This window comes from Myotis yumanensis, unplaced genomic scaffold (genome assembly GCF_028538775.1).
Source record: "Myotis yumanensis isolate MYYU_CA2020_CCGP unplaced genomic scaffold, mMyoYum1.0.hap1 SCAF_8, whole genome shotgun sequence".
NCBI classification, from domain to species: Eukaryota; Metazoa; Chordata; class Mammalia; order Chiroptera; family Vespertilionidae; genus Myotis; species Myotis yumanensis.
In genome coordinates this window covers 17575930-17834063 of record NW_027223759.1, presented here as the reverse complement: position 1 = coordinate 17834063, position 258134 = coordinate 17575930, and the positions used below count along the sequence as shown (strand labels likewise).

The 258134-nt window shown below is 38.0% G+C and overlaps 1 protein-coding gene across 5 annotated transcripts; it reads left to right on the top strand.

Annotated features, from left to right (window-relative positions):
• Positions 1 to 32028: 32028 nt before the first annotated feature.
• Positions 32029 to 179605, top strand: IKZF2 (IKAROS family zinc finger 2). 5 transcript variants are annotated; one of them, XM_070422063.1, is made up of 8 exons: positions 32029 to 32172; positions 35822 to 35870; positions 36705 to 36809; positions 127440 to 127706; positions 133777 to 133944; positions 158973 to 159110; positions 167422 to 167565; positions 170271 to 179605. In XM_070422063.1, the coding sequence occupies exons 2-8, from the start codon at positions 35837 to 35839 to the stop codon at positions 170993 to 170995; spliced, it is 1581 nt and encodes a 526-aa protein (XP_070278164.1). In that variant the 5' UTR covers positions 32029 to 32172; positions 35822 to 35836; the 3' UTR covers positions 170996 to 179605. The 5 variants fall into 5 exon arrangements, with proteins under 5 accessions (XP_070278164.1, XP_070278161.1, XP_070278160.1 ...); XM_070422060.1 differs by lacking the exon at positions 32029 to 32172 and adding an exon at positions 34165 to 34263 and having other exon boundaries at positions 127440 to 127628; XM_070422059.1 differs by lacking the exon at positions 32029 to 32172 and adding an exon at positions 34165 to 34263.
• Positions 179606 to 258134: the final 78529 nt, after the last annotated feature.

Sequence of the window (258134 nt, the reverse complement as noted above, 5' to 3'; positions counted from 1 at the left end):
TATGGCCTTCACTTTGAGGTCTATTTTGTCGGATATAAGTATTGCTACCCCAGCTTTTTTTTCATTTCCATTTGCCTGAAAGATATTTTTCCATCCCTTCACTTTCAGTCTGTGTGAGTCCCTTCTAATGAGGTGGGTCTCTTGTAGACAGCAAATGTATGGGTCATGTTTTTTTATCCATTCAGCCACTCGATATCTTTTGATTGGACCATTTAGTCCATTTACATTTAAAGTTATTATTGAAAGTTACTTGTTTGTAGCCATTTCTATTTTTTTGTGGCTGCTTTCTTTCTGGGCTTTTTATTTCTTCTTTTTACACCAGTCCCTTTAGCATTTCTTGCATTGCTGGCTTGGTGGTGATGAACTCCCTTAGCCTTTTTTTGTCTGTGAAGCTTCTTATTTCCCCTTCAATTTTGAATGATAGCCTTGCTGGATAGAGTATTCTTGGATTCAGTCCTTTGCTTTGCATCACTTTGTAGATTTCTGTCCATTCTTTTCTGGCCTGATGTGTTTCTGTTGAGAAATCGTTTGATAATCTGATGGGGGACCCTTTGTAGGTAACTCTCTGTTTCTCTCTTGCAGCCTTTAAGATTCTCTCTTTGTCTTGTACATTTGCCATCGTTATTATGACGTGTCTTGGTGTCGGTCTTTTGGGGTTCATCTTGCCTGGGACTCTCTGTATTTGTGTAACTTTTTTCTTCCCCATATCTGGGAAGTTTTCTGTCATTATTTCTTCAAATAGATTTTCTAATCCTTGCTGCTCTTCTTGTCCTTCTTGCAGCCCTATTATGCGTATGTTACTTCGTTTCATGTTGTCCTGAAGCTCCCTTAGGCTCTCCTCCTGTTTTTTAATTCTTTTCTCCAGTTGCTGTTCAGATTGAGCTTGTTTCTCTGCCTTATCTTCTAACTCACTAATTCGGTCTTCTGCTTCTTCTAGTCTGCTGTTGAAACTTTCCATGGTGTTTTTGATTGTAGCTATATCACTTTTCATTTCTTCCTGATTCTTGCATAGGTTGTTGATTTTCTCATCCATCCGGTGAATGAATTGTACAACCATCATTCTGAATTCTTTTTCTGTCATGTTGCACGCTTCAGCTTCATTAATTTCCTTTCTTGGTGATTCTTCATTGTCTTTCCTCTGGGTATTGTGTCGTCTCTTCATTCTGATTATCTCCTGATGGTTCAAAGGTTGAGTTGCGTGGGCCTGGGCCGTGCGCAGTGGGAGGCTCCCACCACCCTAGTGTCACTGAAGAGCTCTGACACTAAGATGTGTGGTTGTTGTTGGTTGGTGGGAACCAGGCTCGCTCTGTGTCAGTGTTGCCAACACTCAATGTGGCCTCGCGCGTGCCCTTAGAATTAGGGACCCTGCCTGCACTGTGCTGAAATAGAGGCCCCCCTGACACGTGTTTAGCACCAGAGCAGAGCCCCCTAGCTTGCGCCAGGAGTCAGAGTTCCCCAAGAGTTCAGTATCAGAGTCTCTGTTGCTTCGCGCAACCTCACCTTGAGAATCAGGGTCCCTGTGTGCCCTTGCACCAGGAATTGGATTCACTGGCTCTTAGTATGAATGCACAGGAAATCAGGATCTCAGGCGCAGGTGATAAGAAACACAGTCAAGTCACTGGTGCTTGGTGCTGCCTCCTGCCCTGAGAAACGGGGTTTCTGGGCCTGTGCTAGGCGGACAAACTCCCGTTCGCGCGATTGCTCCCAGCCCAGGGCTCTGATGCCAGCAGTGCGCGCAGGATTAGTTCCTGGTGCTGTGCGCGTTTTTGCTCCCAGCCCAGGGCTCTGATGCCAGCAGTGCGCACAGGATTAGTTCCTGGTGCTGTGCGCGTTTTTGCTCCCAGCCCAGGGCTCTGATGCCAGCAGTGCGCACAGGATTAGTTCCTGGTGCTGTGCGTGTTTTTGCTCCCAGCCCAGGGCTCTGATGCCAGCAGTGCGCACAGGATTAGTTCCTGGTGCTGTGCGCGTTTTTGCTCCCAGCCCAGGGCTCTGATGCCAGCAGTGCGCACAGGATTAGTTCCTGGTGCTGTGCGCGTTTTTGCTCCCAGCCCAGGGCTCTGAAGCCCGAAGTGCGCATAGGATCAGTTCTAAGGTGCTCGCGCACTTTCAGGCCAAAGTTTCTGCAGCGCTGAGGCCCCGGCAAGGGGTAGGTCTATCAGTTAGTTACTCTGGCACTGCCCGCGATCCTGGGGGAACTGGGGATGGGCTCTGCTACTCACGGATCTGCAGCAGGGATCTCCGAACTTTCCGTGTCTGCAGGTCTGTAGCTGTGGTCACAGGTCTCTGTCCCCAGTGGCTGCAGGGTCCTGGTATGCGTCTGAGATCAGACTGGGTGGTGCTGAGGCCAGGATCCTAGTCTCAAGCAGCTCTGTTTCCCAAGATGGCGTGGTCGCTGTGCCTCTGCTGGCCGCCCAGGAGTGTCCGCCCCTCCGTGGAGGGGCGCAGGCCTCCTCTGGGCTCCCGCAGTCGCGCCGCCCGCAAGTCGCCGCCTCCGGGTTAGTAGCCGCTGGGTTAGTAGCCGATCTCTGGATGCCGGTAGGTAACCGCTTCCCAAGATGGCGTGGTCTCGCCGCTGTGCTGGCGCCCAGGGGGAAGTTTCAGCCTCAATCTCTAACCATCCGCATTTTTCAGGAGTTCTCTGTCTTTCCTGGCTGCAGACTGTCTCTCAGCTGAACCTCCCCAGCTTGATCGGGCTGGTTGTTACCCGTTTCAGCTGCTTGCCCCTATCTGCTCCGGGACGAAGGACCAACACGTCCGTCTAAGCCTCCGCCATTTCTCCAGAACTCTATTAGTACCTTTTAATCTTGTTCACTCTCTTTCCTATCGGAAGAAGTAGGCAATTTATACTTCTATATTTACACAAATTTACTCACTCTCTAAGGCAGTGATTTTTCAACCTTTTTCATGTCATGGCACACATAAACTAATTACTGAAATTATATATATATATATATAAATTTTGATTCAGTCACACCAGACAGCTATTATTGTGTTGCCCATTGTCATTTTTTTAATTTGACAATCTAAGGAAAAGAGGTTTGTGACCCCAACTAAATACTCAGGTATTGCATGTTTTAAAGATTTTAGTGGGCTTGCAGTGGCACACTCATTCTGGCCAATCCATAGTTCCCCAAGCTAGATTGACAGGCAACTATCTTCCTTACTTACCCCAACTTCAGTGGGCCTGCATCTACCTCTCCTTTGTTGAAGCTCAGTGATCTGTGGGGAATGGGCCAGTGGTTCCCTGGGGAGTGTGAAATTGCAGCTTCCTGGTGAATATGCCCAAGTGGTATGTCTATAATGTTTGGCCTCCCTTCATTCCTTTTCTATTATTAATAACTAGATAATTACAATGGCATCCGTTTGAGTGGCAAAGGGGTGGTCACACTCCCTCATTTTGAGTCCATTTATTCTCTTCTTTGGGTTTTGGGGCAGAAAGCTCCTAAGCTACTTCAGACTTATCAAAAAACTGATGGCTTACCTAGCCTTTCTTCTTCTGGGGCTGACAAGGAACTCCAGTAGACTCCAGGTTCACACTCATTAAAAAATAAATAGACATTGTCAGTCTCTGGGGTATATTGATGACAAGCTGTACCTTAAATGAAGCTGAGTGTTTATCAGCTCCTAGAATATTTCCCCAGAGGGACAGTTTTAAACTCTTAAATCTAGTTAAGATGGCCAGAGGCCATAGCTCTGAATTGTTATTCTAATTAAGCAGAATTCTTAACTAAGTTTCTGAAATGTAGCTCTGTTTTACTCAAATCTTGGAATTATTGGCCCTGAGCTGTTAAAGTAACATTAAGTGCACATAATTTTAAAAAATGAAAGGCAAACTGATCCAACCAAATAAACAAACACAATATTTTAAAAATGGGTTCATAGCCCTAACCGGTTTGGCTCAGTGGATAAAGCGTCGGCCTGCGGACTCAAGGGTCCCAGGTTTGATTCCGGTCAAGGGCATGTATCTTGGTTGCGGGCACAAACCCAGTAGGAAGTGTGCAGGAGGCAGCTGATCGATGTTTCTCCCTCATCGATGTTTCTAACTCTCTATCCCTCTCCCTTCCTCTCTGTAAAAAATCAATAAAATATATTTTTAAAAAAATAAAATAAAAATGGGTTCACAACTGAGTGCAAATTCTAAATCCACTCATACTAGCTTTACAACTATTTTTCCATAAATCTAAAACTATTCTAATATGAAAGTTATTTTTAAAATGGTTTATAGGCCAAAAAATATATAGGTGAAAGAGCATGTAGATGTCATTTGGGTTCTCAATTTAGTCTTCCTTTTACTTCAGATCTCTTTATGATGAAGCCATTGGATATAAACATAAACTCCTATTCATTGTATAAACTACATTGTAAAATGTTCCTTCTATATCTTTTTAAAATCAGTTGCCTGTTTTGCTGAGAGTTAAACAGATATAAAATAAATAAAAGTCATTCTAACCTTCATTCCACATAAAGGAAAGACCTAAGTGCACTGACATAATGTATTGGACTTCATATATAACTATAAGGCTGACATACTGTCACTACCACTCAGCTTAGAGCTTAGCAGTGGTGACAAGTGGATGCTGAGCTATCTACAAAGGCCCAGAGAACATGGTCAGTGGAAGATGGGCCTGAAGTTTGGCTGGGAGGGGACTGGGCTAAGCTGATTCTGGTACACCTTGATGACAGTCAACATCATTTTGGGAAAACTAAGCACAAGTTATGAAATGCTTCCTGCCTTTGGCCAGGATGTTTACTGGGAACTAGGACTATCCATGCTAGCTAGGTCCATCAGTCTAATAGTGGTCCAATAGTGAACATTTTTTTAGCCCAATAGAGTCAAAAGGGTTCTAGAAGAAAATATCTCAGGTTTAAAGTAACAAAGCATTAGAACTTGTGTATATGTATGTATGTATATATATATATAAAAGCCTAAGCAACCATTAGGACTGGTCAACCAAACGACCGGCTGCATGATATGCACTGACCACCAGGTGGCAGACTATCAATGCAGGAGTTGCCCCCTGGTGTTCTCCCACAGCCAACCTCCTGTGGCCCCTCCCCCACCCCACCTCCTGCAGGCCAGGCCAAGGGACCCCACCCATGCATGAATTCGTGCACCGGGCCTCTAACATATATATAATCTAAAAAGAAATACATTAAAATGCACTGATATTTAATATATCAGTTAACCCTGGCATCCTCACCAGAACTATTTGACTATTTGTTAAGAATCTTTATGGTAGAAGGGCACATTGTTTTTTCATACTTTGCCTCTATGAAAAGGGACTTTCCTAGTCAAATGCTTGGTCTCTCTACCATTCAACCCAATGCTGTCAGTCTTATCCAATCTAGCAATGCCTCAACTGGGTAAATATGCTAATTGGTTGATTCTTGTATGTGCCCTGAGGGGATCAAACCTGCAACCTTAGCCATACAGGGACTGAGCTACACAGGCGGGGCAGTAACTGTCATCTATAAAATTAACTCTCATATATTGATATCTAGAAAAATTAAAAGCATAATTTTCTGACATGCTTAAGATTATTTCAGTGGGTTTGAAGTGCATTTGTCAAAAATGAAATAGTCAAATTATTTATTGCTTTGAAAGAACTACTAATTGGTATCCGGGAACAAGGAAATTAAAATTTACAAAAAAACAAAATTTTAACTACATTTTTGTGTAAATTTGTAAACAGGATTGAAAATTCAGTATCACTATTATTTTTTAAATATTTTAAAATTGATTTATAGAGAGAGAGGAAGGGAGAGGGAGAGAGAGAAACATCAATGTGAGAGTGAAACATTGATCTGCTTCCTCTTGCAGGCTCCCTACTGGGGATCAAGCCCACAACCTGGGCATGTGCTCTGACTGGGAATAGAACCAGCAACCTTTTGATGCATGGGGCAATGCCAGGGCTCAGGATTTTTTTAGTGCAGGCAAATAAACATTTCTTTCATTTGATTCTACCTCTGGTTGTGAGGGCTCTTTTTCAAATAGTGACAACTACTAAATGCAAGTATTAAAATAAACTGAACTTCTAAACAGAACTTTTAATTGCTTCAATAAAAAATTTAAACCAAGCCCAGCTGGTGTGGCTCAGTGGTTGAGCTTAGACCTATGATCCAGGAGGTCATGGTTCGATTCCTGATCAGGGCATATGCCTGTGTTGCAGACTCAGTCCCCAGTGTGGGGTGTGTAGGAGGCAGACAATCAATGATTCTCTCTCGTCATTGGTGTTTCTATCTCTGTCTCCTTCTCCCTTCCTCTCTGAAATCAATAAAAATACATTAAAAAATTTAAACCAAGACTTTAAAAATATAAGTTTTGGTAATGCAAAATAAAGATGGAAGGAACCTAGCTGGTTCTCTTAATCACTGCATGGTATGTCACTCACCATAAGCCCCCAGTAATATATTATGAAAATAAAAGTAAGTCTTAGTATATTAAGGCACTTAGATTTCAGTGTTTACTTATCCTACCTTGATAAGTACAGAAGTTGATACTTTCACATGTGCTGCAGTTGTAACAAAACCCTGAAATAAGTGTATTTTCAGCAGAAGGTGAAAATACAATATAGCAGTTGGCCGTCTGGAGAGTTCTTCTGTTCCTCAGTGAATTTTCAGTAAAGCTGCCCTGGGAGAATCTGCAAGGCAGACCACATATCTACCGAGTCTGTAGATCTAGGGCAGTGGTCAGCAAACTCATAATTAGTCAACAGAGCCAAATATCAAGAGTACAATGATTGAAATTTCTTTTGAGAGCCAAATTGTTTAAACTTAAACTATATAGGTAGGTACATTGTTATTAACTTAATTAGGGTACTCCTAAGGCTTAGGAAGAGCCACAGTCAAGGGGCCAAAGAGCCGCAAGTGGCTCCCAAGCCACAGTTTGCTGACCACGGGTCTAGGGGAAGTAATTGGAAGTGTCAGTGCAATAGTGTGCTGGCCACACTTGAGCAAGAAAGACACACTCAGATAATTTTGGGAAGCTTTTCAAGCAAAAACGAGGAAGTTCAAGGATCAAGGGCCTCTCATGGTTGAAAAGATGATAGCTTTGGGACCTGAATGACAAAAGGGCCAGTGATATTTCTCAAACAACTCAGCCCTTCAGTAAATATCAGATTAGGGGAGGTACTTTTCCACCTTAACATACTGTTTCATATTGCCTCAAGGTACCTGCCATTAAACTGAAGGGAAAACATGGGGACCAGGAAACAAAGAATAAGGCAAGTTTAATAACCATAAAAAACAGACAAAAACAAAACAAAACAGAAAAAAACACCTTGGCACATGGAACTGACTGAAAGTAAATAGATCAGGAACTTATTTAAAAAAAAAAAAAAGTTTAAAAGAAATAGTAGTGCCAAAGAAACCATAAGCCAGGGCTTAAAAGGGGGCGGTGGGGGGGGGGGTGGGGGGGCAGGTGGCGGCTTATAACTACCCTTGGTCAGGAAGATATGGATGCTGCACAGTCCACAAAGAGAGACTATTCCTCAACAATCATTCTATATTTCTAGGGAGGATCATGGTGAAGGAAGAAATTCAGAGAGAGGAGCCAAGAACCACAGAAAGAAGAATCAGAGACAGAACAAGAAACTGTCTACATCTTGGGTAGTCACCCTTCACTGTGTCTTCCCAGAAAGATTTAACAATTTCTATGGCTAATTGGCTGTGTATTTCATCCTTCCCTCTTTTGACTGGAAGCTTTTATTGCAGTAATGCTGGGGAAAGGACATAGAGCACGGGACCCAGGGAAGGCTGCATAATTTGTGGGGACCAATGCAAAATGGGGGGCCCCTTGTTCAGTAAGTAGGGAAAATGTGCCAGTAAAGACACTAAAATATCAAGCATTGGCCTTTCTTTTACAGTATGTTTGACTTATCATGGCATTTTATATTTGCTACTTAATGTCACTCCAAATAAATATTTAATCTTACTATGCATGTTTTTACTGTTCATTGCCAGTTTTAAATGAAATACAACAGCACTGAACTCAAATGTGGAGTTGCTGAAATTACAAAATTCTTGCTTTGTGACTTGAACATCATTTGTTGTTACCAAAACAGTGGAAATGTGACATACAACTAATTTGACTGTTTTTATTTTGCTTCTCGATGTGTGCACATCCTTTAAATACTCTCTACCTTTGGCTTACAGATGACTAAGGAAGGAATGAAAGAAGGAATGAAAGAAGGAACTATGGTTGCTCTATCTTTCCCTTTCCAACTATGACATCATTTCAGTATACAGTAGGTCCTCCGGTGACGTCGGAGATCCGTTCCTACGGTGCGATGTAACTCAACGTAATGCAATTTTCGCCGTAAGTCGGAACCCACCTACATAAGCACCTACGTCACTCACATGGAGCCCATACACAGCAGTAATGAAGTGAACAGTAAAAATAAATGAAAAGAAAGATAACAATTCCTGACCTTTACTTGTGGTAAATAAATAATAAAAAACATAAAGCACATATGTACATACATCGAAATGATGGAACTTTTATATATATATATAAATGGGAGATGGTGACATAACCACAAAATGATGTACGTCGAGTCCACCGTAAAAAAGGGTATAATAAAGTTTCCTGGTCTTTTGTGTTTCTTAAAAGACCATTTCCTTCTTTCTGTGTTTGAAGCAAATTTTTGTTCCAAATGGAAAGTATGACCTCTCAGGGCTGTCAGTGCCCTGCTTACTCAACCATAGACGTAACGTGCGTACCTGTACTCACACCGAGTTTTGCTAACTTCCCAAGCATCACAAATCAACTAGGTTCTATGTTCATATTTCAATACAAATACTGTATGAAGGGATGGAGTACACACATATTGCACATATCTGCTCTGCTCATGTGTATGCTCCATTATCCCATTGTTCTTCACTTCCAAAACACAAGTTTAAAGCTCAAATGATTAGTCATTTCATGACGGTGAGCACAGAGCATTGAACCAATTGCAGGGCCCCATGTGAGTGTGGGAACCTGTGCAACTACACAGGTCACACACCCGTGAGGCCAGTCCTACCTGGACGTGAGAGGGCCACAGCAGACAGGAGCCTGGAGATCCTGGACTTGGAGCTCCATTCTGTGACAGGGATGGGGCCTTGGGTGATCTCAGTTGGAGAGAGGATGAATAAGGCCTTTGTTGGGGGAAAAAGAGTGAAACGGAGTTTTGGGTGAATAAAAGGATACATTATTGTACTCACCAAAGCCTGTTATTTCTTCCTTCACAGAAAAAAAAAAGAAAAGACAAGACTATCCTCTTAGTTTGGTATGCCATCTGACTGAGTCCTGTCCAGGGGAATGTGGGCAGAAGGATGTACAGCAGTTCTGTGCCTGGACAGTAAAATCTTCTCCCATGATCCCCCCTCTCTTCCTTCCCTGGCCTGCCAGGCAAATGCTGTAAAGCCAGCAGAAGACTCCAGTCTCCCAAAGGGATGGCTGAGCAAGTTCAGAGAGGTCCTGGGTCTCACCAAATGTTTTGAACAACACACAAACTTCTAATGTGATATTTGGGCTTGTTTATTACAAATGTTAGCCTTTTACAAATAGAAGAAACTGCTAGCCTCATAGTAAGCTACTTTTAATTCAGGGATTTATCATCATGGGGACTTAAGTGGCAACAAGACAAATCAAGTTAAGGATGTCAGCTGATCTTAGAGACTGGACAGACATATGGCACAATTCAGGGATGTGAAGATTTTGTTGGTGGCAATCACTGGTTCCAGGGAGCCCACGGGTTGATTACAAAACTTGGGAATAAGGCTAATCATGGATGTTTATGTTAAATAACTATAGTTTTAAAGTTGGTGGGACATGTGGCTGGGAGTGAAGTGTGGAATAGGTGACCTTTCGGCCCACAGGACACTCAACCAACTGAGCCACTCCTGCTGGGCCAAACATGCACATTAAAACACACATACACACATACACACGTGTGTGTGTATGTGTGTGTGTGTGTTTATTGATCTCAGAGAGGAAGGGAAAGGAAAAGAGAGATAGAAACATCAATGATGAAAGAGAATCATTGATTGGCTGCCTCCTGCATGCCCCCTACTGGGGATCGAGCCCGCAACCTGGACGTGTGCCCTTGATGGGACTCAAACCCAGGACCCTTCAGCCTGCAGGCTGATGCTCTATCCACTGAGCCAAACCAGCTAGGACAAACATGCACATCTTTAAAATTAAAATAGCCCTGACTGGTTTGGCTCAGTGGATAGAGCATTGGCTTGCAGACTAAAGGGTTCCAGGTTCGATTCCAGTCAAGGGCATGTACCTTGGTTGCAGACACATCCCCGGGGGGGCGGGGGGGGGGGGCGGAACTCGAGGCAGCTGACTGATTCTCTCTCATCGATGTTTCTAACTCTCTATCCCTCTCCCTTCCTCTCTGTAAAAAATCAATAAAATATATTTTAAAACAAATAATAAAAAAATAAAACTTTAAGCACAAGGGAAGTGATTTAAATAAAATATTTTAGTGCTGAAGTAAACAGTGATACCAATAATGAGGCATTAATATCAAGGAAGGACTTGGGAGGTCAGGGATTGTGTGTGTACTACCTTCTATCACACACAACCCCCAATATGTGATGCATAGCAAGTATTCAATAAATATTTCTTTATGGGCCGTTTGGTTGTTGTGACTAAAACTTCATAATTTTGACAAATATTGATGTAGTAGAACATGCCACCAAGTCTGTCTCAAGTTCCAGTTCTCTTTAGCAGCCCTGGCTCACCATCCAAATGATTGTGTTCTGAGGTCTCTCATAGCCACATTTCATCACAGTTGTGACAGCATTGAAGTGGCTGAGCAAATGTAGTGCCTGTTCATAAAATCATTTCAAGTAAAGGGCTTCAAGATCCTTTCAGCTGTTATTCAAATCTATATCATCATTTACTGTAAAACATAAAACACCAAGGCCTCATATATTTCTTCCCTCATTCAACTTAACACTAGGCAAGCTATGTGACAGGGCATAAGGTTGGTCACTCAGAATTTGTGTCCTCAAGAATTCTATCCTTTCTCTAAATTGTGGGTAATTGGAATTGATGGTCTCATGAATTTTAAGGGACTTAAATGCATTAGGCTAAAAATTTCGGGCTTTGAAATGAACAGGCCACACACAGTGGGTGCAGAAAACTGGGAAGTTATTATGTGTCTGTTTTGAGAAAAACACTTTGCCGCTGCTGACATTCTATAACTTTCTATTATAGTTTCAAGAAAAGTAAGCCAAACTGGTTGCCATGGAAATGATTATGATGTCACAGAGGATGATGACTTCTCATCATCTACAAGAAGCAGGAGCAGATGTGCTTGTAAGAAACAATGAACTTGTTTTCATACAAATGTTCTCAAAATAAAACACAAAAGAAGAAAAATACCCTGAGCACATATTGTAAAAAAAAAAAAAAAAAAAAGAATTGCTTCTAAATAGAATGTTTTACAACGTTTTCCATAAAGACTCAGCTGCTCCTCAAAGCACAACCAGCTTGAACATGGCTAGCAGACGTGAAATTACAGTACTCACAAAATTAGTATTCAGGTTGCACAATCTCTCCTTTCAAAGGCTCCAAGCATACTTTATGCATGCCCAATTACAGAAGCAGGTAATGAGAGAGATTCTGATTTTCCTTCCATTGTTGTTATTGTACTGAGCTAGATAAAGCTTGATAAAATTGCTTTGTTAAAAGTAAATCTAAGCAATAATTTATTAATTCCATTGAAAAGATCTTTTGGCTTTTATTATAAGATGCATTGGATAATTTTTTGAAAACACATTATTCTGTCCATGGAGACGGGTAGCAACATATCAACTTTTAGTAAAGAATCAAAAGCTCAGTAACAATTAATAATCTGCAAGCTACAATATTTCTTTTTACAATTTTATTATTTCACACCACAATTAATTTTACTACAATTATTGGAGATTTTTAAAGAGGATAGTCAAAGTTTATGACTCTGATCTTCTGAAATGCATAGACAGGATAAACAATATATCAAACGAATGGGTTGTATCAAAATATATTACAGCGCCTCCTACATCACTTTAAACTTAATCCTATACTTTGATGCTTATTTGATGATACCCTCCTAAGGTAAGTCTTCAGATTCTCAAATATCACCCACCAAAACCTCAAATATTTCTTAGAATTTATTAAAGTTAAATAATAAAATTAATTATAATAAAATTCTCACTCCCTGCAGAAAAACAAAACAAAACAAAAAAGAAACCTCCATCTAATTTGTAACATACATCTATATATATAAAAGCCTAAGTGACCATCTGACCATTTGACCGTTCAAACAATACCTATGATGCACACTGACCACCAGGAGGTAGACGCTCAACACACTGGCATGGAAACATGGAACAGACTGATGAATCTCAGAGGGAAGGGGGAAGGGGAGAGAATGGGAAGAGATTAACCAAAGATCTTATATGCATACTAGAGGCCCGGTGCATGGATTCATGCACCAGTGGGGTCCCTTGGCTCAGCCTGCAGGGATGGGGCTGAAACTGACAGTCCAACATCCCCTGAGGGGTCCCGGATTGCGAGAGGGCGCAGACCAGGCTGAGGGACCCCACTGGTTTACAAATCCTTGCACTGGGCCTCTAGTTTGTCAATAAAAATTTAGAAATCTTATATAGCTAAATGAACTGAGTGGAAAGGAGATAAACTAACAATTCTGACAATTTCTAAAGAAATCAATAGTAGATTTTATTGAACAATATTTTAAATGAAAACATAAAAATAAGGGTAAGATACATTGGGCTAGAATTCTGCATTACTATTAAGTAGTAGCATATACATTTAATTTTACTTTCAATTTGATGTCCAAATTGAAAATTTATTTTTATTAAAATAAAAATTGAATTCATTAGTATCATTGAGAAGTGCAAAATGCTAGAATTACATAAAAGAAAAACAAATAAGGAATAAAAATTAAAAGTTCACTAAGTTCTCTAACCTGAGTTAAAAAAATTTGAAATTAAATAACATGTGTTTTTGAAACATAGACTTTAACCTTAGTTTTAGTTCTGTGATCACATTGAAGTTATACACTTTTTTTTTTTTGGAGGGTGGAAGAATTCAGTTTACCTGATGAAAAGTTCTTGGGGCAAAAGATTACATAAGTTAGACCACCGCAGTCCTTGGAAATGAACAATGAGGGGACTAGTGATTTATGGGAGCATCTGGACAATCCTTTGTCTCATTCTGCTCCTTTGTTATCCTATTTAAAATTTTCTTTTTAAAAAAGAATTCCAGGCTGGAGCCCAGATGGGTTGTTTCTAATGTCAAATTCTTTCTCCCCCTTTTTATTGAACTTATTGGGGTGACACTGGTTAACAAAATTATATAGGATTCAGGTGCACAACTCCACAACACATCATCTGTACACTGGATTGTGTGTTCACTACCCCTTCCATCAGTATTTATCCCCCTTATACTTTCCTCCACTTCCCCCCACTCTCTCCTCAAACTAACTTTTTTTTTTAAGTATATAATATGAATATAGTACTCTAAATGGACACCAAATGTTTGAATTGTATAGTGAGAACTGAAATACTATGATAATATAACTTCTAAAAAAGAGGTCTAAAAACAGAAACACTTTAAAAAAGATTTAGGAGAAACCAAATGTTTGTTTAATAAGTGAAAAAGACAATAATAGTTTAGTTGATTTAGATAAATTGTGAAGACCTAAATAAAAAATAGCATAGATATTTGAAAATTAAAAAAGAGAAAGGGAAATGCATTAATGGGCTTTTTAATGAATGAATGACTACACAGCATTGGAATATTTTGCACTACTTTATTGATGAAGGATTCCATCTGTACAATAATTTTTATTAGCAGAGATAATACTAAATCTGCATAAGTCACTGTGTTAAGAAATAAGAACCTTATAAAAAATAATGACCCAGTCTTTCTTTAAAATTGCTCAAAGATTATAAGGGAGTTAAGACACATGAAAACATATATTGTATTGTGAGCTAAATAAAAACATGTAGATAGTATATACTAAGTTAACCTAAGTGGATTTACAAAGTATGCATTTATAATACTTGGTACAACATAGTTCAGGGGTACAAATATCATAAAACATGGTTTAATGAATCAACAGAACTAAAGCTACTTATAACGGTGAAAGAAAATGTCTTTTTATATACAAAGGTTTCTGTTTATAATTAGGTGGGTTTTTTTTAACTTTCATTAAAAATGTTTAAATCAATTTTTTTTATTTTAAGGACTCGCAATGAGGGTGAACAAACAAATACTGGGAGAGATATCTCAGTTTGCAAATTACTATACACCTTGCACCCCTACATGACAGACGGTTAATTTACCTTTGTTGCTATGTAAGGTTTTTCTTGTCAGTGACACAGATGCTGTAACTTACAGTTGGCTATCTGTATAAAAAATCTAAATCTGACCTATTGTATTAGGAGGATAACATTTTGAAGAGCAAGCATGAGGAATGGGTATCCAATCCATGTAGGAGAGAATATGTATTTCTTTTTTAAAAATGGGGAAATATTTTAAAAATTAGAAAAGGAATAAAAAGAAAAATTAGGTATGATGCAATAGTCTGCTTTTTAATATATATATATATATATATATATATATATATATATATATTTCAGAGAGGAAGGGAGAGAGAGAAACATCAATGATGAGAGAACCACTGATCGGCTGCCTCCTGCATGCCCCCCACCCCACTGAGGATCGAGTCTGCAACCCAGGCATGTGCCCTGCACTGGAATCGAACCCAGGGCCCTTCAGTCGACAGGCCAACGCTCTATCCACTGAACCAAACCAGGTAGGGCCAATGGTCTGCTTTTATGACACTACGATAACTAACTGTACAACTACAATCACATTAATTTAAGAATGTCCTTTGCAAAACTGCTTTTCAGGATATTTGGTTGCTAAATTTATTAAAGAAACACAGTATAACCCTAACCAGATACAGAGCTGTTCTCAGCCTTGATTTGATCAGTTACAAATATTAACTCATTTAATCTTTATTTAATTAAAAAAACCTTGTGAGGTAAATTCTATTATTACTCTATTCATTTAACAGGTGAGGAAACTGAGAGAGTAACAGATTTGCCCAACTGTGAAGTAACAATTAAGTGGTATAATTGGGATTTGACCCACTGGCCTTCTGGACTGAAGGCTTTTAGTCACCAGGGGAACAAGGACACTTCTCTCAATATGACCTGTGGCAAATTCCTCCTGGAGCTCTGACTGGGAAATGTTGTGTCTGTGTTTGGGCTGATGGTTTTGCAGGCTCCCTAGACAACTAGCTCACTTAGTCTTCTGCCAGGTGGTTGTGAGTTCAGAACTGAGCATGTGTTCAAGTGTGGCTTTTTCATAAGCAGAATTTCTTGATGTTTTCTCTTTCTCCTTTGTTTCTTGGCCTCTCGTATGTTACACGTAGTTTTTCACCTTATTGTTCTCTGAATTTGCTGGGACTGCAAACGCTTTTAGGAAGTACCAATAACCAACTTCTAACAGTAACCACAAATCAGTTTTGAAGAGAACACCAGCCTGTTTTCCAATTTATAAATAAAAGAACTACAGGAAACCAGACATGGCTACTATCAATCATTTAAGATAAGGCATGGCTAAACTCAATTGGAAGGTCACCTGAAACCAGTGGTCTTAACTTCTTTTAATATTTAACAATAAAAACATGCACAATTTAACTAAATTTGGCCTTTTCAAAGGGTTCATTCTTTCCTTCAGTGGCATTAGCAGAACCATTGTTTACTAGGCCCACTTTATATAGTGAACATGATGATAATGGTGACCTTGTTATGTTATCATTAGAGATAAAATGATGCCATGTCCTTCTATCTTTCATCAAAAGCAGAGTTAAATGGTAGAGAATAAAAGACTGTGATTCTAGATGACTTGCTGCTATCTAGTCTGACTTCTACCACCAAGGAACTAGTTAACATTAAGAAATCATTTAAAGTCCTGGCCAGTTTGGCTCAGTGGATAGAGTGCTGGCCTGCAGACTCAAGGGTCCCGGGTTTGATTCCAGTCAAGGGCACATGCCCAGGTTGCGGGCTCCGTCCACAGTAGGGGGTGTGCAGGAGGCAGCCGATCAATGATTCTCTCTCATCATTGATGTTTCTATCTCTCTCTTCCTTTCCCTTCCTTTCTGAAATCAATAAAAATATATTTTAAAAAAGAAATCCTTTAAATTTTATGGGTTGAGTATTATATGATTAAAATACATCTTCATTACACAATTTCACCCCTCCTTCTACTAGTAAAAAGACACTGATCACTCTCTGATATTATCCTTTTATCCTACATAATAAAAGCCTAATATGCAAATTGTCCCCTTGGGCGGTCCTTTGACTGGGAGTGCGACCGCTCACTATGATGTGTGTTGACCACCAGGGGGCAGCGTGGAACATGGCGGGCATCAGCAGTGCTGCACTGGCAGCAGGCTGCGGTGGAGGTGCTGCTGAACCCAATGGGCCCTGACAAGAGTGGGACCACAGGGGGATGGTGGAGCAGGTGAGCAGGCGGCACCAGGTCTAGGTGGGTGCGAGTGGGGGGCCCAATTGCCCCACAGACAGCAAGCAGCAGTGGCTGCGGGGGGTGGGGCTGCCGCCTGGCTCCCAGGCACTGAGGGAGCTGGGCAGGGGGAGCGCCCCAACCGATAGCTCTGCAGACTGCGACCAGTGGCCAGCAGGCCCTGATCGCCCGATTGTGGCCGGGCCCCGTGCTGGTACAGGGAACTGGGGATGGGTGCTGGTGACCAACCTCCTAGTGCCCGGGGCAGGGGGCTGTGACCACTTGCCAGCTACCTGGGCAGGGGGGTGACAGGGAAGGAGGTGCCGTGAGAATGCGGCGTGTCTGCTGAGCTCGCTCTCACTCCTCCTGCTACCCTCCCCCAGGATGCCAGGGCTCATGTACCCAGGAAGCCCCTGCGCTCAGGTGCCCGCAAGGAGCCCACCCCACACCAGCCCGGCCTCTTCCAGGTGAGCTGGGCCGCAGCTCCTGGGACTGCAGGCGCGGGTCAGGTTCCCATGGGTTCGAGCAGGAGCCTATCTGCGAGGCTGGCCAGGAGAGAGCACACTGCCTGCCCGGCTTCTGTTCAGCGCCACTGGGTGGCCCAGAGGCCCATGCTGTGCCCAGGCCCACGGAGTCCTGCTGTGCTCACCACTTCTCCGCGTGGGGACTTGGGCACAGTAACTCAGGCAGATGCGGGTGCACGGGGGGGTCCGGGGGTCAGCTGGGACCTGCCCTTCCATGCCAGAGGCTAGCACTTTGATCTCCATCCAGGTCTAGGGACCACACCCAGGAATGAATTTTGTGCACCAGGCCTCTAGTTTCATATATGAAGAAATAAGAACCAGAAAAATGAGGTGGATCAATCAGAGTAAATCAGAATCACAGATGCATGACTTCTATAATTTTTTGTTTTATTTTTTACTTAAATTCTTTATTGTTTAAAGTATTACATAAATCTCCACCCCCCACCCCCCATTGACCTCTCCCAGGTGGCTCCCACCCCCCAGCACATTCCCTCACCCCCCTACTGTTTGTGTCCATTGGTTATGTTCATATGCATGCATACAAGTCCTTTGGTTGATCTCTTACCCACACACCCTTCCCTTGCCTTCCCTCTTAGGTTGGATGGTCTGTTCGATGCTTCTGGCTCTATTTTTGTTGATCACTTTATGTTGTTCATTATATTCCACAGATGGGTGAGATCATGTGATATTTATCTTTCTCCAACCGACTCATTTCACTTAGCAGGTCCAGCCATGCTGTTGCAAATGCTAAGAGTTCCTTCTTTTTTACAGCAGCATAGTATTCCATTGTGTAGATGTGCCACAGTTTTTAATCCACTCACCTGCTGATATGCTCTTAGGCTGTTTCCAAATCTTAGCTATTGTAAATTGGGCCGCTATGAACATAGGGGTGTATATGTCCTTTCTAACTGGTGTTTCTGATTTCTTTGGATATATTCCTAGAAGTGGGATTACTGGGTCAAATAGGAGTTCCATTTGTAATTTTTTGAGGAAACTCCATACTGTTTTCCACAGTGGTTGAACCAGTCTGCATTTCCACCAGCAGTGCAAGAGGGTTCCTTTTTCTCTGCATTCTCTCCAGCACTTGTCATTTGTTGATTTGTTGATGGTAGTCATTCTGCCAGGTGTGAGATGGTACCTCATTTTCGTTTTGATTTGCATCTCTTGGATGATTAGTGACTTTGAACATGTTTTCATATGTCTCTTGGCCTTTTGTATGTACTCTTTCCAAAAGTGTCTATTTAGGTACTTTGCCCATTTTTTAATTGGATTGTTTATCTTCCTTTTGTTAAGTTGTATGATTTCCCTGTAAATTTTGGAGTTTAAATCCTTATTGGAGATAACAGGCGTGTTCTCCCATGCAGTGGGCTTTCTTGTTGTTTTGTTGATGATTATTAAGAAATCAAGCATTGCAGGTACATTTCATCCTTCTCCCTCTCATTCCAGAGGTTAGGGCTATTCTGAAAGAGGTATCTTTCTTTTCCATTTTATTATACCTTTACTACATATACATATGTATGTAAATAATACATAATATTGTTATTGTTTTCAATGTTTTTAACAATAAATGTAAGAATCGTGTTACAATTGGCTTATTTCACCCAACATAGATATTTTTAAGTTTGTCCATGTTGACTTATGTAGTAATATATAACTGCTATATAATATTTCAGTGAAGTGATTCACCTCAATTTGTATATTCATTTTAAAAAAAAATGCTTTTATTGACTTTTTAGAGAGAGGGGCAGGGAGAGGATTAGAGAGATAGAAACATCAATGAGAGAGAAATATCATAGGTTGGCTGCCTCCTGCATGCCCCCTATTGGGGATTAAGCCCACAATCCAAGCCTGCACCTTGACCTGGAATTGAACCAGTGACCTCTTGGTTCATGGGTCGATGCTGAACCACTGGGCCACACCAGCCAGGTTTATCTATTTTCTTAAATAGTGGCTTTCAACCTTTAATTTACAGTAATTTAATTTAATTTTTATTTCAAAGAGGGGAAGGAAAAGAGAGATAGAAATATCAATGATGAGAGAGAATCATTGATTGGCTGCCTCCTGCATGGCCCACCTGGGGATCAAGCCCTGACCAAGAATCCAACCATGACCTCTTGGTTCATAGGTCAATGCTCACATTTTATGTGTGACCCAGTAGATATGTGTATCTGTGAAATCAAAGTTTACCTTTCTATTTATCCCTTTTATATGTGACATACTATATTCCATTCTATTTCATTTTTTAAAAATAATGGTTATGACACACTATATATATAGTCTGCTGATGAATTACAACCTGACATTTGAAAAACACTGTTCTACAGAATAGTTTTCAAACTGCTACCACACTCCCAACACTCCGATATTCCCTAGGATGGAGTGGGAATCTAGGAACAGATGAGTGAGTCCAGCTTAGAAGGTTTTTAGGCAATGAAATATGTAACTAAATAGGAGTATATTAAATATGTGGAGAGCTTAGGTACAAAAAAGAAGTTTTTGAACCACTGTTTTAGGCAGTGAAGGTGATTTCTTATCATGAAGTCATTCTGAAAAATTGTGTATAGATTTTAAAATAAATGATTCATATGTTTAATTGATGCTGCAAGCTTACTACTTTCAGGATCCCTACGAACAATCTATTTGTAAGTAGGATTGAATATTTTTAGAACGTGACTGAAAACCACTCATTTTAACTTATACATTTATTTGTCATGACGATAGATGAATGTCCATAGCTCTGGAAAATGGCTTTATTTATATTTCCATAAACTACATCAGTAAACTTTATGTCTCAGTTGTACTGCAGTATATATTTGCAGACTTAAATACAAATGACTTCATTGACATAAAGGTCTCCTATGAAGATGCTGTAATGAGAATTTCTATGTTTAATGGAAGTGGGATTATTTCTTTTTTTAAAAAAAAAGAATCATCAGTTCCAATATGGCTGCATGTTATATTGGTCTCTGAAGGTGCATTTTAGCCTATGGCCATGACTAGAGACATAAGAGTATTTTGCTCTTAGCAAGGTTGTCAATTTCTATTTGCTTTTGGGAATTATCATCTGACTTCACTCTTCCTTTACTCAACAGCTCTCAGTGTACAATGCTTGGCAATAGCTAGTGACTTCCATGAATAAACCAGTCTTCATATGACCCAGACGCTGAGGCTGCCTTGTTTTCTTACCCTGATTTTGAAGGAAGTACTAGAGTTGAGTTGGCAGAGAGAAAGCCAAATCTGCCAAAGTTCGGAAGAAAGAGCACTCAAAACCTAAGTGAAGGGGAAGAAAGTGTCAGGAGCCTATCACCCCAGTTAGGAGCCATTTTATGGCAACGGATCTGCAGGAACTGGACCCTTGAATCTTTTACCTTGTAATACAGCAACTGCTGCATTCTCTGGCTACAGTGTAAAGATATAAATAATAATAGGCATTTTTGACCTCTGAAGTCATGACTGTCCATCTGTTTCCTGATTAAAGGAGGCAGCAAGTTTGACAGAAAGATTGAAATCACAGACTGGAGCTCCAGGTGAAGTCACTCACAAATTTTTTTTTTTTTTTTTTTTTTTTTTGGTTAATCTTCACCCAAGGATATTTGTCCATTGATTTTTAGAGAGAGTGGAAGGGAGGGGAAGAGACAGAGAGAGAAACATTTTTGTGATAGAGATACATGGATTGGTTGACTTCTGCCCGGGAATTGAGCTTACAACCAAGGTACCCTTGACAGAAATGGAACCCAAGACCCGTCAGTCCATGAGCCAACACTCTATCTACTGAGCAAAACTGGCCAGGGCTCTTCCATACTCTCAATTCAAACATTGCTTGCTGTCTCCTCTCCACTTATCCAGTATCCCACTGCTCCATCTCTCCCCAAACCTTTCTTATGATAGTCCTTGAAATTCCTCTCTCAGGTAAAACAAATGAGCAAGCAAATGCATCCTGTATCCTCTCGCTTAAAAACAAACAAACAAAAACATTTCCTAATTAAAGAGCTCTTCCTTGAGGCCACTCCCCTTTAAAGTGGGGTGAACGTATAACTTAAAGAAACCAGAACACTTTTAAGAGTAAATGGGGGTACTATTCATACTTATGTCAGGGCAGTGCCCTCGGCGGTCCTGGACTGTCTCTTGCTTCAACAGTGTTTGGATAGAATAGACCCCGAGATGCTCCTTCTTCCAGTCTCCAGACCAGGGGTCCTCAAACTATGGCCCGCGGGCCACATGCAAATACAAATATTGTATTTGTTCCCGTTTTGTTTTTTTACTTCAAAATAAGATATGTGCAGTGTGCATAGGAATTTGTTCATAGTTTTTTTTTAAACTATAGTCCGGCCCTCCAAGGGTCTGAGGGACAGTGAACTGGCCCCCTGTTTAAGAAGTTTGAGGACCCCTGCTCCAGACACTCTACAGCATCTTATCCAGTCACCACCTTCAGAACCATCTCCAGGACCAGCCAACATACGGGTTTTTGGGTTGTTTTTTTTTCCTACCTTAACTCTTTATTGCGGAGCAACCATGAGCTCCCAAATTCCCCAGAATTATTCCACCTAGCCAACCTGCATCTGCGGGCTCCCACACCTACCTCTCTCTGGGCTTCTATTTCAACCTTGACGGTGTGACTCTTCAGGACGTGGGCTACTTCTTCTGAGTGGTGGTGGAGAAGAAGCGGGAGGGCACTGAGCGTCTGTTAAAGATGCAAAACCAGTGCGGTGGCCGCATTCTCTCCAGGACGTGCTGAAGCCTCCCCAAGCTGAGTGGGCAAATCTCAGGATGCCATGGAAGCTGCCATGGAGGCCGCCCTGGCCTTGGAGAGGAGCCTGAACCAGGCCTTTTTGGAGCTGCCTGACCTGGGTTCTACCCACACAGACCCTCAGCTCCGTGACTTCCTGAAGAACCACTTCCGGGGTGAGGAGGTGAAACTCATCAAGAAGATGGGCAACACCTGACAAGCATCCGCAGGCTGGGCGGCCCCCAGGCTGGGCTGGGCGAGTATCTCTTCGAAAGGCTCACCCTCAAGCTCGACTAGGAGCCTTTGGAGGTCAGAAGCCTTTGAGAGGCCCCTCTGCATCCCCTGGTGTCTGGCTTTTACCTGAGCCTCTCCCTGAAACTACTAGCCATTCTTTTAACCAAACTGAAGCCCTCTTCATGCATTGGACCAAATGAAACAATAAAGCTTTCTGCAGCAAAAAAAAAAACCACCCACACACACACACAAACAAGTAAATAAAAATAAATAATAATTATGTCAGGCAGGGTTGTTATTGGCAAATCTGATGATACGGTCACCCTACTTATAGTCCTCACAGGTGAAGGCAACTTGTTTTCCTATGATTCACCTAGCGCAGGTGAGAAAATGGGGTCAGCATCACCCTTACAATCCCAAACCATTTTTTCACAAGATTTACACTTTTGTATGAAGCTCCTCTGATGCTTCTTGTTTCCTGCTACCTGTTACTACCCTTCCTCCTAGCTATTATTTATCAGTTTGCTAGGGAATCATTCTTCAAAGGCTTCAGCAACTAGTTCAGTATTTTCCTCTATTTTCCAAGACACAAGATAATCTCCTGATTAACCTACTCCTAGAAGCCATGATTTCCTGCCCTCTATTCTGGATCCTGGCATCTTGTACTCCATCAGAAATATCAAGTTTTTTTTCTCACAGTCCTCTATATGTTCATATCTCTCATTCAGTATTCCTTCTTAGACAAGTTATTCAACCTGACTGTGATCCAAGGCCTCCATAGCCCTCTACTTTTTCCCATCCATCGGTATCCATCCGTCAGTACCCTATCCTCTGTGTAGCTTACTCAATTGCCCATTACTGAAATTTAATTCCTTTAATTAAACTAAACTTTGATCCGCATCTTCCAGCTCCCCACTTTCTATATTGGACCAATCCTTTCATGTTTTCCAAGACTAAAGCTGGACTGTGAATTCAGTTATAGTATTGAGAATATTGATGGATTATATCTGGTCACCAGCCTCAACTGGTATTTCTATTCTGCCCATCAACATTTCAATATTTTTCTTTTAGATTCTTCCACATTTCTTCATAGCAACTATTTCAAGCTTATTTGCTCTTCTTTTTTAAAAGAACAAATTATTGCCCTAACCGGTTTGGCTCAGTGGATAGAGCATCAGATCAGCCTGCGGACTCAAGGGTCCCAGGTTCGATTCCAGTCAAGAGGATGTACCTTGGTTGCGGGCACATCCCCAGTGGGGAGTGTGCAGGAGGCAGCTGATTGATGTTTCTCTCTCATCGATGTTTCTAACTCTCTATCCTTCTCCCTTCCTCTCTGTAAAAATCAATAAAATATATTTTAAAAAATAATAAAATAATTATTGATTTCAGAGAGGAAGGGAGAAGAAAGGAGAGATAGAAGCATCATTGATGAGAGAGAATCATTGGTCAGCTGTTCCCTGCAGGTGCTCTATTGGGAATTGAGCCCTCAACCCAGGTATGTTCCCTGACCAGGAATCGAACCGTGACCTCCTGGTTCTTAGGTCGACATTCAAGTACTGAGCCACGCCAGCCAGGTTTATTCACTCTTCTTAAATGTTCGATGCAGTCATTTTCCCCTTTACTCTCAGAAATAACACTGACACCTTCTTCAAACCCTCCTCAATTTCCCATCATGTCAAGTACTTGCATTTGTACCCATCCTTTCTTGCTTCTCCTTAGTACAAGAGGTACCTCCTCTCCTATCTGAACATAGTTATTTCACTTGTGCTCTAGATCTTTTTGTCCCCTCAGGGACCAACTTTCTTCCATCCTCAATATTTTACTTGCTCTTGACACCTTCTTATCAGCATTAGAACAGGCTAAAATTTTACTTAGAAACAAAAATTCCCTCAAGCCCCCACCCCCATACCCTCCTCCAGCTTCTAGCTTCTGCCTTTCCTTTCATAGCTAAACTAGAGGCCCAGTGCATAAAATTCCTGCAAGGGGGGGGGGGTATATGGCAGGGTCCCTCAGCCTAGCCTGCACCCTCTCCAATCAGGGACACCTCTGGGGATGTCCGACTGCCAGTTTAGGCAGGATCGGGCCTAAACTGGCAGTCGGACATCCCTCTTGCAATCCGGGACTGCTGGCTCCTAACCGCTCACCTGCCTGCCTGCCTGATCACCCCTAACCACTCTGCCTGCCTGCCTGATTGCCCCTAACCGCCTCTGCCTGCCTGCCTGATCGCTCCTAACTGACTCTGCCTGCCTGACCGCCTGTAATCGTTCTTCCCTGCTGGCCTGATTGCCCCTAACCACCTCTGCCTCGGCCCCCGCCACCGTGGCTTTATCCGGAAAGATGTCCAGAAGATAGCCGGTCTATTTGGTCTAATTAGCATATTACCCTTTTATTAGTATAGATAAAATTGAAATTAGTGTCTGTATATACAATCTTTACTTCCTCACTTCTTATTCTCTCCTCAACAACTCTAATTGGTTTTATGCTATCTCTACAGGCAGTATTTGTTGCTGTTAATCTCTTCTCCTCCTTAGACCTCCTGGTTTTCCCTCAGATCTCTGAATGTCTCCCTTAGACAGCCTATCTGAAAAGTACTGCTGTCCCAATGAATCTCCTTAAGCAGGCTAGCTTGGTTGAGGTTGAATGAGTCACTGAAGTTCTAAAGAACAAAAGAATGAGTTCATGATACTCTCCAGAGTCAAAAGAGAAGTCTGGCCAGATGACAAGGGTCATACACAGAATGGCATGACCTTAGTGAGCTTCACTGTCCAGATCCTGGCCTTTAGCCTTGTGGGGTGCAAGGGTGGGGAACCTTTTTTTCTGCCAGTGATATTTATAATATCATTTGCGGGTCATACAAAATTATCTACTTAAAAATTAGCCTGCTATATTTGGTCAAACATTTCATTAACTCATCCCTAATGCCTTGGCAGGGCCAGACCAATGATTTCCTGGGCCATATATGGCTCTCGGGCCGGGTGCTCCCCACTCTTGGAAAGAAACTCAAGTTCACAGATCCATTATTATTCTTTCAAGGACAAGGAAAAATGTCTAAACTGATAGGAAATAGCTGTACAAAACCCCCAAACACCTTTCATTTATAAAGAAACATAATTTTCAAGTATATTCTCTCCATATAGGAAAATAACATGGGAAGTAAAACTCTCACAAAGTTGCTCCTGTTGGATTTGAGTCCATCAAGGGGTTGTATGCATGACAGACTGTCTAATGGTGCCAGGCCACCTCCACATCACGAGGGACCTCTCAAAGCAATAATCCTAAAGACTTGGGAGAGAGGTGCCCTCCCTCATCTATGTTAGATTAGGGAGAAAGATGACTGCTTAAATACCTAACTGGTCTTCTGTTCAGCATTCACTCTCTAACATAATATCGGGATATTATTTTTTAATATTATAAGTACACCAGTTCCCATGTTCATTTTATCTGTTGACTATTTCCTAATCTCTGGGGAAGCTCTTCTCTCTTGGGGAAGGCTATTCAAATGTTCTAAAGCAAAGTTCCCCCAAAGCCATTGATCAATTTCATAAATAGTATTTCTGGTATCAAATAAAAATATTACTTATTTTTGTTTCTAGAGAAAAAAACTGCCATGAGAGAATAAATATGTAACTTCCATATCTATCTAAACTGGGAGAGAAAAAAAACTATAATAGTACAGTTTTACTTCTCTACTTCAGTATTCACTGTATTTGTAGATTAAAACGGAGAGAAAAGCCCTAACAGCCCAGGCTGCACTTAATAGATCCTAGAAAAATGTACACATTGACCTTCACTACAACTGAGAGCTACTCTCCACTAGAAAAAATTCTGTTTCTTGAAATCCAAAATGTCACTTAAGAATACCATTTAATCACAATGTTCACCACAGAAAGTCAGTAATTCATTCTTTGAATGACATATAGATGAAGTTTACAAAAGGGAGAAGTGTGATGCACCTGTGTCTGAGAGCAATGAATCAGACATGATCCCCTTCGAACAAAATGTGCAATTATGTTTGGGTATCCAGAATTTCAATTTAAGTTCTTGTCTAGATTTCTTTGTCACCATTAATGATTACTCAGTTCTTTATAGGACGGTTATCATTTAATTCTCAGTGGTTCTCTCATGTCACTCACTTGATGGACGAGATCATAGAAGGTACAGATGAATATCTGGTGTTAAAGCATTAAACGTCAAATAGGTCATGTTCCACACACAGACAGGCACTGGATTTGGTAGAGTTCTGTGTTGATAATACAGTCGATGAACCTTCTAGAAGACTGTGGACATTCAGTTTTCCTTTCAAGTGGTTTAATATTAGTATGTTACCCACCAGGTTGTTAATCAAAGTGCTGGAGTTAACTACAGTAACGGGTTCATATGATTAACAAATATATTTGGCTATTAAGGAGACAGCATAACATGGTGGCGATTTTATGGGCTTTCTAGAACGTAACACATGCCTTTGAGTCCAGCTCTGACATTGTGAGACCTTGGGCAAGATAATAATATCTCCACACATATGTAATACCTTAATCAATAAAGAAAAAATAAAATAATAAAAAAGATATTAATATCTCCAAGCTTCAATTTTTTTTATGTGAAAATGGTGTTAATATTACCTCTTAAAAATAATTGTGAGGGCTAAAAGAGGTAATGTATGAAACGTGCTTGTCATGACACCTGGCATAAAATAAGTCCCTATAATGATGATGATATATACGGCTTTCCAAGTCCACTGATGCTCTGACTTGCTGAAATCAGTTATATCATCAATCTAAAGCAGTATAGATACTGCAAAGGATTTATTTCTCCATAATGGTATGTTTCAAAAATAATATTCCAATGAAGCCATTTCTGGAATATAGTTTATAGGACTTTTGATGATAGCCTTAGTCTACCAAGTGGGACTTTCCCAGGTGTCTAGTACCTCACCATGATGTTAAGTTTTTTTTTGTGTGTGTGTGTGTGTGTTTTATGTACCTTTTTGAACATAACTGCTAGGGGGAGAGATACTGATGGTGTTATATCATATTCACACATCTTGTCTTAAGACAGTTCAGAATGCCACACTAGTCTCTATATTAAGCTAACCTTTCTCTAAACCACAAGTCATGAGAATTGGAGGAGGTGACATTTGACTTCACTACCTGTAAATGACCTTTCTTTCATTCGTCCCCCTCTGCCCCACCGCAGGCCCCCTCTCAGAGTTGTCAAGCAGGAAATGGCTCTCCATTTCTATCCCTGTGTAGCTTCTAATTCCCTAGGTTGCTGCTTTCTGTTTGTAATGCTTCCTTCTATTTTTCTCAGTCTATACAGAATTGTTTAAACATGTGATCAGACTCTGCTGTACTGTGAAAGGACTTCGGTTTACAAAGAATCGAGGCTTCTTACAAACACTGGACATGTAATTCCATGAGTTTTTCACGGGATTAAAAAAAATATAGGATCATACTCCTACTGGCACTAGCTTATATCCTAAGTATTCTCCTTGAGATGCAACTAGCCCTCACCTGGCTTTAGACTATGGATATCTCCAGCAAAGTCCAACCGTCGGCATTACAGATTTTTTAGGCTAGTCTGCCCTATTTTCACCTCCCAATTCCAAAGTCAAATAACCATTTTTGGGTTTCCTTCTTTTTCTCGTGAGTGTTATTATATTGGATCTAAATTAACACACTCCAGTGTATTCTCTTTTTACTGTTAGCTTTTTTCTTCCCTTGTACTAACACTTTCTTGGAGGTTTCAATAACCTTATTACTCTTTTGTTTTTTGCATTTAATGATTTTAGGGTTTCTAAGAATGTTCTTCCCAATGCCTTTTAGGGTTGTTTTGTGAGCATCAACTGTCTGCACTTGACCCAGCTCAAAGTTCTTTCATTTCTGCAATTAATGGAACTCATTTCCTCAAATGCTGAACTACATCTACATTTTATTTTTTTATTTTTTTTACATCTACATTTTAAAGCAACTATGGCAGCTTTTAGTGACATCTTTAAAAGTGTGTGCTTTCCTTTTTATTCAGAAACCTCTCTAGTCTTCACCCTCTTGGTCTAAGTTTAACTCCCACAACTTATAATTCTCATTTGTGATAGAGATAGCCTATCATCTGTTCTACATCAATACCAAAACGTGTTCTCCAGAAGAAATCTGATATTATCCTATCAAAGTGTGAATTTAAGTCATAATGTTACTTTTTCTAGGTACAAGAGCCTTATCTCGAATTGCAAAGTGACATTCTTCAGGGCTGCTAAAAGAAACCATTGTTCAAGATGGAGAGAAAGAGAAGACCCTTACCAGGTACAGCTCGCATGCCACCCAGACAGACCCCAGACGGTAAAATGTATCAGGAAGGCAAAGTTGTGAGGTATTAATATGCTTTACTTATGAACTGGATGTGGCATCTTCGAATGTTTTCTCTGTAACTATGTTTCCCATTCGGGCTTCCTTGCTTCTTCACAGTGCCGATCTAGGTCGACAGGAGAAAGTGAGCCCATTGTTCCACATCTCACTTAAGAGAACACCACTTCAAAGCGAAGATCACCACCACCTGACAAAAATAAAACACGTTATCAGTTTTAAAGCATTGTGCCTGTGCTGATCTCAACTTTTCCAGGGATTCAAGTTATTTTAGGGCACCTACTCTGAATGACTATGTTCCTATAGCTAGAACAATAGAACCATCTAAAGAAAACTTCAATATATAATCAATTTCCAAATTTTCCCCTTAATATTAGCAAAATACTGTAATGTTTCGAATTGCACCCTCCTACCCTCTGCTAAAAACAAAACCCAAACTTTAAAAACAGAGTTAATTCCTTGAACAAAGAAAAATGCACTTTTATCCAAATTCCTTTAAAGGGTACTCGGGCTTTTAAATACAAAACAGATAAAATAAACCATCCAAAGAAAACAAAAGTAATACTCCATAATGTCCCTTTTAGCTACACTACCTTTAAAAATTTTTGTTTTGCTAATTGCACTTAGTGGTTATAGAATTACATCTGCTGCATTTCTTGATGGTCAACCTCGTTCATGAGTAATCAGGTATTAACATGAAATAATTTATTTACGAAACAGAGGGGACACAGATGTACTTGACCAAATTATATTTGATACACAGTTTTAATCACTTTTACTATTTATACTTGTAAGTTTTATATCTACCAATTTATATCACATTCTTCACATGAACCATAAGCCAGAGCTAAGTATACTGTATTTATAACATGATTTAGGATCTAAGATTTGAACAAGTTCCTTTTTTAAAAATATTTTTTATTCATTTTTAGGGGAAGAGAGGAAGGGAGAGGGAGAAACATCGATATGAGAGCGAAACTACTTCCTGCATGCCCCCTACCAGGATTGAGCTGCAACCCAGGTATGTACCCTGACCAGGAATTGAACCAGCAACCTTTTGATGTCCTGGACAATCACCAACTGAGCCACACTGTCCAGTGACCACATTATTGATGGGATAAGAATGTATCTTCGCTATCTATGCATTTTGCCCCTTGAAAACAGTTTAACACATGGGAACTAGGTATGTGATTAGCTCTATATTCATCCATTCAGCAAATGTTTTTTGAGTAACAACTCAGGCCAAACATTTTGCTAGTTCTAAGAAAACAGTTGCTAGCAGGATATACATAATCCCTGCCCTTAAAAAGATGACATTATAGTGAATAAAATATTTACAAATTGTATAGTGAAGGAGATGTGCAAGGCACTCCTATATGAGTTGGAGCTGGGAAGGCATGGTTTCAGCGGAATGGGGCTGACAGGATCAGGAAGAACCCGCTGTGTGAAGTGAGGTGGGGGTCAGGTATGTTTTCTCCCCACCTCCTCACCCCCATCCCCAAAGTGAAAATTGAACTATCCAACTGGATACAATGGGCGAATAGGATGGTATTGTACTTCCCTGGTAGTGCATTTTTATGCACAGGCTAACTATACCTGTACTTTAAAAATGTGTGCAGTGTAGTTAGGGTAAAAAGTGAAAATATGCTTTCTAACCACCATAAAAATACTGTTGAGAAAAACTGTGAACAAAGTGAATTACTGCAGTTTATAAAAGGTTCCTTCCCGCAAATGGAACCCTGAGTCTCAGAGCCAGGACTATTCAACTGCAGAGGATGAAACAGAACCCATAGCTGTACTATGTAAACATAAACTTGACTTCTTTGGGATACACTGGATATGCCAGGATCTGCAAATTAGAAAGGAACATAGGATGTTAAAAAGAGGAGCAAGTTTCCACAAATGGTCTAATTCTCACAAGTGATCATTTACCATCCTAAAATCTGGGAGCTAATAGACCCTCCCCCCAAACCCCACCCCCAATTCCTGGGGAGACAGAGTCACCAAATGTAAAATGTCTGAATGCTTAGCCACTAGAGGGAGAGAGTGTGCCTCTGGTGATTAGGAAGTCAAAGAAAGCAACTCCTGAAAAGGATAGTCTTTCAAGGGAGCTAAATTAAGCTCTAATCAGCCAGGGGGCAAGGACTTTATCAACTGTGGTAACTCTGAGTAACTTTAGGATAATTCCTTAAAACTTCATATAGGTTCCTCTTCTATTAAAGAATTAAAATGCTTAAACTAGCCAGACATTTCATTTTCAGTTTTAAGTCATCTTTCCTAAGGACCTCCATAACTTTGCAGATACTTAAACACTTAGGCTGAGTTTTTAGGAGGGATTTATGGCAACTTAGAGAAGTTATGCTACCATTTATATACTGGGAATCAACATTCCACTTTTCTAAGATAATTTAAGGTTAAAATATTTGCTATCTATTGGGATGATTAGAATGATTTGTGGAATTCTGTTGTCTTTCCTAAAATATGTCATCAAGAAAATTACTTTTATTTACCTAATTGACAGGTTAAAAAAAACAACAACATATAACTCATCAGAACTGCAATTTCTCTTAAAATTGTCCTACTAAAGTCATTGGTAGCCTGAGCCCAAATGATTTGCTCTCCAATGAATATTGGTTCATCTTGTTTTCAGTATGGCACCAACTATAATTTTTCCTAATTCAGTAACCAGCCTACTGGTTACACTTGTCTAATAAACCTTTAAAAAGTAATTCATTATTAAATGTAAATTTAGTATTAGACAAGTTATACACGGTATCCATTGCATAGTGTGCATCAACGTGAATGAATTCCTCCATCACAAAATCTAAAGGAAAAGACATTATCCAAAATTTCCCAGACATAGAGTAGTGCTTAAGATATAGTTAATAGTTAATGATTTTATTTTCAATGTGTCATTTTCTATCCTCAGCAGAAAAAAAAAAAAAAAAAAAGCAACTCAGCAACTATTTCTGGGATTCTTGGAAGGAGGAGCTCGGTGCCCGCGCCTCCTCTTTCAGCATTGATTTTCCTCACAACCTGTGACATGGTTTCTCAGAAACGCTGTTGGGTAGTCCTACTAATTCCGTGTGTTTTTTCAAATTTAAGCCACCCAGACTCCACAGTTCAGTATTTTCAGGTCCTTTCATTTTCCTTTTCCCTTTCATTACAGAAGTCTCTATTCCCTCTTTTTGCAAATGTGGTCAAGGAAAAAAAAAAAAAAAGCCAAATGCTACTATGTGTAGCAAGAGCACACATTTAACTTGATCTATTTCAGTTGTTCCCAAATCAATTTTAAAAAGCTGTGCGATAACGAATGGTGGCTACTGATGGGCAGCACTGGGCTCTAGCAACTTTCTGGACCCTCACGCTTCCCTGGGACTGGGGTGGATGTGGCAGCCGCCCGGGGAAGAAGACGCCAGCAAACGCTCTAATTTTAAAACTTGCCCCGGGAAGCACTTCCAAAATAGTAAGCGCTGAGCGGCATCTCAGACCCGACTTTCCCTTCCCCTCCGCTCCCGAGGACCCCCGCATCCCCGTCCGCGCCCCGGTCCGTCGGTGCCGTTCACCGGGCTCGCGCCGCGGAGTTTATTGCGAAGCCCAAGTGGGTGGGTCCACGCGCACCGCCCGACTCGGGCCAGGACGGCCAGCCCCGAGCTCCGCGCCGGGCGCCGGGATCGCCGCCGCTCCCGTGGCCCGGCCTCGCCACGGCTCCCATTTGGAAAGAAAACTTCACGCGGCCGAAATGAGCCTCCGCTCTCCCCGGCGATCCTTCCTTCCCGGCCGGCAGAAAACGTGAGATTTATGATGACCGGGGGGCGGGGGGACGGGTAGAATGAGTGGGTCGGGGTCGCGGTGGGACTCTAGGAACGCTGGTTACCTGGTGGCCCTTGGGAGGGGGGGGGCGGGGTCCGCCGGGGGAGGGGGTGCGGGGGTGCGTGGAGAGACGAGCCCGGGCGCGCGCGGGGGTTGGGGGCCGGGGGGGGCGCGCGAGGCAGTGCGCGCGCCGCCGCGCCGCCGGGGCCGCACTTGTCCTGTAATCGATTGCCGAGCGCGCCGAGCGGCCCGGCGCGCAGACCCGCGCCCTCGCGCCCTCCCCGGCCCCCGCGCGCGCGCGCTCACTCCCACCCTCCCCCACGCGCGCGCGCGCCCTCGCCGGCCCGCACACACGCACGCACGCGCGCGCGCACGCACGGCCGCCCGCCGGCCCGCGCCCCCTGCCCGCCGCCGCCGCCGCCGCCGCCGCCGCCGCCAGCCAGCCCGCCCTCCGCCCGCGGGCGTCTGCGCGAGCCCGGCCGGCCGGCGGGGGAGATGTGCTCCGGCGGCGGCGGATCGGTTTCTCGGGGTTTGACCAGCTGTCCCGGGCTAACCCTGCTCCTCGCTGAAGATGGAGGAAGTAAAAACAGGATTACCCTTAGCTACGGCTCCACCGCCTTAGTTCCCACCACCCGCCGCAGTGCACAAACACACGTTAGGCACAGGACAGAAAGCCCGAGAGAGGACACACTGACAGTAAACACACACAAAGGGTGATGGGAGTGTGGTACTGCATGCGCTGCTGAGGTAAATCTCCGTTTGGCTGTGGCGTGGGGAAGAGCAGCTCTTGTTTTATTTGTCTTCTGGTTCCGAGGTTGTCGAGATAAATGTGTGTGTGTGTGTCTGGATTTGCAAAGGTCGGGGGGCGGGGAGCGTTTTCAAAGTTGAGTGTAATTATCTGGCACCTCGTTTTGCACGGTAATGCGATCAAATGACTTGTTGCTGTTAAGCAGGGAGGAGGAGGAGGATGGTAATGTGGGTGTTTTTCTCCGGGAGCGATGGCTGGTGGGGATGAGTAGGGTCCTAATGTCGGTAAAGGGCGCCCAGGGAACCGGGCTGGCGACGGTGTCCTCTGCCTTCACGTGTCGTCCCCTCCTTGAGATCTGTTTCTGGGATGTTCATCGATTAATCAGTTCTCATCTCTCTAGCTGTCATGGATTTGGACTTGTTTGGCTTTGTTTTAACTTGAATTCCAAGAAAGATCGGGTAGCTTGGCATAGATTGCAGCTGTCCAGAGAGAAGGTAATAGCCAGATCCTGTTGGAATTTAATAAAAACAAACAAACAAACAAAACAAAACAAGACAGGTATGACACATGCAAAAAGGCAGCAGTTAAATCACTTTGACAGGTTCCATCCAGGATGGGCGAAAGAGATGGAATTAAGATTTCTTTCTTTCTCCATTTGCCAAAAACACAGTCTTGGGAAGTTGGCCTAGGACCTAGGTTCCTCGCTGGGTTCTGCCTGACTGTCCCTCCCCTCTAACCCCCCCACCTTTTCTTTCAGTTTTCTTGTCTTAGCTTTTGGTCGATTCTTAAAGAACCGGTGGATCAAGTTTTTTCTCTTCTTGTTAATCGCATTGCTGTGGCACTGACTGACCTCTCTCTCTCTCTTTCTCTCTCTCTCTCTCTCTCTCTCTCTCTCTCTCTCTCTCTCTTTTTTTTCCTCTTTCCTGAAAGTACGTGGTGCCATTCCTGAGTGACTTTTCCTACTAGACCATCCCAAAGGGACGAGGGGGAGGGGAAGGAGGAGGAGGAGGAGGAGGTGGAGGAGGAGGAGGAGGAGGAGGAGAAGGGGGGTGTTCCTTCTCTCTCATTTCTTGGTTTTGTTTATCAGCCGATCTGTTTGCTGGATTTGGGCTCGGAATGACCCACCTGTGAAGTGCTTTTCCTTCCTCCTCGCCTTGAACTCTGCAGGGGGCTTGGCTTGGAGGGGGCCAGGGAGGGGAAGAGAGAAGGGGGGAACACAGAAAACTTCTTTCTCTCCCTCTCCGTGTATCTTCAGCCCGACATTGTCACCTCCTCTTGGAGGGGTTAGAAGAAGCTGAGATCTCCCGACAGAGCTGGAAATGGTGATGAATCTTTTTTAATCAAGGGACAATTCCTTTTGTATGTACATTTCGTTTCTCTTTCTCCTTTTCTTTTGCTGGCTTTCCTTCTCTGAGGGTTAATAACCATTTCATTGATGGGGCAGACTTCTTTCGCTTCTCCCTGACGTTTCTTTCTTTTTTTAATATGTGTGTGTGTGTTTAAATGTGCACATTTTTAAAGAGATAAACTCATTTGTAAAATAGCTGAAGAAACTGCTCCCCTTTTAAACTTTACGGATGCCTTTCTTTAACGCCTTATGTAATCATAATTTGAAAGAATTTGATAACAGTACAGCAGGTTGAAATTTAAGTGCTATGTAGTGGCTGAGTTGGGAATTTGATCTGATTATTCCATAAAGAAAGAAAAGTTTTGTGTGTGTGTTTTTTGGGGGCGGTGGGGGTGGGTAGGGAGGGTGGTGGTGAAGAAGGGGAGGGGAGGGAGAAGGGAAGTGGTTTTGGAGACAAGTGAAGCTGCCTGTTTTCCAGTAAGTAATGGAGAAATTCCAGGAGCCAGGGCTAAATATACTTGGCGATCAATACAGAAATGGCTCATTGTGAATAATTTAGCTGCTGGTGCAGTGAGAGTTTTGAAACTAAAGGCAAAAAGGACCAGGGCCAAAGGGGGAAAAAATAAGTAAAAAAATCTCCTCAGGACATGTCAATTCTTTAAACTTTGTCTTTCAAAGAATACAGTTAGCTTATCGATCTTTTCATTATGTGAAATCAAAGCCAGGGGGTGTCATCTCATACAACTTTTGTTTCTGAGAATTAAGTTCTTGTTTTGCGTCATGGGTGCATGAGAATAATTTCCCAAACTTTAAAAAAAGCGATTCCCTTCCCAACAGCAAAAAGTTTATGAAATTTTCAAAATCGGACTGTATTAAGTAAGCTTGGCATTTGTATCCAACCCTGGTCTGGCAGGAAAGTAAGGTTACATCGAACAGGTGCTCGCCCAGAACTTGGGGTTAGGCTCAAACGCCAATACAAGTTCAGGAGTTGGGTAACGGCTGCAGAAATCTTAGAGACACACTTGGGCACGAAGTTTTTGTTTTGTTTTCTTATGTTTGTTTGTCCTCCCCCCCCCCCCCCCCCCCTTAGAACATGATGAACCAACTTGCAACAATTGTGAATAGAGCTATCTGTATACTAGGGGAGTCCTCAAACTGCAGTGCGATTGTGGGAAGTAGTGAGGGGTAAAGCTGGCACGTTGGAGATGTGGCCCCCTAGTTTTTTGTCGTTGTTTTTTCTTCTTCTTTGAACCAAGTAAATTCTGATGAAGAGAGTCATTCCTTTCTTGCTACAGCCCATCTCACAGCACACTTATCTTTCCTATCCTATCTCCAGCAGGAATCAGATCATTTGCAGAAAGAGTTCAGTGACTTGCAAATGAGCACATACAGTACACTGTAGTATGTTTCCTGGGCACAGGTTGCAGCAGCAGCAACATGGGCTAACTGCTTGGAGCTTCAAATAAGTTAAGCATTTCAGGGCAGAACTGAAAGGAATCATTGTGTTAAGGGTCTAATCTCTTGTATTGCAGCACTGCACTTTGACTATGGAAACAGAGGCTATCGATGGCTATATAACGTGTAAGTATTCATTCCCATTAATTTTCTTTATTGCTAATAAAGTTATGCTCCTGTGTTACCTGTACTTGAACTCCTCAATTTTAAGTCTTTATCACGGATTCTATGCTCTCATTTTCTATCTGTTCACAACTTCACCCTTAAAGTGAGTTTGGTAAAATAGCAGCATACAGTGAAATAGAAATAGACTTACTATATTAAAGATAATATGGAAAACAGTAGAGCTTAGCAGATCCACACTTTCCTGGTTGATTACTTTACCTAAGTTTACAATTGGTCAGGTTACATATATGTCTACTAATATGGCGTGTACTAAATATTTATTGCATTGTATAGCCTATGTTATCGGACTCATATTCTGAAAGAGAATTAGCTTCTAAATTCTCAACTTGTTTGGTTAAAAACAAACAAGTTGACATGTTTTTAGCCAACTCTCCTTTCAAACATCCAACTTTCTGATAGCCAGCATTTTAGAAAATGCTCATTATAAATACTGTATGTTCAATGATTAAATTAGGTTTTAAAAGAAATTTAGTTTTTTAAACTAAAGAATACTTTAGAAATCAACTCGTCCCAATTCCTCTTACGTTACAGTTACGATTATTGTGATAGTGAAATTTTGTCTTTTTGTGTGTGTGTGTGGGCTGGTTGTTGCTTTTTGTCATTTCATTCATTTACTATATATTTCTAAATTATATTGCCTTACCGTTTCTTTTAAGGAAAAACATATTACATTACAATTTCAAGGCTATTCGTGCCACTGCATGAGACAAAGTTGGTAATTAGATTTTATGTGACAATGAACAGAGACCAAAAGATTTTATTTTGTGAAAGCAGGTGACAATGAGCTTTCACCTGAAAGGGAGCACTCCAATATGGCAATTGACCTCACCTCAAGCACACCCAATGGACAGCATGCCTCACCAAGTCACATGACAAGCAGTAAGTCTTCTTTTTATGTTTTCCCCCTATTTCTCTAGCAACAGCCTTGAATTTGTTAGGTCTGTGGGGTCCTCTCACATTGTGGTGTAGCTGCCGTTATAGATTTTGCTAAAGAAAGAACAACAGAGATTTATTCCTGTTCATTCCAGTATCATAAAACATGAGTCTGCTTACTAGTCTGAACTATCCCAAGGTGGCATTTGGGAGCTGGTGCTTACCTGTATCAGGTAAGAAATGTTAGGCTTTTCTGGTTATTGTTTTGACTTGTCAGGTTTATGACTGGATTTGTTGTTGTTGTTGGATTTTAAAAAAAGATGGAAACACGTCACTTCCAAAGGACTCTTCACAGTAAAAAAATGAAATAATTTTATATTGTTTTGGTACAAAGCTAATCCATCAGTAGAATTGCAGTGTTGCTTTTTTTTTTTTTTTAACGTGAAAGTTTTTCCTCCAAAGTGTTGGTAGTGAAGTGTAATTGAAAATTTGTAGAAATCATTTACAGCCATTTCTCTAACAAAGTGAGAGCTTTTTGTTTAGGATTGTCCAGAGAAGAACTGAGAGAATTTGGAAGGATGTTTTGAACTTATAGGCATAGACAGTTTTGGCTACTGTTTTTGATGAAGAGTCATTCATTGATGTAGTAAACACTTTTGTGTAATGAGAGAACAACTTATATGCTATCAGGGACAGAGACAAAACACTTTAAGAATATGGTTTCTTTTCTCTCATAATGTTTTATCAGTTTAGTTATCGAGTGCAAATGCTCTATTATTCCTACTCAAACGTTATTTGAAATCTTGTGTTTCCCTTACAGTTTTGGTATATGTTATATTCTCATATAGAAATGATGTCTGACTTATATTTAACTTTATTTAATTAGACATTTTCTATTTGGTTGATATGTGAAGGAAAGGCATTTTCTTTCCTTTGTAAAAAAGTGAAGGTTTAATAACTAAAGAAAACTGAATCATCGACTGAATTATGAGCATATCTCTAAGTTAATTCTCATTATCTGAACAGAACAAAATTTCCTTTCCAAGTCCCTCTTTCAGTTCTCAAAACTTAAGGTTACTATAAACCTACTAGCTTTGTAAGTAGTAAAGACTACAGAATTATAAGCAAAAGTATATAGAGTACTATTGAATACATTTTGCAACTCATTAACTTTAAGTAATTCTAGCTATTGAATTTTTTATTAAACTATGTGAACTTACTTATTTAATAGTTTTCTTTCTTTTTATTAATGAGAAACACTTTCTAGGAAGATTTCATTCTAGAAGCAGTCATTGAAATTCCTTTATCATGTAGAAAGAAAAATTAATAGGTAGTAAGTGAATGTATATTAAATTATAGTGCTAATGTCTTATAATGGATTTTGTAGCATTAACTTATTTTATTTTTTGCTAGTTGGCTATTGATTTGATAAAAGTTACACTATTAATGTAATGTAGGCAGTACAATTTTTACATTTTAACATTTTTACAATCTTACTAGTTCTTTGGTAGAATAGATTTTTACTTCTCAGATAATCTTTGTATGATTTGCAATTTCGGTTAGCCAGCTATTTAACGGTTGGCTTTAGAAGCATTGAATATAGGGGATATATATTAATATTAATCATAAGACTTTACTGATATCCTCTAGCCACCACTATAATATCAGCAGGGAAAATGTTTTGTTTTGTTTTGTTTTTTCATTGGTTAATTGCCTCCTTTATTTGTGCATTTGATTCTGGTTTAGCAAGTACTGGCTTCAAAAAGGTAGTTCACCCATTTATTTTAAATATACAGTGCAGACTGCAGGCATGATCCGTTTGAACAAATAAGAGTTGTGCTTTTGACGTTTGGGCTTTTCACACCCATTAACAGTTAAATTATGTTTGGTAAAGAGGTTTTTTGTTGTTGTCTTTTTAACTTACTAGCCCGTGGCAATTTCACGTTAGTATGGTTTTTGGCTAAGCTGCACGTGTTTTCGAGTCCTTTTCCAAAGCGTTGCAGGTTAAATATGTTGGCTCTCACTTCAGAGCTGTCTTGCATCCTTTATGTAGCCTCTATTTACAGTATCTAGGTTACCCACTTAGGTGTTAGATGGAGAAGATACCCATTTTTTCCTTTCTGTTAGATCTAGCTGAATATCAGCATTTGAGATTGCCAAAGCAAAAAGTGGTAGAGAGAGAGGCTCTTGTCTAATTTGAACAAGAGACTTAGAATCTGTCACTCATATTTTTCTATCACTTGAAATAATTTGTGTGTGTGTGTGTGTGTGTGTGTGTGTGCGTGACCTGTCAAATCACTTGTGTCTGAGACCACTGGTTTTCGTAAATGCCTTTACACACATTCTTGTCTTTATTAAGTGAGAAGAACTTAATTTATTTTCTGCATTTTTTAATATCTTCATGTATACTTCCTGAAGGGCTATTGCTTCCAAAAACAGAATTGCAATTTTGATTGAAAGTATTAAAGCCAAAAGTAAATGTGGAAATCTTTCAGATAGGCAGCCTCCAGTAGCAAACGGGAGAGGACAGGAGTATACGTGTAAAAAGAGGGAAAGTTATTTTAAAACAGTTTAGAAAAAAAAATAAAAGAATTAAAACCTTTGATTTTTAATAAAATAACTTCTATTCTGGCAGTAAAGTATTGATAAGATGTGATAGCCACCTTATTTCGGCTTTAGGAAAGTGGCCAGTTGGACTGTAAGGTCGTAGTCGTTTGTTTTGGCTATTTGACGACTACCCCGAGATGAAGAGTATATGGACAACTTGCTGCCAGCTATTGTATAATACGTAATGACAGCAGCTATCATTGTTTGACAGGGCTGGAAGAGAGCATGGGCGACTTGGGAGGGAACTAAAAATGTTACCATGCCTGACAGTTTTGGGTTTTAAAATTCAGCAAATAAGATAATCTTCAAAAGAAGTCAGAAGTATTAGTTGATCTTAACATTTTATAATGACTGCGTCCTCTGTTTTAGAATGAGTTTTCTTAGAGAACTTTAGACTTTTTCTTCTGGAATAAGGATCACTTTGATAGGAAGATGAGCATTGTTGCCTGAGATCATTAGTGTACATGTCGAGTCTGCTGACAACCTTCGGTGTCAGGGATGACAGTATATGCCTTGATGGCTACTGGAAATACACAGTGTTAAGTTATTTTAAAAATAGCTTCTGGAAGTTAAGAATCTGAGACAGACAACTCAGACAGAACAATATAAAAATAATCCATATTGTATTTCGGCCTCTCAGATGAGTCTTGCTTTGTGATTCCTTCTGTTTCTGGGTTAGCGCATTTCCAATTATTGCAAAGTCGCTTCAGTATTGGTTTCAAACTGGTCTATACCTGCTGCTGGCTATTTTGAAAAACAGTTTTAAGGTTCAAGAAATTGTAATTAATTATATTTTTCTTATCATCTACTATTATAATGCCAGTGAATAAATTTTATTTGGATTTAGTTAATGGTATGAGATACAGCCTGATACAAACTTTGTTTCTATGACTTTAAAATCATTACATGGATCAAGTTCACAGTCAATATTATTTATCAGTTTGATGGCCAGATGGCATGTATGGAATTGGAAGAAGTAGTCATTCTAGTAATTCTAGTTTTACTCTGACCAATAATCAGGTTACGGAATCTAGTTTATCCTTTTCAAAGTGCTTCAGAATTATTTATTTTTTTTCTTAGTTAGTTTCCATTTTTAGCAGCAGAAGTATATTATGATTTTCACTTTTCGTATGTGGAAATGGAAGCTAAAGAAATCAGTCGGCCTTTTGGGTCCCTTGGCAAAAGGAAGAAGTTATCAGGATTGGGTCATAAAACTGTGATATTATCTTGGAGGTTAGTTGGATTACTTAACTGCTATTTCTCTGTAATGTCATTATCTCAGGATGCCCACCATGTCCACTACTGACCCAGGTTTTAGTGACAAAAGCAGTATTACAGAAGTAGAAGAGGGTTATTATGAGGGTGGAGTAACATCAGATAATCTTGCTCTAGTGCTCTTTTAAAAAGTAACTTATTTGGGGGGCTCACCAGCTTTCCAAGTTGTCTTCTGTAGCTTAGTTTGGCAGTCACTCTTGGTTGGATTTCCAGAGGATACACCCTAATATAACATCAGGTGGACTTAATGTAAAAACTCACTGTTTTGAATTGTGTAGTACTGAAGTTTGTGTTAAAAACATATCTTAGTTTTTACTTGTTAGGAAAATTTTTTTAAAGTTTGATTTTATTTCTTTACACCTCATGAGAGCTAAGTGTTATGGCTATGTACCAAAAGAAAAAAATGGAAAAGGAACCAAAGGAAGTATATGCAAGGAATTAACAGCAAAAATGCTGTATTTTTTTCTTTGTACCTAATTTCTCCCTTCCCCCCATTTTTAGACTGTTTCAGAGTAAGGATAAAGATCTGTCTTTGAGAAACAAAACAACTTATTATAGGAGCATTATCCATATTGCCTCTATATTTTTCCAAATCGGTCTTCCTCACCAGAAGAACAGTTTTTTAAAAACGGAACCAGATTAATTAGGATTTATTGGGAGCCTTTCTTCCAGTCCTAGTGTTTTGGGATCTCTGGGTCTAATGCCCTTCTCCCCTAACTTTGAATATTGATATATGTTGATCTTATTCTGAAAGATCAATAGTACCGTCACAGTCCTAACATGAGTAAAATATGTTGTTTTCCTTTGCTTTTTCCTTTATATCCGTTTATATCAAATATGCCTATTGATCTGGTAGTCTTTTCCTTTTGTGAATTAATCAATACTGAGAGTATTTCTGCTTTGAAATAGGTAAGGAGTATTTTGGAACTATTTCCCTTATTACAAATGTTTAATCACTACTGGAGTGAGAGAAGGGAAGGGGGCATGATTTCTGAGTGTACCTAGGAAGCTCCTAGCATTACGCTATATGCATCCATACCATTTCACTTCGTTTCCACAACAGCTGTGAGATTAATAGTTCCTCTGTTTTATAATACAGAAAACTGAGGCTCAGTAGCAGCAGATTGTAAGAGGCTAAAAATATGGGCTTTGGAGTTATATGGACCTATGCTAGAATTCTTAGTTTGCCAAAGAGCTTACTGTGTGACCTTAGACATGTTACTTCACATCTCTGAGCTCCAGTTTCCTTATCTGTAGAATGGGGATAAGCCATCCCTACCTCAGTGGGCTTTTGTGAGGTTGGAATAAGTCAATATATTCAAAATGCTTAGCACAGTTTCTGGCTTATCCAGTAAATAATCACTGCTGCTATCAGAGCAGTCTCGTTACTTTTTCATTGTCCCATGACTCATAAGGAAAAGAGTGTTGTCAAATCCAGATCTGTTTGAAATTCAGGTTTTTTGTCCTCTCCTTTTTACTACATAGATCTGTGGAACAGAGGCAGGCATTGCTAATAATTTAGGGTAAAAATTGAAGGAAAAAAAAACCCTTATTTTATTTAAAGCATTTATGAAGACTTTGGTTAAGAAAGAAGTAGAGTTTGTCTTTATATTAGAAACTGTTTTTATTGGATTTCAATGTTTCTCAGTTTTATGTTTTTGATTATATGTAAAGAAAAAGCATTATTTACTGTTGGTGCTCCAAAGTCACCAGCAATTAAGAATGGAGAAAGAAAAAGTCCTCTTAATCGAGTAACCTCTCCATATCTAGAGTCAGTTCTTTCTTAGAAAGTTTGCATCTAAAATTTCACTTTATTGATGCCTCTGGTAGTATCATACATTCTCAGTTTGATAATACTAATCAAGTGGTAGGCCTGATTGTTGCTAATGGTGCGTGTTGGGAGTAATGGTTTAGGTGTTTTAAATTTGAAGTCAGCTTAGCATGTAAAGATCACTTCTATGCATTTGACATGTTGCTGTGTTGTTCTAGTTGACTAATTCAACAAGTACTGATAGGCTGCCTTTTATGTGCCAGGCACTGTAAGGTGAATCCAAAGGTGAATAGTACACCATCCTTGTCCTCCAGGAGCCCACACTTTAGTTTGAAAGATAGTCATCTAAACAGGGCATTATACTGTGGTAAGCCAGTGTCCTATTTATTATGGGGAATGGAGCGGGGAGGGCACTAGTTCTGAAGACTTCCTAGAAGGAGATGCCGCTTGAGCTGAGACTTATTAAATGAATAGGACTTAGGAGAGAAGCAGAAGGCTTTTCAGGGAACTCACCCACAATGGTAGCTGAGAAATAACAGACATGTTCTGGGAAATACAAGCAGGTTGATATGTCTAGGTTTGTAAAGTTGGAGTCTAGGTATCAGAAGCTAGATAACTCTGGAGAATTAATCAGGGCAAGATAATCTTGTATAAGAAGAAACTTGGATTTCATTTGCAAGAAAGCCAAAGCAGATGACTTGCCTTTTGATTGACGTGGATCACACTGGCTGCAATGTGGGGGAAAAGATTTGCATGGGGACCGTCTAGAGCAGCGGTTCTCAACCTGTGGGTCGAGACCCCTTTGGGGGTCGAACGACCCTTTCACAGGGGTCGCCTAAGACCCTCGGAAAACACATATATAATTACATATTGTTTTTGTGATTAATCACTATGCTTTAATTATGTTCAATTTGTAACAATGAAATTGGGGGTCACCACAACATGAGGAACTGTATTAAAGGGTCACGGCATTAGGAAGGTTGAGAACCACTGGTCTAGAGGCAGGGCTTCTTTAGCAGGCTGTGGTAGTGATTGAGTGAGAAGTCATGAGAGCTAGTGGTAATGGGGATAATAAGAAAGAGAAGGATTTGGGAAGTACATAATAGTATAAAGTGGACTGGACTTGGATAGTAGGATAAAGGAGAGGAGGAAGTTCATGACCTCTAAAGTATTAGATAGATAGTGATAGGCCCATCAGGGGAGATAGGAAATATTGGAGCAGGTTTCCAGGAAAATATTTAGTTGAGTTTAATTCTGGATACAGAGAGTTTGAAGTACCTGTAGAATTTGGGAGAGGATAGCAATCAGGCAGGTGGATAGATTAGACTCAAGTGTGAATTTTCCTAGTTAGAGAAACCTAATATGTATCTTGTGGCTTGGTTTCTTTCTCTCCTGTATTACTTTAACAATAGTTTAGTATTTCCTAAAAATTCTATCCTACGTATTTCTTAGCATTTGATCAGTGACCTTACTTCCCTCACTGCCCCATTAAATCAAAATTCTATATTGAAATGTATGAGCACAGGTTTTAATGAACTCTCTTTGCTTAATGGAGTCCTTTTATGCTGGTCTCAGAAGTTGGATTAGTTGATGTGATTGACTTAATAATTTTTAAACAAAATATGCCAGCCCTTCTTAAAATTTTATGATATATTAAATATCATACCATTTATGGTTATACATCTTAAAAAATCATAAGGCTAATATATGGCACATACTTCAGTGACTCTACTGTAATGATTTCTCTTTATTCTGTGACCTTATTCTTTATAAATAAGTACATAATTTCAGATGTATAAGGAATTATTTATTAACTAAATACAAAGAGATCTACCACATTAGTTGTCAAGGAATTTAATAATTTTATCCAGAGCTTTGTTGAAAACTTTGAGATAAATATACATACATAATATATATTTGAAAATGGTTTGCTATATACTTAATTAAAAGAAAACTTATGATGCTGTGCCCTCCTGGTATAAAATTGTCTAGAGGGAAAAGTGTAATATAAAAAAAACCAACAACATTGTGCCCTGACCGGTTTGGCTCAGTGGATAGAGCATCGGCCTGCAGACTGAAAGGTCCCAGGTTTGATTCCAGTCAAGGGCATGTACCTTGGTTGCAGGCACATCCCCAGTGGGGGTTGTGCAGGAGGCAGCTGATCGATGTTTCTCTCTCATCAATGTTTCTAACACTCTATCCCTCTTCCTTCCTCTCTGTAAAAAAATCAATAAAATATACTTTAAAAAAAACAAAACATTGTAACTAACATACTTATATGCCTCAAAAATATCTATTATAAAACTTCATCTTAAAAATGTAAGCTTTGATCACCTGTGACACCATGGGATTCCAAATGAATGTTAATGATGGAAATACTTCATCTGAGATTTCCTGTATGTGGAGATTCAGAAATCTCTAGAGAGGTATTTTTCAACTTTCAAACATTGATCCGACCAACATTTATTAAGCACTTACTTTGTGTGATGCACTGCTGATGCTGGGGCACAAGAAATATGTAAGTGTGTTTGGTAGAAAAGGACATTATCTTTCAGGGTTCAAATAAATTCATTTTTTATTTGAGATGTTTTTAAAGATTTCTTTGGAGATATGTATTTGAGATAACCCTTTTGCATTTAGAAACAAGTAAGTGTGATGTGCTCATCATGATTCATATCCATTATAGATGAATGAGTTCCTTTTTGCCTTTCACCATCAAGAGTTCTTAAAAAATGAATAAATTTGAAAATACACAATGAAACAGACAAAAATACAACCATCTTTTAAGATAGGTTCCCACAGGATAACATTTCCTTAAGAACGTCTTTGTAATGCAAGATTTGGTGCTCAGTTGTGCAAGTTCCTCAACTTGATTGGCAGCACATTTAGAGTAGACCCATATCTCAGGGTTGGCTTGCATTAAACAATTCTATAAAATTGATCTTTAAAATCAGAATGCCAATTTATGTCTATATTTTGACTACAAATAAACAACAAACAAAACACCCCAGCCAATTAACCCCAACCAATCACTCCAGTTGGCTTGACCAGATCAGTTTGTTATTGCGAATCCATCTATATTGGTAATCAGTGAAGGTTATTTGGTAGCAAGAAATCAGTACAAAGGAAGTTAGTTATATAATTCAAATGTTTAATGGCATCAAACTGGAAGAGCCTAATATGTTCAGCATCACATTAGATGTACCTTACCATTTGGATCAATTCCTTTGTCCCATTCCTTCTTCCCTGGATGGACATGGATTTAGATCCCCTAGAGAAGCTCAGACAAAATACTTCTTCTTCTTCTTTTTTTTTTTTCTTGGCTTCCTTGGCTAAATCCTCTAGTTCAGTCTTTAACTTATATTACTATATGTAATCAGGTTACAACAAATTCTTGCAGGCCTTGGATCTATTCATTTTCTTTAATGTAATTTTATACTTATTAAATGTTGATTTCATAGCTTAACTTTCTGAAAGCAATCTTATAACACATATGAAAGCAATCTTATAACACCTATAAAGTATATTACCATAGCGTCAGACTTCCATTCACAGAAATGTTGATGGGTGATGTGGTTTAAGAGGTATTAATATCTATTATAGATGAAGGTGGAAAATAGCACTGCCACCTGAGAAAGACACTTGAAGTTGGCTGGGGATTCCGAAGAGTTAGTTTATAGGTCAGCCGGAGCAAACGTCTCACCAGTTTCATGAAATCATTGAAGTAGTCTGACTACAACAAAGAGATTTTATAGAAAATTATAGTATTTTAGGTTAGCAAATAGGGAAGGCTATCTTGATGACTGAGTGTGAACTTAAGAATATTTTTCAACGCATACAGCTTTATTTTTGGCCACACATTGATTACAAAGAAGTTCATTGGAGATTTCACAGAGGTGTGCCTTTGGGGAAAATGTTCATGTCTCATTTCTCACTTCATCCCCAGTATACAATGTCATATTGGTGCATTGTAGAAACCCAGTCATTGTTTATTGAATTGAGGAACTATTTATGATTACATGCTGCACATGTGTATTTAAATAATGTGCTTCTGGCCATTTGAGGAAATTTAGAAACTTGATTTCTTTGATGTTGAAATAATTCTGATATCCTAATTTACTTGTTATTTTCTCTGTTTGGGCATGCATTTATTTTAAGCAACTGTTACTCCTAAAATGATCTTGTAATCTTCAGATCAGCCCCCAAAAATGATCTCTAAGATTCTGAACAGCTCTTAAGTTTTCTGATTCTATACAATCATATTCAATAGAATCCAAGTTAAAGTAAATGTTTCCATGAATATTTTATAGTTATTATCATCATCTCATTACTAATAACTTTATATAGCAAATTTAGAGTTTATAGTCCGTATGCTTATAATTTTAAAATCAGTTCTTTATCACTTTCTTAAACTACTTTTAGTAGCATGTACAAAATGAAATGCTTCAATTAACTTTTCTCATGCACTGCAGATATTTTGAGGAGCACATAATTAATCAGTGTAAAGTCACGTTCTAATAAATTAACATTCCGGGTGTCTGCACCTTTGACGTTTTTGTCATTGCTCATATTATCCTGGTAGCTGTAACTCTTCTTACCCCTGACTCTATCAACTTTACATACTTCTTACTAAGACATCAGTATGCAGGGCTTGGTCCTATTTTGAAGTGCTGGGGCCCTGCATTGCTCTGTTTCCCTTGAATTAACTTTAAGAAATTTTGGTTTAGTTCTAAAGAGCCGTCACTTCTACAACTATGTAAAACATTTTCTGTTACAGTCATGTTTCCTGAAGATGTTTAATGCTATGTTTTTGTTGTTTAAAACAAACATTAACAAGTAATATTTACATATGGAAATGTATTTCTTTTGTAAGGCATGTCTTACAAGTCTTTTAATCAGAAATGTAAATATCTTTAATATGTGGATAGTCAGACATAGATTGCCTTATTTTCAATATATGTTACCTTTTTGACTGAGAAAAGAACCATTTTTATCTATACCTTTTAGGCTTGAAGACATATGTTTAATTACTAATTAAAATAGGTACATTTGTTCATATTAGAAACAGTTACTTAGATCATTAGAAATTGGACTAAACATTTTTAGATATTTAAAATAGGAAATAGTACATGATCATTTTAGGTACTGCTTTAAAATTACAAAAGCTTTAAAAACACTGATTCTAATATAATATTTTGAAATATAAAAGAAATTATATTATGTATGCAAAATATTTGAAAGGAGTAATAGATTTTGTTTGGATATAACTGAGAACTAGAAAAAGAAATCTGAGATATTTTTGAGAGTCTGCTGTTTTTAAACTCTGAAAATATGAATTACACATCACCATCTGTCTGAACTATGACAGATTAATGACCTAATGACAGTTTTTGGATTCAGTTTCTTCAAAACAAAAACAAACAAAAAAGAAACACCCTCTGTCCCCCAACTAAACACAATTTAAATAAATTATTATACATAAATTGTTATTACAGTAAGGCTATTGGCATAAAACATTTTTTATGATTTTGAGTAGTTTTAGTTGGTCTCACAGATTGAATCCAATAGCTGGTAACAAATTTGTAGAGATATATTTTCAGCAAATTAGAGAAGTTATAGTTGACTGAACAGTTGCTTTCATACAACTGGATCTATGGAGAAAGTGACATTTATGTTTCAAAAGCGCGCGCGTGTGTGTGTGTGTGTGTGTGTGTGTGTGTGTTGTGTATGTTTATAAATGCAAAGAATAAGTAGGGACAAGAAGAAAATGTTGAACTATTGATAGAGTTTACTTTGAGGTATGTGAGGGTAAACCAGGTATTTACCGCTTAATCCAAATAGATCTGCATTATCTTTTTCCCCCAAAAATATCTTTTACTTATGTAATTAAAAAAAAAACTGTAATAGTCAACCACCTTCTCAAATAAATAAAGTATGGAATTATTCTGTAAGAGAGTCGATGATGATATCTCTGATAATATATGTCTAACCTTGAAATTTCAGTGATATTACAGACTCCTCAAAATGGATTGCTGCCATTGGTGATAAATACTGGTCAGGGTATTGTCATATACCAATGCTGTCTGCAGAATTCCTCAATATAATTTTAGATTTAGTCTGAATATAAGGTATTTTCTTAATGGCTATAATAAAGTTAGACACTATTTTTTAATGATATTGGTAGCATGAGATGTTGTAAACAATATACATATGTGTTTCTCTGGCGGTGGTAAGGAAACACTGTAGCATTATGATGCCAGGAGAAATCTGAATAGAATAAGTTAAAACTTAAATTTAGATTCTCTGTTCTACATTGTCTATGATAATAATGTTTACTTTTTTCTTTTATTGAATTTACTGGGGTGACATTGGTTAATAAAAGTTTATAGGTTTCAGGACTACGATTCTGTAATATATTATCTGTATATTGTATTGTGTGGTCACCACCCCAAGTCAGATCTCCTTCCCTCACCATTTATCCCCCTATAACCTCTTCTCCCTCACCCTACTCCCTTTCCCTCTGATAATCATCATACTGTTGTCTTGTGTCTGTGAGTTTTTGTTTGTTCGTTGTTATTTTGCTTAATCCATTTACTTTTTTAACCCAGCCCCACAACCCGCCTCTCCTCTGACAGCTGTCAGTCTGTTCTGTCTATGAACTTGTTCTATTTTGTTTGTTAGTTTAATTTGTTTAATAGATTCTATGTAAGTGAAATCATATTGTACTTCTCTTTCTCTGACTGGCTAATTTCACTTAGTGTAATGCTTTCCAGGTCCATCCAGTAGAGGAATGGATCAAAAAGCTATGGGACATTTACACAATGGCATACTACTCGGCTGTAAAAAAAAATAGTACTAAAGAAGGAAATCATGTTTACTTTTTAAGAAGAGATTTAGTCTCTTTTTCATGATCATTCATTTAAAACTCCTCAGTATTGCTCATTATTTATGTTAAAACTTATAAAGATACATTGTTTTTAGCAAGACAGTTATGGTATGTTGTTAGTGGTAGTGGGAGGACCTGTGAAAATAAGTTAATTTGAAAGGAAAGAGTAGAAGTGTGAAGTATAGAGAGCATAGAAGAGACCTAGCTCAAAAAGAAAGAAAGGATAAAAAGGATGAGTCAAAAAATGAGGGGTAAGCCACAGAATCCACTGGAGTTAGTAGATGTGGAGGCAGGAGTAGGGCACATGAATAATAGGATCTTTCCCTCATCCTTTTTCTTCTTTTAGAAAGCATAAAAAAATAAAAATCTGAATTTTTTTAAAAAATATTTTTTTTATTGATTTCTGAGAGGTTGGGAGAGGGAGAGATAGAAACATCAATGGGGATTGAGCCCACAACCCAGGCACATGCCCTGACCAGGAATAAACCATGAGTATCATAGGTTGACACTCAAAAACCTTTACAACCACTAAGCCACACCGGCTGGGCAAGAAAAATCTGAATTTTTAAGTTAATTAAAGAAGCTTACCTGGTTGAATGGTGAGGAATGTGGCAGCAAGATTAGAATGGTTTCTGGTAGAAGAAAAATGATAAATATTGAGGTTCAATAGAGAGAAGCGAACTTCTTCAGATATGTGAAAGCCAGGGAGTGGATGTTGCGGGCGGACCGGTGAAAAAACGGGAGTCCTAAGGCTTCCAGACTAGAGAGACTAGAAGACTGGAGCTGTATAAAAGTTGTTGTATCAAGAATAGATTGTTTGCTGTAGGAAATAATGGTGCTACTGATGTCCCCCTCAGACTAATCTGTTGCTCTTATACTGTGTGAAAGTTACTGTGAAATATATGCAGTGTGGGAGAGATATCCTAACTCAGCGGTTCTCAACCTTGGCTGCACATTAGAATCACCTGGGAATCTTTTTAAAATCCTGATTTCTGGGCCTCATCCTCCAGAACTTCTGTTTCTTTGTTATGAGGTGGGGCCACAACATTAGTAACAAAGAACAGAAGTTCTGGAGGATGAGGCCCAGAAATCAGGATTTTCAAAAAAGATTCCCAGGTGATTCTAATGTGCAGCCAAGGTTGAGAACCACTGTCCTGTTTGTGATCCTAATTATCACTAATGCAGTAAACTTGGGTCTTGTTCTTCAACTGGCTTTTTACTTCATTTCAGTGGGAAAGAGTGTTGGGATGTTAGGAGACCATAAGTCTGCCAGACACAGTAAGAACTTTCTCTGCCTTCTTTTCTTTCTTTCTTATTTTTTTTTCCTCTTGGGAGGTGGCAATGAAAAAGGAACTTGAGATTGAGCAGATGAGAAGAGGTTTTGCATCCAGTTTTTGTTCTCTGGTCTGTTGTTTTTTCATTTTCCTTCTGAAGTATCTGACACAGGAGCCCTGAGCCCTGAGTGTTGCAAAAGACTTTCTGGAGGTCCTGCTCTGTCAGAGATTTAGAATTCCCAGTTGGCCTTTCCCATTGGAACACTCTTCACAGTTAACCTTGTGATGATACTGCAGTAAACATTCATCAGACATGAGGTGCAGTTTACATATGTATCATTGTTAAAGGAAAGCCCATAAATAATAAAAACAAGATCAGAGAATATGTTTAACTTGCTTAAGAAAACAAACTTTTTATCAGCTTGTTAAAAGTAGCATTCTATTTGCAAACTACTTTATATTATTTGAAATGCTTTCATATCTAACATACAATGTGCTCATTACAGCTTAACCTTGATATTTATTTAAATAGTCTCAGAGGAATCTATTCTGCCTGGCATTACAAACACATTTTATTTGTTACTAGAAAATAATACATAGATATATTTTTAAAGATTAAATAATTGCATTTTCCTCTTCCCTGCCCTCTGCAGTATAAAAAAGAGAGCCCTTGATATATATCAAGTGCGTGACACTTAGACCCTTCATCTCTTGGAGTCTCTGTTTGTAGAACAGAGACATTAATACTGGCCTTTTCAGAAGAGTGGCAAGAACTGGAAATAATATATGCATAGTCTCTGGAAGGGTGACTAGCATGTGGTGATTTAACCAGATGGTAGCTGTTATTATTATTATTGTTATTATTATTTAAATCCTCACCAGAGGATATTTTTCTATTGATTTCAAGAGAAGGAAGAAGAATGGGAGGAGGGGAGGAGAGAGAGAGGAACATCCATGTCAGAGAGACACATCAATTAGTTGCCTCTGGCAAGCGTCTCTACCAGGGCTGGGGAATTTGTAACAGAGGCCCATGCCCTTGACCCGGAATCAAACTCACAAACTGTTGGTCTGAGGGCCAATACTATAGCCACTGAGCCAAACCGGCCAGGGCAGTAGCTATTATTATTATTTTGTTAGATAAAGAGAGTATGAGAAAAAAACTTGACTCAAACAACTAAGAAACAAATCTCATCAACATGTTGTCCTCAGAAAGACATGCTTTTCGCCCACATCATAATGCATTTCTCTGTTTAATATCTGAATTCTGAGAAGTATGAATTAGACCACACTAATGTCCATTTTTTCCTTTTACCCTATGAACAGTCAAGGAGAAAGTGAATATTGGTTTAAAAAGATTTCACAGCAGACTGGATATAAACAGGCCTCCCACAGGTCATTTGGTTCAAAGGGCAGAAATCTTTGTAAATCTCAATGAGATCATTTAAAGACTCACATTTTGCTTTGCATGTCTGAAATTTACCTTTCCTTGGTCAGCGTTACTATTAACATGGTGACAGTGCAATGGGTCTTTAAAACCAAATGATCCTTTTTATCTAGGAGTAATTTCTCCTCTAAAAATCTGGGAAACCTTTATTACTTCCTATCCTAATTTACCACGACTCCTTGACCTGTGTGCATCTTATCTCCCCTGTAGGACTGGGATCTCCTGAGGGCAGGGAAAGTGACTCTAGTCTCTGCAGCTCCAGGGTAGCAGGCAGAGCTTGACCTGAGAGTTGACCAGACTTGGATTTATACCTTGGCTGTGTCATGTACAGTATGAGTCTTCATTTCCTCATTTGTAAAGCAAGGGACATCAGTGGTTTTCTCTTAGGGTTGTTGTGGGGATTAATGAAATAACTTGAATGAACCTTCTATCACAGTGCCTAACACATTTCAAGAAATACTTCAGTAAACATTGGTTTCTCTTTTCAGCTAGCACAGTGCCTTCAACATACTAGTTTCTCAATTAAGAAGGTTGCCTATTGCCCTAACCCAGTGGTCGGCAAACCCATTAGTCAACAGAGCCAAATATCAACAGTACAACGATTGAAATATCTTTTGAGAGCCAGATTTTTTAAACTTAAACTGTATAGGTAGGTGCATTGTTATTAACTTAATTAGGGTACTCCTAAAGCTTAGGAAGAGCCACACTCAAGGGGCCAAAGAGCCGCATGTGGCTCGTGAGCCGCAGTTTGTCGACCACTGCCCTAACCAGTTTGGCTCAGTGGATAGAGCATCGGCCTGCTGACTGAAAGGTCCCAGGTTCGATTCCGGTCAAGGGCATGTACCTTGGTTGCGGGCACATCCCCAGTGGGAGGTGTGCAGAAGGCAGCTGATCGGTGTTTCTCTCTCATCGATGTTTCTAACTCTCTATCCCTCTCCCTTCCTCTCTGTAAAAAAAAAATCAATAAAATATATTTCAAAAAAAAGGAAGGTTGCCTATTGAGCTTAAATATATTATGAGCTGTCCTGTGTTGGTTATCTGACTGGACACATTGGAGACATATCGCAGTATTCCAGGATGTTACTGCTCAGATTAACCCCACGGATGTGATCATTTCAGCACTATGTGTGTGCTGAGGATACCCCAGTCCAAGTCCAGCTAGTCTTTTTACCCACAAAGCCGTTACAAAATAAATGCTCTAAAGTTAGTGCTAGCTTAGACTCTTAACTGTTCTCAAAACTCATTCAAGCAGAATGCTTTGCTGCACTAAAAGCTTCAAGTGCTTAGAACGGCACATGGCTTCATAAAAATAGATCTTTTCAAGCCATTGCCACTCTAGAATACAGAGGGAGATTTTACAGAAAACTTTAAAAAGAGTATAGAGAATTTTGATTATATATACATGTACATATATAATTGAAATTCACTTTGATCATTTTTATTACTTGTTGCTAAGAAGTATGAGGCAAGAGCTGTTGTTCAGAAAGTTTACAATTTTAAATTTATTATTATTTTGACTGATGAAGATTTCTAATCTTTATGATTCAAGATCTCTCAAATCATAACCTGGCCACGTAATAGACACACATGAAAATGGGATGTAATACTGCTTTTGCTTTTAGTTAACTCTTATCCAGTAGCTAAATCCCGAAGCTCACCAATCAAATGGCTCTTCCTTGAAATTGTACACAGTTCTGCTTATGCTAGATTGGGAGACCAGACCTTAATTTTCTTATAGCAATTGTGATAATTATCACATTTGTCCATGGTATAACTATTATAACAGTAAAAAGAATCAGATACGCAGCCTTTACAAAGGTTCCCCACCCCTCACCCAGTTTTTATCTGAATATAAAAATTCTTTTAATATTGTTTAAATGTCTCCAAGAGATTTTAGATCAGCAATCATTATCTAGTTATACAAACATTTTTTTTGTAGTCATTCCTATAGCTACAAGAAATAAGGCAGTGTATTTAATAGCTTGGAGAATACAAAATATTTTTATTGTTGACACGGTTAAGAGATCATCTTCTTAAGAAGTAATCTTTTTATTGCTTCTCATCTTTGGTTTCCCTTTATTATTTTTAATGTTACAACAAAATTGTATGTTATTTGGAAACCAGTGAAATGTAGTTTGCTTAGCATAAGATCCTATAAAGTAAGACCATAATATTTAACTGGCATATGTAGGAAAGCACTGCACCTAAATCCTTACTGAACTGAAAGTGCTTGTGTCTGTATAGTAGCATTTAATGTTAACAGGTCGTCTGCATTTTTATGTGGAAAAGAACCTTTTGTGGTAATCTGTATAATGGTAACCTTTTCTGTTTGCCATTTTCTTCTTTATTGGGTGAGTGGTTGGAGTTGAATTACTGTAAAAAACTTTTAGCTACTAATCAGGTGTTTTTAAATAATCAAAGTGCATTGTTACCTACTCTGGTGGTTCTTCAAGATGGTAGGGAACTTTCACATTCCCCTTAATACTTGCTTTTTAAGTGTAGAGTTCATGGATATTTTGGATATGAATATATCTTCAGGATCATGTACCTGGTTGGGTACAACTCTGATGATTGATGCCTATTAATCATACTTAATTTATAATAAAGCACTTATTGCTTTAAAATGCTCTCATGTGCCCAGCCAGCATGGCTCAGTGGTTGAGTGTTGACCTAGGAACCAGGAGGTCATGGTTTGATTTCGAGTCAGGGCACATGCCCTGATTGCAGGCTCCATCCCCAGTGTGGGGTGTGCAGGAAGCAGTCGATCAGTGATTCTCTCTCGTCACTGATGTTTCTCTCTCTCCCTTCATCTCTGAAATGAATAAAATATATATTAAAACAAAAAAATAAAATGTTTTCATGCTTTGAATTTGGAGTTTTAATTTCTTTGTTGCTTGAGGGACCCTGGACTTGTTAATTAGTATTTATTTCCAAGTGTCTTTTTTTACCACAGGTTTTGAATCTAGATTGCAGGATATGGAGTTAAAGGAAATCCCCTTCATCTATTAGCAGCCCTTATATCTTGATCTACAGATCCTTTCCTCTCTTTGTTAGTTTATTTCTTTAGATACAGCTAATGCTTTGACTTTTAAATCTATTAAAAGGACTGTTTGGTACTTTTTCTTTCCTCAAACTCCACATCCAGTCAATAAGATACCATTGGCTCCACTTCTAAAATACAACCTGAATTTATAATTCTCACCATGTTCACTCCTAAAACTTTATGAGCTACCATCATTTTCTGGTCCCCTAAGCCTAACTTATTATAAAAACTTACACCTGGTCTTCCTTCCTTCACTCTTGCCCCTCCATCCCCCATAATCCACCCATAAGGCAGAGCTGGATTTCCTAAAATCTAAATCAGATCTTAACAATCCATTTCTTAAACACAAAAGTTTTCTGTTAAAACTAGAATAAAATTAAAATCCCTTTCTAAAGTCTACAAGATCCTAAAGGATGTGGCTGCTGCCTCCATCTCTGACCTCCCCTTCAAACATTATTCTTGTTCACTAAACTCTCAAAACATCTTCCATCTCTCTTCTCCTTGGACATGGCAAGTTCATGTCCATTTGAGGGTGTTTGTACTTTCCATTCCTTCGGGTTGGAACCCTCTTCCTTCATAAAATTTCATGAAAGCCTCCTTCTTTTGTTATCTCAACTCAATTGTAGACCCTTAGATAAGCTTCTCCCAAGCACCCTATGTAAATAAGCCTCTCTTAAGCATTTTATTAAATTACCCTATTTTCTTTTCTTTGTTATATTTAATAGTATCTGAAATTAATCATTTATTTATTTATCTCTTCTTCCAACATACACTTGAAGAACATCTGTCTTGGTCACTGATGCAAGCAGCACCAACACCCAGAATAGGGCCAGAAACATGGTAGATAATAAATATGGACCCAAAGATCCATTAAATCCCCATCCTTTCCCTTCTATCAATAGAATTGTGTGTGTGTGTGTGTGTGTGTGTGTGTATGTACCTGCATATTTAACATAGTAGTTTATGCTGTAATACCCATTCCAAAGCCTCTATTTTAGAAATCTGCATATTGAGGCTCAAGGACACATGGGGAGAGTGTAGCAGAACAATGATTGAACAAGAACAAATCTTGTCTTCTGGCTCTTGACCTGGTGTTATTTTACTTACATAATATGCTCATTCCTCTTTTCCGTACATTTGTTATTTACTTCACTTATTGAAAATATAGGCATCTGTCTGCTCTTGAACATACCTGTGAGTGAAGCTGTTCTCAGGTTTTGGCGTGGAATCCAGTGGAAGTGGTTAAGAGTACTGACTTTCAATTTACCTAGACCTGGGTCAAGTACTGGTTCTTCTCTTTTATGTTAAGGTTGAATTTTAGGGAATTGTTTTTCAACTATGTGACCTTGGGAATGTTCCTTGGGCTTTTTACATTCAGTTCCTTCATCTATAAATAATAATGCCTATCAGAAGGTTTTAAGAAATAAATGCAATAACTAGCATAAAACACTTAGCTCGTTTTCTTGCACAATTGTTATAGTTTGTAGATTATAAATATTTACATATGGTTTTTATACTTATTATATATGGTTTCTATTTGAAATATAAGTAAAGTCAACTCAGTCTAAAGTTATCTCTTGACGTCTAGAGAATGTTTATTTTTCTGATTTGATTGTTATACATAGAGAATAGTCTTTTCCATTAAACAAATGAAAACCACCAAATTTACCATCTGCAAATTTCACTGTTTCACAAATCCATTATGGTGCTTCACAAATCTATTTTATTTTATGATGGTAGCTTTATTTAGCTTTTCCATTTAATTTTATATTACACTTAATAGTATTTTAATTATTATGACTGATTATCCTTGTAATTTAATACTCTCTTAGTACTTAAGAAAGAGAACACTTTATAAAACCAATCATATCTCATTTCTTTATTTCCTGGGATGTTTTGGAAATACGTATTTTTTAAGTTAGTTAATTGTGTGGAAAAATTGCAAGTTATAACTTTTTAGAAAAGCAAATTGATATATCTAAGCAAAAAAATCTGATGATAGATTTTTTTTTGGTTAGATATAACCAAAGAAAAAAGGAAAACAAATATACTATCCATTCCAGATTACCTTTATTTTGGATGGACTAATTGTCTTCATTCCATGACTCCATAGGCATAATAAAGATCAATTAGGTGTTCAGAATGGGGTTAACTATCTGGAAGGAAATGGTGCAATCTAAAGCCTACAGCTGGAAAACGTGAGGATTAAAAACTAAATTGATTAATACTGGATCACACTATTGCCCAGTGATTAAAAACTACTAGGTAGAACTGATGGAATGTGATTTTCTTTTTTGAAAATGATATCTTAATTGTAATGGTGTTCCACTTGGTAAAAATGCAGTTCACCGAGAACATACATGGGGGTTTAGAAAGAGGCCTAACCTCTGTAGCTTAGTGGTTTGGCACTTCTGATGCACATTTTGGGAGCGGTTTGAAATTAGAATGTAAAGTCAGAACAGCATGATTTCAGCTCATGTACTGTTTGCCCTTGACTCTGCTCCACAACCTGCCAGTAACGATAGGGCTTTGACAAGGGTAACTGCCTTATGCCCATTTTATTTACAGTTTTCATAGCTAATGAATAATAAGACACATGTCCACTAGGATCTGATTGTTTACCTCTCTAATAGCAATTTACAGATGGTGCATGCTGTGGCCGTTTCAAACCATGTCCTATAATAGCATTTGATGTAAGTAGCTGCTCACCATTCTGTATTGTGGTTGGAGCTGGAGAAATAGAAAATTGGTCATTTCCCGGCAGATAGCAGTAAGTTTCAATTCAGTCAGAATGCTGTATGTACTGTGATAGGTTTATAATTATTACCCAAAGATTGATGGTTTCTTGGTGAGTGTAAATTTGTGCAGCAGTAATCCATTAAGAAATCAATAATCATTCCATTCTGATGTGTAGTTCCTATTCACTGTTATAAATGTGTACCCAGAGCTGAAACCAAGGCCTTTTTAAAAAAATTGTAGTTGACACTATTGGAAATGAAGGGATGTATAACATTTTTTTTCTTCAATCAGATTCTTTTTGTGTGTGTCTGTTTTCTCTTGCCCCATATGGCATACCTAATAAAAAGCTGTGCATTTTCTTAACATTAACAAATTTTATTTAAATCTCTCTTTTTTAATTAAAAAATTTATCTTTATGGTTGAAATTATTACACATGTCCCCCTTCTCCATCCCTTTCCCTATTGACCCCTTCCCCCCTGCTCCTGCCTCTTCCTGAAGCCTCTGCACTATTGTCTGTCCATGGGCTATGCGTATATGCATATAAGTACAAGACCTCTTTTAATGTTTTTCTCTACTTTTCTCTGTCTTTTAATTAGTTGTTTAATGGCAAATCACTTAAAAGTTTAAAGTACCTCAGTCTTTTTTTTCCCATGTTAAATGGAGGCGATTTTTTAAAAAAATATATTTTATTGATTTTCCACAGAGAGGAAGGGAGAGGGATAGAGAGCCAGAAACATTGATGAGAGAGAAACACCGATCAGCTGCCTCCTGCACACTTCCCACTGGAGATTTGCCTGCAACCAAGGTACATGCCCTTGACCGGAATCGAACCCGGGACCTTTCAGTCCGCAGGCTGACGCTCTTTCCACTGAGCCAAACCAGTTAGGGCTGGAGGTGATTTTTTTTACTAAATCTACATGATTGTGAGAGTGGTAGGTTCTTCCTTTTAAAATAAAATCTTAACCTTAAAGCTATAATCTCATGAAAACACACACACAAATCTAACATTTATTTATTTCTGGTACCTACTGAGCACTGTGTTAGATGCCATTGGGGGAAGAAAGGTTATGATAACCTTGATCCTGCTCTCAGATGAGTTTATGTTTTAGAGACAGAAATCAGCACAAGTAACATAAGGATGTGAAGAAAGAAGAAAAGTGGTGGGGAGAAATGTGGGCTCTGAAACCATCCGTTACGTAAGTTCCCATCTGGAACTTCAGTGTTACGGGGTGATAGCGCTGGGGATGATGGGATGTGGGCGGTGAGCCTCACCCCACAGGGGATGTGGCCAGTGTTACAAAAGTCTGTCATGGTCTGGGTTGGAGAGTAGCCTACAGGGAGATTAGAAATAAAAATGGTGTAGGAACAGAGTATGAAGGTAAAACAGTAGAGACAGATGTAAAATGAAAAGTGAAAGGTCTACTGGCCAGGTAATCCCTGTCCTCAATTTCTCCTGTGACCAGTTTCTTAATTGTCCTTCAATACTTAATTCAGTTCTTACCAGAAGGTTCGGTATAGTGCCAGTTCAGCTAGTACATAGACTACCATATTTACATACATGTTTTTAATTTTATTTTGATACAGATAGGATTACACTGTGCATACTGACTTATGGTTTGAATTTTCAATTTTTTAAAAAAATATCAGCACATATCATCCCATCACATATTGAGGATACATTGTGTTTATTTAGTTCGTCTTTCACTGAGAAGCATTTAGTTCCTAGGTTTTTGCTATTACTCCGTGTTTAGCCGGAATGTCCTTGTCTGTCCATTAACCTTAGCATATATCCGTAGGATAACTTGGCTGTATATTCACTCTGCCAAGAAATGTGTGTGGTGACCATTTTGGTGGATAAAGTATGGTCACATTGCCCTTTGAAAAGCTTACCAATTCCCACTCCAAGTAGTTTGTGAGTCCCTGTTCTGTTGTTACCTTTGACAACACTTCATTTTATCAATTTTGGTTAATCTGAGAGCGGGGGAAATAGTATCTAGGTGTATTTGACATTTCTTAAATATGGTTACTTAAACATTAGTTCATATGTTTAATTGGAAGAAATGTCTGTGTTTACTTTCTGTCCCTGAAGAACATTTCTACTTCGGCATACAGGAGAAATTATACTTAAAAACCTTACTAAGAACTAGGAAAAGGAAGAAAAAGTTTTATTTGGGGTCTATCTGTTGAGGAAAATTAAATAGGAGGGTACTGATTGTTCGATGTTAAGTAAAAACTTCCAAATGTTAACTACTCTGCAGCAGAAGATGTACCTGCTTTTATTTTCTGGTTCGTTTTGATACATCCCATAACAAACCTTTCCGAGGTGTTTAGCATAGAACTTCAATAAAGTTCAGAGGTTAATGAAATCTTAATTTTCATATTATGAAACCTGGCTATCCATGTAGCAGCAACTCTTTTAAGGAGGAAAGAATGTGTTTAAAGAGTAGAGTAGCAAGCAAAGAATACAGAAATAAAAATAAGGCTCTACGTTAAAAAAAATATTTGATTGATTGCATTCAAGGGCTAGGTGAGATTCAAGGGGATAATACCTTATAGAAGGTGTAAGGGAGCTGCCTGTGTCGGGCTGATGTCTCTTTCCTATTTCAAGACTGGTAGATTGATAAGTTGTAGATTGATAAGCCGTCAATTGATAAGCGAGTTGAACTGCCTGGAAACTCCCAGGCTGAGCCTACTCCTGAGAGAAGCTGACATCTAGTCAGTCCTCTTTTTGTTTGTTTTCTTGTATTCTTTTTCAGGAAAGTACTAGGTTGGGACTTGCCCTGTGTTTTACTCACACGGGAAACTGAAATAGGCTGGAGAGCAGAGAAGGTTCTTTGCATGACAAACATGTTTTTCCTGAGAAATTATGCATCTGGGTCCGTTCTGCAGTTTCGCAGCTCGCAGTCTCTCCAAGAACTAGGTTGTCGGGGCCTGTTAAAGAGTATGCTGGAGGTCACTAAGGACCTGGGCTCGTTCTTTGACTCAAAGAGAATTCTGAGGTAGAACAAAATTGTATCTCTTTCCCTTTCTCGCTTCTCTGAAATGTCAGTGTGAGGCTGTAGCTGATTCATCCTTTGCTTTTTGCCTATAAAATCACAATTGAAAATATTAGACTTCCCGGTTCCCTTCTGGTGCTGTGTGTGTGTGTACTCACATCATGCTTCTCACCACCGAGAATAACCCTGATGAATCAAAGCACGACTTGGAAGTGACCCCGGAGGTCGATTAGAACAACTTCCTAAAACAAAGCTGGCCCATCCTTGGCGGCACACATGGCAGGTGGTCTCCGGGATGGTGCTCTGCAGGTTCAGGGCCGGAGGAAGGAAGCTCACTGGTGCATTGTTGATCTGCTCTAATTCTTAGAAGGTTCTTCTTTATATTGAGCCCTGATCTGCCTCTCTGGAATGTTTCTGCTTTTACGAAGACACAAACTAAATACCTAAGAGGAGTTTCAGATGCTTTGTTCTATATTCGTGCTGGTGGATTAGGATTTCATGTTGGTTCTTTAGGGCTTTGTATTGGCCTTTGTCTTCAAAAGATTATCATAATTTCTTTTCCAGGATAATGCAACAGGTGTTGTGCTTAACATATATATCCTGGCTCTTTACATCTTTACCCAGACAGAACAAGTAAACCATCTAAATGTGGCTAAATAACAAACAAACAAAAATCACAACAAAAACTCTGACTTTATTTTCAGTAATTTACATCTTACTAATGTTACTTTGTTATTTTACCCTCAAATAACTTTCTTTTATTTAACAGTTCAGATTGAATTATAGTTAATATGCTGATTTGCCTGGCAACTATGCATTTTTTGAAATCCATTAAGTTTCCACTTCAGGCCCTAGCTGGGTAGCTCAGTTGATTAGAGCATCGTCCCAAAGTTGGGGTTCCATCCCCAGTCAGGGTACATACAAGAATCAACCAATGAGTGCATAAATAAGTGGAACAATAAATTGATCTCTCTCTCTCTCTCTCTCTCTCTCTCAAATCAATAAATAAAAATTTAAAAGTTTCCATTTCAAATGCAATGCAAAATTTTAGTTTTGTTCTTTGATGCTTTGAGACAAAAGTGGATTTAAAAGTGAAGAGGGACATAGAGAGGTGTTGAAATTTACATGGAGGAAATGGACTAATCTTTCAGGGATCAATTTAGTTCAGGATGTGGAAACTTACCAAAATTTTCCAGCTGAAATTTCTTATGAAAAATTCCTAGACGAAAGTGATTATATGGAGTTCTCTGAGAAGGGTTCTGGGCATCCACATTGGTTCCCCTGGGAACGTTTGCTCTGGCTTATAACTTTGTATTTCTCCCTTGCCCGAGTGGCAGTTTAACTGTGCCTTTATTGGATTTACTGTTGTAATTGGATATGGAATGGTGCCGGGAAGCATATATTTCAATATGTGCACCTAAGCAATCTAAATCATTAGGATGGTGACTCACATTTAACAGGGAAATTAGCTGGCTTTGTCTTGTGTGAACATTTGCGGAGGAGCTGACACTCACTGGTTGCAGAGATATACCAGTGTTCCAGATCACCTGTGGCAGGGCGGGAGTCTCTTAGCTTAGCCAGGCTGGGTTTTATCAGACACTTTTTGCTGTATGTTGGAGAATCATCTAACTAGGGGATTCACTGGCTAGTAAATGAGTGGATATCTTTATAGGAAAGGTGTTAGCACAATCATTGATGTCACTGCAGATTTGATCAGGGTACTTCAACAAGTCCACAGAGTACTGTTATTGCAAGGGATTTATGGAATTCTCAGAAAACGATAGTCTTTACAACCAACTTATTGTAAAAATGGTTATGTCATGGAGACTTGTTTCCCAAACTTGCTTGATTATAAGAATCATTCTGGGATGCTTGTAACATACCTCACCCCAGGGGTACAGAAGCCAAATCTTCAAGGAAGGAATCTGTGATTTTGATGATCAGGCAAATTTAGGAAACACTGAAATACAGGCAGACCTCATTTTATGGGGCTTCGCTTTAGTGCGCTTCACAGATGTGGCATTTTTTGCACACGGAGGGAAGGCACTCGGCCAGCAAAAAGATGATGACTGTCGTTATTACGGGACTCCCTTTATCGCTGTGGTCTGGAACTGAACCTGCAACACCTCCGACATGTGCTTGTGGTGTATATGCAGGGGATTGGGAAGGACTGCATTGGGGTAGATAATAGTGGTTGCTTCAAGGAACTAAGGAACTACGGAATTGCACCATGAACCAACAAACCGTGAAATGTCCCTTTCTTTTCAGTGATGGTGTAAACATATGACTGAACTGTGTCTTGAGAGTCTGCAGGGGATGGAGGGAAGGCAGAGTTTGCTCTTAAAACAAAAAACAAACAAACAAAAAATACACCACAAAACTAATACGTAAAGATACATTACATTTTTTTTATTGCAGTAGGTAAAAGTTCTTTACTCCTCTTCTCTCATTACTTTTCCTCTACCCACATTTGGTCATTTTCCTTTTTCTTGGCCTTCCAGGTTATTTTGTTCGGGACGTTTTATAAAAACCATGTGCAACATTTTCACACTGAATTTTATGGGACTGGATATTTTCTCTCTCCACCTCTCTCCCAGTCGTGTTCCTTCAGCTGTTTACAAAAAATAGGGGCATGTTCCTGTTTCAGCCAGGGAACTGGTGCATCTGTTGACACTTCAGAAATAATCAGTTTAGATTTCAACAGCTGATTAGTGCTCAGTTCTAACCAAACTGAGAAGGAACTCTTCAGAATGTTAACATGTTACTGGACTAAGCTTGAGCAAAAATGTACTAATGGTCATATTTAAGCCATACTCTGGTTATGAAAAGCTTTTGCTATAGTTACATTTTTCTTTATTCTGCCTCAAAGAAACTATCAAAACATTTAGTGACCAGTCTGCCAAGAGCAGTTATTCCAAGAGTAATCACAAAAATTTCCTTAGGTTCCTTTCACTTAAAGCAACCCTGAAAGTTAGAGAGATATTGGTGGAATTCCAGGACTGTCCTATATGATCTGCTAAACAATTTTCCAGAGACTCCAACTTCCACATTGAATTACTACCGAATGTAAGAAATATAGCTAATGGTATCAGCGTGGCACCCAAGTACTGATTTGCCTATAAGATAGGAAGCCATATCCCCAGGAGCTGGAGCCAGAAGGAAAGAAGAGATGTGCGTTTTAAATGTGCTTGTGCAAACATTTACCTGGCTGACCTTATATTTCTCTAATAGTCTGTGGAAATAGAGGAGAAATAGAATCAGAGGACCCCATAGAGTCGATAGAAATAATAGAATAGGTAGAAATAGAATAAGAAAGCAGAAAACTGATTTATAGAATAGACCCTATAGAATAATTATCTAAATCAGTTAGTGAGCGTTTATTGAATACTTTGGAATGTATACTTTCTTTATGGAGATGAAGTTTAGCATAGAGAAATCAAGTAAATTAAAAACATCGAATATCAGTTGGATATTTTAGATGGAAGTTTGACACATCCAGGCAAACATAAGAGAGTGTTCCAATTATATCCATATGATTAAGGCAGAAGGTACACCAGTTTCTTAGGAAGATATGGAGGTCATCTACCTTCTAGTTATATTCATATAATTAATAATTTATTTTCCGTGTCTTGTCACTTATTTCTATAATATAAATTTGTCATTCCCATTCCTAAAAAACTTCATGACTCCCCTTACCTATGCAGAGCTACAAAAAGTTATATTACCTATAAAGAACTAATAAGCTCTTTAGGATTTTATGCTACACCCTTTATTAAACAACACAATCTACCTTTTTATTTTCAACTCCTTAAATTTCCTCTCACATATACCACGTTTCAACCACAGCCACTTGTCATGTCTTGAACATATGATCTTTGTTGTTGCTTTGCCTTTGCATAATCCTTTTCCTTGAATTTCTGTCCCATTTTTTCCATCAGGCAAGCTCCCAATCCATCTTAAAGACCAAATGTTACTCTTTCTTTAAAACTTTAGTTACTCCCCTGCATTCTAGTGGCATTGATTAGGTATGTATTTCTATTATAGTATTTGCCACATTCTGTCATTATTGTTTTATAACTGTCTCCCATGTTAGACTTTAACATCCTCCAGGGCAGAGACTGTGTCTTGTTCAGCTCTATGCCTGTAATCTTGCTGTACCTGCAACAGAGTAGGTACACCTCTCCCCAGTGTTTTATGACCATTCTAGAGGCCCAGTGCATGAAAATTCATGCACTGGAGGGGGTGTCCCTCAGCCCTACCTGCTCCCTCTCACAGTCCGGGAGCCCTCAGGGGCAGGAAGTGACCCGGCCATCAGGGGAAGGTGATGCCCCATCACACCTCTGCTGCTGCCACTGCCGGCAGCACAAGCCTCGGCCGGCCCTGGTTACCTGAGCCTCGGACGGCTCTGGGCAGCTGGGGGGCTGAGGGAACTGGGGGACTCTGGAGGCAGGCGCGAGGCAAGGCTGGGCCTGCCTCTCCAGCGGGGCTGAGGGGACTGGGCACCGCCATCTTGTGGCTGAGGACACTGCCATCTTTGAGGGTGGGACATCAATTAGCATATTCCCTCCTTATTGGCTGTGGGCACTGCCATCTTTGCGATGGTGTGAGGGTCAATTAGCATATTCTCTCTTTATTAGATAGGATAAGTAGGGAGAGTAAATGGCCTTGGATGAAGTAGATGGGAGTGGGGGCTGCCTTTGAAGAAAGACAGGTGGAGGTGTCTCCTTTCGCTGGGCAGGGGGAGAGCTCAAGCAGTCAAGGTCAACTTTGATCTGATTTCACCTGTCCGTTGGTGAACAGGATGCAGTAGAGATCCATACAGGATGGCGACCTGTGAAGCCAGCGCTTAGAGATAGTCATATACCCAGCACTCAAGCCTGTTCAGGTCTTGCTTCATGGTTATTCTTGTAATTTGGAGCCAGCCAAGATGGAACGTCTGTAGCTGGGCCTTATAGTAGGCTGGGCTATTAATAAGCAGATTCCTATAGACTTCCTTATATGTGTCATTTGCAACAGAATAATAACAGTGGTGCACCCTTTCTTTGTCCTTCTCATATTTCTTCTCTCCCACACTTTCATCAGTCCTGTTTGTGCTGGCTCATGGTTTTAGTCTTCTAATGAAACTTCCTCTGGCTAAACCTAGGGAAATTTGTTTCAGCTCCGTCATTTGCCCTTTGTCAAGTTGACCTATTTCATTAAAAAAAAAATGAGGTTGTGGTGTGAAGAGTACTTAGAACGCAGGAAGGGGCATGCCATCAATGCCCCAGCAAAGGTTATGTAGATAAGGCTAGCTTTTGTGAAGTACATGAATTGTCTTGGGCCCCTTTTGCTATTCTTTCTTCTTTCTTCACACTCCCCTTTAGAAACCCACTTCCCTTGCGGTACGTTCTTGCTGCTTCGCTGTTCCTCTCAGTCCTGGCTTCCCTTCAGGGTTGCGTGATTCTGTATGTCTTCACAATTCCTCTTCATCTAAATCAATACCTGTCTATGCCACTACGGGCTTTTACATTCTGTTTTATCAAAGAACAATTCAAGTAAATGTAAAGCTGATATTTTTTAGAGTGACCTAGTTTAATAGTTTATTGTTGTTTTAGAGCAGCATATATGCTTTAGTTGAGGTTTTTCTAGAAATAGAAAAAGTCTCAAGTCATTGCAATACGTTCCTAATAATGGGAATTTCAAGCACCAGATCACACCGGAGGTTATGGAGAAGGTTAGGGCCATGTATATTATTTATTTACTTTCTATCAAATTAATAACATTGAAGTAACTGCTCTTAGCCCACAGGTGGTACCAGACCTGAGCTGATACTTATTTTTTCATGAGTACAGAATATTAGCACTAACTTTGTGGTTAGAAAAGAGAATATTAGGATCTGGAAGTGACTCGTTTGCCATTTTTTGGCCCCATGCCAAATAATTTTTTTGCGGAGAGAGAGAAAGTCTTAAGTGGCATTTATAACCCATACAAAGCTTGAGCTAATTATAAGATTCAAAACTACCTTTTTTAGTTTGTTGGAGTTGGAATTACTTACTTTAGTTTTAATATTGAGGAACTTCTGGTTTTAGTTGTCTAAATAAAGAACGCATTTCCCAGTGTCTTTGAATACTGTATAAATACACACTTGATCATCTCAGCCCCGAGACCTCCACCCAGCCCTTGTCTGTGGATCAGCAGTGTCCAGACATGCACAGTGTGGGCAAGGTGTGCTCATTCATAATTTCCACTCTTGTCGAAACTCTGCCATGGAAAGAATTGCAACTGTTTTGATAAATCCCCTATAAAAACCTCAGCTGCTAAATATCTGCAAAGAATGAAATGCTACAACTGTAAAACTATGTTTTGTAAAACTATACCAAGCCTTTCTATTTTGGTATTCACTGCATTTGTCCTAGGGAGGGGGGAAAACCTGATCAGCTGGAGACACAAGGCAAGAACTACATGTAATGTTACAGGGGTTGCCTTTAAGTTCATTGATAAGCCTCTTTTCTTTTTTGTTAAGATTATATTTTTGTTTCATGTCCTGAATATGGTGATGGTCACATGAATCTATACTTGTAGAACTGGACACTGGGGAGAAAAGCTCAATTTTTCTGTATGATAATATTAAACATAAAATGATGCAGTAAAGGAATGCACTTTTTATTTAAAACTATGGCAAAATTGTGGTTAAGTTTCCTGAATAACGAATGAAAAGCCTCAGTTAATGTAATATCTGATTTTTTTTGTTTGTTGTTTGTTTTTTAAATATATTTTTATTGATTTCAGAGAAGAAGGGAGAGAGAGAGAGATAGAAACATCAATGGTCATGTGCCTCCTGCACATCCCCTACTGGGGATTGAGCCTGCAACCAGGGTATGTGCCCTTGACTGGAATCAAACCCGGGACCCTTCAGTCTGCAGGCCAACGCTCTATCCACTGAGCCAAACAAGCTAGGGCTATGTGATGGGTAGTATTAAGAGCATTATGCACACTACCTTTTATGAGGAAATACATTTTAAATTACAAATCAGAAGTTGAGGAACACATTTTTTCTTGTAGAGCCGGGAGTGGGAACAGAGCTTTGGCAATTAGAGTTTTGTTGGTAGTCATGATCATTGCAGTTACAGTGACTGTGTTTCTGTAGGGGCTCAGGTTGAAAGTTGGAAGAGGGTTGACTGAGAGTGATTGTTAAGAGGCCCTGGCTTTAGCAGATCAGGAGTCTAGACTTGTGGGCAGTTATAAATTCCTTGATGTGCCTATCATTTTGCACATAGTAGATGCTCAATAATTAGTGCTGAAAGCTGGGACCTAGGATCTGCCTAGGCTTCACTTAACCAGCTGTGTGACCTTGATAAGTTCCTTAACCTCTCTGTGCTTTATCTCCCTCTGCCTTAACGATTGGGAAGAGCACCTCTCTCATATGGCTGTTGGGAGGATTCAACAAGATGAAGTATGAAACTCTTAGCATAATTTGGGGCACCTTGTAAGTGATCCCGTACATGTGAAATGTGGTTATTAAATACCAGTAACTGTTGGATGAGTGGCAATGGCTCCTGCTGCTTCTGAGTTAGGCAGACAGTACTGAATAACGATGGATGGCTTGTTTTACACTTTGGTTTCTTTGTTGGGGTTGGAGCTTTTGTGAAATTATACTTTTTCATAGTAGAGCACAGAAAACTCAGATGTCTACACTTGCAATGTTTCTCTCCTTTCCTCTGTACCTTTTATTCTGAGCTTTTTTCATAATGAATTGTACCTTAAATGCCATTGTGTAAAAATGATTGGGTATCCCAGTTATTTGAAGGAGTTATAATATGTGTAAATCTTCCTGGATGGTGATTATTGGATGTGAAAATAATACTTTTAATAAAATATATTTTAATTATACATATTTTATTGCAAATGCTTTTAATTGAATGAATGCAGGTTAATTAAGGGGGAAAAAGAAATATGCATAGGTAAAAAAGGAGAAGCATTCATAATCTCACAACCAGAGCCAATTACTATGCAAAAAATAATACCAGAGATTCTTATATAGCATTTACTGTGTATCAGGTATTGTTCTAAGTACTTTGTATATAATTTATTTAGCAGTTCAAAGGATTTCTATCCAGGTCATTTTCTATTCCCATGTAAACACAGGAATGGCTTGGATCTTATAATAAAAATTGTTTAGCATAATAATCTCCAGGTCCCTCCATGCTGTCTCACATGCTCTCACTCATACATGGAATCTAATAAACTAATGAATGAACAAGATACATCCAGAGACATAGAGGCATGGAAGAGACTGAAGGCGGGGTGGGGGTGGGAGATGGCGAGAGATTAACCAAAGAATTTATATGCATATATGCATTACCCATGGACAGAGATAATAGTGTGGTGAAGGCCTGGGCGGGGGCAGGGGCGTCAATGGGGAAGAGGGGGACATCTGTACTGCTTTCAACAATAAAGATAATTTTTTAAAAAGAGAAAGAAATAGGAAAACATGTTACTTCAGGAGGGTCTTTAGGGGTTTGTGTCATGAGAAAGAAGTGAATGAGCGTTGCCTTTTGGGGGTCACTAACATATTCGAGGGCATTTGTATGTAATTGTACATAAATTGGTAAGTTACCAACCTGAAAAAAAATTGTTCATTATAAGGTTATTTTTCACAATAGTATACTTCTAAACACTGTTTTATGTCACTAAGTGTGTATATGTATGTATATATACATATATTAATAGCTACAGAGTATTATAATCTGTGGTAATGAACCTACTGGCTCATCTCTTTGTGCTCCTGTCACCAAAGGAGAGTTTGTCATGTAAGATGTTAATAATATGATTTATTTTTCCTACAAATAGTGTTTTTAAGCAGGAAGTCAACAAAGTATCTTCTGTTATTCTTTCTTTAATATTAAAAGAGTTTCAGGCAGTGCTTTGGTGTATCTAAGAGTTTTACCCTGCCTCTGTGTACCTGCTCTGAAAACTCAGGAAGCTCTGATGTTACACAGCTATTTCTTTTCTATCATATATCCAAACTATGAGATTCTGAGATAGCTCTTTCTGTTCTAAAATGTTTTAAAGTAAAAAAAAAAAAAAAAAAACACACCAAAAAACATCTAAGTATTTATTATACTGTGTAAATGAGGAGACGTTTCGGGTTACTGACCGTTGGCATGTAGTATAGAAATTTATCTTTTAGTTTTGATGGAAAAAAACTTGGTCTAATGCCAATTATGACTATTCCCTAATAGTAAATAGGACATACTTGTTGAGATCCATGTGGTTTGAGTCATGCAGTGTCCTCACCTATCCCTTTAATTTATTTTTAAGGCAGGAGATGAGAGTGATGGATTGGTTTCAGGGTGTGAACACAGTCTCTGATTGTAATTCGGGAGATATGTGGATCTGAAGTTGATGGGCAGGCTGCCTGCTTCGCCAGGTGAGCTTCTATTATCTCAAGAACCTGTACCGATTAGTCTGCTATCATATTGAGAGACCTCACTGTGAATACAGACGTTTTCCCAGGGTGGCTGAGAAGTTAAAGGAAGTATTCCATCAGAGGTTTAATTCTTCTATTGTTTCAAGCCTGTAGAATTTTATTTAACTAATAGGATAGCATGTTTACACAGGAGGTTTCTAGAAGTCTTATTTTCCTCTCCAGTGACCATTCCCTTCCTCCCACTTCAAATTAGGGGCAGTTCATATGTAAGGCATAAACATGTATAATCTTATTTTCCTAGGCTAGTGTCTTGCGAAAACTAAAAGTTCAATACATTTATTGAATAGCAAGTGATTGTATATATTTATTACACAGCTTTTTCACAGCTACTGAGAGCAGCATTATCTAATTTGGCTGTGATTTTGCCTTTTCAGAACGTGATTGAAACTGCTCTTTTACAGTTTTCAAGAATTAATGTGCATTTGCTTTAATTCTAGAAAGCATTCTCTGAATAGGTTTATGTTTCTGTTTCTTAAGAGGCTTATGCTTTGATCAAAGTCATTATACTGGATTCCTTTGGGGGATCAGATCTTTACACTTCGGGGGGACCTTATGAGGAATTTCTTACCTGTTTTTCACATATTCTTTCATATATCTTATATTATGAGTGTGTTCATTTTGTATAGTGATGTACATCACATAGTTAAGTAATCTGATCATCAATAATTACATTTCTCAATTCCACCCAACAGTGAATCAGTGGGTAAACATGAAAGAAACAAACAAACAAAAAAAAAGAAAACAACACCTAGTTTTTCTCACTTAATATTTTATTTTATCAAAATACTCCCTTACATTTTCCTGTAGCAATTATATTTAGGATCTATCAAAGTAAAACTATCAGTGTACTTATCAGACTAAAAAAACACCTTTGTCCTTAAAATACACATGGACACACACCTTTTTATTTTAGAGGAAGATTAGATTTCTCTGAAGAAACTAAAGATACAGTCGTTTTTCAAGAAACCTTATTGTCATCATTAGCAGAGACAAGCACTGAAAATATATTTAACATTTTCAATCAGCTGTTATTTGAAACTAAACTTTGGAGTTGGTTATCGATGTAGAAGGAATTCAGGAAGTCATTCAAGGGCAGAGAACAGGCTGCGTTAAGCAGGACTGATTGCTGTAGGTATATTGGGAGGAGGGTGGTGGTGTAGTTTCAGTGGGAGATAGGTGTTCTGTTAGCCTGCTAGCACTTGCCATCTATGTGATAAGCATAAAATTATCCATTTAGCTTTATTTCTATCAAACTCATGCATCCTGCTCCTCCTTGCTGAATAAATGCCAAATTTAAGTATATAATCCTAGTAAGATTTAGGGAGGATGCTAAAACTAAACAAAACACACACCACTCTCCATCCTTCTACCACAATTAGAAAAAAAAATGTTCCCAATGTCACTAGATAAAATGGAGAAAGAAGAGAAAAAGCAGAAAAAGCAAATCTTCTTACTTCAACAGTAAACGAACTTTCAAACATGACTCTTTTTTTTTTTTTAAATAGACACTTGCGTAGTTAGGGGGTTTCTTGAGATTGTACTTGAAATTAATGTAGCATGTTTACCAGCAGGAGCCTAAATATTAATATTATTTGATATGTATAGTGGATAGATTCTAAAAGTAGATGGAACAGTGAAAGTATGTCTAATAAATACCTATTCTCTATTAGCTCACAAGTTCGCCTTGGACAGGCCCTGCAATACTGGGAGTTAAAGAGGGAAAGAGATTACTCTTTCCTCCAGGCTGGCCTTAAGATGTTTATACACCTGAGTACTGTAAATATTAGGGTACTTTCTGCCTACCATTTCAGACTGATTTAGAGTTGTACTTTCATATATTTCCTGGATTGTCCCTTCTAGAGCTGTACCAAGAGCCAGTGTGGGTGTAGAATAGTCTTGGTGGATCAGATAGAAAGACTCATTTTTTTATTATTATTGTGGGAATGATCACTGGATATCTATGCCCTTCATACAAATAGATCTTTATCACATACCTATCTCCACTTCATCTTGAATCCCCTAAGAATTTGAATATAAAATAAGCAAAAATACAATAGAAATAGACTGATAGATAGATGGTTGCCAGAGGATTAAGAACTATAAATTGGTAGTCACAAAATGGGCCTGGGATGCAAAGTACAGCATAGGGAATCCTATATAATAAAAGGCTAATATGCAAATTGACCAAACATCGGAACAACCAGTCGCTATGACGTCCACTGACCACTAGGGGGGAAGATGCTCAACACAGGAGCTGCCCCCTGGTGGTCAGTGCACTCCCACACGGGGAGCGCTGCTCAGCCAGAAGCCAGGCTGAGGGCTAGTGAGCGCAGTGGTTGGTGGTGGGAGCCTCTCCCGCCTCTGCAGCAGGGCTAAGGATGTCTGACTGAGGCTTAGGCCCGCTCCCTCCATCAGTTGGACATCCCCAAGAGCTCCTGGACTGTGAAAGGGCGTAGGCCAGGCTGAGCATCCCCCGCCAGGGCACAAATGTTGTGCACCGGGCCTCTAGTAGAATCAGTAATGTTGTAATAATTACATATGGTGCCAGGTGAGTACTGGAAATATCAGGGGCACCACCATGTAAAGTATGATTGTCTAATCACTATGCTGTACACCTGAAACTAATACAAAATAATGCTGAATGTAAACTGTAATTGGAAAATAAAACTTATAAAAGAATTTGCACATAAATCTCAAGGTAAAGGCTCTCTGTATTCCTTAGGAGGATATTTGTTCACACCAACTCTCTTAGTGCCACCAACTTCCCCAGAAGTTCTGGATAAAGGACATTGCGGCCAGGGATTCCAGGACTTGGTCCTTATGTCGTATCTGTAGTTACGTTGCGTGCACTGTTTCCTCTGTCACTGCTCAATCAGAAGCAGTAAAGAGTAGGGGATAGGCAATAAGCCAGAAACTTTTCATAATTATCTTTAAGAAATGTGATATAAAAATGTTTTTTATCCAGTTTACAGATATGAAAATCTGGAGCATATGACATCTGCCAGAGATATTTATAAGTTATTGTGAAATATTTTAAAAGTACATAATTGAGAGTCATACATATGGTGACTTCTTTATAATATATTGATAAATTATTTTTTAGCATACTTATTGGTTTCATAAAGCCGCTAAAAGGACTTTAGGGGTTTCCCTTATGTGCATCTGTATATAAAGAGAGAATAAAATGAAGGCCTTAATGCATATTTATCTCTAAGGTTTTGAAAGGGAAGACATGGTCCAGATCAGACATTTAGATCATATTGAAATGTTCATAATTATTTCTAATAGATGATAGAAAGTTTATATTGTTAGTGATTTTTCCCTCAGTTTCTGTATTATTGGGATACTGTTTTTCTTTTGGCAACTGTAGGGTCAAGGGAAATATTTTATTAAACCAGTCAAATCTATTGAAACATGCATTTGTAAGTATTTTCTTATTTAATCTTCATAAAATCCTATGAGGTGGACACTGTCTTTATAGCTGAGACATGGATGTACAAAAGCCATTAAAAGGTGGAGCTGATATTCAAACCTAGGTTGTGTCACTCCAGAATCTTTGTTCTTAGCTAGTATGACAATATTTCCTAAAGTACATATTGTCATTTATTCTGGGCTGGAAGTAAACATAGTGTGTTTCAACTAGCTTTTAATAAAAAATGATATGGAATAAAAATAGATCATTGTGTGTATATATTATGTGTAGTATAGTATTGTTTTATGAAACCATTTTATAAACATGCATCTATTTTTAGATACACATAGATGTACATATTATATTAGCACATAGGTCACATACATATTGAGTTGCAATAAAAATGTATTTCTGATTGTGTATCTAGGTCAAAAACATTTGCAAGTCACTGAACTACACTAAACAGCCATTCAGTGCCTTGAAAATAAGAGTTCAATAAATCTTTATTATGTTGAATGAATGTATTATTGAATTTAAAGAAACCCTCATACAGTGTTAGGCTAAAAGGTTTCTGCTGAATGTATAATTTCCCTGTGATATAGCACCCAAAATAATAGCCCCATAGTTCTTATCAATGGAACTGTAGCTGCCTGATAATCAATTAGTTTATATACCAGTCCCAATCTAAATTCAAGTCTTCCTCCCCCAAATTTTCTGGTTGGTAATGCTTTATTGCTTTAAGACTTGGCCTCTTGTAGTTTAATACTATCAAATAATAATAATAGTCCAAATAAACAGCAATTTCTAAACATAACTTAACAATCTGGATTCCATTAAAATAATGATACATTATCAACAAGTGGTGTTTATTTCAGCAGTGCAAAGATGGTTCAATAGTAGGCACCTTCCTAATAGTTATCATATTAACCTAAGTATGAAAATCATAGCATTATTTCTAAGGACACTGAAAAGACATATGATAAAAATTAACAGCCATTCTACACACTCAATAAAATAGTATTTAAAGGAGACTTCTTCAGTGGGATAAATATATGCTTACATCATCCCAAAGCTATTATGATTGATGGGAAAACACATGAGGCATACTCACCAACATAGAAATAAGAACAAATTTGGCTTATTTCTTTCACTGTTATTTACTGTTGTGCTGGAGGAAATTGCCATTGTCGTTAGATAAAAGGAAGAGAATAGGGCAGTGATGGCGAACCTTTTGAGCTCGGCGTGTCAGCCTTTTGAAAAACCCTAACTTAACTCTGGTGCCGTGTCACATATAGAAATTTTTTGGTATTTGCAACCATAGTAAAACAAGTAATTGATAAAGAAGACCTAACGTAAATCTGGTTATATTAACACATAGGTCACAGAAAATTACCACTGACTTTTACACATATAAAGAGTTCCTCAACTTCTTTCCAAATAGAAGAAATCTAAGAGTACACAGACAGTGTTTTTATAAAGTGCAGTGCATTAGCCCTGGCTGGTGTGGCTTGGTTGCTTGAATTGTCACTCAGTGCACCTAAAGGTGGTGGGTATTGATTCCTGGTCAGGGCACATATCCAGGTTGTGGTTCTGTCCCTTGTTGGGGTGCATGTGAGAGGCAGCCAGTTGATGTTTTCTCTCTCTCTCCCCCCACCCTTCCTTCCTCTCTCTAAAATCAGTTAATTTTTTTAATGCAGTACATTAGCAAAAATCAAAATGTGTAATGGCATACTCTGTTGGCAAGGCTACAAGGAAACTAGGATTTTCATACATTGTTGAGGGGAGTAGGAGTTGTTATAAATGTAAATTGGAACAAATGCATATGAGCTTTGATTTAGTAGTCCTATTGCTACAAATTTATCTTACAGTATATTTGTAAAATGTTAAGCATACAAAATTGTTCATGACCACATTATTGTTTTTTTAATTTATCTTTACTGTTTAAAGTATTGCAGATGCCCCCTTTTACTCCCATTGACTCCCTCTACCCTACTCCTGCCCCCTCCCCAGGTCTTCACTGCACTATTTTCTATCCATGGGTTAAAAATGTTTGCATATAAGTTCTTTGGTTAATCTCTCCCCCATGCCCTTCCCTCTGAAATTGTCTTTAATAGCAGAACGTGGGAAAAATTTTAGAAATCTGATTAAATAAATTAGGTACATCAATAATGGAATATATATAGACATAAAAAATTGAGGAACCTTATGAATATGAAAAGATTTCCGAAATATATTGCTAAGTTTAAAAAGGCAAAGGCAGAATAAAATAAGATACATTTGTGCAAAAAAGGATAAATTATTGGTACTTGTGTTAAAAAGATTGGAAAACATACAAGAAAGCAATAAACTGGTTATTTATTTTGGGGGTATATAGGTTGAGGGTTCCTTAGCTGAGCAGATAGGGGATTGGGATACAGGCAAGACTTTTCATTATATACTTTATTAAAGCAAGAATTTTCCTTATATACCTTAATTTTTTAAAAACATGTAAATATATATCTATTCAACAGCCCAGAAAGGAAAAAAAAAAAGATAGACACTAAAAGTAACAAATGAACCACACCACTCAATGTTAATAAACAATTGGACAAAAATTAGGATTGGAATTCATTTAAAAAATTACTGGACATTTCTATATAACGTGCACCTCTGAAAATTATAATATTAAAAATCTCTGTATTATATTTTACTTTACTTATGCTAATCTCCTTGTAGTATATAACATTGTCAAGTCGCCATGCTATAACATGATGGTAATAGTGGTAATGTTAGGTGTTTGTTTTCATTAGTGTTAAAATTAGTTAATAAATAGAAATGTATAGTATATGAACACAAATGAGAACATGAGACATCTGTTCATTGTGGGATTCAAGAGCGACATCGTATGTTTTGGTGGGATTTATTTATTAGTTCTATGAATTACTTAACATTTCAGAAAGTTGATCTCTTAATTTGTAAAAAAGATACCAATAATTACCTCATAGAGTTGTGGTCAAGATTAGAGTGAAAGTCTTTATAAAACACTTAGCATAGTGAATACTGAATACAAGCATGTATTATGCCGGTGATTTTGTTAATTATGATGTGCAACCTTAAAGTTCTAAGGTGAGTGTTGACAAGTCAAAAAGCACAGCTTGCACCTACTTACAATATTTGACATCCTATATAATAAAAGGCTAATATGCAAATAGACCGAATGGTGGAACAACCGAACAACCAGTCGCTCTGATGTGCGCTGACCACCAGGGTGCGTGTGCAGAACATGGCGGGCATTGGCCATGGTGGGATGGTGGAGCAGGTGAGCGGAGGCACCAGACCAAGGTGGGGCCCCGGTCGCTGCCATCGGGGTGAGCCTCTGGTGGTTACTGAAAATGCTTTGCTCCTGCTCGCACCTGCAGCTGGCGCCAGAGCCACTGCTTAGCCCGCATCACTTGGAGCCCTCAGTGGGTGTGAGTGGCGGCTGCCAGCCCCAATCGCCCCTCAGGGCTTCTCCACCTCCTCCTGCTTCTGAGGGGTGATTGGGGCAGCAGCTGCCACTCTCACCTGCTGCTGGCGCCGGCCCCAATTGCTCCGCGCCATCAGCAGGTGCTAGCGGGGCTGGCACCATCAGTGCATGGGAGCAGCAGTGGCAGACAGGGTTCCGGGGGGCCATGGCGGGAAGGGCCTGGCGGGGGTGCAGAAGGATGGGCTGAGACCCGCCCCTGTACCCACTGCAGCCTCGCAGCCCACAGTTCCTTTCAAGTGCACAAATTCGTGCACTGGGCCCCTAGTATTTGAATAAAATAAAGGGGGAGTTGATCACAAAATTTTCAGTGGTGTATGTTTGGGTCTGCTTGTATTTTTTGTTTACCAAGAGCCTGATAGATCAACTGTTAAAATCACTTTTTGCCAGACCTGCGTGGCTCAACGGTTGAGCATTGACTTATGAACCAGGAGGTCAAGGCCACACGTCCAGGTTGCAGGCTCCATCCCCGTGGGGGTGTTCAGGAGGCAGCCAATCAATGATTCTCTCTCATCATTGATTTTTTTCTCTCTCTCTCCCTCTCCTTTCCTCTCTGAAATCAATAAAAATATATTTTTAAAAATCACCTTTTAAATAATCTCAACTTGAATATTTTATATGGAAAATTAACTTTCACATTTAAGTTTTTAAAAATGCTTTAGAGTATGGCTGATTGTTTTGTGTTGTTTTTTTAAAAGGCATGCCCACTGGAAGAAATAAGATGCAGTTATTAAAAATTAGGTGCACAAACATTATGATGGCATAGGAATTTTACGAAATAAATTTAAAAGGCTGCACAATTTCATTTAGTAGAATCTCAAATTGGTAAATAAAAACTCACTACTGTAAGAGTATTTCATAGAGAAAAGATAGGAAGAATATACATCAAATGCAGTGGTCATCTTTGAGTGTTGGAATTATAATATTGGTTCTATGTTATTTTCTAGATTTCCAAATTTTCTACAATGAACTTGTAATGCAGTGCGTTTATACTTTGAAAATGGATTTTAGGATGAGTAGAATCTAAATATATGTACCTACTGCAGAAAAACAGTTCAAAGCCCTACTAACTTTGCTAGTAGAATCTTCTTCCAGAAGAGTAGAAGTTGGCACCTGGGAGTGCTCTTGGCACTCTTGCACGTTGAGGAGGGGTTTATTTTGGTAAAGTAACACTACCACTGGAGCCTGATGGCTACTGCAGTGGGATCAGATCTCAGGTCACATCAGTTCATTAGCTCAGCCTGGAGCTCAGCTCTCTGAGGTTGTGGGCCACACTAAAGTGGTTTTTTTTTTTAAATTTTTATTTTATTGACTTCATTGGGATGACATTGGCTAATAAAATTATATAGGTTTTGGGTGTGCAGTTCTATAATACATCATCTGTGTATTGTATAGTATGTTAACCACTCCCCCAAGTCAACACACTAGGAGTTTTTAGAAGGGGGTCCTCTTTCTTTCATGCACAGCATTGTGCTTATTGAGATCAAATACAGATCACAGGGTATTGGTGAAAGTAGCCCATTAGGCTACTGTAAGGAAGTTACTTTGTGCTATGTAAATGGAAGAAAAATGTAAAAGAAATGTGTAAAGTTCTTCTATTCGTCTGTTTACTTTAAAAAAAATCCCCTATGAAATAACTGTACATCTTATAGTCTTCATTATTTCGTTTCTTAGCAGCTGGTGATATGTTCTAGTTGACATCAAGCATAACACCCATTTTAAATACTTCGGAGAATAGTCAGTGACCTAAATACTGAAAATGATGTCTTGTTGGTTTCTACTTAGTAATTTCAATCATTTTTCCTTGATTTATAGTCAATCCATCCTCCTGAAAATTCAATTCAGTGTCTCTGTTGTTTTTATGCTACCTTTTGTCTAATTTAGGATTATGCCCCTGATTCCTTTCATTTCATTTAATCAGAGCTTTTAAGAGATATTTTAGGCCCTTTCATCTTAGAGGTGTGAAACAAACAAAGAAAAGTTAAGGAATTGTCCAAGGCCACACAGGTAATAGATAGATGAACTTCGAGTCTTTTCCAATTTAGGATGGCGCAGTTATTTTTTTAAAATTCTCTAATATATTGTTAAGAAAGGTGTAGGACATATCTGTTCTTTACCATATGATGAGCTGATAGGTGCAATGATAGATACTTGGAATGGGAATTACATTAAAAATTTTAAAATCTTTTACTTCTAAAGCATTTAAATTGGAGAGACATTTTTTAGTACTGTTGTCTAAGTATTACATATTAATTACATCTTAAATACATGAATTATTTAATATGTTCATCATAGTACTAAATATGAACAAGATATATGAAAGTGAGACTTGATGTACTTCACTTTTAGATTTTTCTTAGTGTCAAAGGGCTGTTAGATACTTTGCATCAAATGGAAAACCTACAAAGAACAGATATTTTTTTTTCTTAAAAGTTGTTAGACCCTCTTTTCATTTAGAAAAACAAGGGTGTCCTAAGTTAAACAGGAAAAGAGTTTGATTCTCTCTTTTTGTATCTTACTTGTTTAGAAACCACAGAGGAAATAGGGTCAGTGTCAAAAATACTTAAATACTAATTATTTGGTTCATTATTTTCAGTCATTATAATAATGCCTCCCCACCCCCCACCCCCCAACAGAAGTAGCTAATTGTGAAGTTTATCAATTTAAATAAAGTACATTTAGGGATTTTATATCTTAAAAAGAAAAAAAAAGAGTAATTCTTGTATTTCTGGTTATAAAAATATATAGAATGAAGAAAGTGTTATTGAAAATATTATACTTATTTATCTTTTGCCCCAGAGATGTTTTATTATCTGAAGAAGGGGAAAATTAAACAGTGTAAAAGTTGTTTCAAGACTCTTAAATCTTAATACAAACTTTTCAGCAAAATAGTTTCCTGAAAAAGAATTTAGTTAAATTGTGAGCAACAGAGCTTTTGAGCATGGTGCCAATCTGTCCATGGTTTGGTTAAAGCTTCCTCCTTCTCCCACTCCCCACCCCAGAATTCTGATTTCCAATGTTAGATTGGAGGTAAAAAAATGATCTTTGCACTTTAGTCTTTGGACTTTGGTTACAGTTTTATAAGTTGGTAAAGCTTTCTGTAAGTTGCGTTGTTGTTTTTGTAGATACAATTATTTCATCAAGGCATTTGGGAAAATTTGAGTCTAGTAGAGGTGATATGATGTAATGTGTATAAACAAAACTTACAGATAAAAGACAGTTCAGGAATTAAGTATCATTCCTTCAGTGTGTGTGTGTGTGTGAGTGTGTGTGTGTGTGTGTGTGTGTGTGTGTGCGCGCGCGTTGTTACAGTGGTATTCTCGCCTCTCCTTCCCAGACCTCTTCTGTATTTTCACTAATAGTGATGTCAGGTTCTTTAGGGAACAGCTGGAAAGGAAAAATAGCAGGAGAGAAGAGGATTGGATCTTTGGGGAATGTTGGGAGGGAAGGCAGTGGGGGAATTGGTTTCTATGGGTAGCTCAGGGGAGAGAGCTCTGCCGTAGCAGAGAAGTCAAATCTTGTGGGAGGTTCAGGGGAATAAAGAGTGAGGAATTGGACATTTCAGGGAGTCACTGGAATTGAAAGAAAAAGAGCAATGAAGAATGCATTTGGACACCCCTCCAAGGAGACTAGTGACAGAAAGCAATGGGCTCCTCTGAGAAAATTTGAAGCAGGGGTGGGGGAGGGATGAACTCTCTCCACTATTTTTGTTGTTGGGTCCACGTAGGTCCCTCGTGTGAGGAAGGGTCTCGATAGCCGTAGTTACAAATGGGTTGGCTGTGTGTGTCTACTTGTGTCTATAAGTCTGGTTCCGATTTCCTCTCCTTTTTACCATCTTATCTGCGTCTGGGAATGGCTGAAGGCTTCATTGCTATCTGTATGCTGCATGCTGTGTGGATATTTTAAGGCGTGACTTTATCAGAGTTGGCATCTAAATGCCGAGGAAAATGCAGGGCAAGCTTGCTCTAGTTGGGGTTCCTGTCACCAGACCATGGCAATGTGGAACAATGGAGACATTACCTGAACTCACTGGGTGCGAGCAGAGCCCCTGCTTCCAAGCTTGTCCTTAATCGGTGTTTAAAATAGTGCCCAGGACTACGAGTGCTATCTGTAAAGAGAACATCTCCTTCCCATTCTCTCCTTTTCCCTGTCATTTATGAATATTTCAGGGGGAAGGCTTTTGTTTGAGCAGTTAGAAATGTGGAAAAACAAGATTACAAGGTCGGGGTGAAAGTAGTACACGATTGGAAGAATGAAAGTCTTTTTCTTTACTCGCAGTAAAATGATACTCTTGGCTTGAGGCCAGAGAAACATAGGAGTTAGGATGGTGCAGACAGGACTGGCAACAAGTTTGTTAAGGAATGGGCTGAGAGAGCCTTGTCTCTGCCCTGTGGTTTGCTGTTGCATTTGAGTTTTAACTCTTTGTTTTTTCGCCTGTTGGAAGCGGCGGTAGAGAGATCGCCCTGAGCTTTAAAACCACAGCAAAACAAAACTTTTCAAACACGTGTGGTAGCCGAAGAGACGAACGGGTTCTGTTTTAACAGTAAAATAATATTTTTCTGAGAGTTTGCAGTATCTGTGGAATAGTTAACTCTCTCTTTTTCTTTCCCTTTTATCTATATTATAAATAGGATCTGAAGAGTGTGAGCATGAAAATAAAGAAAATAGCATAATTTTTATGCAGAAAATATATGCACCTTCTGAATGTACCATTTATATGACATAATTAGCATTCCTTTTAGTCAGTACATTTCAGAATACTGTAGTCTTAGGAAATTCAAAGTAATTTTAATTTTTTTCCTTATAAATATAACTATATTTGTGATTAATAAATAATTATGTAGTATTTTTAAATTTTAAAGTATTTCAGTAATATTTATTGTAATTTATAATAATTAACATTTTTAGCGAATCCATATACATTGTAAAACAGCTTATTATTAAGCTCTCTTCAAAAAGTAATATTAATACAAAAATGTAATATTATATTACATTTTTATTTTTACTAATTGTCCAGAGTTTACAAAACAAACATTTATTGAAGATCAAGATGTAATTTTATTATAAGAAGAAATTCCTTTCATGGGATGGATGCAGCAATGAAAAAGGTTAAAGAGATTTCCCATTCTTTCCTTAAAAAAAAGCCTATTTATCCTTTGTCATCTTGTACTCATAATCATTCATTCTTTAAGTCAATGGAGTACATACCCATTAAACTTATATTGTTTCCTTTTTAGTCTGTTGATTTGATAAATCATAAGATTATCTTTTGTAATCATTGATAAAATATTTTTATTAGTAAAGCTGGTACAATATAATTTTTTTAAATTATTAGTCAGACTTTGGAGGCAGTCTTAGGTTAAAACCCCATGAGTTTGGTTAGCTGTGACACACATGTCTATATGTCTAGCCATCATCATTTAATATGATCTATTGTTATTTACCCAAAAGAATAACTGCATGCTGAGTGACCTTGTGTGAATAAGTCAGTATGTCTGAGCCTCAGTTGTCATACCTATATAAACAGAAGTGATAACGCTGATAGTTGTGAAGATTGTTATAATTACACGTATGTTTAAGCCCCCTATATATTTGGAATATAGAGGTGCTCAGTTCCTTTAAACATTATGATCGCTCAGTTACTTATTGTCATTATTTATATTATCATTATTGTGATCACTATATGGACTCAAGCCTTCCATGATTCCTTGCCTCTGTGCTGTTTTCTCTGTCTCTGTTTTCACTACTGGCCACCTTACAATATTTTAGAATAAAAACATTTTCACACTTGATTCCATCGCGATGCCTTCATGCTCTTGCACAGCAGCGGAGCCATGCTAGGGAGGCGCTGCTGTTCCCCTCCCTTCCTCCTGATGGCTGGGCGTGGGACAGAAAGAGTGAAAGACTCCATTATTTTGTTAGGCTCCGAGACTCAGTTATTGAAATCTTGAGAGATTGACATCTTGTTTATTTTTGCAATCCCTTATTGTTTATATGTCGGAAACAAAGAAAAGGTGCAAAAAAAAACAGCTTCCAAACTTGTCCTGGTGAATTGTGAGCTGCTCTGGTTTAGTTATTTTTGTACTGCATTGAATGGTCAAGTGCTGTGCTACCCTGTACATTTTAATTCACTATTGAAAGTTCAGTTCTAAATTTTTGCCCTTTTCCACTTTCCCTTTATGCCTCAAGAGCTGAATACCTTTGCTCCCGCTGGATAAAAGTTGGGTAAACAGACACCTTGACAACTGCTAACAGTACCACACCTTGGCTTTCCGAGGCACAGAAAGTAGTCACTTATTTCTGGGGTGAAACACCTGTCCCATCTGAAAGATGCCACTCACAAATTCCAATAAAATATGTTGTAATTGAAACAATGAAGTTGTCACAACTTTCAAAATATGTATGTATGCACTGTATATGCTTCTTTCCCAATTGTGTGCTAAAAAAGAAAAGAAAAAATCTAGGTAGCAGGTTCAGGCCTAAGCCTGGGAATCACTTCCTGTTGGCTTGCAGGGTGACACTGTTCTTCTAAGTGCCAGTTTGAATACTAGCAACTGGTCATGGATCAGTTATCTGAAATGGCAGGTTTATTTGTTGAAGGAGGAATGACATTATTTCCTGTCCTTTACACAGAGCTGAAGTGAGAATAAAGTGGTACGAATGTTCCTCTGCACCTTAGGTGTGTACTACCATTTGTGCTACTGATTTGATTGCAACAGCTACTATCATTAGCATCTTGGACCAAAAATGGAACACACTGTGCTGTATTTCATGTATGTTGGAATACAGAGACTGATTAAAATACTGTGAAAGGCACCAGATTATTCATTTGATAGCTGACTACGGCCTTATTAAATATGGGGGTCTTATAGTTATTTTCATTTGTGGCCATTAAACATTTTTAGTCCTTGCCTTTGAAATGAAATATAAATTTAATTTGGGCCTGAGAAAGACTTTTCTCCATTTGAAACTAATTTGTTTTTGTAATCTCAGAATAATTTCTATAGTAGGTAGTGCCTAGCACCAGAAAAACCTCAATGTGAAGAGAGCTTATTTATATATCATAAGTCCTTTTCCTAGTGCATTCTTAAGGCAGATTGGAGTGAAGGAATCCACTCATTTCATTTCTAGTGCCTTTCCTAGACTACCTTGGGTAAAGACACTTGTAATTTGACATCTGGAAGAAAAACACACACAAAACTATTCTAGATTGGAGAAATCCTATATAATAAAAGCCTAATATGCAAATTGTCCTCTCAGTTGGTGATTTGATTGCTTGCTATGATGTGCGCTGCTATGATGTGCACTGACCACCAGAGGGTGGTGTGGAACATGGTGGGCATTGGTGATGTACTGTGACCTCTCGCCAGGCTACTTGGGAGTTGGGGGGGGGTGACAGGAATAGAGGTGCAGTGAGAATGTGGGGTGTCCACCAAGTTTGCTCTCACTTTCCCTGCTACCCTCCCCCGGGACACCAGGGCTCACGTGCAGGGGAAGCCGCCCTCCCCCCCACCCCATGCTCAGGTGCCAGGTGCCCGCGAGGAGCCCACCCCACACCCACGTGCAGTGGCTTCTTGTTGAGCTGGGCCGCAGCCGCTGGAACCTCAGGGGCTAGTCTGAGTCCCCCTGAGTTCGCGCAGGAGCCAGTCTGCAAGGCCAGCCAGGAGAGAGTGCGCCGCCCGTCCGGCTTGCGTGCAGTGCCGCTGGGTGGTACAGAGACCCACGCTGTGCCCCGGCCCACGGCATCTGGCTGCGCTCACCACATCTCTGCGTGGGGACGCAGGCACTGTGACTCAGGCGGAGGGGGGCATGTGGGGGACCAGGTGCTGCCCAGGGCCCAGAGGTCAGCTGGGACCTGCCCTTCCATGCCAGATGCTCGCACTTCAATTGCCAGCCAAGCCTAGGGACTGTACCCATGCACAAATTTCATGCACCAGGCCTCTAGTAATGAATAATGCTATTTTAGAGACTGCCTCTTATCTTTCTCTCCATTTCAGTCACTATGTGGTGTTATAAATAACCAATGAAAACATTTCATGGTTTCTGAGATTTCTTTTAAGGGAGTCTTGAAAGGTATGAAGTGATTTACTGATATACCAAACTTTATCACTATAGACACAGGAATGTTTTTGTTCCATCTCACTTTTTTTATTGTAGTACTCTCTTCTTATTCTTCTTTACACTAGTAAATGCATTATTAGGGAGATTTTATATATATATCCCCAATAAAGTTCAACTGTGTAGGTAGGATCTGTATTGTTAAATTATTGCATTAATGCCAAAACTGATAAGAAGTTGTGTTGAAACCATAAAAGAAAATGCATAATAAGCATTTTTATTCTTTGTTGGCTTTATACTATTGAGGTTTCTCTTTAATAACTCTATACAGGAACATAGAAGTGTTTTTAATACTAACCGAAGTAGCAAAAGGTTCTGTTAAAGTAGCCAAGTGTTCCAAAATAGTTTTATTAGTGTGACGAACTTCATTAATAATTTAAATGTAAACCTGTGAGGTTACTTTTATTGTTTGGTTTTCATAGTTTATTTAGTGACTGCTCTACAGTATAGAAGTTATTCTGTACTAAATCAGTATTAAGTTAAAATCCAGTCACTTCATTCAATAACCTTTTAACACAGTGTATCAAATATGTGGCTTTTATGAGGGGTTAATATGGTATACTGGCTATTTTCCTGTCTATATTTTTATCCTCACCAAAAGGAAAGAGAGAGAGAGAGAGAGAGAGAGGTTGTCTCCCATATATACCCTCACTGGAGATTGAACGTGCAATCTAGTTATGTGCCCTGACCAAGAATCAAACCTGCAACCTTTTCGTGTAAGGGATAATGCTCCAACCAACTGAGCCACCTGGCAGGACTCCTGGTATTTTTAAATTAATATCTAATTTGAGTTGAGATCAATGTAAGTGGAACATCATTAGTAAGAGAATGATTTTTAGTTTTTAATTTCAGTTTATTTTATTACAAAACAGCCACTCTCCATTCATTCCTAAAATCAAGCATTCTTTGTAACAGTGTTAAAAATGTCTATGGACTGCGTAGTGTTTTATTACCTGTCTGCCTTGAGATAAATATAGAAATTTAGGAAGTATTTAAAACTTTAAAAAATTTGTTTTTTTAATTTCAGAGAGGGGAAGGGAGATTGGGAGAGAGAGAAAGAAACATCAATGATTAGAGAGAATAGTTGATCTGCTGATTCCTGCACACCCCCTACTGGGGATCAAGCCTGCAACCTGGGCTTGTGCCCTGAGCAGGAATCGAACAAGTGACCCCTTGGTTCCTCGGTTGATGCTCAACCACTGAGCCACACCAGCCAGGCACATATTTAAAACTTTTTTTTAATAAAAAATTGACAGTAATGAAAATTGGGAGCTTGTGTTTTATGTTTTTCAAAGTTCACTTTTATTGTATTATACAAAGGTTATTTTTAACAAATTGGAAATTAGATTAAAATGTGATTTTTTTGTCACAGTTGACAAGCACTGCTATAGAAGACCTAAGGAGAGTCAGCTATGTGCTTAGTGTCTTAACTGCTACACCTTATAATATAAACATATTCCAAGCCAACTTATATTACTAACCAGCTTATATTTACGTAAATAACCATATGATTTTTATAAAGGAAACTAAAGTGAAAATGAAAGCCAACTCTTCATATTCTCTAAAGCAGCAGAGCTTTTACTCCTATGCCTAAATGTCATTTATTAAGTGCCAGGTACAACGGGTTTGCTTTATCTCACTTATTGCTATAAAAGTGCCAGGGGGTTGGGTTGGTTCTGTCTTAGCCTTTTTTAAAGATGAGATGGAGAGGGGTTGTTATACTTGTACATTTTTTTTAATTTTTATTTTCGAAAGTATTACATAGGTCCCCTTTCTACCCCCATTGACCTCTCCCAGCCTGTCCTTTTATGTTAGGATAGGAGATGGTGTTTTCTAATTTTCATTCTAGATTTTTTAGGAGTTTATTTTGTTTTAGTAATAGAAGGAGGGAAAATATTATATTTGAGTAGATTTTAGTAGTTTTATATGTATTACTCTCTAAAATCAGGAGCTAGTTGGAGTTAGAAGAGGAAGGTTGAAATATTTGCAAATCTTCAGTGGGAAGTTGGTAGAGAGATTAAGGTGACACTTCATCACACATGTTGATTTTGACCTCAGAGTCTGTTATAGAGTCTGTTGCATTTATGGATAATGCGTTCAAGTTACAGTTGATACTGTTTGTAAGGTGGAATCCTTCTTTCCAAAAAGGAGAAGATATTTGATTTTTGAATGCATTCCTACTCTTTATTCCTACTCAACTCTTAGGAATCAAGTATATAATATTTGCAGCTAATAAAGTAATACTTATGATATTTTTCTCCTCAAACTTCTTTGATAATCTGTTTGTGTTTTTTTTTTATATTGGCAAGTGAGAAAAAGGAAGAAAGGAAGGAAGGGAGGGTGGGAAGGATGGTGGTAAAGAAAGGAAGGGTGACTTCCCTTACTTATGAGTCCACAACCAAGTAAGCCTTCAGATCTTCATTAGTTGTTGGGTACACTCCGTTGGTTTACTTGATTTTTTTCCTTCTCTAAAATACTATAATTCAACCAGCTAATATTCATTTGGGTTTATATTTTGTTTGTCTTCATTTAGTCAGTTCTACCACTGATCATTGATGTGTCCATCGGCCTGATAGCCTTTAGACGGTGTTGAAAGATTAAGGATAAAAGTATCAAGGGCAAGGCTAGATGAGGTGACTGACTCTGCTGCCCTCGAAGGCACTGGATAATGGAGAAACAAGTGCCTGCATGTGTTGGATTTTGTTAATTGGATCCAGCTCCAGCAAAGAGACAACTGAGGTCATGTCAACACCTTGGAAGGCTGGGAAGCTGGAACTGGAGCAGCTGAGCCAATCCCCAGACAAACAGGTTTTAACCAGGACACAGAGAGAGCGCTTTGCTTTAGGGACTTTGCACATCACCTGAGGCAGTGATTCTGTTCACATCTTTCTCTGCTTCTGTTCATTTATACATCAAATAGATGAGTTATGAAGACTTATTTCTCTTTATGTAGCAAAAGTAATTGCTCATTTTCATGTTAGACTTTGAGGTCTTTTTATTTTCTTCAGAGGAAGAAGCAAGGGAAATACTAGTTTTGTAATTAGGAATTATGATGGAAAGGCCATTTGTGGCAGTAGGAAGGGCGACCTTTTGTTGACTATCAGCATTTGGTGGAAGGTTGAATGCAGATTAAATGTGCTCAATATTGTGTTTAAATCTTTCCAGGTTATCTAATATCATACACTGAAACCTCTATTGACTCTAGAGTCTTATCTTTTCTAAAAGTGGAGATTTGAATTCTAGTCTCAGCTTCATCACTGGCTTCCACCTCAGACCAAATTAATCAAAATCTTCAGGAGTGGGGCTCAGGCATCTGTAATGATTCTTTAATTCCCCTAAGTAAATTTGCTGCACAATGAAGGTATAGAACCACAGATATAGAATGATATAGCTGACCTATCTTTTAGGATTTTCTGAAGTTAATGAATACATATTAACTGTGCCTTTGCAAAAAGAACTCTGTAAAACATAGTGTCTTTTGTTTTTCAATATTGAATTGGAAAAGAGTCTTTTGATATGGTCCTATATTTGGGCAGATTACATTTAACCAAAAGAAGGTGTAAACATGTTTTGTGATGGGTATCATAAATATGTAATTATATATATTTTTTTCCTTTTAAAAAAATCCTCACTGGAGGATGTTTTTATTGATTTGTTTAGAGAGGGAAAAGGAGAGAGAGAGACAGAGAAGTGAACATCAATGCGAAAGAGAAACATTGATCAGCTGCCTCCTGCACACACCCTGATTGGGGTTGGGGATATACGGTAACCACAACCTAGGTATGTGCCCTGACCAGGAAACCAACCCACGACCTTTCGGTGTATGGAATAATACTCCTACCAACCAAGCCACACTAGCCAGGGCTCTTTTTTCCTTTTTCTTTTTTATTGAATTTATTGGGCTGACACTGGTTAACTAAATTATACAGGTTTCAGGGGCACAATTTCACCCACATCACTGACCACCCCAAATCAAGTCTCTTTCTATCACCATGTATCCCTCCTATATCCTCCAACCCCATCACCCAGGCACTCAACGCCCTTCCACATCTGTCAGCCTGCTCTCTACCTATGAGTCTGTCTCTATTTTGCTTGTTAGTGCACTTTGTTAAAAATTTTTATCATATTGTATCACATGTTTAATTACAAATAAATAATTGATTTTCCAGCAGCTATATACTGATAGAGGGAAGGATGGGAAAGCGAGTGAAGGGAGAGGGAATAATGTTAACTGAGCATATCTGTGTGCTCTGTGCCATGTTCTATAATACAATAACCCACTTATATGTGAAGAAATCAGGACTTAAAGCGTTTGCTAGTTAGATTTAATTATGGTTCATTAACTCATAGAATATCATGGATATGATTGATACTAAATGTAATCTAAGTAAGTCATTTATTGTACGTAAAGGCTAAATGTGGAAGTTTCATAAAAATATGAAATCAGGGATGAACCTTGCGATTTAAAACATTTTCTGTAGGCAAAAGTAAACATAGCAAAATAAAAAAAAAAAGTCCTGCGAAAGAATTGGTACCATTCAGCTTATTTGGTGTATTTGCTTAATTGTAGAGTTTGTTTGTTTTAGTTGTGGTTTTTTTAGAGTCTATTTGGTAATTATAGCAGAGATGGAATTTTACTTTAACTCTTTAGATATGATTATTCACTATGTTGACTTTATATGTTCTCTGACAAAATTTCATTCAGTCAGATATGCATGCATTTTTCATTCACGTTTGTTCATGCAACAACATTTATAGGGTGTTTACTATATAAAAGACTTAGGTCACAAATCTTTCTGGTAGAATATTTCAGTGAAATTAGTTGGGTGACTAAATTGGATATAGTTATTTTTGCAAAAATTAGATTATGTTTAGTCCATTGCTAATCATTTAATTGATCAAGCATCAATGTATTAGTCTGCTCGGGCTGCCATAACAAAACACCATAAGCTGGTTGACTTGAATAACAGTAAGTTATTTTCTCACAATTCTGGAGGTTGGAAGTCTGTGGTCATGCTGCCAGCATGGTTGGGTCTGCTGAGGACTCTTCAAGCTGCACACAACCACCTTCTCACTGTGCCCTCACAATGGAGGGAAGGAGCGGGGGGTGGGGGGTGGGTTGTGAGGCCAGACACACAAGCTAGCTAGCTGTGCATGTGAACTCCTTGGTGTCCCTTCTTAAGAGGACACTTAACTCAATATGAGGGCCCTACCCTCATGACCTCATCTAATCCTAATGATCTTCAGTAGGCCCCATCTTCAAATACCATTACATTGGGGGTTAAGACTTTGACCAAAAAAATTGGGGGCGGATGCAATGTAGTCCATAGCAATCACTGTATGTTTTTAAATTACCCAAATGATTCTGTGCATCCTGGATTGAGGATCACTGTTCTAAGCAAATCTTGGGTTTATTGAATGTTTTGTGTATTGCAGTATTATATAACATTCTACTTTTTAAGCTAAGGGTATAATTTGATCAATTTTAATTTATCCTAAAAACGAACTCTATCAGTCATTTATTATAATGTTCACTTACTTAAAGAGCTTATTTACAGTAATCACATTTATATGATTTTCCCCAAAGTCTGCAACTTTGAGTTCGGTTCTAAATTTAAAATGTATGTTTGTAGCTGCCTATAGAATGTTTAGAAATGATTATAACTACACACTTTAGGCTCAGCAGATTAAAAATTCAGAATTCTCACATGCCACTTTGCTCAAACTTATTCTGGTTCCAAAATATCTTATCTTTGTTATTAATATAACTCTACTCCTATGGTTCTTCGGGCTTGAAATCTTGACATCATTGCTTACTTAATATTATTTGTTTCTCATATGTAGTCACTTCTCCGGTTTCTTATCTATTTTTTTTCCGTAAGATTTTTTTCAATTAGATCTGTTCTCTCCCATCTGACTGCTCCTTGTCTCATCTCGGCTTCCTTTACCTTGGGCTGATATCCACCCAGCACTCACAGGTATAGTTGTACTGGTTACTAAAATACTTAAAATGCTTTTTTTTTTTTAAAAGGGTCAAGAAATAGCCTTTCCCCCAAGACACTTGGGTAACCCTTCTTCACCAGCAAACACGGAGTACCCGTCTGGGCTCCTGAAACAATGGGCTTCCTTTGCCAGCCCTCCCCTGTTGTTGCCCATGGGAACTGCAGCCTCTCTGTAGTGCAGCAATTTATGTAATAATTAAATATGTAGAATATCTGTCCTGTCTTGACTTCAAGCTTCATAATTATTATGGTAGATTAGTAGAGTAACCTCCTACTGACCTTTGAAGCTACCTTTTCCTCTGACATATTCATCATATCTAGATGACCCTTCCTAATGCCATTATGCCTCTAAGAGATGGATCTCAGTTCAGATCCTTTATCACTCACCTTACCATTGCTGCTTCACCTGTTGTTCCATGCCTCTCTCAAGTGAAGTCAGATTGATCTTCTCATACAAGATGTCCTCCTTTCCATTGTTAAGTTTACCTTTGCTCATTTTCACACCTTTGGATTCTCTGTCCTGTGCCATTCCAAGTCAAACATTTCCTTTAAGGTCTGTCAGTTCTATCTTGAAATAATTCCTCATGAACGTCTGCCAACATCCCACATTATAATGACCTTTTCTTCTTAGAATCCAAATAGCAGCCTATCTCTTATGAAGTATTCCAGAAAGAGAAAGTTAATGTAATTGATGTTTCTTTCTAACTCAGGAATGTGTAGTAATGACTTATGGTAAGTGCTGTGAAGGAAAAGAACAGAGGACAAAGCAAAAGAACATTAGGGCCTTAGTATATAGTGACTATTTAGAAGAGGTAACGTTTAATCTGAAGAGTAAGGAAGGAGGTGAAACTCACAGAGCCCTGGTGTATGAGAGACTAATATATGTATCTGTTCAAAGGCCCTAAGTTAGGACCATGGTGTCTTTCTTAAAGTGAAAGAAGGCAAGTGGGCCTTGTATATGAGAAAAAGATGAAGGTTTGGACATGTGACTGAAAATGTAGGAAGGAGCCATATGATATATATTTTCTTGTAGATCATAGAAGAAAGTTTGACTTTTTATCTCAATGCATTGAGCAGCTACTGGAAAATTTTGAACACTGACTTGGCTGAATTTATTTTTTCCTGGTGGGGGGCAGGTCATTAAATATAGAAAGGCTGTTTTTCTGTACTTCTTGAATGACTTTCTTAGCTGTGGAAATGTAGAGCAAGTACACAGCCTTTATTTTTTTTTCAGTAGAAAGTTTTCTGACTTCATTAATAAAAGGCTGCCACTCCCTGAGAATGCAGGTGTGTTCCACTCAGGGAAGCTGGTTCCTGGGGAGGAGGAGGCCACACTTTACATAAGATGCTCAGGGTTTTTGGGGAAAGAAGAAACTAATACCCGTTGTGTTTTTGTTTTTGTTTGTTGTTGTGCTTGTTTTTGTTTTGTTTTGTTTTGATGGAGCTGTGTGGCCCTGACCAAAAAATCCCCACAAAAACAGTCTTGGAAAAAAGCAATGAGAGTGCTGAAAAAAAATTAACTTAGGAAAAATGTTCTTGAGGATGAAAGGGGGAACTCAGGGCAGAACCAACACTCAGAAAAGTTTTTGAGCGCTTGGGGCTGATGCTGGAAAGTTGTATAGATATCATCAGGGTAGTTTGTGTGCTGGGGAAGAGCATCTGGAAATAGTGCAGACTGTAGAGTTAGAGAACCCATGCCTGAGCGAGGCACCAAGTGAAACCAGATCATCAAGCTTGTGTGGCTTGAACAGGGAGCCAAATAGGACAACATTGATGGGTGGTAAGGGACCAGTAGCCTTGGGAGTAGCATACTAATTAGTGCTTCCTACTCCTTCTTGAAGTATGGCACGTACAATGTACTTCTAGGGCAAATGAGGGCTCCAACCAGTTATATTTAAAGTAAACATTTAAATATGACCACAATTGCACCTTGAAATGATGGGTCATGTCATGAAGGTTATAGTTTATAGAAGATGGCTCAACCTGCATTTTTAGAAAATAGATTGGAAATGCAAGGGGAAAAATGGGGAAACTAGTGGACATGAGGAAGCCAGTAATAGTTAAGTAAAACAGATTGATTCGAACTAGAGTGATAGTGATAGATATAAATGAAGTATTGTTTCTTTTGTTAAGATCTTAGATCTTTAAAGCAAGACCTTCATTGATTTGACATCTTCCACAGATCTAGCCTTTAGCTTCCATATCTATTTTCCTGTTCTTTCTCTCCAAGTTAAACATCTGCAATTTCTCCATTGATTCCTCAGATGATTTCTAGAATCCAGACTCAGCTATTTAGAGGATCAGGTTTCCTTATCAGCTATGTGTCATCCACAGGTTTGATAAACGTGCCTTGCATGCTTTTTTCCCCAATCTTGTTAAAGTAGTCCTATGGTTTACAACTTGAGACCTCTCTTTTAAGTTAATATCTTCTCACGAATCAACACTCTTTGGGTGTGGTTGTTCAACTTGTTATGAATGTACCTAATTTATATTATTTCCTGCATATTTCACCATTTTGACCTCAGGAATATCATGAGAGGTGTCTTCAAATGTGTAATTAAGTTCAGGATGAACAATGTTCACATTTTCTTTATCTCCCAATCTAATAGTTGAATCAACAATAATAATATTCTTAGTGAACCCCTATTGGAACCTTTATTAAAGTTGTTGCACAAACATTTGCCTACTAATTTTAAGGGGTTCATATTAGCTTACTTATCTGAGATTTGCAGAGTTCACATCCTTTGCCTTTAAAAATTATAACATTAATCCACCTCTGGCACCTTTCTTCTTCTCTGAAGTATTTCAACGGGTTCTTGAAGTAGTTTCTTAATCATTTCTACATATCCTTTTAAGTCCATGGGATATATGTCATCTGAGCTGGAGTACCACAGACTGGGATGATTAAACCCTGAGAGTTTATTGTTTCACAGTCTGGAGGCTAGAACTCTCGGGTCAAGGTGTAAGCAGTGTTACTTCCTTCTGAGGCCTGTCAGGAGACTCTCCCATGCCTCCTCACTAGCTGCTGGTGGTTTGCTGGTCATCTTTGCCATCCTTTGGTTTGTAGGTGCATCACCCTGATCTTTGCCTTCATGTTCACGTCTTTCTTCCTATGGGCATATCTGCATTCAAATCTCCCCTCTATCCCCTCTTTAGACGGATACCATTCATACCTTATATTAACTGATTGCATCTGCAATTTTAAAGAATATTTAATTTTTAAATTAGTTTGTTTCTTGGTATAAATGAAGTATGATATAAAACTATTTCATTGTAAAATTCTCTCTGTGTATGGCCAGAGCATCAAATAAAAGTATGAATGTCAAAGCAAATTAGCCTAGGGCTGGTGACACAGTAGGTCATGTTTGTTTGGAAAGCTTAGAATAAATGAGAAAGACGGACTTCACCTCTAGGCAGAACCAGAATGACTATAAGTGAACTCATGTACTTTTACCTCACAAGCCTGCGACTTCCATATACAGACATGTATATTCTAGTGAGCAGACTAAGGTAGTTCATGATCCCTAATAGCAGCCCTACAAGGAAATTAGCTCTTTTAGTTTTCCCGGTTTCTAGTTGTCCCTGGAAGTCTATATCACCTCACATATGTCTGGAAGTCATTCTCTCAGGTGACACTGTGACAAACTGCCTGCCATTCCTCCTCTGACTCCCAGATTCTCACATCTACAGCTCAAGAAGGTCATTGACAAAGACCCTCTGTTATCATTACCTACAGGGAGAAAGCCAGTACTCATGTCAAGGATGCCATATGTGGCTTCTGAGATTTTCCTGTGCCATGCCATATCATCTGGGTCTTTTTTTAAAATCCTCACCCGAGGATAGTTCCACTGATTTTAGAGAGAGTGGAAGGGCCCAGGCTGGGGAGGAACCTGCAACTGAACTACTTGCCCTTGCCCGGAATCAAACCTGGGACCCTTTGGTCCACAAGCTGAAGCTCTACCCACTGATTCAACTGGCTAGGGCTCATCTGGGTCTTAACAAAACTCTGATAGTGCCAGAATGCCGTTTCAGACCATAATTGCTTTTCCAGAATTTCATTTCTTGTGAAAAACAGTTCTATCTTGTGAAACACAATTCCATCCATACGTTGTGTACCAAGAACTTTTATTTGCTCAGGTTTTCCGTTGATTTCACTTCCCTTACCCTTTGTTTTAAAACCTAAGATTACTACTTTAAGTGTACTGGTATTATGAAATTGTTTTTGAAAAAAATAGGTGCATACTGGAAAATATTACGTTTAGACTCTTCCTATTGCATTAACAGAGACATCTTTAAGGAGCAAAGGCTAGATCACTTAATAAACTAGTCTCTTCTCATATTTTGACCCTGTATTATAAGCATTTAATCTCAGGTAAGTTGTCCCATGACAAATAGATACCAGATTGTCCTTTCACCTCTATAATTATGTTACTTTAGTTCATTTTCCTACCTCGTCTGCCCTTTACAGAATAAAGGTTCTCATGAATGTGGACAGTTACAAACAGATTTGGAGCTGAAGAGTAGAGATTACTTTTGGGCCCCATATCTGTTAGCCAAAAATGTTCTGTTACATAAAGCACTAGATTTACTAAATTAAGATGAGTTAACATCATTCTTGAGAATTGTAAAACTTTGCAAATTTGGTGTGTTTGAGAAACAGCAAGTGTGATTATAGTGGTGTGAATGAGAAGAATAGTAGGAGTGAGATATATTGAAAAAGGCCACTCTGAATACTCTGGCGTGTAGACAAAGGGAGCCGTAGTAGAAACAAAGTGATGTTAAGGAAGCCTGTGTAGACGTGATCTATGTGAAGGATGGTGGTGGATCCAACCAGAGAAGGAGCAGTGGAGGTGGTGGGAAGGCTCAGATGTGTTGTGTAAGTAGAACCTGTTGGATTTGCTGATGGATTAGAAGTGGCATGTGAGGGAAAAAGAGGTGTCAAGAATGCTTACTGGTTTTTGGCATAAGCAACACAGTGAATAAGCATGTCATTTACTGACATAGGAAGGCTTGGGGGAAGAGTGGATTTGGGGATTGAAGTGAAGAGCTCTCTTTTGAACAGCTGAAGTTTGAGATTCTTTTCTATGACATGCAGATAGAGATCTTGACTCTTAACCAAAAGGACTGGAGAGCCAGAAGGCTCGGGTAGTGCAATTATGAACTTCCTTACAGTGTAATCGAGGCCCAAGCTGCCAGACATTTGAACAGCATGTATGAACTTTCTTGCTGACATATATGGCAGATCTTTTATGTGTGATACTCTCCCCCCTTCCCCCATCTTTATGTTTTTCTTCTTTCCAAATCTTTACTCTCTAAGAGTTGGCTACTTACTAATTATAAGAATTGCCTAAGTTACTTAATTTTTTAAGGCTTAAGTGTCTTTATCTGTAAATGGAGATAATGTTACATATTTCAGTGGGTTGTTTGCTGATTACATTATATAATGTTTGTGAACTCTTACAACAGTGCCTGGCATGTAATTAGATCCTATTAAATATCTTCATTTATTGTTATTATTATTTTTTTTTTTTGCAAAATGAATATTATTCTTAAAGCCAATTTTAACTAATTTGGAATGAGGTAGCATATCCTATATAATAAAGGCTAATATGCATACAACTGAATGGTGGAACAACCGGTCGCTATGACACACACTGATCACCAGGGGGCAGATTCTCAACACAGGAGCTGCCCCCTGGTGGTCAGTGCACTCCCACAGGGGGAGTACTGCTCAGCCAGAATCCCTGAGCCTGGCTCACAGCTGGCGAGTGCAGCGGCAATGGTGGGAGCCTCTTCCCCAAGGGCTCCCGGACTGCAAGAGGGCTCAGGCCGGGCTGAGGGACGCCCCCACTTCCAAGTGCACAAATTTGGTGCACTGGGTCTCTAGTAAATAATTAATAATGGATCATCATTTTACACACACATAGTAATTTTTTTCTTATTTAAATGAGTTGTATTTTTATACCTCAAAGAACTATAAAATATTAAAATCAGTATCTTGAGTTTTATAAGCACATGTGGGGGATTGTCTGAATTGTAAATAATGTTTAGTGATATAAGTTAGTATTTGGTGCCTCAGAAGAACTGCCATAATTTTATGCAAATCAAAATTCACACAGAAGAATGAGTCACAGGTAATGTTTAGATCACATTTTCTCTCTGTTCTCCTCGTATTAACGTTATCATACGTTGTGTACCAAAGCCTCTTATTTGCTCGGGTTTCCTATTGATTTCACCTCCCCTCCCCTTTGTTTTAAAACCTAAGATTACTATTTTAAGTGTCCTGGTGTTACGAAATTTTTTTTTTTAAAGAGTAAATGCATACTGGCGAATATTACCTTTAGACTCTTCCTATTGTGTTAACAAAGCCATCCTTAAGGAGCAAAGGCTAGATCACTTAATACAACTAGTCTCTTCTTTGGCTATCCTGTTGAACCTGGAAGAAACCCAGGCGTGGCTAGTCTAAGGTTAGATTCCATTCCATCAGCATAATAGTTAATAATAGTTGACTGACAGGGATGTGAAGGGTGCCCTCTTTTCCTCCCCCCTCCATCCCCATTCCAGCCTAACCTCTCTAGGGAATATGCCATTCCTTTCCCCATTCCTGAAATTCCTTGCTTGAGCACAGCCAGGGGCTGCTGGACTGGTGCCTTATTGTATAAGGGGTGGGGGTGTCTCTCTGAAAGAATCGTTAGTCTCGGTGGTTTCTGCTGAGGAAGTCCAGAAATCTCTAAACATCTGTAGGGACGTGGAAGAAAGGGGAGCTGCCCCCGCTGTGGCTAGTGTTTATGTGTGAAAAATAACTGGACTCCTGTCAGTCACCTGGACTAACTAAATACCACATCAAGATCATTCCTGCCCCCCGCAGTCTCAGGTGACATTCTTGTCTATGGAAATTTAGAGCTATTTTCATCTGTTTTTTTTTGTGAATCACACCTCAGGTCATATATTATTTTAGTTTGTTAAAACTATATATTCGAGGAGCTTAGCGCCTCGAGTAGGTTAATAACATTTGCAGCTCTCTTCCAGCCTTTATTTTTTTCTGGACGCAGGTATTTGCAGGATAGAAGCTATTCAAACAGTTACAGCATTCCAGAGATTCTTTCCCTGGATTCAACATGCTTACGTTTCAGAGTTATATTTAAGCACTGAGTATTGCCGAATACCGAAGCAGGCAAGATTCATTAGACTAGTGTTTAAGTAAAAGTTCAAAAGTTTCCCTAAGTCCAAGTAATTCCCGTGCTTAGCAGGCAGTGATTCCTATACTGAGCATCTTGCGTTCTATAATTCAGTGAAGTTCATATTTGGTGTTGCCTGCAGTTTGGGTTAGCAATTCTTCTTCACCTCGCATCTCACCACTACAGAGCCACTCGCTAACTTTTAATCACCACCTTCTCAAGTTTAAGAACTTGGCCAGCGCGATCCCGGAAAGTCTCAACATTTTCCAGTGAGTAAAGTCCATCTCTTTTGGAGATCTTGACACCTATCATTAACAAGACGGCAACCTCCTTCAGGATATCAAGAACTGAGACCTGCTCTCCTGTATATTTCACAAAACATAAAGTTACACATCGGGGTAATTCTTAAACAGAGTGCACTGCATTAACGGGCAGGCTGACCCAACATCATGTCACCTCCTTCATTCTACGATTATGTTGTGGGTTTCAGGTGTTTTTCTCAGGTCGGTTTCCCTGTCATTAATGCTGCAACACCTTTGTGAGCAGATATCCACTCTCTCATTCTTTCATTACACCACAGTGAAACCAGCACGCGGACTCCCATGGGCTGATGAATAAACTCCAGTTTTACTGGCTTTTGTAAATAAGCTTAAGAAGAGTTTCTGGAATCAGAATTTGATGAAAAAATTTCTAAACCAGATTTTTAAAACAAAGCCCCATTTCAATGAAATCACATGGAAGTGTGTGAATATTTAATGTTGATATGCTCATATGCATGCCATTCATCCTCTAAGATGTCAAACTTGTTACTACACTGACTGGCGAATTTGGCTGGTAACATGAGCATGTGTCCAAAAGCCTTTCTATTTGATAACACATAATCTGGAAAATATTTAGTTGCTCTTTAACACCTTTTAATAATAAAAAAGGAGCTCACTTATTTTTAATTTTTCAAATGCTTACTAAAAATTGCTTTTAACATCACCTGCTTTTAAATGTTCTTATAACAAATCAGAAAGGTAATGTTGGAAGGGATTCAGTGAACATTTTCTGAATATTATGTGCCTGCGACTGTGTTGAGTGCTAGGGCTGCAGAAATGAATGAGATTGTTCCGAAGGCACAGTACACAGTTTAATAGAACAGACAGGGTGTAGATTCACTATGCTGATAGCAGCCATTAATTTTGTCAAAACTGCTCCAGAAAGGGGTTTCTTTCGGGAAATGATGTTGGGGTTGTACCTGGAATGATGAAAACAGGAAAATGAGGACAACAAGGACATTCAAGGAAAAGCAATATGTACCCCAGGAGCAAACAATGCTGTCACAGTGTGTGGTGGGGGAACTGGGAAGAGCTGCAAAGATTGCAAGTGAGGACTCGGCAAAGTTTAATGTGTGTACTTTTGAAATTATGGAAGTCACATAATATTTTTCTCGTGCAAAATGCCTTCTAATAATGCTCATCCCAACAAGATCTTGGAAGTTTGTAGCACCTTAGAAAATACTTAAAGAGACATTTGAGGGTACTTGTTTTACTTTAAAAGATATAAACAGCAGAGGTTTCAAATGAGTAGCAAAGAGAATTTCCTGAGATTGAAGCCTCTCAATTTTTGATGGGAAAGTGTATTATAATGTCATTTGCCCATTCATTTAGTCATTTCTCTAGGCATACGTCTTACTATGAGCCTAGCACAGTCCATGGTGTTAGGAAGATGCCAGGTGACTGAGATAGACGTGTTACCTGCTATCCTAGAACTTTAAGGTTTGGGAAATGTCATGATTTTTCTCTGCTCAATTATATGCCTGGTTTAGAGTGACCTAAATTATTTTTTTATCCATCCATTTTATCATTTTATGATTGTTTCAGAAAACATTTTTCATATGCTTTGTTACTTCTATAAGATCTCATATATATTCATTTCCTTGTCCCAAGCTATAATAAGATGAATTACAAAGCATTTTCCTAACACTAACCAAAGGATCTAAACTAATATTGTGTGAGCAAACTGTAGTTTAGGAGAAACCTTGGGAGAAAGAATGAGGAACAGAATTAACATTTATTGAAGACCACTGTGTGCTAGACCCTATATGAGAAAATGTCATATAGTTTATGTCATTTAATGCTTAAAGTACCTCTGGGAAGCAGCTGTTATTTTGTCAATTTTTTAAACAAGAGAAACAGTCTGGAAGAGGGAAACTGAGGCTAACTAATTTGCTCTATGATACATAGCTGATAAGTGGCCTTTGGATTTGAAATCAAGATGGTTGGGGTCCACAGCTGGTTCTCACTTTGTTATGGCTTAGACAGACTTGTATAATTAGTAAATGATAAGTATCCATTTGGGTATTTAAACCAAAGCCTGACTTACTCCAAAACTTAATCTTTCCACTAGAGTTTATACAAGTTATTTAAACTTCAAACATTGTAAAAGCAGAATGTTTTCATTACTTAATTTTACTGTGTTTTGCCTTCTATGCCATAGTTTTTAGTCATTTTTCACCTATGTGACTCATTTTAACCAAAGTAGAAAATTTCCTTGTCTTGTATCAAAGGTATAAAATTATTATGCTATAAGCCAGTGATGGCGAACCTTTTGAGCTCTGCGTGTCAGCATTTTGAAAAACCCTAACTTAACTCTGGTGCCGTGTCACATATAGAAATTTCTTGATATTTGCAACCATAGTAAAACAAAGATTTATATTTTTGATATTTATTTTATATATTTAAATGCCATTTAACAAAGAAAAATCAACCAAAAAAATGAGTTCGCGTGTCACCTCTGACAGGCATGTCATTGTATAAGCAGATACATGAAAGAAAATGTAAAATGCTTTTCTGGGACTTTAAATGAATTGCTAAAAACCTTACAAAACAAAACAAAATCTCTCCTTTCAAATTGTATTTTGCAAACATATTTTAGAATGAAGATGGAAAACTTGAATGATCAAAGGTAGCAAAAATGTCCCCAGCTTTTATGGACATATTAACTTAATTTGCTGAAAATCTCATCCAAAACAATTGTCACTAAAATTTATGAGTCCTTTTGGTATTAGTGCAGAGTTTACAGCAGATATTCCATATTCACCCAACTTTGAAGAAGGGCATTTTTAACTCTTGCTTCATAATAAGTAAATTCAGGTGATCTAAATATCCCTTCACATCTCATATACTGAGGGCTTTGAGTAATTTGAATTACCTTGGGATGTTGACCAAATGTGTATAAGAGCCAACCCTATAGACCTAGAGTTTTAGAACTGACTGGTCAGAGGATTTGCTTCATCGCCATCGTTACCAAGATTCTAATCCTTTTTTTCAGTATTGTTATTATAAATCTTATCATTTATCACATGGATATAACATTACAGGGTAAGCTGTTAAAAAGTACACTGACAAATAAAAGAAGTGTGTGTGTGTGTGTGTGTGTGTGTGTGTTCATATGTTTAGGCAGCTGCTTTATTTCTTTAATTTGACTATAAAATATTTGAGTGTAAGGATCATTCATTATCATTTCTTTTATTCTCTAAACTTGGCACAATAATTTTTATATAGTAAGCCTTTAGTCTATAGTTATTTTTCCTGGAGCTCATGGTAAATTGTTTCAATATAGTGCACAACAATGAGTAGAATAAAACCAGAAAAGTTAATTCCCATTTGACATGTTGCCCAAAATCCTACATTTCTCATAATCATTGGGTAACTTGTAATCAGCTTCATTTACCTGTTACCTGATCATGTGTTTCACTGGTTCTTTATAGACCTTTATTATCTCTCTAATTTAGTTTTGCTTTAGTTCTTTTTAAAAAATATATTTAGAGATCTGCCTAACTTGGCATCCTGGCCTCTGACCTCAACAGCTGAATGTCCTTAATGGACTCAGATTCCTGACTCTAAGCCAGTGGTTCTCAACCTGTGGGTCGCGACCCCTTTGGCGGTCCAACGACCCTTTCACAGGGGTCGCCTAAGACCATCCTGCATAGCAGATATTTGCATTATGATTCATAACAGTAGCAACATTACAGTTATGAAGTAGCAACGAAAATAATTTTATGGTTGGGTCACAACATGAGGAACTGTATTTAAAGGGCCAGAAGGTTGAGAACCACTGCAGCAGAGAGAATTTAGAAGCTGTGTGGTCAGGGCCTTAGTTTGTGGTTTGCTGCTGGGGTTTGAGTTTGTTGCCCTTAAACCCCACTTTCCCTATGACTAGTTCCTGACCACCACTGTTTGCACTCCTTTTTTCATAGTCACTGCACTTATAGATGTTATTCCCTGTGCCTGGGTGTCTTCCACCCAGTTTGCTGGCCAACTTAAGTTGAAGTTTGGGCTCTGGCTGGGTGCAAGTATAAACTAGTAGAAGCTTTTTGGAGGGCATTTTAAAATAGCTGTTGAAAGAAAAATGCTTCCTGGCTGGGTAGCTTGGTTAGTTAGAACATCATCCGGATATGCCATGGTTGTGGGTTCCATTCCCAGTCTGGACACATACAAGAATCAACACTGAGTGTACAAATAAGTGGAACAACGAATCGATGTTTCTCTCTGCCCCCCTCCTTCTCTCTCAAATCAATTTTTTTTTAAAAGTTAGAGTTTGAAGCCTTCCTTAATCCACCTAAACTTCTTTAGTCATCCCCTCCTTTATACTTCTTCCTATACCTATGCCCATGCCTCTCTTAATGTCCTAATCCCTCCGTAGTCTCATTATTTGTTCACTTTCTGTCTCTACTGGACTTTGTAGTTCAATAAATATGTGAAAGAATGAATGACTTCTATTACTTCATTTTGGAACTTTGCCAGTCTCCTGTCCTGCATCTGTTTTGAGGGTAGTGTGGAGACTAGCTGAGTTGAATCTAATAATGACATGCTCATACACCTGTCCTTTTTTCCTTCCATTCTGGATACTATCTTGAATTCAGTGTACCTTTAGGCCATGTAGCAGTTTGTTGATTGCTAGGTCAACCACTGGACAGCTAGCTCCCTGGGCTGGGTGTCTTTCTGAACTACCCCTTGTGCTCTTCCCAGGCCTGATATGTCTCTACTTGAGTTTAATGGGCAATGGTTCTCTTTATACATCTTTCTAGCTTATGGGATTATGACTCTGCTTTACTCAATAAATGTTGGGCAAATCAACAAAACTCTAATTGCTTTTTATCAGCTTTAATAGATTTAAACTAAAACATCCCATTCTAACACTAAAATCATTGTTTATAAAAAGGATTTTTAATGATTAGAACTAATTTAAGAATAAGTCAAGACTGTGCCAAACATCCCATCTCTTATTTAAATAGATTTGGAGAGAACTTAGTAAGTGGCCTTTCCACCCCCTATGTGTTGCAATTACTAAGGCTATTAGAGTTAGGATTTTGAGTCATTGATATGTTTGCTACCATATAGTTTCAAACCATTTCTTTTCATCCCTAATGCATATATTTCATCTTGAATGTGTCACTGTTTTGAAAATTAATGCTGTTTAAAAAGTATTCATCAGATCTATGAAAATTTACTAGCTTTAAGAATTCTTTGAAAACATTTTCTAAAAGTTGAGTTCTCTTAGATTTTATGTATAGCCTTAATTACTTGAATTTTATCCCATAATACTTTTTTATCACTTTTTTTTGTATTTCAACAATTTGCAAGGTTCTTTTCATAACTGTTATATCTGGACTGATTGATCAATTGCTTGAATTTTTCTTCTCTCTTTTTTTTTACTTTTAGTGGGAAAAAATTGAATATGTGAAGAAGTAGATGTTTAATGAACTCTCATGTAGCCATCACACAGATTTAGTACTTACTAATTCATTGTTAGTCTTCTTTTAGCTATACCCCAAGCCACTTTCCCTCACAGATTATTTTAAAGCAAATCTCCAACTTCTTTGGAAGTTCACTAATACAAAGTCTATAAGTTACTGGGTGAGCAAAAGACTTTCTGTTCCACGTCAGAACTGAATATACCATATATATTTATGTTTGTGTGTGCATATATGTACACACACACATACACACACGCACACACATCACATACTTGAGGGTGTATAGTAGCCCAAGCTTGATGCTTATTACTTTTTCTCCTATTTTTATTTCCTTTTGTTCCTTTGAACTTTTTATTTGTAAGTTATATGATGTGGAATTGGCGTGCACATGCTTTATAAGTGTTAATTAAATTTTATGTTAGAAATAGCTCATCAGTTTATCAAATTAGGTAATTGGTTTCCTAAGAGCTTTTGGAAGGGTTCCAAAGAATAGGGAAAATGGTAGGTGAATTTTGATTTTCGCTGGTCATAGGAAAGCATATACAGAGAGTTCTTTCAGAATATGTTTTGGAAAGGACAGACAAGAGAGTGGAAAAACATATGGACACTAATTAGATGCCTTAAAGGTGTTAGAACTTTGGGAAAAATGGAAGTGGCTGCAAAAATAAAAATGGAGGAAATGACATAACTTTGCCTTTTTTTATTCACACTTTACACAGTTTTACATGGACAGGCAAACATATTCTGCCCAATTCTGGTGAGGCAATATAAGCTTCCTCCATTTGTAATGTGCAAGAAAGTTAGGATGGTGGTTTATCGATAGACATTTTCACCCTCAAAATAAAGAAAATTATAGGAAACAAACACAACAAATGCAGTATTTTCAGTTTTTTAATAGAGTTAAACCTTATTATGGTGGGCTAGTCATTTCATGCCAACTGATATTTCAGAAATTAGTACCCTCCATGCAGCTGTGTCCTCATAGATCTGGAAACAGAAAACTCTCAGAGAAGACTGGTTGGCTGTGAGGTTGACATAAGAGAGAAGAATGAACCTGGTGTCTCTGAGTTCCTTCTGTTTGGCAGGTTGTTTGTCTGTTCCATGTTTATGAGGCAGATAATTGAGAATTTAATGGTCAAAATTAGGTAGCCACTCACTTTATTTCACCAAAATGTAAAATTCCTTCTCTGGCCTCACATTTCAAAGGGAAGTAAAAGTACAGCATTTGCACTAAAAACAAAAATACCAAACTAACAAAATCAAAGCCCAGTTCTTCGACTTACTATTTATGTGATTTTAAGCATGTCAGTTGAGTGTTTTGGGGTTCACTCTTTTTATATCTACAGGAAATACATATAGTACCTTATATTGTAGTATGAAGAGCTAATGAGATGACAGATTTGACAATGCTTGGGAACTATATGGAACTACCTAAGTATGAGTTACATCATAATATAAACTCAGACATAATAGACTCATTTGCTGTAAGCCAAATTTGTTTCTGAAAAGAACATAATAGTTGTTGCTGTGGATCGATGAACTAATGCAGTGATTCCCAAAGTGGGCGCTACCGCCCCCTGGTGGGCGCTGCAGCGATCCAGGGGGGTGGTGATGGCCACAGGTGCATTTGTTTTAACTTTTTTTGTATTACCTTTCTATTCTGAGTTCAATAAATAGTTTCATAATTTCAAACTTCAATGTTTCTAATTTACACCTGTCTTTACTATATTTTACGAAAAAGGTAGAAACATTAATACATACATCTTTCTGTTTAATTGCTATTAAAATTTTAAAAAATTAATTTCCAGGGGGCACTGAGTAATATTTTTTCTGGAAAGGGGGCGGTAGGCCAAATAAGTTTGGGAACCACTGAACTAATGTAACATAAAAGGGGGGTAGGGAGGAATCTTCTGTGTGTGTGTTTTTTAAGTGTATTTTTCTTTTAATGTTTTAACAGTGTAAAATATTGCTATCCATATATTCAAATTTCCTTAGCAATTTCTAAAATTCAAATAACTAAACATAAATTCATGTATTCATGAATTTCTTTTTTAAAGGACACATGGGTAGTCTGTTTACAGTTAAAGATTTGAGGATACAAGAATATGTAGATGTACCAGTAGGATTCCTCCTGGGATCAGAAAGCTTTTAAGCTAAAACGGAATATTAGATGTCCTCCTCCAGCACACAGTATAGATAAAAACAAAAACAAACTAGATTTCAGAAAGAAATAAAGAATAACTCTATCATTCAAAGTAGCTGTGAACATGACTTTTTTTTCTATAAATACAAAGGAGGAAATTGCAAGCAGAAACCCACAGGTCAGTTAAAAAAACAACAACAACAACAAAACCCTGACAATCTAAAGATGCTAGACATTGTCTCATTTTGTCATTCATTGTTGTTTTCATATATTTTGTGTTTACTACATTCACTTTAGATAAAAGGTAGTTAATAGCAGTGGTTTAATATAAATTCTTATAAAAATTTAAAATTGGAAAGTTCTAGAAATTGACTTTCTATGATAGGAAAGACCAATATTACTTTACTTTAGTTGTGGAATACTACTTAGCATATGATGGAAACTGTGCTTTTCAGTACTTCATAAGAAATTAATATCAACAAATGACAAATTAGTATACATATTTTTTCTCCATTATGATATTCATCTGATGTTAGAAATCTGATATTGGAAAATTAAGTCACTAGGAAATCATTAAAACAAGACTTTTGTACACCAGATTTGATGACTTTAAATATGTAAGATGGACATTTCTATCATTCTTAAGCAACCTTATCTAAAGATGTTTCAGAGACCTTTTGGTAAATTCCTGCCCATGTATAACAATATTTTATTTTAAGGTAACCATATTTTCCTTGAGACAAGCTATACTAATAATAGAGGAATATGCAAATTGTCCAGGATGCTGTCACAGTAACAGTAATGACCAAACAGCAGGCTGTGTGGGGCGACCAGGCCGGCAGGGGAGTTAGTGAGGGATGACCAAACGACCAAACAGCAGGCTGCATGGGGAAACCAGGCTGGCAGGGGAGGCAGTAAGGGGCGACCAGGCCGGTTGGAGGGGGGCAGTTAGGGGTGACCAGGCTGGCAGAGGGGGGCAGTTGGGGCAACCAGGCTGGCAGGGGGGGGGCAGTTAGGGGTGATCAGGCAGGCAGGTGAGCAGTTAGAAGCCAGCGGTCCTGGATTGTGAGAGGGGTGTCCGACTGCCGGTTTAGGCCCAATCCCCGGGATCGGGCCTAAACCGGCAGTTGGACATCCCCGAGGGGTCCCGGATTGGAGAGAGTGCAAGCTGGGCTGAAGACACCCCTCCTCCTGTGCATGAATTTCATGCATCGGGCCTCTAGTATTTTATATTAGCTTTATACTTTCTGATTTTCTAAGTTCATATGCTTTGATTTTTCATAGTAAATTGCATAATTTGGATGTAAAAGTCTCTCAGGCTTCTTCTAATTTAAGATAACATATAGAAAATTTCCTGAACAATTGAAAATGAATTATTATTCCATAGTGTTGAATACAAGCAAATGGATATCCAGTTTACTCTCATTTACATATTAAATATTTAATTCTAAAACATAATAATTGTAGTTAACATAGGTATTTAACTTTAGAGTTAAAAATCACCACATACACAATATTTCATTTAACTTAAGTAAGGGAGAAAGTACAAATGCCTGATCCATAGGTGGATGCTATGACAGTATAATTACATTGCAAACCATCATATTTAATTTCCATATTAGCATTATGTGCCTGATACACATTATTTGCCTTCAATTAGTTCTCTGTCTTATTTGTATCTTAGTTATATCTTCTAATTAGAGTAATTATTATTTTTAGAAATAGCTTTATACAGTGGGAACTATATACTGTTTCAATGTTTTGGAAGAACTAGAATATCTGCAAGGAGGTTTTTTCCTATATAAGTGATAAACTATGCAGTAATCATTTTGACAACTTCATCCTTGGAAATATTTTAAGTTTAGTAATGGGGCTTTATGAGGCTTCATTGATTTTTTCCTGACTGTTTACAAAAGTCTAGTTTTAGTTCAAATGATTTCATGTATAGAAAAGTCTTGGGAAAAAAGAAAACCTATATCTATTTTTACAAATAATGATTTAAAAACATAATTATTAGTGTGTCTATGTGTATTAAAATCTGTGGTATGAAATGACTGTCTATATCATGTTAATGACAAGGTATCTGTATGGTAAATGGCTGAGAAACAGTTAATTTGCATGCAATTTTAGAATTGTTCCCTAGAAAAGTATACACATAGTTAAATCTGAAATCACTAAAAGTTAGTTTTAAGAAAACAAACTGCTGTTTTATGATCCGGACTCATGCCTGGCAATCTGGACTGAGTAAATTAGGCTTAAACTTTGTGAGCCTTTAAGTAAAGTTATAAAAATAGTTTTCTATATCACTCTATTAATAGGCTAAAACTTTTGATGAGTGAAAATTTACCAACTATATAAGGGGATTTTTTTTCTAGTTGGAATAGTTTCATAAAATTTGTTCTATTTCTCTAGCGAAACTTAGTAGATATTGAAGTATAGCACAGAATCAAGATTCCAGGTGAAGTTTAACGTTAGCTTACGCGGTGATTAATGCTATGTTCGTCTTTTAAAAAACAAGGTTTGTTGTGCTTTTGCCAGTTCTAAGTAGTGTTCAGTCTGAATTTTAATGTTTTACATAAATATTTGTTTATAAGACTTACAAACATGTCAGAATAAATGTATTTCTTTGTATTTAGTTTTCTATTTCATTGCTAGGGAAGAAACCATGAGAAACAATTACTATTGCTCTCCTGTTTTTAATTAGAGATGGATCTGTCTCATTAAAGTTATCTTTTTCTTTTTGCTATTTTATTATGCCATAATTAGTCTGATATTTAGATCAATGCTCTAGACACCTGCAACAAAGTAATAAAAATTGTTATTTTATCAAGTTTGAGAGGATGTTAAAACATGTACATTCAAAAAACTGAAGAAATATGGTTATAGAAATTGAATTAAATAGGTACAAGTTTCAGAACCCCTAGAATTAATAAATGAAATTGAAGTTCACTGTTTCTCAACCTCTAGATTTTGTTTTAGAGATAGTTTATATCATTCTGAATTTCTGTAATTTATGTTATTTATAAGTTTGTACCTACCCCTGGTTCTTTAGAAGCTAATGTGGTTTTCACTTCCCTGATTTGAATTTTATATATTTAATTTGACCTTTGCATTTTGGAAAGATAAAAGAGTAAGTTGATTTTCTGCTGCTTTTTTTGTGGTATAAGAGGTACATCCTTCAAGGGTGTAACATGCTCTCTATCAATTGCCCATCCAGTGTTGAATAATGAATTCTTTGTCATAACTCAAAAGCACTTTAAGATTATGAGAAAACATTTGTATAATACTTCCCTAGAATTGTTTTCTGCTTGACTTCTGTAAAGTTCTTCTATGGTAAATATGGAGTTAGTTTATTTCCATTTACTCATTGGGAAACTGAGATACATAATGTTTACCTTCATTTTTACTCATTGAAATCATTAGTAACTAGCAATAAAGTTTAGGCATCTTGCCTCTATTTCTGTGGTTGGTTTATTGTGTATCACTTCCTACTATTACCTTAGTTTTCCTTTATTAACCTTTATTTGTGATGTTTCTCAAGAAATGGAAAAAAACGGTTTTCACTTTCCTTGTCCCTCAAATCATGAAAAGTATGGACTTATGACATATTATTGTTTAAGTAGGTTTTAAGGTTTTTAAGGAAATTATTTATATCCAACTCTTTAAACCTTCTGCCTTCTTGCACAAGGGCAATACTGTACTTGTACTCAATGATAAGTGTTCTAATATTTGTTAAATTTATGCATTATTAAATGAATGAATAAGTGAAACATTGACTGGACATCATTTGAGAGGATAGAAGACCATTAAGTAGAATAAAATGTATAGAATACAGCATAAATTCAGGATCCAACTGGATGATTTAGTATGATAGACTTTATCAGGTTCATATGTTATTTCAGTTGAATTTTCTTATCATCTTCTAGACCACATTTAATTTTTATTGATTTGCTGTGTTTAACACTTTTCAGCAAAGGTTTAAAATAAGAATACTAGGAAATATAAAGTGTAATGTGCCTAATATACTGGGCTTGCAAAGGTACCCTATAAATGGGATAGAAAATAAATAAATATGACCCTTCTCTCACTGGGCTTTCTTTAAGAGTGTTGAAATTCACTCAGGCTTATAGAAGTTCAGAATTAAAGTTAAGATATGTAAACAGGCCGAAACCGGTTTGGCTCAGTGGATAGAGCGTCGGTCTGTGGACTGAAAGGTCCCAGGTTCGATTCCGGTCAAGGGCATGTACCTGGGTTGCGGCGCATCCCCAGTAGGAGATGTGCAGGAGGCAGCCGATCGATGTTTCTCTCTCATCGATGTTTCTAACTCTCTATCTCTCTCTCTTCCTCTCTGTAAAAAAAAAATCAATAAAATATATTTAAAAAAAAAAAAAAAGATATGTAAACAGGCATATTTGCCTTCTGCATTTCAGAATGAGCTGCTTGGTGACATATTCCACAGTAGGTCAGATTCAATAACGAATGAATTATAATGAAATAAAACCTGCATCTGGGGTAGAAACAAATTTTAGACTATCTACTGCATTATTCCTTAAGATTATATAGTTCAATATATTTCAGCCAGTTTTATTCAACATATTTGCTGGGGACGGATGAGTTTAAAAAAAAAAAACAGCAGCTCACTGGTAATATTTTAAGAGGTCACCTGTGATAACAGAAAAAAAAAGCAAAGGAAAGGAATTTAAAACTAATTTTTTTATCAATCAGTGACAGAAGTTTCTTTTGTATTTTTATCATTATTTGATTTGATTAGGAAAATAAAAGAAATTTTAATTTTACCCTCCTCATGCAGAGCAAGAACTCACTGTTTCAAAATGGAACTGACAAGTGAATTTCATTAAGACTAATAATATGGCAGCACAGTGAAAGCTTGCAATGTTACCAGCCTGTAGAAATTTTAAACAAGCTATTACTTTTTGACCAAATGTTCTATTACTTGTCAGAGTAATCTTGTATGTAATGATGGTGAATAGAATGGATTGAAGAGGTTTCATTTGAAGTTCTCTTTCAAATTTTGTGTGTGTGTGTGTGTATGTCTTATTTTAGTTTAGGGGTGTTTGCTCACATTGTGGGGTTACCTTCATGGTGAAAAAAAAAGACAATTAGATAATTTGTTTATATCTGTGGTGGAGACAGTGCAGGAATTAGTGAAAAATGTCAATTGCTGTGTTAGGTTTTTACATACTCAAACAAAAATTCACATAAGTAAAACAGTAATGAAACCAAGATATTTCTGATAAAAGGATATGTGGTAGGGGTACAGGTCCTTAGTTCCAGGAACTTTAGTGAATTGCTCTGAGCCTTTCTTGTTCCAAATTCAGTACCTCCTCTCTCCACAAAAAAAACAAAAAAACACACACAAAAACAAAACCAAAAAACAACAACAACAAAACAGGCTCTTGCAGATTGCTGTCTCTCCTTGTCGTCTCCTTGATTGCTCCTGATATGAGCAGAATATGAGCAAATATCATGTCTGATTTGATTCCCATGTGTCTTTAGTGTGTAGCAGAATATCTGGTACAGAAGGGTACTCCAGATGTATTTGCAGTCTGAATGAACACTCACACTTTTGCCACATTAAAAGCAGGCATAAAAAAGGAGACATATGTAATACTCTTTGTAATACTTTAAGCAATAAAACAAAATTTTTAAAAAAAGAAAGTAACAATAAAAAAATGGACCCACTCATTTCATTTAGTTCCTTTTCTCTGCACATTTTTTGCACTTTCGTCTTTATTATGTTATATTTCACTTATTTGCATGTTACTGAGTTACTAATAACTGTTTGGTACCTAGTAATATATGAATATCTTACAATGGCACCATCAATAGGAAATGAATGTTGAATTCTCCTGTTTGTGGAAATTGGGTCCCACCCCCATTTGGTTCTCTTTGTAAGCAACTACTTACATTATGAGGATATTTGGCTGGTTCAGAGGCACAGTATTATTCAGCATGATGATGAAGAAAAGATTTGTTTGGAAATTAATTAGCTAATATTGAAGAACACCAACAAAATGAGCTTTGCTAAATGTTAGCTCTTCTCCCTGTCTTTCATCTACTCCTTCCATTTCTAGTCATTGCAAACTGGCCCACATGAATGAATGAATCTCTGTGGGCCCAGGGGCACTAGATTTAACCTTAAAATCATTATTTTCCAGTGTTCCTATTTTGAGAAGTCTGGACACCATCATTGGCTCTCCTGTCTTTCCTTCCTCTGGAGCTCCATATATTTTGTCACTGAGACCTGTGTTCCCCTGCCACTCTATTCTTGCCAGAGAACTACTTCCATTGTTGGGATCCTCTCTGTCTCCAACCAGACAAGAAGCCAAGCTTGTCTTGTTAACCCTTGTATCACCAGTACTCAGCAGTCTAGTGTATAGATTGTACGCTGTAAATACTTACTGAGGGAACCAATACATTTGCTTATTTATCTCTCAGTTTTTATGGGAAATGGAGTACAACCCAGTGCGATCCCAAGCACACCCTATGTATTAGAAAGCAATGACAACAGTTTTAGTATCTGAAGAAAGAAGCTACCTTTTCTGTTTGTAAAATCTACTCATCAGGACCTTGTGTCTTAATTTGTTTTCGCTTTGTACGGTTGAAGATATGCAATTCAAACTTTACCTGATCTATACGCATCTCTTTTTTTAATGTGTCTCTTTGCCAGAATTGGGCATAGTTAAAATTGTAAGTCATATGCTGTCTATATTATCTGAAAAACTCTATCAAGATTTTTATCGTGTTCTTATTGGCCTGTAAATCTGCGATTCTGGGGTCAGCTAGGAGTTTATAGCTTTATGAGTTTAAGGTAGTTCAAGTTTTGGAGACGTATTTTATTTTTCTCTCAGAATATAAGAGTTGAACCAGACATTTGAAAGTAAATTTATCCCGAAATGTGTGAAAATAATAGAATGTTCTGGGCATATAATTTAAAAAATCTTGTTGCACAATTAAAGGAAGGCTCCCTAGCCATTAGGTAAATTAGTCATGCAACATGTTTAAACTACTTACAAATGGCACCACAAGGAAAAAAATAAAATTAATTCAAATGATAGTTTCAGATTAAAAAAACATATGTATCTACGGCTAATGCTTCCCAGGCAGATATTGTTAACTGTTTTCAGGTGGTAGTTTTTGTGGTTTGTTTTAGCTTTAGCTTGTGCCAGAAGGTGTTGCTACCCTGTGAAGGTGTTAGGCAGCCAGCGTAGTAATGGGACAGGAGCTAAAACGGAAGGCTCATCAAATATCTTATCATCTGGGCCTTCCTGCAGAAACCTCGTTTGAATTTCGTAGTGGTCAGCTTGACATTTTAAAGCAGGAAGAAGTTGTGTCATTATTTCTAGAATACCACAGTAGTTAGAGAAAAAAGATTTGAGTTCATTGCAGTAATTGCTGACAGCTCCACAGAATGAGGAGCCTTTAGTAACCAGGTGCTGCCTTGAAGAAAGGCAGTCTTCCAGGAGCCTGGACAAGGACAGTGAGCTTCCTGAGACGAACGTGACAAAAGTGTAGATTTGGGCATTCTTGTGCCCCTGAGATAATTAAATTAATCTTGAAAGTGGAAAAGAAGTAAAATGACTTTTATTGGTTCATGTGTTTATTGTCTTCAAACAAAGGAAATTCTGGACTTCTGAGATGTACAACTTATACATTTTCAGTCTCTTAGAGTACAAAACCCGGCGGCCGGCTGTCACAGCAGCGAGGTAGCTGGTATCCCTGGGCTTGGAATAATCCATGTGAGGAGCTGAGACAATCTCTACTATCACAGGACCTCTTAGTCCCAGATGGGGAGGAAACTGGCAAGCATCACAATCCATACATAATGCCAGGGTGCACATCCTTACAGGGACAGCATAGAAAAAAGGTAAAATTAAAGAGTCGTCATAGTATTAATTGAGTTAAAGACTTTATGGTTTTTGTGAAGATTGTTCTAGCACTCATTTTGTTTGTTTGTTTGATTTTTAAAGTTTTGAAATTGTTGTGTTTGCTTTGCTTCCTCCCCCCCCCCCCCCCCCCCCACACACACACACTTAGGAGGTAGGTGTTATCATTATCTTGATTTTATAGATGAGAAAAATGAGGCTTAGAGAGGTTTTGTAAGATCAGGTGGCTAATGAATGGAAGAACCTGACCTTAAACATTATTCTTAACCATGAGCTACCCTGCCAGTGCTAAGTGACTGCATGCTTTCCCAACCTTAAGATTGTTATGTAAAAAAATTATCCTCACTTTACCTAGTAGGAATGAGGTAGATATTAAGTGACTTCTTAATACTTGCACATGGAAAGAACTTAAACACAGGTATTCTAACCCACTGTTTCTATTATTCATCTAGGTGCTTTGTAATTATTTTCTACCATTTATTTATTTTTTAAGTATATTTTTATTGATTTCAGAGAGAAAGGAAGAGGGAGAGAGAGATAGAAACATCAGTGATGAGAGAGAATCATTGATTGGCTGCCTCCTGCAAGCCCCTCCCCCCCCCACTGGGGATCAAGCCCACAACCCAGGCATGTGCCCTTGACTGGACTCGAACCTGGGACCTTTCAGTTTGCAGGCCGATGCTCTATCCACTAAGCCAAACTGTCCACGGCTATTTTCTACCATTTAATATGTATTCTATATGACTCTCTGAAGTGTCTATTCAGTAGGGGTAGGAAACTAGATATGAGCATTGAAATAAAAAATGCAGCTACTACATTGTGGAAAAGAAATATCTTGCACTGATCTCTTAAAATTTACTGGGTGATTGTCCAGATTTATTTTCCTTAATTATTACCAAAAAGGTTTTTCTTCTTTGTTACTACATATATTTTATTGGTTATACATTTTTTAAAAAAAAAAAAATATATATATATATATATATATATCAGAGAGGAAAAGAGAGGGAGAGAGAGATGGAAACATTACTGATCAGTAATCATTGACTGGCTGCCTCCCGTACACTCAACACTGGGGATCAAACCCACAACCCAGGCATATGCCTTACCGGGCATCGAACCTTGACCTCCTGTTTCATAGGACCATGCTCAATCACTGAGCTACGCTGGCTGGGCTATTAGTTATACATTTTTAACTGACCAATGCTGCATCCTGGGGCCAGATGTTGACTATTTCATACAATCAGTGAAGTATGGGAGAACACCAGGGAAGGAAAGTCTGTAGACTTGATTGTCAGGAAACACGGCCCAGATTTGGCAACCAGCATTGCCACATTTGAACCCAGGGTATGGGAAGCTGTTGAGTTCCCTGTCACTTTAGCTCAGAGACTCAGTAAAGCTGCTGAAATGCTTCTCAGGGCTTCGGTTCTTCCCTCCGTTGCTGTTGCCCGGTAATAGAAACCCTGCTCTATTTCTTATCTCTTTCTCTTTAGCGTGCCGGCAGCACTGCCTTCTGACCTGGTTTGAGCGTCCTTAGTGACCTCTGGCAATGCAGTGTGTGGGTCCCTTCGGGAATATGCCCACTCAGCTGGATTGTATAGTAATGATTTTACTTCTTAGAGAAGTTTGGTTAAAATTTTTACACTTCCCGTATTAAAGAGATAATTTCACAATGTAATTTGCTTCATAAACTTCCCACAGTAATATTAAGGAGATGGTTTCCAAACACCAGTTCGAAGTAGATTGCTCTTATATGAAATAAAATCCATGCTCAGAAAACCTGGCAGTGTAAGCTGGTCTTCTTCCAAGACAGGCTCTCAGACAAATTTCTCTTTACTCAAAGCTGGCAAACTACTACACCTGTATTAGCCACGCAATAAAACACATGTCAGATGACACACATTGATTCAAAGTTATTTTTCTTTAGCATATTATTTTTTTTTTCTTTATTTGTACCTTAAGAAGTACTTTTGGTGACAAAGAGCGAGTAGCAATAATTTGGTCATAGGTTACTTCTGGGTTCCAGTCTCAGATCTGGCTCAGAACAGATGTGTGACTTGGACATGTAACTGGTGTCACCCATTCTGAGCTTCAGTTTTCCCATCTGTAAACTGAGGATAGTATTTTCCTCACAGAGTGGCTGTCATTATTATGTCAGGCAACACAGAAAATGTGCCTAATAATGTGTCATCTAGTAGTCCTTTACTTGGCATTATGTTGATGATGTTTTGTGATTAAAACCTAACTCTGTGTTGTTACATTTATTTGTCACCTGTTGTTATTTTATGCACAGTCTCTGTGACCTAAAAAGAGAAGTGTAATAGAAAATTAGTGACAGCAGTTCAACAAACACATATTGAACACCCAGGTGAGATGTAAAGGTGAGATGCTTTTACAGCTGTGAATAAAGATATTTCCTTTCCAGGATCTTACACTCTAGGGCAGCCGTGGGCAAACTACGGCCCGCGGGCCGGATCCGGCCCGTTTGAAATGAATAAAACTAAAAAAAAAAAAAAAAAAAAAGACCGTACCCTTTTATGTAATGATGTTTACTTTGAATTTATATTAGTTCACACAAACACTCCATCCATGCTTTTGTTCCGGCCCTCCGGTCCAGTTTAAGAACCCATTGTGGCCCTCGAGTCAAAAAGTTTGCCCACCCCTGGGCTAGGGAGTAAGGGCCTTATACTGTAGGGAGTCTTGTGTTAAGGCAAATATACTAATAAAATCACTGTAATGCGCCTGTGCTCAGGAAACACTTCCTGAAAAAAGGGAGCAGATAAGTGAGCCTTGAATAATATGCTAATGGTGATAGAAACAGGAAGGATTCCAGTAAATAATAATAAGAGCCAAGGAAAAAGCGTAAGTAGAGATGTACAGGATGAGTTCCAGGAAGGATGACTAGAAAGTGACTGGAAAAGGTATGAATAACGAAGGGACTGGTGGGACATATGGCCAGGGGATATGATGGAGCTGCACTGTGGATGACCCTAAATTCCACACCAAGACCTTCGGATTTAATTTGTTGATAGCAGGAAGTCATTCACGATTTTTTTTTTTTTAAGTAATAACTTTGCTTTAGGAATAGTAATCTAACAACTGAACATAGGATGATTTGAGGGAGTGGAATGTGGCCAAAGACCAAAGAAAGAGACTAGTTAGAAAGCTATTAGGATTGTTCCAGGTAAGAGGTCATGAGGAATCTTAAAGAAGATCTGTGTTGCCCATGAAAATGCAAAAAGGAGTTGGATATGCAAGAGTTATTGAATCTTTAGTACTCGGCAAATAAAATCATTCATTTAAAGGATGAAACAAGGGATAGCCTATTTTTTTGCCTGTGGCATTTCTATTTAAACTAGGCTTCTTTTCTACAAATTGTACATTTCTCATGAAGTAGTTGTCTGCCAAAATAATAGAAACTTCATTCTTGGGCTGCACTGTGTTTGTGTCTGCTGATGAGCATGCTATATAACGGTTTCATATATTGTGGGAGACCACCAGGGAATCGGATGTTATGCCCTTCTTTATCCTACTTTTATTTAAGGAGATAGAAAGGACAATTTTTTTTTGTTTTATTTTGTTGTGAAGATCTCTTTAAATGCAAATGAAATGCTACATGAGCTGCTCATAGGTATGATTTATCTTTATAACAATAATTGACATAAGACTGTCAAACTTGACCACAAGGGAAGTCCTAAACTGTCATACTTCATATACTGTTGGTTTAGAGATTAAAATGGATAATATTGACTTATTCTTCATATAGCTGTCTTAACCTACCATGGATAAGTCATAGTCTGACAAAAGAATATAAAAAAGGTGGGGGGGGGGGCAGGGAGAGGATTGACTATTGACTGATTCTTCAGGAACTAGTCGTGCTACATGGACCTATCGCTTCCTTAAGACCAAAGCAGATTTTCAAACTAAGAGGTGATTACTTTGAGAGGTGATGTACTTCAGACTCAATATAAAGTATTAATTCAGTAGGTCAGTTTATGGAAACTTTCAGTATCTTTATTCTTTGTGACCAGTGTGGACTGGAACCCCTATTATCCTCTTCAACTGATGGACATGGTTTTATAGCACCTGAGAGATCTATTCTCCCATGACTGATATTTGTCCTAACTATAATACTAATATTAATTACTTGTTTAATTGGAGAGCCATTATCATGTCATAGAAAGATGGCTAGGCTAAGAGGCAGATCTTGAGTTGATATTAGGCACATTTACTAACTTTGTGTACTTGGGGAAATCACTTAACAACCATGACTCTATTTATATGTGCCAGCCCTATCTACAATTCACTGTAGTTTGATTATCAAATAAGACAGAATATGTATTTTTTAAATTATAAAATCTATATATATAAAAGCCTAAGTGACCATTACGACCTGTCGACCGAACAACCTGTTGACCGGTTGCTGTAACGTGCACTGACCACCAGGGTGCAGATGCTCATTGCAGGAGCTGCCCCCTGGTGGTCAGTGCACTACCACAGCCAACCTCCCTCTGTCCCTCCCCCTAGCCAGCCGGCCCTGATCAGCCCTTATCTGCCCTGATTGGGACTGGGCCTCCGATCACTAGCCAGACCGAGGGACCACACCCATGCACAAATTCGTGCACCAGGCCTCTAGTATATAATAATATAATTTACTATTTTATATTATTACTGTTATTATTATTAGGATTCTAAATTCTTAGTGTAAAAAGACTATTTTATCTAACCTAATATTTTTAGGAACACAATTGTTATTTTCCATATATTAGATGATGCAGCTGACTAAGTCAAAATAAATTTCCCAAGTTCCTTACTGAGTTAAGTGGTAGAATAATAGGTCAAGACCCTGGTATCCTGCCTTCAGGTGCAGGGCAACTTTCTACACTGTTCTCAGAGTAATGATAGTATTTCAGAAATCAGCACTCTCTTAATCTAGCTTTTCTAATGGGTTTTAAAAATACATGATCTAACTATACTGGAGAGAGAAGAGAGTGGAGAGGAAATAGATGAGGTGAGGCGAGGTGATGAACAGACGTAGAATGCTACCCACAAGTGGCTCAACTACAGTTCAGTAACAGCCAGTGTCTGGACTTGTGCAACCATTTATAAAATGAAAATGTCAAGGATGTTGTGATAGAGCCATTTTGCGAGACTTACCCATTTATTTCTTTATTCACAGTTAAATAAAGGTTTTATATTGTGTGAAATTTGAGGAAATTAAAAAAAAACGCACATATCTTAAAATAGTTCTGGTTGTGGCGATTTTGTTTTAGTTGTTTAGACTGTTCATAAGTTCTTAGTAAATGATTGTGTTTTCCATAAGAGTTTTGAAGGCAGTTTGTTTTTCTAACACATTATTTAAACAGCTGCTGGCTGTTAACATGGATTTCATCATGTTTAGTGTTTCTGTTTTGAAAGTTTAAATGAGAGAAAGATATATTAGCTCAGAAGCAACTTCAATAGATTATTAGATAGACATATTGATTCAATTAGTGTGTATAAAACCATTTCAAGTATCTGACATAGACAGGGAGAAATTGATGCTGGTAAGTAATAACTACCCGTAAGTGTCCTCTTGAATTCTCACACAACAGAAACCAAGCAAATAAAAGTCTACTTAAACATCACACCTGAAAGATCCCCTTCCCCCCACTCCCCCCCCCCCCTCCCACGCACAATTTGGTAAGTAAAGAATGGCATTTCAGTTATCTTTTATTTAGTACTGTGAAACCAATATTTTATTAATTCCCTTTAAAAATTTAAAAAAAACTATTTTGGAAACTGCACAGAAATAAATCACTAAATTGATAATAATTAATCTAGAAAGCCTTTTTTATATTCTATAAGATCAATCAATATTGCATCCTTTTTAATAGAACAAACAAATCATAATACTTTTGTATTCTCTTGGCTAGGAAATTTGAATAGTCTGTTTAAGGGTTAAAAGAATCAAGTCATACTAAAAATAAAATTTCAAGTTGTAGAAAGTTTAGTTTAGATATTAAAAATATTTTAACAATGATATTTTAGGATCTGGTTACTATGATATTTCTAAAACTTGACATTTAGAAATGATAAGGTTATCTATGAAAACCAAATGCTAAGGATGAGGCTAGAATTTATTCCTTCAATTTGATCACTTAGAATTAATTGAATATATTTTATCATGCATATAAAATTACCTTTTCCTCCCAAATCATAGAAGTTAAGACTTTCATTATTTGATGACATCATTTGACAGACATTGCAAAATCTTTGCTGTAGCACATAGATAGATAACTTGGTGAAGGTATAGAGTAAAAGGAGTAAATGCCCAATTTCTAAGGAAAAACCGTTTTACTTTTAAGTACTATTGAGGTCAATAAATTTATGATGTAACCAAATTATATATGTTATTGAAATATTTCCTGTACTCTTCCTGTTCATGAACTGTGTTATGACCTTTATCTGCGTATATACTATCCTGTTAATATGGATTCCTTATTTAATATAATCTTCAGCTTTTTGCCTTAAACCTTAATCACAACAAAGTATTACAGGAGCAGCAGGGACTTTAAAAATCACCGAGCCTGCCGAAACCGGTTTGGCTCAGTGGATAGAGCGTCGGCCTGCGGACTGGGGGGTCCCGGGTTCGATTCCGGTCAGGGGCATGTGCCTGGGTTGCGGGCACATCCCCAGTGGGAGATGTGCAGGAGGCAGCTGATCGATGTTTCTCTCTCATCGATGTTTCTGACTCTCTATCTCTCTCCCTTCCTCTCTGTAAAAAACCAATAAAATATATTAAAAAAAAAAAAAAATCACCGAGCCAGCCCATATTTATTAAGCAAATCCAGTTTGGGTCTTTGTTGCTTATTGGTTGAGGTAGACGACTTATACAAGTGTGAGGTCTATGACTGTATTCAACAACATTATATATTTTATTTTATTTTTAAATGGTATACATTTGGGTTTTAAATTATTTTTAAAACTTTTCCAAGTATAATAATAATAAATACAATTTTCATTAAAATGTAGACTGAATTAGCCCTAGCTGGTTTGGCTCAGTGGATAGAGCGTCGGCCTGCGGACCAAAGGGTCCAGGGTTCAGTTCTGGTCAAGGACACATACCTCGGTTGCAGGCTCCTCCCCAGCCTGGGCCTTGGTCCGGGCTCCTGCAGGAGGCAACCAATCACTGTGTCTCTCTTACATATATGTTTCTCTCTGTCTTTCCCTCTCTTTTCCACTCTTTCTAAAAAGCAATGGAAAAATATCCTTGGGTGAGGATTAACAATGACAACAACAAAAGTAGACTGAATTAAAATAATTTGTTTTTAACAGCTTCACAAAATAACATTTTTTCACCATTTGGTTTCCACACCCTTACCTCTTTTTTTTTTTTTTTTTTTTACAGCGATCTGTATCTGTTTGCCTGTTTAAATACCTTTATTGCGTTATCTCTTTATTTAATACCATAATAGTGAATTAAAGGCAAGTCTAGTGTAACTTTACCCATTCAGTATCATGTATCTTGAAACTATGATTATTGTGAAGCCTTTGAGTCTGAGAACCCACTATGGCTACTGAGGAAACTTTTAAATTGAAAATAGTTTGACGTGAGAGTCACTCAAAACAAGAGCTTCTAAGTTTCTTTTTACTTCTCAGCATTGGAATGCTCATTTATAAATGGAAATAAATAAACTACATGTTTCTATGGCATCTAATGCTATTTCTAATGTTTACGAATAGTATTTTGAAAGCATAAACAGAGGCGGGAGGAAATTTAATTCATAAAATTTTTTTCATTAAGAAGAAATTTTTTGTACCAATACATATGTAAAACTTTTTATCCTGAAATATATTCAAATTTGTTCTATGAAAAATTGATCATGACATCTTTCTATTCACTATTATTCTTTCCATTTGTTCACAAACATCTTAAATCTACTAAAAAATCAATATAACAATTACTTAACATTTTCTTGATTATAAATGCTGTAAAATTAATGATCCTTTGTTTTAAAAGAACTTTTGTTTCAAACTGTAAGCCATATCTCCTTTAAGTTAAGGGAAAAGATACCTATATTAACAATCTTTACTTTATTTTGAAAATATTTAAATATCGATATACTATGGATAACAAATTGATCAATTAATTAAAATCTTATTTATTTCCTTTTCACTTTAATAATTTGTTGTTACAAAACATTTTTTTATTATTAAGCTGTATAGCTTAATAGTACAAAATAATTGTAAATTCCCACAGATATACCTGAATTTTACATTTTTCATTTCATATTAAGGAAACAAACTTAAAAATAAATCTTAGGATTGAGATTTGTAATAACATTTCACTCACACTAATAAGTTTTAATCTTTATAGACATTAGCCCATTTATGAAAATGTCTTCCTGTTTTACCAAATTATAAAAGAAATACCTTATAATGAAGAGTGAGAATTTAATTTCAAAGGTTTCATAGTTAATGTACTTAATGATTACATAATGACTAATTATTATAACAGGTTTATATATTATAGCTATAAAAATCATAATAAAACTCTTGTATGAATATATAAATTATAGTTTAGATGCAGGGGTGGGCAAACTTTTTGACTCGAGGGCCACAATGGGTTCTTAAACTGGACCGGAGGGCCGGAACAAAAGCATGGATGGAGTGTTTGTGTGAACTAATATAAATTCAAAGTAAACATCATTACATAAAAGGGTACGGTCTTTTTTTTTTTTTAGTTTTATTCATTTCAAACGGGCCGGATCCGGCCCGCGGGCCGTAGTTTGCTCACGGCTGGTTTAGAGTATACTTAAGTTTACCAAGCGCTTGAATCTAATCATTAGTTAAAATATAGGTGCTCTGCTTTAATCAGAAACATCTTAAGTATTGAAAATAAATTGTGCCAAAATTTCTTTTATATTCTTTTCATAGGGAACATTTCTTTCTATTTTATTGTTAAAATTGAAAGACTACTTTAATTAATTCTTTTTTATCCTAGAATTTCAACCTAATTTTAGAGAGATGTGTTGAAATTTAATTAGGATGGGATTTTGTTTGTATATAGGCCACCATATCTATGCAAACTTTAATATATGATATGCATATATAAAAATATGTTTCAGTCCTGCCCTGGCCAGTGTGCTCAGTGGTTTGAACGTCAGCCTGACCACCAAAAAGTTGTGGGTCTGATTCCCTGTCAGGGCACATACCTAGGTGGAGGGTTCAGGGTGCTTAGAGGCAATTGATCAATGTTCTCTCTCTCTCTCTCTCTTCCTCTCTCTCTCTCTCTCTCTCTCTCCCTCCCTCCCTTCCTCACTCTCTAAAATCAATAGAAAATAATGTTTCAGTTTATTGATTTACGATATAATACAGCAATAGTGTGTACATTCATACTTGATAAATGTATGGTTTCTTAGAGTATAACATTGTTAAAGATTCCTATAGCTTCCCATTTCCTCTATTTCAGTTCTAGCAAATATATACTTTTTTGAATATTCATTTCAAGTTTATTCTGTTGATAAAAAAATCCTAAGTATAATATCCAATAATTTTTAAAATGACATTTTTACTTAGGTTTGATATTATATTTTGGTGTCCATATTTTAGTATTCTCATTAGGGAAAATATGATAATTTAATGTAAGATACGTCATATATTTCCTTTTTTATCTGAGAGAGAAACAGAGATAGACAGACAGATATTGATTTGTTGTTCCACTTATTTATGCATTAATTGGTTGATTCTGTATGTGCCCTAACTGGAGTTCGAACCTACAACTTTGGTGTATCCAAATTATACTCTAATCAACTGAGTTATCTGGCCAGGGCCTCAAGTCATATTCTTAATAATTATATGTTGTTTTGAAATTTAAGAGGCCCATAGTTTTAGATTCAAAAGCTATTCTTTAAGATACACATTTCTTCAGTTCATGAACTGGAATGCTGATAGACTTTATGCTCATTAAATACATCTTCTCAGATGTTGACTAGTTCAGAAATATAAATGATGACAATTCTGTGACATTTGTAATCTTTAATATATCACTTAAAATGAATTATGGGAAGTGTGTTCATAGGTTGGTATATGAAGTAAGGCTATATAAACTCATACTTTTCATTTGTTTTCTTCTGTCTTTTCTTTAAATGACGATTATGAGTAAAATATGGTATTACATATGGTAACCAAATAATGTTTTGCACTAATCAGAAAAAGGTATCATAGAAGAATTTATTGGAATATGAAAAAACCTATTAAAGCAGGATATAGAATCCAGAAGCCATAATTGAAACCCTAAAAATTCAAAATTTACAATTAGCATACATGCTAAAATATACCCTTGAGTAAAAAGATGAGCCAAAATATTTTCAAGACATATCAAACAGAGCTAAGTTCCTTAGTATATATAGCATTTAAATACAGTGAGATAAGGCTGACAACCTAGAAAAATGGGCAAAGAACTTTAATAGTTCTAAAAACAATGACACCAAAATTTAAACATAGGAAAAGTTACACAACTCATAATAAAAAATGCAGATTAACTACTAGAGTGAAAATGCCAGTGGTTATTTATCAGATTGCTAGATCCTATAGGTATTATACAATAATATCTATAATAGTAATTAATAAGCAATAATCTTACATTTCTATTGATAGAATGCAGATGAATAAATTGCATTTGTAACTAATAAATGCAGGTATTGAAAAAGAATAATGTAGGTTTCTGAGTACTAATATGGGAAATATTAAACAGATATTGTTAAATGAAAAAAGCAAACTTACAATGACGTGAATTATACATTCTGATTTTTTACAAAAGAGACTGTACATTCGCACATGTACACATAATGCTGAATCAGAAAATGAGGATAATGGATGCATTTAGACTGGAACTAAGGGATGGGTAAAAAAGGACTTCATTTTTTATTCTTTATGTTTACATTTTCTTCCTATGTTCATGGTTTCTATAAACATATAAAACAACTTTAAACAAAGAAATTTTTAATCAAATTAAGTAAAACATCTAACTGAATACTGCTTGAAATACCTCCTATATGCCACAACTTTCTTGATTTTGTTGGGGATATTAAGATGGATAAAATATTGTCCCTACTCTTCTGAAAAATCAGTAAAGTAGAACTAATTTGTAAATAGGGTAAAAGTCAACATAGTAGATTTTTCTATTAGAGATGGGCCAGAAAGGCTATATATATCCCTTTTAGACCTCAGTGTAGTTTTACATCCTATAAGTTAATTAATCTGCACAAAACCTCATGGAATAGAACACTGTCCAGAGAAAAACAACAGCCAAGCCCATTTTTACTAGTATATTTACTCATTGAATGCTCATATCAGTACTAGGAAGTGAGTACCACTATCAGCCCAGCTTAACAGAGGACGGAGAGAACTAAGTAACTTGCAAAAGTTGTCACTCCTTGTACTAAGTGCCATTGCTAGTGTTCAAATCCAGGTTACAGGACCCAGAGTCTGAATAGCTCAACCATTCTGTTCAAACTTTATTCTGTAGTTTGAATTTATCTCGTCTTTGCAAACAAAAGACATAAGATTCAGAGGTTAAATAATTAATTCAAGATTACACTGCTAGTAAATATCAAAGCCAGTGCTAGAGCCACGTTCTCCTGACTAAATCCAGTGATCTCCTGCGTGTGCCGGTCCACCTCTAGTTGTAGGGGAGTCCTGAGTAGAGAACAGGGGAGGAGCCATTTGATAGCACTACCCATCATCAGTACTAATGACAAATCACAGAATGTGTGGTTTCTCTAAGAAAACAGTTGCAGTGCAGAAAACTTCCTTTTTGTGCAAAGATTTCCTCTATTCAAGTAATACCAAATGATTTGTTTTGCTCAGTAACTTGGATATGATTTCTTAAGAAATTTTCAAGATTACTAGATAAATAACTGGTATTTATTTAAAACTTCCTTCTGCTCTGTGAAAAGACTCTGTCAGCATTCCAGAATGAGGGCCATGCTAACAAAATTCCAACTTTTTTGTGGGATGATCCAAAACCAGCAAACAGAAGGCATTGCATTTCTTAACAGTCACAAGTGTGTACATGCAGGCGATGCCATTTCTGTCATTCATTGCTTTTCAGTGTGCACATTTTCAAGTTGAAACACTTTGATTTGCAGGCTAATGTGTTCCATGGAGAAATTTTTTCATATGGGAAAAAAAAAGCAGAGTAGCTTAAGAGCATGTGAGGTCTGTGTACTCTACACCACGTTTATACAGGTCTCAACTGAATGTATGTGTTTAGTCTGATTTTAGGGTATTGGCCTTGACAGTGTGCCTTCATATGTCTAAGATATTTGCTGGATTAATATCCTGAGTTGTTACTCTTGCTCAGTTCACAAGCAGATTTACACAAGTACTCAGATGTGAAACACAGACCATGAAGAGTGTGTGTGTGTGTGTGTGTGTGTGTGTGTGTAATGATTGTTAAATTAAGAAGAGGTATGGCTCAGTGGATTAAACAGTATCTAATCTTTTCCATTATTCTACCTCAGTCTCAGGAGCCTTAATGACATACTCAACAGCCAATATCAGAATTATTTAGAAAACTTGCTTTAAAATTATAAAACGTATTTCATTCATATGTGGAATATAAAACTGAAAGCAACAAATGAACAAACACGAAAAACAAACAAATGAAAACTTATAGACACAAACAACAGTATGGTGGTTCTAAGAGGGAAGAGGAATCGGGGGTACAAAAGGGTAACGGGGTCAAATGTATGGTGACGGGAGAAGGTTAGACTTCGGGTGGTAGGCACACAATGCAATGTACAGATGATGTATCAGAGAATTATATATTTGAAACCTATGTAATCTTATTAACCAGTGTCACCCCAATACATTTAAATTTTTTAAAAAGAGAAAGAAATGTGTGCAGAAATAAAGTGTCATTCTGGACTCTTAGAGCTTTCCTGAGCCTTCTTCACTTTCATGCCAAAGCTTTATGAAAATATCATAGAGTACAGTGTGTGCTAACATTGCATTGGTGATGGATTGTATTTATACAGCATTTCCAACCATGGTAATAGAATGGCAGTAGGCAGGAGAGAGAAGTAGGTGACAGCACATAACATGCATCTAAAATACCTTCTTGCTTCTCTTTAAATTACAGCAAATTCAGTAAAGCTAGAAATGCAGAGTGATGAAGAGTGTGACAGGAAACCCCTGAGCCGCGAAGACGAGATCAGGGGCCATGATGAGGGTAGCAGCCTAGAAGAACCCCTAATTGAGAGCAGCGAGGTGGCCGACAACAGGAAAGTCCAGGAGCTTCAAGGCGAGGGAGGAATCCGGCTTCCGAATGGTAAACTGAAATGTGACGTCTGTGGCATGGTTTGCATTGGGCCCAATGTGCTTATGGTACATAAAAGGAGTCACACTGGTAAGCAGCTGAAAGAATACCCTGATGACTGCCTGTGACATCTGATGTTGATATTACCTGACATCTATTCTCTTTCCTTTTCATTCAGGGGTGGCAATGGTGAAACTACCTTTTCAGAATTCTGCTAGTATTGGATTGCTGAAAAGCAGCAGAGAGTAGCCTGGGTCTTGACTTCCAGCCTTCAAATCTGAATAGCATATCAGAAAAGAAGTTTGGGATTCAGTTTCCACAGTTCTTAATATAGCAATAATATGATAAGGGTTCAAAAGGTAGAGGAGAATTTCATTGTGTAACTTAATCTTTTTGTATTTCTATACATTTTTGCCATACCCATGGGCAGGTAATACAGTTTGCTAGCAAAGAGTTGATACTCTAAAATGGTATCCATGCATTTATTTAGGGGTAGATCATTTTCACATTATCTAATTAATTTCTTGGAATACAATTTCCAATCAATCTTTGCATACCATGGGTCTCTATAGTAGGCAGCTATTTATTTTCCCCAGTTTGAGGATTTTACCAACTTCATGTTATTTTTTTTTACCATAAATCCTACAAGGAAATATGTAGGGTGGGTATAGTAAAGGGTGGTGGGTGTGGAGGTAGGAATCTGTAATTGTGAAATAGGATGAGGAAAAAGACCTTAGATTAATTTAATATATACTTTTAGAGTTTTGAGTATTGTGAAACACCAGCCAAATGAAAAGGCCTTCTTGAAATTTCTTCAAATCTTTTGGCAAAAAAACAACAGCAACAACAAAAACAACCAGAAATGTGATTGTGGCAGATAGTTGACTCTTAAGAAAAGTTTCCAATTCACATAAAAATTTATTTAAAGGTAATGCTAGCTTTAACTATAATGCAAACTAGTATTATTTAACAAAATACCAATAACTAATGCAATCAGAACATTAAATATGACAGTGTTCTAGAAGAGAGATAAATTATAATAAAGAAATTGATTTAAAAATGACTTGTAGGTGCTTAAAACATGATAGATACAAGGTACATTGAAGTTTTTAGTCTAAACCTCTCATTTACACAGGAACAAACTGAAGCCCCAAACAGCTGTGACTTATCCATTATCCCTCATGTAGTTAAAGGCATCGTGAGGCCAGAGCCAAGGTTTCGTGATGCCCAGAGTGGTTTCGTTCAAATATACAATGCTTGGTATATCAATACGCCTACACTTTATGATGAAGTACTACTATAATATGACTGATATTTTTTATATTACAGTAAGAAGTTATGTTAAAATCAGTGTTAGGTTAATATCATCAACTTTATAAGGATTTAAGATTATTCCAAACATACAGGCAGTAACATTTTAACATTATGTTTTGTTTTGAATTTTCCTTCAAATATCATTATATTTTAAATATTTATATTTAAAATTTTATAGTAATATTTATACTCCTAGGACACATTTTTTCCCTTTAATTAAAAAAATCTCATGGAAAAATTAAATGATCAAACTTGGATACCATATTTGATAAGATAAAAAAGGGAAAGACTATAAAATAATGGGTCTACTTACCTTCTATGCTCATAAAATAATTCTAACCGCAGTTCTAAAAGACGAGTTGCACAGTTATAATGGATTCATTATCTCAGATTGATCATGTTGAAGAACATGACACTCATTCAAATTTCTAGCAATATAGAAACAAAACAAAACCCCACATAAGGAATTTTCAGTTAAATTGCCTATGGTGTTCATTTTAAGACTGAAAAGGATACTAAAATCATTTTTTTTGTAAAGTTTTAATAAATCTTTTATGGTCTGAGTTAAAATTCGCAGAGTATGCTCTCTTGAAAATGTAGGTTAATCAGTGTTTCACTTCTGCAGTGATTTTCATGATGATTGTTGGGTTTGTTAATAGTAATAATTACATACCTATTCTGTCCATTTGATATTTACTACTGTAGTAGAGTTGAGTTATTTTGATTCTGAAATCTTCTAATTGACATGGAAAATGTTTCTAAATAGTTATATAGATTTCCACAAGTCCTAGAAATAAGAGATTCACTCAGCTAGAAAAGGCAAGGAGAATGGACTAAATAAACCGTTTAAAGTACTCTGCAATTGTATGAACTTTCACTGTTAATGAATGTTTACCAGAGTACTGTAAAACTTCTTACACTTTCCTGAGACGGGAAAGGTTTTATTAAAGTAATAGTCATTCATGGAGGAGCCTGGGATACCTGCCCTATTGTTGACCTTGAAATTATGATATATTTGTAAAATAGTTATTTTTGTTTGTATTTCTGTTGACCCGGTTTATGCATCCAAGTGGGTCATGACATTTTCTATTCCATTTTAGTACTAGAATAGAATGTCTACTTGAATGTCTTTAATTTAAATTTGATTGAAAAAATGCAGTCAAAATCTAGCAATTCACCAAAGGTTTTCCCCTTGATACCATGAACTACTATATTCATTTTAGAACGTCCACCTCTCATCAATAATTTGGCGCTAGTGTAACATGTACTGCCTTAAATCTTTATGTAGCTTTTGGGAAACATATGTTTCTGTGTTTTAGCTTATAAAATATCTAATACAAAATTGATAGTGAAAAAAGATACAACCACCCAACTCAGTAAATGACATGGAGCACCAGATCAAATTCACTTATTTCTCTTTCATGCTCTATTAAAGTGCCAATTCCAATATCTTATTAATGGGTTGGTGTTATTTCTTTGGCATTGCTGCTTTAGTAGGTAATCAGGTAATATTGTCATCGGATACACCAGGCACTCTTCATTGGGAATACAGGGAGAATAAAAAAAGTAAGGGCAGTAAATAAATTCATGCATAAACATGTACTCATGTAAGCATTATAAATACAGAATATCTTTCACCTTGCCCCTCTTTGGGGGGAAGTACTCTCATCTTTGTACCTTCAAGTTTTCCGCACAATATTTTGTGCATTGCAGCTTCGTGGAGCCCTTCTCCTGCCCTAAGGCCCTGTCTCCAGGTGCTGATTTTTCATATTCATGAGTTATTGTGCCATCCCACACAGGAACACCCTCTGTCTTTGATGCACCAAAGCAAATGGATGCATGTACACTTGCAGTTTAATTGAATATTTAAACAGAGAACTAGAAATATATTTATGAAAGTACATAAAATATTGAAATATAATCTATTTATTCCATAAGAATGATAACTTCATCCAGTGAATAACTACATATGGTCCTTGAATAGATTAGTAGATTAAAAGCAAAAACAAAACATAATGAGAATGGACCCAAAATGGATCCAGAGTTGTTCATCCAGACTTTTGTAACCACATGCAGGAAGAAAATCAAGATAATTCATGTAAAACAGATCTGTATTCCTCCAAGGTTCATGTGATTGAAATCAGTGTGCATTATTGACATTGCCTCTTCCCTCTTATCCCAAATGGGAGCATGACTACTCGCTTTCATGATGCCTTTCTTCACCTCTCATGGCTAGGGGAGCATAGCAAACACCTCCACACTAAGACTTACGCACTCAGCAATATGGCAGTATTTCCCGATATGCCTAGGTCGCTTTTTGTTTCTCCTACTCCTTTAAGGCTGATGTGGCTCAGTTGGTTGAGCACTGTCCTGTGAACCAAAAAGTTTCTGGTTCAATTCCCAGTCAGGGTACATACATGCCTGGGTTGCAGACTGGATCCCTAGTAGGGGTTGTGCAGGAGGCAACCAATGGATGTTTTGCTCTCATATCAGTATTTCTCTCTCTCTCCCTCTCCCTCTCCCTTCCTCTCTCTCTAAAATTAATTTTTAAAATCTTAAAAAAAACACTAAAAACTAAATAACCCTGCTTTAAGACCCATGAACTCAATTCGATGAATTTAAAAATTATTTTGAAAACAGTTACCATATTATTTTTAGTTTTTCAATAAGCATGATAATAAATGATCAATTTAGATCTCTAAAATCAGGATTTAAAAATACTTCAATTGTAGGTGGCTTTAAGAAAAATTTAATTAACATGCTAGTGGAGTGTTGTCCAAAGGCAAACATGATTTCTGATGTTTTTGTTCACCACTCTTATTTAATTAATTTTAAAGTTAACTGTATACTGATTTGTTACTTGCTTGGGAAATTCTACATAGACAGCTTTCAAATGTAAAAATGAAATATTTGGAGTAAAAAATATGATTTAAAATAATTTGCTATTTTCCTACTGTCTGAAAAGTTAACTTCATGAAGCAAGTGCCTCCTTCTCCCTTTTTATTATGATTTCCATGGTAGGGGTGGGTAATAGAAAACCCTGGTTTTAAAAAGTTGTAGAATGCCATTCCATTGAAAAAAATATCAAGGAATCAAGTTAAGTTTATATGTGTGAGTGCAAGTGTGTGCATGTGTGTGTAAAATAAACAAGTATTACCAAATTAGATTTAAATTGTTGACTATTTTGTAAGACTGCATATGAGAGCTTTTATGTCAAGTATTTCTCTTTTAAACTGTATTTAGTGTTGATTTAATTTGTTAGTTTTAGCAAATGAATAAAAAAGTTAACTAAAATTAAATATAAGACAACTTTAGCTTTTTTAACCTAATACAGCAGTATAGGACATTTGTAAACATAGCTCATCAGATCTCCAAAATTCTTAAGAAAAAACCTTAACTCTTGCTACACACAGCCACAGATTACACATTTTTAGTATGAATTTTATTAAATTTTAAAATGAGCAAGTACTATAGAATTCAAGATACACTTGATCTATCAATTTCTCAGTATCTTTAGCATTTATATAAAATCTGTATGATAGAATGTTCAGTGGCAGCTGCTAGAAAGGGCCAGTTTATTTTTTATGCTTTCTAGATGATTTAAATTAAAAGAATCACAATTTGCATTATATTAAAGGCATCCCCAAATGTTGAGGTTTTATTATTATGAATGTTTCAGTTAAAGTTATGAAACATGATGATTCAGTTCAAAAAATTTTTTAACTATTAAAATTTTAATCATTATCTAACTTCAAGCACAGAAATGGCTAAGTTTATCAAAAAGGGAATTTTTTAAAATTTTATTCTAAACTTTGAGCTTTAATATAATGTATTTATACTTTTATGTATTAATGTGTATGTTTTATGTATATCTTTAGAAAATAGACAAGCTTAAAATAATGGTATTAAAATAATATTTTCTTCATGGTTTAATTAATGATATTAGTTTGATCCACTTGCCCATTTTACTTCATCAACTTCATGTCTTTATGTTTGATGACATTGATGACAGCCAGTTGATGGCAACAGACTGAACTGATAATTACGGCTTAAACGGTCTTATAGCAATATCAGTAATAGAATAAAAGACTCCTATCAAACAAATGATTTTCATAATAAAAAGAGAATAGATAAGAAATGTCTGAATGAATAATTTTCTTGGACTTGCTCTCATTATGTAAGGAAGTTTTGCCAAAGCTTTTACTGTTAGTGAGTAGGAGAATTGAGAGACCTGAGCTATATTTGGAGATTTTGTGGTAATGAGCTTCGGAACCTGGTTCATTCACTGCAACTCTCTTGTCCCCCGTTAAGAAAATTATCAGCTAAAGGAGAGAGTTAGACTAAAGATGGCTTGCAGTTCAAAATCGATGAGATTTTTAAAGAAAGCATGGTACAGTAAAGAGAGCAAGATATAGTCACACTGACCGAGATTCACTTATCAGCTGGAGTACTTATTAGCTCTGTGACTCTCATCAGATACTTTGATACTTGCACTCTAGTTTCTTCATTTGTAAATTTTAAAATGCCTGGTTATGTCATTATGAAGACTGAAATAGTCTATGTGAAACGACCAGTAACATCAATAAAGTGATGACACCAAGTTGTTCAACCAGTTGTCAATCCCATGACTGTTATTCTTTTGAGTCAATGACAGAAATCCTGTAAAGGTTATATGAAGGGGGACACTTGACCTAAAGTTTGAGACTTTAGGGAGGTAAGAGCTTAGAAGGCTCAGAGGGAGATGAATATTCTCTGCATGAGGACTGGCTCTAGCTAACAGTATATGGCGAATTAGTCATTTGCACATAACCTGCCTGACCTTTCTCTTCTCTTTTCCTTCCCGCAGGTGAACGGCCCTTCCACTGTAACCAGTGTGGAGCTTCTTTTACTCAGAAGGGCAATCTTCTGAGACACATAAAGCTACACTCTGGAGAGAAGCCCTTCAAATGTCCTTTCTGTAGCTATGCCTGTAGAAGAAGGGACGCCCTCACAGGACACCTCAGGACCCACTCTGGTAAGTGTCAGCAGCTCTTTGAGAAGAAAGCAAAAACAGACTTCAGGAGAGTGCCATAAATAATGCAAAGTAACTTACAGCTTTGGTCCATAGCTAGGAATGACCTAGACAGTATTGTTATTAGTGTGCATTGAATAACTGATAAATCTTTCCCTTCTTATAGACTTGGCTAAAAGGAGCACTGTTAACTGAAGTCTCTTATTTTAAGTCGCCAAAGTAAGAAAACAGCTGTTACATAAGTTTTCTATGATTTTTCAATTTTATAATTATTAACACTATAATTATGGTTAATCCAGGATAATGTGAAATGTTATAGTTACATGCTGATGTTATCATAAAAGAGATGAAAGTTGTGATTTTTTTTTTCTGATTACAACACCCAGGCTGGGGGGCCTCAGTGGGAAGTCAAATATTGCTATTTTTAAACTTAAAACTATGCTCATTAGAAAATTGGCTATTGGAGTATATTTTATTTCCTCTTAGCTTCTGTTTATCTCTCAAACTATAGTCATTGGATGTTCTCTAGAACTTTTCTCTACTTCATAAATCATCATTAAAAATCTTGAAGAAATTTGATTTTTTTTAAATGCTAGAATGTAGTACTGGAAAGAAAAGGAATGCTTAGAAATCTGAATGAATCTCATTTGACTTTTAGCATGAATTGCCATAACCAAGAAGTTAAAGGTGAAAAATTAGTATAGATACTCTCAAGTAAGTTTTAGATGCTCCTTCTATCCCTAGTGACATATTAAAATTTAATTTTAATATAAAGATAAGATGGAAGTGATATTTTCATCTACTTTGACAAACTGTATTAGAGAGTGCTGTGGATTGTGAGGTAATGTTTGTATTATCTTTCTTTACATTTTTTCCTGTTAAGTCTTCAGGCTTTACCTAGTTTTTTAACATGCGTCTGAAATATGTAAAACTATTTAGATATTAACTCAAAGTTGGGCAGCTATAGAAAAATTAAATTAATGCAAACATTAAAACAGCATACTTTATATATTTTAGTTTCCTCCTCACTCAAAGTAATTCACTTGTTTCCACTATGACACTTTTATTTTATTTTGAAATTATGCTACGAAAACTATATCTTAAAGTGGTATTTTTATTATAAATATTTTTTATGGAAATATTTTTAAGACTTGAGTTATTTTCTTAAGCTAGCCATATATTCAGGCTTATTGAACTGTTATTAAGTTGACCAAGGGTTATATAAGACATAGCTTTTCGTGAACATATCTATTGCATGAAATTGAAGCAAAAATAATTTTAAACACCTGTTTTATTCTTTATAAAATTGTGTTGCTTTTAATACTGTGGTTTAGTGTACACATGTTTCTTTACCTGGCATGTGCTATATTCTCAGAAGGTTTGATGCCTGGAGACACCTCTGGAAGACATTCAATATTCATCTCAATTCCTGTTTCCTTGATTTCATGTTTGTTCTATTAACAACTCTATCCCTGTAGGTGGTGTCTCACAAGTCAAGTCATCTTGTTTTTTGTGTTAGACTGAGCTGGGCATCTGCACTTAGCTTCTTTATGCAAATTAGGCATGGTCCATCTGATGCACCTAGTTGGTGGGTGATGAAGTGAGGGGAGAGAAAGATGTCACTCCAGAAATAGGCCACTCATTAGTTTTGGCCAGGCCAGACCCTTAACATTATTTACATGGTTCTGTGTAATTGTAAAGTTTGTGTGTATAAATTGAAGCTGTTTCTGTGAAACTGTATATTTATAAATAAATATATTGCTACTTTGAGGTTCCAAAGAAACCAGAACTGTGGTTTCACTAACTATAATCATGTTGATGTTGCTATATCAAGGCATCATTTTTGCAGCTATATATATATAGCATACTCAAACTGGCTAATGAAAGAGAGTTTAATGGAGTGATGTTACTGCATCATCAAGGGGTATTATCAATTCAGTCATCTTCCAACTGGACTCTAAAATATTAGTCATCACCAATGCTTTTCATAATAGAGGAAACATGAAGTTAAACTGCTAAAGTCCATGCTTCTAAATGGTCAGAAGGCTCAATTTGATCATCTTAGTGTTCTTCCAGTACCAATTCTATCTTCCCCTCACCCTCTTTTTAGCACCTGGGCTGGACAGGTTTCATTATATGGTGGGTGACCCAAACCTTATTTCTAGAAGTTCACAATACTGGTGGTCCTGCCACTTTGTACAGGCACAAGAGTAGGTAGGTAAAGAATCTGATCGACATTCACAAAATAGATTGTCTGATTGGTTTAGGTCACCCATCAGATACTCTTGTCCAGATTCCTAAGAGCCTTCTGCACAGTGGATACCTTCCCGAGAGAATTCACATAGGGCATGTCATCCCACTTTGTGCCAGTTCTGAGAGGTTTATTCACACAACTCTCCCCTAGACCTTCTATCACCAATTTTCCAGTCTTGTTCTTCCAAGTCCGTGACCATACCATGTATCATTACCTCAGATTTATCTCCTTCCATGCAAAGTGCACCGTCTGAAATTCTGGGGGAATATCCTGTCACTATGGTATTTCAGGGCTAGCCCCCCTAAGAGGGCCTGTGATACAGTGGTTACAACTCATACCAAATACCATGCAATCCATTCACAACTAGATTCACAGTATTATCCTCCATTTTTACTTGGCTCTAAAGACGCCCCATGAAGCCATACATGTGTCTTGAGCAGAGATTTTGAAGCAGTAGTAGCAGGTATCAGGGACACTTGAGCTATTGCTCATGAAATACACCTGGCTTCCCAAACCTGCATGGTCCCAGTTTCATTTAACAATGAAATGCTCTTATGTACCTCTGATTCAATGTTATATTGAGTCAGATAATACAGTGGGGCCTTGACTTACGAGTGTCCCGACTAACGAGTTTTTTGAGATACCAGCTGTCTCTCGGCTGATTTTTTGCATTGAGTTGACAGAGTAATTTGAGTTAACGAGCTCCTTAACAAGCTTCTTAACGAGCTCAGTCTCTGAATGAATTAAACTGGTAAGTCAAGGCCCCACTGTACCTAGTTCATTTTGTGTAGTTTGGGCCACATAGTCATTTAGAGTCTGGTGGCCCAGTACTCTCAGTCTTAAACAGAATCCAGTACTAAGATAGGAGGAGTTCTTAAAATAAGAATAGTTATTGGTACAAGATTCCATGTCTTTACTTTAAAAAAAAATCTGTACTTTCATACTTCTAATGGCAGAGATGTTTTAAAGCCACAGCCATTTCCAAAAAATCATTGCTTTGCTGGAGCTTAGAGCCAAAGGTATAGGGCAGCTTTCATCACAGCAGAGGTATGCTGCAGATCCTTTTCCTGCCCCAGTCCTCTCTCATCACCGACAGCCCCATGAATTCCTGGTACATGCCTCAGAGCAGCGTATCCAATGTGGAATTTATTTTTCCAAAATCCAAGAGAGTGCCAGGTTTGTGCCTTCTTCATGATGACACATGCGAGATGCAGCAGTTTGTCATTTGCTATCCAGGATCAATTCCAACACGTCCAGACCACCCGGTCCATACCATTTCACCAAGGCGACAAGTCTCTGAGATTATCTCCTACCCTCTAGCATATGTCTCATTCAGGTATCTTAGGTATGTGCTACTTCCTGCTCATCAAGTCCAATCAGTATAATACCATGAATGTAATGTTCCAGCTTGATGTTCTGTGGGATGTCAAGATGAACAAGATTTCTGTGGACTATCTTATGACAAAGAGAGGAGAGTTGACCTGACCTTCAGGTAAGATAGTGAAAGTATGCTGTTCCTGCAATGTGAAGGCAAACTGCTTCTGATTATCTTTGTTGATAAGGAATTATTTTTTTAAAAAATGGTTAATACCTTCATACCTGGTGTCAGGGGCTATTTTAATATGATCCAGTGAAGATACTACACCTAGAAATGCACTTGCAGTTGGCATTCATGAGGTGATTAAGTCTGCCTCCACCCACAGAACCATCTAGGTCTCACATTCGCCTAAAAACACAGCTTCCATGGGTATGTGGTAGGGATCGCCACCCCAACCTTTCAGTTTTAGTGACTTTCTTGGGAGATGTGGTAGTTCTCGGGCTATGCTCCCCGATGTGTTAGCCACCAGCCACACATGGCTATTAAACACCTAAATATGCTGGCGCCACATGCTGAAATAGCTTTGCTTAAATAAAATACGGGGGTTGCCAAAAGTAGGTTTACAGTTGTGAGTATGGGAAACAGTTAATAAAGCTGTTGTAATAATCAGAACCTGGGTGCCTTTTTCCATCTGAACAACTGAAAACCTACATTTGCCCACCCCTGCACATTTAGATCAGGGTGCCCAGATCTGTTTGCACATCTATTGCTGTTCTCTCCAGCCGGAGAAGACGGTTACCATCCAGCTTTTCAAGCACGCAGGTTCTTTCCTCACCCAGGTAATTATTGAGTGAAGGGAGTGTCCCAATGCCCTTCCAGGGCTATGGTAAAGGACAGGCTGAGCAGGATGATTCATAAGAGATCCTTTTCAAAATTCTTACTTACTTGAGCTTTTGGACTTCTTCCAGTTTGGTCTGCCAGGAAAATTTTGGCATTTCAACATTTTTCTATGTAAGCCATCGTTGAATCAAGGATCAATTAATCAGTCACTCCCACCTGCTCAAGGCAATATGCTGAATCCCAAATCCCAGATGAATGCTCATCTTTTGATTGGTTTGGCCTGATCTAGCATCCTAGTTCACCTTCTTGGTATAAAACCCTTAGAATCAATCCATGACATTCCCTTACATGCTAGCTAGACTCCTGCTGATGCAAATCAGTGGAGTTTCCTAAATCTTCCGTGTATAGGCCATCACCTTATGGGTCAGGCCTTGGTTTTTGGCTATATTAGGATCTGACTTGTGAGCTTAGGGTCAATGAGAGGTAATAGGAGCAAGTCCCTCAGTATTTGATCAGATGGTACCATCCCCTGTTCCACCCTTTCCCTATTAGTACCCCATTACCAAGACCAGTGGTATTGGTTCTATGCATTTTATTTAGCATGGCAATTCCATAAGCTTTCAAATCAGATTCTGGAGTTGATCTGCAGCTTTATTTGCCCTGAAGCTTAAGTAAATAGGGGCTTAGAGCTGACTGAGAAACTTTCTGATATTTTACCTCTGGTCTGATTTGAGCATTCAAGGCCTTCGTTTTGTTCTTTCTCCTCTAAATTTTTCTTAGGGTCATTGTAGTCATGCCACACTACAGTCTTCACGCTTCAGCAAGTGAAGGCCACAGCACCTAATGCCTTGCCTTGCCCCTGCACTGAATTCCATGCCATTACCAGTGGTAATCTGAGTAATCATGCTGCCAATGCATGCCTAGACTTATATACCAGGATTCTATTATTTCCCTGGTAAGGAGACCATCGTGTTCTCTTCAAACCTGAACCACCCACTGGCAGACTGTCATTTTGATGGACTTTGGCCTTGGGCCACTCCTGCTACCCAAAGCTATCAATCAGGGTTCTGACAGCAAAGCAGCCAGACACTCAAATGGGAAAAATTTGGAGACATCCTTGATGTCTATTTGCAAGAGAATATTCTCTTGTAATATTTACAAGAGAATGGTTAGGCATAAAGGAAACCAACAAGGGATGGTTGAAGCACTCTGAGGCTAGCAATAGCAGGAAGTAAATAGCAGCCCCATGTCTGAAGAGGCAAGGGAATAGAGAGGTCACTGGAATTAAGTGAGGTAGGACACGTCCTGAGCACTGACCTTCAATAGCGGAGTGCACATCTGTTAACCTGTGACTGAGGAATAAACACCTTAGCCTCACTCTTTCCATTAACTCTTGCTGATGCCACACATTAACTGACCCTAAACAAAAGCCAGGGGACAAAGGATCCCACTGAAGGATCCAATAGAAATGAGCTTTCTGCAGGAGCAGAGCAGAGCAAAGAAGAGTGAAAATGGCTATGGAGGCAAGACAGAGAATATGCCACAGATTGACTAAACTTTAAGAACTAGTGTTTAAAATAGCTAGTATAGGGTACTAAGTGTAATGTAATGATTTTAACTTTTTGTGAATATTATTATTAGTAGAAGGTATTTTCCTCCACCCCCCTCACTATGGGTAATGTCTGTTCACTGGTTCATTATTTCGTTTTATTTAGCTACGGTGTTGTATAGTATTATTACTGCATCTCCGTAACCTGTATTTTAGATTTGAAAATTTTCCATCTGGTAGGTTGGTATCAATTAGCCCAGAGTTGATGTGCACTTAAGTTTCTGTAAGATTTTATACTTATCAGTTTAACAATAAAAAGTCACTTAGAAAAAAAAATATATGCCATTCTATATAATTTTTTTTATTATCTTTGCCCACCTCCAAGTTTTTAGTACTTGTTTTTATCAACTCACCTTTATTGAATCTTTCTAAAGTGATAAAATTAGTTTTTTATAGAAAGAACTTTCTTTTTATACTTATTTTATTAGAATATGGATATTTTAATAATTAACATAATTGTAATAACAGATTCAGCTGGCATGAATAAGTGTGGGTAGAATCATGACCGACCCTTAGTATCCAGTTCAACTGCCTGAAGTATTTACGTGGGCACACCAAAGAGGCGCCTCTGAGCGTCAGGAAATCAGTGTCTCAGGCCCCCCCATCTTTGTGCTTCTCAAAGGGAATGGAGAGACAGACATCTGTTAAGAGATTCTCGCTATCACTACTCCTGTCTCATAGGTCATGCAGGCAGAGCCTGGATTCACACTCCAAATTCTGAACTTTATGCTACAGGATAAATAACAGCTCCATGTTTATTCTATAAAAGTCTAACTCGATTGAATCAACTCAGATGGTAAAGGGAAAAAAAAGTACTATCTGGAAGTCAAGATGTTGACTTCTAGGTTGTAGAATGGGCTCGCTGCAAATGAGCTCTTGACTTTGAGAAATCACTTAATTTAATCTTTAATCTCCCTGTGCTACTAATGTTATATGACGCTAATACAATGTATTGTCTTTTCCCCCATGACTTTGCTGATCAGTCTCTGTGAGCAAACCTTAAAGAGAGTAGCCCCCATGCCCCTCTTTTTTATTCACCGTAGTTTGTTTTAACTTTTAAAATAGATTTGCTTTACATGTAATAAGTCGATGTTTTCAGATGATCTTCCCAGGGCCAATATGATTTCTCCGCTACTATCTGCTAACCTAAATCTAAGAGATATCCTTGATACAGAGAGTTTCTGATTTTCCACTTGTGGTTCCAGGCATAGTTTGTTCACTCAAGATATATTCCCTTTTAATAAATGGTTAAAGCTCCCTTTGTCTTGTTGAAAACCAACAGAAGTATAAAACAGTGTTGAATTTTCCTTCTCTCATAGAAAATGGGTGTAAGTGTACAAATCTTGATTACTTGATTTGTTTGCATGTTTTAGATTTTCATTGATAACATTTTTAAATTTTGAAAGGATGCCCAATTTTACAAATGATAAAGTAGAGGCCTTTAAAGATCAAAAAATCTTTGATAGTATGTACCAGTATTTGCCATGGAAAAGTTTGTTTTCTGGCAATAATTTTTAAGAGTATAATTTTATTATTTCTGGAAATATATCAAACCAATAGCAGATGTTTTTTTCAGTAGCAGATAATTCCTGTCAACAACTCCTATATTTTATTCCCCATTTCTTTACTATGATGACGGAAGATATCGTAACCTTTCCAGCTTTGGTTATGGCATGGCTGTATCTTAATTCTGTAATATTTTCCCTTCAGGAAATAAAAAATATAAAATGATGCAATCTGTTTTATTTGTACAAGGATCATCAGTATTTGATTTTTAAAGTATTTTCATTTATTATAGGTTATTTAGAGCTATTTACTTGTCTTGATGCTTGGCATTTTATTACCTTTATTTTATTGCAATTGTGTTGGCTAAATTTAAACATACCTAGAAATTGCAACCTTCTTTCTACTTTGCCCCTCAGCAACACTCAGAACAAAATAAATGGCTGAGAAAGAGGGAAAAAAGATTTTTTTTATATGTGAAATTTAAATGACATTTTAAGAGAGAGTGGGAGGAGAGGGAAAGGCAAGAGAAATAAAGAATTGAAATGTATCAGCAACAGTATATCTGCTGGAGAATTTTAGTCTGGTGAGAAAATAAACTACACCTTTATAAACATGTCCCAACTTTGTACATTATATAAGGCTGTGAGAAAGTAAAAGGTACTAGTGTCTATTTTAAACTCTCTGTTCCTTAATCTTAAGATTTACAACACAAATCATCTAATCTGCTTTATATAAATTTATAACCTAGCATAGTATTTTAGAGGTTTTAATGACGAATCATTGAATCAGTGTGCCTGCTAAAAATGATTTTCAATAAGTTTTGTCTCTTAGATTTTTAGTTTAACAAGTGGCTATAGTTTTTTCATTCCTAGAAGTTGGATTAGTTTGCTTCATATGATATGGTATTCCTTTTGTCTTCATTATACGCAGTGCACTGGGGACGTGGTTTTTCCATGCAGCCCTGGACTCCTATTAATCAAAGTAATATTAACATACTCCTTATCTTTTAAATCTAGGAGGAACTAGAATTGAATATTTCTTCCTAATTAGCATTTCAGGTTTTTCTCACATATACTAATGCTGTGCCCAAATTAAATATTTAAAAGAGCATAGATGAGTATGTATTTTTAATATATGGAAACTTACATAATATACATGTGTTATAAATTCCTTTGTGTACATTATAAAAAGAAACAGTAAGTATGCTTCTCACACAGTCTCAAATGTTGTTATGCCATATCTAAAATTCAGTTGTGGTCATTGAATTGTACTGGATTCAGATTATTATAAAAAAAAGAGTATTGCATAAAAATGAAATCTTTTAGAAATATTTAAAAATGAAAAGTCCTAATGCTTCAGAGAAATTTGTTCATTGTCTCATATTCAACAAAAACCAAATATTCCTTAACACTGGCATATTTTTAACATGCTTGTTTGTTTTAACAATAATATATTGTACTAAGATCCTATATAATAAAAGGCTAATATGCAAATTGACCGAACAGTGGAACAACCAGTCCCTATGATGCGCACTGACCACCAGGGCACAGACGAACAAAGCAGGAGCTGCCCCCTGGTGGTCAGTGTGCTCCCAAGGGGGAGTGCCACTCAGCCAGAAGCCATGAGCCAGGCTTGCAGCTGGCGAGCACAGAGCCATCAGTAGGACATCCCCTGAGGGCTCCCAGACTGCGAGAGAGTGCAGGCCGGGCTGAGGGACCCCCTCGAATGCACGAATTTCGTGCACTGGGCCTCTAGTATATAAATAAAATATCCTTGCATAAGCAGTTCAGTTCAGGAATTTTTTTCATATATTTTTTTTTTGTTCATCTCATTTTAAGAAAATAAGAATTGCTTCCTGTTTTTAATAAGATTTGCTATAAAATTCAAAGTAAAACCTTTACTTTCCATGAAACTGGTACATGATGTAATTTTTTATTTGGATGTCACTTAAAAATAAATACTTTGTAAAAATAGTTTATCTTACACAGTCTTGTGCCACTTAACAACAAGGGATGCATCCTGGGAAATGTGTCATTAGGCCCTTGAGTTGTTGTGTGAACATCAGAGAGTGCATTTCCACAAACCTAGAAGGTATAGCCTACCTCTAACTTTATGTCCATCCTTTTATACCACTGGCAGCACAGGTTCATTTACACCACATCAAACCTGTGAGAAGTGCATTGCACTACAAAATTACGGTGGCTACATCACTAGGTGATTGGAATCGTTCAGCTCCATTTTAATCTTAAGTCATACATGTGGTCCATCATTGACTGAAACATCATGCTGTGCAGGACTCTGTGTCTGTATCAGAAAACCCTGGAGTATAGCTCTTGGAGGAACTTTCTTGACTTAGAGTCACTACGTCTACGTTTCTGAACAAATATCCAGTTTATTTTCAAACACCTCGGGAATGTTGAATTTTACAACACTGCTTTATAACCTGTTCAGTGTTTGATATTTCTCAGCGTAAGAAGTTTTTTCTATATGTCTGATTGTTGGTTTAAAGCTATTTTGTCCTATAAAAAGGGACTGGACCAGATGTATCACGTAAATGTCCATCTGTTAAAACAACAACTCTCTCCTTGTACATTTTTAGTTCTCTTTATAAGGACTGTCTTTTTATTTTTCAAGACCCTATAATTCCAAGGACTTTATTTTATCCATAAAAAAGAGCTCAGAAATATTGATTGCTTGTATTTGTTGCTAATATTGATTCTTTAAAAAATGTGTCAGTTAAATAGTGCACTGCTGCAAACTCACTTAAAAGTTTCCATTTTATTTTAAACCCTAGTTTGCCTTGTTCACTTATGCCCTTAACCATAAAATAAAATATTATGAATCACCTCCTCTTGAGTGGATGTTCACTTTTAGTAGAATGTTCAACCAACAGGCATTTTAAAAGTATAAACTACATGCTCTTTAAGGAAGCCAGTAAGAAGAGATAGCTTTCACCTCATATTCAAATTTCTTGAAAATAAAGTTAAAAGGAGCATCTAACTTGGATTGAGAAAGGACCAATCTTTGACTACATTATTAAAGAAGCAATGTAATGGCAAATATTTTAGTTTTAAGTCTCATATGGGCAAGTCTGTTAATTCCTCATGAGAATGAAGTACCCTCAAATATACTGTGGCTTCTTACTAAAGCATTCACTACCACAGCCACTTCGCTTCCTTAAGTTGCTGACTGATGCTGATCAGGAATTCCATTAAACTAAAAGGTGTTCTAAAGTGCATGGAGCATTTGTAATCACTCACTCTTCTTTCCTAACACCCCCTCTTTCCATCTTGTTTTATTTAAATTATCTTCCTTCTTGTCTCTACTTTTGCCTTCTACTCTTTCATCTTTCTCATAGATTTTTCCCCCTATCCTTCAAGGTTCACTTCACTATTACTTCACTTTATTTTTTAAGGAGATGGCCAGAATAAAAGTACATAAAAAAGTACCTTTAGTTTATATTACATACAAAATTACTTGTATAACATGAAATTACTACAGGTTCTAGGTACTGACAGTACTGATTATTTTGTGAAATGAGTGGCGAGCAAAAAAAAATGTTTGAAAATTAGGTATTTGGCCAAAAGATTATCATCAGTTATATTCATATTGATAGTATTTTAAAACCTGATCACCTTGACTTTTCTACCAGATTTGCCAAAGAGATTCACTTAAAAAATAACTAATTCATGGGCCAGTATGTAGTGACAGACATACTGGATTATATGATGCAGGTTCAGAAATTGAATCTAGTGCAAGTCATTCATGATAGTGATGGTGCATTAAGTGTAGGCTTCCCAGGGGAAGGAACTGTTCTCACCTGATTGTAGACCTGGCACCTGGCCCACTTTCTGGATGATCTCCCAAGTGTGAACTTGCCCCACCCTCTGCCCCCTCCTTTGCTTCCGGAAGGTGGATTACACTGATAATTACACAAGCTGTGTCAGTTGCACACATGATTTACATAACTGTGCTATGCTGATTTCACCCTTCGAGTCCCAATAGATGCCCATGGTGCCTTCTCTATATGCTTTGTAATAAATACCGAAGAGAGGAGATGGAATTAGTATCTTCATTCCTGACTCTTAATGCTCACACTTAAGGCTCTGCCGTTGGACTGTGATCAGGAAGGAAGAGCCACTGTCAGAGCCACAGGTCAACAGGTAAAACAACCCATGGGATTTGCACCCAGTAGAACACTTTATTTTTTTGCAAACAAATAATCATTTTACAGTCTACCCTATGTTCCTTATTTAAAAAATTAAAATTTTAAAATAACATATGGTAGTATATTTTAAATGGAATTTTTTCCAATAACAGTAGTCAAACTCCTTCAAATTTCAGACACTTGTTTCTAGAAGGAGTTACTGAAGGTAAGCCTTTCTTCTGTAACATGTATTCATCTGAGGTAGCTCTTCACTTTGGCGCAACAACATACATTAGATCAGGTTACTGCTGGAAACTTTCGTCCTTACCTTTTCCTGTTCTCAGGAGTTCTAAAGAAAAGGGCAAGAATCATGGCCCTGTTTCTCCTCCTCAGTCTTCTGCAGACATGGTTCTCATTCCCAAGTTGGCTGTCACTGTTTTACACCCTACATGGGTGTTGGGGTGGACAGTCTGAACTTGTGGCCAGTTCACATTTTCCCTTTCACATCGCTGAGCCTGTGGGCCTGGCTTCTTTGAAACTCTAGGTCAGAAGTGGAAGGGCAGCATGCCAACTTCATTACTCACTCAGTGTCCAAAAGGGCACATCACACTGGTTTTTGTGGTGGGGGTGGGGGTGAGCTAACCTCCACCCTCCTGTTTCCCTACTTGATCCTTGTATGTGAGTCAAGGAAACCTGTTCATCCACAACCTGTACTATCTTGCCAGATCTTGTAAGTAAACTCCCAAATGTTAGAAAGTCATACAAAGGAGGTACATAAAAACCCATATCAGTCATTATAAGAATATAAAATATATAGAGAGAAAATTAAATTTTTATTTAAGGTGTATATATCATCTGTCAGAGTGGTATCCCTTTACATTGTGCAGAAATATGATGATAATAAGCAAATAGATAATGAAAGATCCTAAATCCAGCATTTTGAAATAAGAGATCTTATTATATTTTGCATCAACATCCCTTATGCTGTATCTATTGAATGAATGATGAATCTGTGGATGCTTTCAGTTGAACATGTTTGCATTAACTAGAAAGTTAGTTTTTTAATATTAGTGGAGGTCAGTGGTGGTTACATGTATTTTCTAATAGATGATAAATTTCAATTCATTATAAAAATAAAAGTTAATGGCTAACATTTAATAGTCTCTTATTATGTGACAAGCACTATTTTTAAAGCAAATTAAAGAGGAAAGTGGTACCTAACATACCCACAACCTAGAGTTTTAAATATTATGTGTATGGTCCCGTATGTAAATCTTTATCTTATTAAGGTTACTAGGTGCCCAGTGCATGAATTTGTGCACCTTGAAAGGAGCTGCAGTGGGCACAGGGGTAGATCTCAGCCCATCCTCTGCACCCCTGCCCAGCCCCTCCCACCGAGGCCCTCAGTCCCCTGTCTGCTGGCAGCCCCCACACGCTGAAGGCGCAGAGTGATGGAGGCCAGCACCAGCAGCAGGTGCAAGCAGGGCCAGCGCTGTCAGCAGGTGCAAGTGGCGGCTGCTGCCCTGATCACCCCTCAGGAGTAGGGACAGGTGGAGAAGCCCTCAGGGATGATCAGGGCTGGCAACTGCTTGCACCCACTGAGGGCACTGAGTGATCGGGACCGGCACCAGGTGCCGGCAGCGAGTGTGAGCGGTGGCTGCCAGCTCCGATCGCCCCTCAGGAGCAGGGGGAGGTGGAGAAGCCCTGAGGGACAATCAGGGCCAGTAGCCACGACTCACACCCACTGACAGCACTGAGCAATAGGGGCCAGTGCCGGGCACCAGCAGTGGGTGCAAGCGGTGGCTCCAGCACCTTCAGCGGGTGTGAGCGCTGGCAGAGGCTCAAGTGCCAGGTGGGACCACGGTGTGTGAGAGCAAAGAATTTTCAGTAACAACCAGAGGCTTGGCCCAATGACAGAAACTGGCACTGTGCCTTGGTCTGGTGCCCCTGCTCCACTGTCCTGCCATGGCCAATGCCCACCATGTTCCGTACTCTGCCACCTACTGCCGATGCCCGCCATGTTCTATGCACGCCCCCTGGTGGTCAGCACATGTCATAGTGACCGGTTCAGTTGTTCGGTTGCTTAGCTGTTTGGTCTATTTGCATATTAGGGTTTTATATATATAGATTATATTTTCACCTTATTTATTTGTTTATATTGTTCCAACAATGTATTATTTGGATTAGATTTTAAACACACGCGTGCGCGTGCACACACACACACACACACACCCAAGTGCTCAGCATAATAAAACTAAAGATCATATCATGGTCAAATATACAAATGTTCCATAATGCTGATCACATATAGAAATTTAGAATAAAATAAAAACTAAAAAGAATAGTATAAATTATCCTTGTGAGAGTACTTTTTAAAAATTATGCTCTGATAGAGTAAAACTTTCTATTATAACCATATATGTGTATTATATACAATTTCCAGTATACTCAGGAAAAGCTGTGATATAAACTCTGCTTTGCCTGACTCTGTAGCCTGTGCTGTCAGTCACTATACTCTTCCCAATTTATTCATTATATAGCTGCCAGAAAGTTATTTAAAAACCCATTTTAAAACATGTGGTTCCATCCTAGCCGGTTTGGCGCAGTGAATAGAGCGTCAGCCTGCAGATGGAAGGGTCCTGGGTTTGACTCTGGTCAAGGACATGCACCTCAGTTGCAGGCTTTTCCCTGGTCTGGGCCCTAGTCAGGGCACGTGCAGGAGACAACCAATCGATGTGATTCTCTCACATCCATATTTCCCTCTGTCTTTCCCTCTCCTCTCTCTTCCACTGTCTCTAAAAATCAATTGAAAAATATCTTCAGGTGAGGATAAATAAATAAATAATAAAAAAATATGGTTCCTCTACTTAAAATATCTTAATGGCTTTCCATCACTCTCATGAAAAAAATCTGTTTATCATGGCCAATGGAAGTTCTGCCCACCTGTCCAGTTATATACCACTCTACCCTCACTGCTTTCTTTGCCACCCAGGTTCTTTTATTCTTTGCCAACCCTTGGGATCTTGCACTGATGATCCTAGAAGTATTTCCCTTCAGCTCTTTCCCCAGTGTTTGTCATGACTGCCTCCTTATCCTTCAGATATTTGCTTTAAATACCATCTCCTTGGAGATAGTGGCCTTCTATAAACCATTTTCTAAGTTACTATTTTCCTGACTCTTTTTTTTTTCTTATTCTTTTTTTTTTTTTTTTTGATCCTCACCAGAGGATATTTTCCATTGATGTTTTTAGAGAGAGTGGAAGGTAAGAGAGAGACAGAGAAACATCCATGAAAGAGAGAGACACATCAGTCGGTTGCCTCCTGCATACTCCTGCATGCGCCCCGACCAGGGCTGGGGTTGAGCCTGCAACTGAGGTATACGCCCTTGATCAAAATCAAACCTGGGACCCTTAATTCATAGGCTGATGCTCTATCCACTGAGCCAAATTGGCTAGGGCTTTCTAGTCCTATCATAAGGTCTTGTAAAGCTTCCATCCCAATCTAGTTATGATGGCTTCTTGTCCATGCATCTGTTGCTTGTCTCTACCCTGTCACCCCCTAACCCCCACCATTCTAATATAGGCTCCATGAAATATGGGCCTCCTCTGTCTTATTAATGTATTTCCCAACTCCTTGAATGGTGCTTGGCACATATTCGGTAATAAAAAAAATGTTGATTAATTGAATGAGGTGAGTCTTATGGTATAATGTACTTGTTCTAAAAAAATTCCATAGTAGGAAAGGGAAATCACTGAGCTGTTCTCATTTCTATAAGGTCAGCTCATGCATATTTTCCAAGTTTGTGAATCACAAAGAATAAATAATACATTTGGGTATTTTTTGTGTGAAATTAGATGTAACTCCGAGTGCTCTTTTCACTCACTCCTGGAAAGTAGGCATAGCATACATGGGTGATGGCCTCTTCCAGTTGAAAATTCTTGGTACCAGGTGGAGAAGCCTGAAAAAGCTCTAGTAATGAAGAGACATTTATTCATTCAACACATATTTCTTGAGTATCTTCATGCCAGGCATTTTTCTAGGCACTTGAGATATAGCAGTGAGGGAAAAAAGATCCTGCTCTATAGAACTTACATTCTAATGAAGGGAGATAGGCAATCAACAGCAAACATAATAAGTAAGTAAATTGTGTAGTATGTTAGAAGGTGGTGAAGACTAATGGGATGAATATGAATTGGCAAAACTTTTTTTTTTTTTTTTTTTTTTTACACTAAGCAACCTACAGGGTTGTTTTTTTGGCAAAACCTTTTTTGAGGCAGCAGTATAACAATAGTGATCAAGAACATCAAAATTATATAGTGGGTTCATACAATAAAACAACAGATCACTAACTCAGACAAAGTATGACTTATGGGTACTAAAAACAGCAAAAAGTTAAATGTCGTTTACACATTTCAGTGCTCATCTTTCTTCAGATGAATTTATAATTCTGTAAGCAACTGCCAAGTACTATCAGATATCCAAATTTCCATTTTTTGCATTATCCTATATAATAAAAGCATAATATGCAAATCAACCAAGTGGTAGAACGACCAGTTGGCAGGGGGCAGGGCTGGCGAGCAGGTGGTGCCAGGCCAGCCAAGGCATATGCCAGTGGGCATAGGGAGGGGATAGCAATCAGGGGGTGGTGGCAACCAGCTGGCGACCAGCGGCGGAGGGGCCATGGGGGGTGGGGCCGGCCACTCACTAGCCAGCACCATCCCCAGATCGGTCCGCCAGGGTCACCTCCCTCAGAGGGAGGCCACCAGTGTTGGCGGCGGGGGAGGAGGGTCGGCCACTTGCAGGGGCTCAGGCCTGCCCGGTCGCCAGTTGCCTCCCCACAGAGGGAGGCCAGACAGCAGCTTAGGCCCACTCCCCGAGAGGGCGCAGGCCGGGCTGAGGGACCCACCCCTCTTCCCCCGAGTGCACGAATTTTCATGCACTGGGCCTCTAGTAAGTATATAAAGGAAAGTGAGTGCATTTAATGGTATTAAAGGAAAATGAATGTGATATATGTTTACTGCTCTGTTGCTGATTCTATATGTGTTATGGTAAATATGTAAATGGTAAATATATTTTCTTTATATAGATGTGTTTTATATATCTATATAAAGGATAAAACATTTACCACTGATATTAGTGCAATTGTAATTTTTTTTGTAGGTTTCACTAGGATAACTTTTGAAGTCACATATTTCAAGAAAATATAAGTGAACAAGACATGGTTGTGCTGTTTATCTTCATAATTCCCTATGAATTTATAGTAAACATTCCTACTTTAAAATTCTTTATGGCTTTTTAAATATATTTTTCCTTTTGGGTAGGTATATGGAGCTCTTAGGAGTATAGGGGCAAGTATTTCTTAGTTTTTAATTCCTTATAATGACGGATGGAGATAATCCTAGTTAATGCTAGCAAATCTTTTTAATTGAATAGTCTTCAGGATTGTCACATTTTCTTTATGTCATCTTCAGTGTACAATTCATTACTCAGGTCAGCAATCTGCAACTACATCTCTGACAGATTATGCTGGTAGTTCTTCCTTTTTTAGTGAGGTACAGATGTTGGATTTTGTGAGGTACAATATGTCAAAGAAGAGACTGTAAGTTAACTTTGAGATAATTGGGAACATTGACCCTGTTATCTTCTATATCTTAGAATCTTTAGTGTTACCTATTCTTAGAATTATATTTTTAAGAAACTTTATTTCAGTTACCTGAACTGTGTGGATAAACTTACAAATTTAGTGTGACTTTCTTGGTATTAAATCATTAAACAATATAGCTTTTGCTTCCAATCACAATGAAATATTTGGGATCAGATTAACCCTCCTGCCTTGAACAACTAGAATACAAGACAAAGTATATTCAGTGACATTTAGACATTGAACAATAGCCACTGTGGGAGTGTGACCCAGGAGAGAAGAAAGCAAAGCTGGTGAGTTCTATGATTACCCCCAGCTTCCTTCTGGGAGGCAGTTTCCAGGCCACAGTTCAGGACCAGCAAACCCAAACAGAGCAGGCAGTTGCTGACTTGAGGAATCCAGGGAGACCTATATGCTTAGAGTGTGGGAGGCAGAATATCAGACAGGAAGTAGATGCACAGAAAAAGCTCTGGAGTTTTGCAGAGTGCCCCTTAAATCTTTCGCAAGGCAGTTATGTACTTACATGTATGAGGAAACTGCTTAGGAACAGAAACACCAGAAAGCATAAGGTCAAACAATTCCTGGAGTTTATGCAGGACTAGGAATAGTTAATTATCAACAGCCAGTATGGAAAGATTTTGTAACATGTAGGGAATCGAGTAAAGTCTTCAGAAGTTATTATCTTAGTACTGGGGCTAAATTAACCTTTATATTAAAGCATGCTCTGGATCTGTCTGAAAGCATAAAAGCAAATATCAAAAGGATCAAAATGATTGCAAGAAATGTAACAGCATAGCAGAAAAAATACACTTTAAAGAGATACAACAAATTGAAGAAATTTAGAACCCACTGAAGTAAAATTCACAATATCCAGAATCTCATTTAAAAATTAACAAATCTACAAAGAAGGTGGAAAATATTACCCATAATCAGCAGAAAAACAAATCAATAGAAACAGACCTAGAAATTACCAAATGATGAAAATAGCACACAAAGTTGATAAAATAGCTATTGTAAATATACTCCATATGTTTAAGAATATAAAGGAAAACATGAACATGAAAATAGAAGTGGTATTTGGATGGAAATGTGTAGTATTAAGTGTTTAATTAGAAAAACAGAGATCTCAAACTAATTAAGCCCCCTTCTTAAAAAATTACAAAAGAAAAGCAAATTTAATCTAGAGTGTGTAAAATAAGAATGATAAAGGCTGAGGTCAATGAAAGAGAAGACAAAATAATAGAAAAAAACAATGAAATCAAAGACTGAATCTGTGAAAAGATCAATAAAATGGATAAACCTCTAGACAGGATTAATCAGTACTAATAGGGAACACTCAGTTTACCAATATCAGAAATGAAAATGGAGCATCACTAAAACACCTATAACCATTGGAAGTATACAATAGGAATTCATTGAAACATAGAAATCATTGATGCTTCCTCAAATAGAAATACTCTGAATAGCTTTATATTTATTTCTGTATATGCAAGAAAAATTTCAAAACTGCTGAGAAAAATTAAAGAAGGCCTAAATGAATGTTGTAATAATAGCATGATCATTGTTTAAACCAGGGCTCCTCAAACTACGGCCCGCGGGCCAGATGTAAATACAAATACTGTATTTGTTCCCGTTTTGTTTTTTTACTTCAAAATAAGATATGTGCAGTGTGCATAGGAATTTGTTCATAGTTTTTTTTAAACTATAGTCCGGCCCTCCAACGGTCTGAGGGACAGTGAACTGGCCCCCTGTTTAAAAAGTTTGAGGACCCCTGGTTTAAACAATTCATTACTATTAAGATGTTAATTCTCCTGAATTTTGGCCTATTGGTTCAATATAATCCCAATAAAAATCCTAGCAGCCAGCCATTTTTGTAGAAATTGACAAACTGATTCAAAAAACTATTTGGAAGTACAAAAGACCTAAAATAGCCAAAATAATTTTGAAAAAAACAAAGTTGGATGACTACATTACTTACGAGGACTAACTGTAAGACTACTTTGTGGTAAACAATACACATAGAGATTAATGAAGTGGGATGGAGGGTCCAGAAATATATGCAAAAATATATGATCAATTGATTTTCAACAAAGGTACTGAGATAATTTAAAGAAAAAAAAGATAATTTTTATAAAAGGAGCTAGAACAATCGACTTTACCTTACATCATATACAAAAATTAAGTTAAAATGAGTCAGAGACCTAAATATAAGAGCTAAACATACAACTTCTAGAAGAAAACAAAGGAGGAAATTATCCTGACATTTGGTTAGTCAAAGGTCTCTTGCATAGAGCACAAAGAAACACAAAACACTGAAGAAAATATTGATAAATTGGACTTATTCAAAATTAAAACAGAAACTCAAAAATAAAAAAAGCAAAACACACTTATAGAAAATATTTGCAAAGTATATACCTAATGAAAGACTTGTATGTAGAATAAGTAAAGAACTCTTGAAACTTAATAATAAAATTAGAAATAGCATAGTAAAAAAAAAGGCAAAAGATTTGAACAGATAATTCACCAAATAAAATACGTGAAATGTGAATGGCAAACGATTAGTCTCATGAGATATTAGGACAACACAAGAACACCATTTTGTACCACTACATACCCGCTGGAACAGGTAAAATAAAATACAAAGATTGGCAATGCCATGTTGGAATATTGTTAACTCTAATATACATACTGCTTGAGGAGGTGCACAGTGATATAGCCATTTTGGAAAACAGGCAGTTCTTTATGAAATCAATCAGATACCTACCATATGACCCCGCAATTGAAAGAAATGAATATACAGGCTTGCCTGCAAATGTTAGTAGAAGCTTTATTCCTAATAGCCATAAACAAGAATCAACCCAAGCTAATGAATAAATAAGCAAACTGTGGTATATTCATATGATGAAATACTGCTCAGCAATAAAAAAGTAACCAACTATCAATATGTGAAACACCATGGATGAATCTCAAAATCATTATGTTGAGCGAAGCAAGCCAGACACAAAATGCTACATACTGCCTGATTCAGTTTATGTGAAATCCTTAAAAGGCAAAACTGTAGTGACAGAAGCAGAACTGTGGTTGCCATGGACTGAGTGTGGGGAAGGGAATTGATGCAAAGGAGCAAGAGAGATTTTTTTATAGAGTGATAGAAAGGTTCTGTATTTTAGTTGTGGTGGTGGTAACACAACTATATACTCTAAACTCCTTGAAAATACACTTCAAGTGGGTGGATTTTATTTTATGTAAAATACACATCAATAAAGACCATTTTAAAATGGATATATGGAATTTTAGATTTCAGAGGAATATGCATGAGGCAGTACTTAGAAGGTATTTGGAGTTTCAAGTACAGTCATTAAGCAAATACATATTGAGTATCTCCTATGCTTAATAACTGCCTTAAGCACTATCAATTCACAATTGGGTAAAACATGACCCCTGTGCCTATTAGAGCTCATTGTTTGGATCAGGGAAATAAATAGTTACCCAATGGATAATTACAAAGCAATTAGCATATGTATCAACAGAGCATGAACAGAATGCTGTGAAAACACAGAGGAGAGAACTATGTCTTTGGGGTCACCACGATCATTTTTAAAAAGGTTTAAATGACAAGTGGAAGCTTACAACTATGGGAAATTATTCCAGGCATAATGTGGATGTTTCACAGAAATGAGGGTTTGATCTCCAGGGAAAAGAGACTACTGGAAACAAAATCTAGAGATTCATATCCAGGGTGTCCCCAAAATATGTATACACACTTTAACAGCTGATGGTTCAATGTTGAAAATGAAAGGTACTTTAATAAACACTGCCTTTATAATTATTTGAAGTGTGTGTATGCATTTTGGGGGACACCCGGAAGGAAGAGATTGAGAAGCCCACAACATCTGATCCCAGACACTAAATAAAACAGGAGATTCAAGACACACACAAGTTTATAAGGACCAAGAAATTAGGCAGACTTAGGATTGATTCAAGTCCACTCTACTTAGTGATTCGGGCTATTGATGACTTTTTAAAATGCTTCAGTAATATCAGAATGAAGATGTTACAGCTGGGGAGAATGTATAATATTATTTATAAAAATGAAAGTAGCAAAATACTGGTCCTCTTCAATTAGTATACATGTTCACATGTTAATTCATAAGTTTATAAGTAAGCATTGCACTGATAAACTCATCATATGTAGAGAATAAATACTAAACATATTTTCATGGACATGATTTTTAAGAAATATCAAAGAGATGACAGGAAATGGTCTTATGGAGGTAGTAGTGCCATTAGATTTGGCCGGGATCCTTAATGATGTTTGAAAATAGTGTTCAAAAGACCTGTAAGGGCATGATCTAGACTTTGAAGGCGCTAAAAATGTGAGAGCAAATAGAAAGAGATGAAGGCAGTTCCGGGAAATTCTGAAACAGGGCCTCTCCTCCACTCCACCCTCTTCCCCCCATTATCTCGCTTCTGCTTATTCTTCAGTTATCAGCCTAAATGCTCCTACCTCAGGAAGACCTCCCTGCGCAGCCTTCGCAGACTAAATTAAGTCACTTATGTTAGACCAGCACAGCATTCTCTTGTTCTGCAGAATCTACCGCAATTTGTAATATATTGTGAATTTTCTTTTTTTTTTTTTTAATATATTTTATTGATTTTTTACAGAGAGGAAGGAAGAGAGATAGAGAGTTAGAAACATCGATGAGAGAGATACATCGACCAGCTGCCTCTTGCACACCTCCTACTGGGGATGTGCCCGCAACCCAGGTACATGCCCTTGACCGGAATCGAACCTGGGACCTTTCAGTCCCCAGGCCGACGCTCTATCCACTAAGCCAAACCGGTTTCAGCTATTGTGAATTTTCTAAATGCCCGCCTCCCTCAGCCAGCTGTCAGTTGCATGAGGATAGCCACCTTGAGGTTTGTTCTCCATTTTACCACCCAGCCTCATCACAGTGTTGGTGCACAGTAAGCTCTTCATCAATGCATAGCAAATGAGAGGGGAAAGGTGGAGCATTTCCAAAGCAAATCTGCAGGTGAAATAGTTATGAGCTGTCAGAGTCCAACCTGTCACCCGGTACGGGGATTGCTGGAGTGGGGTGCAGTTGAAGAATTAGGAAACGTGGGGTTACTGTTTTTAGAAAAGTTTACTCTCATTCCTTGGACTCAACAAGAACAAAGATGGGATGAAGAGGAATGAGAGATGTTTGATTTATTTTTAAATATACCTCTATTGATTTCAGAGAAGAAGGGAGAGGGAGAGAGAGAGAGAGAAACAACAGTGGTTAGAGAGGATCATTGATCGGCTGCCTCCGGTACGTCTCATACCGGGGATCGAGCCCCCAACCTGGGCATGTACCCTCATCAGGAATGGAACCATGACCTCCTGGTTCATCAGTCTATGCTCAACCACTGAACCATGCTGGCCAGACAGGAGTGATGTTTTAGTTTGTGTTTTGTTTTGTTTTTTAATCCTCACCTGAGGATGTTTTTCCATTGATTTTTAGGGAGAGAGGGAAATACAGAAATATCAATGTGAGAGAAACACATCAATTGGTTGCCTCCTGCACACACTCTGACCAAGGCCTGGACCAGGGAGGAGCCTGCAACCAATGTATGTGCCCTTGACTGAAATTGAACCCTAGACCCTTTGGTCCACAGCCTGACACTCTATCCACTGAGCCAAACCGGCTAGCACAAGAGTAACATTTTAAAGCCCAGGACAAAATGGGAGGAGCTGAAGTAAAGCAAACGGGTAGACCTCAGACATGAGGGGGGTAATAAAGTGAGTCTTGAGAGCAGTATAAAGTGTCATCTTTTTCTCCTTGTCAGGTATATTGGGAGTTTATAGAGGATTGTGAGCCAGGGGGAGTAGAAAGGAAGTACATTTTCGTTAAGTTGAGAAGTTTGCTTATATAAATAAGGGGAAGTATAGTAGGTTATATTCACAGGAACACAGGTATCATAGGATGCAGTGCGATAGGAATAATGAAGAGGAAGAATAAGATGACAGAACTAGTTTATAGTGGACAACTAATTTCAGTGCATATGCTTAATAAGTATTAATTGCTTGATAGATTTTCTCCATACAAATCCCCCACTTATTTCTAAAGAAACAGCACCAAAGAGCCCAAAGCTGAGTATTAGTTACAGCAAACAACGGCATTTTGTTATGTGTAGCCCCTTGTCTTGGAATGTAATTACATGTAGATATATTTGTATTATTTGCATGAAATATTTTTTACTGAAAGCGTTTTTCTTGTATTTTTTAATAGCTCTTACACAGTGACACCAATTCTTCACAATATACACAGCTACCTGGTTTCCACTTCTCAGAAATCCTCGGTTCTGAATAATAGAAGTTACTTTGGCTAGTATTTTTAGGAATGAGTAATCATGCCTTAGAAACTCTCGTTTATTTAAGATAGTTTACCCAAAAAAGTATAATAATGAAACAACTTAGTTTAGTTTATGTGTATCTCAAATGCAATCTAAAGGCTTTGTTTAAAACAAAAATCAGCACAATGCAACTTCTATCTACCTATGAATATCTTGCCTTGTTACAGTATCTTGACCCCACTTATAACCAGTGTCTAGCGCTGGTGCGTTAAGGTGGCTGGACTCAGGAATGCTCTATTTGGCCATGAAAAGGAGTGTCGTGTGGGCAAAACAAAGTAACTGCTATGGGAGTCAAAGAGCGCTCCTGACCTGACTCACTGCCTGTACTTCTGAAGGCCGCGGCACAGACCACCTAGGGGCATATGTTTTTCCCCCCTTACTATTCAAAACCGAAAATCAAAGTGCTCTGTGACATCCAGGTGAATAGTCATACATTAAAACATGCCTCTTTCCATAAATGTGTTTTTTTCTTCTTAATATTGTCAAGTGTTTTTGTTTATTTTTAAGTGGTCATCACAGTATTTTACCAGGTACACTGAAATACGGCTCTCTGTCTGTTAGGAAATCAGTTACTTCCTGAATGTGAAGTGTGTTGGAAAACATTACTTACTATCATTGTATAACTAACCGTGTGAGGGCTTCCGTGCTTATTGTTAATCCTGACCGAAAGCGCCTAGTAGGTTAATTCTTGGTAATATAAGAACAGTGGTGATGTGGGAGAATACGCTTTATCTGCTGTAAAGTTTTGCATGTGTGAATAGCTATTAACCAAGGTGGAAAGAAAAGAGAAACCTTGCTTTTATCTGTGCTTTTTCTCATCACTTGAATTCCTTTTAGTCTTCTTGGTACCCATGAATAATTTTCTTATTAAACAATGACATTTTGAGTTGTCACATTCTAGTTTTCTTCAGTAAGATTCTCTGTCCTTACCACCACCACCCAAAAAAAATAAAATAAAAGATAATTCTCATCATGTATCTAGGGCATTCCTGATTTGTCTTGTGAATGAGTCAAAGCTGAGAGAATTGTGTAAGAGTCACTGTTAGTGTTAGAGTCAGATAATTTGAAGACTGATCATGTAGCATACAGTCAGAGCATGAATTTGATTCAGTCTTTCCCCTATCGCCGAAGGCACGATCTGCCTTATCTTCTTTCTGTCTTTTAGTCTTGGTGGAGATTTTATTATCTAAGAGTGTGGAGGAGGAAGAGATTTAAGTCTGAAAAGCTTATAAATGCTTCCTCCACACCACCAGAAGTTAGCTATTAATTTTGCTTTGGGGGAGACTGGCAGCACACTAATCTCGACGTCTCTTCGCAGTGGGTAAACCTCACAAGTGCAACTACTGTGGACGAAGCTACAAGCAGCGCAGTTCACTGGAGGAGCACAAGGAACGCTGCCACAACTATCTCCAGAATGTCAGCATGGAGGCTGCGGGCCAGGTCATGAGTCACCACGGTGGGTAGAACTGGCATTCACAATGCTCATACCCCTCTCTACTGCTTTTAGGGTTTTGTATGGGTTAAAGAGTTGTCTACCCTTCAGCATGAAGGAAACAAATCTTACTTTGTTTAAAACAATTTTAGATCACATTAGCTTTGTATGGCATTCTCTTCTTAAGCATTTGAAAAGACTTGAGCTTTGGGACGGAAGCTTTGCAAACAAACTATATTGAATTTTTGTCATACTCCCCAATTAGTTCTCATAACAAATGTTTGAATTAACATAATAATGGCAGGTGACCTTGAAGACACCAAAGGAAGGTACTATTTATTCAAATAGCTAGAGATGGTCCCACATAAGTCTACGGGCTTCCTGAAAGATGTAATTAGCTATGTGCACATTTCTCTTAGGTAAGTGGTTGTTGATATAATTGGAATTTTCTCCAAAATGTCTTGTGAATTATCTTGGAAATTATTGATTTTCTTTCTGCAAGTGTGGGGCACAGACTAGATCAAAATTAGGCACCACTTCCATGCACAGAAATCAAAACCCAAGCAAGTCATCCTGGTCTCCAGAATACACAGTGGCAGATGGAAGGCAGTCTCTAAGATTTATCAGTTAATAACTCTAAAATTCATGTGAGTAAATCATCCTTACACAAGGAAGTTATTAAGTTCACTTCTTTAGATTTGGAGGCATCTTGTTTTGTCCTATTAATTATATTTTTTATCCTATTATCCATACAGGAACATATACAAATCTTAACTTATTGGTGTTTTTATACCTGTTATATAAAAAGATTTGGCCAATATTAAACAGAATAATTGGAGATTGCTATAGTCACCTTTAAAGTATAAATATTTATTGAGTGATTTATAGAGAGCCCTAAGGTTATTTGTGTGTTTTTTGTTTGTTTTATATGGTGCATACTATGAAACTGTTTATTGGATAGCTAGTGATTATATGTTGTTGGGAATTCTTTTTGGTTAAAATATTTTGTTATCATGAATAATTGAAGCATGTCTTTGCATTGAGGCTAGTTTATATAATATAAAGGATCAGATTTAGTTCTGTGCATGGTTGCCAGTCCATTTTTTATTATATTGTTATTATTATTAACTAAAACAATTTAAAACCTCTCTGTTTTAAGTCTTGTCAAATTTGATATTGTAAGCTTGGCTTACCTGGCCTTATGAGGGTAGCATAGGTTCCAGAGCAAAGAGGTTAAAGAGGTGTGAGTCCAGCAAACCTGGTCTGGCTATGTGGTGTCTGAGTGTGTTACTCATCAGCTTGGCATGAGAATTAAATGTTATTGGGTGTGCAATAAACACCCAATAAATAGTTCTTTTTACTAGTACATTTCTGGGCATTAAATATTAAGAAGTAGTAAATGTTCAATCCCCTTTAAAGTTATGTTACTTACTGGCATTAATTTTGGCATTAGAGGTTTCATTTGCCTACGAAGCACGCTATTTCTGTTTGAAGTATTGGTTATAGAGGTGGCTTGAGGCAGGATAGCTTATAGAGGCTTGGGGCCATGCCAAAGCTTGCCACAGATTTCCAAAGACACCTTATGCTCTACTACTTTCGCCATTTAATGGTCTCTTATTTCAGTTTTGACATTTGATTGGATTAGTGATTCTGTTAATTCACTTTTCTGATCATAGTTATTTATGCAACTCGGTCGCATGCACATCTGAATGAGAGGGGATCTCTCCAGAAGACTTTATATTGTTATAGGGAGATCGGTATACATAAATATAGTCGACATTTAACTATCTCTTGGCCGATTAACCAGTTACAGAGTAAGTGCTGATGGGCAGTTTGAGCAGGTGTGTTTTGGGAAGGGGAAAGACTTTTTTCTAAGCAGCTGCAGCCACCGCATCAGCCCCACTTTCCAGCTTGCTTATGTCTTCACGGCAAAGCCCCTTTGCAGGTGGCTCTGAAACTGCACTGGGGATGGGGGGGCGGCCTGAGGGAGACCCTCAGGTACTGGGAAGACCAGGGGCAAAGCCAAGGAGAAGGGGGGAGGGAGAGGTGTCGATATCATTTATAGACCCAAATATTTGTTCAATATTGGATATTGACTTCACCACCTAAGGTTACATTAATGACATTTACTATGGTACTTTTTCTAGGTGTATTGTAATAATAATTGTTAGCATACTTGGTGGAGAATTGAATGTATGAAGTAGGAATTAATAAATGCCATAGGAGAGAAAACTGCGGGTGAATGCTGCTAGAGTTCATCATGAACCTTGTCTCATAGGCAATGCTTGGCGTGTGTCTCCTTTTAAACAGAGCCACAATGAAATCATTTGTCCCCCCTTCCCTCTCTTACTATCTTGTTACATCTTCTCTATTTTTTTGTCTTCTTGTAATATATACGGCAGTTGCTATACTTATGGCTGCCATTAGCTCCTTAAAATTAATTACTATTCTTTTATTTTCATATCTGGCATAGTTATATTTCCTAGCCTCTCTTTCCCAAAACATGTTCTTCCCATGTTGGCTCTTCTACCGAGAAAGTGTCCGAAATCAGAGCAGCATTCTTTAACTTCATTTGTGTCTTCTAAAGAAAAATGGCACCCAGGTCGCATATAGGATGGATGCCTTACTGGCACGTTAGGAGAGACAGGAAGTGAGAATGCCACAGAGAAGAGGAATAGGCAGTAGCAGGAGATGAGGACAGGGCGAAACGCTGAAGACATATTCAGCAGGTAGAATAAAAAAGTTATTTAGTTTGATGGAAAGGGAAAAACAATAACTTATAATTTTAGAAATAAAGATAATAATGAATTTGGTTTTATGGCACATTATCTTATCTGAAAGTTATTTTATGCTCATTTTGCAAGTCCATTCAGCTTGAAGAAAAAGCTTTAAAAATCAAAGCATATAATTAAGTGTTCCCCTTGCCCAAAGACAAAAATGGAAGTGTAAACTGGAAAGATAGTTGACTTTAAAGAAAAAAATATAGCTTTTTAAATGTATGGTTTGGATGATTTGGTAAAGAGAATTTCTTTATTGTAAGTATGGAGACATACTGGGAACCTGTAAACCTTCTAGTATACTTTTTCACCCTATTTTCATTGGGTAACATTTCCTTCATTAAGTCACTTAGGAAACATCCATTGACTAGTATATTTGTCTCACATCATAAAAGGTACTACAGATACAAAGTCAAATAAAAAGCAGTTTCTACCCTAAGGTCATTTACAAACACTTGGAAGGATTTGACCTGTAAACCTACAGTGAGAACACTGTGATAAGCATTATGAGGGCACACCTCTGGGTACCCAAGAGGAATTTCTAGGGAAAGTTATGTTCGAGTGGACTTTTGAAAGGAGATATAGACAGCTGAGTAAGTGGAGGAGGGTGTTTCATGCAGAAAGAACAGCATGTGTGAAGACATAGAAATGTAGAACAGCAGGGTAGGTTAAGGACCTAGAAGCAGCCATGTATAGTTAGAGCCCAGTTTGTAAGGGCAAGAAGCATTGGAGGGTGGTAAGGCTAAGAGATTTAGGCTATGAACAGAGAATCAAGGGCCTCTGTACTAAGTGAAGAATTGTAATTTATCCTAAAAAAAACATTATTACATTAAAATTTTATTGCTGGAAATATGGGAGATAGATCAGAAGAGTTGACATAGAAGCAAGTAGACCATTGCAACAATCTACTGATTAGTTGTGCTTAGAGGCCTGCAATATCCAGAAAATTCAGGTAATTGGGAGCAACTGTAGATGTTCAATCTAAAACACTTGGGGTCTCTCTCTCTCTCTCTCTCTCTCTCTTTCTTTCTCTCTCTCTCTCTCCCTCTCGCTCTCCCTCTCCCTCTCCCTCTCCCTCTCCCTCTCCCTATCCCTATCCCTTCCCTCTCCCTATCCCTCCCCTCTCCCTCTCCCTCTCCCTCTCCCTCTCCCTCTCCCTCTCCCTCTCCCTCTCCCTCTCCCTCTCCCTCCTCTCTCTCTCTCCCTCTCTCTGCCTCTCCTCTTTTTCCATATATATGGAGAGCTGGTAGGGAAGAGGAGACTGGGTGAAAGGAAGAAATCTAGAATCTGCCACAATTATCTAGCATGGATGATCAGGTAGGTAGTAGTGCAATTCACAGAGTTGGAAATTAGAGAAATAAGAGAAAGTTTGGGGAGGGAAATGGAGATTTCAGTTTTTCAACACATTATCCTTTAAGTACCTATTAGAGATAGCCAAGTGAATCTAAGAAGAAGTCAAATATTGTATGTATAGATATATATATTAGATATAGATATATGTATATGTATATATATTCTTGATATATGCATGTATATCAAGATCTGGAGAAAGCCCTAGCTGGTTTAGCTCAGTGGATAGAGCCTCGGCCTGTGGACTGAAGGCCCCAGGTTCAATTCCAGTCAAGGGCACGTGCTTGGGTTGCGGGCTCAATCCCCAGTAGGGGATGTGCAGGAGGCAGTCATTCAGTGATTCTCTCTCATCGTTGATATTTCTATCTCTCTCTCCCTCTCCCTTCTTCTCTGAAATCAATAAAAATATTTTTTTAAAAAAGATCTGGAGAGAGGGGTGGGTAGGAAATAAAGTTATGGGAGCCATCATTATATAGATAGTAGCCTAAAGTAACAAGTTTTATAAATTATATTGCTAAGAATATAGTGAGACATCTAGAAGGTCAAGAACACATCAGGAATAAAAAAATTAAAAAAAATAAAAGGCATGAAGATGAGTAAGAGCAGAAGGCTTGAAAATGGAAAGAGTGATTTGACAGAAGCCAAAGCAAGTATTAGCACTGTCCAATGTTCTCAAGAAAATAACTGAGATAACTGAAAAGTTTGTTTTAGCTTCAACAACATGGAGAAAATATGTGAGAATATAGAAGACATTTGTTGGTTTTGCCTGCCCTACATACCTTCCTTCTTCTTTTGATAACAAGACTTTCGTTTCCCTTTAGAGAACTGTCTCTCATTGTAGGAAGCCATGGCAGGGACTGTTGGGCCGGGGGCCGGGCCTGCTTCTGGTCACCGGATGGACAAATGATCTAATCTAGGTCTCTCAGATTGTGTATTCTTTGAGTTTGAAATTTAAGTGGATGGTTCAGTACAGTAGCTCTATGTTGGGAATACCATGGTTCTGTCTTTATGATTAATCAATGAGATGAGATGATAAAATAATGCAAGTACAAATCTACTTTTATCCTGATTATATCTTTAAAAATAACTCTAAAGAAGATATTTGGTTATGAAGTTTGCTCCAACAAGTGAAGTTAGCATATTGGTATTTTCATAGCCTAGATGAATGTCTCATTATGGGAGTAACACATCATTGAGTTAACTAAACATACTCACAAGTGTAAACCTACTTTTGCCCACCACCCTGTGTATCCAGAAACATTTTGATGAGTTGCACAGATTCGTGAAAGCAAAAAGTTCAGGTTAGTTACATAATTGAGAAAATGTATCAGATATTTCCCCAATGGCAGACCATAAAAATATGTCAATCTTGTTTATATAAAGTCAAAATTCAAATTATGTCTAAAAAGAATACTACAGCATAGTGGCTAAGAGCTCAGTCCCTGGAACTAGACCATTTAGGTTCAACTCATCTACTGTATTCCTTACTAACTAGATGTAGACCCTGAGGGAATAACATCACATCTGGGTTTTGTTTCCAGACCTGTAGAATGGAGAAGGCAGTTGTATCTCAGGGGGTTATTGAAAGCATTCAATGAATTATTAAATGCAAATCCTTAACACGTCAGCTCTTGTTGTTATTGTTGTTGTCAATATGGTAGAAACAGGCTCAACATCTGATCTGTAAAGGACTTTTGCAACGCACAATTTAGACCAGAGCTCTGCCAAAGTCATTGTTTTCAGTTCACATGAGCTTCATTGAACTTGGGACAAATCATCTGAATTGAGGTGGATGTGGTGTGGGAACTGTTTCGTTTTGAGTGTTTCGTTTTGAGTGTTAAATGTGTGCAAATATGAAAATTCAAGGTGAGACTTAGAGCAAAACTGCTAAGTTTTAGACTACTCATTTCAAAACTAATTAGTATATTCAATTTTGGGACAAACCCTGTTAACCAGTTTTGCTGTTTTTTAGCAAAATTTACAACAAACTTTTCTTTTTTAATTTGGGATCTTGATCTGTGACATATTTTCATCTTTGATTTATAGTTATTTGGTCTATAGGTATTTTTTAAATAATATAGTAAGTGCCAGAGAATCCACCCAAAACAAGTTAAGATTTTGACAATAGTCTGCATCTAATTGCATGGTTCCCCACTACATCACCACACCATTCCATCCTCCTGTACCTCCTTATTTGAATCCTCTCTTTGCTTTACTTTTTAAGTTCTTTTTTTCTTTTTTAATTTTAGTTTTTTCTAAGATAGGACATACATAATGTAGGACATACTTTTTCCACCTGGTAATATTATTAATTATATCAGTATAACAAATGAGCAAAGCATTTCCTTGTTTCTGAATCTGTTCTTGGAATTTTTTTTTCCAAATTAACATCCAATAATTCTAGAATCCTTTGTCATCAGTAACCGGAGGATCTGTTATGAAACAGAGAATTAAGATTAAAATTTTCTGGCCCATCTACCAGACTACATTAGGTTAGTCCCAAACTTTAGATTGAATGTCGATCTCTTTAAACATATCCAATTTAGGAAAACAATTTTATGATGCTATTTTTCATTTTTTTTCAAAATATGCAACCTATATTGCTTATTAACTAGGTCACCTGAATTGTGCACTGGATTTTCTTAACTTTCATCTCTTGCTTTCTCACTTTATTTTAGCTTCCGCCCTTATAAATGAGAATGCATTGTGTTTCGCACAGTGAACTATCCTTTGCAAATGCAAGGAGCAGAATAAATCACTATACAGAGCATGCTGAACAAGTAATGATATCCTAAGATATGAAACCCTGCGGTTTCCAAACAGTATTGGCACAGATACAATTGGAGAAATCAACAATAATCAAGAAGCAATAAGTTATGGTCTTTCCTATGAACATGGTTTTAATCAGCTTATCTCAGTCTGTCCTCAGATGTTACCTAGTTAAATCTGTCCTTGGTTAAATGTTTTTGACAATATTTTTATTCAAAAACAACTTTTACAAGTTCTTTGTCTACACCAGTGGTTCTCAATCTGTGGGTCGCAGCCCCTTTGGCGGTCGAACGACCCTTTCACAGGGGTCGCCTAAGACCATCCTGCATATCAGATATTTACATGACGATTCATAACAGTAGCAACATTACAGTTATGAAGTAGCAACGAAAATAATTTTACGGTTGGGTCACAACATGAGGAACTGTATTTAAAGGCCAGAAGGTTGAGAACCACTGGTCTACACTAAGCATGTCAATGTATAACCTATGAGCTACAGTGGTCGGCAAACTCGTTAGTCAACAGAGCCAAATATCAACAGTACAACGATTGAAATTTCTTTTGAGAGCCAAATTTTTTAAACTTAAACTATATAGGTAGGGACATTGTTATTCACTTAATTAGGGTACTCCTAAGCCTTAGGAAGAGCCACACTCAAGGGGCCAAAGAGCCACATGTGGCTCGCGAGCCGCAGTCTGCCGACCACGGAGCTAGTATATTAGCCCATAGCGACTTAACGAAATGGGATGAAGAGGGAGCAGCATTGGAAAGTTTATGCCGAATACGTTGGAGCAGTTCAGTGAGCAAATATGCCAGTTTGGAAATAGATTCTTTTATCCTGCTGAAGAGCTCTTGTTAAAATAAATTACAATCATGAAGCAGCCAGCTTAGTCGGCATGTTCAGAATGGAATCTCCTTCAGGAGGCTCAATGGGGCCACCGGCTCACTCAGCTCATCAAATAGAAAAATTGTTACAAGAAAATACATGGATGAAAAACAAAACACCTGGTCAAATATTGTGCTGTTATTCTGTGTGTCTGTTGAAGTTTTTCTGCAAACGAGTGGACTTAAATGGTTTTACAAAAATAAACTCCAAAAGCCTTGAGAATAGTGCAGTCTTAAAGTAGTATTGATTTTAATCACTGTTAGAAACACTTTCAGGGGCCTAAGATGAGAAGCAAGATGAACATGTTTGCCACCCATAAAAGTGGCAACAGTTTATGCTATTGATCTGAGAGAGACTCAGATAAAAAGAAATCCTCTGTGTGTGAGAGTAAAACTACCGGGGACTCGAACACTGGAGGTTCCCTTTCTACTTGCTTCTGCTCCAGCATACCAGCTTATGTTTGTATAACACATGTTGAGATGGCAAATTCAGCGTTGTACCTGTAAAGTGTTGAAGAAATTATGAGATTGCATTTTTGTATGGTTTTATATAGTACCTCCTATAGAAGATTGTAAGGAACAAGAGCCTATTATGGACAACAATATTTCTCTGGTGCCTTTTGAGAGACCTGCTGTCATAGAGAAGCTCACGGGGAATATGGGAAAACGTAAAAGCTCCACTCCACAAAAGTTTGTGGGTAAGCATTACAAATGCTTTTATTTCTTTAAAAAGGTGATTTTTAATGGGCAAAGACATGTTCCCATGTATTGGAAGTATATATGATGTATTTCCGTTCATGAAATAAACATTAGTCTCTTTTCTCCATTATTCTTTTCTGCTTTATGCCACTCCATGTGTATCATACTTGCGTGTGCACACACACACATACACACACACACACACACACACTCACACTCACACTTAAGTATATGAGCTCAAGAAAGAGAAACAAAGGAAAGACTGATAGTAGCAAATTGCTGTCTCAAAATGAAATGATATATAAATTGACACAGCATGTAAAAATAAAATGTTCATTTAAATTAAAAATAATGTTTCAGGGAAATGATGTAGGCTGTTAGCCAGTTTTGCATTGCGTTTTAAAATTTTCTTTAGCACCAGGTCTTTAAACTGTATTCTGTACATGATGCTAAAGTGTTTAGTATTTGATCTAGGATAAAAAGAAACCTCTCTCGTTATTTTAATTTTGCTCTAGAAAAATAATGCAGCAACCTACGTTCAAGATGCTTCATATTTGGATCTTTGTTTTCACCCAGCCTATGATTTTGAACTGAAAAGATTAAATGATGTATTAGGCCTCCCTTTTACATTTCCATGCCCATAAATATTCTTTGATGTACTCAGAGTTGGCATCATTCCGCATATTGTAAGTCATAAAGTATCTCTGAGGATACAAAAAGCATCTAATTTTTAAAGACCGTGTAAATAATAGAGATTCAAAGTGAAGAATTGTCATTGATTGTATATGTAATATCTATTTTTATAAACCTTATATGGGGTAGAAATTAGAAGAAATGAAAAATACTCTAATGGATTCTCACATTCTATTGTAAAAATCATTGTGGAATATCTTATGTGAGTTGAATGGTGATTGGCAGAAAATCTTGGTTATTTCAGGGAGGAAAGGGTAATAAAATTCTGTGACTCCAATAAGAACAGAGAAGGTTTCCTTTCACTCTAAAACTAAAGAACTAACAAATCACCAAAATATCGCCTTAAAGAAGCTGGAGAGATTAATGACAAAGCTTATTGAGAGAAGGCTGAGGGTGGTCCTAAGGACCACGGTTCATAGTAGGTCAATGTGAAGCCCTTGAGAGTATATTCAGAGGCCTGCCATGGGCCCTCAGGGACTTTCTTTTCTGTATCTTTCTCTTTATTTAAATGGAAGTTCATCTATTTTTAAAATTGACTAATTTGATGGATGTCCATTAAAAGCCTATATCTCAACTACACTAGTGTAGTTGGGAAAATATGAAATATGTTACTATTTTTTCTGTCTTCTGAATTTATTTAGCTCTGCTTTTTAAAACATTTTCTCTTTTTTATGACTTAGAAATGCTAGTCTCAATTTGATTTTATTACATTCCTTAGAAAAGAGGGACAGGTTTTTTAATTTACATTTTGATTCTAAAGAAATGACTTCAGATTTTTATTAGGAATTTGATGGGCTTTTTTTTCTCTATTTGGATTCTGCCTTAGTAGTAATAGATAGCAATTGCCTACTAACTGTTTCCATATCTGAAATGAAGATTTCATCATTCCACACTTAATGTAAATTCCTTTTCACTATGTCCCTCAGTTCAGTACTGTTCTTTGACCATGCCAAGCCCTCTCAGCCAGTGACCCCTGAGCTTTCTGCATATATGTTAGTCTCTTCTCTTATCCAAATTCAATTCCATGGCTCATCGCTTTTTCTACTCTTTTGCCAATATTCTTGACTCTCCTGATGTGTTGTTCTTCTATCTCCTCCTCCTGGTAAAACCACACTGTCTAGTGAAGCCATATCTACATAACTGCTAGTACTTTGGGGGAAAATCTCACAGCTTTACAAATTGGTGTCACAATAAATATATGAATAAGTGATCTCACACCCTAGCCAGTTTGGCTCAGTGGATAGAGCATTGGCCTGCAGACCAAAGGGTCCCGAGTTCAATTCTGGTCAAGGGCATGTACCTTGGTTGCAGGTCTTTACCTGGCCTGGGCCCTGGTCAGGGCTCATAAAGGAGGCAACCAATCGATGCATTTCTCTCACATCAGTTTTTCTCTCTGTCTTTCCCTTTCTCTTCCACTCTCCCTAAAAATCAATGAAAAAAATATTCTCAAGTGAGGATTAACAAAAAAAATTTTTTTTTAATATATAGCTAAATCAACCAAATTAACGCTATACAATAGTGAGCTGACAGATTTTATAACCAGATCAGTCTAGGGTTTTTTTTTTGTGTTTTTTTTTTAATCTTTGTGACTTGGTCACTGATGTTTAAAATATGCAAAAACAAGCATAGTCTCTGACTTATTTTCACCTGGTATTTTTTCTTTCTCCTATATTTGCTGAGCTCTAGACAAGTGGAAATTTTAATATTGAATTAAAATAAGATTAAACACTCAATTATACTTCTCAGGCTGGACACATTTTCAGGATGGCATTAGAACAAATACAAATGGCTTGTGACATTTTTATTACTACTCCCCTTTTCAGGTTTAGAGTGTCTATGAATCTCAGCAGAATTAAAGAGCCTACATACTTGGTCTAAAGAATAAGATATACCATATTATGGAACATGGATTTGATTACTTAGCTTTGTACTTTTATATTTTTAACCCAACCACTAATTTTATTGTGTCCCTTTTTTTTCCTTGTTGCTTTTTTTCCCCTCCCTCTTTCAGGGGAAAAGCTCATGAGATTCAGCTACCCAGACATTCACTTTGATATGAACTTAACGTATGAGAAGGAGGCTGAGCTGATGCAGTCTCATATGATGGACCAAGCCATCAACAATGCAATCACCTACCTTGGAGCCGAGGCCCTTCACCCGCTGATGCAGCACCCGCCAAGCACAATCGCTGAGGTGGCCCCAGTGATGAGCTCAGCTTATTCTCAGGTCTATCATCCAAACAGGATAGAAAGACCCATTAGCAGGGAAACCTCCGACAGTCACGAGAACAACATGGATGGCCCCATCTCTCTCATCAGACCAAAGAGTCGACCCCAGGAAAGAGAGGCCTCCCCCAGCAATAGCTGCCTGGATTCTACTGACTCAGAAAGCAGCCACGATGACCACCAGTCCTACCAAGGAAACCCTGCCTTAAATCCCAAGAGGAAACAAAGCCCAGCCTACATGAAGGAGGATGTCAAGGCTTTGGATACCACCAAGGCCCCCAAGGGCTCTCTGAAGGACATCTACAAAGTCTTCAATGGAGAAGGAGAACAGATTAGGGCCTTCAAGTGTGAGCACTGCCGTGTCCTTTTCCTAGACCATGTCATGTACACCATTCACATGGGTTGCCATGGCTACCGGGACCCACTGGAATGCAACATCTGTGGCTACAGGAGCCAGGACCGTTACGAGTTTTCATCACACATTGTTCGAGGGGAGCACACATTCCACTAGGCCTTTTCATTCCAAAGGGGACCCCTATGAAGTAACAAACTGCACATGAAGAAATACTGCACTTACAGTCCCACCTTCCCTAAGATGTTGACATACCTTTTTTTTTTTTTTAATATTATTACTGTCATTAATTCTTATTTTGTGGACGCAGTGTCTTTGCTCTGCCTAATTACAATTAGGAAGAAACATAAGGGACAGGGACAGGGGATCTTGATTACTTGGCTTGTTTTGTGGGATTTTAAGAGCAGTTCTTTTCTGCCATGCATAGATATAAGGCATATCGTGCTTTGGAAAAAAATTGATTGATTCCTATAGATTCACCTAAGAGATTCTGATTTGCCACTGATGTTCAGGATTGTGATTGAAGGCAGGAAAGTTTAGTTTTCTGGGTGGGACTTTCGCAGTTTAAAATGGTATAAGTAATTTAATGCTTCAAAGAAAAAAATTGTTTTAAATTGTAAACTGTTTTGTTTTTCCTCTAGAGATCATGGAACAGAAACACATTGTTACTTTCAGTGATAACTCCTTGGATGGGTTGTTGTCGTGGGTTCTATGTTTACTTCCCCTATGGAATTTATAACACAGTATGTTACACTGTACCAGATAGCAAAACTTTTAAACTACAGCTAGTTAAGGACACCTCCAATACATCCGAGGTCCTGGGATCTTATTTTTCTAAACTTAAGCACTGTTTTTCCATAGTTTTGATGACTGGCATTTTATAGACACCCTGGCAGCCTTACTTTTAACACCTTTAATGAATAGTATTTTTATCTAGTTTTCAGAATAACATATGGTCTAAGAGTGGCTAAGAGGCAGTCTGTAGTTTCCAGAAGGGACCTCTACTTTCATAAATTTTGTTTGGGGACTTTTCTTTTAACGTTGTAATGTGATGGCCGCATAGTATACATATATGTTGCTAAAAGTGTGCTTACGATTGTCACTTTATCAGCATTTAATCAGTGTTAACCAGTCAGCAGAAAAAATATAATTAGGCTAACAGTAGGGGGAAAAAACCCACTCAGAAATCCCTTTTCTGGTATATTTCTCTTTTCACTTGTGTTTTTCAAGCTGTGACCACCCAGTGTTCTGTCCATAGTCCATTCATCTTTTACTCTTCCAGCAGCAAACCTTATATACCTTACTATAGGCTGTGTCTTTCAGACTCTCCTTGGAGCAATTCCCGATTTGATCTGAATGTGTAACTTGAAACCCCAAAGGTTATGGAACTAGGGCTATTTATTCTAGTATTTTTTCAATAATAACATCTACCACTTTTGATGCAGGGAAAGGGAACTTCTGTGTCTCTTATACATTGGACTATAGATCAAACAAACAAACAGAAAGCTTATTTTTACAAACAAAAAGCTTTATTCTTAGAGTATAGGATGTGACAGCACCTCCAAGTGAAAGTGACTGTGTCCAGCACTTTTTCTGTCTCAAAAATTTTCAACTCTGTATAAGTCCTTGTCAGAAATGCATCTCAGCTCCTTAGTACAGAATTTCTCTTCTTTTAATCAATACAGGTCACTATAGTCCACGCGCAGACTTTAATGTCACGTGTGTGGGTGCTCTGTCTGTTCTTTGCAGTCCTATAGCAATTCGAGGGAAGCAACCTGGTGAGGTTGCTTCAGGTCATCTGGGGGCACACTTGGAGGCAGAACTCGCTGCTTGTGTTCAGAGAGGGCAAGCCTGCTGGTGATTGGATCCTCCGAGAACCATTTATGAAGACTGACATTCGGTTAGCAGTCACTGATAGCTGCTTAAAAAAAAACCCATTAAATAGGATGCAGAAATGATGTTTCTTAATACAGAATGGTGTGAGAATTAGCAAGACTAGAGAGCAATGGACAGATAAGCACCTCTGGTCTTGATGCAGCTCTTTGCTCATTTGCTGGTTTACCATCTGCTTATTTAAGCAACTTCTGAGCACCGACAGCCAGAGCCAAGCAAAATGGTCCCCACTCGGCTCTCTTTTACTAGCCCCTGCTGTAATTATTCTTGGAGAAATGTCCAAACTGTTTCCTTAAATCTAAGAGAGGCACCAAAACAGAGATGTGAAATGTTTTAAATAGAATGTCAACTGTCATTTTATTTTCTCTTGCATGCTTTGGTACATTGGCTCATTCAAAGCTAACGCATGTCTTTGAGACCCTCCCCCCTCCACCCTAACCAATCATAAGTAATTGAGATTTTGTTTTTGCCTTTCGGTGGTAGGTAAATCATTTAAATTAGTGATTTTGTGTTTCACCGCAATTTAAAGGAACATTTGGATGGCAGTCAGTATGTTCATAACTTTGGCTGTGTGTGAATTTCTGCTGGCATTGTCTCAATTTTCTTCCTGCTTCCGATTAAAAAAAAAAAAAGTGTGAACACTGATGTACCTGCCCTGGGATGAAACTGAATTTGGGAGGATCTAAAGAGTTGTGTAGTGCCCCATGGAGACAGGACTCATGCACTCTCCTTTTCTGATTTTATCTTTTTAGGGATCTATTTTATCGAAGGGACTGGGTACTTATGCAAGTGCATTTGCTACAAGTGTGTGCTTGTACTTTCTTAGCCTCATGATCTGAGGAACAGAAAGAGGTAAAGATGGCTCAGGTTGTGGCTGGGACAAACGAGGACAAGGTCGATTCCAGTGTGTAGGTTAGGAAGAATTTCTGTGGACACGGTGCTTTCTGGGAAATCTGGATGGCTATATTTGCTTGCCTCTTCTTCACTAAAGGAAATAAGCAAGGTGGTAGCACCTAAAAATAAGTATGGGGCTCAGACACCAAATCAGTCAAGTTTTATAGAACAGTTTTATGCCCAGTTTATTCAGCTGAGATTTTACAATACAGAGTATTTAAGGGGCATAAAAATGGGTTAGTTTCTGTGTTTTCCATGTTGGCAAAAATTCAGAAATTCATCATATTGCATTGCCCTAATTTTGCCCAGAATTTTCTCTCCAACTCTTGCTGGAGAAATCTGCAGCCTCTCTCTATTGGTAGTCAATCACTTAAAAAGCCATTCTAACCTGGCTTTTTACAACAGTGGAAGTGACCAATCAGCAGATCAGAAGCGATTTCGAGTTGCTGAAACATTCCGTTGAGAATAGAGGGACAAAATGGGAGAATGAGAGAGCAGGATTTAGTTTTGGCTACAAAGTGGAGGGTATCTCCTACATACATACAAGCAATTATGTATACACACATACAGTCTTTTAAAGAAAATGTATAAAAAGAAGCAATTAGAGTGGTCAGCTGTGTTGCAAGAGCATATAGAGAGCTACCTACTGTTAATGCCTGAGCTTTCTGCTTACCAGATTGTATTAAGAAATATTAAAGAAGTTACTAGTGTGTCGCTAGGACTATTTGGCAACTATTGAAAGTTGCAGCTATCTACTTCAGAAGAAATCAAAACAGTCAAAAAAAGTAGAGAATTTAAGCTGATTTTATATAATCTCCAAAGAGAAGGAAACACATTACTTTTGGATAGGAAGATACAGAAAAAAAACAACACCCCAACTGCTATGTAAATGACAGATGGATAAAAACAAGAGAATTTTAGTGATTTTGGTATTGTTTTGTGTGTGTTGTACACTTCACACAACCACCCTAAAGTCTTTATGATATTTTAATATTTCACAAGTTTTATACCAGTGAAGGCATTTCAATGAAAATTGGTTTATTTCTTTTCCACTGTTAATTCATTTTATCTCCAAAATCATTCATTAAAGTAGAAAAAGAAAAGGCTGCAAAAATACAAACAAAAATCTGTATGACCTTAGTTTCAAGACAGAACTTAGATTATAAGGTACTGGCTGTGTTATTTTTCAACTTTAAATTGTTCATTTTTACAAAAAGGGATGTTACATTTGTGATCATCTTTACTTACATTCGATATATTATTGTAGCAAATACTATTTTATTAAGACTATTCTAAAACAGGAATTCCCCAAATGCACAGGAAAAAAAGAGTGGCGGAGAAATTATAGTTTGTATATAGGAAAGTTATCTTAGAAATGTTTTTAAACCTCCAGTTTCTGCAAAATAATTAAAATATACAGTAACTGGTCTCTTAAGATCCTTAATTTAATGTATCAAATACTTAAAAAATTTTTTATATTGGTGCCTTTTTAAAATGCATTGAGAGAGTGTTGATTAGCTGTTGTACCTCTACAACACTTTTACTATGTATTTTTAAAAATCACTTAAAATTGAGCACTATATAATTTATCTTCATGTTTTTAGGGCAACACTCTTAGAAGAATTTTCAATACAGAGACTTTCAGCTCATCTGTGCAAAGTCAAAGAAAATTTTGAAACCAGATTTTGTCTTTTTAGTTAAATAGTATTTCTGAATGCCATAACAAGGCTATGCTAGTAAAATATAAGGTAGATGGAAGTTTTAGCTGTGAATTGCATTATGGTATGTGTTTTGTTTTGTTTTGTTTTGTTTTGAAGGAAAAAAATAAGTTCTGATATCATGCAAGGCATTATTAGTGGGATTTTTGCTCAATAAAACAGAGTATTGTTTGGAATTTCATCTAAGGACTAGCATTGTGGTAGTCTTAGAACCTCAGTCTTCTAATCTGTTAATGTTTAATGAAATAATGTAAAGAAGCAGATAATTAATTCTCCTTGAACAAAACAAAACTGAACAGTCAGATCACACTGCTATTCTCCAAAGCATAATCTCAAATGGTTTCCTACCATGGTTGTGTATTACTTGCAAGAAATGCGAGGATATGACAGCTTTTAAAAAATAATAAAAATAGTAATAATAAGCTGCTTGTTATACAAAGCAAATGTCATATGACCAAGAAGCTGTGATATGCTAGTGTTTCTTTTCTCATGGTGTATTGCTAGGCCAAATAATGACACCTTAACTATTTTTACATTTTTTGCAGAAACCTAAAATTTTGAAATTTCCATAAGGTTTTCATGTAACATTCTATTTCTGGCTTTTTAGTTTTTTCTTGCTGTACTGTAAGTCTGTGGATATTTTTCACATGCACTCTTAGAAATAAGTTCTTAATTCTGTTTATGGGGGTTTTCTCCCATAACATTGCATTTGTATATTTTCTGTATAAATGTGTTGTGAAATAACCTTTATCCCATACAGAGAATAGTATGTGAATGACTAGTTTTCTATGATGTCCTTTTTATTGTGAATAAAATATAAAATGTAGGGGCCCTCTGCTAAACCACGGAAAGTATGGCATATAACTTCATATGGGTACAGACAAGCCAGTTTGCGGTCAATTGGGCCTTCAAATTACCTCAAGTGACACCCAGTAAGAAAAGCTTCTCTGATGGGTGGAGGTCACTGAATCCCCTTCTATGCACTTATCAGGATTCTACTTAATTTAATTTACTGGAAATGAATTTAAAACATTGAATACACTGTAATAAGGGAAGGACTCTGGGTTTTTTGTTGTTATTGTTTTATTCTTTTGTGTTTATTTTTTTTAAGTAGTTCCATTTCTGAAACTGTGATTAAAAAAAAAATGACTGCCAAGCACCCTCAGATTTTGAACATAAATCATGTCCCCTTCCCGTGTAACAAATTCTTTTTGTTGTCTCTTCTTAAATTTTGTCTGCTGTCCTTCGACCTTTTTCCTCTCTGTCCATATCGCTTCCATCATTGTCTTTGGGTGTCTCTGCCTCTCTTTTCTTTTCCCCCTACTAGTTTGAAGATTAGCTCAAATCCTATTTCTAATTCATGGGTCTCTTAAGTCTTAATTTTTTTGTGCGTGATTTCTGTTGGCTGTATAATCTGCTGACATATTTTTATACTCAAGTGTAGTTTTATATTTTAAAAAAAGTAGTTGGGATAAAAATGGTAAGATATATAATCTTTGTGTTACTTTCCCTTTCAAATATTGGATACCTAAAATATGACTTCAGAGATTACGTAATCATCATATAGTATGTTTGCCTTCCTTTTTTGTTGAATTTTGTGTTTCTAATTTGGTTTTTCTTCGAAAGTGTGTATTATGAGAGGTGAAACAATTTTTTGCAAATATTTAGGAAGATGTTAAAAATTTAAAGCAAAAGTCTTAACTCTTTCCCAGTTGGGAGAAAATGCTTTAACAGTACTCTAATGTTATTCCAGGTTTAGAGGGGACACACCAGGCTCCACATTTGCTCTTACTAGTCGGACCTTTTAGACCATGTGTTATTTGCAATTCTAGGATGATTGCTTCTGCTTTTAGTTTAAAAGATATTTTTCTTTTCTTTCTGTACAAGTGCAATACTTTCCTTAAAGTCTTAAAAACTATGGTTATTTTTTTGTTTGTTTTCTGAACTATTCTTTCTTTAGTTAATGAAAAAAGAAACCCTTGAAAACCATGGTATGTTAGTCAAAGGACACAAAAAGCCAAGAGAAAAACACTCCTCAGTCAAAAAAAATCAGAGAATGTACAAACCATCGATCTAATCTCATGGCACGTAATTTAGGCTAAATTCCCATTGAAATTAGAACTCTTTTGCCTGAGAAGTGTGTCCTCAAGTTGACTGAACTTTCTTCTTAGGCCCTTGCTTGATGTTTTAAATTAAAAACCTAATATTTTTTATTTCGATTTTCTCCTTTTGAAAATGAACTTTAAAATGAAAGCAAAGCACTTCGCTCCATTTTAAACACTTGCCTATCACTTATTGGAGAAAATTTTTAAGAAATATTTGGAGCACTCCTGTTTTCATACAAATTTAAGTGAGAAGTATTTTTCGTATCATACATATTTATATGCCATTTGTTGGTTTTCTTTTTTTATACCGGTGTCCCTGTAGTGAAACTGCTGTAATGTAAATACATATTTTGTTAAAAGATGACATTTCTTTGGCATTTCTCTTAAAGGCAGTTACTGCATTTGTACAGTATATGTCTTGGCCATTTTAGATTTTTTTTCTTTAACAATACCAAAGGTAATTAGACTACTTTAAAAACTAATTGCTTGACAGTTTCTAGGATATTTTGAGTTGTAGAGGCAAAAAAAATACAAATAAAAATAGGTCAAACCAGTAAACCTCATTTTTTTTCAAACTAATAATTTGGGAAAATAAAGCTATTGTTTAAAAAAGAAATATATATAAATATATATGTAAAATTGAAATTCCAGACCTTGTATGTCAGGTTTGCTCAGTGTAATGTAGTTTTTTTAAGGCTCAATTACCATACCTCAGAAAATGAGGTTTACTATGGAAATACTGAGACAGGCTTTGCAGCGGTGTGACAAGGCACTCTGCTACACACCAATTTGGAGACCTCCGACATCACTGCAGATTAAATTATGGGACTTGTATTTTCTTTGTTTTTAATGCACACACATACATGTTCTGCACATGTATGTGGGTACCGTGTATATGTGTATGAGTGTTGTATATGCATGTGTGAGTGTGTGTCTGTATGTGTGTACCACTAAAAAGCTGCAGAAACTTTGTAATACTTTGTGAAAAGGATTATATTATAAAGGTTTGTACTGTCTGAGTGCACAGCTACTGGAATAAATTTAGGGAATCTCAGGAACAAGCATATAATTTGTCCAAGATTTATTTCTTCTCAGAAGTGTAAGTGCAGTTTTTAATTCTGTATATTATTTAATATTTTACCAATAAAATAAACTTCTGACATAAAAGTTTGCTATAAAAACTTTCTGGTGAAAATTCTATTCACAAACATCTTGCATATGCAGAAGATTAAAATGTTCACTGGCATCTGGCTTGTTGGTGTTATCATGGCCATTGTGTGTGTGTGTGTCATGTTGCCTGACTCAGAGATTTGGATACGTGTGGTCTCAGCAGCCCCCATCATTACTATGCAGCCCACCACAGCAGAGAACCAAGTGGTTCTGCCCATCTGGGTGTTCAGTTGTTGGTTCCATGATTTGTTAAGGATGACATCTCTCACCTCTTCAGAAAGTTTATATCTTATTTTACCCTTAAACAAATCTAACAGGTCCATCCCTTACTTATAGAAGAAAAAAGTGAGACCTGAGGGAAGATAGTTGTGACTTGCTCCAAAGTACACAGTGAATTACACAAGCAGTCCACGTAACGTTCACTATCCATATTAGAAACCAGCATTTCTTAGGTTCGCACCAAGATTAAAGTGTAAGTTACAGAGATTGTTGAATCGCACTGGCAAAAAGGTGGTTGTCTGTTCTGCTTCGTTATACTACAATTATGCAAGTCATGATATTCAGATTTTACAAAGGAAGTTTGTTTTAACATGAGAAGTTTGTAAAAGGGCACTTAGGATTTGCAAACTCACTTCCTTTAGCTTTAGCTATTTGCTTATCCCATGCCAATTTTACGTAAGTCTACCATCACATTTGAGAGAGCTGTTAGGATTTTTCTTCATCAATAAGTATTCACAGAATTTCTTGGATCTTTATCACATTTTTCAATAATTTCACTTCTACAAGCTACACAGAATAAAAATACTACAAATTCAAGTGAAATTTTACTTCACTGACCATCTTTAATTCAAAATATTAACATGTGGGGGAAAACTGCAAACGAACTAACAAGAACAAAAAAAAAGATGAGCTTAATAAATTACTCTCTAGTATTAAGTTTATGAGGGATCTTTTCAAGATCAGCAAGAAATATTTATCAAATTTTCTTGGTTTATAATATTGACAAGAGCAAAATAAAGTTGTTAAAAAAAACTTGCCATATGTTCTTGACTTTTCTATTGCAGTAGGGTCAGATAAATGGGATAATTGAAATCTTGATATGATAGACTTTTTATCAATGTGCTCAAGTCACAGGGCTGTCCTTGGTGTGTGAGACATCTGGTGAAGGCAATTCAATATTTTAGCAACTCTACCTCTTACTATAGGGGTTTCTAAGATGGACCCATTAAAAGTCCAACAAAACCTCATGTTTTGTTAATATCCCTACTAATAGTTCCCAGTATGATTTTTTAACTTCTCACTAAAGTACAAATTAGGATACAACAGATGAAACTTAATGTTGCTGTTTTCTCCTATTGGACACAAAACTGAGGAGGGCATGGACAGTTCTTCCATAAACAAGCCTAAGGGAGATAGGAGGAATTAACAAAGAAGATAAAGTGTCCATAATCCACACACAAAAAAAAATGGGCAAAAGTAGGGGGAGATCTTAGTAAAAATATGCCCAGTCTGAGAAAAGGAAACATTAGCTTTTTTCTTGTTGTCCTTAATATTGCTCTATTGTCCTAGAATATTCTTGGATCAGACCAGCTGCCTCTAACTTAAAATTTTGTCAGGCACAGGACAGATCCCTCAAAATAGAAAAACAGCCCTGCCGGCATGGCTCAGTGGTTGAACATCGACCTCTGAACCAGGAGGTCATGGTTAGATTCCCAGTTGGAGCACATGCCCAGGTTGCCAGCTCCATCCCCATTTTGGGGGGATGCAGGAGGCAGCCGATTAATTCTCTCATTATTGATGTTTCTATCTCTTGCTCCTTCTCCCTTCCTCTCTGAAATCAATAAAAATATTTTAAAAACAAACAGTAAAAACAGATTCTGCCCATATTGGTGTTCAGTTGTTCTAATCTAAAATCCCTTAAAAGAGCTGTAGGACTCTGATCATCTGACCAAATGAAGCATATGCAAAGCAGCAAGATTTTTAAGTGCTTCAGGAAGAATGGAGGGTTAAAAAGGAAGTAAGGTAAGGGTGTGTGTGTTGGGCTCTCCTGGGTCCTAGATAAGCTTATAACTAAAGAGTCCTTCAGTGTTACCTTTTACCTTAACTAATGTAGACTGGGACCATATTCAGCTGTGTGCACTGGGAGTGCTTCATGGAATGCCTTGATGGTGGAGTAGGAGAATTTAACTAAGAGGGAATGGGAATAAAGTTCATAGGATGTCAGTGCCCTGGGTTGGTAGATTTAAAAACTTAAAAGGCTATGGCCAAGATAGCTCTTGTAAATGTGGAGAAGTTTCCAACTCTAACATCCCCCATTCAAAAATAGGGAAGAGGGCCTAGGGTGGTTGGCTACTTGAGCAGTAAAAGTGGGTCCATATCTTGGAAGTGAAATATCCCAGTCTCAGAATGAGTGGCCTTCTTTTCTTCCCTATTTTTCCTTCTTTTTTTTTTTTTCTCATATCATGTAACTCATCTCTTTCCATCTCCTTTCTCACCCCTTCCTCATCTGTGTCCACATCAACCTTTTTACTCCTCCCCCTCCCCTTTTCTACATACCTGTTGTACCACTTGCTATCTGTTCTTCTTCACCCTGTCACAATTCCGATGGACTAATTTGAAATCCAGTCTCTTTCAATACAAGTAATTTAATGCAACCAAAACATAAATGTGAGTTTCAACTCTGCCCTTTTTCACAGGTACTTTACAAGTCAGCACAATTGTTACTGGCTTTATCTAATTCACTCTCAAATTCTCATGGGATGTGTAGCATATCTGATACTTTATTTTATTGATAAGGAAACAGGTTCAGGCTGGTTGTGATTTTGTTCAGGAACACCACAAGTAAGCGAAAAGGCTAGGACTAGAATCTAATTCCAAATATGCTTAGCCCAGTGTTTTATTGTCTAAAGGCGTGTATTCAGCATTTGATTGACACGCCACATTATTACAGGGGAACAGCAAATCTCTTGTCTGAATGTTTGTATCCCCCACACCCAAATTCACGTGTCGGAATCTGAATGCCTATGTGATGATCTTGGGTGGCGGGGCCTTCGGTGGTGCGTAGGTTGTGAGCATGGAGCCCTCATAAATGGGATTAACGCCTTTATAAAACAGACCCCACAGAGCTGCCTGGTTCCCTCCACCTTTGACAGGGAGAAGACAGCAGCTACTAGTATGAACCAGCAAGAGGACCTTCACCAGAACATGACCCTGATGGCCTCTTGATCTTGGACTTCCAGACTCCAGAACTGTGAGAAATAAATTCCTGTTGTTTACAAGCTGCCTAGCCTGTGGTATTTTGTTATAGTAGCTGAACACACTGAGACAGCAAACATTATAAAGCAGCGGATAACAAAAAATAATGTTTCAGAGACATAACTTATAAGTAATGTTTTGCTTATTCTAATCTTTAAGCAGAATGATCCCAAATCAACAAACTAATTTACATAATCAGGAAGGATGAGAAATATAACATTAAGTAGCAGGGCAAAAATCACCTGGAATTAAAGTTTTTCTACAGAAATTTTAAGAAATAGATAAGTTATTCTAACGAGATCTTCTAAAGACTCCTTTTTTTATACTTGATTTAAATAAGTGTGGACTTCAGATTATTCAAAATATTTCCTTCAGAATTGATGGAATACTTTACCCATTTCTAAAACACTTTATCTGTATTCCCATACTCATTTCTTTTCTTACTGCAGAATGTAATTTTCAGGGTTTATACTTTGTTTTCTGATCCTTTTCTATTTAAAAACCTTGAGCTGACTCATCATGAGTAATATGAAGTTATCAGTACTGGAAGCTCTGAACATGATATCCCAAATGTTCACAATGATAAGTTGTCATTTTATTATATCTCCCAAATTCAGTGAGCGGCCTGGACAGTACACTTATTCTTCTTAGGTGCTTAAACCAGGACGAACTTACCTTTTTCCTGTTATTTCTATATCATAAGGGCATTTTCAAGTTTCACCCACAGTCCCAACTCTATCCACTGTGAAGTGATATGTTTATAATAAACTCTGACCTCATGTCGTCTACCCTTAGGACTGAGACATGTACAACTATTTGGAATTTCTTGGCTTTGACCTGACAAGTTCCCCCAGTCTTCAGGGATGGTTGCTGTAGTTACGCCCGCCATCATATTCTCCTTGTCTTACTTCAACAATGTAAGTAACCTGGTATTTTGGCCTTCACACAGTCTATTCTTTGTAACCCTGCCCCACCTTCCTTCACTGTTTTATTTATTATTTATTTATTTATTTATTTATTTATTTATTTATTTACATCAGATTGCAACATGCATAGATATTACTATCATTTGATAACAGTCAAGGGAAAAAAAGAAAAAGTGGGACAGCAAATGACTCATGTTTTTCCAAACTCTTAGCCAAATCACTTTGTAGTCATCCTAACAAAAGGTAGTTTGGCTATACTGTACTGCTGATGCATTTTCCAGGCTGCCAGAGTCTTCTGCTTTCTTCTTCAATGTTTTGACAAGTCTGATTATAGCTAAGAACCGTGGTCACTTGATCACATAATGAGCATGGAACAGCTCTGCTTCAGTCCTGGGGGGAGGGACAACATCACTTCATTCGCCAAGAAGAATTCTAGTAGCTTTCCTGGGTCTTTGAGATATGAAGTGGGTCATGGCCTAATTCTTTTGAAACAAAGATAACTGTATGGTATAATGTCTCTTAATAGAAACTCTAAAATGGACACACAATGTTATCTATTTAAATAATAGTATGCTTAAAAACATGTTCTGCCTTAATTATAAAAATGTGTTTGGCTTTTTTAAAAAATATTAATCATCATCTTGAGAGACTAGCTATCATACTCAATATGATATCTCTTAGCTTTAATAAAATGCTCATTTATGCTAATGTATTTTGAATTCTTCCTAGAGCATTTTCAACTGGTGAGAATTTTTAAACATGCAATACCTGACTATTTAGTCAGGGGCACTGACCTCTTTCTCTTAGATTGTCAAGTAAAAAGTGCCAACAACCAGCACAATAATAGTCATCTGGTATGAATGAATCAAAATTATACCTCATTTTTTTATTACATTGGCAAAAAATATATTTTTGGTGTGCAGCAGCATATTTGTAATTAGTTTATGAGTGCCATGAGATGAAAAAAGGTTCAAAATCACTGTCTTAGAGTAATTTATCCTGGCTCACAATTTCTAACCTACAGAAAATTTACCATTAAAGAACTTGATATGGTGTGGTGACTTTGGGGCTATGTGAAAATTTACTAACATATCGTTCCATCAATGTGAACTATCTTAATGCTGTGGTTTCTTTTTTTTTAAGAGGAAGTATGTGTTTTTTTTTAAAAAAAAAAAAAATCTTTATTGTTAAAAGTATTACAGATGTCCCCCTTTTTCTCCCATTGACCCCTTCTAACATGCCCGCTACCCCCACACCAGACCTTCACCTCCCTATTGTCTGTGTCCATGGCTTATGCATATATGCATACAAATTCTTTGGTTGCAATATGCTTGGGATTAGTTATGTTATACTCTTGTATCAGACTCAGAAAACAAGGCGCAATCAGACCAATTCAAAAATATAGGCAGCAAAAGTGACCAACATAATGAGGGGTATGTGTTTTCCTTTCTGTGATATATGGCTCATTAATATCAGTAGGCTTTGCCAGCCATGTTTCCAATGTGTGTATAACCCAACTACAATTATGAGTCACCACAGAGAAGTTTATATATAAGTAGCTCTGGGCAATCTTAGTGCCCCGTGGAAACTCAGCGCACTGAAGCCATCACATGTCAGCAATGGCGGTCAGTCAACCTGCTATTGGACAGTGAGTATGACCTACACCAGCACAGGGTTAACGTGCAACTAATACAATGTCATCACTTACTACATTTTAAATCTGTAGTCTCTGGTTCCTGTTTATCTGCTATTTGTTCTTTAGTTCCCTGGATGTGGAGTTATAAATATCCCTTGTATTTTTCAGAAGCAAAAACTTTTTCTACTTTTCTTATTTTTTTTTAAATATGTTTTATTGATTTTTTACAGAGAGGAAGGGAGAGGGATAGAGAGTTAGAAACGTCGATCAGCTGCCTCCTGCACACCTCCCACTGGGGATGTGCTCGCAACCAAGGTACATGCCCTTGACTGGAATTGAACCTGGGACCCTTGAGTCCGCAGGCCGATGCTCTATCCACTGAGCCAAATCGGTTAGGGCTACTTTTCTTATTTTACAGTTAGACTTATTTTCACTATTTGAGACCATGTAAAGTATAAATGCAATAGTCTGGGAAGAGAAGAGAGCTTTAGCTTCTGTTTTATTCTATGAGATCTGAATTCATCCCATTTGTCCAGCTATTATGGCAGAACTCCATAATACAACTAATTTGGACAACAAGGACAGCTACATCACTGGCTGTCTGAATGACAGTATGAATGAATGACTTATCCCACCCCATTTATCACAATGCACAAAGCAGGTCTGATTTATATGCAGTAACACCTAATTTATGACACAGCAAGTAAAATAAGCCGACATATGAGTCTGAGCCTGAAAAATATCGTTGATCATTTTATTGAATAATATTAAAGAGAGTTTTAGAAGATTTAGTTATGAAAGAACATACACAATTTAAAACCTAAATTTAAGCCTGATTCTGTCTAGCTAAGTGGAGTAAATTGTTATCATTTGAAGGTTGAACATGTATATTTGTGTTTTCTATTAAGGGCCCTGGAGAAATTACTTGGCAAATAATACTAGAAGAATAAAAAAACAAGTATGAAACAACATATTCACATTTTCATTCTAGGATTCTGGCCCAGTGAACATTAATTTATTCTGGGATTCTTGGCAATGCCACTTTGTATCCTTGGAGAAGTTTAAGCAAATGTCTACAGAATTAGCCTATAGGATGAGACTTTAAGAGGATAGAATGTACAGATTATTTAGTTTCCAAAATTAAAAATTGGTCCACTTTCCATACTATCGCTTTCTATATGGTTGGTTCCTGTGCCAGTATTCACTGGTAAAATAATCCATAATTTAAGGGACAACAATGCCTAGTACATGCAGCCACTTTGCTAAGTACTATGGAATTAATTTGATGGGATGCAGACTGGAGGTAGAAGCTGCTTCGGTAAATACAGGAAAAAGACAAGGGTGAATCTTTCTATGGTAGTGGGTCTGGAAATGGAGAGAAGTGGTTAGATTCCAAAGGTATTTAAAAGGTAGAATATTCTGGACTGTTGATTGATTGTAGATAGATAGTAAGGGAGAGGGATATATAAGGGTAATATCCTAGTTTCTGAGTTGGAAAAGTAGATGTATGATGCTGCCATTTACCTCAGGGGCGAAATAGATTTGAAGGGTACAGAGATGAGGAATATATTGAACATGTTGAGTGTGAAATACCAGTATGGCATTCAAGTGGAGATGTCTGATAGAAAATTGGAGACACTGGCTTAATATCAGGAGAGGGATATAAACTTACGTTTTATTTAAAAAATATATATACACACACTCATATACAGTGGGTAAAGTGTAAAGTATAAAAAGAATCCTATCAAGGAAAGCACACAACAGTAAAAGAAATGAAACTATATAAAAGTATAAAAGTGCCTATAAAGAAAAGCCATCACCAAGGGTCAAAACAAAGGTACAGATAACCTGGGGGATCGCAGTGGGAGAAGGTTTAGGGACCAAGAATGACCTCATAGTAAAGGTGGTATTTGCAAGAGTTTTTGGAAATTTTATTGGGAAGTTTTTAAAAGGCAACTATAAAGTTAGGTTGAAATTGTGTGACAGGGATTTCAAGGGAAATGAACTTCAATTTTCAGTTCCTCTGAATTTGAATGTGTCTAAGAAAGAGAAACAGAGAGCAGACCAGAGAGCACTGCTTGGCCAGAGGGTGAGGCCCCATGTACCGCCGCTGAGCTGGGGGGTGGTGGTTTAGTCTTCTGTCTCTTCTCTCATGGGCATTTGAAGAGCTTCTTGATACTCTTTGTGATCTATAAGGCAGGCTAATATTTAAAATTATTCTTTAAAAATTTGTGGCATACATATGTAAAAGTAGGTGTCTGTTTACACTCATTTGAATATGCCATGTAGTATCATCTTATTTTGAGCTAGAGGATATTGGAGAGCACCTTTACAGAAACTGAGGCCTGCACTACAATCTTCTTGTGAATTTATTTATATGAGCCTTTTTTCTTCACAACTGGTTAATCACATGACAGGACTGGGGCCTTATCATAGTCGGATGAAGCTCAAGGTCACACAAAGAGGCAGGATGTACAGTCATAGTCCGCCCTGTATCTCGACACAGCTTTTAGACAATCTCTTTTACTTACATAGGCTTCCCTGGGACCACATTTTAACCACAAGTTATTACTGATCTTCTGGTAACCTGCGTGCCTTGTCATAAAATAAACCAAGTTTTCCCATTTATTATTATGCAGATTTCAGTTAGCCACAATTTATTGGGTATATAAATATATATGATGACCAAGTAAATCTTAAATGTTATTTTCATAGGCTATATAAGGAAGGCATTTGATAAATATGATATCAGAAGAATTTCAAATTATAGTTTATTGATCAATCATTTAAAATCTATAGTCCTAAGATATAATCTTCTATATATCTTATAATATAAGGTTTCAAAAATATTTTAAAGGTATATATATATTGTAAATAATAATAAAAGTTCATTGTGAGTGACATTTCACCTGAGATAGAAAGGGTAGGATAGGACTTTTAAGTAAAATTAAACCCATTTATGAGTTTGAGATTATCATTATAGCAATGGAAATGTCATATATGCCACAAATGCAAGCTACAAATGTAATTAATTAATAGCCACATTAAACAAGTGAAATTAATTTGAATGTATTTTATTTAATCCAGTATATCTAAACTATTATCATTTCAACATGTAAGCATATAATATTTTATGAAACATTTCACCTTCTTCATTTTTCATAAAGTCTTTGAAATCCAGTTTGTATTTTATATTTATAGTGCACCTCAGTTTTTATAGTTACATTTCAAGGGCTCAGTAGCAGATTTTTGATCCATCAACTATATAATAATGACCACTGCTACCCTTTTATATTCATAAACAGCATATGACAGTCATTGAGGTGATTTCCATGTTTTCCTTATGTCATCTTCAAAACAGTCACATGATACAGTTGCCATTGTCAACCCCATTTACTAAAAACGGGTAACAAGAGACTTAAAAAGATATAGTCGCTTGCTTAAATCTACAAAGTTAACAAGTGACAGACCAGTATTCAAACATGAAGATTTTTAAAAGTATATTGAAATAATAGTTATATTTAGTGTTTTCAGATGATTTTGTATTTTTATTTGTAAGTGGAGATAGCCAATTTTGCCTTAGGAGGAGAAAGTTTGTGGTAAAATGATTTAAGTGAATCAGGAGCTGGTAAAGTGAGAGACCACTCACCTATCTTGCTTGTAGGTTAAGGGAATTTTCACTAGTCAAGAGCAATAAAAGAGATGATGCTATGGAGATGATATTAAATACAGTGACCACAGGGACATATATCTTTGCCAGACAAAACTAAAAATGAGTATAAGCAGGAAGGATAATAGTATATCCTGGGGGGGTGTTCATCAGATGGAACACAATTAATTTGTGGTGAAACCTAAAAAGTTGAACCTCTACATTATTAAGCATGCAGAAAGAAAATCAGTTATAGAAATGTTTAAAAAAATTGGGAAATTGATTTTTAAGTCTGAATTTTCTAAAATATGAAGTTACTAGTTTGGGATCAAACACATTTGCATGAGGTACAGTTTATGTAGAACTAATATGTGTAATAAATAAGTTTTATTTGGACAAAATCAAAGATGATTGTAAGGAAAATCATTCATAAAAAGATGTTCTGTTCTTCTCTTGACTCTATGGAGGTTCTCCACTGCTCACTACAATATTTCAATGGCTCTTTCTTCACTCTGCCCACCCTCACAATTTACCTACTTTTTATTTGTGTCAGGTCCTTCAATATCATTGGCCATTCAGCTTGCAGATTAAATCCCTTTTTGCAAACACTGTGCTAAATTTTTCCCTACCATTTGGGATACCACTTGGAACCAATCTACTTGAGGAAGCCTTCCCAAACCACATATGGGAAATACTGTACCCTCCACTGAGAGGAACGATTGCATGGTAATTTATACAAATGTTCTCATTCTACGAGTTAAGTATTGCCATAGGGCAAATCTATACACTTGGGTCTGGTATGCTTTATACAATCTCTGTCCCACCTCAGCCTCCTCATTCCTCTAATTCAAACCACAGACTCTTCCTTATTACTCAGGTTTGTATCCTTTTTCCTAAGCATTCTTCATCTGCCCTTCCTTCTTGCTGTTTACTTGGGTCTATAAAACATCAAGCAGAGAAAATATTAATATTCACAAATGGCTGGCAAGTAAGAATTGATTGGAGCTAGGAAATGCTTTAGTTCCATTACTCAAAGAGGTTTTATCTTACCAGGTGATTGAAGGAGACATAATATAGTTGGGTCCACAGACCAAGGAGACCCCAAGATTTATTTGCTGTGTAATATTACTTAAGATACTTAGACTTACTGGCCTCAGTTTCCTCATCTACATTGTGACAAGAATACCTACATGGAAGAGCTACTTTATTTATTCATTTATTTATTAATTCATTTCCTTGGACAAATAGCATGTGCCATTCATATGTTAAATACAAACTATACAAATAAAAATGATTTCCTGCCTTTATTCATTCATATGCAATGGATTAAAGAGAAACAGAAAGGAGTGTTAGTAGGAGCACTTTAAAGTGGTATACTGGGAGCAGCTGTAGAGTACAGTGCGGCAGAAAAAGGGAAGTTAAGCATTTTCCTTTGGAGGATGGAGAGATCCCTCAGGAGAGTCAGGCTGTTTATAGCAGTTGACACTAAAGTTGTCATGGAGGAAGAGCAGAGTAGGAGGGGTAGACTGTCTACATATTTAATAATATGTTCAGTCCTTCAGCAAATATTTATTGTGTGCCTAACACATGGTGGAGAATGCAGTGGTGAATAAAAAGAGAGATGGTCCTTTTTTAAGACATGCATGCTTCTTCTGTCTTCAATGTGGAAGAGAGAGAACAAAGTTAACAGAATACCCGTGACAGTTCTCCACTTAACTAACGGCAAATTAACCAATACTACCGATTTCCTCTGCAAAACAAACTGATTACTATTCAGAGCTCAGCCCTGGCCAGTGTAGTAAGTGGTCAGAGCTCGGGCCCCAAGCACCAATGGGTCTCATGGGTGATTCCAAGTCAGGGGCACATACCTGGGTTACAGGTTCATCCCCAGCCCCAGACAGGAGGCAGGCAACCAATCAATGTGTCTCTCTCACATTGATGATGTTTTTTCTCTCTCCCCCTTCTCCCTCCTTCTCTTGTACCCTCTCTCTAAAAAAAAAAAAAAAAAAAATCAATGGAAAAAAATATTTTCTGGTGAAGATTAACTGAAAGAAAGAAAGATAGAAATATTCAGAGCTCAGTGAAACCTCACAGCCAGTAGGCTACACTTCAGTAAGCCTACACACTTCTCCTCTCACTGGGTGAGTTGCATGCTTGCCAAGAATTAGTTGTGTTTATGCCCAAACTTATGACAGTTAACTTATTACTATAACCATATAATAATTAAATATGGCTTACATAATTTAATAAAATAGAGTATAAAATGAAAGAGTTGTTTCTTTGAAAATTAAGTTAAATATTTTAGAAAGACTTAGTAAAGGAGAATCTTTAAAAATGTTTCTATCAGAATTACATATAGGAGCTATCAGAAATTTCCCAGAAAAAATTTCTTAATAAAATCCAGAAAATTCTACATACAGATTGGTTTGCAATTTTTTTTTAGTTTTCATTCCACTTTAAATAAAGTGAAACTAGAATTTACACACAGTGCATTATGGTAAAGAAAGACTGATGGATCTTCAGTGAACCCATCTCCAAATTTAAGGCCATAGCCATACATTTAAAAAAAAAAGTGAACAATTGTGTGTTTAAATATATTGGAGTTTTTGTTATTTGAACCAAAGACATAGAAGCACCAAACAGACTGTCAAACCTCAGAGGAAAGGCAGAGGAGGGTGAATGGGTAGGAAGAATTCAACCAATGAACTTGTATGCATAGATACATAACCCAGACAATAGGACGGTGAAAGCCTGGGGCAGGGGCAGGCTGGGAGAGGTCAATGGGGGGGAAAAGGGGACATATGTGATACTTTCAACAATAAACCTCTAGAACAATGGCTCTCAACCTTGGCTGCATATTAGAATCACCTGGGAATCTTTTTAAAATCCTGATTTCTGGGCCTCATCCTCCGGAAATTCTGTTTCTTTGTTACTAATCTTGTGGCCTCACCCTATAACAAAGAAACAGAATTTCCGGAGGATGAGGCCCAGAAATCAGGATTTTAAAAAGATTCCCAGGTGATTCTAATGTGCAGCCAAGGTTGAGAACCACTGCTCTAGAATTTTACTTAACATTGACTATGCCTGAGGGAGTGACTCACATGTGAACATCATCCCTCCTGATGATGTCAGGGGAAAAAGCTGAGGATCATGAAGTTAGAGAAAATTGCAACCATGGAAGCAGAGATGGCTGGACCCTAATTAGGCATGATCAGTAGGGATGGTAAAGAGAGAAAGGACTTTGGGGTGATGCTGCAGAGTTAAGAAGCAACAGGATTCAGAAACTGATTGAGATAAGGGATGAGACATGATCTCCCAAACTAGAAATCCTCTGCATCAAATGCTTTGAGAATATCAGGAACTGCAATAAGAACACTACATCATCCCCTTTACTCTTCTCAACAACCTTGCAAAGCAGGTATTTTCACCCCCATTTTGTCAACAATGAAACTGGAGATTAGAGAGTTCAAGAAACTTTCCCAAGCTCATCCACATTTTAAGGTTCATAGGTAAGGTTCAAACCTAGATTTACCTGATTCACAGTCATTAGTATTCATCATCACCCTTTACTGCATCCAAGTCTAGAATGCATCTTACCTTAGTTGTTAGGTTGTATATGATGGTAAAATCAAATTATGGTGGTAAATATAAAATGAGCACATTTAGGGGAAACAGTGAGTTCCATTTTTAACGTTTTCTATTTTTAAAAGCCTGGAGAATATCCCTGGTGAAGATGTCTAATAGTTACATATATAAGTCTAGAATTTAGGGGAGGTGTCTAGGAGGGGATAGTTTTTGAGGCATTAGCATTTAAATAGTTCAAGTCATGGGAATAGAGGAGACTGTAACATGAGAGGAGAAACAAGTGGAGAGCTAAGAAACACTAAAATTAAAAAGGAGGTCAGAGAGAGGTATCAGTGCAATACAAGTTAGAAGGCAAGAGGTCAGCGTGAATCCCACTGAAGCAGGAGAGAGTTGGGAAGCATGAGAAGGAAGTGATCAAAAGTACCAAATGCTCTGGCATACTCAAGTCATTTCTGCTTCCATGGTTGCAAGGAAGATGGCTGAAAAAGTCCACTAGGTTAAGAGGACTGTGAATAAGAAATACAAGTTAAAACAGCATGAAATTTAATTTTAAATTTTAACACCCAGTATTGCCTATGGCAGGGGTGGGGAACCTTTCTTCTGCCAAGGGCCATTTAGATATTTATAACATCATTCACAGGCCATACAGAATTATCAACTTAAAAATCAGCCTGCTATATTTGGTCAAACATTTAATTAACTCACCCCTAATGCCTTGGCAAGGCCAGACCAAATGAGTTCTCAGGCCTGATATGGCCCCCAGGCTGGGCATTCCCACCCCTGCTCGATGGCCTGGAAATATACAACTTGTGGGAAAGAAAAGTATCATTGCTTTGATGGTCAATTGCCAAGGCATTTCAAAAGCCAGCATTTTCATCCCAGGGATTTTTCTAAGGAAAAAGGAGAAATGGGGACATTCATGGCAGCGTTGCTTATGATAGCAACCATATCTCAGTAGCTAAGAGCACTCACTCCAGAGACAACCTGAGTTGCAATCTGCCATTTACTAGCTCTGTGACCTTAAGCAAGGTACTTAACCTTTCTGTGCCTCAGTTTCTTTAGCTGTAAAATAGTAAAGCAATTTACTATTATCAATAATGTTATGATAGTCTAATTATGTTTTATAAGAATTAAGTGAGCTAATGCTATAAAGTATTTATATTGAGAATTTGTGAAATACAGACAAAAATAATCAATATTCAGTGGTAAGATTGATTAAAACAACTTATGCATTCATGCCTTGTGATAGCATGCAACCAAGAAAAATTGTGTACTTAACTATTTAACATTATGGAAAGGTAGTAACAGATTTTCATTAGAAAAAAGTTATAAACCAGATGAATGGAATGACTCTCTAGAACAAGGGTGGGGATCATTTGGTCTGGCCCTGCCAAGGCATTAGGACTGAGTTAATTAAAAATTTGACCAAATATAGCAGGCTAATTTTTAAGTTGATAGTTTTGTATGGCTCACATATATTATAAATATCCAAATGGCCCTTGGCAGAAAAGAAGTTCCCACCCCTGCTAAAGAGAGAGAGAGGGAGAGAGAGAGAGAGAGAGAGAGAGAGAGAAATTATTTTTAAGATAAGAAAAATAATTAAAAGCATGCTAGAGGTCAGGATATAGAATAGCAAGTGATAATTATTCTTTGGTAAATCTTGTCTATGAAAGGAAGTAGAGTAGGGGCTTAGTAGCTAGAGTATATTATAACCAATGTAGAAACAGCATATATAAAATGCTTAACAGAGTCCTGCAACAACCCGGGAGGCTTCCTATAAAGGAGGCCTGTTAGTATGACTACTGCTACTATTACTACTACTGTTACTATCATCATCAAAATTTTTTCCAGCCTCAGACTTGACTACCAACTCAACTCTACTGAGTCACCAAGGTCAAGAACTAAAAGAAAAAATTTAAATAGTAAGCATTCTAGGAAAAAGTCTTTAGTAGAGCATTCTGGACAATGTTCCTGGTGGTCAGGGCAATGTCCAGAGCTAATTATATATAGGGACTGCCTCAGGACCAGAGAAGATAAGACCCAAGTTGCCAGACATCTGTAAAGTAGCTAAGATAAGAAAGGAAAAATTGCTTTAAGATCCTTCTTCCCACCTGTCATTTATAAAAACTTGTCTTTGTATCTAACCACTTGGGCTACAAACATTCTGCTTTATCTCTCAGAGAGTATAGATTCTAAACAGGTTTATGAGTTATATCCATCCTATAATGCATCCTCCTGTGCTAACCATCTTACATAGTCAGGAAACTCATCTTAAGCAATTAATGGCATGAGCACAATAAAGCTAATACAATTAAAATCATTTCAATTAGCCACTAAAATAATTTTGAAGGCCTATTTTTTTAAAATTATATAATTTTGAATTTCTGATTTCTTGGTTTGTATGCTGGACTGAGATATTAAAAGTAATAATAAAATCTCAGAAAAACCTGCAGCCATGGTTCTCATCCAAGAATACCAAAAACAAAACTTGGTGACCTTAGAACTTCGTCAATTTTAATAATTATATTTAATTTTTTGTTTTTTTAATTGATTGATGAGAGAGAGAAACATCGATTGCTTGTTTCATTTATTCATTGGTTGGTTCTTGTATGTGCCCTGACCAGAGATGGAACCTGCAACCTTGACATATTGGGATGACACTCTAACCAATGGAACTACCCAGCCAGGGCCTTCATAATTATATTTTTTTTAAATTGTGTCTGAACCAGTTATATCATCAAATTAGAGCAGTATGAAAGTAGAAGTTCCTATAACTGTAATTTGTTTTTTAAAAAAAGGACTTGAAGTGAAATGAAAACAACTTTAAAAAGAAACTCAGAATATAGTGTGCTTCAGAATATAAGTTCAAGGTAGCATTTAAAGAGGAGTTAAGTTCAGATGTAACTTGCTTCAAGTTTTGAGTCAGTGACCCAAACCAGTTAGTCACTGTGTTAAAATTTTAGCCCAAGATAATAAGCCTTTCCAGGTCACCTAAACTCTCTAGATATCTGTCTCCATATTTGAAAGAAACACAGCCATGTTATCTAAACAGTCAAGTCTAACAATTTCAAAGTTCAGGTGGATATTTAACACACACGAGGGATTTATCACTACATTAGTGGTTTGCCACAACTCCATAACTAAGCCCCTCACCTTCCCTGTCCCCTTTCTTCAGCTCGGTCACCCCATCCTAGTCTATAGACAAACAAGCTCTCCAATCTAATTCTTATCAAGATGGAAACAAGGCCAGACCTGCTCTTCTAGATAAAATGCTTTGGCTTCTAACTGCCTGGCTGCTTATCTCTCATCTTGCAGTGTTAACCATAACCCCTTTCCTGACCTGCTCTACTTCTTGTTTTCAGATGAGCAATACGGACTGGGGGAAAAACATGCTTAAATGGACAATTTCACTCTCTTATGTCCCCTCTGTTCCTTTTAAAGTCTGTTCAAACCTCTTCATGTTCAAATTCTCTTTCTAAAATGATCAGAAATCAGGTTGCATAGACAACATGTAATTTAATTTATCTCCAAGTCTCTCTTTTTCATCCTTTACTCTTCCTACTCTACATCATCTCATCTATATTTCAGTTAACATTTCCTGTTGATTTTTTTTGGCGAAAGGGGGCTGGATTGTCAAAGGAATAGCAGAGTTGGTGGGGGTATTTTTCTACTTTCCTTTTTCCCCCATTTGCCTGCCCGAGTCTTACCTATTAAGCTGAATCATCTTGGCTAAGCTGTTTGGTTTGGCTTACCTGAATTCCTGTGTTTTCATCCAAACAAAGCATTGCACTTCCCTGCTCTTTCCTGAGCAGGTGAAAGTTAATGCAGTATAGATCTGGAGTAGTCAGGCAATGTTTGGGCTAGCTTGCTAGGTGAGGTGAACTGGGCACTACCCTTCTTGACCTTTATTTTTTTTTTCTATACATGAAATGGAAAAAAAAAAAAAAAGAAAAAGTTAGTATCCTTCTAGTCCCGAGAATTCTAGGAAACTCAGTTCTTCTAGTGTGAAATAATTGTGGAGTTGCACTGTGGGAGGTTGTACAGGGCCCCAGTGTTGTAAGCACCATGGTCTGGTGATGACACCTTTACCCCACACGGACTCAAGTACCTGAACCTGCCTGTCCTTGAAAACTTGGGAGTCTCTCCAAAAGAACTCGCGAATCTTGGAAGAAAGTCATTCTACTACTTCAACTCTGCTGATGGTTCCTTTTTCTTAATTTTCACTTTTTAATCTTTATAAAATATCTACATTACACATCAGAAAATTATCTCATAGGTGAGCTGCTCTGATTTAGGTCTTTCTCAGTTTAGAAAAGATCAAATCTGCAAATATACTGCCTCTTTTCATTTTTCATGTTCTTCAAGCAAATTAGGAATCTAATTGATCCTTTAAAGCCAGTTTTTTTTTTAGCTGTGTTAATATTATTAATATTGGGAGGGAAGTATCATTGAATTCAAATGTTAAAATACATATTGTATGCTTACCTTGTATAAAGTATTTTGTTAGGTGCTAACGGGGAAAAAGATAAATACCTGCCTTTAGAGACTTGATAATTTTTTGCCAGAATAACCAACTGTGATATTTTTCCCTAAGCAAAATGGCATTTTGATAACATTAATGATTTCATGGTCAGGATGCTACATTATTGAAACAAGGAAAGGGTACATTTTTCATTCATGTACCTCTGTATCCACAAACAAGTTTCTAATGTTTCTTTTATTCTCAAAATAATTGATAATCAAATATTACTTTTCTTAAAGGAGAATCATACTTATGAAAACATACTTTATTTCTCAGTGCTTCAACAAAATATCATAAGAAAGTAAACTTTTAAGCTTCATTTCAACTATGATAAATGTTACTCTTCCATGACTTTCAATTAGGGCTGGGAAATCTAAAGAGTAATTGGGCATTTACTAAGTTGAGCTTAACTACATTTGTTGAACTTTTAAATGAAGAAAGGGGATCGTTGGTAACCTTTCACTTCGAAAAGTCTCCTTTAGTTGCTTCCAGTCACAGGAATCTGTCCTCATTGCTACAGAACACTAGTCACCACTTGTCTGCTTCTTGTCTTAGGGACATGAGATGATTTTTATTAGACCTTTTTTTGTTATTGTTTAACCAATAGTAGGTTCTCATATGACTATAGGGCAAGGGGCATGTTTAAAAAATAAAATTATCCATGATCAAATGGTCAGGTGTCTTTTAGTCTAATGAAAGACAGTTTATAAATAGAGCAGTAGCACCAGGAATCAAATTCTGTGATAGTTTCTGTTTTTCAAAGCATTTCTACAAAATCTTTAAATGAATGTAACTTAAAATCCCCTTCTACTTAGAAAATACTTTCTAAAAAACTAGCCAATTTTATTTGTAAATGAGAGTACCAAAAAAGAAAAAGAAAAGAAAACCAGTTAGACAGGAGTAAGTTAGAAGTAGAAAGTTACGTGGAAAGAAAGCTAGAAAAGGAAACTTCTGGGTAGGTGTTTGACTCAAGAACAAATTTGCTTTAGAAAGATAAGTCTGAGAAAATGGCTTGGGGCAGGACGAGTCTGGAAGTGGGATGGTCAGCTGGGCTTTCAGTCAGTCATTCAGGCATGAGACAATGGGACTATGCATTAACTGTGAGAATGGAGAAGAGAAACCATGCATGGACCATATATATATAATTTTTATATAGTTTACATTCAATATTATTTTATATTAGTTTCAGCATAGTGGTTAAATAATCATGTTCTTTGCAATGTGGTCCCCTCAATATTTCAAGTACCCACCTGTCACCATGCATAGTTATTACCATATTATTGACATCACCATGACTGTTTTGTAACTACCAATTTGAACTCCTTAATCCCTTCACCTTTTTCATCCGGTCCCCCAATCCCATCCCCTGTGACTACCATCAGTCTGGTCTCTGTATCTAGGAGTTCATTTCTATTTTTTTTGTTCATTTATTTTGCCCTTTAGATTATACATATAAGTGATTTTTTTTATTGATTTCAGAGAGGAAGGGAGATGGAGGGAGAGATAGAACATCATTGATGAGAGGGAATCATTGATCAACTGCCTTCTGCATGCCCCACACTGGGGATCAAGCACACAACCTGGGCATGTACCCTGACTGGGAATCAAACCATGACCTCCTGGTTCACAGGTCGATGCTCAACCACTAAGCAGCACCAGCCCAGCTGTAAGTGAAATCTTATTGTATTTTTCTTTCTCTGACTTATTTCACTTAGCATAATAACCTCTAGGTCCATCTATGCTGTTGCAAATGATAAGATTTCATTATTTTTATGGCCAAATATAATTCTATTGTTTATACTTACTCTGAGCTTTGTTTGTTGTTCTACTTACTCTATGCTTTGTTTGTTGCTCTTTTCATAGTTATTTTAAGTGTAAATTAGATTCTTAGACATTTTTCTTGTTTCTTGTTGTAGACTATGAATTTCCACTGCTTTTGCTGTGTCCCATAGATTTTGTGTTGCTGTGTTTTCATTCTTTTTTGTATCATGGTATCTTTCAATTTTTTTCTTGCTCTCATTGTTAACCCATGTATTATTTTGTTACATCTTACTTAGCCTCCATGTGTTTGTGCATTTTTTAGTTTTTTTTCTTGTAATTGATCTTCAGTTTTATACCATTGTGGTCTGAGAAGATATTTGATATGATTCATGAAATATATTTTGCATGAAAAAAAAAGGCCAGTGTATGGTGATTTATTAGATTAGGAAAGTAGGACAGGGCTAAGTCAAAGATGAAGTTTCATATTTGAGTGACAGGAGAAGAATCATGGAGGGGCTAACATATGAAACTGGGAGGGATAATTCATGAGGAATGTCAGATGAGAAGTTCAGAGCTTGAAGAAATCAGATTTCTACTTTAGTTGTCTGTAAACTGGAAGAGCTACAGGCCTAGAACTCAAAGGAGAAGCTAGGCCTAGTAGTAGTTCTGCTTTTTTTTTTTTAGAGGCTTTAGCAAAAAAAAAAAAAAAAAAAAAAAAGTGTTTATGGAAATTGTGAGAAAGTTTCCAGAATTCATTAAGGCTAGTCACATTTAGAGATAAAAGTTCAAGCCAACAATAGTACCAACAGGAATAGCAACAGTTGGGGAATTTTAAAAGGAAGGAGAAGAAGAACAAAGTTGGAAGCTAACTATACCTGATTTCCAGATTTATTATAAAGCTACATTAGTGAAGATGGTGTGATATTGCTGTAAGAATAGACAAATAAGGCAATGCAATTAAATAGAAAGAAAGCCAAATGCAATTAAATAGAAAGAAATCCATACACATACAGGCAACTGATTTTTACTTAATTACTAGGGCATTTCAATGATGAAAGGATAGTCTTTTTGACAAATGATGCTGGAACAGTTGAAGTTCCATATGCCACAAAATGACCATTGACTCATACCTCACATATTAAATAAAAAATGTAACTAAAAATTGGACCACAGACCTAAGTGTAACATTTAAAAATAAAATTTCCAAAGAGAAACAAAATATTTTTATTTTGGGTTAGGCAAAGATTTCTTAGATACAACACCAAAGCATGACCCAGCAGAGAAAAAACATTGATAAATTTGAGTTCATCAAAATTAAAAACTTTTTGAAAGAAGTTCTTAAGAAGAAAGTCACAAACTGGAAGAATAGTATTTGAAAATCATATATCTGATAAAGGACGTTTATCCAGAATAAATAAAGGATTCTAAAACTCAACATAAGAAAACAAAAACAATTTTAAAAATCTGGTAAAGGTAAAAAAGACACATCACCAAAGAAGATATACAGATAGCAAAAGCATGAAAAGATTTTCAACATCATTATTCATTAGAAAGATGCAAATTAAAACTACAATGAGATACTAATTCACATACATTAGAATAGTTACAATTAAAATGCTGACCATAGCAAGTGTTAGGAAGGGTGTGGAGGAGCTGAAACTCATGCACTGCTGGTGGGAATGTAAAATGTACTGCACTTTGGAGGACAGTTTACCAGTTTTCTAAAAGGTAAATATACTACCGTGTGATGTATTCACTTCACTCTTAATTATTGCTTAGGGATGAAGTGGGTGGCAGTTAGAGGAGAGAGAGAAGAGAGTGATCACAGGGTCATGAGAGGTCTTTTGGGGATGATGGAAATGTTCACTCTGTTGTGATGATGTAATAATAAAAGTGTAATATGCTTATTAGACCAGACATCCTTCCAGACGACCTTCCGGGTGAAGCTGGGGATGCGAGGGAAGCCTGGGTCCTGGGTGCTGGAGGGAAGCCGGTGCCGGTAGCCGGGGGAAGGAAGGCCTACTCTTGCACAAATTTCGTGCATTGGGCGTCTAGTATACATATATCAAACATCAAGTTGAACACTTTAAATGTGTTCCATTTATTGCACATCAATTATATCTTAATAAAGCTGCCAAAAAGATTAATAAACTCATTAAGTCACCACTATACAGAAGCTCTAAAATAGAAGAAAATAAATGTAAAAACAAAAAACAACACAAGGGAAATAGGACAGATACCTACTGAAAGCTGTAGGAAGAGACAAGAGGAAACCAAGAATAAAGCCGGTGTTTGAAAGAGGAGTGAGCAGTTAGAACGACATGACACAGCTATAGCAGGGATGAAGACTGTCCAATGAACTTGGCAACGAGGACATCACCGAGCCTCACATGGTAGTGGGGTGGGAGCCAGAATGTCAGAGCCCAAAGGGAGGTTGCCTGAAGCAAGGAGGACAGTAGCGCATTGAAACTACTTGTTTTAAAAGCCAGCACATGAGAATGAGAGAAACGAGACAGTAGCTAGAAGGGACAGCAGTACAAACTCAGTTTTTTTGGGTGAAGTTTGAAGGCAGAAAAAAAACAAAAGGGGAATGAAGAAGAAAACTGAAGATTCTAGAGATGAAGGTAAAACATGTGGAAACAAGTTCCTAGAGGAATTTGGAAGTGACTGGATCTAAGGCACAGGTGCCAGAGTGAGCCTTGGAGAGAAATCCGTAATTATTAACTCCTGACAGCCCTCCGCAATGAGGGGTTACAGAGCACCTACACGCATTATTTTAAGCTTGGAGAGAAAAAATATGTTTTTTGCTGGCAGATTTCTTAGAAAACATGAATGACTGAACCTTCTGACATTTCTTCAAATTGATCTCAATAAAAGAAGACATTATATTAATCATCACCTCTGACTCCCCAAAATGTGACCTTTTCAGGCTGTAATCTACTGACCACAGCCCTTAGGTCACTGTCCCATGTGACATCATAGTGCTTCTACTTCATTAACCTCAGTGCCTTGCTACTTCAGGAAGATTACTCTGAGTCAGATGTTTTAGAAGGAACAGAGGGCAGGAAAACAGTCTGGGATAAACTGTGGGCATATGTGTACAAGGTGATGGGGAAATCTCCATGAAGGAAAAACACAGCCATTACTGGGTGTCTGAAAGGCACTGCTGCGGCCTACAGAGAGTGGAAGGGATATGAACTTTAGAACTAGACAGACTTGGTCTCCAATCGGCCTCTTCCTCCTACCTATGCTATCACATGGGTACATATTTTTGTTTCCATTCATCTCGTTGCCTCGTCTACATCTATGTAGTGGCTATACTGTTTACCTTACGTGATTGTTCAAAGAATGAAATAACCAGTTGGATTTAAGTATTCAATAGAAACCAGGCAAGCCATATAGGGTAGTTATATTTCTTATACTATTACATAGTAAGTGTTCTGAACCCATAAAATAATACCCCAAGCTGTCATTTGTCTTCTGTCATTTGTCTTCCATTGAGGGTCAATTAATGCCTGTTGACGTTTACGTGATTAATTTAGCAGGACTCTCCAAACAACAGTGGCAAACTGTCTAAAGGTCAGACAACACATCGGCTCACAAGGGTGAAGTGTCAATGCAAACAGTTGGCCTTTCTCCATGTCACCAAGTTGCTTTCTCTCTTGATGCATACGAAGACTTCCTACAACCATTCTCCCTTCTTATTACAACTGAAGCCCTGGAGGAGGAGATAGGAACTGTGAGGAGTTCTGTGATCCCAGCAGTTGAATCCCTAAGGAGGAGTGGACTCCTCAATTTCTTGATATTTTGTGAGGGTCTGAAATATGGCTCATGTCCCAGCATATGGTCACACTTTTAAATGTGTGAGTGTAAGGGCCTGATCCAGAGTGAAGGATCGGAGCTCAACTGTTCTCTGGGATCAAAGGGAACCTCTCTTTAAAGTAAATTAATCCTTTAAATGCATACCACATAGTACCTTGAAATACTTTAATTATAGCATTAGGCCCACTGCTGAATTATGGCATTTTGATATAATTGAACTGTGCCTTTTTAGAACAATTTGATGTACATTTCAGGCATTTGCTGCCTGGCAAGTTAAAGGATCTAGAATTTGTGGACTATATCTCTTTGCAATTCATCAAGGTAAAAGAAAAAAATGTGTGATAAATCCTTAGAGTGAGAGCACAGACTCGGTAATAAGGCCTCTGAGTCATTACTGGAAATGCAAATATGCACCGCGAACACATCACGATAACCTTAATCACTGGTGTTTGAGCGTGGATCAGTTTTATGCTATCATCAAGAATTAGTTCCAGTTTGAAGCTACCAACAAGCATTAGTTCAAGTGCGAAAGGGAATGTGGTCTTGGTGATCAGGATACATCTGCTAAAGATAGCACACCTCTTGCCCATCTGATCTTCCTGGTGGCAGTTAGCTGCATACTGAATCCTATGACTTCAGAGCTATAAAAGGTCTGGCATGAACCTTTCCTTGCACTCTATCATGGCTAGAATTAGTTGATAACCCAATCCTGGGCTTTGGGTTAGCTCTAGGCACGACTAAATTAAGTCCTATTACTGCTAGAGGATCTGCCACCAAAAACATGTTGTATTCCTTTCCTAGGACTCTAGAGACTATGTGATTGGGCAGAATATCATTGAAGCAAATACTGTCTTTGAGGGAAAAGAGAGGAAAATATCCTACGTGAGTCAAAACCTATAAAAACTGCCCAAACTTGTACTGAGCTAATTGTGTAAAGTGAACATTACAAAGTTGGTATTTAAAGTTAATTTGACACATGTTTTCTTTTTTAAAATCTTTATTGTTGAAAGTATTACACACGTCCCCTTTTCCCCCGTTGAGCGCTCCTAGCCTGCCCTACCCTCCACACCAGGACTTCACCACTTAATGACACAATTAGGCATAAATGGTAAGCAATTCATATATATGGCTGAAAGTAGAAGTTTTACCCAAATCAAGTTGGAATTGATCTTTTTCCTCGTGCTTCCTTAATTTTCCATTTTCCATAAATAGCATGGACGCTGACAGCTTCCTTGGCACCTTGCCTTAGGAATCTCAGTAGAATATTATTGTGCTGTTTTTAAAAAGTGCTTACTCTAAATCGCTCATTCAAGAGTTTGTGCTGCCCACCAACCCATACTGGCTGCATAGATACTTATGGTAAAAAGTATTTCTAATGTAAATTTTATTTTTCAATTAAAGTTTTCATTTGATATTATTTTGTATTGTCTTCAGGGTGCCTAGTGGTTAGACAATTGTATACTTTATAAAGCGTTCCCCCTCCCCTGATATTTCCAGTATCCACCTGGCACCATACGGAGTTAATACAATATTATTGACAATATTCCCAATGCTATACTTTACAGTCCCCTGACTACTCTGTAGCTACCAGTTTGTACTCTTTTTTTTTTAAATATTTGTATTGATTTTTATTAAGAGTGGGAGAGGGAGAGAGAGAAACACTGATGTGAGAGCACATTGATCGGCTGCCTCCTGCACCCCCCACACCAGGAACTGAGCCAGCAACCAGGGCATGTGCCCTGACAGGGAATCAAACCGGCAACCTTTCGGTGCCTGGGGTGATGCCCAAGCAACTGAGCCACACGGACCAGGGTGGTTTGTTCCTCTTCACCCTTTGACTGTTATATGATAAGGTATTAAAGGAGAGCTGAATAACGTCCCCTCGGGGTCTCTGCTCCATTCTCCGCACTGCCTGTGGCCTGGGAGGCTGAAGTGTGTGAGCCCCATCAGTGAGCCGCCTCTCTGACTTCTCAACAGGAGGGTGAGGGAATGCTGAGAGGGAGGGGATATGGATGACTCAGGTCCCAGCCCCATGGGATTTCCCAGGTTTCAGCTCTGCTCTGCTGCCTCTTCATGAACACCCTGTTTGTCTCCAGGTTCCAGAACTCCCCTCTGCCCACTGCCCCTCAGGTTATGGGCTCTGGGACTAGTGCACTGCACTGGCCCTGTGTCTCCTTTCTTCCAGCTCATAAAAGGGACATGATACTCTTCTCAAACTCTCCTAGCTCAAATATGCCATCCGTTTTGTGCTTGGACCCTGACTAATGCCACAGGTATGGTTTTTACCTGTAAGCATTTAGTTTTTCATAGTTAACAAAAAGCAAGGCTCTCACAACACCCCAGTATTTGTTTAGCTCCTGTTGCATTTTTTCCAGTCTTGGTGTGTGGAATGTAGTAGGTACTGAGTATCTACTTGTTGATTGATGGAATGCATCTATGTAATGTCTAATATTTCCTGAATTACAGTTCCTAACATCAGTATAATTCCAGTAACACAATTAATTGTATGTTGTATATAGAATAGTGTAGATAGATAAATAATTATTATTTGGCCATGAATAAAAAACATGCTCTACTCTGCAGTCATACTGATGAATTTAGAGCAAACTACATACTTCATACTCAAACCTTGTTTTCCAACTTGAGTTTCTTACTCTTTAAATTGTCAAAGCTTCACCTTCTTATTACAGCATATGATTGATATAATCATTTGAATCACCAAGGTATCTGTCTTTCTTTGCATAAAATATATGCTTAATCAATTCAGCAAAACAACTGGTTATTGAGTGCCTAACATAGGTTAAGATCATTTGAACCTTCGTGTGGGGAATGTATTGGACAGGAGAGATTGGAGGTAAAAAGATTAGTTAGGAATCTATTGCAATATTCCAAGACAAGCTTAATATTTACTGAGCTTTGTATGACTGTGCTTCGGCCATTCCATCCTGCTTAGTTTTGGGGTGGGGCTTGTGGAGCAAAGCTGGTATTTGAGTTGTTCTGGCAAATTCTTCTGAGTGACCTTGTTTACTTTCTTTTTCAGCCTTACCTTTCCTCTTCTTTCTTTGGTCAACTAATTAAAAGAGAAAACTTAACTCTACTTATAATGTACTTGGGAAACAAAATATTAACATGGGAAATGTAATAGCAAAATATTAAAGCGGCAGAGGAGTTCTCAGAATGTAGCTTGGGATTAATGTTCAAACAAATGGAATGACAACAAATGCCAGAACTTTATGAGACTAAGAGGCGACTGTAGGCCGGGACCTTGGGAAATTTTTCTGAAGCGCTTGGCACTGAATGATTGTCAGGGACCTAGAAAGAGAAAGGAAGACATTCGTGGAAAGACGAATTCTAAGAAAGGCGGGGATTAAAAAAAAAAAAGTCATATTTTTCTTATCTTTCCTTTTATCCCTGTCCTCTTCTCCTCAAAGTGCAGAACTGTCTGAGTTAAGAGCAGGGTGGGGAGGTGTTATCTCTGAATGGGGGAGGCTAACTCATTTCCTTTTTTCCCATTCCTCCAGGCTTAGCCAGATCTGAAATGCTTGTCCAAAATGCTGAGTTACTGCATTTTCAAGTCTAAGTTCATGCTAAAGACCCACTGAAATTTCAAACAAGAACTAATATTATTTGTTTTACATTTTAACTCTAAAATGTATAGCAATGTTCTTTCTTTCAGGAATGTTGTACCCATGGAAGACATCTCTATATTCTTTAAATGATTCTAAAAGTCACGAGGAAAAACTAAAATGCCTCTCAAAAAGGAGAGTTGCCCAAAGAGTTTATCATTTTTTTTTAAGTGCAGATTAGCAGCAAGTACTGATTTCAGTGGTTTGTATATATGAGTAGATGCGTGTATTCCTTGCAACGAATCATCCCAACTCTGTAGGCAGAAAACTATGGCAAAGAGGGGTAAACATGCTTACTGCCCGACCAGTGAAAAATGCTGGAGCCCGTCATCGCACTGAGGTTGCCTGACTCCCAGGCACTTGCCAAGAAATGCCTCGAGAAGTTATGTAACCGATCTGGTTCCTTGTCAGTAAAATCTGGGAGGTTGAATGAGATAATCTTGACATCTACCCCCATGTCAGAAACTAAATGTTAGGTTCACATCCTCAATTTCTACTTTTCTCACATGACTCAAGCTTGAAGCACTCTGTCCTCACTTCCAAAGGAATGAGTTCTCCCTTCATAGAAATACTGACATTGATTGTTCTGGGTTTTTGAATGACTTCCTTCAAGAGGATCAGATTGCGGGGCCATAATGAGCAACTCCTGACTCAGGTTTGCAGACTGCCTGACTTTTCCATGTGATGGAGGACCTATTTTCTGTAGGCAATTAGAAAATTGCCCCGTATAATGACAAACACTGACATGTTGGTAACTGAAAGTGGCTCCCATTCTTGTTACTGACATTAAATAAGTCATCTAAATTGAGTGACTACACCTACTCTCACAAAAGACCAAATGAAGCGATTCTCATATTGAATTGTTTAAGTGGCCTGTAGAGTTTTTCCTGAATTGGTCTAAAGGAAAAGGCCATTTCTGTTCCTTACACTAGCTCATGACCTCTGCATCACCAGCCTGGTAGGACATACACATATTCCACATCTTTCCCAGCTGCTTCAGAATCTGAGTGACCATGGGTACCAGACAGGGAGCAAAGAGAGGCAAGGCCTGGGGTGGGGGTAGTTAGAAGAGGGCAAAAGGATGATAAATGATGACAGGAGGAGAGTTCATTTTGGGTGGTGAACACACAGTACAATATACAGATGATGTATTATAGAATTGTACACTTGAAACATATAATTTTAGTAACCAATGTCACCTCAATAAATTCAATAAAAATTTTGGGGAAAGGAGAAGGGCGAGGCCTGCTTTAGAAGCAGAATACAATCCTGCTTGTTCATCAAGAGATCCATGTCTCAGTTTTGACCAGAAGACTTTCAAACCAGCCCCAAGTTCCATTGTTATCTATACGTCCTGCAACTGGGTGTGCAGCAGGGGCCCTGGGAGCAGCCTCTTGCGTTGCCTCCAATGCAAAAGAGAACGTGGGGATGAGGGCAAAAATCACCCTCCACTACCACTTCCTCTATCTTAGACTCAATGAAGGAAGTTTACTGTCAGAGCCAGTCTCTTAAGTTAACATGATGCAATAACTGAAATGTCTTAGGGAAAAAGCTTTACAATGCAGAACTGGATGCAAGGGTTAACATGCAAATGCCTCTGAGGAAAGCAGCACACTGCTGGACACTCCCAGGCAAGTGTAAAGGAGAGAGGAAGGGGCAGAGAGTTTTCTAGCTGAGATCCCAAGAGGAGAAAAGAGGACAGAATTGGGGTTGAGATCTAAAAACAGAGGTAGTATACTCAATTCTTCGTGTTTACCAGACTAAAAAGATCCCATGCATTTAGTATTTTCCATCTTAAATAACAACAGAGAGGCAGCCAACGGAGCCATGGATTGAATCTGTAACAAGCCTAGAGATTATTCTTCACTTCATGTCCAAGTTCCCACAATAAATATGAAGCATCTAAATTTAGAAGAAAAAAACACACACACATTATGTTCTCCTCTTTATGATACACATAAATCCTAGGAAAACAGTTTATAGAAAAGAACATTTGAGATGGAGGTGGGTATTTGGGGATAGGAGGGTCTGTTTTCAGGATTTAGCCCCTCATTTTGTTTAAGCAAAGGTGCTGACAACACATAGGAAAGACGGGAGTATGGTGAGGACTGTGGCCTTGGAATTCAGGGATGTGCGCCTGAGGGCAGATGGATGAACTTGGAAGCTGCATGCTCTCCCCTGCAGTGTGGTTAAATGGCATGGAGATGAGTCCTGAAGTTAGAAGCTTCACAATATCTTGGTATCTTCTATGTTAGCCCTTGTCTTTCTTTCTTCCTGTTTTCCTTTTCATTTTTTCCCCCTAGCAACCTACACAAGGTTTAATTCATTTCCATCACCTTTATACTTTTGTTTCTGTTATGTGTATGAATTAACCTTCAGTATTTAAAGGTAGTTCCTCTCTCCATTTCCATTATATTAGCTCAAGGAAACACGTATTTGTCCTCCCCAGTTAAAGATCATTCTGGACTTAAGCCCTTTACCACTGGATCTTGGCTACTGGAGGCGGGGCGGGGGGCGGGGGGGGGGGGGGGTGTTCTTGCCACTGTTTTTTTGTTTCATTTGTTTGTTTTTTAAATGTCAGGGTATTGCTGCTAGTTTGAAAAACTGATGGTTCTTAAATTAAATAGAGTTTGTCTGGGAAAACTTCTATGCTGTGGATGAGCATACTACCTTTTATAGCAGTTTCTGACTTCACCAAAAGTCAAAGTGGAATATATTGACAAAAATGTAAATTACTGCTAAATATGACATATAGAGATGGGATAATGGTTCTGTATGTCTTTGATAATTAAAGAAAGGGGAAGGGAGCAAAGACATATTTAACTTGATTTTTTAAGAGGTAGCAGCTGGAGGAGAATTCAAGTTCCAACATGGTTCATTAACAATGACTACATATATCATTCTAAATATTTTAGTCGCAGGTAGACAACTAAAGAACTTAAGAGTTAAATCCCAAATAAAAATACATTTGAGCCCACCTGCTTATTTGGCCTTCTAGCTAATGTTACCTGATGAGTCTCTTCCTGTTCACTTATTAGCATACAAGAAGGTTCCACTGGGGCCTTTTCTTCACAAGCTTACCTTATAAGGATAAAAGATAAAGAGAGGGCCCTAGCCTGCTTGGCTCAGTGGACAGAGTGTCAGACTGTGGACTGAAGGCTCAATCCTCAGTAGGGGACATGCAGGAGGCAGCCAATCAATAATTCTCTCTCATTATTGATGTTTCTATCTCTCTCTCTCTCCCTCTCCCTTCCTCTCTGAAATCAATAAAAATATATTTAAAACAAAAAATAACAACCACAAAAAAAGATATAGAGATGTAATATTTGCTTTATTTAGCTTTTTGTTGTATTTTCAAATAGAGGACACCTAGTTCTAATTTTTAAAATATTGAATAGTTAAACTTTAGTTAGAAGTTTGCATTTTATTCCCTAAAGAGACCCAAACAGATAATTGAATATGAATTTCTACTTCAGTGATGACAATTGGTTTGGAGTAAATAGATCACTAAGGAGTATTTTGTCTCCTCTGCTAAGATTGGAGAAAATTAGGGTCTCCATATACCACTGTCCAAGCAAAAAGAAGCATATTCTCAGTGGTAACATAAACCACAAAGAAATTCAGTTGTTAACTTATTAAGTGTGACACAGATTAGGACAAACTCAGGGAGGCGAAGAGCAATTCCCGGTTCTTCTATAGAGAACAGGCTTCTATCCTATTGTCTTGAAGTTATTGTGGTCAATGTAGGAGGTGCGGTACTGACGTGAGTCAACTTTTTCTAAACCTTGAGTAATGAGGAAAATGAACAAGTTGGGTGGAGCTCAGAAATAAACAGAAAATACTTAGCATGTACAGGCGTGATTGAGACTGGTATCAGCTTTGAGGGAGGAGGGGACATATTTGTAAACAAATTGCAAATTGCTGCGGACAATTTACAAGCAAAACAGAATGAAAGGCGTACTCTACATATACAAATAAACTGCTTGGGATTAACCCTTTTGTCCTAAAGGAAATAGAAAGCAGAATCGCTTGATCTCTTGCCTTGGAAGTTCTTTCTTGTCTCTGGAGTAGTTCAAGTTATCTATCCACCCCGGAATTCTGTATACTGAGGGTGGAGTGTAGACTGTGTGCTTTCTACTGGGCTGTCTTCTTGACATGGAATCTTGACTCACTGTGTGAATTCTCACTAATTACTCAGTACCTCCAGGCCACTGGTTTCCTCCAGCAGCATAGGAAGTGCCTACTTGCAAAAATGTCCAGGCGTGAAAATTGTGTGAAAGACCCACTTAAAGGCAATTCATAAACATGTTTTAGAATCACAGGTATTCATTATATTCAGAAATGCATTTAGAAGTTTCAGTTTGTATGTGGACTGTTTTTGTTTGTTTGTTTGTTTTACAAGAACAGACGTAAAATAGCCTTTATTGGATTAAACTCATTTTACCAGCTTTCCGTCTTACCAGTGGGCCATTCACAATATGCTATTGAAGTACAGTTGTGGTTTTCGTCTATGGACAGAATAAAGTTCATAGGTAAAAATGAAAACACTACAGCAAAGTTTTTGGCATTTGGACACAAAAATAAACGGGGGGTAGGAAATACCTTTTATTTCAGTGTAAACCTCATCTGCACACTGCATGGTATGTGTTGTTTTGCTGAATATGGTAGATCTATGGCTTTTTCCCCCGCTTAATCCATTCACCTTCTGTCATCCATACCCTCTCCCAAAGTATCTTCATGCCCCAGCTTTTGTTTCATTCTCTTCTTCCTAGGGGTTAAATTTATGATATTTATGATAATTACCTGTAGGGTTGCATTCAGAATTTGAATAGATTTCTGCACACCCTCTAAAGGTTCCTGCAGGGTAGGATAAACTTACTCTCACATACAGCTCTGTGATGTTTTCACTGATCTGTTTGGGTGATTCCAGGTTTATTACCCTAATTATGAGCTAATGAGCACACAGCTTTGCAAGGAAATTTGCATTACTTGCTTAAGTAGGACAGATTATCAGCTTAACCAAGATAAAACATCTCATTGTTTGAGACCCTATAATTCACCCAAAGAGATGCCTATCATGTAGAAGGATGCTGACTACTGCCTTGAAAACAATAAGTCCACTGCAATTTTAAGGCGTTTGCTCGGCAGGGTCCAATCATCTTTAGCATCCCTTTCAATTCCTGTTTTTGTTTTGTTTTAGCTACCTTTACATCCATCTCCTAATACCAAGACAGAAGAATGTGATGAGTCTCCTTACAACCACAACAGAAATGCAGGAGCAAATTTAACATAGAAAGAAAATATAAGAAAATATAGCACAAGTGCAGACTTTTGACATCAACTGTTAAGCTCGCTTCTCTCCACAAAGTGCAAATTATTACATTTTAATGTTTTTCTCTCTTGGAGCCAGAAAAATATAGAGCTGGCCATTTATTTTCATATCTCTTTCCTTCATATTTTCACTTACAGAGAAACAACTTTGGAATTTGTTGTGGCATTAAATAATCATCACTTTAATAAGTAAGTTAAAGGCCTTGATTTGAACATCCATTTCCTCTTTTCAAGTTTTTCCTTCTTATATTAAAGATTATTTTGAGAATTTTCTGAGAAATGATACAAAGTTTAATATTAGGGGACTGACCAGATGTCGCTAAGAGATTAAGTAGAAAAGGTGAGTAGGCAAATCAGCCAGCTAAATTAACTAGTTGTTCTAGAAGACGTGAGCTCTTTAGTGCCATCACATTATGCCTCGTTAGTTCCATTAGCTGCTTGACATTGTCATTATCCTACCTACTTTTCTCTGTGCAGTTTCACTGTGTCAGCTTTGATTTCCCCTGTACTTATTTTTTCCCCCAACTTAAAGCTATTATATCACCTTCCAGGAGCATTGATTTTTAGTCAGGTGTCACAAATTCCCCACTCATCATTTCCTTACAGGCATAAAACTGACGATTGCAGCTAGCGTTGCACCCTTCCATTATTTCAGAATTAATCGCTTATTCCTATCAGCCAGTGCTGGCATCCTCCTCCCCTATTAAACTCAATGTTTAATTTCTAAATGTGTTCATCGACAAACATTGCAATAACTCCCCATCACTGTGGTTTGGCAAAAATAAATCATTAAGAGGGCAAGGAAGAGGTAGGTGTTTTAAGCATTTGTTTGACACAATCAGGCATCTGTAGAGCATCCAGTATTTGTCCAGAATTATAATAGGTGATGTTGGAGGGGTGACAGAAATGGAAGGTGGCATCACTCCTAACCCTGATGGTACTTAAAATCTTGCTGCGTGAAGCAATTTTGAAAGGTTTAGAACCTTGACTAGAAAGTTCACAGTCTTTATGCTTCGCTTAGTTTTAACTTGCCTGATTACTTGAATCATTGAGAAAACATCAGTAACCAGTGAAGGAGTTTTATTTATTATTTATCTTAACAATGTACTTAGCCATCCTTTTTAGAACTTCAAACAATAAATTGACATTTTAGACACAGAAATTAAAAGTGTTGCATGTTGAAATTTTAGTACAATTCTCAGTAGAGAAATTTATATGCCCATACCAAACCATAACACATCTCTCAAAAATTGGTATATACACCACAGCCTCACCAATTTTTTAGATTGAAATTTTGTAACGAACCAAATATTTTATTTCTCTAGAGAAATAAAAACTAAAATGACCTTTAGCAAAAATTCCTAGAAAAGAACTCTTTCACAATAGTATCTGTTGTAACTGGCCTGGAGACCATTACTTTTTAAGAAGATGATGTAAATTCACAGGACACAGCCACATAGAAAGCATGGCATATATACACTGTTTCTAAGAAGGACATTGGCATTATAAATATAGTCACTTCATTTTGTCAAATGTTATATACCTCCAGGCTGGAAATGATAACAATGGTGATTTTAGGGAAAAAGAGTGAGGATCATGGTCAGGAGGAATTTATATCATGATCCATTGAAATTCAGATATTTTAAACTTCTTTTTGAGATATGTAGTAAAGAATACTTTTCAAAGCATGTATCATGTGTAAAAAGATACTGTAAGAAAAAATGTTATTTCTCCAAAGTGTAAGGGGATGGATTACGAATGCCAACCAAATCAACCTGAAGTATTATAAAACGGCATGATCTTTACCTGGCAATCCACCTGTCTGTCTCTCTTTTTAAAATAATTTCTTCTTTTCATGGTACTTATCAATTTTCTGTTGAATTCCATCCTGCCTCTACTTTTAAAAGGCAAGCAGCAAGTTTTATTGAAAGAACATCAAGGTGGTAGAATTGTTTTCTGAATGCAAATTCCATATTTCTCTCCTTAAGCAGGTAGCAAGCTCATTTTCCACAGTGAAATTTGATTAATTTTAACAGCCACATTTACCCACATCATAGGAATGTTGTCAAAATAAAAAAGGTAATGGTTTGCAAGTACACGGAGGGAAAACGCCTTTACACAAATGCCAAGTGATATTCTATTCTCTCCACATTTTGTGAACTTCTGCTTCTCCGCATTTCCAAACCATGAGTTCTGTCCTTAAATGTGGTCTGTTTAAGCTCTATTAAATTTGAAAGCACTATGGGAGGTATCATTGAAATGGTACTGGAATGCATTAGAGTAAAAAAAAAAAACTTGAAGAAAGGACTTTTCATCTGACTGCTAAACATTGGTAATGCTGGATCAGATATGCAGAAGTTTTCTGGATGGCCATTCCTGTTTTAGATGCCATTTATAGTTTTGAGTAGCCTGAGTTCAGGGTTTGACTGAATTTACATTGGTTTTTATGTTTTTATTTTTAACTGCATTATATTGATTGTTATCAATATGCCTGTAATTCTCAACACAATATATCATTTGATGTTACCAGAAATAATTACAAGGTCTCCTTGTATTTTTGCCCCATTGATTCTGATGCACCATGTAGAGTACTTTGGTGAACACACATCCCTCTGCAGTCTTCCCTTAGGGAGATTGCCTGCTTACACACCTATTACCATATTATATATTCTGTTAAACGGGCAGCATATAAAACCTGCTCTATAGATAGTAATATAATACCACAACATCATATACCTAGAATAGATGATTTTTTCTTTTCCTTTTATTTGTAATGACACTTGGCAATTTTAGAAATTCCAATTTCGTTTGCTCTATTACTTAAGACAGATTAAAACATAATATTGGGCAGCTCTATTATTTAAATTGAAAGACAGCAAACATTTATTACTTGCTTAATGTGACTTGGAATTATCTTTTCTAATCCCATGCACTACATCAAGAGACACCTCAAAAAGTGCCAGAGAATGTAGAGCAATTGACACATTAGCATATTTCTTCTGGAGTAGCTAGTATTTTCTGTCTTAATGTGAAGCATTGTAGAAAAATGCATTTTCAGCACTGGCCGGTGTGTCTCGGTTGGTTGGGAGTTGTCCTATGCACCAAAAGGTTGCTGGTTTGATTCCTGGTCAGAGCACATGCCCCATCCTCTGTAGGGGATGTGCAGGAGGCAGCCTATCAATGTTTCTCTCTCACACAGAGTTGTTGTTGTCCCTCTCCCCCTCTCCTTTCCTCTCTCTCTAAAAATAAATGTAAGTTATTTTTTAGAAAATGCATCTTCAGGGCTTTCAACTTGATGCTTCTTTGGGAATGTGCACCATGACCTATACACCTATGTACTCAATATGTGTTTGTGGACTCAAAATATAATTCTTTTATAACTAATGAATCTTTCAATCAAGATATCTAAAGATATAGGCCTAGCTTTTCCAGTCATATACAGAAATATGAGTCTTGCTTAAGATTATCTTGCATCTATGCTAATATTGCTCAAGATTCCTAATCGTACAAAAATTTACTCATCACCTGTGGAAACAGAAGTAGATTACAATTATTGCAGTAATGCCTAAGAAAGTACATCAAATGATTCAAAATACTAGCTTTTCTGCCCTAATGTTACTAAAATCCAACCATGCATGTCTATAGAACTTTTAATTCTAAAATTAAAAGGATCCTTTGAGGGATCCTTTTCTTTCTCTCTCTCTCTTCCTTTCTTCCTTTCTTTCTTCCTTTCTTCCTTTCTTTCTTTCTTTCTTTCTTTCTTTCTTTCTTTCTTTCTTTCTCTTTTTCAAAATAAAATTGCTATCTAGATAGCTACCTATATACTTTAATGTTAAACTTGTCCAACAAATCCCTAAATTTCTTATGTTTTCTTAAGATCTCCATTTTCATGTGGCTACCATTTCACACTAATTTTTGCCTCAAATCATTCCTTCTTTCAAAAAAATTAAGTTGATGAACAATATTATATGCAATGTGCAGTAAAGTTTTTATTTAAAACAGAAAGAGATGCACTAGAATATCTATAGAGAACAATAATTCAATATTTAGAAAAACATAGAAAGCCCTTTGCATAGTACTCAACTTCTAAGATGCCTAGTAATTATTAAACATTATTATTTGGCACTCTCCTTACTCAGCCCTGTCAACATTTTTAATAATAAACTTAAGGCATTATAAGAAACTGAAGTACTTTTTGAATCAGAAAATATAGGATTGTATATCATATAATTCAAATGTTTATTTTATACATTACTTATTTAAAATTAGAAGGAAATCCATTAGCAAATGTGTAGGGAGGAAGAGGCAAAAGAAGAGGAGATTATTTTATTGTGTTAACTGTAGACAGAGCCAGCCTTTGACCCCAGAAAATTTAGAGATATCAGGTCCTAGGGAATTCCAATCTATAATAATAAAAGAGTAATATGCTAATTAGACTGGACATCCTTCCAGATGTCCTTCTGGATGACCTTCTGGATGAAGCCAGGGCTGGGAGGGCCAAGCCCCTTGCACAAATTTTGTGCATCGGGCATCTAGTTTGTAATAATGTCAGAGTTTATCACATTGATAACACTTTGCTATTCTACATTGTTTTAGTCACATTTCTCATCTCAGCTTTGATTATCTTTGATGTTTCTTGGTTCACCGTTCATATTTAAGACCCTTTTTGCTACAGATATGTTCATCTAAATGCTGCAAACTAGTTTCCATTGCTGGGATCACATAATTCTTTGCTGAAAATCCCTTAAGTGCCTGAATTGGGTTTTGAGGTCATCTATCAACATTCCCATTGTTATACCTGGCTTTTGCTCTATTTTTCCTACCTGCTTCTTCTCCATGACCTGGCCTTTAGCCATACTTTCATCTGCACTCATTTCTAAACTTTTTCCCAATACTCAGCTCAAAATCCACTTTAAGTCATAAAACCGTTCTCATTTTTTAAAAAGGCAAATGGAGCCCTTAGGCCATTTTAAGAGATATCAGTGCACACCTGTTTCCAACTTGACCAATGCACTCTTTTCCCTGCTTGAAATGAGGTTAGAGATTTGTTATGTACAATCATGTGAACACGATCATGTATAATTAATTGACTTTTCTCAGATTACCTCAAAGGTAGAGACTACAACACATATGTTAAGCTTCTCACCACGGCATGCATTTATATAAATATCAAGCTCTCACTTAAACATATTTCATGTGGTTCATAAATAAAGGCTATGTAGATAGATATACGATCAGGTGCATAGATCCATAATTGAATTGGCAAATACAAATATCAATCTTCTCCTATTTGGCTACAGTTCTCTAATCACCACTGCAACTCACAGTAATTCTGTCTCCCATCTTTCTAAAGAATTTATCTGCTTCCCAGATGTGTTGGAAGATGATACTTTATATTGGCAAGTGGGGCGGTGAAAATACTAGCTTTGGGAGAACTACTTTTCTATGTTCTTTTGTACTCTTTTAGTTATTTCTGTACTCATAGTAATGTTACAGTTTTTGTAGTGTTTGGTTTACTTTTTTCCACAGTCTTCTTAATCTTTGGTAACAAAGTCACGTCTGCTTGATCAGCCAAAGGCATCTTGGCCCTAAAACCCAATTTAGGACAAAACCATGAATCGAAAGTCTTATTAGAAGATATCACTTGATTCACAGAAAGGCTGCTGGTCACAAACTGCTAACAGAGATGACATCTGGTTACCAGTTTGTCTTTACACACCAGGCAATCCCCCTGTTTTTGTTTTTGTTGTTGTTGTTTGTGCTCCACAAAATGAGTGCTCTGAATCCTGGGCTAATTTTTCTAGAGGGGAAATGATGTCAAATGAGTCTCCTCAAGTGTTCAAGTAAACAAGCGACCAAGATGGCTGTGGAATTGGGAAATAGGATGCTGAAGTGGAGTCACTCAAAATGGCATGAAGTCCCTGGATAAGATCAGAGAAAGTTCCCTTTTCGGTTGATACCACTTCTGGGATGGGAAATGGCACCTTGCTGTGGTCAGTACTCTGTCTGCACAAGCCTGAGACAAGGCTTATCTCTGGTCCCACAGTGCGAAAGCCTTTGAAATAGACTTGGGTTACTCAAGAGAGTGCGGAGCGGAGGGGACGGCAGAGGGCAGGGGCAGCCCTGCCCGCTGGGCAGCTCTGTTAGGAAGATTTCAGGATTATCTATAGATGCCATTACAGGGAGGAGAGAAGATGTTTCTGGCTCATGCTTCTGAATTGGAAAATTATTTCTAACATTTTATTACTAACTATATGTCCAGAGAATGTTATTTTTAAACTAAAACTGATGTACTAGTGTTTAACAGCGGTTAAAAGTCTGCTTCTCAAATATGGTTTAGAACTTCATGTATACAAATACTAATCCTTTCCTTTAATCAGTTGTAGTTCTTAATGATATAATTCCCTTACTTTGGACATTTGACATGTAGTGTCCTAACAAATACCTTTCTCCTCCTTTCTTCCCCTTGCTCCTGCTTGTGCTTTGCAAACTTTCCGTGAGACTCACTCCATGATTCTCTTTCCTATTCCTTTGTATTTATCTCTTAGAAATAGACACCGAGCACACACATCGACACTGAGGACAACAAAGTACCTCTCATTGTAAAGATAAAGGACTGCAGGTAAGAAATAGGGAACCTGGAGCTTTAATAAGCATGGAAGGAGAAGATAATGCCCTCCTAAAAGAAAGACTTTCAATTCATTGACCAAAAATCCACAGCAAAACATCAACAACAAATGCAGGTGATGTCTGTGTCATGGGTTTAGATTTTATAGAAACCCCTCTTAGATTTTAGAATTAGAGGGAATAGTCAGTATCAAACAGACCAACCTTTCTACTTTACAAATGAGAGAACCGAAGCTCAGAAATGCCTACGGTTCACCTCCAGGCTACACAGCTAGTGAGGTCTGCCTCCTCATTCATCTCTTATTTCATTTCTCTTTTTAAGCAACCACAGTGTCTCCCATAGCATTGTGAAAGAATGAAATGGTTGTGCTATAAACGTATGTCTACAGATAAACTCTCATTTGGAAATGAAAAAGATAGGGAAAAAAACAGTTTAAAAAATCAGAGGATGAGAGATATTTAATAATTAAACCTAGATTCTAGTTATTTCAATCATATCACTTTTCAAAAGAGTATTTTTAAAATATATTTTTATTGATTTCAGAGAAGAAGGAAGAGAGAGATAGGAACATCCAGCCCGCAACCCGGGCATGTGCCCTGACTGGTTCATAGGTGGACACTCAACCATTGAGCCACACTGGCCTGGCAAGATTATGTTTTTAAATACATAAAACAAGCCTATGTTGTGATTCATCAAAGTCACATACAATCAGTTAAAACCTCCTAGGAAGGCAATGGAGGTTAGAGACTACTTCACCAGTATATTTTTCTCATGTAGCATTGTCCTCAAATGCTTATTTTTCAGTGCTCATCACCTACTTTAATTGTAGACCATTTGAAAATTGGGGCTTCATTCTTTTCTTTGGAAATATGATTTCAGTGTAATCTGTCTTGAGGATCAAGGTATGATACTTAGGAAACTGATGCGCCCCACAGGAGAATTTTGCATGGCATCTGATGGGGAGGCCATCAATCCAATCTGAAGATGTGAAATCGCCTGGTAATCTCCCAACATCACTTGACAAGTGACACATAACCAGGGCAAGGAACATGATTGCATTCCTCCTTAACCAGCCAGGGCCATTTTGTAACTGGAATATCATCTGGAAGGGATAGCCAGCCAGGATGCCTGAAATGTAAAGTAGATTCAGGCTGGCTTGCCTGGACTAGTCCCCAGGAGGAGAAAACGTATAGTGCCATTGCTTGGTTGCCATGGAAGGATTTACTAGCCAGCTGAGCAGAGTGAGTGACATTTGGTTGGGGCAGGGTGTGGGCACAGCGCTCCAGGCAATCTGGCTTTCCTTTTCTCTAGTATTTATTTGGCAAACTCAGCCATCGATCCTCGCTACTCCCCCTCATATCTGAAGTAGTCATCCTGGGGTGAGATGATGTGTTATGAATTTCACATAGTATTCCTTAAAGAGCTTTCCGAGGGAGGCAGGTCCTCCTGCAGGACACCGCCAGGTCAAAGAGGAATGGATGGCAGCCCCGACTCTGGCCTGGCCTGACTGACCTCAAGTTCTGGCTTCCTTGTGTTTCTGAGACCTCCCTTTGTGCTTGTAGATGAGCCCTAATCAAGTTGCAGCCTCTTTAGATAGGGGAGAGAGAACACACCGTGAGACAGAAGCTTCATTTTCCCCAAGAAGCTGAGAAGCTTTGAGGCTTGGAAGGAAGAAAGGCACACAGTCATCTTCTTTGTTGACTGCTTCTATTTAGGGGAAGCTCAGGGTTTCCTCATCCGATAAAGGGTGGTGAGGAGAGCACGTATTCCCAGATGACTTCTTGGTTTTTAGGTTTCTTTGTTCCTCCAGTGCCTCACCTGCTTTATTCAGGTCAAAGGCAGGGAATCAGCTGTAAGGAATTCTCTAGTGCATCAGCAGTCAAAGGAGGACAGACACGTGTGTGCAAGCACATACATGCACACAGATAAGTGGGGGCGGTTTTGTTCCCCAGTGTCACAGTCGGCCTTTTGATTTCCTCTGTGCTTGGACCATAAGTAGGGCATGTGACTAGGACAAGGAGGTTACCGTTTGAAGGTGGTAATGGAATGGGTTACATTTGTTCCATTTCCTATGCTCTTTACATTCATGAGATCATTATCATGAAAACGGATTTGTGCTGTGCCATTTCCTGTTCTTGTTACAATCTTTATCATGACAAGAAGGTACCAGGTTTTAACGCCTGGTGTAATATCTAACTGTCTTCAATAACTGCTGTGGAGTGTGACTTTTCTTCCCACATCATGTTGTCTGCACAGAGAGGAAAGACAGTGCTATCTGGGTGTTTGAATGATGGTGTACTGAGTTCTTTTGAGGCTCTAAGATATGAGGGTGGGGAAGCACACCTTCTTCCTTCCATACCCCAACCTAACCAATGTGAAAACTTCTATAGAGGCTCTGACTTGCTCCTGTAGCCCCCACCTTAACCCCTGTAGCCCCTACATTGATATTATAGCCCCTGCATTGACTCCTGTAGCCCACACTGAATCTTGTAGCCCACATTGACTTCTATAACCTCCACACTGACTCCTGTAGCCTCTACACTGACTCCTGTAGCCACTGACTCCTGTAGCCTTCAGTTTGACTCCTGTAACCTCCACATTGACTCCTGTATCCCCCACACTGACTCCTGCACCCCCCCCATACTGACTCCTATAGCTCCCCACACTGAATCCTGTAGCCTGCACATTGACTTCTGTACCCCCTACACCAGTGATGGCGAACCTATGACACGCATGTCAGAGGTGACACGCGAACTCATTTTTTTGGTTGATTTTTTTTTGTTAAATGGCATTTAAATATATAAAATAAATATCAAAAATGTAAGTTTTTGTTTCACTATGGTTGCAAATATCAAAAAATTCTATATGTGACACGGCACCAGGGTTAAGTTAGGGTTTTTCAAAATGCTGACACGCCGAGCTCAAAAGGTTCACCATCACTGCCATACAGTGACTCCTGTAGCCTCCACATTGACTCCTGTACCCCCACACTGACTCCTGTAGCCCCCACATTGACTCCTGTACCCCACATTGATTTCAGATGCCCACTTTTCTTATCCCTGGCTCTTTATAGCCCAAGTGACACTCCCAGTGACAGTCAGATTGTTTAACTTAAGGGGCATGGCAGTGAACTTTCCAATTATCATCAAAGAATTTCCCCAGCATTACCATGCTGAGACTTCAGGCTGTTGATACGGATTAGATCAAAAATAGAACAAGGTATAATAAGAACCTTTGCTTCCTGGTATGGACTAGAATCAGAATAGCTAATGGTACAACACTTTCAAGTTCTCTCTCTCTCTCTTTTTAAAATTGGTTTAGTTCTTGTGAAAGCTGCTGAATTGACAGCTCAGAATACTATGGATAGAAAAATGACAAGCTTTCCCTCTTCTCTTTTCCCAGTATACCTTCGGCCTGCCCTGGAGGAAATGTCTCAAGAAGAGAGAGGTTTGTTCTTTCTCCAGATACTTTTAAAGTTTAAATTCAGGAGTAGGAATACTATCCAAGCTGCTTATTATGAAGAATGTATCAAGAAGTGGCTATGTGTTTTTTAAGATCAAAGCTAAAATTGACAGATCATTTCATATAGGTAACTGCAAAACCACCCAGCTAGAGCCAGTTTTGAAATCTTGTACATCTTTCTCATAAGTGAATCCCTGAGTGCTCCAAGTGAGTTATGCAATGTGTGGTCTGTGGTTGAAATTTTAAAGACTCAACTTTTAGGGGAAGATAGGGTAGGACATTTGCTTCATGACCAGCACTTATGAAGAATCCAGTCCTTGCTATTGAAGACTGACCTGTATTTTTTTTTTTTATGGTAGCTCAGAGCAATAGGGCTAACTAAGAAGCTCTAAAGACTTCAGCCATAGGCTGAGATATAGTGGGGCATGCAAAGTATTCCAAAACTCAGTAAATATTCATACCCTTTCATTATACAGGACTTACCTAATATTCATAAACTTTTGGGTGAGGGACCATTGTGCATTTCAGCAGGATTCTGAAGTTCCCGAGATCCTATATAATATTAGAGGCCCGGTGCACGAAATTCCTGCACTCAGGGGAGGGGTCCCTCAGCCCAGCCTGCACCCTCTCACAGTCCAGGAGCCCTCAGCAGACATCCTTAGTGCTGCCACAGAGGCGGGAGAGGCCCCCGTCACTGCTGCTGCACTTGCTAGCCATGAGCCCGGCGTCTGGCTGAGCAGTGCGCACCCTGTGGGAGCACACTGACCACCAGGGGGCAATTCCTGCATTGAGTGTCTGCCCCCTGGTGGTCAGTGTGCACCATAGCAACCATTCATTCCACATTTGGTCGATTTGCATATTAGCCTTTTATTATATAGGATTTTTTTTTGTGAGCATATAAACATTTTTTTTCTCTCTAATGTACCTTCCTAGTTTTTTAACAAGTTTTCAAGGAATCCTGTGACATCCACAACCTTTGACCCTCCTACCTTTTCCTGCCCAAGAGATTTAGACAGAGAAACCTGGTTCAGGAAGAAGCACTAAAAATGTTACCTTAGCCTAATTTAAATTAAATTAGTAATTACCCTTACTAGGTACCCCAGGTCTCATTGTTTTTGAGTCTCCCAGCAGGAATTTTCCTATCATGTATATTCTGCTCTTCCTCAATGACCTGTAAATTGCCCATTCTCACTTCTGAAATCTAATACTCTGTCTCCTCCCCCTTTCTATTTAGTCTAAAAATGTCTTGTATACCCCATGTTTCATGCCTATGTAAATTCCACATGCACCTGTATTAAACTTTAATTTTCTCCTGTTAAAAAAAAATCCCACATTCTAAGAGTCACTGCTTTAGACAGTGAAGTCTCATTCCTCACTTTTCTCCAGATTTCTGAGACCTATTGTCACCAGTCCCACTCAGAAAACACTTAGAGAAAAAAAGGTGGTAGATCACGAAGAACACAATAATGTCTTCTTAAAAGTGAACTATTAGAGCGCAACTATAGTCATGGACATGCTTATCTACCAGCAACACCCACTGTGAAAGAAAAAAATATTTCCCTTAATGAACAGTGTCATTTTAAGAAAAGGAAACTAAAAAAATATTATCCAATCTCCAAAGGATGGAAAGTCCATAATAAAATATAACAATTCAATTTTGTCTGAGAGATAATCAGCGAATGACAATACAAACCACCACATTACCTGCTTTAATGAGAGAGAGAGAGAGAGAGAGAGAGAGAGAGAGGGGTTACGGAGAACAGCTCCTCCTTTTCCATCTGGGAGTTCATAAGGTCAGGAACCTGACACTGGTTTCGAGTGGGAGCCAGTCGGGCAGGGTTGCTTCGCCCTCTGGACAAATGGTTGGCCTATTTCAGGAATTTTGAGCAATTGTGGCTGTTCTCTTCAGCCGGGAGAAGTTTAGCTTTCACAAAGAGCAGAGTTTGTGGCGTTCATTTAATCCCATTGCCTGAGTGCACAAAATCGACTTTGCTCCCGAAGTTATTGTTCCCAGTTTATGAGTCCGAGACTTATTTTGTCTTATTTTTCAGGGTCCTCATGAAAACGGAGCACCCATAGCATTGCTTAGAAGCACCCTGTACTCCCCCAAAAAGAAATTCCTTCACAAATGCAAGGTAGTAAGAGGAGTGTGCTGCTGTTTCTGCTATGTGCAATGTCATTTTCCCCTAAGGGGTATGGAGGCAACAACTTGTACCTGCAACCATGCCACTCAAGAAGATTCTCATCCTTGCTCTCTTTCCACTCAAACTATTCCCAGTAATTCCCATACAGATCATCTTGTAGCAGCTGAATAATATGAGGCAGCAAAGAGAGTGAGAAGTCAGATGTCTTCACTGAGATTATTATTGTGATGAAACAAGTAGTTGAATAAACTAAATTCTTCCATAGTCAGGTTCTTGCACAAAATTAGCATCTAAGATGGTGTGAAGAGGACATAGCATTGGCAGCCACTGGCCAAAATTGCCTGCAGCTCTCTTTTCATCAGAAAAGCAAGGTTCCCTTCATTTTTAACTCCGTCTTACTATTCCTTAGTGAGTTCTATTGTTTTGGAATCATCCTCTGCCATGCATAACAAGCACTTTTAACCATATGGGATTGCCCATCTAAATTCCCAGGGAACAGAGAGTAGCTGTGAATATTTTTGTATGCTTGCTGTATTATTGCCTTAATGCCGCTCAGATTACTAGAATGATTTTCACCAAGAATCCCCCAAACAATTGATGTCTCAGGAATTATTCTTCTTCTAATGAGAAGCCCATTACCCCTGAGAAACAATATGTTAGTCTTGTTTCTCAAGTGCTGTGCTGACTTAAAAATGTGTATATACTTTGATCTACTCTAGAAAAATCTTGTTTTGGTAATCTCTGAGGATTTAAAAATTTCGGTGTGTTTGTGTGTTTCATAACATCAATCAATCAAGGCATTTAGTCTTTCAGCCCAGTGAAAACACACATAGCTCAAATCTCCCAAAAACGTTTTTGCAACTGATCCTGTATGCAACTGAGCAGGCAATGACTAGTGTTTTGCACAGAGTTAATCTCTCAATATTTTTGATTCATGTTTGATGACTGCTTTATCATTATTTCAGTACCATCGTTTCTAGATTTATTAAAACATAGTTTAGCTCAGTGAGTTCTTACACAATTTGCTTTTGTGTTTTGCAAACCAAGATTTTAATATGCATCTTTATATCCCATTTCATGGACATAGTAAGCAATAAGTGTTAATAACATTTATTTATTTACCAAGTGCTTTGAACTCCTTGGATAAAATTCAATATTCACAAGGAACTTTAAGTTAGTATTTGATTATATAATTTGGCCTAACTTTTGAGATGGGACAGAGTTAAATTTGTAGGCACGCTCTATTTCAGATTCTGTTGTAGGATTTATTTTTATTTTTTGCATATATACTAGGCCATGCAAATCAGGTGGCCCAAACTGATGAATCCTGATTTAGAAACCTCCACTTTTTTTTGCTGAAGAAAATCCAGATTTTTTTTTACCCCTTTTTAAACCTAAACATGAGTTCTACTCTCTTAACAACATTTTAACTGCACAGTACAGTATTGTTCACTATAGCTATTATACTGTATAGCTCTCCAGAACATATTCATCTTGTATAACTGACACTTTATATCCTTTGAATAGCAACTCACTATTTCCCCCTCCTCCAGCCGCTGGCCACCACCATTCTCATCCCTGCTTCTATGAGTTTGACTATTTTGTAATCTATACTAATAAAAGGGTAATATGCTCATTAGATCAGATAGACAGGACATCTTCCAACATCCTTACGGAAAAAGCCACAGCAGCTGTAAGGGCTGAGGGCAGGCAGCTGCGGCAGCTGGCAGTGGTAGTAGCAGCGGGGTGATGGGGGCGGCGCCTTCCCCTGATTGGCCCAGTCACCTCCCGCAGAGAGAGGCCAGACTGTGGCTTAGACCCGCTCCCCGCTTAACCCGTCAGTAGGACATCCCCTGAAAGCTCCTGGACTGTGAGAGGAGGCAGGCCAGGCTGAGGCCCCCCTCCCCCAGTGCACGAATTTTCATGCACTGGGCCTCTAGTCTTCATATAAGTGGAATCATAAGTATGTGTCCTTCTGTGACTAGCTTATTTCACTTACCATAATGTCATCAAAGCTTGTGTTGTCCCATATGGCAGAATTGCCTTCTTTAAGGCTGAATAATATTCTATTTTATGCATATGCCACCTTTCCTTTACCCAGTCATCTGTAGGTGGTTACTACATCTTGAATACCGGAAATATGCTGCAATGAACATATTTCATGGACATCCTTATGTCTATTATTTTTAATAACTATCCAGAAGTAGAATTACTGGATTGTTACAGAATTTATCAGGCGACCAGAAAATATGGTACACACAGGAGTACTCAGAGATATAGGAAAAAAACCATTTATTTCCAGATGTACTAGTACCATGACTCAGGAGAGCCTGTTTCCAAGTCCTGAGCAAGCCAATATGGAGGAAGCTTTTTCTTTATACCCTTTGGTTTCTTTGTCCCCCAAATATGGATCAGACTTCTGGACCTTTCACGGGTTTTGCAAAAAGCCCTGTGTGTTGGGATGGAGGACATGAGACCACACCTAAAGGCCTGGCTTGACACTAGCACTGATAACCCCCTCTGGGGGTTGTGTATTGTTCATGATTTATGTCCTCTGTAAAATGTGAGTATTTAGGTAAATAGGTCTTGCAAGACCAGATAATTAAAGAAGGGGCAGTGAGTTGATTATCAGCTAGCAAGAATGTGCATTAGGGATACTGATTAACTAGGTACAGAGTCAGATTGCTAGCCCCCTCCCAAAAATCTATTTTTATGTTTCCCATCAGGATCACATGGTAATTCTGTTTTATTTTTTTATTTTTGAGGAATCTCCATATTGTTTTCCAGAGTGGCTGAACCATTTTTATATTCCCACCAATAGTACATAAGTGTTCAAATTTCTCCCCAATACTTTAAAAAATATAGGCATCCTAACAGGTGTGAGGTGATATCTCATTGTGGTTTTCATTTACATAGCCCTCTTTTTTTTTTTTTTAATATATTTTATTGATTTTTTTACAGAGAGGAAAGGAGAGAGATAGAGAGTCAGAAACATCGATGAGAGAGAAACATCGATCAGCCGCCGCCTGCACATCTCCCACCGGGGATGTGCCCGCAACCCAGGTACATGCCCTTGACCGGAATCGAACCTGGGACCTTTCAGTCCACAGGCCAACGCTCTATCCACTGAGCCAAACCGGTTTCGGCTACATAGCCCTCTTGATAAACATATTTTCATGTGCCTATTGGCCATTTATGCCTTTTTTTTTTTTTTTTTTTTTTGGAAAAATGTCTACTTGAGTCATTTGCCTATTTCTTTTTTTTAAATATATTTTTATCGATTTTAGAGAGGAGGGGAGTTGGGAGAGAGAGAGAGAGAGAAAGAGAGAGAGAGAGAGAGAGAGAGAGAGAGAGACAACAATGATGAGAGAGAATCATTGATCAGCTGCCTCCTGCATGCCACCCTCCTTGGGGATTGAGCCTGCAACCTGGGCATGTGCTCTGACCAGGAATTGAACTGTGACCTCCTGGTTCATAGGTCCCAGACACCATATCTAACAAACCTCTCTTGAATCCCAAATCCCTCTCTTGCTACAGCCCCATGTCTTTGTGCTGCTCTGTAATAGAACTGCACCCAAGAGTTGTGTAAGGCTATGGTTCCCACTTCCTACTTTCTGCTTACTTGTTAATCCCCATCTATCTATCTTTTATTACCATGTTACCCTGAAAAAGCTATCTCTACTGAAACAACCCGTCTCCATGTTACAAATACAATGACTATTTTCCTGTCATTGTATTTTGTCTCTCAGTAAAGTTTGACATCTTTTTTTTTTGGAAGGGGATAGAAAAGCTACTTTTCTTTTGCATATCAGAGAGCAATGTTGAACTTGGGCAAAATGTTTAATTCACTGTGCCTCAGTTTCCCTGCCTATAAAATAGTATAAAAACAGCACCTTGCTCTTGAAATGGTAAGAATTAAATTAGTTTAAGGCAATTAAAGCAGTACTTGGCACAGAAATTGCTAATCATCATTGTTATTATTCAATTACACATTCTTTGGTTTTTCTTCCATTTCTGACAATTTCTATTATTCTTTGCTGGCTTCTTCTTATAAATGAGACCTCTCAATGTTGAAGATTATATTTCCTCCTAGCCCAATGAATTTACATTCACCTAGGTGCCATTAGCTCCTGAATGTGTATTTAGCCTTGACCTATATCCAACAGTGTATTTGACATTTCTCCTTGTATAGTATAACATATAATAAAGTTTAACTTTCAAAAATAGAATTCTTGATAATGCTTCATCTTATACTAGGCTTCCCGTTCCACTTTTTCTTTTCATTTGCTCAAGTTGAATATCTAAGAGTCTATGATGTCCCTCTTTCTCTTCATCTTTACTACCACCACCTTCATATAAACCACACTAGCTCTAGCCTGGGTTATGGAAATAGCCACCAACCTGGACTCCTAGATTTTTGTTCACTTCTGCAAAGGATTAAGCATACAATTGCCAAGTTTACTGTTTTAATATGTAGTAAAATTATGTCATCCCTTTCTTAAAATCTTCTTTGGCTTCTGACTGAATTTAGAATAAAGTCTAACATTCTCCTTTGGACTATACTAGCACTATAGGATCTGGTCCCTGCCTACTTCACCCACCACCTCCTTCCAGATGTGTTTATTCATTATGCCTCCAGCCCTACTGGTCCACTGGTCCTTGAACATGCTAAACTCTTACCTGCTCAGGGACCTTAGGTTTGCTCTCTCCTCTAAACACAATGTTTTCCCTTGGCTTACTTTACCTGGCTGGTTACTTCAGTTCGAATTTCAGGGTTTTGCTCAGATGGCATCACCCCGGGAGGCTTCCACTGAATAGTAATATAGAGGAACATACACTACCCTTATTCCTCATTTTTCAGCCTTTTCTAGCACTTTTAAAAATTTGAAATTTCCCTGGTTGTTTATTTGCTTATTATTATTACTTTTTTAAATTCTAAACTGGGATTTAATTGTCTTCAGGAGAAAGACACTACCAGTATTATTCACTTCAATATGTCCACCACCTAGAACAGTGCCTGGTACACAGCAGACACTTCATAAATATTGACTCAATTAATGCATAGTTGAATCTTGGCAGGCAGTGAACATTACAGTAAAAAAGGACATAACAATGATTGACAGCTTACAGGGACCACTCTGGATAACAGAATGTACAGTAGGTAATCATCTCTTACTGTCTGCCCTAGAAATTATAGAAGTCAGGTAGATGAACAAAGCAATAATATTAAAAATATAAACTAATATCTAAAAAACTGAAATGTTAACATTTTAGTTTATGTCAAAGTTTACATAGATATAGGAGTGAAGGGGAGTTCAAATTTCTTAAACATATCTTATACTAGAGGCCCTGTGCACGAATTCATGCACAGGTGAGGTCCCTCTGGGTGGCCTGTGGAGATCAGGCCCCAACTCAAGCCCCCAGCCTCACAGCCCCAGCTCACGCCCGCAGCCTTGCAGCCCCGCAGCCTCACCTGGCACCCTGCTTTGGCCTGGCACCACCCCCTCACCTGCTCCACCATCCTGCCTGCGGGGTGATTGGTTGGGGTTGCGGCGCCCCCCCCCCCCCCCCCCCCCGCTCCCTTAGTGCTTGGGAGCCAGGTGGCGCGCCCGCCCCCCCCGCCGCCCCCGCCGCTGTCACTGGTCACTGTCTGCTGGGCAGTCAGCGGGGTTATCCGGACCCACTCACACCCACCCTGGCCTGGTGCCACCGGCTCACCATCCCACCGTGGTCCAGCTCTCGTTGGGGCCCATCAGAGCTGGCAGCAACTCCACTGCCGCCCACTGCCAGCCCCGTGTCACCAACACCCGCCATCTTCTGTGCCAGCCCCTGTGGCGCAGGTTATAGCGAGCAGTCAAACTCCTGGTCTTCTGGTAGAATGACCGCCCGACAGGACAATTTGCATGTTAGGCTTTTATTATATAGGATGCTTAGAACTCTTTCTATAAATAAAAGAAAAATAATATATATATTAGTCAGCAAATGTTCACTTTCTACATTCACGTTAAATTATAAATAAGCTATAGTATTTACGTGTAATTATACAGTTGAACTTTTACAATTTAACACTTATTTCTTTTTATATTTGTAAAATAATATTTGATAAAGTTTTTACATAATATGAAAATTGGCTTCTTAAAATAAGAGCTTGGGAAACTATAAAGCCATTTTCTATTTGAGGGATAATACATTTTACATGTTAATACACTAAAAATTAGAAATAAAAAGTATGCCATGTTTCATTATAAGTAGAATACTTTCCTGAATATTTTTAGTGATTACATAAGGGAAAGGGAGGCATTTAAAAATAAAAATGACAGCTACCAGCTAAAACTTGCTCCATGGAAATTATTTGCTAAGTACTTTACCAATAGGACTTCAGTAAAGGGATTGACTGTCCATTTTACAGGTTTCAAAAACTGAGGCTTAGAAAAGTGGAGTAACTCACCTACATACACTCAGTAATTATCTCAACCAAGACTTGAGTCCACTGTTAAGGGCTGAATGTTTGCACGTTCTGCCCTTCAAATAGTATGTTGAAGCCCTAACCCCTAATGTAATGATGTTTGGAAGTAGGGCCTTTGGGAAATACAAGTCTAGGTTTAGATTTGGTCATGAGTGTGGGACCCTCATGATGAGATTAGTGGCCTTTTAAGAAGAGGAAGACAGCTGCTCTCTTTTTTGTTCTCTCCAAGGCATGTCCCAGGAGAAGGCCATCTGAGCACACAGCCGGAAATCGGGAAGCAGGCTCTCCCCAGGAAAGGAATCTGTGGATTCCTACCCAGGCTGCAGAGAATTAAATTTCTCCTATTGACACCACCAGGTCTACAGTATTGTGTCATAGCAGCCCAGCAGACCAATACCACCACATTGCTAAAAATCACTATATCGCTTCTACCATATGAAAAAGAAATGTCACCTTAATGAGAAAAAGCTGATTTCTTTACTGCTCCAGTTCTAATGCTAAAACCCACAAGGGATTTTTCTCTTGGTTCAAATAACATTTTATTAGAAATTAAGTTATAAAAGTATATGATGAGCTTCGTCACCAGAGAGACCTAGATCTCTCTCTGCGGAGTGCTGGTGGGAGCTCTGTGGGGATCCTTTAGTGCCTCAGAGTGCCGTGAACTCTCCGGGGCACTGCGCTTTCATGAGCAGTAGAAACCTGCACGAGTACTGAAGGGAGACTTGACAAGCTCTCTGCGCTGACCCAGAGTCTGAATGTTCCTTGTCTGCGCTCCCTGGTAGGAGATTTTCTCAGATTTTCACTCATAGCCAGCAGCAACTGTACATGCTACACAGGCAGTGCTTGAGGCTCCCGGAGGGATGAAATGCCTCCTCATCACTCGGCAACCACTTTGGCAGACTAAAGGGTGACATTGATTGGCTCTGAACAAGTGAGTAAGAGAAACAGTATCCAAATCTCAGGAGGAAAATATGATAGAAAAAAAAAAAAAAAGAAGCAAGCCCCTTTAACCCAATCTCGCAATGTTTCAGATCCATAAAATAAATGCAAATCCATTTGCAGTGGGAAATCCAGTCACTCGAATGAGGGTTCCGACAAAGTCATCCTTAGAAAGTGACACATTAGTTATTTTATTCATTAATTCACTGTGTACTGAGCTCCCACTGTGTGCCAGATACTGTTCCAGGCCCCAGGGACGCAGCCTGAACAAAATGTCCCTGATCTGGAGGAGAAAGACGAATAACTAGATAACAATCAGGTGGTGATAAGGCCAAGGAAGACAAGTGAAGTGAAGGAAGAACAGAGTGTACTGTTAGGAGGGAAATGGATGCCATCTCCACACGGTGGTCAGGGAAGGAAGGCCGGATTGATAAGAGACCTGAAGGAAAGGAAGGGGCGAGCCTTCCTGCTATTTGTGGAAAGACAAACTAGCAAGAGCAGGATGGCACATAAGCCTTTGGAAGACATCAAAGTGGCTGGAGCAGAGCGAAGCGAAGCGAGGAAAGAGGCGATGTAAGGGGTAGTGTGGGGCCAGGCCTGATGGGTTGTGCTAGGTCTTAAGCTTTACTCTGGAAAAGATGGAGGATGATTGCAGGGCCTTGAGCAAAGAGGTACCATGACAATGGGTCACAATTTAAAGGGACCACTCTGGATAAAATAATTTAGGAAGGAAGGTGGAAGCTGAGAAATCAGTTCAAAGTTACTCCAGTTGTTCAAGAAAGAGTTGATCATTTGAACCAGATTAAGGGCAGGGGAGATGATAAGAAATGGTCAACTCCAGATATATTTTGAAATTAGAATGGACAGCCTTTGCTGGTAGCTTTTCATTTTTATTTATTTATTTCTACAAGTTATCATTTTTATATTAGTTAAATAAATGTAGATATATCCGAGTTATTTCCTCTGTAGATGTACAGTAACTCATTTTCCAGCCTGATAGCTTTTTGAAAGGAGAATAGCTGTGTTAAGGGCAATGCTTGGATACGGTAGGTTCACAGCAAATACTTTGAAGGAAATAAACATTGAATAAATTAATGAACTAATAAACGTATTGAGAGTTGGCCGCATTTCAGAGGAACTGGCCTAATGCTTTCAACTGATGCATTTATAGATAACAGTTCCACTCTATGCCTCAACAACAATATGCATGGAAACACTGAAACACACACAGAACACAGAAACATACACAGTGTGTTTAGGCAGCAAGTGTGTTTACATAAATGTTTGTCTAGTTAAGTGGGTACCTAAACATTTTAGAGGTCTAGTCTTAGATTTGGAGGTTTAAGTCTAAGAAAGGGAAAGGAAACTCTTCCCTTCAAGGGCCTTCCTCTTTGTTTAGTTAGTACTGATTGATTGATTGAAGGAATGAATGAGTGAATGAATGCTCAACTCAGCTACTACTCTCTTCCATCTGAGCTTTCTCAACTATCCCAAATGATTTTTATAAATGAGTATAGAATTTTTTATAAATGATTTTTATAAAATTGAGATTGATTTTGAATGACACATCTTTTATCATTACTGTTTTTACATTACTGTTTCCTCACAAAAGTGATATTCAAGATTACATTTATGTAACTTTACTGGAAATCTTTTCCTCTCTCACTTACTCCTTCCTTTCTTTCAAAAAAACTATTTTCTTTATGGGTATGTGTGTTTGCAATGAAATAATGTTAGCACTCTTGTCCTAATCTTGAATCCACATTGTATTATAAATGTGTACTATTTCTTCATTTTGTAATTAGAAAAAGAAATTATTCATAGCACTAAGGGAATTATAGTGGGTATTACTCATTGTAATACCTGAATAAAATGTTAAGGTTATTAATACCTGGAGATTACTGAAATTTCTATTAAAATTTATATTTTAAACCCTGAGTGGGTTTGCCCCTTTTTTAGGTACTATGGAAATAAATGCAATTAGACCATTTGTCATCAAGAAGAACAAGTACATAGAGCAGAAGAGAGTAGACCTGCAGCTGGTGTGGCCACATTAGCAGGAGATTCAGAGAAGTCTTTAAGGTATAGGACTCTAATGTATGCAAGAAATATAGACTAGGATGTCATTAACCAGTTAAACAAAAATCCAAAATACTTGTGTTAATTTAGAGAGACTCAATCTGTGTTCAGAGGATTAGTGCAGATTCATATGATTTTTTAAAAGAAGGATGACAAAAGAAAAGGTCTTGGCATTTGTAGGTTGACTTGAGCAAGTTCCAAGGGCCAGCAACTGAAGGCGAACTCTGATTCTTTCCTGGCTTCTTCGCATTTTTTGGAATTGAAATGGATTAAATACCATGAGTAATTTGGAAGTTCTCTGGAGGGTAAGTTAGTGCTCTGATTAACACTTATTTTCTGATCATTCAACTGAAAGATAGTTGAGACACTTGGCCGGGGAAGTTTCTTGGGGTTGGGAGTGATATGCAGAGTCACTGTGCTTGGAACTTCATCAGTTTATTCCTAAATCCTGGCAGAACAAATTCATCACTGGCTTGGTCATTGCTGTTGCCTTTTCATGCTTAGGAAACAGGGCCTAGTCCTTAAATAACTACTCTCCTCATCCTTAACTCCACAGCACACCTTCCTCTCTCTCTATGCTCCCATTGCAAACTTTATAGAATATTCTACTCGGGATATTTCTAAAAATTAAGTGATATAGTATGTTATGCTGTTCTCTGAAAATACTCGAAGTTTTGAGTTTACAGCTTATAAGGATTCCATTGATATTTCTTTACATTCCAACTCTTATGAAGATCATGCTTGGATAAGGTTTTAGCCTATGGGCTTTGGTGATTAAGAGTAATGCAAATTATACTGGTATAACACTTGCCATTTCTCATATTCCTCACTAGAGGAATTTAACATCCTTTAGATATTTTTCTCTTTGTGTCAAAATGCTTTTTAGGTATGGGCACTGGCTTATTTTCAAGTAGTTTACTTTTATTATTAAAATACTTAAATAGTCATGCAAAATTAAATGTCTCTTATAAAATTATGATGATAAAAAGAACAGGTTTCACTTCTTTCACTCATTCTTTTCTCAGTCACCTAATAGGGCTTTATATCTTTGGGCTCCAGCAAATTCTATCGGGGCCTTGCATAATTACATGGATGGCCAAATGCATATGTGTTTTAATCCACGGCTAAGAAAAGCCACGTGTAGATAAACAACATTTCAAGCTACAAATTAGTGAAATAAGCACCACATTCTAACCATGTTTTAGAAATAATTTTTTGGTTCTTTAGCTTTTTATTGAGTTAGAATCCTTTTTTTAAAATACATCTTAATCACTCTTTCTATATCCAGAGCACCAAAAACAAAAGTTATAGTGCTAAGCTTTTACTATTATAATTTTCAAGAAAATGGCATCTGAGATAATTATTTAAGGTAAATTTTGCATGTATAGAAAAGAGACTTTTGGTCAATATTTCCTGATTCAGTAATATAGTAATAATAATTGCAAGTGATGAAGCTTCTTAAGCCACAGAAAACTACTAGGGTTTTTTTTCATACTTTTGTGTGATATGATATTAAAAAGCTGTGAAGAAGGTTCTAGAAGAGTTTTTAAAATATATTAACAATAAAGTCAAGGTGTCCTTGTTTTTTACTGCACATTTATAGACCTTCAGCTCCTTAAAGTTCATGGCAATATTAGAATCTAATAATGCTGCCTAGCTCAAAGTTTGTTCTCAATTTATAGATAGAAGTAATTAGAAATCTTCATTTTAAACCATTCACAATATGGTCAAATCATTGAATGACATTTCTAAGAACTTTATATTTAAATAAGAGGAACAAATAGATCATGTCACTTTCTTGACATTTGTAGTGGTAAAAACCCTTCACTAAAACGATTGCTTTTGGCTTTCTTACAGAAAGAGTGATTAGAATATGGATTTCAAAAAGAAGTTTCCTAACTCCCTAAAAAAATGTTTTAAAGAACCATGGGGAAAAAAAGCACTAAAAACAAAAATTCTAAATTATGCTAACACCTAATTACAATTGATGTCTTCTTACTCATTTGTAACTTCTTCAGTTGTTACCCAACAGCTAGGTTTCCATTGTCTTACCTCTTGCACCCATTTCCCCATTTCCAGGGTCCCTGAACCAGTCCTTAAGGACTCTGGAGCCTACTTGGTTTGCCACTAAATATAGGACCCTAGGTAACTCATTTAATGGCGTGGAAGCTCTGCAAAGCCCCTCATATATAAAACAGGAGAGTCAGGGGGGATTCAATTATATCTAACATGCCTTTTCCTCTAAATTTCATTATACAATATTCCAATCCAAGCTCCTCTTACCTTATCTTGGGAACCTGCCCTTGATGATCTGTCTAGCTCCACTCTGAGCTCTGGCATTTGAGGTTGTTTCTAGCAACTTACGTATGACTTTGGGGAAATATTTCTGTTTTCTTTTGCCATTTATAGTTAAAACTCTCACCTGACTTTCTCAGACATTTCCACCTGTTTCCAAACTTGAGTAAAACCACCGTGAAAGCTGGAACTATTCTTATACTTCTTGGCAGAATTCTATGTGGGCAACTGGTCTTGTTGGCCGCAGGTCTCTTAGTCACAGCCACAGGTAATCCATTTCCTTCTTGGCTGTTAGGGAAAGGCCTGGTTAGCCTGCCCAACACATTCCGCGCCCCACCCCCTGCTTCCCTGCCTTTGCTCTCTGCTCCTGCCTCAGGCTGCTCGCCAGGTTGTACTGAGAGGATCAAATTAAGTGATTAAATTACCTTTGCAGTAGAGCCAGCAAGGGCACAATGCTATTTATCTGCCGTCCACTCCGTATTGGCCTTTTCTACATCAAAAGTTCTGCTTCCTTTGACTCTCAGTGGCTCTTTTTTTTTTCCTCAGGAAACCTACCACGTCTCCCATTTGTTAATAATGAATGGATGCCTGTTGTAATTTCCATCACATAATTTTACCTCTTTATTCCCAATAACATACAAACACCTCACTGCATTTCACATAGTTTTCGGTGAGATTTCAGCAGCAAATGACAAATTTTTAAAAATATTTTCACCTGTCCAAAGAGTCAGGTGCTAAACATATTCGAACACAAAATGGAATGGTTCAGAAAAGTTAGATATTTACGATTTTCACAGATATGGGAACTTAACTAATTTCATTTTAGTTACACAGTTTCCCTGAAAGTTGATGCTTTCTTATAACTGTCTTCGCTGAGGTTAGTAAACGAAAAGAACTCATGAAGAAGTAAAATCTATACCATGTCAAGGTACATTTGGCAAAGAGAATGACTCATCTTCATGCTCTCTGTGTATGAAAGAATTCAGTTGAGCGGCCAGTGATCGGTAGGAGTGGGTTATTTACCTGGGAGGACCTGGAAAGCTTTCTACAGTGTCAACAGGATTGTTGTTAAGCAGCAAGTTGGCAAACATGGGAAGGTTGTCATTAAACAATGTTGGGATTCAGAACTGTTGACGTTTATTTGCTTTTCAACTCTTCAACAGCTCGGAGAGAGATCCAAGCTATCTAAAAGGAAAAGGCACACGCATCATTGCACGCCCTCTCTCTCTCTTTCTAAAGCTCTTGGCAACCCTAAGAGTGAAGCCATCCTTTAAGTCGAGGGCTTTTTCACACGGGCTTCCATGAATGGCCTTTGGGAGGGTTCATGAACTCCTGCAAATACATGTGGCATTTGCCGTATAATGATGGTCATACATGCAGTCTTCTGTTTGGGAGGTATGGGCGGGCTGACATCTTTTATTAGATTTTAAAATGGGCCTGTGAAACAATACAAACTACTACTTTGGGGCCTAAATTGAGCAGCTTGAATAATGTGTCGTGGTGTATGCTGCTGCCATACACAATTTTTAAAAGCAGAGCCAGCGAGGTAGACATGGAAGGAAAGGATGGAGCCCCCTGGTCACTGATGCAAAAGAAGAATAGTATGTTGGGAGCAATTGGTTGGAGGCAGAGAAAATTACTGTAGCGCCTCCAAGAATGGGCATCAGGAGACCCTCATCTATGCACCTAGACCAGTGGTCGGCAAACTGCGGCTCGGCAAACTGCGCGGCTCTCGAGCCACATGTGGCTCCTTGGCCCCTTGAGTGTGGCTCTTCCACAAAATACCGACCTCTGCACGTGGGCCACGAAGTTTCAATCGCATTGTATGTGCGTGCCCGCACGTGGTATTTTGTGGAAGAGCCACACTCAAGGGGCCAAAGAGCCGCATGTGGCTTGCGAGCCGCAGTTTGCAGACCACTGACCTAGACAAAAGTTTCTACCTATTGGTGCTCATTGAAGAGCTGAGAGCAAGTCCTGCTTCTCTCTGGATCTCACACCAATTCCACTTCAGGTGCAAATGGGTTCAGCCCTTTTAGCTATTATGCTTGGCTCATCACACAGTTCTAAGGCTTACTATCTCCAGAGACCCCTGCACAGCTCTGTATTCACTAAATCAAGAGAAAGTGATGGATTAGCATTGGTGCTGCTCCAGCCCCAAATCGGGGTGGTTTCCCCAAATCCCATCAACGTAGCCGACTTCAGAAATGGCCACCGAACATCTAAGACTTGGCCTCATTTCTGCTTATTTCACGGCAAGTGAACATCACAGATGCCTTGTTCCACCTGGGCTGCACATGTGACTAGCGCTCACTCCTACAGGTGGATCCACATTCATCCAACGAGTGTAATAACAACCACCAGCTTTGCCCCCAGGAGGCCAGCTCTGCGTCTTTCTCTCCAAGGTAAGCCTCTTACTTAAGGTACTCTTTTTTTTTTTTTCCTTTCTTTTGTCTTAGGATTCCTTCTATCAGGGAAACGTTAGTTAAAACCTGTATTCTTCTTTGCGTCTCTGGTTCATTTGTGAGCTGTACCTCACTTGTGTGGTCTCGTAGGGCCATTGCCCTGCCAGTGTCTGATCAGCTTCGCTCTTACAAACCAGTGATTCTAGGGCTGTTCCCTCCCCATACACCTTGGCACCTCCACTCTTTTTGGGGGTGTGAGTAATCAAACTTTGACTTGCCTTGTAGTCTTTTTTTTATTGTTGACAGTATTACAGGTGTCACCCATCCCGCCCCCCATAGTCTTAACTTCCTTAAAATGGGTTCTTTTGCTTCCCATGAGCCTTTCAGCTAACTGTGTGCACACACACACACACACATACAGAGATAAGAGAGAGAGAGATAAGAGAGAGAAAGAAAGAGAGACACAATCCATTTCCATAGAATGTGAGGGTTCACTCATCAAAAAGTCAAATTATCTGCCCAGCCAGTGTGGGTCAGTGGTTTATTCTCATACAGGTCTGGAGACCTGAAATCCATATCAGCTTTTCCACTAAGCTAAAACCAAGATGTCAGCAGGCTGTGTTTTTCCAGAGGCTCTGGGAAAATTCATTCCTTTGCCTTTTGCAGCTCTATCTTAAAAAACAGTAGCACAATACCTACATCTCTCTGACCCCTCTCCTCCTTAGAAGGACACCTGATTGCATTGGGCCCACCTGGATAACTGGAATACTCTCCCTGTTTTCAGATCCTTAATTTAGTCACGCCTCCAAAGTCCTCTGAGTCATGTAACATCACATATTCACTGCTCCCAGAGATCAGAATGTGGACAGACTGAAGGGCCATTATATTTTTTAAATATTTTTATTAATTTCAGAGAGGAAGAGAGAAGGTGAGAGAGATAGAAACATCAATGATGAGAGAGAATCATTGATTGGCTGCCTCTTGCACACCCCACACTGGGGATCGAGCCCACAACCTGGGCATATGCCCTGACTGGGAATTAGAACAGTGACCTCCTGGTTGATAGGTCTTCACTCACCCATTGAGCCACGCTGGCCAGGAACGGGGTCATTATTAATCCCTCCACAGTAATTTAATGATTACAATATAACACTCTAAAGAAGATATGGAATCTTTTCAATTTCATTAGACATCAGAATATTTACTTTTCATTAGCCAAATCAATCCCAGCCAGGTCAGAACTGTTATCGGAAATTCAAATGAGGAACTTTCCAATTCAACTTCACCAACGTGTTTTTGGAGCAAGTGTAGACTAGAATATGGAGAACATACAACAGCCCTTTGGGTAAAAGTTGTAGAGGTCATTTTTTTTTCCGTCTGTGGATTTCCCCACAGATGTTGCAGATAAATCAGAACGAGGATGGAGCCATGCACATGTGTTTAGTATTCTGCAAACTGTGCTAAAGCTGACAGACCATAGACACTGCTTCCCAGCCTTGCTCCCAGTAAAGGAGTCATGTAGTGAGTTCACCCTGCAGTTCTGACTTTTCCAGATTTTGTAACTTTATGCCCTCAGACATCTAAAACAACAAAGCCCGTGCCCAGCTCTTCAGGTGGCGGGTGACTCTCCTTTCCCTGTTCCCTCTCAAGGCCTTCCTTCCCGCTGATGATGAGTGACGTGCGACCAAGGCGGAGCAGGTGTGCGGTGTCTGCCCTGGGCATGTTGGAGCAAGACTGGAAGGAGGAAACTTGTTGTGTTTTTTGTTTTTTTAATTTCTTACAGAAGGGAGCTGAAGGGCTGACAGACTCCCATTGGAAATGCACACACACCTGTGTGTTTTGGTTTTGTTTTTTTTTTGGATTGGGTGCTTTAGGCATTTTCAGAAAACAAGCCCCAAAGGAAAACCATCAATGTGAGAATGCCTTTGTGCTGTTCAATTTATTCTCAAAAGCTAAGTAGCACTTTCTGACCAGGTGCAGAAATATATGTTTTTCCTTTTTCCTAAACACAGAACTAAATTGTATTACCTTTCTGGGCAATAAATCATGTTTTATAAATCAAATTTAGATAAAATAATCTGGGAGGAAATACTGATAATTTTTAAATACTGATATATCTTCCTCTTTAGATTTTATTTTCAAAGGTTAAGAGTGAGAAATATCAGTATTTGAAAATTGAGATACAAGTATATAAATTATGCTTGCATGTGTCATAAACATGTAGCCTATCCAGAAATTAGCATCATTAAGTAAGAGAGCTATTTATCTGATTGTTTAAAACACATTTTTTTATTGATTTCAGAGAGGAAGAGAGGGAGAGGGAGAGAAAGATAGAAATATGAATGATGAGAGAGAATCATTAATCAGCTGACTCCTGCATGCCCCACACTGGAGATCGAGTCCTCAACCCAGTTATGTGCCCTGACCAGGAATCGAACCTTGACCTCCTAGTTCATATGTTGACATTCAACCACTGAATCAGGCTGGCTGGGCTCTGATATTTTTACCCACTTGTGGCCTTGGTACAGTTGTGTGTTGGTAAATTTATTTAAAAAGAGGCTCTCCCAGGGAAGGAAAACCCTGATTTGTAGTGTTTGCCAGTTTCTATGCTATTAATTAACACTCCCACCAAGGCCAATTTCAAGTCACCATCCTGAAGTCACTGAAGTCAGGGATGAGAAGAGATGGGCATAATTTGCTCTTCTAAACAGATATTAGTATCTGCAAATAATACAACTCAGAAGAGTCATATGGATAACAAGGGGATATGTTCAGAATGAATGAATCCTGACTCTGAAAGGAGAACTATATATGATTTTGCTATTCAGTAAACCGTGAGAATATATCACAGTGTCTGTAACCAGGAACATGATTTCAGACTTTGGATAGTCTGGGTTTTCTTTTCCTAAATTCTAGCAACCCTTTCCCCCCATGTCCTATCCTGATCATTCTCAGAGTCTGCATCTTATTTCAGGGGCTTTAGTAAAATAAGGTCACAGGAAATCCTGAGTTCTTATTTATACAGTTGACACCAAGTATACTTTTTATATATGGCAGTGGTTCTCAACCTTCTGGCCCTTTAAATACAGTTCCTCATGTTGTGACCCAACCATAAAATTATTTTAGTTGCTACTGTGATGAATCACAATGTAAATATCTGATATGCAGGATGGTCTTAGGCGACCTCTGTGAAAGGGTCATTCGACCGCCAAAAGGGTCGTGACCCACAGGTTGAGAACTGCTTATATATGGAGTTTTCCCCAATTGCTCCATGTGAAGGACTTGATTTCCTTCCAATATCAGCTGAAAATCCCAGATGCCTATTTGTTTGTGTGGAAATTTCCCGAGACTGCAGCTTTTAACTGTCTGACCCGAGTCGTACGTGTGTGAATTTTCCACTGTGTTGTATTTTCTGCATTTTCTCTGTTGTGCTAAGGCAAATTCTTTTACTAGTGCACAAGAGCCACTGTCTGCTCCCACCGCAGTCTCAGTCCTGCCCTTAGACCTGGGGGAGACAATTCCTTCCCCTGAGCTCCTGTGTTAGACATTTGACTCTAGTTACCTGCTGGCTGTGGCCCTTTCCACTGAGTCTGTGACCCCTCTTAACACCACTGTCTGGATGCCAGAGACACTGAACCTATTGGACCTGCATTAGCCTCTCTGTCTTGTCCATCCTCCAAAGAGTCAACTATTCCATTTCCCAAGATTTTGATTAAGGGTAGCTATTTGGGTTTTTTGTTGTTGTTGTTTTAAAGTTTGGGCCTATAAAATTTTATTTTTTTCTTCCAATTTTACTTTGTATTGGTTTCAGGTGTACAGCTTAGTGGTTAATGGCTGTTTTTGTTGTGGATAGAAGTATACCTAAGGCAGCGGTTCTCAACCTGTGGGTCGCGACCCCTTTGGCGGTCGAACGACCCTTTCACAGGGGTCGCCTAAGACCATCCTGCATATCAGATATTTACATTATGATTCATAACAGTAGCAACATTACAGTTATGAAGTAGCAACGAAAATAATTTTATGGTTGGGTCACAACATGAGGAACTGTATTTAAAGGGCCAGAAGTTTGAGAACCACTTACCTAAGGGCTAAGATGCCTCCTAAATTTGAACTTGGTTTTCTAGGCAAGGACATAGGTTGGAACATATTTCATTAAACATCTGTTGGCTTTAACTGTTAAATATTTAGCCATATAGTATATGGACCTTCATTTGTACTTTTGAACCAAACCCTGTGAATATTAGAGCAGGCTTCTCCAAACCACCGGTTAACAAAATGTTCTCTTTGCTCTTTAAAGTGTAGATAGTCTAGGCAAGTAAAGATGAGGTTTTTAACAGGGAAAAGTACCTGGGAAGGAGGCATGGGCATGGGAATTAATTTATCAAGAATAGAAAGCTGATGCTCCAATATCAATGTCAGGAAGATTGTGGCCAGCCTGGCCCTGGGAGCTGCCATGAGGACATATAAACATCAGTGCCCAGACCAGCAGAGATACTGGTGGATGGCGGTGGTCTGGTCTTCAGGGCAGAGACCCTCTTATTTCTCCTCACTGCCTCCTGATTCTGCTGTGCGTGCCTCACTCTCCTCCAGGAGTGCTCAAGAGGACTGTCCTAAGGGAGGCATTACAGGCTCCTTGTGGGCTCTCGGGTCACCCTAACCTCATCTCTCCCATCAGGGGCAGTCTGGGATTTGCTGAAGGGAACCAACCACGGGCATTTTAAACTCCTTTGGGTGGGAATAGGCATTTTCTGCATGGATTCTGGGTTGTCTTTTTCATTGTGCAGCACCATGGTATTTTCTGTCTTATGTCATCAACCTTCTTCTCACAACTGCCCAGCTCTAGGACATTATAATATAATTGCTTCCTCCTCAAAATCATGCAGGTTACATACATGAACATAATATTTCCTGAGGCTTTTGCAGCAAAACCTATGTCAGGGTAGAAATCCAAGTTAAGACAAATTCTAAATTGGTATCATTTTACATACTCAAAAATGGTGTAATAAAAATTCCTGCCTATCTCCAAAGAGGTCTCCATTAGTGCATACATGACAGCAATGTTCATTTCAATGGCAAGTGCTTCCTGTAGAAGGGATATTCTAGTATTTTTCTAACTGTCAGGCTAAATAAAATCAATTATCCCAGATTTGGGGAGCACCTGAGGACTGTGAGGTGTGTAGTAAAATAGGAAAACATTCAGGTCTTGATGATGCTACCAGTTAGGTAGAAGCAAGTCTAATATACCAAGAGCAAGAGTAGAACATGAAAGAGTAAATAATCCTAGATTAGCATGTGGTATTGGCACTTTAAATGCTATAGGCAGTTGCGACAAGGAGGAAATTCACAAAGGGAAGTTAGGGAAAGCTTCTTGGAAAACACAGGTCTTGATCTATGCATGGAAAGATGTGTGGTGGAAGGGGTGGAGGTGGGGAATTCTAGAAAATGGGAACATGATCAGTGTGATAGTTAATTTTGTGTGTCAATGTCACTGGGCCAAGGGGTGCCCAGATATTTGGCCAAACATCATTCTAGGTGTTTCTAGATAAGATTAACATTTAAATCAGTAGAATGGAGAAAAGTCATTGCCCTCCCTAAAATAGTGGGCCTTATCCAATTAGCTGAAGGCCTAACTAGAAAGAAAAGGCCAAACTTACCCTGAAGAAGAGAGAGTTTTTCCTGCCTTCAAATTCAAACTGAAACCTCAGCTCTTCCTGGTCTTGAGCCTACGGACTGGAGCTCACACCATCAGTTCTGGTTCTCAGCCTTCATACACAGACTAGACCTAAACTAAGGTCACAGAGTACTGACTCACCCTGCAGATCTTGGGAGACTGGTCAGCCTCCATAATTACATGAGCCAATATCTTCAACTTATACATTCTGTTGTTTTGAGAACCCTGTATAATACAATAAGTAAAGATATACAACTTTTGCTGGATAATGCAACATTTCGCTTGACATTAGAAAGAAAGTATATATATGGAAATATTCAAGATCAAGTTGATTTGATAGAGTAGAAGATGCAGAAGAGTTAGCAAGAAGGATTTGATTGGCAATGCAATGGGCATACCCCTCGCCTAAGGTAATCACACTCTCATTGGTCCATTTTGTCACTCCTCCCATTGAGCCCAAATTTGAAAGATTTCCTCTCCTATACTATTTCCCCAAGTACTCATTACCAATCATTTAGCATAGGCATACTAGATTCCACCCTTTAAAATCACCTGGGGATCTGGTGAAAATGCAGATTTGGATTCAGGAGGCACAGGGTGGAGCTGAGCTCTGTATTCCCAAGTGGAGCAGATGCTACTGTGAGGACACTTTGAACAAGGAACATTGTTGTTTAGGTCATGCTGCTTGAACCAAGGAGCAACTGAAGAAATACTACCTAGCCTCTGGGGATATAAGGCCTGGCCTGGAAACAAGAGTACAGTACATTCCAGAATTGTTTTTGAATTGTTCTGTGCATATTACCTCCTAATTACTGTTCTGGGAATGGGTTGTCAATAATTTTCAAAATCATAGAACAAAAATTAAGAGGAAATCAATATTCATCCAGAAAATGTCATTTGAGGTAAGCATGGTGAGTTTGTCAGAGACGATGTGAACAGATGATTTTCAAATATTAAAAGAAACGGCTTGTTAAAATGGGAACTCTGAGAAGCATTTGATGTAATTATTTATAAAACTCTAATATTAATTGACCTTGGTAAAAGCTTGATAGGAAGAGGTCAAGGGGTTTAGGTAATTCAACCAGAACCTTTCAACCAGGGTATCTCCTGGGAGAGGTAGCATGGAGATGGGAATTCCAAGGAAGCCAAGTGGCAAGCCTTTTCCAATAAGGAGCTGCAGTGTTCCTACAGAGACACTGGGTCGAGGCCCTGGCTGGGCAGCTGTTGTGTAGAACATCGTCCTGATGTGCCAAGATTGCAGGTTCCATCCCTCGTCGGGGCACGTATAAGAATCAACCAATGACTGCATAAGAAAGTGAAACAACAAATCTCTTCTCTCTCTCCCTCCCTCCCTCCCTCCCTCCCTTCCTCTCTCTCTTTAAAATCAATAAATAAAAATAATTTTTTAAAAAAGAGTAAAGTACACGTGAATGGGAGATCCAGTAGAGATTGTCTCTTTGGAAATAATCTTTTATTTAATAAACAATCTGTCCTCTGCCCATTCCATTTGTAGAAAGAGGATGTTATAAGGTACAAAGTAAAGATTAAATAGTAAATATGAGGAAATGAAAAATGAGGCTAAATGCCAACATATGCCCACATTAAAATATTCAGAGCATCATAATAAAATTATATAGCTACTGTAATTTTAAAAAGAAATGGAGGCAGAGAAGATTCTGGGTGATTAATAGGAGGTTCCAGGAAAGAGAACACACGTGCATACACAACAGGTGTGTGCTCATCTCAGTCTGCGTGTGTGCATGTGTTCGGTTGTTGTGGTTCGGTGTTGAGCTGTGCTAAAGAAGGGGTGATGAAGTACAGCTGGGCCTGTGTTTGTGATGTGAATTGTCTCAAGTGATGGGTTTAATGGAGACAATGAACAGGATGTTAACTTGAATTTCAGTGTTAGCACTTACTACATTGGAGCCCTTCTGTCTTGATTTCATTAAAATACACTCTACTACAAACTTTTGAACATCAAAAATGTACCAAACTCTGTGCTGGTTGCTTCAGAAACAACATATCATGGAGAAGGACTCAGTCCTAGTTCCCTGGAGGTTAATTATGTATGAGCTCTGACTCAGATTTCAGACCAACTTGGCTTCACCTACAGTATCTCTCACCTACTTGCTGTCTGATCTGCAGGGACTTATTTAATCTTCCTAAGTTTTGGTAAAATGGGATTGATGACAGTATTTACCTGCATTGTAATGGACGACACAGAAACCGACAAACTTAAAGAAGAGTGGAAGTTAGTAGAAGAATGTGGAGGTCCCAATACTTAAGAAATGGAAGTGCAAACAGAACTCCAGAGAGAGAGAAGCAGGGACATGGCAGAGATCTGGGTGAAGAAATAGGGACAGTCTCTTTGGGGAGTTGTAATCCACTCAGCTCAAACCATGATCTGTCCTTGGGCCAAATTTCTAGGATTTCTATGGGACTGGTCTTGGCAAGTGGGAATAGGAATGGGGGAGCAGTGCCAATCCACCCCCTTGCACTTTGATCCATAGCTTGCTGCTCCTACCAGAGTGGTACATGATGGGGGTGGGCAGATCCCCAGAAATCAGAGGGGTGCTATCAAGGGGAAGAGATAGATTCTGGGCTGGCACTAACAGCAGCTGTTCACCACGGGCACTTTTGTTTTATTAAGGGAAAAAAGTTTATCTGATTCAGTGCTGCTGCGAACTTTCTACACATCTACATTGGGGTTCAAATATTAACCATTTTTAATTAAATGTCAGGGCACTTTTTATTATAGAAACATTAGTGACACTTTTAGACGCCTAGCTGTTCATTGTAAGTATTTTGCAGTTTCACCAGGGTTTAGAAAAGCAGCTAATTTTATTTTATTTATTTGTTTATTTTGTTTTTTTCTTTAATCCTCACCCGAGATATGCTTATTGAGTTGAGTCAAAAGAAGAAGTACTTAATGTTCTTTTTTACTGTATAAAATGTAATATTTTTAATTTTTATTTCATGGGATATTAAAGTTACTCAATTTTCACTTGAAACCTACTAATAATTATTACTTTAACCATAACCCGGGTTTGGCTTGTCTTATTTTCTCCCTAACATTCAGGACTGTGGAGAAGGGGTAAAAGAGATGTCAGATGTTAAATATAATTAATGTAAAAAACAGATCTGATGAATCAGGTTGTTATTTCTGAAGAGAATGACTCAACAGAGGCTTGCAGGTCACAATTACTAAAAATTAGTCATTCTGTGAGATCCTTTCGCTGATACTAATAGACAAAACGCCTCTGAGGGAAGCCCTTTTGAAAGTGCTACAATATGACCTCAGAGAAACGGTCTTTTCCAGACACAAAGGTAGTTATCAATTCATCCAAAAGGATGTGAGCCACGTTTTCTTAGAATGTAAGCACCACTGAAAAGCCCATTGTTGAGCAGGCTTCTTTTCCCAGCTAGGTTCTGAATAAGTGTTTTGGGCTCGATGCCGTACATTCCATAACGTTACTGAACACTAAGGACATAACCTCTGGAAACCTCAGCTTCCCAATCTGCTCAATGGGGACAATATTGATGCCTGCCTCTTAGGGGGACACTATGAACTGAAGCGAAGCATGGGAAGTACTTTAGCAGAGTGCTGGATACATACTAGATACTGGATAAATGTTCGTTAGTAACATTACTATAAAATGATTTTGCAATAATCCCAAGATTCCAGTAATTTGTCCCACGCATTTGGGAGGTCTCTTAACTTTATCACACCAGTGAATCTTATCTTACCTCTGAATTTATGTTGCAACTCCTCTTCCGTAAGCCTGCAAGTTCCTTTTCCAAGTCATCATTAGGGAGCAATCAGCTGGATCCTTCCCTCTTGGCTTTTCATGCGGCAATGAACTGGCTCATCCCCCTCATCCTCTGGCCTTAGGGTGCTGAGATGATAGATCCATTTCCTTGACGTTTGTCCCTGTGCCTCAGGGGCATCTGCTTTCCCTTTTTGCCTGGTCACCTTTAGAGAAATCTTCTTTTGTTCTCACAATTGCCAACAAATTCCATTCTCACGCTTTGCCAGAAGATGTACAGGCATGCCCAGTGCTGATGGGTCCTTAAGAAAACCAGGAGTCCTTGAAATAACATCTATACTGATCTGGACAGAGTCCTGATTTTAAAAGATGGTCTGTTTTGGAAATATTAAATAAATTGCAGGTAATCATAGATTCTTTGCATATGCTACATCTCATATGAAAGAATGCTGAGAGATATAACTTGTGGATATTTTCTTCCACATGACTTGGACTATACTATTTTTTATAGTGTTTATTGTCTAGATCTTAAAAATATACCTAGGTTTGCCAGGGACATTCATGTCTGAAAGGTAAATGTCCTAAATTAACATATTTTGCTACATATGTCAGTTGTCACAACTTAACCCCCACCTTATATTCCGTAGAGCCAAAGAGGTCATGGGGGCAAGATTTGGTTGAATGATCAATTGATTTTTAAATATAAGGGACAGTTTCATACCCAGAAAAAAAATCCATTCTTTGAGATATTTGTAGCTGGTTGTATGTTGAGGTTCTACAATTTATTAAAAAGCGTTAAAGCGTATGACTTAGGTATTATTTTTACCTCCCAGTTTAAAAATAAACTAAGATTTAAAGAGTATACATCACTTGCCCAATGTCACAGGCTACTTAGTTCCTGGGGCAGGAATTTAATCAAACTCTTTTTTCATCCAAATCTAGTGTACTTAATTCCCATGCCATGCCATAACATCTCTTCTCCTTGAGAGCTAATTTCTCTTTCCACATAGGTCCTACAGGTGGTTCTACTGATTTTTTCAGTGAGTTTTGGGTTTGTTTCCCCTTCATGACTCGTCACTGCTCAGCATTCCCATGTGAGTGACTTATCTTCAGATCACTCTTCTCCAAATGGAGAGAGTGGACAGACCTCAAGCAAAATGCAGGGCCGGGATGTCAAAGCCTCAGCTCCTTCAGGGTCTGAGCAACCCTCCTTCCAAGCATACCCTGGCCTCTGGGCTCCTTTCCAGGCACAGCCTGCCTGCAGGACTGGATTGCTCCATCTCACCCAGTTCTCAATGGAGAAATCTTTGTTTTTGACCCTGTTCTTGTATTCTGCTCAGTGAACTTGAAAATTGGGGATTTCCTTGCTTCCTGGTCCTTCCTGTGCCTGGGAAACAGACTTGGAATTCTTCTCTTCTTCTCTTTCTTCAGAAAAAGGTCAGCCCTACCAGTTATCATCCCTTGTTCCAGCTCTTGGAACCCAGCCTGGGCCAATAGTTAGGCCCCTTGAGAAAAGTTTAACTTCCTTGGCCTGTTTCTTCCTCAGTAGAATGAAGAACTGAATAAAGAAAAGCTTCTCAATATACGGGGTGGGGCAAATGTAGGTTTACAGTTGTTCGTATGGAAAATGGTACGGTAATTACATACTAATATGAGAATAAACAGTTTTGCATACTCACAACTGTAAACCTACTTTTGCCACACCCTGTACACTACATAAGTATAGAATTTACTTAATAAAAGTAAGCCTCTGCATTGCCATCATTTGAGACAATTTATATAAGCTAATATATAAGATAATTATAATAAAACTTAGAGGCCCGATGCATGAAATTCGTGTAAGAGTAGGCCTTCTCAAATGGAGCTGCCTCAGCCCTCGCAACCCCAGCTTCATCTGGAAGGTTGTCCCGCTTCATCTGGAGGTAGTCCGGATGGTTGTTCCACTGTTTAGCTGTTCGGTCGATTTGCATATTATGCTTTTATTATTATCGATATGCCATTTCTTTCTTTTTTCCCTCCTCTACTGAATTAAGCATAAGTGGTTGCTTATGTAGAATGAATCCTTACTGTTTATATGTGTGAATCCTTTTGACAAACCTAAAGCCCATGATTATTACATATGTCGTCATCTTTACTTTTTCTAAGACAGAAATGTATTTAGATCATGCAAAAATGCCTGCAAGCAGGTCACCAAGATCCCTTCTCCTCTTCTTCCCAAGTACACAGGACACTGTATTTCTCAGTGTCCCTTGCAGTTTAGGTGTGGCCAGGTGCTAGAGTTTCTGCACTTGTGTGCTCTGACATGCCTGTCCACATTCTGGCTTCCTGAGACGAAGTCAACCATAGCTCTCTTGAAAGGACCATAGAGTCCTTGTCATTTTAATCTTCTGAGGGACTGCACAGAGCTGGGCACACTGATCTGGAACCTCCACCCTTGCTTGTTATGTGAGAGAAGAGATAAATGTCTTGTTCCCTGAGATGCTGAATTTGGAGGTGGATTTGTCAACACAGCATAGCCTGTCCTCACTGTGTGTGTGGTCTTGAGGATGCATTTCTTAACTAGTGAGAGTGCTTAGTAGAAGCACAGTGCCTGCCCTTCACCATGACTTGCTGTCTGCTGTAACTCTTGCCAAGCAGTAACTCTCGCCAAGTGGCAAGTCTTTTGAATATTGGTGGGACATGACAAAAGTAAATCACTAAATGCTGGTAGAAAAAGTAAAATGAAATTGAATGTAAGAAGGCAATGGTTCTTAGCTAAAGGTGAATATTTTCTACAATTTAACAGTTAAAATACCTTATAAATTTTATATCAGTCTATGAATAATTCCATCATATGCTCTATATACATGAAGAATGAAATATTTAATTCTTACCCTAACCGGTTTGGCTCAGTGGATAGAACATCGGCCTGCAGACTAAAGGGTCTCAGGTTCGATTCCGGTCAAGGGCATGTACCTTGGTTGTGGGCACATCCCCAGTAGGGGGTGCGCAGGAGGCAGCTGATCGATGTTTCTCTCTCATCGATGTTTCTAACTCTCTATCCCTCTCCCTTCCTCTCTGCAAAAAATCAATAAAATATATATTTTTTAAAAGAAATATTTGATTCTTAATTTTTGAACTGTTTCAGTAAACACTTTAACCAGATTTTAAATATAGAGTTCTAGGTAACTATGGTCCTGAGTTTATAATACGAGTCATATATGTAAGGATCATTTGCATTTTATTACATTTATACTTTGCCACTGGACCAGGTAAAAAATTATATATGTATTTGAAAATTTGATGATTCACACATATACACAGAAAAGGTGATCACTTTATGATATAGTCCTTCTCAATATCATTTGGTTGGTCTAAGTCTAGGATGAATTTATCTTCTTGATTCTCTAAGACTATGTTTTCAGACCAAATATTTTAATATCTTACACTGTAGAATTCCAGTATATAGTAGAAGGAGCAAAAGAAATAAATGATAGTTATTTGTGACTATTAAATTTGTATGGTAGGCTGAAAAATGGTTCCCAAAGATATCAGCTCCTAATCTTTAGAATCTGTAAATGTTGCCTTAAATTAAAAGAATAATCTTTGTAGGTATGATTAAGTTAAATATTTTGAGATGAGATTACCTCCAGTTATCAGAGTGACTCTAAATGCAGTCACATAGATCTTTGAAGAGGGAGACAGGGGGAGATTTGACACAGAAAGAAGAGGAGGAGGCAGAAATGTGATTGGGGGGACAAATTGGAAAGATGCAGCCACAAGCCAAGGAAAGCTGGCAGCCACTAGAAGCTAGAACAGTGATTCCCAAAGTGGGCGCTAATGCCCCCTGGTGGGTGCTGCAGCGATCCAGGGGGGTGGTGATGGCCACAGGTGCATTTGTTTTAACTTTTTTTTGTATTACCTTTCTATTCTGAGTTCAATAAATACTTTCATAATTTCAAACTTCAATGTTTCTAATTTACACCTTTCTTTACTATATTTTATGAAAAAGGTAGAAACATTAATACATATATCTTTCTGTTTAATTGCTATTAAAATTTTTTAAAAATTAATTTCCAGGGGGCGCTGAGTAATATTTTTTCTGGAAAGGGGGCGGTAGGCCAAATAAGTTTGGGAACCACTGAGCTAGAAGAAGCAAGGACCAGGTTCTCCCTGAGAGCCTTCAGAGGGATAATGACCTGCCCACTCCCTGTTTAGGCCCAGTGAACTGATTTTGGATCTCTGTTCTCTAGAACTGTGGAAGAATAAATTTCTGTTGTTCTAAGTCACTGAGTTTATGGTGATTTGTTACAGCAACCAAAGGAAAAATACTTAAGTCCATTTTCTAATGACTGAGTTTAACTTTGCTGACTTTATATCTATGATATTTTATTCTAAGCCTTTAGAAACCTAGGTTTAGCTTTCTTTCCTTTGGCCTAGAAGACCTGGGTATACCTTCTATTGTATTGTCGATTGTTGGGATTTCTAGGGGGCTCAAGGCAAAGGGCATCTCCCTTCCCCAGCTGACTATGAACCATTGAAAAATAAAAGTCCAATAGATAAAGAACAAATTATCAATTTCTTCACCGATAAGCTGATTTTGCAGAATGGGTTTACTAATAATGAACTTCAGATTTAGAGAGACTTACCTGCTCTATCTCCAGCATTGGACTACATAGTCCTCCTCCAAAACTTGGGGTCTGAAATAGGAGAGTGGAATGTATGCTTTCTGGAGGCACCTCGATCCCAGAAGAATTGGGAGATTAAGGGACTCAATAAAAGTGAATTATTCCTTCTTTTTCTAAAGACAGAAATAAGAACCCTCTGCTTGGTAGAAAATGTTAGGAGTGGGGAAGAAACATTTCTGATGGCCCAAACCCAAGATAATCAGCTATCCATGGGCAGAAAATGTAGCATTCTGCCTTTAGACGTTGATTGGAAGACTGATAAAGGCAGATAGTAATGTCATAGCTGTTCTATATTTAAATATATGTTTAATAATTATACATGTTAATAAGATATTTAATAAATTAAATATTATCTTTGGGCTCTGACTCTAAGATCCTAAATGAATCCCTGAAGTTAAATCCTGAGTATTTTCAGATTTCACACATGGACCTTTCCTTACATATCCCCTTTTAAAAAGGAGACTTCTACTTAACATAGTCTTTCAATAGAAAGTGGCTTTGTAAATATATTTGTTGATATGCACCTAGAAATGTCATTTTTTCATAGACAGATACTGATAAGTTGCCTGCTTTTCTCCCCAAAATGATTATTTCTTGAACATTAAAAGAACATTGTTTTTTTAGTGTTCAAAGCTTGCAACCTCAACATGAGGCCTGACAGCTATGATATTTGTCTTTGCAGATGCATTCATTCTTTCCTATGGTTATTTCAGCAACTTGTGTTATTTGTAATAGAAGTTGCTTTTGTTTCCACATTGGACCAGGAGGGATTGAGTGATAACATTAAAAAACACCTTGAACTTAAGTACCTTTCACCCTAAATCCTTTTCAAATGCTAACTTATTGTCTCCTCAACATTCCAATGGCTCAGTGACAACAGGCATCATTCCCATTTTTCAGAGGAAAAGGGGAAAAGACAAAAGAGAGCACATCTGTATCTAGAAATCTGAGCCTATTACTCTTATACCCTTTTCTCTTTTTCTTCTAAGAGAGCACATTGTTAAGTATCTCTCTTGGTTATTCTGAGTGATATTGCTGCATGTTGCCTTAAACTGCAGTGAGGTAAGAATTAGCTGGATTCTCATGGTTAGCTTTTCAATTGCTTAGTATGACATAGACAAATATTGAAATGCCTACTGTGTTCAGGGCACAATCCACTTCTACTCTGAATCTTTGCCAGTCTGTAAAACCTTGAGGTTTGAATGAGGGTCAGAGTGGTGGTATTGACTTACTTTCTCTCCTATTCTTGCAAGTTTGCTCAGGTAAAGAAGCATTTAAGACTCAGAAAAAAAATATGATCATGTTATTTCAGGTTAATTCAGGACTCCAGGGTTAGCACCAAGGAATGCTGATTATTTCCAAATGGTTACAGAGATATCTGGTTCACCATTTTTAGGTAATTTTTTTAAAGGAAAACTTTGCTTTTTAAATTAAAATTTGTCATTTATTGCACTTGATTTAAAAACAACAAAAACAAAAACACAAACATACTTGAGTTCCAAACCCCACAATGGCCCAAAAGGTCAGGAACTTTCCTGGCCTGTGTTGCTAAGTGGTTAGAGTGTCCAAGCATCCAAAGGTCTTGGGTTCCATTCCCAGTCAAGGGCATGTACCTGGGTTGCAGGTTCGATCCCTGGCGGGTCACGTGCAGGAGGCAACCAATTGATGTGGCTCTCTCATCTCTCTCTCTCTCTCTCTCTCTCTCTCTCTCACTTTCTCCCCCCCCCCCCTTCTCTTTCCCCTGCCACCCTCCCTCTCTGTCACTCTCTCTAGAAAATCAATGGAAAAAATATCCTCAGGTGAGGATTAACAAAAAATAAAAAGTCAGGAACTGATCTCCTACATGCCGGGAATTAACAGACCTGCATTCTGACTTGCTAATGTGTTGTAGAATGCATCTTCTTATGCAATATTCATTAAATCAATAGTATTTTGGAAGATTCTTCTCTATGTCCAGTGACATCCTAAAAGTCATGAAATCTGTAAAAAGCAAGCTCCTAACTTTAGGGAGCAAAAAATATAGTTGGAAAATTAGGGAACAGAAGAGCCCCCTAAAAGAACAGTGAAGGAATAGAGAAAATAGACCTCAAATTAAGTTCTAAAGGACCTCACTGGAAGTGAAGAAAGACCTTTCTCATTAGATGAGTATCTTATCTGGGAAGACTTTGTAAAGGAAATGAATCCTGAAGACAGTGAAATGGAGTTTGCCTGAGAGGGGCTCTCTGAGAGGGAGTTGTATAAAGCCTAGTGAGTCTAACATCTGGGGGAAATAGTAATTTAAGCAAGTAACAGATTGAAATGAAAAGAAAAAAAAAAAATCGATGTTTTCCCAGAATTCTCTTCTTGTACCTGGCACATATAAAAAGTTGAGTTTTTTTAAAAAAGATTTTATCATCATTAATTTTTTTTAAATTATGTCATTAATGCATGGACATTGTAAAAACATGAGGAAGAAAATAATAAACACATAGAGATGCCTAATTCAATTTTTTAAATTTCTTTCTAGTATTTTTCCTCTGCATAAGTATACATACTTATATAATTGGAAGTATATCATATAGGGTGGGGCAAAAGTAGGTGTATGGTTGTTTGTATGTAAACTAATACTATAATTAACAAGTAATACAAGAATAAACTGCTTCCCATATTCACAACTGTAAACCTATTTTTGCCCCACCCTGTGTGTACACTACATATTTTTAAGAATTAATTTTATAAAAATCACCTCTTTGTACTGAACAAGCCTGAATCTCCAAGACTGACCTCTTGGGAATAAATATCTTAACCAGTTTTCTGCCGATCTACAGAATTTTAACCATTAAGCATTCTGTATAATCCGCATGTTCCTTTCCTATTAGAGCTGGGAGTGGTATGCAGAAACAGGGAGCTCATCTCTTTCTCATGGCTACCTGAAGTCATGGAACTGGCCACATGGAGAAATGGAAATCGGAGACTACATAATCACTTGTTTGTTTACTCGGCCTTATTTAGTGATTGCATAATATATACCAGGTATGTTGCTAAGCTATGGTGAGATAACAAGACAGACGCACTCAATGAATTCATAGGGTAAGGGAGATAGAGAGAACTGACTGGGAAATTCTAAAATAATGTGGTAAGTGCTATGGCAGAAGAAATTAAGGATGTTATGCTAACCCATAGTCCAGGCTGTTCAGGAACTCTATTGAAGGCATTGAATGTAGCAGTGACTAAATGAAGCCAACAGGTGACAAGGAGTTAGCTGTAAGCCAAGGAGGGAACGAGTTTCAGGGAAGAGCATGCATAAATTTTCTCTTAGCATGACACTAAAACCACAACAATGCCCTCAGTATGGTTGGAGCTAGAGTGTAATGAAAGGTATAGGGCCCCATAACATAACTGAAGAGATAAGAATCAGAGCAGAAAAGATATTGTAAGTCACGTAAAGAAATTTGGAATTTTTAGAACAAGAAGAACTCATTAAAAATTTCAAGTAGATTTTCTTCTTTTTTTATGGCCATGTAAATCTTACCTTTTGTGACAGCATAGATGGACCTGGAGATTATTATGCTAAGTGAAATAAGCCAGTCAAAGAAAGACAAGTACCACATGACCTCACTTATATGTGAACTCTAACGAACAAAATAAACTAACAAACAAAGTGGAGACAGACTCATGGATACAGAGAACAGACTGACAGCTGTCAGAGGGGATGGAGGTTTGGGGGACTAGGTGAAAAGATGAAAGGATTAGTCAAAAACACGCATAACTCATGGACACTAGCAACAGTGTGGTAATGGACAGAGGGAAAGGGGGGCAGGGGCTGGGGGGAGCAGCAAAATTGGGGTGGGGGAACGGAAACATCGGCAATAGTGTCAACAATAAGACTAAAGAAAGAAATTTAAAGTAGAAAGCAACATGATCAGATTATATGTTCACCCAACAATTCTGTTGAAGATACTTTCTTAATTCCAGCTAGAATTAGTTTATGTATTGAATGCCATTGTGATGCTAAATACTTCCCTTACATTAAATCAATGATAATTCACAACCACCCTGCAAAGTAGATGCTATTATTCCAGTTATGTAGAAGGTGAGCTAGAGAAGGTAAATAAATTGTCCAAAGTCATCTAGCTATTAAATGGTAGAGAACTCAAAGGAAGATCTATTTTACTACAAAGCTTCTGTTCTTCCCAGTGGACCAGGCTGCTCTCCAATTATGCTCAGTACTAGCTGTTGGACGAGGATGCCAACATTTATTTGAAACCCAACTAGAACTGGAGGAGCTTCAAAAAAGGATGAAAAGGTGTGGCAAGCGTAGGAGGTGAACTGGGTGGGGGTGAAAGAGTTGAGTGAATCAATTCCTTTTAGCAATAGATTCCACTCTATTTAGGTCTGCTTAAGTGGGTTTTTATGCTCAAGAACTTGTCAGCCAACTGATATAATCCTTTTAGAATACGCAAGTTTCCTCTTACACGGGGGGTTTGATTACATTGGCAACTCCAAGTAGTCCCCATTTCTCAGATTGTTTGAGTTTCTGGGCTTATCTTAATAGAGGAAATAAAAGTGCTCTACTGGAAATAAATGATGATGGTGATCTTTGTACAGATAGTCTGTAATTTATATGAAAACTTCTAAAGGATAAATAGCCATTAAGAAAGTTCTAGTAAGGCAGCGAGAAAAGGTAGGAGAACTTCCCCCAAAGCTTTGGGGTCAATCTTACATTGCCCATACACTGTTGTGTTTGAAATCCCTGATTCCTGCATGCTGTCAACAAATCAAGGCTAGGTAGTCAAAGCAACTCTAGTAAACTATAAATACTACCCAATTGCTTTTGTTCACAGTGACTAAATACATAGTATATGTTTATGAATTAAAGAATACTCAGATCCAGTCAGTTTTCAGCACGATAATTGTTCTTACAGATAAATTAGTTTAGACCCCTATTGCTGAGATTAGGGAACCCAGTCTTATCATGGTTTAGAATCTACTCAACATCATTGCCTGATTTCCTAAACAGGTGTTTTCAAGCGAATATGTGATAGTTGACTCTATAACACCAATGGTGGTTAAGCCCTTCTGATTTTAAGAAACTAAAAGCTCATTCATACTGGTTCTTTATTAGATCAAGCTGCAAATCTCTAACTCATCCTGGTCTAGATAATGTACTACAAATTATCTCTTTTATAGACAATATAAATTATTCGACTTCTTTGCCATTTTCTTTTTTGGAGGTATTTTGGCTACCTGCATCCTCCTATAATTGACAGTAGCAAAGAACGCTCCAGTCAAGAAATAAGAACTGTTGAGGAAGTATTGAATAAAATGTTTTAGCTCCATGGAGAGGCACATCCAGTTACTTCAGCTCACCTGGTTTCACCGAAGAGTGTTACTTCACAGTGAGGAAGTGGAGTATTTAATGTCTTGCTCACCTTCTCTGTGACCCCTTCATACCACACCTCTGTTGGGAGACAAAAACAAACACCACAGAGCTGAGAATTCCCAAGGGTTGAGGGCCTGGTAATCCTTTCTGAACTACTCTGACCTGATACTCGCTGACTAAGGTGGGGCTTTGTTAGTCTGAGAAAACGAAAATACCCCTTACTTTATTCCTTTGCTTTCTCTATTCTTTTTGCTTAAAAGTAACCATCCCATCATCCAAACTATTTTATGATAACTCCCTCACCTACTTTCTGTTTGAAATTACCCTCTTTGAAGAAAAACAAATGACAACCAAAGATTTTGTAATGGGACAGAGTTGTTGATCTGGGAATAAGCAAATGACTCAAGTAAAATGACTGCCTTACATTCACAAGGAAGCATGCGAATGAGAATCTCAAAACACCTCAAAAAGCCTGGCTATTGTTTTCTAAATGTCCTACAAAGGGGACCTGGGAGATGAGACAAGAAATATGATGGCTTACAATCCGGGATGTTGAATAAGGATTCCTGGTAGAATCTGAAGCTATCTGAGCCCTCCTCTCTGGAGAAAAGGATACATACCTTGGTTCACTTTGTGTGTGGGTGCTAGGGATATGAGGTACTCCAGTTCTTACAAGAGTTCCCAACTCTCAGCACCTAATGGCTCTGGATAGAATACAGATTTCCTGAGCAGCCCAAATATTTTGTCCCTGATTTCCCAGAATGCCCAGGTCGATGTTAAGAAAGTTTAACATCCGATTTTTCTGAATTTGTTCAGGGAGTGACTGGAGCTCTCAGTTTCGGTCAGACACTCCATGGTCTTTGGTGACAAGAAGTCTCTTGCATTATTCTCTCCAGGATTCTAATTAAAAAAGCTCATGCTCATTCTATCCAACCAGGAACTGTTGGCATCAACCACAATGGCCATGAATACCATGGTTGCTCCGGTTTGCACTAGGGCAGGGGTGGGCAAACTTTTTGACTCGAGGGCCACAATGGGTTCTTAAACTGGACCGGAGGGCCGGAACAAAAGCATGGATGGAGTGTTTGTGTGAACTAATATAAATTCAAAATAAACATCATTACATAAAAGGGTACGGTCTTTTTTTTTTTTAGTTTTATTCATTTCAAACGGGCCAGATCCGGCCCACGGGCCGTAGTTTGCCCACGGCTGCACTAGGGCCTAGTAAATCAGGCAGCATTGGAGAACCTCAGATTCTAGAGACCCTGACCACATGTATTTGAGCCCTCGCTCTACTACTTACTAGCCGTATAACCTTGGGTGAGTTACTTCAGTTTTCTCATCTGTAAAATGGGCATAAAAGTACCTATCTCATGGGATTTTGCAAAAATCATATAAATTAATGTGCATAAACTGCTTAGGTGCAGGGTGTACAGTAAATGCTAAATATATTCATTCATATTTTAAATGTGGTCACTACTGGTGAACACCGGTACAGAAAAATGAATGAACTATTTAAGACC

Excerpts from the sequence above, each read along its gene's own strand:
- IKZF2 (XM_070422059.1), top strand. Across the intron at positions 133,945-158,972 it reads ACACCTCAGGACCCACTCTG|TGGGTAAACCTCACAAGTGC; the intron begins GTAAGTGTCAGC and ends GTCTCTTCGCAG. Across the intron at positions 159,111-167,421 it reads CCAGGTCATGAGTCACCACG|TACCTCCTATAGAAGATTGT; the intron begins GTGGGTAGAACT and ends GGTTTTATATAG.